The 266725-nt window shown below is 40.8% G+C and overlaps 2 protein-coding genes and 1 pseudogene across 4 annotated transcripts; 2 read left to right on the top strand and 1 right to left on the bottom strand.

Annotated features, from left to right (window-relative positions):
• Positions 1-12863: 12863 nt before the first annotated feature.
• On the top strand, positions 12864-89005 carry ASXL2 (ASXL transcriptional regulator 2). Of its 3 annotated transcripts, none has more exons than XM_016209149.2 (12): positions 12864-13184; positions 33374-33456; positions 48040-48148; positions 51840-51990; positions 60893-61008; positions 62681-62807; positions 63871-64014; positions 68669-68832; positions 71386-71482; positions 76557-76662; positions 78857-79568; positions 82536-89005. In XM_016209149.2, the coding sequence occupies exons 1-12, from the start codon at positions 12864-12866 to the stop codon at positions 84996-84998; spliced, it is 4593 nt and encodes a 1530-aa protein (XP_016064635.2). In that variant the 3' UTR covers positions 84999-89005. The 3 variants fall into 3 exon arrangements, with proteins under 3 accessions (XP_016064635.2, XP_087679535.1, XP_087679536.1); XM_087823409.1 differs by having other exon boundaries at positions 13052-13184; positions 63874-64014; XM_087823410.1 differs by lacking the exons at positions 12864-13184; positions 33374-33456; positions 48040-48148; positions 51840-51990 and adding an exon at positions 60040-60811.
• On the bottom strand, positions 73045-73670 carry LOC107534164 (histone H2A.Z pseudogene; annotated as a pseudogene).
• Positions 89006-117956: 28951 nt separating the features above from the next.
• DTNB (dystrobrevin beta) lies at positions 117957-254188 on the top strand. Its single transcript, XM_087823408.1, has 19 exons — positions 117957-118000; positions 135739-135806; positions 137338-137418; positions 141008-141221; positions 148465-148550; positions 158907-159061; positions 168803-168908; positions 169795-169961; positions 184362-184486; positions 209508-209585; positions 215425-215514; positions 218925-219012; positions 226881-226966; positions 227810-227923; positions 229772-229868; positions 235089-235109; positions 249981-250140; positions 250943-251032; positions 254103-254188. Exons 2-19 carry the CDS (start codon positions 135740-135742, stop codon positions 254186-254188), a joined length of 1911 nt encoding a protein of 636 aa, XP_087679534.1. The 5' UTR covers positions 117957-118000; position 135739.
• The last annotated feature ends 12537 nt before the right edge of the window (positions 254189-266725 follow it).

The raw sequence follows: 266725 nt of genomic DNA, 5'->3' as shown, positions 1-266725 counted from the left end.
TTCACAACGGGATGGAGGGAGGGGTCAGGGTGTTAACTTGTTCGGACTAGAAAACCAAAGTGATTATTTGTTCACATCCAAAGCTCCCATTTGCAATAAGGCAAAGAAGACCCAGAAAAGGAAAGTGACTTCCCAAAGTCACACAAATGGTTATCAGGCAAGATGGTCCTGGAAGGCATAAGGACTTATTAGACACACTGCTTATGTTTTTTGTTGTGTGTTTATTTTTGAAATAATTTAAAACTCACGGAGCAGTTGCAGTAATCACACTAAGAATTCCCATATGCCCAGAGATCCTGTTCTAGTTTTGCCAAGAATGACCTTTACAGCAAAAGGATCCAATCCAGGATCGTGTGTTGCACTTAACCGTCACGTCTCTTTAGTCTCCTATTTAGACGAATTCCTCAGCCCATTCTTGACCTTTGTGCCTTAACATTCATTAATATTACAGGCCAGTTAATTTGTGGACTGTCCCTCGATTCAGATTGTCTGATGTCTCCTCACGGTTAGATTCAGGTGATGCATAGAAGCGGCATGTGGTCTTCTCACTGTGTCCATCAGGTGGAACACGATGACATTGCTTTGTCCTATTACTGATCATATTAACTTTGATTATTTATTAAGGTGGTGTCTGCCAGGCTTCATTTGGTGAGGAGATACTGTGAAACTGTAAATATCCCACTCCTCTCAATTTCACCCATTAGTTCGAACGCTCATTGATGTTTCCTGCTTGAATTCATTATTGCTGTATGGTTGCTAAATGGTGGCTTTTAATTTTATTATTTCTTTCTACTTTTATTAGTTGACATTAACTTGTAAGAAACTGCTTTCTCTTCTTGTTTATATCAATGTGGACTCATGCATTCCTATTTTATTGAATGGGTTATAATTTATTATTATTATTATTACTATTATTAGTTTTGATGTTCAAATTATCCCAGATTTGGTTAGCAGCTCTGCCTTCAAGCTGGTTTCTGTGTCTTCTGAAATGTTCCCATTATTCTCTGAGCACTTCCTTACTTTATGGCACAAAAAGATGTTAGACTCATGCGAGCACTCCTGATTCCTTTTAGTGGTGAGTGGTGTGCTTATTGCTAATGGCTGACTCTACTCCCAGGCTCTCAGTGGGCAGAGGTTGGAATGAATATATTTAGTATACACACGCTTGCTTGCTCACTCACACACACTTACTATATTTACTTTACCTCTATCTACCCAACCATGAGTTCACACTGCTTCCTCCAGTTCCAACCCAGACTCCCAGGGTTTATTCCAGTGTTCCTGTTTTCATATTTACAACTCCTTTCTCTGACAGTTGAGAAACCTGGCTCCCATTAACTTCAATGTGTTTACTTGTTTGCCCAGTTCCCTAGTACGTGCTCGATTTCTTGACCCACACGGGGCTGCCACCCCGTTCAGTTGCCCGTCTCCCATGGGCATTGACCTCTGCAAGGCCCCTGCTCGCCATGCCTACTGGCTTTTGACTGAATTACTAAGGACGGGAGGGCAAAAGGGAGGAAAGGAGGGAGAGACACATTATATCAGAAGCAGGAACCCTCCCCTATTTCACATTCCTCTGTGTGTGCTGAAGCAAATTTAGAAAAGCACAAGAGGATGGAAAAAGAAAGGAAGTGAACTGCCTCTACTCTAGGGGCTTATAAATAAAATAGGGAGAAATTCTTTCTGAATACAAAAGATGAAAAACCCAACGTGCTCATCACCTACACGGCTCCCCGCATACATCTGGTTTTTTTTATATGTATGTTTTCATTGATTTCAGAAAGAGGAAGGGAGAAGGAGAGAGAGAAAGAAACATGGATGATGAGAGTCATTGATTGGCTGCCTCCTACATGCCCCCTCCTGGGGAGGAGCCCTCAACCTGAGCATGTGCCCTGACCGGGAATCGAACCGGTGACCTCTTGGTTCATGGGTTGACACTCAACCACTGAGCCACACTGGCCAGGCTCAAACAGCCATTTTTTAAAAATTATATCAAATGGTCATATTCTAGGTCCAATCTGTGACCTCCCCTTGCCCGAGCTAGTTTCAACCCTGGAATATAGCTCATAAAAGAACATCTTTATTTAAAAATAGGTATAAAGTCTGATGAAGCAATTAAGCTGCTCTCACAGGAGGAAATTCAAGTGCATGTTCCCTCCCTTCCTTCCTTCCTTCCTTCTTTGCTCCCCACCTCTGTCTCTCTTCTTCCAGGGGCCAGAGACCCACGGGGTGGGAAATCATGATTTAAAAAAACAACAGAATACTTTTATTTTTGAGTAATATAGTAATACATTTTACTTCTCTGCATTTTAAATGAAGACTGAAGAACATAAAATAATACTTAAACATATAAACAATGGACTTCAGTCCTGCAGTTGGGCTGGTTTTATATTTGGTTGGTTAAAATACACATTAGAGAGAGGAAATAGGTTTGCAGAGAAGAGATTAAGATGTGAGAGAGCTATCCACGGATGTCCTCTGGAAGACACAGTATGTATTCAGAAAGCACAATACGCGAACAGCAAGGAGTGCAGGAGCCTGGAAGGGGCTCAGCAGGAAGCGCTTTGTGCTCAGCTCTGCGCTTTGGCCCGCCTGGGTCCTGGGAGCTAAAGGAAGTTAAAGCTGACCTTCGGATCCTTTTGACTGGTGCAAGAATTTCAGTGTCACCTCTGCAAAGAAAAACAGGTTTTCTGCTTTTATGACTGTGTATTTAACTTTTGAAACTTAATGCTAAAGCAGGGGAGACCCGGGAATCCTAGAGGTCTGGCTAGCATTTGAGGAGTGACTTGTGCCTCAGACATTCTCGCCCATACCTAACCAGGCGGCAGCGGAGCTGTGTGGCAGCTCCCTTTGATCTGCAGAAGCAGCTTGGCTCATCTTTGTTCATCTTTTGTTCTTGCAGAGATTAGGGCTGTTGTATGTGACAGTCCTGACAATTTACAGTTTTTGTGGTCCTTTCCCCTTGTCAAATTAAATCCACATTTTGATTGCATTTTGTATTAGGAAGATGGGATGCAGTGGAAAGGATAATAAAACAGTTTGGTGAAAACAACTGAAAGGAATACATTGATTTTTGCCCTCAGTGCAGTAGGGAAAAGTCACTCATTACTTCCAGCCTCTCCCAGCAACAAGAGCCCCTGAAACCAGCCTACTCCATAGACCTCCCAGGGAAACTGCAGAGTTCCCAGTTCATCCCCCACTCAATTTGCTTTACAAACGGAAAATAATTCTATCTGAAAAAGGGGGGAGGGTAGCAATGAAATATTTAAAAGGAGAGCTAGAATTCAACTCACACACCTATACAAAATCCCTGCTACCCACTAAAAAATGAAATCCAGTTTCGGAATGATCATTTACAATTTACAGTATTCTTCATTTATTTAATGACTATTTGCTGAAGACCTACAAGGAGCAAGGCATTATGCTAAGTGTCACTCCCATCAACAAGTCCTCACCTCTGCATAGCTTACCATTAACACGATTTTCACTGCTACTTCCCCTCCCCTATTAAATCTGGCCCAGGATGCTGCAAGGGCCTCCTACCTGGTCTCTCAGCTTCTACCTTTTCTTTCACCTCCCCTCCTGCACCTCCTGGTACATACTCCACACAATAGCCAAAGAGATATTTTGTAGCAAAGAAATTATATTTAAAATGTATTAAAATAAGATTACATGAGTCCCCTGCTCAAAACCCTCCAATGGCTTTACATTGTACTTTAAAAAACTGGACCATTTTTTAAATGGTCTATAGGGTCCTACAAGATCTGATTCCTGTCTGTTTCTATGACAATCTTGTATCACTCTTTCCCCTTCAAAATACTCTTCAGCTAAACTGGCACTTTTAATGTCTATTTTGTTCCTTAATATGCTATGCTTGTTCCCTGCTCAGGGCCTTTGCACTTGATAAGAACTTTTGTTGGACTGCCCTTCCCCTAGACTTGTAGATGACAGTCTCCTTCTTATCTTTCAGGTCCCAAATCCAATGTCACCTTCTCAGATAGCCTTTCCTAGGTCACCGACTCTAAAGAGGCTGCTCATCCAGGTAATTTCTACTCCATTGCCCTTTTTTTTAAAAAAAATATATCTTTATTGATTTCAGAGAAAGGAAGGGAGAGGGAGAGAGAGAGAAACATCAATAAGAGAGTCATTGATCAGCTGCCCTCTGCATGTCTCCTGCCAGGGATCAAGCCCACAACTTGGGCATGTGCCCTGACCGGGAATTGAACCGCTATTGCCTGGATCATAGGTCGATGCTCAACCGCTGAGCCACGCCGGCCAGGCTGCCACATTCATTCTTTATTTTGTTTTGAGTATAAAAGTGAATCGAGACCCTTATTGTCTACCTATCTATCTTGTTCTTAGGAGCACCATGGTCTTTAGTCATTGCCCCTTGAATCTGGGATGATCTTGTGACTTGCTTTGACCACTAAAAATATCAAAAGTGATATGCCAGCTTCTGACACTAGGCTTTGAGGAGCCTTACAGCTTCTGCCTTTGGCCTCTTGACATGCTGATATGTACACTGGGCAAGGAAGCTGGTCTAGCCCAGTAAATGAAAGAAGGCCAAGGTGGAAGAATACCAAAGTGTCCCAAGCTAGCAGCCAAGGTCAGTTGCAAGAAATGTAAGTCATACCTGCTTGGACCTCTCAGTCCAGCTAACTCTGTAGTTGAATACAGCTATGTGAGTGAGCCCCGGCAAAACCAAAGAGGAACCACCCAGCCTCCCCACAGAATCATGAGCAATAACAAGTCATTGTGGTCTTAAGCCTCTGGTTTGGGGTAGTTTGTTACACAGCAATAAGTAACTGAAATATGTATTTCTACACAAACTCCAGCCAATCATTGTTTGATGGTTGCTCCTAGGGGCACGAAGCCCCTGCTTTTCTGGTCTGCCCTGCTCTGAGTCAAGCCTGCTCCCAGTGATCAGGGAAAACTCTCAGGCAGAGAGTCCCAGATGCTTGCAGGAAGGAGCTGTCAGCACACACAGGAACGCTGAGTGCTGAGCGGATGTGTCAGAAACCAGCCACATTTGCTACAACCTCAGAACCTCTTTTTGTCCAACTTGTAAACATATGTGGAATGGGGGTGGGAGGTGGGTCGGAGGTTTCTTTGAGGAAACATTGAAGTGGATGGTGCCTCTGGGAGACACCACCGCCTAAGGGAAAAATTTGCAGGACATAGAGATGGGGCTTTCAAAGACAGATCAGGGGCCTGCCTTGTAATTGTCAACTTCTCTGACCGTCTAAGAGCTGGCATTCTCGAGGTCTGGGGTCAGACTGCACGCAGAATCCCATACTTCGCCTGAGCTGATTCTTCGCCCTCGCTCTCTGCCTCCTAGGGGGCCAGCTCACTGGGCTTCTCGTGAGCCTCCTATCAAACCTGTTGTCCTTCTCACCCCTCAGCACCTACCTGTCTCAGCCACTTTCCCTGAAGTCCCTACCAACTCCAGATCCTGTCCTGTTCAAATTTAGTTCATTCAGCCTTTCTGCTATATCCCAAATCAGTTATCAGAGTTTTTTGCATATCAGGACTTCTAAACCTTAAGAAGTCTGAAAAAAGAGATTTGTGTAAAAAGATCTCATCAGGGTACCTCAGTTGGATAGAGCATCATCCCCATATGCCAAGGTTGCAGGTTCCATCTCTGGTCAGGGCACATACAAGAATCAACCAACGAATGCATCAATAAGTGGAACAACAAATGGATGTTTCTCTCTCTCTCCTCCTTCCTCTCCATCTCTAAAAATCAATAAATTTTTAAGAAAGTAAAATAAAAGTGATAAAACAATTTTAAAGAAAGATCTCATTGGTGAGATGAAATTACAGGAAATCTCAGGTGTGATTACCTCCACTTCAGGGTTGCAGGGAGATTATATTTAAAGTTGCAACAGATGTGATATCCTAGGCTGCAGAGTTGTTCCCAGGTACCAAATGTTGGAAATTAACATTTCAAAATAGGGAATGCTACCAGGAGAAATCTTTCTTTTGTCTGAACACTCAAAAAGATAAAGAGAAGCAAATTTTATGTATATACCAAAATGAGCTGTGTTCCTGTATTTAGAATATAAGGAAGTGGTTCTACCAGGGACCAACCAAAGAAACTTACTTCCAGTTTACTGAGGCCACAAGAGCCAAAATCACAGCATTTTGTATTAGGCATGCAAAGCACTCAGGTTTAAAATATCCAGATGCAAAAAAAAACAACAAAACTCAATTTAGAAGAAAACCTTAGTCTTAAACCAAAGATCAGAGCGCAGTGTATTATTTACTTCTGTGAATGGCAAACGGTGACAAAAATAAATGAGCTTTTTAGTTTCCCTACTCTTTTTTTCTTACCTTATGATAGCTATTTAACTTTTTTCATTATCTACCGTGTATCAAAAACTGCCCTTCATTTTATCTAATCCTCAGACCAACATCCACTATGCCAACTAGTTCTAGTTTAAATTCATGGCCACACATCCCAAAAGGAGTCTCTCAAGGCTGCCAAGCAACCTACTACACTTCCTCAGTATGTTCTCTCCCCATTTTCCAAAACAATTAATTCGCACATTCTCTGCTCTCCTCAAACCTCCCACTTCCTCCTTCACTCCTCAGCCCCGCCCAGCCCTCTCTAGATCCCTCCCCCCCCATCCTAGACCTCCTTTACATCCCGCTGACATCCCAAACCCCTTCCTGGGCCTTAGGGCTTCGGAATTCCCCCGCCGTCCGATTGGAATGCTCCACACCCTGGGCTTCCCGGTGCTAGTTCTTTCTTGTCTTTCTTGTCTTCTGTTTCAGCTCAAATGTCAAATCCTCAGAGAGCCTTTCCTTATAATCTAGAGGTGCTCCCACTCAGTCACTCTCTTGCACAACAACCTGCTCTATTGTCTTTCAAGCATCTATCAACATCTGACATTGTCTTGTCTATTTATTTCTCTCCTACCCCCACTCGAATAAAGCTCCATGACCGCAGGGCCTTACCTACTTTAGGATCTGGTTTACTTCTGTATTCTTGACACCCAAAGCTGAGCCTGTCACATAATAGGCTCAAAAATGAATTTTCATTGAGTCTATTTTCTCAATTTTTGGCAGATGAGGAACCTGAAGATTAGACAATCTAAATAAATTGCTTCAGTTCATCCAAGTAGTAAATAACAAAGCTGGGACTTGAACCTAAATCATTTTACTTCCAGGCTGTATCCCCTTCTAATGTAAAATATCTCTTGCAAGGATGAACATTTTACAGTGGATTTGGCTCCTGAGGAGTGCTGTGAATGTGGACAGCATTTAAGACAACTTCAGAATGAATAGTCAAATTCCTCAGGCAGAAAACCAAGGAGATGCTGAGGACATTTGGCTGGGCAAAGCCGGTGGTAACTAAGGAGCAGCCCAGCCTGGCGCTCCCCAGCTGCCCCCGGCTGGCCTCCAGCCCCTCCGCCGCCTTCCTGCTTCCCAGTCTGAGTCTCTGACCCTCTGTGGTCCCCCCAGTGTAGGTGGGCCCTGCTTTTCCCTTCATGGCCATGAACTCTGCTTAGTCCTTGCCTGTCAACAGCATCTAGATTCATGCTGTAGAGAACCTGGAATAGGGTATTTTCCAAGGGGGTCTATAAATTCTAAGTCTGGGTTTATACATCAGCCTTAACTCTCAGCAGGTTACCTTTTTAGTTCTCTGCAGAAAATGAGAACCTTGTGTCGACACTTCATTGATCCTCAAAAGGGAAAGGAGAGAAAATGGGGTCTCTTCTGCTGTTGCCTGAAATGGCATTTAGAAAAATCTTCACAAATAGGCAAGTCTCAAGGAATGCTGGATTTAAGAGATCATTTGTTGGATTTTCTGCAGAAACCAAGATCTAGTCAGTTTGGCTCAGTGGCTAGCGCGTCGGCCAGCAGACTGAAGGGTCCTGGGTTTAATTCCGTCCAAGGGCACTACCTCCTTTGCAGGCTTGATTCCCAGCCCCGGTCAGGGCATGTGCGGGAGGCAACCAATCTATGTGTCCCTCTCTCTCACATTGATGTTTCTCTCCCCCTTCCACTCTCTCTGAAAAGCAATGGAAAAAATATCCTCAGGTGAGGGTTAAAAACACAAACCAAAAAAACCAGAAACCAAGCTCTAGACAGGTGATAATCTTATCATTTATTGAATGTTTATTATATACCTAGCATTATTCTAATCTCTTTATGTGTATTTTATCTTTATAACAAACTTATGAAGTAGATACTGTCAATATCACACCCATTTTCCACGAGAAAACTGAGGCCAAGAAAGATGTATTTTTTGTCTGAAGTGACGTGTGCATGTGGTGAAGCAGGATTTCATCCTCTTGACTTGACTCTGGAGTCGGTTCTTAACCACCCGCCACCTGTTTTGCATTTGTTTATTTGTTTGCTTTTGCTATGAATGCCTTTGGCCGTTTATTGAAGCCTATGGACCCCTTCTCAGAATCTCTCTCAATGTGTAAACAAAATGCGTAAGATTACAAAGACATTTATATTGACAGACAGTGAGCAGCTTGTTAGAAAAACAAATCTGTGATATGACTGTATACGTGCTTCATATTTATGATGGTATATGTGCATCAAATAACAAGATCTAGTGGCAGGCCTAAAATACTGAAATTGTGAAGTTGAGATCAACTGTAATATAATACAAAAATATCTGTGATTTCTGTTAGTGACAAAGTCATAGGTGACAAATCAGTTGAAAGTTAGTGAAAATAAAAATGTAATTTTGTCTGAGCTAATGGGACCCTCCCCTGGACTCCAGGTTAGGAACCCTGATCTAGAACCTGACATAACACCCCCTGCAGTGCTGCAAAGCCTCCCTAACTGGTCTCCCTGCTTCTAATGTGATTTCTTCTCCCTGTCCCCACCACTCTTCACTGCCTGTCATTCTAAATCATAATCTAAAAGGCTCCTCCTTGGAGTCTTGCCAGACACCCTCCCCAGCCCTAATCCCCATAGGGTTTATCACCTTTCCTCTATGTCATTTTAGGATCTTGCATACATGTTTATGGTTGCATGGTATTTAATTGTTATAGGTCTTTCTTATTTTAATATGAGCTATTTGGGGCCCTGGTCGGGTAGCTCAGTTGGTTAGAGCATCGTCCCAATATGCCAAGGTTGTAGGTTCGATCCTCAGGGCACATACAAGAAGCAACCAGTGAATGCATAAATAAGTGGAACAACAAAATTGATGTATTTCTCTGTCTTTGTCTCTCTCTCTCTCCCTTCCTCCCCCCCCCAAAAAAAAATCAGTAAAGAGCTATTTGGGAGTAGGGACTATGTCTTGTTTATTTATTCATTTATCTATTTATTTATTCAATAAAACTGTATTGAGCACTTCCTCTTACAAGGTGCTATTCTGGGCACTGCAAATTTAATAATGAACATGATATACACAGCCCCTGTCCTCACTGCTTTGTAGTCTTGCATTCCTTTCTGGTCTTCAGTATATGTCTCATGACTGAAATATACTAAATTAATTAATTTAATTAGACTGGGGTATTGCCCTGGCCAGTGTGGCTCAGTTGGCTGAACACCGTCCCATGCATGGAGACATCACTGGTTCGATTCCCAGTCAGGGCACATGCCTAGGTTGTGGGCTAGATCCCCAGGAGGGGGCATGCGGGAGGCAGCTGATTGATGTTTCTCGCTCATTGATGTTATTCTCTCTCATTCTCTCTCTCTTAAAAAAAAAAAAAAAATCAATAAACTGGAGTGTTTAAGTTAATGGTAATGATGATAATGCATTTTGATTACCACACGCATTATTTACCTAATCTAGGCCTAAACTGAAACATAACACAGAAATATAAACAGTACTTGAGTATAAACATATGGACAGAAGTAACTTAAAATTTTTTTTTCCTTTTCCAATAAAAAGATAGAGAGTGGCTGAATAGATTGAAAAACATAAGCTGCCTACAAGAGACTCACTTCAGCTTTAAGGTCACACAGAGACTGAAAGTGAAGGGATGGAAAAAGATATTCCATGCAAATGGAAACCAAAAGAAAGCAGGTGTAGCTATACTTATATCACACAAAATAGACTTTAAGCCAAAGACTGTAATAAGAGACAAAGAAGGTCATTTTATAATGATAAAGGGTTCAATTCATCAAGAGAATTTAACATTTGTAAATATTTATGCACTCAACATAGGGGCACCTCAATATATGAAGCAAATATTAATAGACGTGAAGAGGGAAATAGACAGCAATACAATAATAATAGGGGACTTCAATATCCCACTTTCAACAATGGATAGATCACCCAGGCAGAAAATCAATAAAGAAACATTGGACTTAAATGACATATTTGGCCAGATGGACTTCACAGACATTTACAGAACATTTCATCCAACAGCATAAGAACACATGCTCTCAAGCTCACATGGAACATTCTCCAGGATAGATCATGTTAGGCCACAAAACAAGTCTTAATAAATTTAAGAATTTTGAAATCCTATCAAGCATCTTTTTTAGTCACAATGATATGAAAGTAGAAATTGATTATAAGAAGAAAACTGGACAAATCCCACATATGCAGAGATTAAACAACATGCTACTGAACAACCAATGGGTCAGAGAAATCAATGAGAAATCAAAATATATCTTGAGATAAATGAAAATGGAAATACAACATCTAAGACATGGGATACAACAAAGCAGTTTTAAGAGAAAATTTTATAGCAATAAACTACATTAAGAAAAAAGAAAGCTCTCAAATAGACAACGCAACTTTACACTTCAAGGAACTAGAAAAGGAAGAACAAACTGAGTTGACAGTAGAAGGAAGAAAAAGATCAGAGCAGGTGTTTTTTTTTTAAAGATTTTAAATTGATTTTTAGTAAGGGAAGAAAGGAGAGGGAGAGAAAGAGAGAAAGAAACTGATATTGAAACATATGTGGGAATCAAACTGGCAACTCTGGTGCACAGGACAATGCCCAACCAACTGAGCCACACTGGCCAGGGCAAGCAGATGCTATTTTTTTTAATTTTAGAGAGAGAGGAAAAGAGAGAGAGAGAGAGAGAAAATCCATCGATGCATTGATCCGTTGCCTCCCGTATTGGGGACTGAACTTGAAACCTGGGCATGTGTCCTGACCAGGAATCGAACCAGTGACCTTTTGGTGCACGGGACGGTGCTCAACCAACTGAGCCACACTAGCCGGGCTTAAGTAAATAGAGTACATTCTGAAATAATAAAAGTACAGTATAATAAAAATTAAAAACAAACCAAAAAAACAAAAAAAGTATAGTATAATAAATACATAAACCAATTAACAGTCGTTTCTTACCGTTATCAAGTATTATGTACTGTATATAATTGTAGGTGTTAGGCTTTTACAAGACTGGCAGTGCAGTAGGTTTGTTTACACCAGTATGACTGCAAACACTGAGTAATGTGTTGTGCTAGGACATTACAAAAACTACCATGTCACTAGGACATAAGAGCTTTTCAGCTCCACTGTAATCTATGGGCCCACCGTCATGCATGTGGTCGGGCAGTGGCTGAGGTATCATTGTATGGCGCATGGCTGTAAAGACAGTGGGCCTACTGGCCTAGCGGGTCTGAAAACAAGATGAGGGAGACTGTCCTGGGGACAGGGCTGTGCAGCAAGCCCCAGCCAACAGTTGGGGATGGACAGGCGTTTCTTGAAATGACTATAAACCTAGGCTTTAAAGAGAGATGGTACATACCTTAGTGCTATGGATAGCGCTGAGTTACCAAAGGAATTTGTGAAAATATATCCATATCCATGGTTGATCAATGTCTTAAAGAGAAATAGAAGTATCTAGACGGCCTCTCAAACTCCCTGTTAAGACTTTTCTTTAGTGTAAACAGATCCCTTTTGAAAATTTGAGGAAAATTATGTATCCTCGTCTCAAAAAAAAGTGAGCAGTGAACACACCCAAAATATTTGTCCTTAATTTTAGGGAGTCCACGAACTTCGGAAGCCCATCCGTGGACTCCAAGAATTGCTCTCACCTGTCTTTCCTAAGCAGCAGCCCAACTCTCAGGTCTATTTTAGGAAAAAGTTTAGTAGACTGGAAGCTTCTTCTTGAAACATATGGATTTGGGAGATCAGTAGGCATTATTACACATTCTTTTTACTTTGCAAGGAATAAAGACGCGGATAACGTGACCGAAGATGTCACATTCCTGATCTTTCAGGAGGCTGTTATGGACACTACAAATAATGGTTTCTGACCACAGACCCAGCTGAATCACTCCGCAAATATTTACGGGGCGCCTGATGCGCAGGAGCTGTGCAGGAGCAGAGCTCGCCAGGTCTGAGGCGGCCGGGGGGCTGGGAAGGGCTCTGGACTAGCGATCTCATTTTTGTTTTCTCAATATCCTAGACTTGTAAGCTTGGTAAATAACTCAGTTTCAAATTGCTTCATCCATTAAGTAGAGAATTGTTGCAAATCCTCAAAAAGATAACTTCTGTAAAGATAAACATGGACAAATGAAAAAACGCAAGTACGAGGTTTACTGAAGAGGATAGCTGGGAGGGTCGCCCGTCGAGGGAAGAGGCTGTCAACGCCAAGTCCGCACGCCAAGCCGGTGCCTCGCGCGCGGCCCCAGGCCTTTGAAAGGAGCCTTCCGCGATGGGTCAATTTCCGCTTCCGCAGGCAGATTTCGGCGCTGGCTTGAGAGCCCGACGCCCCACGCCGGGTAGCGTCGGACTGTCTTACGCGCATGCTCCGGAGGAAGGCGGAGAGCGGCGAGCGGGGGCGTGGGCAGGCGCCGGGACCGCCCGCTCGCTCGCTGGCTCGCTCGCTCTCCCTGCAGCCGCGCGAGGTGGGCGGGGACGCGCGCGCGCGCGCACGTTCGCGCTGCCGGCCGCGTACAGTAGTGACGGCCGCGCGGGAGCGGTCACATGACCTTAGCGGCTGCCTGTACAGTAAGGACCCAATATGGCAGCGGCGGTAGCAGTGGCAACGGCAGCGGGAGGACCGGCCGCCCCGTAGACCCCCCCCGCGCACCACCCTTGCCGCTTCCTCTGCTTGGGTGCTGCTCCGGCCTGACTTCCCCATTCTCCCACCTTTCCCGGCACCGCGGGAAAAACAGCGCAGGGCAGAGCAGGCAGGGAGGGCGGCCGGAGCCCGGACACGGGAGCCTCCCAGTCAGTTCAAGACCCGACATGAGGGAAAAGGGCCGTAGGAAGAAGGGCAGGACCTGGGCGGAGGCCGCCAAGACGGTAAGTGGGAGGGAACGAAGGGGAAGGCCGGGAGGATTTCGCTTCTCGCTGACCTCAGGTCGCAGGGGAAGGGAGGTCATTGGCCCAGCGACCCGGCTGAGGGGGCACAAAACCGCGCCGAGAGGTGGCGGTTAGTGTCGGGTGGTGATCTCTGGGAATGGAGGCGGCCGGCGGAAGAGGGTCGTCGCGGCGCTGTGGCTTCTCCCTGCGATTGCGACGAGCCCTCTACGTGTTTTGAAGCTGTCTCTCGGGGTCACGTCGCTCTCACCCCCATTCTGTGGTAGCCCCCGCCCCGGCATGGGGAAGTCTGTTGTGCTTGCACAGTAACCGGTTCTTCTCCCTTGTGCGGCTGAAGATCCCCCATTGGATGCAGATAGGAGGAGGCTTGTGCGTGCACCCAGCCCCGGAAAGAAGGGGAGCGCAGGAGCTTGGCAGAATTTGCCCGCTAGAGCAGACAAGCCGCCTGACCTCGGGCCCCCTGCTCCTCTGGGCTCCCAGATCCAGCGTGAGGTCACGAGGCTCTTGTTTTTGTTTGCTGTTGGAGCTGAAAGTGCAGGAGGTGTTTAGAAACCAAGTAACAGGTGGGACTTGTAGAATTTTTTTCTTCTGTTTCCGTAGAGACCTACTCTGAACAAGGCAGCAATGCATGGCGGGACGTGTAGTTTACCCGGTCTTTACTTTTCCGTAGTTAAAGTGATGATGGCCTCACGAAGTTGTTCTTAGTGGGTAAAACCATCTTTTTTTCTTTCTTTCTAATTTTGCTATAACGACATTTAGAGGTAGGTTTTAAAAATAGGGCTATTGAGCATTAGTGAGAACTTTGTTTTATGAAAAAACTTAAAAGTGTGTCTACAGGGTGTCCCAAAAATGTATACACACTTTAACAGCTGATAGCTCAATTTTGAAAGTGAAATGTATTTTAATAAACACTGCCTTTATAATTACTCAAAGTGTGTGTATAGATTTTTTGGGGACACACTATATTTGTAGAAATGAAGGTGCAGCAGAAAAGTAACAGGACTTAAAACAGCATTTTAGTGTTGGGGAATGAGAAGATTTGGAGGCATTATCTTTAATGGTGAATCATGTCAGTAATTCTTGTACAACATGGCGAGCTCTTCTAAATGAACCTTTATTATATGATATTTTATTTTATTTATTAAATATATCTTTATTGATTTCAGAGAGAGGAAGGGAGAGGGAGATAGAGATAGAAACATCAGTGATGAGAGAGTCATTGATCTGCTGCCTCCTGCACTCCCCCCGACTGAGGATCGAGGGGGATCCAGTCCTGGGCCCGGGCATGTACCCTGACCGGGAATGAACCTCGATCTCCTCCATTCTAGGTCCATGCTCAACCGCTGAGCCACGCCCGACGGGGCTGTTTGGTTTATTTTAAATGAGATGTTTCTGAATATAAAAGTAATAAATGTTCACTGGGAAAATTCAGAAGATTATAGAAACGTAGAAGAAAATAAAAATCATGTATTTCACCCCTCCGCTGTATCTTGTTAACATTTTGATATATTTTAGAGGGTTGATGAGTCTTAAACTTGTATTTCTGTTTTAGTTGGAAATGTGAAAAAGTTAGTAAATAAAAGCACATTTTATTTATTGAATGTTTTCACTTACAGTATGCCCGTGTAATTGTGACTGCTGGTAGTTTCCCTCTAAAATATTAAAAAAACCAAAACTATAGAAATAATTTTTTTGGTGGTTGGGAAATTGCCCCTTCACAGAAGACTGTTTTACCTTTTTCTACTTGATAAATACCTCAAGACCTCTTTTATTAAAAAGGATGGTAATTTTTAATTGTAAATTTTAATTATAGGTAAGCAGACCCCAAACCTAATTATGTTAATTAATTTTGTCTCTAGAATCTTAGTATTTTTTGAATTATGATTGCTGGATAAAATAGTCTAATCATGGGGAGATTGTGACAAATAGGAAAAATTTGTCTGCATCTGTTTATATTTTCCTATAATGAATTAGTATATTTCCATATCTATAATAAACATTTCATGCCCTAGGTAGCTTTGTGAAAAATAGTATTTTAAAGATGCAAAGAGTCTAATTAATCAAGTTCTAAGTTAGTTCCTGAAGGGATCAGTATATTAGTGGCTTGGTGTATTTTTTTGATTCTGGCAAATGTACATAAGGCCTCAATCTAACTAAAAATGAATTTTAAAAAGAGAATGGTGACACTAAGACTTTTTTCTTTTTTCTAGTAGCCAAAATCTGGAAAATACCATACCCTTTTTGGTTTGCTTTATCATCTATAAAGTAAGGAATTAGACTAAACCTCAGTGTTCAAAAGGTTTCTGCTTGTAGGTTTAGAAGTAAATGTAAGTGGAATAAACAAAAGTAAATCTTTAATATTTCAGACTGTAGAATGAAATCAGAGAATTGGTGATTTGACAAATGGAATTAACTTTGACCTGAATTAAGAAATGGTGTCCTGGCCGAGTGAGTAGCTCAGTTGGTTAGAACATCGTGATATGCCAAGGTTGTGGGTTCGACCCCTGGTTAGGGCACATACATGAAGCAATCAATGAATGCATAAATAAGTGGAACAACAAATTGATGTTTCTCTCCCTCCCTCCCTCTCTCTCTAAGCTCACAAAAAAAGAGAGAGAAAAAGGAAAGAAACGGTGCATATATTTAAAAGATCAAGAAGACTAGGAGAAGTTAGTTTTTTGTGTTTTTTTTTTAAATCTTCGCCGGAGACATGCTTAGAGAGAGAGAGAGAGAGATCTATGTGAGAGAAACACAGATCAGTTGCCTTCCCTACATGCCCCGACCGAGGATGAAACCCACAACCCAAGTATGTGCCCTGACTAGAAATTGAACCAGCAACCCTTCAGTGCATAGGGCAACACTCAACCAACTGAGCCAGCCCAGCCAGGCAGGAGAAATAAGTTTTAAACTTATTTCATAGCATTAAGGTCAGATGTTCTAGGAACAGCAAGAAAATAATTAAATTATTTATGAATACAGGCAATATCTGCTTCTTATTTTATTGTGTTCTTGGTACCTGCATTGTAGAGCTGTCCTGTTTTGGGGAGCACTATTAAAATGGGGCTGTATTCCTGACCAGTAATGGAGCAACAGATAAAATTATTCAATCAATTATATATGTCTATATACATAATAAGATATGAGGGATGGGTATATGAGAGCTACATGGATTGATGTAAGGTTGCTACGAACAATCCAAAAAAAAAATAATAAGATTCATAACTATTATATAATAGTAAAATTATGCCATTATGCCAAGAGCCTGATTAAATGTATAGACTGGTTCCAGTAACTAAGGACACCAGACAGGATTATGGTGTCTCCCTGCTGATCTTATTTATATTTGCCTTATACAAATACACTACTTATAAAATGCATTATTCAGGTATTTAGTTAACAGTCTCATGTTTTTAAATTTTAAGGCTGGTAGTAATGGTTGTGATAAAATGATTTGGATGAGGGATCTGTAGAATAGTGTTTGGTGAAATTTAAATAAAAAAATTTCTAGTAAGCCGGAGATATTGAGATCCATTATACTTGACTCTAATGTTCAAAGTTATGCTTATTTAAAAAAAAAAAGACATGTCATCTAAATATTTGACATCCCTGAGGAGTTTAGCTGTTTTACAAAGCAGAGCTTTCGAAATAGTATAATCTTGTTGATCGTGTTTCTTTTTTTTACTTTTCTCTTGTCACCAACCACAACTAGGAAAGCTTTAAAAGAGAAAAATAACCTAAGAGGACAGGTTTGTTGTGATTATAGGGGGAAGGGACAAAGACACAGGCCTTAGAGATTGTACACTAGAGGTATCTTTTGGGAGTAAAGTGGTAAAAGTACTAGAAGTGAAGTATGGGTGTTAGAGTTGAGGAGCACAGCAATCTGTAGAATAGATCTTTATTTTATTTATTTATTTTTTAAAATATATCTTTATTGATTTCAGAGAGAGGAAAGGAGAGGGAGAGAGAGATAGAAACATCAATGATGAGAGAGTCATTGATGGGCTGCCTCCTGCACGCCCTGACCTGGGATGGTAGTTTGCAACCTAGGCATGTGCCCTGACCGGGAATTGAACCCTGATCGCCTGGATCCTAAGTTGACGCTCGACCACTGAGCAACGCCCGGCTGGGCTGTAGAGTAGATCTTTAGCATGTGGTTTGTAGACTGAAGAAAAAGTCGGGTTTTTTTTTTTGGATGGTATTAATATAGACTTCATTTGCATGTTAATACTATTTGAATGTACTTAGATTTTTATTTTTTGTCATTTACCTAACACTTAACTTTGGGGAATAAGATGGAAGATAGAAAATTTCCATTGAAGAAGTAAGACTCAAAGGCTACTTTTATATAGGAAGTCTAGAAAATGGAAAATAGTTACTTAAAAGTATAGTAAAAATATATAATTAGAAAGATGTTTAGAAAAATGTCTTAAATACATGTTAAAAAATAGATGCATTAACTTAGAAATTTTCAGTACTCTTAATCTTTACCATGAGTAACTATTTTCCTTTCAAACTTTTTTTCAAAGTTCCAGTGGGGATGGAACTAGCAACCTGGGTATGTGCCCTGACCAGGAATCAAATCTGCCACTTTTCGGTGTAGGGGAGGATGCTTCAACCAACTGAGCCATACCAGCCAGGGCAAAAATAAGTTTTTTCTTAAAAAATAAGGCTAGGACTCCCTGGGTCAGTTGGTTGGAGCATTGTCCTGTTGCGCTAGGGTGGTGGTCAGGGCACATAAGGGGGTCAAGCAATGACTGCATGGAACAACATGCAGTGGAACAACAATCGATGTTTCTCACTCTAAAATACGCACGCACGCACGCACGCACGTACGTACGTACGCACGCGGCTAGGAGTATGGCCAGGCCTGGTTATGGCCCCTTGGATATATTTTGACCAGGCCAGAATCCTTTTAAGTCTGTATTTGTATTATATTTGTAGTTGTATTAGAATCTCCAGGAGAGAGTGGGCACCTTGAAAAAACATTAAACAAATCTCTCTTTGTAATAATAGGCTATAGAAAGTAAAACTGGACAAAGTCTTCGTTTGTGACGTACGTAAAAAATAGAGTGAGAAAGCTTTGTAAGAGGCATGGGTTAAAAATTGAAAAACTGCTCTGATGCATAATTTTTAAAATGATAACTGCATGTTTTATTTCAACTTTATTGAGGTATGATTGACATAAAATTGTAAGATAATTCATACATTTATGAAGTTGCTATCTGCAAGTCTATTTGTGCTAGGTGATTTGATGTAACACTTTCTTGAGTGATCTTACATCTTGCCATAATAATGAATGAAGTTTCCCTGTTTTGCTTCTTGAATTTTGTATTACTGTTTTCAGTTCACCATTCCTCCTGTCATGTTTTATGTTCCACAATGCTCCTAACTTGTTGAAGGGGAAAAAAATCAAAATCTTGTTTTGAACACAAGTTAAACCTTTCTGTAAAGGTACTGCTGCCACTGCATCTCCTAGAATTCTGACTGGAGCTGAGAAAATAAGGTCAGATTTGCAGAAGTCTTTGCTGTTTAATCATCCACAGAATCTATCCACCCTTAAAAGGCTGTGCAATTTTGCTGTCAGTGAAAGGGCATTATGTTTTCACTACAAAAACTGTCTGGAAAGAGGCCAGTATATGGAAGATATAATTGTAGGGAACTGACCAATAGGGTTTGCTAAAACCTGCTATTTTTGTCCTTTTTACAAAAAACCTCTGAATGCCCCTCTGGTTCTGAATTTTTGCTTTCCATATCTCATAGATTCCATCCTCATAGTTTATAGTATTGTGCAATTTAGTGTTTTTAGTACAGTTTGATTTATCATGGTTTTAGTGTGTGTTTTTAAATTCTCACCGAGGATTAAAATAGGATATATTTTATTGATTTGGAGTGTGTGGGGGGGGGCATCAATCTTTACCACAAGAAACCTTTTTATTTTTATTTTTTTAGACTTTGTTTTAAAATTGATTTTAGAGAGAGGAAGGGGAAGAGAGAGAAAGAAACATCAATGTGAGAGAGAAATATGGTTTGGCTGCCTCCTGTATGTGCCCTGACTGGGGATCGAACCTGCAACCCAGGCATGTGCTCTGATCAGGAATCACGCCTGCAACCTTTTGGTGTACAGGGTGGTGCTCCAACCAGCTGAGCCACACAGCCAGGGCTGTTTTTAGTGTTTTAAAAGGTAATTGAATGTACTGAGTTTTTCAACTCTTCTATTTTTGTAAAGGAAAAAAATCTTTATCTAGAAAGTTTAGAATTAAAAATACAAAGATGAACATAGGTGCAGTTTTTGAACTCTTAAATATAACTTAAATACAATAGTATTGCTTTATTTTTTTATTTTTTTAAATGTTTTTATTTATTTTAGAGGGAGAAAGGAAGAGAGAGGGAGAGAAATATTGATGAGAGAAGAGAACCATCTTGGCTGTCTCCTGCATGCCCCTTACTGGGGATCGAACCCACAACCCTGGCATGCGCCCTGACCAGGAATCAAACCAGCTACCTCTTGTACATGACAACGCTCAACCAACTGAGCCACACCAACCAGGGCAATATTACTTGCTTTAAACTTTAATTGAGCCCGGCCGGCGTGATTCAGTGGTTGAGTGTTGACTGATCTATGACTCTTGTCATTGATATTTCTATCTCTCCCTCTCCCTTCCTCTTTCTGAAATCAATAGAAACATATAAAAAAACAAAAAAACTTTGTTTCTATTAAAGTTATATACGTTCATTATTAAAAAAAAACAAGTAGAACAGAAGTATGTAAAGAGTTAATCTTGGATGCCTCACTGTAGTGAAAAAAAGATTAAGTGAAAGTCTGCATACTGAAACATTGAGAATATTTAGAGTTATACTGAAATTAGCTATAGTCAATTGTTTGAATAGAACTTTCTGGACTTTTAACTATATAGAAATATGCATAAACATGTATACATATATATATATTTTTAAACATTTTTCTTATTTTTTTTCTTTTTTAAAAATATATCTTTATTGATTTCAGAGAGAGGAAAGGAGAGGGAGAGAGAGAGATAGAAACATCAGTGATGAGAGAGTCATTGATCAAGCCCCACAACCAGGGCATGTGCCCTCACTAGGAATCGAACCCAGATCACCTGGATCCTAGGTCGACGCTCAACCGCTGGGCCACGCCCTCCCGGGCCATATATATTTTTATATACAGTTCTGCAACTTGCTTTCTTTATGAATATCATGGATGTCTTTTTAATGCCATTACCTATGTATCTGCCTCATTCTTTTAAATGGTTTCTTAATATTTCATTGTTTTTGGATGTGTCATATAAAAAATCAGTCCTTGATTATTTTACATTGTACCTTTTGTACCTTTTTGTACCTTTTGTACCATTGTACCTTTTTCCCCTTTTGTACCAAATACTTTAGTTAACGTACATCAGGGCATATATGTATGCATATACATTGTGTGTGTATATGTGCATCTGTGTGAATGGAATAGTTTGTGAATGGACTATTTGTATATTTTTCACTTGCCCATTCAGATTTTTGTTTGTTTGTTTGTTTCCTGGTCTTTTTTATACTCATTTCCTTTTTTTTAAGTTAAAAAAAAAAATTTTTTTTTTAATTTATTGATTTTAGAGAGGAAATGGAAGAGAGAAAGGGAGGGAGAAAGAGAAACTTTGATTTGTTGTTCCACTTATCTATGCATTCATTGGATTTATGCATTCCTTGGTTGACTCTTGAATGTGCCCTGACTGGAGATCAAACCCGCAACCTTGGCATATGAGGAGGACACTCTAATCATCTGAGCTACCCAGCCAGTGTTTATAGTAATTACTAAGAGTGCTTTGTAGATTAAGAAAACTGGCCTTTAGTCATATGTGTTATAGATCTGGTCCCATTTTTGTCTTTGATTTAATTTATACAGTTTTTTGCTTCCCAGACATTCTTAATATTAGTGTAAAAATTTTATCAATTTTTGCCTTTTGTGCTTTTTAGGTTTTGAATTCTCTTACGAAAAGCATTCCCCACTTAAAGATTATTAATTGAGTGCTTTGAAAAATGTTTAGCTCTGAAGGTATATCTTCCCTAAATAAAATACATATTTTATTGGGGACAGGTAAGAGGAAATTCAGATTATATATTAGTGAAATTATGCTCCTTAAAGGCAGAGAGTTTCCTTTTCAATGTTTCTACCTGCAGAGCTTAATTCATTTTCTTGCACATGACTGCTAAATCTTTTTTTAAATCATTTTTTAAATCGAAAAAAATATTTTTATTGATTTTTTTAGAGAGAGAAAGAGGAAGAGAAACATCAATGTGAGAGAGAAACATAGATCTTTTGCCTGCACAGGCACTCTGGCCGTGGATCGAACCCGCAACCTGGGCCTGTGCCCTGACTGGGAGTCCAACCAGTGGCCTTTCTTTCAGTGCCCAGAGCAACGCTCAATCAACTTAGCCACACTGGCTAGGGCTTAATCTTTTTTAATTGGAGGTAAAAGAAGACATTGTTCTCACTTGCAAGGGAATACAATTTGAATAAAGTTAGTCACCGATGTTAAGTGTTGTTTGCCAGGAAAACAGATTGAGTATCTGTCTTGTTTGTGAAAGAAAATTATTTCAAGACACACCTGGGTATTCCCTCCAAAGACTCTTTTGAGTTACATTTGGACATTGGGGAAATTTCTGTGATAATTCTTACTTTTGATCTTGGTTGACAAAACTAAAGTTGGTTAATGGTGAATACATATATGTACTTGGTCCTGGGCATCAGGGCACACTGTAAACCTTATTAATTATAGTGTCTTCTGAGTAATTTGATCCATCTTTTGGTAAAAATTGTGTTGTTAAAGACTCATTTGAAAATTCTTTGGTTTACTGACATTTTGCAGTTGATACTACATTTAGAATGGACTTTCATTGGAGTTCACAGCTTGGGATGACCTAAATCATCCTGAATCTTTAACCTACTGACATCTGAATTATTCAATAGCTGGTTTAACCATGTTCAGTTTCAAATAAAATGCTTAATGGTGTTAGTGACTTATTTCTAAATAGTAATGTAAAATTTTAAATATATTGCTAGTGATTAGTTTTCCATATGATTTGAGTGGTTCTGACAGATTCTGAAAGTTTAAACAGACGGTACCATTAAATATATTAATATGTTCGGAAAGGTTTTCTTTTTTTATTTTGTGGTGTGTGTGTGTAGTTGTAAAAAAGATGGATTACAAGAAAAAAATAACAGAAAAAAGTTTTATGTAAATTACCCAAGAAAGGCATAATGGGGAATAAAAATCTGTTTCTAATAGCAACTTGTGAATGACCTTAACAGTCTGGATTTTATCTTGGTTCTACCATTTATTATGTCAGCTTGGACAGGTTATTTAAACCAGTGTACAAACTTTAATGTGTATAAGAATCACCTGGAGAACTTGTTATAACGCAGATTTTTATTCAGTAGGTCTGCAGTGTAGCCAGAAATTCTGCATTTCTAACAAGTTCTTAGCTAATGTTGGTGCTTTGGTCTAAGGACCACTTTTCTAGTTGTAGGGATTTACACTAAGCTTTCTCAGTCTCCCCAACTTTAAAATAGATATAATAGTAGAACTTAACATTTGGGATGTTTGGTGATTAGGTGAGAATGTATACAAGTTCTTTATACAATGACTAGTATGTTGTGAACACTGTTAATATTATGAAAAATTAATAAATATAGATCATTTTGTGTTTCTGAATGGGAAAACTATATATTGTAAAGATATTACTTCTTAGTAAAGAATTATAGAGGTTTGACACAGTACTAATGAAAAGCCTTTTAACCTCAGGGATACCATTTGCCACTTGTTTCTAATGGTCATTGTGTAACCACACAGAGACATAAACTAGCTGTGAACAAGTTTGGGAACGCATCCATTTCCTGCTTTAGGAGATTCTGCACCAAATCCCACTCTCTTGACTTACACTTTGGGAACTGCCTCTGACAAGGCCATGTGGCAGGGAATGGCAGGCAGCCTCTTGGAGCTGAGTGACTTCTGGCCAAGAGCCAGCAAAACAGAAAAGGACGGAAACTTGCCAACAAGTAAGCTTGGAAAAGAACCCCAAACCTCAAATGATTTCACAGTCCCAGCTGACAGTTTGATTTCTGCCTAGCGAGACCCTAAGCAGAAGACCCAATTAACCCATGTCCAGAATCCTTACACACACAACCTGTGAGATACATTTGTGTTGTTTTCATAATAAAACATAATCACAAAGTAAATTTGTGTTGGGGCTGTATAATAGCAAACTAGTAGTTAGACTAAAATTTGTGGAGGTGGGACTGCGTCAGGATTGGTCTTGGAGGTGTGACATGGATAGTCACGGATGATGGATAAAGCATTTACAGGTGAGATGGGTAAGGGCATTCCAGGCAGAGGGAAGAGCTGGAAAGCGGGAAGACTGAAAAAGGCAGGCTACATTTGATGCATGGCTAATTTAGTTTTGAGTATTGTAGAGTGAAAAATAAGGCCCAAAAAGGTAGTTTGGGTCCAAAATTGGAGAGTTATAGAAGTCAGGCCGACAGGTATTTTTATTCGAGAGGCCATAGAGCATTTTTTGTGCAGGAGATAACATCTTTGTTTCTATCTGATGGGGCCCTTTGCGGTATTTATTGCAGAGGACTGGAGAAGTCTAGCTGTAGAGAGGTATAAGGGTTAGAGTAGGACTCTTTGAATTAAAAAGGTGGGCCCTGGCTGGTGTGGCTGAATTGGTTGGAGCATCATCCCATGCACTGAATGGCAGCAGGTTCGATTGATTGGCATTGGCCTGTGGCAGGTAGTTTACATGGGGTCTCATCGTCATGGCAGGGAATGGCCAAGGCTTCACCAAAAAATTTATAAATTCCTTTAAGGGCTTTGGGAAAATTATGACTTTTTTTTTAATCCTCACCCAAGGATATTTTTTCCATTGCCTTTCAGAGAGCGGAAGGAAGGGGAGGCGGCGGGCAGAGAAACATTGATGTGAGAGAGATACATCAATTGGTTGCCTCCTGCCCACTTCCCATATGGGGGGGAGATAGAGCCTGCAACCGAGGTATGTGCCCTCGGCCAGGATCGAACCTGGCACCCTCAGCCCTCGGGCAGCACTCTAACCACTGAGCCAAACAGGCTAGGGCTGAAAAGCTCTCTCTTAATTTCCAAAGTTTCAATACTAAATCTCTATTTTAAGAGACCAGAAGAAGTATGAAAAGAATGTAAGAACTAAATACAAGGTCAGTTTTCCTAAGTGGATTTTTTATATTTAATGATAAGCTGATGAGCTCTTGATTACTTACTTAGAAATCCTCAAAGAAGCAACTAAAACCTGTTGGAGATTTAAGAGTACAGAAAGGTGATGGTTAAAGTAAATATAAAAATGCCAATAGAGTTTCTATATCTTATAATTAACAGAAAATATAATGAAAAATATAAAATATCTAGGAATAAGTAGAGTAAGAAATGTGCAGGATCTAGGTGAAAAAAACTGAAGTCCCTGAAAAGGATGGGGGAAAAACTTGAACAATTGAAGAGAGCCAATTTGTACCAGATGTTAAGTAAATTTATAAATTTAAAGCAATTCAACTTTGGCAAAACAAAAGCTCATCTGGGTTAGACTAAAAATATATTTCAAAAAAGAAGTGTAACTTCTTTTAAAAAGGGACATAACATATTACTAGGTACTAAAATGTATTGCAAAGATCCAGTGATTAAAGCAACATGTCCCTGATTTGTGTGACTAGACAAGACTGAATAGTATAGATGTGAAAGTCCAGATAGTCAAGTATATTTAGGAATTCAGTATACAAGTAGTGGGTTTTTTTCTGAGCAGAGTCTGCATAGCTGTCATCAGATTCTTAAGGGGTCTACACCCATATAAAAAGTTAAGTATTGATATGGGTCTGGGGAGAAAAGGGCATTTGAACTGAGGATAGGTGCATTACCAAAGACATATGTGAGAATCATTTTTGAGAGACAGTGGAATTGAACTAGTAGAATTGACTCTCTGAAGATATGTTGAGCATAGTAGAGTATAAATTGGGATGTTTTATTATTTATTTTTTTATTTTTATTATTTTTTTAAAAATATGTTTTTATTGATTCCAGAGAGAGGGAGAGAGAGATAGAAACATCAATGATGAGCGATTTGTTCACCAGCTGCCTCCTGCACACCCCCGACTGGGGATGGAGCCCACAACCCGGGCATGTGCCCTGACCGGGAATCGAACCCTGATCTCCTGGATCCTAGGTCCATGCTCAACTGCTGAGCCACACCCGGCCGGGCTAAATTGGGATGTTTTAGATGACTTGTTTTGGAACTATAGAAGATGCTCAGATATTTGTTTATCACATATGGTAAAAAAAATCAAGTAGTTTTAAGAGAATAAGAGACACACATCTACAAATAATAAAATGTCTTTTTTCTATAATTATACCTTTGATTTACTTCCGTTGTCTCTGAATATTACAATTGTAATTCTTGGTCCAAGATCTTTTGGGTGTAGGGATTAAAAAACAATTGTAAGGACTTATCTTTTGTCATGTGTGCTTTTATTGCTTTACAATCAAAACATACATTTGAACCCTTTATGGGTTTTGTAATTATTGAGGTTTCCTAATAAACAGACAGTTTTCCTAACCATTCCATTAGTGTGATTAGGGAAAAAATAACTTTTTTGAAGAGTTTAAAGTTTGGTATATCTTGCCCGGATGGGCGTGGTTCAGCGGTTGAGCATTGACCTACGATCCAGGAGATCGAGGTTTGATTCCGGGTCAGGGCACATGGTCGGGCTGAGGGCTCGATTCCCCAGTCGGGAGTGTGTAGGAGGCAGCTGATTAATGATGACTCTCTCATCCTTGATGTTTCTACCTCTTCCTCTCCCTCTCCCTCTCCCTCTCCCTGAAATCAATAAAGATGTGTAAAAATAGTAAAAATTAAAAAAAAAAAGTTTGGTATATCTTTGAAATTAACCTTACTGATTTTATTACTTATACACTCTTATTTCTGTATTGTAATAATAAGAACTGTAGTAGAGGGAAGATTGGAATAAGAGATGCACCCTAACTTTAATTAGGATCTATGATTGCTGTCCCAACTCAGTTTTTTAGTATATGATTTAAACCAGTTCATTTAATTGGAAATTTTTATCAGGTATGGCCAAACAACCCTAGAATTTGGAATCTATATTTTTAGCTTAGACATATAATCCTTTTATTGAAATTCTTTTCTGATAGTAATATGTTATTTTTATGGGGTGCTACTACCAGCATAGGTGTCCTACTCCCGTCCTTCATTGGCTGGACCCAGAATGAAATCTTAATCCTCCATTGTGGACCAGAATTGGGCAAATTGGAAGTATTATTTAAAACAAATGAAAACTGTATGTTTTGAGTTGATAGGAATGTTTCAAGGAAATGTGTCAATAAGCAGGTCCTTTAACTATTTTTGTTAGGGAGTAATTTATTTTTGTGAACTGTGGACACTTTTACATAATTTACCCCCTTTCCCTTTCCTTGATTATCTGGCTAATAATGTGCATTGTGGAAAGTTTAAAAACAAAAGAAACAGAAAATTATCCTGATTTCGCCAGATTGAGTACTCTTAGTCATTTTAGGATTTTGGAAAAATTGGGTTTTGAGAACTTTTTTGTTGTTGCTTGAACTAGGGAGTGTACATAATATCTGGACTTATTGGATAATCAAGTAAAAACAATCTAAGCTAGAAATGAACTATATCAGAATAATTTGATAGAGCTCTTCAGAATTGAGGTAAAACTACTCCTGGGCTTATGAAGCCAGCCTGTATAATCTCTGGTTTCTCTAAGCTGCCTCGCTGTATAGATTTGTATTTAAATATTCTCAGCCACTTCTTATATTCAGGTTTCTGACCCTGAATCTGCAAACTTATTTGCAATATCACTCACCTTTCATCTTTCTTGTTTAAAAACAGAACGCGTGCACACACACACACACACACGGAGAGAGAGGCAGGCATTTTTACTATTGTCTAAAACCCATGTTCCTAATTCCGTCAGTCATCTATCACATGTTTTAGATCTCTAAAGGGATACTAGATGAACAAGACAGATGGTCCCAACCCTCCTGGAGCTTATGTACCAGTGGGCAGGACAGAGGACAGATGATTTAAAATGCAGCTATAATAAATACAGTGTGATAAGTACTGCGGGGGGGGGGGCGGGGTACAGAGTGCTGCTGCAGGAGCATAATTATTTTTGAAACCATGAGAGGATGAGATGCCCAAGGAGAGTAGAAATTGAGACAGAATCCTGAGGAAGATTAACGTTAAAAGACCAGAGAATGAAAAGTTGCTGGTGGAGAGGTAGAAGGGAAACTAGGAGAGTCTGGTGTCACAGAAGCGGAACAGAGAAGTGCATCTCAGGACAGAGGTAGTGATCAAGAGATACTGCTAAGCAGCCAGGTAAGGTCCTTCTTTACTTTTCAAATATTTGCCTCTGTAAGTTATTTCTTCTAAATTCCATGTATTCTTTGTTATCACCTGTTCAGCTCCTGAACTGACACAGCGAGCGTTTGTATAGTGAGTTTAGTAGGTGTGGGATACTGCATCCTCTGAATTAATTTTGTTTCTGAGTGTCAGATTAGCACCATTCCGGATAATAAGGGAATTGTCTCTCCTTTGTACCTGAATCTGTTTGCCTCTCATGTTGGGGGGGGGGGTGCTGGGGGAACTGGGGGAGCTGGGGATACTTCTCACTCCTTTTTCCTTGTCCAGTGAAACTCAAGTCCATTTAACACAGTTCCTCGAATTCCTGTTTCCTTCCCTTGTCCAGGAGTTGTTTTAACTCCCCTTTGCCACCTCTGGACTTCCCATTCAGCGCTAAACCCCTCAAGTTTGATTTCTTCCCTCCTGATTAAATGGAACCTGAACTTGTAAGCTAATCAAAGAGCCTGCTGCTGAACCCAGTGGGTCTTGAAGCTGTGCCCACTTCTCGGCGGTTTCGCCGCTGTCCACCGCTCCACCCCCCTCACAGGGCTGCTCTCTCATTTTGCTGGTCTTCCAGCTCGCTGGCCGCTCCTTAGTTGATTTGCTGGTTTTCCTTCTCTCACAGACGTTGGGACATTGGCTCTGTAGCATAGGCTCTAATCACTTCTCATTCTCCATATTTCCTGGGTGACCTCATTCATTACTATGGCATTCGTTAACCTCATTAAAGCTTTTGGACAACAAGCCATATAACACCGAAGTAAATCCATAAAGATTCCCGTGTTTTATATGTACATTTTAAATGTAAAATTAAATTATCTAGATTACACAAAATGCAGGTTCTACGTATCTGTGCATATTTGGAATGAACTCAAAAGTGCATCAATAATTGAAACACTGCTGTCATTTAGGCTAGAGTCAAACTCAAATTGTAGGGACTATCTAGATTATTGCTTACTTAGACTGTGTGTGTGTGTGTATAGTTTTTGTTAATCCTTACCCAAAGATATTTTCTCCCCATTGATTTTAGACAGTGAAAGGAGAGGAAGGGCGGGGGAGAAACATCGATGTGAGAGAGACACATCAATTGGTTGCCTCCCACACACGCTCTGACCAGGGCCAGGGTGCGGGGCTCTGACCTAGGTGCGGGGCCTTGACCGGGAATTGAACCCAGGACACTTTGGTGCACTGGCTCACCTCTAACCACTGAGCAACACTGGCCAGGGCTTACACTTTTTTTATTAGCTGGATGTGAGAATCTATAAGATCTATTAGCATGCTCTAAAAAACTATTTTATCATGCTTTACTTATACCTGGTGTTGATTTTAATTCTTCTGAGCAGTTATTCAGATTGTCATAAAGTAGTTTCTAAAAATTGTGTTACGTAGTTCCATAAACAGTTCCAATGAATGGCATTTTGTTTGATAAACACTGCCCTCCTGTGGTTAAATTAAGCTAAATGTTTTTTATAAAACCAGTGCTTCCACTTACATGAAACCTATGGTAAAAAAATGTAATAGTATTGCAGTACAGTGATAGTGTTGTAATGGAGTACTGTATTTTTGCTCAGAAATATATGTAGCCATTTTGTTTTTCTCTCCAATTTTTCCTCTTGGATTTCTCTAGTGTGTGTCTACATTTTTCTCCTTCTCTCTTTTTCTTTTTAAAAATGAGTGAATTAGCCCGGCCGGGCATGGCTCAGCGGTTAAGCGTCAACCTAGGATCCAGGCGATCAGGGTTCAATTCCCGGTCAGGGCACATGCCCGGGTTGCGGGCTGCAGCCGATCAATGACTCTCTCATCATTGATGTTTCTATCTCTCTCTCTCCCTCTCCTTTCCTCTCTCTGAAATCAATAAAGATATATTTAAAAAAAAAAAAGTGAAATGAAAATGAAAAGATGGAAAAATTATTAAGCTATTGAAGGAATGGAAGCTGTACTTAAATGTTGATCTGCTAAAAGAAAAAGAGCCCTGGCTGGTGTGGTTCAGTTGGTTGGGCTTCGTCTTGTGCACCAGGAGGTTGCCTGTTCAAAGGCATATGCCTGGGTTACCACTCAGTCCCTGGCAGGAGGCGTGCAGGAGGTGGCATCAATGTTGTGCTCTCACATCAGTGTTTCTCTCTCCTCCCCCCTTACTCTCTCAAAATCAATAGACTGGTGTGTGTTTTCTTTTTTTAAAAAATCATTTATAATACATGAAATTAATAAAAACCTCCATGGAAAAACAACAGAAATGAAAAGATGAAAAATAAACTGGAAAATTATTTGCTAAATGTGAAAATATAAGTTTTAATGTATTTAATATGAAAATAGAACTCATTGACAAAGGAGGCAAGAGCATACAATGGAGGAGAAACGGTCTCTTCAATAAATGGTGCTGGGAAAATTGGACAGGTATATGCCAAAATATGCAACTTGACCACCAACTTACACCATACACAAGAATAAACCCAAAATGGATAAAAAATTTAAATGTAAGTGGTGAAATCATAAAAATCCTAGAAGAAAACATAAGCAGTAAAATCTCACATCTCTCAGAGCAATATTTTTGCAGATATGTCTCCGAGGACAAGGGAAACAGGAAAAAATAAAGAAGTGGGACTATATCAAATTAAAGATTCTGCACAGCAAAAGAAACCATCGACAAAATGAAAAGGGAACCCACCATATGGGAGAATATATTTGTCAATGATTCATCTGATAAGGGGTTAATCTCCAAAATATATAAAGAACTTACACAACTCAACACCAGGAAGACAATCCAATTAACAAAGGACCTGAATAGACACTTCTCCAAAGAGGATATACAGAAGGCCAATAGGCATATGAAAAGGTGCTCAACGTCACTAATCATCAGAAAGATGCAAATTAAAACCACAATGAGGTATCATATCAGTTCTATACCTGGGTTGAGGGTTTGCTCCCTAGTCAGGGACCTTGTGGAAGGCAGCTGACGGATGTTTCTGTTACATCAAAGTTTCCCTCCCTCTCTTCCTCTAAATATGTCCTCGGGTGAGGATTAAAAAAACGCCCAAACTACACTGAGGTATCACCTAGCACCAGTCAGAATGGCTGCTGTCAATAAATCAGCAAACAAGTGCTGACAAGGATGTGGGAAAAAGGGAACCCTAGTGCTCTTGGTGGGAATGCAGACTGGTGCAGCCACTGTGGAAAACAGTATGGAGTTTCCTCAAAAACATTAAAAATGGAACTGCCTTTTGACCCAGTGATCCTACTTCTGAGAATATATTCTAAGAATCCCCAAACACCAATCAGAAAGAATACATGCACCCCTGTGTTCATAGCAGCGTTATTTACAATAGCCAAGATCTGGAAACAGCCCAAGTACCCATCAGTAGATGAGTGGTTAAAAAAATTGTGGTTCATTTACACAGTGGAGTACGATGTGGTATAAAAGGAGGGAACTCTTACCCTTTGTGACAGCATGGATGGACCTGGAGATTGTTAAGTGAAATAAGCCACTCAGAGAAAGAAGTATCATATGATCTCACTAATATGTGGAATTTAATGAACAGAATAAACAGAAACAAAACAGTACCAGAGGTATGGATGCATGAAATAGACTGACAAATGTTGGAGGGGTAGGGTGAGGTGGGGGGGGGACTAGATAAAGGAAGGTGAAGGGATTAGCTAAAGAACATGTGCATTGCCCATGGACACAGACAGTAGTGTGGTGAGGGCCAAGGGGGGGTGGAGCAGGGGCTGGGTTGAGGTGGGCAAAGGGGGGAGAAATGGGACATCTGCAATAGTGTCAACAATAAAAAATTTAAAGTAAAATGAAAAAAGGGCTCATACAAATGGTATATAAATTAGTGGACAATATCATGAAGAACCAGTTTACAAGTGAGGAAATACAGCAGTTAATGCACAAAATATATTAAAATTTATAATGGCATTCCATAAAATGATAGTCATAATATTCCTAATGCTACTTCAAATAAAACAAAAGCTGCAAATTGATGCTTGTAAAATATTTAACAGATGGCATAGGAAAAGACATCCACAAAAAAGATTAATAAGAAACATCTTATTTCTCTGCTGAAACTCTTACCTATTTTATTCCAAGAATATTCTTCCCAACTTCTTGAAGCATTATTATAAAAGCTGCTTTAAAATTTTATCTGATAATTCCAACATCTTTCTCGTCTTGAGTTTGTTTTGTGTAGGTTGTCTTTTCCCTTGTGAGATACTGAGATTTTCCTGGTTCTTCATATGTTAAGTGATTTTGTACATATATTAGATATTTTGATGTTATGATACTGTCTTGTTTAAATCCCATGGAGAATGTAAGGATGTTACTTTGTTTTGTTTTTGAGGGATGGGAGGATTTTTTAGGCAGACATTTGACCTCATTAGATTCAGGGCACAAGTTTCTACCTACCTTCTATACACTAAAATTCCAATGTCTAGTTTTTACAGTCTTTGTAGTGCTCTTCAGCTCTGTTTTGCATATATGCCTCCTAGTGGCTAATTTGAGAACCAGATAAGTGATATGTTGAGGGTCAGAGCCACATATGCTTAGCTCCAGGTGACCCCAGGAGTTTTTATAAACTTTATGGGATCTCTTTCTTTAGCTCCTTTCTTTTTGCAAGTTCCTTGACACTTTCTGGCTCCTAGAGACACCCTTCTCCCTTGTCCTGTCACTAGATAACCAGGGTTGTCATTTCTGTTTTGCTACACACTTCCACAACCACATCTGCCTTCTATGCCAAGGAGCAGGATAGTAGAGAAAGAGTATTAGCCATGAGGATTCCCTTCACACTTAAGGGTTCTGCTTTCTTGGAGTTTTACGTCCTTGTCTAGCTAGCCATTGCTGCTTTCATCACTGCCACAGCTGCTGCCTTCGGATTACCTGGGGACAGAGGCCAAGAGAAAGGGAAAACAAAAACAAAATCCGAGAGGATCCTCCTCTGCCTTTGCCGCTCTTCAGACCAAAAAAGAAAAGACTTCTCTTGGAGCCATTTCTGTTTGCACTTAGAGTGCACTTCTGAGTTTGGACTGCCATTGAGTCTAGGCTGAGTAGTCCCAGGGGAAACAAAACCAGGAAACTCACAGCTGGGTTAGTACTTACAGTTGTGGTTTCCCCCCTCAAGCCAACTGCTACCATTTTCAGAGTCCTAAGATAGCTGCTCCATGTATTCTGTTTAGGTTTTTAGTTGTATATATTCAGTGGGAGAGACAGGATAAACTGTGCTTACTCCGTTTTTTTTCAGAACCAGAACACAGATACCATTTTAATTTCTATAACTGTATTGTTAATTTGTTTTGGTTAAGAATTTTTGGACATCCGTGCTGTACTAGGCTTTGCTGGAAATGTGAAGATGGATAATCTTTAAGGTGCTTCTAGTAGTTCCACAGGTAGGCATGTGATGTAGGGGCGGAGGCAGAAAGTAAACATAATTTCATATTATGCATTAATAATAATTGAGTTATTAATCATATCTTTTTGATCTATTTCTGCTTCAGGTTTGACTTTGTGTCTAAAGGAGAGACGATCCTATTTATATTCCATTAATTTTCCACTTTTCTTTTCATCCCAAAATATAAGGGATGAAAAGTCTCTGGATATTTTTGTGCTGAATGAAATTAACAGTTTTAGTAAGAATAAGGAATATACTTAAATATATAATTATAATAAGGATAAGAACTTAAAATAAGAAGAAGTAATTTATTATTATATACTTGTTTCTCAGGTCTTAGAAAAATACCCAAACACACCCATGAGTCATAAAGAAATTCTTCAAGTTATCCAGAGAGAAGGACTAAAAGAAATCAGGTGAGTTATTTAAATATTATTAGTAATAATTATAATCCATGATTAGACTATTTTATAGTATATCGCAATGTACTTTAGTCCTGAAGATTGATTATATAGTGATAACTGCATTGTTAATTTCTGATTTATTCATTTGTCAGATCTTTGGCATTTTCAGTCATAACACAGTTATAAAACCAAAAGTAAGTTTAAAAAAAAAGTTTTAGATGGTAACTATCTCCACACCCATGCACTTTAATTCTTAGGAAGGCCTAGAGCCATCTTCAAGCCTTCATCTATCAATTCAGGCTTTTGATTTAATAAGCTCGGTCATTAGCAGATAAAAAGTACTCTAGTGCAAGGAGAGTGCTAGAGGTAGGCAGTCTAGGAAGAAATAGCCTTGGCCACAAAGAATACAATGGAAAAGATACATAAAGAGTATATATTTCAGATAATAGTCATATATATGTTCAAATAAAACAGCCTAGGGTAAAGTAATATAGGATGGAAGGTAAACATGCTTTAATTTCTAAGAGCCTTATTATATTAAAATAGCACATAATAGTCACTGTTCATAATCAAGACACTTTGTCATCAAGAAATGTTAAAATTGTGTTCAACATAATTTGTAGGTTAAGGCAGAAATCTGGGAGTCTACATTAGAGATATTTTCATCAAGATAGAAAAGATTGAGGTGCTTTAAAACTGCTACTAGTTGTTCTCAGCTGGGGATGGTGTTGTGTAACACCCTTAGGGAAAGTGTTCAGAATTTTGGGGAGCTATTTTTTGATTGTCACAGTAACTATGACATTTAATGGGCAGGTAACAGGGATGCTAAATGTATTCCATTGAAGAAGAATTCAGCTCAAATGCCAATAGTATTCCTATTGAGAAATAGTCAGTTATGCTGATATATTTGTCAATAAACAACAAAATATTTTTTGATAAATAGGTATTGCGTGTTCTAGATTTTAATTATCATTTTCTTTTCTTTAACAAGAAATTCAATTTGAAATTTTTTTATTGGCCTTTTTTTGCTAATGCAGTTAAAAAATTGTTTTGATTTGTGGCCAAATGTCAGTAGGCTGGGATAAATTAGGCTTGCTTTATTAATATAAAACAATGAAGTGTAAATTAGTATATCTCGCTTTATATAATGTATGTCCCTGAAAAATTATGTGAACATTTGTAAATTAAAACATTAAAATTCATTTGAAGAATTAGCTTTTAAACATATTTTTTGTAAATTATTTAAAAATTTATCAATGATATAATTCTAAGTTGTTATTTGAATTAGATTTATTAAGTTAAAATTAAAGCACAATACCCATTTATCACAGATCAATTCGTATAAGACTGTAGGAGAACAGGATAAGTGATTATTGTGACTGAGGAATGAATTCTGCTAAGGTATTCTAATATCCTTTTATAACAACTATTGGGTCTTATAGAATAGGAGTGAGCTAGAGATTTCATTTCTCTTCATAAAATTAGACTTGATACACACTGGAGAAATAGGTCAGGAAATCTGGTATAAAGAGATCAGACTTCACCAGTCATTTTAGTTCAAAATGCCAATTGCAGGGTCATCCAGCTCTAACATAGCAAGACTCTGTGACTTTAAACTTTTCATAATTTCTAGGAAGTAGGCAAGAACACTAAATAAGTAAAGAATAGTAAATTTTAAAAAAGAACAGAAGGGTGAACTTGTGGTGATGCAGTTATGTGACCACAACACAGTTCTTTCTAAGTCATCAGTGACCTGTATTTTGCCAACTCCATGGGACTTTTAGTTCTCACCTCTCTTCCCCTCTTCTCAGCATTATTTATCACAGCTGACTGCTAGCTCCTTCTTGAAACTGTTTTGTTACCTGAAGTGACTACAAACAAATATTTCTGCTTTCCTTCCTTCCTAAGTTTTTCTTCTCTCTCTTCCTTTTTTTTTTTTTTTTTTTGCCTATTACCTTCTCTCCAACTTAAGTGCATTTTTGTCCATTCTCATAGCTTTAAATATAATTTTTGGCTTGTCAATTCTCAAATACATAGGGAATTTGGTGCCCACCACAGCCTTTGTACATGCTGACTCCCCCTTAGCAAAGAATGTGCTTTCCCTTAACTCTTATTTATTTTTCAGGTGTCAGTTTGAATATGTCTCTCTCAGAAAACTTTGATTTCTGGTCTAGATCACTTTTTTTTTTTTTTTTTTTTAGTTTATTATAGTGTGCTGTGTTGTTTCTTCATAGCACTTAAGGTTTAAAATTACATATTTTTGTGATCTTAAAAACATCATGTAGCTTCTCTATAGCTTACATTAAGCTAGCTCCATTAAGGCAGTGACATTGCCTGCTCTTCTCCTCCCCCCATAGTGCTTGGCACGTAACAGGTATTGAAACCTACTTATTAATGAATATGTGAAATTTCATTTGGAAGATCACGTTCAAATGTAATTATAACTTATTCTTTTGCTGCTGTTTTAATGTCAAATAGTAGTCTTATAACCTTTAAAGAGCCCTAGCTGGTTTTGCTCAGTGGTTAGAGTGCCAGCCCAAGGACTGAAGGGTCTCAGGTTTGATTCCGGCCAGGGGCACGTACCTCAGTTGCAGGCTTCATCTCCAGCCTCGGTCAGGGTGTGTACGGGAGGCAACCAATGGATGATGTGTCTCTCTCACAGCAGTGTTTCTTCCCCCCCTTCCACTCCCTCTAAAAAGCAATGGAAAAATATCCTTGGGTGAGGATTAGAAAAAAAAAATCTTTAAACTTTTTAGACAGGTTACAGAATGAAGTAGATACTGTGGTTATTGAAGATGTGCTGTTTCTTACAGTTTTATTTTTATTTCTTAGTCCTCAATACATACATGGATTTCAATACTTTTCCCTTTGTGGTTTCTTTTTCTGCTCCCCCATTTTGAAGACTCTTGCTTAATTTTGATTATTCCATACTGTATTGTTTTATTTTAAAATGTATTAATGAGGAAGTAGCCCAAATGTTCATCAACAGATGAGTGGATAAATAAAATGTATATACATTCAATGGAATATTATTCAGCCTTTAAATGAATGAAATTCTGATAAATGCTACATGGATAAATCTTAAAAACATGCTTAGTGAAAAAAACCATGCTTAGTGAAATAAGCTAGGCACAAAAGGACAAATATTGTACAATTACACTTACATGAGATACCTAAAATAGGCAAGTTTATACAGACAGAACGTGTGATAGAGGTTGCCAGGGCTGAGAGCAGGGGAGAATAGGGAGTTACTGTTTAATTGGTACAGTTTTTTGGGGGATGATGAAAAAGTTCTAGAAATAGATAGTGGTAATTGTTGCACAACATTGTGGTTGTACTTAATACCACTGAATTGTACACTTAAAAATGTCTAGCCTGGCTGGGCGTGGCTCAGTGGTTGAGCATCGACCTAGGATCCAGGAGATTGAGGTTCAATTCCCAGTCAGGGCACATGCCCGAGTTCCAGGTTCAATCCCCAGCAGAGGGGGCACGCAGGGGGCAGCCGGTCATTGATGACACTCTCATCATTGATGTTTCTGTCTCTCTCTCCCCCTCCCCCTTCCTCTTTCTGACATCAATAAAGTTATATTTAAAAAAAAAAAGAAAAAGGCTAAAATGGTAACTTGTATGCTATGTATATTTTGCCACAAACAACTAAAAAAAAATGTATTAAAAATGAAATGATTGGTTCCTGGATGAGAAAAATTGAGGCTACTTGTTCCTTTAAGAAGTTAGGTGATAATATGGAAAATTATTTACCCAAAATATGTAATTATTAATTAATTAGAACATTTAAAAAGTATTATAACATTTAAGTTAAATTCTCTTTTATATCTGCATTTTTGACAACAGGGAGTACAAAAGGTCCTCAAATTTTCCCCCTCACAATAACCTGTGACTTTGTGTATTCCCTTATTATTATTTTTTATACCCAAGTGCACCCCTTTTAAAGATAGTTTAGGATTTCTCATAGAATCATAGGGAAGAAAGAAGATACAGATTGTGTTCTTGCAGGTGAAAAATGTTCAAGGCTGTTCTAAAAGTAGCTTAGTTCTGTTGAGAACAGATAAGATGTGAAAGGGCTTGGAGTAGCCCATAGGAAGAAGAAAGATAAAAAGATTTAAAAGATTGGGGGGAAAAGAGAAATTTGGGACTTGTAGGTTGTAACAGTTATCGGTAATGTAAGTAGATGCTCTAACTGTGCTATTTGGTGAAGAAAAAGAAGCCAATTTCTGTACTATTTGTCAGAAAATAATTATTTCAGAAAATTAGAAATGTTTTTAAAAATTTGCTGTGACATCTCACCTTCTTGTTCAATTTTCCATGGCTCTATAATTGTTTTTTCTCTTACATACCACAATAACTTGCTGATAGTTCTCTGGGGCTGAACTCTCCAAACAGAATTGCTTGTTCCAGGTTTGAAGTCCTGTTAGAACCTTTTAAAAAATTCTGTAAGCTTTTAATCATTTTTTAATCTAGACAGTTACCTTTTTTAAAAAGTCAGTATTATTAATGGAGTAGAGATTCTCTTTACTGGGTTTATTTTGTTACAAACCCTCCATTCTCATTATAATTGATGTGTTGATCCTGGATCATGTTACACATTTACGGGCTATTTTGAGCCAGAGCTCACCCATGTAGCTGGCTACTTTTCCATCACGACTGACCGGTCAGCAAGGTGTTACTTGAAGGAAGAGTTAGTTATTTTTGTTTCAAAACACTAGAAATGAGCCCTTACCAGGTGGCTGAATTGGTTGGAGCGTTGTCCAGTACACCAAAAGGTTGCACATTCGAATTCTAGTCAGGGCACATACCCAGGTTGCGGGTTCCATCTCTGGTCAGGGCACGTACAGGAGGCAACCAATTGATGTTTCTCTCTCTCTCCCTTTCTCTCCCCCTTCATCTTTTTCTTTTTTTAACTATATCTTTATTGATTTCAGAGAGAGGAGAGGGAGAGAGAGAGATAGAAACATCAATGATGAGAGAGCCATTGATCGAGCCCACAACCCGGGCATGTGCCCTGACTGGGAACCGAACCCTGATCGCCCAGATCCTAGTTTGACGCTCAACCGCTGAGCCACGTCCAGCCGGGCCCCCTTCCTCTTTTTCTAAAATCAATAAAAACATATCCTCGGTTGAGGATTAAAAAAACACAAAACACTAGAAATGAAATCAAGGATTCAAAGATACAGATGTGTCCTTTGCATTTTGGCTATATACTTCAGTTTCTAAGCGAAATTTTATTTTATGATGAATCAGTAACATTAATGACAAATGGCTGTTGGTAGCCATCAATATTTAAAATAGCCTTTGAGCCCAGTCAGCATGGTTCAGTGGTTGAGCACTGACCTATGAACCAGGAGGTCACGATTCAATTCCCAGTCAGGGCACATGCCTGGGTTTTGGCTTCCATCCCCAGTAGGGGGCGTGCAGGAGGTAGCCTATCTATGATTCTCATCATTGATGTTTCTATCTTGCTCTCCCTCTTCCTTCCTCTCTCTGAAATCAATAAAAGCATATTTTAAAAAAAGTTTAAATAGCCTTTGAAAAACTTAAGATATATCCTTTTTGTCTGAGGAGATAGATTTTACAGTTAGCAGGAAAACTAACTCTTCTTATTTTCTTCTGACTTGAGTCCATACTTCTTCCTGTGATTATAAACTGTGCCATTGGTCATGAAGTTTCAGAAGCAATTCAAACCCCAGTCTCTCAAATCCACCCACACAACTACTACCACACAGTTTCATGGAATTGTTTCTGGGCTTTGGGGGTAATTTTTCTTTAATTTTTAAAAAATTTTAGGTTGCTTAACCTTGTTAATCAGGAATTAACTATTAAAAGGTAAAGAGAACGCAAAAGAATACAGTAATAGCAGATACAGAGAGCAACCAGTACCTCTAGGGCTGAGGCAGTGTGCCCTAGGAAAGAATAACATTCAGGGAGGCCCCTCCATGTTCTTAGATGTCCATGGAGAAAGGTGGGCTCTGGTTCAGTGGATGACAAAGTTCACTGGTGCTGTAGTGTGGGGACACATGGGAAACAGCGTACTGGGGACTGGAAGAACTTGCTGGAAAGCCTCCTGCTGGACACCTGTCCAACTCACTGGCATGCCAGCAGTATTTTCTGGGAAGCCACTCACAGGCATTCTGCTGAATCTTGTTGAAGGGTGAGTGCTGTTGAGTGTCTCTCATGTTACTGGGTGCTGCATGCTACAGAGCAGACAGGCAAGAGCACACTAAAACCAGAAAAGAAAAGCACCTCTTCTTTCTGCAGTGTTCCTTCAGCACTCTGACAAAAGTTAACATTGAGCTGTTGGCAAAGGAGAAATGTTTATAGGGTCCAACTCTGCTGTCACAGAGAGGGACAAAAGAGGTTGGATTTAGAGCTAAAAGTCAATGAATTGATAACTGGCACAGAAGCCTTCAGTGATGAGAGAGAATTGATCGGCTGCCTCCTGCACACCCCCTGCTGGGGATTGAGCCCACAACCCGGGCATGTGCCTTGACCCGGAATCAAACCTTGATCTGAATCGTAGGTCGATGCTCAACCACTGAGCCATGCTGGCCAGACCTAACAGCTTTTAAATAGATCTTTGTTTTGTTGTCATACAGAGCTCAAAGTTGTTAACTTAGCAAGAAGTTTTTCTTACATGTTTCAGTCTTGTATTACAAGCAAGCTCCTTTAGGGTTGGAATTGTAAAGAACTCTGGGAACCATATAGCAAAGATCATGCTCAATAAACGTTTGTCAGATTGAAATTTACCTCTTTGGAGGAGTCCACATTGCAGCTGATTAGTATTAATACATTTACTTGTGAACAAAATAATCTCTCTTACATAGCATTTAAGTATGTGTTAACTCAACTCACACCAAAAGCAAATCCCATCACCTAATTGTTCCCACCTTTTCTTATGTAAAATTATACAGCAAGGGAAATAAAATCAACATTGTAAAGTAGTAACTTTACTGCAGAAGTTATTCCTGCAGAGTAGATCTTTTGACTATTTGCCAAGCTGAATTGCTTTGAGGTGATTTCATTAGAAAGAGCTCAGTTTAAGAATGAAGACCAATGTTAAATTGGTACTATATTTATCTAAGGTTGGCTGACACCTTTGAGTTTGGCCTGCATTTTCTTTATCTGTTAGTTGCAGTCTGCTTTCAAGCCCTCAAACCTGGTAAGGATGCCAAAAAAGACTAATAAACAGCAACAAAACCAAAATGCTTGGCTATTGGCAGAAAATATTCCTGTTCATTGTTAATGAGTTTCATTATGGATCAAAGGGAAGCTAATAAACCTTAGGTTCCATAGTTGATGGCTTTATGATGGCTCCTTGAAATTGAAATGCATGGGAAGAATATTAAAGAACAGGGAATATTCATTTTATCCACATTTAAGTGTAAACTAATGTAATAGTTTTATTCTGCCACATAAGTAGGGTACTGCAACTGTTATCTGAAATGGTGTAGTCTGTTGAGCTGAATTTAATTGTTAGGCTAACTTGTAAATTCTGAAGAAGAAATTAATGTTTTATATAGCAACGGGGGGGGTGCTAATTTGAAGTGTTTTAGACAATGCTGGGAGGGGAAGGGAGAGTTTATATTTTGGCTTTATTGTTGCTTTGTAAAGAGAAATTAAAAGCTCTTTTTTTCCCTCCTTTCATTTTCTTGGGGTGCATTCCAACTCCAGAAGGTAAGAAGTATTATTTTATTCTAAAGAATTATTATACAATTATAAAGCACTTTAGCAAGTTTAATTGACCTTACCTTTGGGTGCATGATTTTTACTTTTTGAAATGATATAATTAGCCTAGAAACTTAGAGTGATATTACTATGTAAATGTTTTATTATATGTACTTTTTTGTTCTTGCAGTTTGTAAGCATTATTTGGTCATAATTTAGAAACTCAATCTACATTTAATTTTATTAAACTCATCATTTGACTCACTAGCATTGGGATACCTAGTATTCTGCAGATTAATAATGAAAATACTTATGATACTGGGAATGTGAGAGGTAACATTTGCTTTTGTTCAGCATTTATAAAATATAATGCCACTTCTGGTCTCTGTGGTTTCAGATGAGAAATCTGCTGTCATTTGTGTTTCTCTATACGTAATGTGTTGTTTCTCTCTACTTTTGGGACTTAAAAAAATTTTTTTATTTAGCGTTTAGAAATTTAATTATGATGTGTCTTGGTATGTGGACTTCTTTGAGTTTATCCTATTTAGATTCCCTGAGTTTCTTGAATATGTAGGTTTATTTTTCCCTAAGTAAAAGAAGTTTTCAGCCTGGCCAGGCATGGCTCAGAGTTTGAGCAACAACCTAGGATCCAGGAGATCAAGGTTCGATTCCCGGTCAGGGCACATGCCCGGGTTGCAGGCTTGATCCCCAGTCAGGGGCATGCAGGAGGCAGTCAGTCAATGACTCTCATCATTGATGTTTCTCTCTCCTTCTCTCTCTCCTTCTCCCTCCCTCTCTCTGAAATTAATAAAGCTATATTAAAAAAAAATTTTTTTTTTAATTCTTAAAAAAAAAAAAAAGTTTTCAGCCATTAATTCTTTAAATACTTTTTCTCCTTTCCTTCTTGAACTCTGATGGTATAAACTTTGAAACTTTTGTTATTATCCCACAACTCCCTGAATTTCTGTTAAATTTTTTCAATGTTACTTTCTGTTGTTCACATCAGGTAAATTTTATTGATCTGTCCTCAAGGTCATTGATTCTATTTTGTTATCTTTATTCTACTATTGAGCCCATTTAGCAAGTTTGTGGTTTTTTTCAACTAGCAAGTTTTTACATTTCTAATTACACTTCTCAGTTCTATAATTTCTATTTGTTATAGCTTCTATTTCTTTGCTTATATTTGCTGTATTTTCATTTGTTTCAAGAGAATGAGTAAGTGCTTATTGAAACTTTTTTTTATTGAAACATTTTTATGACAGCTGTTTTAAAATTCTTGTCTTATAATTTCAATATCTGTCTCACTGTTGGCATCAGTTGATTGTCTTTTCACATGTAGATTGTGAGTTTTCCTGGTTCTTGGTCTGATGGGTGATTTTTCTATTGAACCTTGGATATTTTAGCTATTATGGTAGGAGATGTTGGGTCCTATTAAGTTTAAATCTTTTATTAATGGAGGAATTCACACTGCTCGGGTTTACCATGTGAGTCTTGGACACTTATGGTGAACTGTGGTCTTCTTGTTTTGCTTTGTGTTTTTTTTTTGTGATGCATTAATGATTTTATTTCTTTAAACCTCTCCTGAGGATATTTTCCCTCCCATTGTTTTTAAGAGAGAGTAGAAGGGGGAGAGAGAGACACATTAATGTGAGAGAGACACATCTATTGGTTGCCTCCCACGCACACCCCGACGGGGCCAGGGATTGAGCCTGCAACCGAGGTTCGTGCCCTTGACTAGAATCAAACTTGAGATCCTTCAGTCCGCAAGCCGACACTCTAACCACTGAGCCAGGCCTGCTAGGGCTGGTCTTCTTGTTTTATCTGGTGACACAGGGCTCCCAGTGATCTCTGCTGCTTCTTTCTGTGAGGGAGTGGGAGGAGTTGGCTTCTTTATGCCTCTAGATGGGGAGAAAAGGGAGTGTCCAGCCCATGGGAACATGGGCTTCCTGAGTCAAGTGCTTGTGACAGGATCCCTCCTTGTGCAGTGGGTTGCTCAGCATTTCTGGGGGATGGTAGTCTCAAGTTCAGAAGGACAAAAAGGCTTTCTGGGCTGGGCTCCTGCTTACCGTCTGATCTCACTTGCTGGTGCCACCTTCTTATTTTAGTCTTTATTTTTGCTGCTTGAGGTAAGATAACTTGCTCAGTCAAAGCCATTTAATTATAAAAGCTTTATTATAACTCTGTTATGTCTGTGAGCTGGAAAATGCTAGGAATTAATAAAATTAAGGGATCACATGACTCCTTAAGAACTCTGGGTCTTGACCTAAGTCGCTATGTCAATACTGACAGCTGTTGTTCAGAAGCAGAAAATAATTGGAGTAAACAGCTTTGCTGTTTAGATTTACAAACCATATTGCTAAATGAACAAGAAATACCAAATAGGACAAAGGTATAAAATCACAACAAATTCTTAATTTTTGATGTATTTAAATTTGTTAAATTTTATTCTCTCTCCAGCTCTTTGTTTCAGAACTGTGTCCCATAGCTTATATGAAAAATATTTTATTTTTAGTTTCTGTTTTCCACACTAATGCTTCTTTTACCCCAAACAGTATGTCTTCATATGCAACCGTTTACACCTCTTTAATTCAGACACACATGATTTTTAGGAACTTGGCCCAGCCAGTTAAGAAATATTAGCATCTTGATCAGCTGAAATAAAGGCAGTTGATACTTCTTTATATGCAATAGTTACAAGGTGACCTTTTAGGAGCATTATATTTCCCTTAAAGTCTATTTTTTCTTTTTGTGACTTATTCTTATAAGATTGAAATGCAAGATGCTCTTAGTCACCAATTGTGGAAATGGCCGTGGACTAAGATAGGATTCAGGTACTTTATGCATATAATCTATTCAATCTTTTTGTTTTTTTAAATACGTTTTTATTGAGTTCAGAGAGAGGAAGGGAGAGGGTGAGAGATAGAAACATCAATGATGAGAGAGTCATTGATCGGCTGCCTCCTGCACACCCACTGCTGGGGATCAAGCCCAAAACCTGGGCATGTGCCCTGACCAGGAATTGAACTGCTATCTCCTGGATCCTAGGTCAGTGCTCAACCGCTGAGCCATGCCTGGCCAGGCTGATCTATTTAATCTTATAGAAACCCTCTGAAGTCTTTATTTCATAGATAAAGATGTTGAAGCAGTGAGAAATAGCATAACTAGTTAGAGATAAAACTTGAACCCACATCTGTCTGACTCAAAAACCTAAGTGCTGCTTCTGTTGCCTCACTTTTGAGTAGGATCAGAACATTGGGTAAGGCTCTTGATGAAATGTTTAGTATTTCACTTCAGGTGAAAAGTTTGGTGTTCTCCAAGGTCCTTCTATACTAAGAGTTTGTGATTAATCTAAATAAAATGAAACCTTACTGTTACATATATTTACTTCAAAATAAAACATAGTAACTGGACTCTTTTTTCCCTTCCAAATAGGTTGCTCACCTCTTACTCGTAGTAGACAAACCATGCTTTTAAAAAAATAGTGGGGAAAAAAACAATAATGAGAAGATAAAGATTTACAGTGAAGTATTAAGAGGACAGAGAGAATATACAAACAGTTTTCCAAAGAATCTTTTTGTTTGTTTGTTTTTCTGACCTCGCTCTCCAGGCTCTTCCTAGATTGCTTCTTACTTGTTTTGTTTCACTGGTCTGTTAATACAGACTGTCATTTTGGAGTCCCACTGGGCTTCTCCAAAAATACCTGTTTAAAAATTTCCCTTCACACCCTTTTCTCTCTTTCCGGTTGTTTCACTCTCATATGTTTCATGGTATGTTTATGGATGAAATCTGAAGATGAGTCAGATGCTACTTTTTGAATTTAAAATCTACACTTACGTTATTTCTTTTTAAAAAGTAGATTAGTTGTTAACCCAAATATACTTTTTCTTAGAATTACAGGTAGTAAGATAAATGGAAAACAAGAAAAAGGTTTTAATGCAAGAGTTTATAATAATACAAAAATTTCCAGTGAATTTAAAACCTACCAAGTCTATTTATTAATTTAGTGATTCCTAAACTCACTATTTTCCAACATAAGGGTGCTGTTGAGTTCAGTTTTGTTCCGTGTGCTGTCAGGTAAGCATGCCATAAGAATCATTCTAGCTTTTAACCCTATTTGGTGTTGAATTTTTAGTTTGTATGTGGATACTGGTTGCAGAGGTAGGGGTGTGTGTGTGTGTTTGTAGATATATGTATATCAGTGTATCATGTGAGTGAAAGAGTTTTATAAGTTTATTATCTTTTTATATTTAAAGTTGACCTGAAAGAGGGCATTCAAACATCCGTAAGGTGAACTAGATGACTTTATTTTTCTTTTAACCTTGAAAGTCTGAGTCTTTCATTTAATCCAATTGAAATTCAAGGGATTGAGCTTTGAAGGATAAATATAGAATGTATAAGAGTTCAGTCAGAGATAGGGAAGCTGATTAAGGCCTAGTTTGGACAAGGCTATTCTGTTAGAGGGAGTACAGAAAATGAACAAGAGATTGGGATTACAGTAGGGATTAGGCAGGGTAATCTGTTTCAAGAGGGAATATCTCTAGGATTAAATAAATTAGACTAATGAAGTTCCTTAAAGCTCTTTATCAAAGGCTTGAAATGGAGGTAATAAATATTGGAGAATTGAGGATGGACTAAAAAGTTCAATATACTAAATTTCTTTTAATTGGTTACAGGAAGCGATGCCAATGAGGGGAGACCAAAAATTTGAAAAGTAGTAGACTTCAGGGTTTTACAAAGAGTCTTAAAGTGCTTGAAAGGCTGTCATTTCTTTTTTAATGTCCTATAGTTTCCTGAATACAGATCTTTTATCTCCTTGGTCAAGTTTATTCCTAAGTATCTTATTTTTTTTGTTTTTGCAATGGTAAACAGGATTTTTTTAAAGTTTCTCTTTCTGAGAGTTCATTATTAGTGTAGAAACATGCCATCAATTTCTGGATGTTAATTTTGCATCTTGCTACTTTGCTGAGTTCGTTTATTAAATCTAGTAGTTTTTTGGTGTAGTCTTTAGGGTTTTCTATGTACAATATCAGGCCATCTGCAAATAATGACAGTTTTACTTCCTCCTTTCCAATGTGGATGTTTTTATTTTTTCTTCTTACACTTCACAGAAGAATAACTCAAAATGGATTAAAGACTTAAATGTTAGGCTCGAAACCATAAAAATCCTAGAAGAAAACATAGGCAGTAAAATCTAGAACATTTCTTGTAGCAATATTTTTTCCGATATATCTCCTCTGGCAAGGGAAATCAGAAAAAACAAACCAATGGGACTACATTAAACTAAAGAGTTTTTGCACAGCAGAGGAAGCCATCAATAAAATGAAAAGACAAACCCACTGAATGGGAGAACATAGAACATATTTGCCAATAATACATCTGATAAAGGGTTAATATCCAAAATTTCTAAAGAACTTACAAAACTCAACACCAGAAAAACCCAAACAACCCAATTAAAAAATGGGCAAAAGACCTGAATAGACACTTTTCCAAAAAGGACATACAGATGGCCAGTAGACATGTGAAAGGATGTGCTATGTCACTCATCATCAGAAAGATGCAAATTAAAACCACAATGAAGTATCACCTCACACCTGTCAGAATGACTGTCACCAGTAAGTGCACAAAGGACAAGTATTGGAGAGGATGTGGAGGAAAGGGGACTCCTGTGCAATGCTGGTGGGAGTGCAGATTGGTGCAGCCTGTGGAAAGCAGGATGGAGTTTCCTCAAAAAATTAAAAATGGAACTGCCTCATGACCCAGGGATTCCACTTCTAGGAATTTATCCTAAGAAACCAAAACACTAATTTGAAAGAATATATGTAGCCCTATGTTCGTTGCAGTGTTATTTACAGTAGCCAAGATTTGGAAGCAGCGTAAGTGTCCATCAGTAGATGAGTGGATGAAAAAGCCATGGTCCATTTACACAGTGGAAGAAAATCATACCCTTTGGGACAGCATGGATGGACCTGGAGAACATTATGCTAAGTGAAATAAGCCAGGCAGAGAATACAAGTACGATATGGTTTCACTCATGTAGCATTTAATGAACAAACTGAACTACCAAGCAAAATAGAGACAGACTCATAGCCAGAGGGCAGGCACACAGCTCTGGTGGAGGGGGGTGAGTGGAGAGATCGAACAGAATAGGAAGAAAAAGAAAACTCACGGACATGGACAAAAGCGTGGTGATCCTGAGGGGTATGGGGGTTGGGTGGAGGTGAAAGAGGCAGAGAGGGAATAAACAGTGATGGAAAAAATAAAATAAAAATAAATTTAGGAAAAACTAAATAAAAATGTCTCAGACATACCTGGAAAAAAAAAAAAAAAAGGAAGAAGATAACTATTCCAAAACCTACTTTTAAGTGATCTCATAATAGGTCTAAATATAAGAGCACAGTATAATATTAACGTGTATGGAATTGTGGTGTACACCTGAAACTATATGTTGGTTATACTGCAAAAAAAAACCAAGAAATGTGTGTGTTCCACAGCTCAGTTTTAGTCGGGTGCGGTGGTAGGCAAGGAGATTAATATTTTTTATTTGAATCTTTGTGCGCTGTTTTCCCCTCTCTTTTACCTTTGGACATTTGAAGCTTGTGCTAAATAAAAGAGTCGTTTTGAAAGAATTCCGCTTTAGTTGAGGTATAACTGGCAGTTTTAGGTGGAATAGAATCTTTACGTGTTACATTTTCGATACTTGCGCGAGCTGACCTCCTCCAGCTCTGGTGTGAGGCGCTGGGTGAGGACGAGGGAAAGCAGGGACCGTCTTCGTTTAGATGATGGTGCGCTCTGTGCCCGTTTCCCCACGCCAGCCTCTGTGGGTTGGTAGGCTTTTTACAGTTTACAAATGTGCTTATGTCAAATGAATGTTGACCAGAGACAGAAGCTGACCGCTGTGCTGGCTTTGTTTTGCAGTGGGACCTCCCCTCTTGCGTGCCTGAACGCCATGCTGCACACAAACTCCCGAGGCGAAGAGGGCATCTTCTACAAGGTCCCGGGCAGAATGGGAGTGTATACTTTGAAGGTAAATGTTTTTCAAGTCATTTAAAAAGTAAATCGTGAAGTGACTACATATAAATAATATTTGTGTCATAGGGGACAGAATTGTGTTCTTGAAGAACTTATTTTCAGGAAGAGGTAATATTTTCAACTCTATATTAAAAATATTTTTTTTACTAATCTGTAACCATCTGTAGGTAAATCAGAGAAGAAAAGTCAGTTTATTGTTTATGATAATATTATCTTAAAAGGATGAAATGAAAATGTCTTCCAGAAACTTTTTCAAGAGCCTCACATTTGAATAATAATGAGTGTTGCCTCTCAAGGAGCTTACAGCCTTGATTCTTTATAGTACCATCTCATTTAATTCTTCATTGCAATGTAGAGTTATGGTTATTATGATTATGGAGAAAAGCCGAAGTTCAGAAGATTGGATTTTGTTGTTGGCCAAATAGTATCAGAATCAGAATCCACATCTGGCTGAATTCCCAAGCCCATGTTCTTTTTACCATAGCAGGCCTATTAGTAATATTTAATTCCTACACTGAGAAGGGTCCTTGACCTATCAGTATCCTTTCAGTTACAAATAGGAAAACCAACTCAAATGAGCTTGAGTAAAACAATTTATTAGATAACTGAAATTTCTAGGGAAACTCAGCCCTGATCCAGGAGCTCAAATGATGTTATTAGGATTGGTAACCATTGATAACAGGGTGTCTCCCTTTCTTTTGGCTTCATTCTCAGGCAGGCCCTCTGCTCATTGTATGTGATTTTGCCCCCATTCCCTACTCTGCCAGCTATAAGTCTGGAGAGGATGGAGTCTCAGGAACTAAAGCAGGAGCTTTCAGTTAGTTTTGATTTGGCTTAATTAGTTTGGTTTGGCTCATGTGTACACACCTGAATGATTGCTGTTGCCAGATGTATTGATCTTCTTTTTGGGCACTCTTAGGTTCATGATTATCTTTGATATGAGGGTAAAGTTAAGCCCACTCAAGCCAGATGAATTCAGAAGAGGGATTGTTTCCCAAAGGAAATTTATCAGCAGAAGAATCAGTGCTTAGCGTGTGATGACTGTGTCCATGTTTATGTGGGATTCTGTCCCCTTACCTTTTTAGCTTTGAGCTATAGTCATCACTATGCTCAGTGGTTGTATGTAGCCCACTAACATCAAAAAGATCTAATTTACCTATAATAGGTCCTTTTCATACACACTGTTGAACTTCCTGGGATTACAGGGCTGTAGTGCCACATGGAGTTTTCTGCGTTTCTTTTAGGCTTTAGCGTTCTAGATTTGTATTGTTAATGACATTTATTAAATGTGTACTCCATGCTGAACACCGTAGAGGCTATAAAGAAGGGTAAACTGTGATGTCTGAGCTCTTGAAGCTCACATGGTTATTGAAGTAATTGCACATTGACAAAATTTAACTGTGATAGAAAGTACTGTACTGTAAAGTACTCTGATGGTATAGAGAAAGATTAATAAAGGGATCTAGAAAGTTACTGTGTGTTTGGTTTTTTTGGTTTGTTTGTTTTAATTTTATTCTTGACAATACTACAGATTGTTTTGTTTTTTTAAACTTGTAAAACTTGAGTTGAACTTTGGCAGATAATAATGTGAAGAGGGCTTTCCAGGACAAGGGAATAGCTTAAGCAGAGGCACAGCTAGAAGGATTCCGAATGGATTTGAATGTAGAGTAAATTGGAGTGGTTCGACCACAATCTGTATGTGGGCTAGTGTGATAAGGAGTCGGGGGTGGGGGAAACGTTAATGATCAAACTTTGTAGGCTTTTGAAAACCTGACTGAGCAATTTTAGAGACAGAGAGAGAGAGAAAATAAAGGAGGAGGGTGTGAGCAAGAGAGAGCGAGCATGTGTGTGGAGGAGATGGCAGAGGTTTTTTAGGAGACGAGCATGATCAAATCCATATTTAGGAGATAAGTAGGATATGTTTAAGGGTAAAGCAGGAAAACTTGTCAAAAATATGGTTATGGTTGTTTGAAAGAGATAATGAGCCTGAAATACAAAAGTAGTAAAGGGATGAAGGCAAAGTACATTAGAGAAATAAAATATATACTATATGGAGTGAGTAAAAGAAGGAATTCTGGCTTTATCTTCTCCTAACTATGTAGTCTTCATCAAAATCCTAACCTCTCCTGCCTCAGTTTCCCTGTCTATAAGATAGGAATAAAAGTACCTACCTTAAAAGATTTGGGGCATGAGCAGTTGATCCTGGAGGGATCACAAGTTTAAGAACAGAAGTTAATTATATTTGTATTTAAAATACTTGTTGAACCTGCAGGTCAAGAGGGATGGCTGGCAACTAACTCTGTAAAAAGTTTTTGAAGGAAAGAATAGAGAAAGATGGGATATGTATTTTGATAAAGTGTGTAACACAAGAAATGGCACTAGGATATAAACAGAAGTGGAAAAAAACAGTTTCTTACTAGATCAGTTTACAAATGCTAGTTATAGGTAGCAGGGTCACATGTCAGAATTATTTTTATCTGATTAGAAAAATAAATTATGTGGGAAAATAAAAAATATATTGAGAGGGGAAAAACCATCTGTAATTTTATAACTTTTTATATGTGTATATTTCTTTATATATTTTTATACACTACATAAATTCAAAGTAGCTAATATTTATTGAGCTCTTATCATATGCCAGGCACTGTTTTTCATTTATTAACTCATTTAATTTCAGCATTACCTTTTAAGGTAGGTACTTTTATTCCTATCTTATAGACAGGGAAACTGAGGCAGGAGAGGTTAGGATTTTGATGAAGACTACATAGTTAGGAGAAGATAAAACCAGAATTCAAACCCAGAAAGTCTTAATTTCCTAGTTGTTGATCTTACAGCTGTCCTGTTAAATCTCTCACATACTATGCTGACACAGGTATCCTTTCTGACTAACATTCTCACAACCCAGTGCAGAAACCAAAGATGCATGTGATTTTAAAAAAAGACAGATTTCTTTTGTACTTGATTCTTCCTAATTATTAACGAATATTTAGGAACCGATTAGATTCAAATAATGGACTATCTTTTGCTACCCAGACTCTTGATTGAATTTGCAATACATAATGGTACTAATATACACACAAATATTTATCTATATATTATATATATTACATGGCTGGTGGATGTACATACACTTTACAAAATTTTTATTATATAGTGTGTTTTTTTTTTATCCTGAGCATATAATCATTTACCTGACTTATATATATCAAGTTCTTTTCTTTTTTTTTTAAAATATATTTTTTATTGATTTCACCGAGAGGAAAGGAGAGGGAGAGAGAGAGAGAGAAACATCAATGATGAGAGAGTCATTGATCGGCTGCAGCCCACAACTCGGGCATGTGCCCTGACTGGGAATCGAACCCTGATCACCTGGATCCTAGGTCGACGCTTAACCACTGAGCCACGCCCGGCCGGGCTCAAGTTCTTTTCTAACTTAAGTCTCTGTGTTGTGCCTGTATATGATTGTCATGTAAAATTTTTACCTTTGGATAGATTGAAACATTAGCTAATTTGACCCAAAGAAGAGAGATGACAGGAATTCAGAAAACATTGTTGGTTCTGCTGTTGAATCCTGTAATAATAAAAATTAATCAGCACAGTTAAGTTGCAACAATGCATATCAGAGACTTAATTACTGTTTGCTGAAATGGTAATGATTAATCCTAATTGGATGCCTACATTTTCAGAAAGATGTGCCGGATGGGGTGAAAGAGCTATCAGAAGGTTCAGAAGAAAGCAGTGATGGTCAGTCAGATTCCCAGAGTTCTGAGAACAGCAGCAGCAGCAGTGATGGTGGCAGCAACAAGGAGGGAAAAAAGAACAGGTGGAAAAGGAAAGGTAAATCCACCTGATCCCTCAATAAAGTACTGAACACTAGGACAGATCCCCTTGTTAGTAGGTCCTCTTTTTTCAGACCCCAGGTCAGTTAGTCTCCTTCCCTTACCCTTTAGATCAGTACTGTCCAATAGAATTCCCTGCTCTCATGGAAGGATTCTGTATCTCTGCCGACCACCCCAACAAAGTAGCCACTAGCCGCATGTGTCTATTGAGCACTTGAAATACAGCAAGTGTGACCAAGGAACTCAATTTAAAATTTTATTTTTACTAAAATTTCAGTAGCCTCTTCTGGCTAGTGGCTACCACATTGGACACCATGGCTCTTGGCCGTCTATAGCCTTTTTTAGGATGCTCTGATTTTACTTGCCCCTTTAATCCTCTCTTCTAAAATTTGAGCACTTATACTCTAACAGCTCTCTCCCTACTAGGAAAAGAATGCTTTTATTTCTATTAGCAAAGACTAAATTCAGTCTGCTGGTCTTTGCTCTCATCCTCTGCTTGGTGTCTGCTTCATAACGTACTCAAAAACTTTCTTTAAAGAATAATGTCTTTGTTGCTATAGCTTCCCTGGGATGGATTTTCCACTTAAGGATACATTTTATTACCTTTTTTTGCTAATTTACCTGTCAGAGCTTCTTGTCAGAGTCTTGAGGAGAGAAAGTTGTTTTTTTTTACCAAAATATTAATAAATTCAGCTATGCACGGCAAGGCAGATTTTAAGCCAATTTATGACTATTCCTTTATAAGGACTGATACAAGGATTTTTTACTCTGGACTGATTTTCCAGAGCAAAATAGACATCCAAGAGTTTCCCTAGCTTGGATATCTTATTAGGTTTGAGTTTTAGGTGAACTGTCTTTGTATCTAGAAACTAGAGTTATGTTTTTTAGACTGCTTGACTCATTAATTTTAAGTGCCTTTAGAAGTTTTGATGTTGAACTGTATTAGAAAAATAGTCTTATTTATTAATATCCCTGTGTTAATGTGTGTGCTACTTCAGGAGAGTTGAGATAATTGGTGGCATCATGTGGGTTCTCTGGTACAGCTACTACATGACCAATTTGGGAAAATTTTGTGATTGTGAGGTATTTAGCTGTAAGATCACAACCACTTGGAGAGCAACCCAGACCTCAAATGTTGGGAATGAATGGAATAAAGATGAGACAAAGCCAGGACCTGTGACCAATATTCTGATACATGTTTTTAAAGCAATCCCTGTCAATAGTGAAAGGAGGTGTAGTCCAGGCCTATGTTCCTTGTGCACTAAGGACCTTTTTAGGAAGGGTAGAGCTGAACGTATTAAAAGCTCTGTCTCTCCTCTGTGTTTCCCCAGTTTCAACTTTTCAAGTTTGGAAATTGCTGATCTAAGATTAGGAACCAAGCCCAGTCATCAGGCTAGAGACACAATGAGCAAGATTCATAATGTCTGGATGTGGCTGGAAACAGGGAAATCAGTGTTAAAGAAGGCCCAACTAATAAACTGGAAGCCAAATCATGGTCTTGGAGGTCTTGACTTTTCAGTAGCCACACATGCTGCAGTAGCTGTTTTGAGTAGTCACTGTACATGGTTGTTAAAGGCTGTGTCTAAGAATTTAAGGTAAATGTATTATGATACAGGAAGAACTAAGAAATAACAATAGAACCCATTGTCAGAAGCTTATGAGGTAGATTAAAATAGCATGACCTTGCCCAATATTCAGCATAGTAATAGAAGATACTAACAGCAAGGTAATGGCAAAACAAAAATTGCGGTTCAGATAAATTGTTTTGAACTGCCTTTGATTCATTCCTTTTCTAGAACTTGTCAAATATTGAATATTTATCCTTGATTTACATTACAATAAAATGTTCCAGCAAGATCTTTTCTGAGTGTGGGTAGTCTAAACTGAGAGTAGAATGGGCTGTATGTAGCGTTTGGAAGGTGGAGGTGGGAGGGGCACACGATGTCATATAGAACTCATGTTTACTCTAGCAGCTCCGATATTCTTAAGAAATGGATAAGTGCCGAGCTACCAATAATGAAGAATGATTTAGTCTTTCATTCATGTGTCATACATGTGGCGTAAATATGTACATTTTTAGGTACATATTATATATTTGTGAATGTCCAGTGCAAGTTAAAATGGAAAACTTGTAGTTACCAGTGATAGTAGCATGGAGCAAGTAGTTCTAAATCAATTGCAATAATTAATAAAGGTAAAGCAAACTAATTGTGCCTATTCTTTTTTCTTATTTAGGGCTTTTACTCTCAGTCTGACATCACTTTATTTCAAATGCATTGTAGGACAGGAAGAACATTGAGATAGTATCAAAACCCACTTCCTTTTATGTACAAAAATAAAGAGCTCTGACAGCAAAACTGATACTTCTAGTTGAAAATTGATAGAAACTCTCTTGATATAGTTGTACCTTTCAGCCAGATAGGAATAGAGAACAGAACTTTGAAATTCAGCCCAATATTAAAACTAGTTTATTGATTTCCGTGTAAAGTGGAAGAACTTAGAAGCTTGTAGTTTTGGTTTTTAATTTTCAGACAGGAAACAATGTTCAGAGAAGAGCTTTATGGAATTCCAAGCCAAGGTAAGGTGGAATGACTCCAGAAAAATAATTAAAATCAACTTTTTCTGTTGCTGTTTTGGTAGAATCAAAGCTAAGTAAGTCTCTGCCTTTTCCCAAAAATAAAATACAAATATTGCAGCATGAAGCAACTGCAGAAGTATTATTTTTATCTTCTAATAAAGAAAAGCTTGTTAGATTTTGGTCTGCTTTTAAAGTATCTTAAGAAAGAAATTATGTGAAATATACCTTTTCACCTATAAGGAATTACTAATTCTTTCCAGGAGCATGACCTAATGTTAATTTTACTGCTTGTTCAGAACTACTTTAAATCAGGAATTTGATATTATATATTGTGTTTTTAGTTAAAATACCATAGGCCTCCCTGTCTTCTAACATCATTTATATTTATGTTAAGATAGCTGAACGGGGATGATTATATATAGAAATACCTCCTTTAAAAAGTATACAGGGAAGAAGAACTCCTTTGGGCAAAGTTAACTTATGTAGGGAGAGAACTTTGGGAGAGATGTTCTCTTTCTCCTCATGGGTGGATGGATGGTGGCTGAGTTGGAGGTTTTAGCTCTGTCATGAATTAAAGATGGCTACACTGTTAGGACTTGGATAGTTAGGGTACCCAGAAGGAAAGGAAGGTGTTCAGGTGTGGCCTCTCTCTCTCTGATTACTGGACTGTTTGAATATCATCAGGAACCAGTCTGCTTAGTTTGGAGTAGACTACGCTTGCAATGGGAAGAAGGGGCTTAGAACTAAAACATTTGTTACTTCTGGAAATGCAGTTCCTCTATAAAGAAAGACTATCGTGGAAATAAGAACTCTTCCCTTCATAGAAGGATTACTGTTTTTGAAGATTAAAACAGTTTTGGTTGGGGAGGGGGAAGGGGTGGCTTGGAGCAGGTCATTGGGGAGAAAAAGGGACATCTGTGATATTTTAAACAAAAATAAAATTTTTAAAAAAGTGGCAACAACAAAAAAAATTAATTAAAAAAATAATAAAACAGTTTTGGAAGCTTCAGCTGTTATCATTGTTTCAACTGTTAATCCTTCAGCTATATAAAGCTACATTCTAATTTTTATATTACTGCATTATTTCTGATAATCTCTCTAACATTTCAGAGGGGCCCATTGAATATTTTCAGGAGAATATAAAGTATTGTCAGAGATTATTTACTAAAGCTTTAAATTCAGATGTATCTAATATTCTTTTGATGATGTTCAGTATAATAACTATCCATTGAAATGAGAAATTCTCAATGCTATGATATGTCTGAAAAGTAGTATCTCCTGAACATATACTCAGTGAGTGGTAATAAATATCCAACAACCTGAAACTACTTCAGTAAGTTATGCAAAACTGGCTTTAATGAGCACCAAGTTTTCAAACTTGTTTTGAATGTTTTCCTGAAAACACTTATTTAATTTTAAAGTTTTCTCCACTAGGTTGCTCTTTTTTTTTTTTTTTTTTTGAGTGACTTTTTTTGTTTTTTAAAATTAAATAAGTAACAACTGATCTTTTGACCAGAATTTGTTAATCTTGTGTCTGTATGTTTATGTAAAAGCAAGCATTTTGTTTCTAATCAGATTCTAAGTAAGTTTTTAAATGAGTGCTTTTAATCCATTTAGCAGTTCACGTTGGAGGACCAGTAGATCAGGATATAATCTTGAGAGGTATTGTTCAGGCCATTATTTATTGACAAAAACAAAGAAATATCTCTATTTAAACTACTTGCTACATTCAGTTTTTTCCCCTTATGTACAACTTGTCAGGTATTTGGGAGACCAGTTTGAATAAGGTGTGCGTTCCACCCATATCTAGAGGTATAGAAAAAGAAGCAGATAATTAGCAAATAACTTAATAAATGACATGTGTTTATGTTTATCATATTATGACAGAATTACAGAAGAAAGTAATTTTACCTGGGTTAGTAAATATTGTATGAGATATAGAAAAATTTAATACACTATCCTTCCCTTGAGAGTATAATTTCTAGTGAAGATAGGACATGATGGATAGAAAAAATATATAAAGGCAAAAGGTAGAAGTGTGTGCACAGTGTTTTCAGGAAACCATAGGAAGAAAAGTTTGGCTAGAAGGGGATTTGTGGGAAAAAAGAAAAGGAAAGAAGTTAGGATCAGACTGTTAATCTTACTGCTACTCTCCATTACTTATAGGTTGTAGGTGTACATAAAGTAATTTCTTAGGAAAACTAAGATATGTAGTATGGGTCAGAGAATGGCAACACTGCTGACTCACATTTTCATAGCCACACACCAAGAGGAACAAGATGTTTTATAGCCCTTTATCAGTTTTACCCTCTTGTCCATTTAGTGTCTGAGTTAATATGCTAGCTTCTTTGATTTGTTTTATATTAGTTCAGTTTATTTCTAATCATTGGTATATAGGTTGAAATAATTCATTTCCATTCTACTCTCAATTCTCTTACTTTACCTCATTTTATTGGGCTTCATTGTGCTTCACAGATACTGTGTTTTTTACAAATTGAACGTTTGTGACAACCCTGTGTCAAGCAAGCCCGTCAGCGCCATTTTCCCCACAGCATTTGCTTTCTGTGTCACATTTTGGTAATACTCACAATATTTCAGACTTTTTCGTTACTACTATATTTGTTATGGTAATCTGTGATGTTACTATTGTAACTGTTTTGGGGCACCATGAACTTTGTCCATGTAAGATGGTGAACTTAACCGATTCATGTTGTGTGTGTTCTGACTGCTCCACCAACTGGCCATCCCTCATTTCTCTTTCTCTTCTTGGGCTTCCCTATCCCCTAAGACACAATAATATTGAAATTAGGCCAATTAATAACCCTACAGTAGCCTTTAAGTGTTCAAGTGAAAAGTCTCATGTCTCTCACTTTAAATAAACAACTAGAAATACTAAGCTTAATGAGGAATGCATGCCCAAAGCTGAGATAAGTCAAAAGCTAGGTCTCTTGCACCAAAAACGTAGGCAGATTTGTGAATGCAAAGGAAAAGTTCCTGAAGGAAATTAAGAGTGCTACCCTAGTGAACACACAGATAAGAAAGTAGAACAGCCTTATTGCAGATACGGAGAAAGTTACAGTGACCTGGATGGAAGATCAAAACAGACACAACATTTTTATCAGCCAGAGCCCAATCCAGAGCAAGACCCCAACTCTCTTTAATTCTATGAAGTCTGAGAGAGGTGAGGAAGCTGCAGAAAAAAAGTTTGAAGGTAGCAGACTTTGGTTCATGATGTTTAAGAAAAGAAGCCGTTTTTGTAACATAAAAGTGCAAGGTGAAACAGCAAGTGCTCTTGAAGAAGCTATAGCAAGTTATCCAGAAGATCTAGGTTAAGGTAATTAATGTAGGTGGCTACACTAGACAAAAGATTTTCAGTGTTAACAAAACCCTTATATTGAAAGAAGATGCCATCTAGGACTTTCATAGCTAGAGAGGAGAAGTCAGTGCCTGTCTTCAAAGGACAAGCTGACTCTCTTGTTAGGGGCTAATGCAGCTGATGACTTTAAATGGAAGCCAGTGCTCATTTATCATTTCCAAAAATTCAGGGCCCTTAATAATTATGCTAAATCTGCTCTGCCTGTGCTCTATAAATGGAACAACAGAGCCTTATGACAGCACACCTGTTTACAACATAGTTTATTGAGAATTTTAAGCCCACTGTTGAGACCTACTGCTCAGTAAAAGATTCTTTCAAAATATGACTGCTCATTGACAATACACCTGGTCATCCAAGCACTCTGATGGAGATAGATGTACAAGGAGAATAATATTTTCATGCCTGCTAACACAACATTCTTTCTGCACTCCATGTATCAAGGAGTAATTTTGACTTTCAAGTCTTATTACTTAAGAAATACAATTTTCATAAGGTTATAGCTGACATAGTGATTCTCTGATGGATCTGGACGAAGTAAATGGAAAATCTAAAAAGGATTCACCATTCCTGATGCTATTAAGAACATTCGTGATATCTGGAAAGAGGTAAAATTATCAACATTTACAGGATTGTGGAAGAAGTTAATTCCAACCCTCATGTATAATTTTGAGGGGTTCAAGACCTCAGTGGAAGAAGTAATTGCAGATGTGGTGGAAATAGCAAGAGAACTAGTATTAGAAGTGAAGCCTGAAGATGTTATTGAACTGCTGTAATCTCTTGATAAAACTTTATTGGATGAGGATTCTTCCTGTGGATGATCAGAGAAAATAGTTTCTTGAGATGGAATCCACTCCTGATGGAAATGCTGTGAAGATTGTTGAAATGACCACAAAGGACTTAGCATGTTACATAAACTTAGTTGCTAAAGCAGAAACAGGGTTTGAGAGGATTGACTTCAATTTTGAAAGAAGTTCTGTGGGTAAAATGCTGTCAAATGATATTATATGCTACAGAGAAATCGTTCATGACAGGAAGAATCACTTGATACAGCAAACTTCACTGTTGTCTTATTTTAAGAAGTTACCACAGTCACGCCACCCTTCAGCAGCCACCATTCTGATCATTCAGCAGCCATCGAGACTGAAGCAAAACCCTCCGCCAGCAAAAAGATTACAACTTGCTGAAGACTCGGATGATTGTTAGCATTTTTAGCAATAAAGTATTATTAAATTAAGGCATATACACTTCTTTTAAAAAAAAGCTAATGTCAATAATAATCTTAAATATAAATGGATTAAACATTCCAAAGGACGTAAGGTATCCAAATGGATAAGAAAACAAGCCCCAAATATATGCTGTCTCCAAGAGACCCACCTCAGAACCAAAGGCACACAGGCCAAAGGGAAAAAACCCAACTTCTAGAGGACTTTAAAGGAGAGATTGACAGCAATACAGTCACGGTAGACTTTAACACCCCACTGATTTTACTGGATAGATCTTCCAGACAAAAAATCAATAAGGAAACAGTGATTCTAAATGACACACAGATCAGATGGATTTAATTGACATTTACAGAACATTTCACCCCAAAGCTGCAGAATAGGCATTCTCCTTAAATGCACATGGGACATTCTCAAAGACAGGCCACATGTTAGGACACAAAACAAGTCTCTACAAGTTCAAGAAGATTGAAATCATATCAGACATCTTCTCGGACATTTATACCATGGAATACTGTGCCGCTATAAAAACGAAGGATCCCTTACCCTTTGAAGACAGCATGGTGGGACCTGGAGAGTATTACGCTAAGTGAAATAAGCCAGTCAGAGAAAGACAAGTATCACATGGTCTTACTCATATGTGGAATCTAATGAACAAAATAAATCTGTAAACAAAATAGATCCAGAGACACAGAAGCATGGAACAGACTGAGGAATCTCAGAGGGAAGGCAGGGGTGGATGGGTAGGTGGGGAGAGATTAACCTAAGAACTTATATGCATATATACATAACCCATGGACACAGAGAATAGTGTGGTGAAGGCCTGCCTGGGAGGAGGAGTGCAGGGGGGAGGGGATCAATGGAGGGGAGAAGGGGAACATTTGTATTCCTTTCAACAATAAAGATAAATTTAAAATTAAAAAATAAATTTAAAAAATGCTAACGTGCACTTGATAGACCACAGTATAGTATAAACATACTCTTATATGCACTGGGAAACCAAAAAATTTGTGCAACTCACTTTAATGTGGTGGTCTGAAACTGAACCTGCAATATTCCCAAGATATGCCTGTATAGCATTATGTTAGAGGTGTTTATCTCAACACAAGTAAGCAAGAAAAAGCAGTTGGAAAGTAAGTAACAAGAGAAGGAAAAACTACCTCTGTGTGCAGATGATGTGATATCTGACAAACTCGAAAATTTTTATATCAGTGGAGATAAAAATTGGTAACAGAATTTAGTAAAATAGCTGGATATGATACCATTGTGATTAACTAGTTAATAATAGGAAAGTAGCAAAAGGAAGGCCAGACATTATAATCATGTTATTTGGAAGTTTCAACTTTGCTCTCCCCAGGGAACCACTGGTCTATTCCCTGAAAAATATGCTGTCCAACAGGCTCTAGAATCTTTCCTAATTTTATCTAATTTGGTGACTAATGGTTTATATTCTGCTTCCTGCTGCTTCAATCAGTTCTGTTGAAAAATTAAAGACCAAAGTGTAATGAATACTAACACCCATCCCTTCCCCATCCTGTCATCCTTCACTAGAGCTTTCTGAGGAAATAAACTGGAAAGGGAGGCTGTTTGCCGTAGCGCTCCAAAAAGAAGACCCTTCCCAAAAGTGTTTCAGATCTTAATACAGGTAGCAGAATGTGATTGGGGAAGGAATGGTGCGTGATAGCAACTCTGATAACAAATTTTTCATTGTCATTTCCACCCCTAGTATCATCTAGACTGTCACAGCCATCCTCTCCCCAGTCAGGCTGCCCATCACCCACCATTCCAGCAGGTAAAGTCATTTCTCCATCGCAGAAGCACAGCAAGAAGGCACTAAAGCAGGTAATCATGCTAGTCTCTGTTGTTTGTCAGAAGTATAATCTCCTACATTAAAAATACATGACTCTGGCAGGCAATGAAAGTTTCTTGAAAGGACATTATGTCCTTTTAAGGAGAAATTTCATGCTGTTTCCCAATTTGGATTTAATAATTTATGCATCTCTGTGTCATAGGTTTGTGGTAGATACTGTTTTTATCACACTTTATTTGTTCCTAATTTGCTAAGAGTTTTTGTGTGTGTGTGTGTATTCATTTTTTAAATTATGAATAGGTGTTAAATTTTTCAGGTTTGTTTTCTTCAGCATTTATTGAGATAATCAGGTAGTTTTTTTCCTTAAATTTAGTAACATACAGAATTGCACAACTAGATTTTTAAATGTTAATCTGTACTTAACTCTCTAAAATAAACTATATGTTTGTTATATATTTTTAAATATGTTGTGGAATTTTCTTTTTTAAGATTTTAGCTTGGATTTTGCTGAGGTTTTTTGTTTGTTTGTTTGTTTTTGGTACTATCCACGAACAGTTTTGGAACCAGGATTGTTCTAGCATCCTAAACTAAATTGTGTAGCTCTCTATACAGGGTGTCCCAAAAAGTTCCATTCCTGGTCAGGGCCCATGCCCAGGTTGCTGGCTTGATCCTAGGTAGGGAGAGTGCAGGAGGAAGTAATCAATGATGTTTCTCCCTTATCCATGTTTCTATCTCTCTTTCCCTCTCCCTTCTTCTCTAAAAATCAATAAAAACATATTTTAAAAAAGAAAATTCTGTAAATCTCATCTTTTAAAATTGTTTTCCTAGCATTTCAGTTTTATCTACTTTTACTGGTCTCTTGATTTTCTGCTGCTTTAGCTAAATTTGGAAATTTATTTTTCTTAGTGATCCGTTTCACTTGATTTTTTTCAAATATTGGTATAAAGTTGTATATAGTATTCTTCTATCTCTCTTTTTTGTTCTTTAGTGTTTTTCCTTTATAATGTATCTTCTTTTTCCCCAGTGCTAGTTGCCAATGATCTACCTATTTTATTGGACTTTTTAAAGAACTAACCTGATTTTTTGAAATGCAAATGATCAGTAAATATAAATTCACTAGTAGTTAAGGGAGCATTAAAATAGTCTACTACTTTTATCCTCAGATTGGTATAAATCTTAATTATCTTCATTGTCAAGTGTGTGGGAAAATGGCTATTGTGTTTTGTCAGTAGAATATAAATTATAGTTACTTAGGAGAGAGATTTTGTAGCATTATTAAAATTTTATTTTTTAAATACGTTTTTATTTAATTTAGAGAGAGAGAGGAAGGGAGAGGGATAGAGAGAGAAACATCGATGAGACAAAGAAACATCAATCGGCTGCCTCCTGCACAACCTGGGAATGTGCCCTTACCTGGTAATCGAACCTGCAATCTCTTGGTGCATAGGACAACGCTCAACCGAGCCACACTGGCCAGGGCCTATTTATTGAAATTTTAAATGCACACACACCATAACTAAGCAGTTGAACATTTTGGAACTTACGTTAGAAAAATATGTACGTATATAAACACAAAGAAAAATATTTCGTTAAAGTTTGTAATAGCAAAAACTTGCATGCTCTTTACCACTTAAGTTGTTTACTTTTTGTTATTACTAAAACACTGATTTGTTTTGTTTCTTATAGTCAGTTTTCTCTTTATAGGCTCTAAAACAGCAACAGCAGAAGAAACAACAGCAGCAATGTAGGCCAAGCATGTCCATCTCCTCCAATCAGCATCTCTCTCTGAAAACTGTCAAAGCAGCCAGTGACTCTGTAACTGCTAAATCTGGTAGGCGGGGGAGGGTGTCTATTCAATGGAAGTTTCTTTATTTTTATTTTTTTATTTTAATTAAATTTATTGGGGTGACATTGGTTAATAAAATTATATAGGTTTCAGGAGTACAATTCGATAATACATCATCTACGTATTGTATCATGTGTTCACCACCCCAAGTCAAGTCTCCTTCTGTCACCATTTATCTCCCCTTTACCTTCTCCTACCTTCCCCCATTCCCTTTCCCTCTGGTATCATCATACTGTTGTCTATGAGGGGCTTTTTGTTTGTTTTGTTTTTGTTGTTTTTGCTTCCTTCATCAATGGAAGTTTCTTTTTCTGGTAGTTTGTGTTGTTTTTCTAATTTGTATACTGCATTTATTTTAAATTATTGTATTTATTTACATAATCCTTGTATTGCCAAATCATTGATTTAAATGGTTCCAGGTTAAATGGGAAATTTATGCAAAATATTCATGCAGTTATTTAAAAATACATCAGTGGGATTTGTATGTTAGAATGAAATCTATAACCAACTTAACTTCCAAGATGTCTTAATAATATTTGGAACCCTCTAATCTGTAACCTTAGAAAACTGATGTTTTCAAAAGATACTCAAACTAAACTCTTCACAAATTATCTCTTTTAAAAATAAAAGATTTTACTAAGAATACATGCAACCTTTGAATTTCCATTGGACATATCTACAGGCCTTTAGATTTGTTGTTGCTTATTTTGTTTTTAATCTAAACTCATCTGGATATAGACTTTGTGTTTTATTACACAATTCGGTTTGATGCCAGCTGATTATATGTGCCTGCGAGATTTAAACTGTGTCTTGCAGAACTTTGCATTATGTTGGGGAGGAAATTTACCACCAGAAGCCAGTAATGTGCTGAGAAGAAGGAGGGATTTTACGTTCTTTTTGGGGCTTAATCCTCAGACTCAAAACACATTTGCAAGGTCACATTGCCTCATACATAACTACTTTTAGTTAGTGTTGAATGATTTAATTCTTTGATAACGGATTTCTATCTATAACCTTAATGTCACCAGTCTGTTATATATTTTTCCCCTAGCAGTATGGGAAGGAAAGCAATCTGATGGACAGTCAAGCAGCTCCCAGAACTCAAACTCTAGCTTTTCTTCTTCAGTTAAAGTGGAAAATCCTTTGCTAGGCTTGGGGAAGAAGTCATTCCAAAGGTCTGACAGACTTCACACAAGTAAGTTAATTTGCAAGGACTTCATTTCTTTGTAAATTATTTTTTTTGGCAACTTAATTTATCAGCCTAGTGTCTGAAATTCATTAGCTGTCTGGCGTAATTGTTACTTCCTCTTCACCTGCCCTTACCAAACTTTATTCAGCATAAGGTCTGTTATTAGGCCATTTTGTGGTTTATTTCTTTTTCTGATCATAGGTTGCTTTGGCATTATTTACATTTAATTTCTTCTTGTTTTTTCTGTCCTCACTTGAGGATAATTTTTCCATTGCTTTTCAGAGAGAGTGGAAGGGGGGGAGAGAAAGAGAGAGAGAGAGAGAGAGAGAGAAAGAGAAAGAGAAATATCGATGTGAGAGAGACACATCAATTGGCTGTCTCCAACTCACGTGCTCGCCGGGGCCGGGGATAAAGCCTGCAACTGAGGTACATGCCCTTGGCCAGAATCGAAACCTGGGACCCTTCAATCCTCAGGCCGACGCTCTAACTACTGAGACAAACTGGCTAGGGCTACATTTTATTTCTAACTATACAGAAAGGGCTTATAATTAAACATGACAAACTGAACATTTTTTTCCTGCTCCCTCTGAATCCCACAAAAATGAGAATATGGAAATAAAAAAGCTTAAATCCACAAGGGTGAAAGAAACAAGTAGCCAGCAGATGGGCAGGCAGTGGCAATACTTTTTTTTTTTTAACCCTCACCCAAAGATATTTTTTCCATTGCTTTTCAGAGAGAGTGGAAGGGGGAGAGAGAGGGGGAGAAGGGGAGAGAGGGAAAGAGAGAGAGAAAGAAACATTGATATGAGAGAGACACATTGATTGGTTGCCTCCCACATGCCCCTGACTGGGGTTGCCGATTGAGCCTGCAACTGAGGTACGTGCCCTTGACCGGAATCAAGCCTGGGACTCTTTAGTCCACAGGCCCACGCTTTAACCACTGAGTCAAACCGGCTAGGCCACATGCCAATGTTTAAAATAGTGCCTGGTGCTTAGAAGGCCCTATATTAAGTGTTTACTACTGCTGTTATTTATCATTGTTGTTGTTATTACTACTAATATTACTTTAAATTTACTGAGATATGCCCTTGCCAGTGTGGCTTGGTTGGAGTGTCAGCCCGTATACTGAAAGGTTGTGGGTTCAGTTCTGGGTCAGGGCACATACCTAGGTTTTGGGTTCAGTCACTGGTTGGGGCATGTATGGAAGGCAACCAATTGATGTTCTCTCTCACATCGATGTTTCTCTCTGCCCCCCGCCCCAGAATTCTGTGTTTATTGGAATAAGCATGTCAGTCTGAAAAATAGCTCAGCTTTTTTTCCTCGTCTTTTTAGGGGCTGCTTTTATTACACTTGATTTATTAATAATTGAGAGAGATGTGTTGAAATGTCCTATCTTAATGGTGGCTTTGTCCAGTTCTCCCTGTTGTTCTATCAGTTTTTATTTCACATACTTTGAAGCTGTCTTTTTTTAAAAAAAATATATGTCTTTATTGATTTCAGAGAGAGGAAGGGAGAGGGAGAGAGAGAGATAGAAACATCAATGATGAGAGAGTCATTGATCCCCGCACACCCCCGACTGGGGATCAAGCCCGCAACCCGGGCATGTGCCCTGATCAGGAATCGAACCCCGATCGCCTGGATCCTAGGTCGATGCTTAACCGCTGAGCCATGCCCAGCCGGGCATTAAAGCTGTCTTATATTAGATATCTTCATGTTTAAAATCCCCCTGGTGGATTGAACCCTTTATCGTTATCATTATTTATTTACCTGATCAATCATTGATTAGGTTTTTTACTTAAAGTGTCTTCTGTTTGATGTTAATGAAGGTACACAAGCTTTCCTATAGTTAGTTTTTCCCTGCTGTGTCTTTACTTTGTTCATTTCTGTGTTCTTGTGCTTTATGTATTATCCCTTTACAGAACATATAGCTAGCTGAATTTTTAAATTTTTATTTCAATATGACAATCTCATTTATTCAGTGAGTTTTATCCATTTACATTTATTGTAATTGCTAATCTATTTGGACTAGTTTCTACGTCTTATTTGTTGATTTTTGTCCTGCTTCTGTTTTTCTTGTTTTCTTTTTTTAATTAAAGGTTTTGGGGGGCTTTACTGAGCTTTTTGGTATGTTGTCTGTCTTAATTCCCTTATATTCCTCTTTCTCTCTTCTGAGTTTAGTATACATTCTATTCCTATTCTTTTAGTGGTGATTTTTTTTTTTTTTTTTAAATATATATTGATTTCAGAGAGAGAGGGAGGGAGGGGGAGAGAGAGAGAGAAACATCAATGGTGAGAGAATTGTCATTGGTTGGCTGCCTCCTGCACACCCCCTGCTGGGAATCAAGCCAGAAACCCGGGCATGTGCCCTGACTAGGAATTGAACCTCGATCTCCTGGATCCTAGGTCAATGCTCGACTGCTGAGCCACACCCTGCTGGGCTTTTAGTGGTGATTTAGATGGTACCATGTATGTTTAATTCTTTAAAATAACCATTCCTCTCCCCCTGTCTTATTGAGGTATAATTTACATGTAACATTATATTAGTTTTAGGTGTACATCATGACGATCTGATATATTTATGTATTGGGAAATGCTCAACACAATAAGTTTAGGTAACATCCATAACCTAACTCAGACAAATTTTTTTCCTTGTGATGTGAACTTTTAAGAACTTTTGCTACTCTGTTAGCAAAAAAGTAACCATCTAGGATCTTTAGGTTTGTAGTTTTCATCAGTTCAGATAAATGTATTACTGTCAATTCTTTAAATGTTGCCTTTTTCCCATTCTCTTCATTTTCTCCTTCTGGTATTCAATCAAGCTTTTATTAGACCTCATTCTATCAGTCATGTTTCTGCTAAAGCTCTCAAAATATTTAATCTTATCTGTCTGTCTTATATTCTGGGTAAATTGTTTGGCTATATATTTTAGGTTATAATCCCCCCCTTTAACAGTGTCTAAACTGCTCTTTAATCGAGTCATAGTATTTGATTTCAATAATATTTATTCTAATTTGTGGAAGTCTCGTTTATTTTTTAAATCTTTGTGCTTATTCCTAATTATCCTCATCTTTACAATTACATCTTTTAGTTTTTAAGTCATTTTATATATAGCTATTCTATATTCTATATATGTGACAGTTTCAGTGATAGCAGTAGTTTAGGTTGTAATCTTTCCTTTCTGGTTTTTGTTGACTCTGTCATAGTGGCATACCTTCTGGTGTGTCAAGGTAATCTTTGTGAGGTAGTGCTGGATTTTAATTTGTAAGAATCCTATGGGCCTAATTTAAGAGAAATCCTTTCCTTTTAAGAGAGATTACTTTTGCTTGTACTTAGTCCAGAAGCCAGAGGTTACCCACATCCAGGGTTGTGTAACTTTGTGCAGGTATTTCTAAATGTAGAATTTCTGTATCCTAGATTACTATGCATATTAAAATTTTGCTGTATATTGCTAAATTTTCTCCTAAGAAGATTCTTATTTTTTAAAATATATTTTTATTGATTTCAGAGAGAGGAAGGGAGAGAGAGAAACATCAATGATGAGAGTCATTGATCGGCTGCCTCCTGCACACCCCCTGCTGGGGATTGAGCCTGCAACCCCAGCATGTGCCCTGGCTGGGAATCGAACCTCAGTCCCCTGGAACATAGGTCGATGCTCAACTGCTGCGCCATGCCGGCCAGGCTAAGAAGATTATTTTAATTTTAGCACCACCAGCAGTATTTGAAAGTGGTTTTTGCTCACTATATTGCAATATTTTCCCTTTTTTTAAATTTCAATTTTGGTTTTACTTGAAGCATTATACAAATAACCAACAATAACTCTGTGAGAGGGAAAGACTGTGTGTGTGTGTATTTGCCATTTTAATAGACAAAAAATGTTCATTGGTTTAACTGGTATTTCTTTAAATATTGATACCTTAGCATCTGTTTATGGTTAGTCAACTGTGAATTGCCTATTAGTTACCCTTGCTCATTTTTCTCTTGGTGATATTTTTCTTTTTCATATTGATTTATAAATTCACTTTTAATATGAAGAATCTTTTGTCGTGGCTTGCAAATATATTTTTCAAGTTAGTCTTTTGTTTATGTATATACTTTTGTCATTTACATTTTAAACCGTGGTGTACCTAAAATCTGTCAGTCTTTTAAAGACTGTAGCCTTCTGATTGTGAACGGATTTCCTGAAACTGTTGAGCAAGTCAGTCATAATATTAGGTAGTGCAGACTCAGATTGTTGAAAAAATTCTCATGGGAAGAGAGCAAAGACCTTGTATAATTTATATGTAGATTGGAATTTTTCTTTTTTTTAAGTCAAACTTTGCGTGTTATTTATCATGAACTTCCTCAGTTCTATTTGGGAAATAATCAGTTCTCAAACATTCAATGCACTTTTAGTATGGCAAAAGATTCACTTTTATAGACCTTGCTCTATTTTTGCAGAGAAGATAATTTATATTTTTTTATCCTTTATGAATGAACAAAACTTGATTTGTTCGTCTTAGAATAAATGTCTAAGAGCCTTAAGTGTTACCTTCTTCATAGTGTGATATGTAAAGTACTTACAACTATGGACTTTTTTTTGCATTGCCGAGCAAAAACTGTAGTGTAGATAGAAACAGGAATTTGAAGGGGACCCAAGTGATTCTTTCTGACCCTTTTGTAGGGCAACTGAAAAGGACTAAATGTGCTGAAATTGATGTGGAGACACCAGACTCCATTCTGGTTAATACGAACCTTCGAGCACTGATCAACAAACACACTTTTTCAGCCCTTCCTGGGGATTGCCAACAACGACTGCTTTTACTACTTCCAGAGGTGGATCGACAGGTGCGTGATTTCAAGCATAAGCAGTTTTATAATCCATTTGAAGCCTCCTTCACTCATCTGTGGGGTACCCTTTTTTTAAATTGATATTTAAAGAGAGAGGAAGCGGGGGGGGGGAGAGAGAACTATTGATGTGAGAGCAAAACATTGATTGGCTCCCTCCAGCACATCCCCTACCAGGGATGGAGCCCGAAACCCAGGCATGTGCCCTGACTGGCGCACGGGAGGACTCCCAGCCAACTAAGCCCACGAGCCAGAGCTCTGTGGGGTATTCTTAATAGGAGGTCACTTGGCCTGTCTCTTTCAGTAATTATGGGGGGAGCACATAGCAACCTAAGAAATATTGTTCTTATGTATGCAGAATATGGAGTTCAAATTAAATGAAATACAACTTTACTATCAGAGGAAATTTGGATTATTTATAAAGAATTTTGGTTATTATTAGCATGAAACATTGAAAACTATATTTCAGTGTATGGAGTTCCCAGCAACAAACAGTAGAAAAATATTATTTAGACCAGAGAAAAGAATAAGGGAAGGAAGTGGATTAAAACACCTTTCTTCAAATATATTGAAGGCCTGTCATATGGAAGAGATGAACTTTTCTACAGTTGGCGTTGTTAAACTGTGGAATGGACTGACTTGTGATAGAGTAACTTGCTCATCACTGGAATTTAAGCAAAGGTTGGATGAACTGTTCTCATGGGAAAACGTGTTACCCCTCTATTAACTCTCTAGAATACAACAAACTATAGCCCTCAGGTCAGTTTCAGCCCACTGTTTGATTTTGTAGTTTTATTGGCCCACAACCACTCTCATTAGTTTATGTATTGTCTGTAGCTACTTTAATGCTACAAACACAAGTTAAGTGCTTGCAACACAGGCTATATGGCCTGCAAAGCTTAAAATACTTGCAGTCTATCTTTTAACAGAAAATGTTTTCCAATTTCTGTTCTAGAGCCAGGGTAAAGTAATGTTCACCCAGACAGATTTTGAAAATAAGTGGATTGAGAAGAGTTCCTCAGTCTCCAAGATGTCCAAGTAGTTACTTAAAATTTCTTCAAAAGGTTGTTTTTGACTTCAAATTAACATTTAGGTTTTTAATCCATCTAGAATTTTTTTTCGTATTGCCCTGAAATTGGGGTTCAACTTTATTTTCTACTGAACAGATAACCAGTTATTCCATTACTACATATTTATATAACCATCTTTTTCTTACAGTTTGAAATACCCTCTGTGTTATATGGTCTGTATATTTATATGTGGTACGTATTTTACAGGTGCAATTCAAAAGGAAATTTCCCTCTTTCAATTTTTTAATTATTTTTTCCATATGAACAGTAAGGTCATTTTAGTAATAAAAATCTGCATGGGGATTCTAACAGGAAACTAGATATTAACTTTGGGGAGAATGGCAGTTTCATTAAGTTTTTCCATCCAGGTTTTTTTGGATCTTGTGTTTTATGCCCTTAAATCAGATTTTGTGCTTTTAAACCAGAACAGGAAATCCAAAATCTGTAATAAAAGGCAAAAGAATCTTAAAACCTTTGGCAAGACATCATGACATCACAGATTAAGTCAATAGACAGATTGGGTGAAATATTTTTGATGTGTGACAGTTTTACTATGAATGATATGTAAGGGATTCTCATAAATTGATAATAAAAATAAGCAGCCTTATAGAAAAATGAGCAAATGATATAGGAATTGGCATATTGCAATACGGCAAATAAAAATATTCAATAAAAGTACAAAAAGATGCACAACACTCTAGTAGACAGGATAAAGGGAATTTTTACCATTTCAAACCCATTAGGTTGGCAAAAATTAAATAGCATGTTAACATATATTGTTCGCAGGTTAAAAGGTATATTCATATACTTCTAGTCGAAATGTGAATTGTTTTAGCCTTTTTAGAAAATAATATCTAGTTACACACAAATATTTCTTTGCTCTCAACCTATAGGGGGAAACAGTGTGTGTGTGTGTGTGTGTGTGTGTGTGTGTGTGTGTGTGTGTGTGTGTGTGTGTGTGTGTGTGTGTGCGCGCGCGTGTGTACATACACACACGTATGAATAGGAAATAGGTTAATGAATTGAGGCACATTATACATACAATGAAACAATATCCAGGCATTACAAAGGTGCTAAAACTATACCAGTTGACTTGCAGAGATTTTCACAATGTATTACATGAGCCAAGTAAGATTCAGAGCAATGTATGTAACTTCGTCACAGTTTTATAAAACAAATAATAAACCTCAGAAGAAAAACTTTTACATGTATTTATTTGTTTGCAAATGATTTTTTGGTATAATTATTCAATAGGGAATGGGATTAAAAGGAGAGGAAGACAGGAAAAGAGGTAGAAAGAAATTTTTTAGAAAAAAAGATTATAACAGAGAAGTGTCCATAGTAAGCAGCATAGTATGATATAGTCATGTTTCTGTAAAATGAATGTACATACATTCTTTTCTAAAAAGAAAAGGAAGTCAAATTCCACATGAGATGTTTGGCTATCCTTTGTAAGCTTTCCTTGGCTTATTCTTTGACCCAGGTTGGTCCAGATGGTCTGATGAAGCTAAATGGCTCAGCCCTTAACAATGAGTTCTTCACTTCAGCAGCCCAAGGCTGGAAGGAAAGACTCTCAGAAGGTGAGTGCTCTATCTTATGTCTCCTAGTATGTCTCTGCACTTGGAGCCACTATGAGGGCATATTGGCACCTCTGTGCCTTAACGGTACTTGAACAATTTTGGAAGGCAAAGGACAGGGTATTTTCATAAGGTAGAACTAGCTATCCTGTGTGAAATACATTCCTAGACTTTCATCTGGAGCCTGTGTAACCAGGTTTAGCTCCAGATGGAGTCCAACAATGTTTCTTTTAAGGCTTTAAAGTCACCTGGGATACTAAAGAGTACATATGTTTAGGCCCTTTTCCCAAAGATTCCGATTTAGTAATTCTAGGTTGATTTCTAGGAATTAAAATTTTAATAAGCTCCCTAAAAGTATAGAATTAGAGTTATTTTATAGTGCTATGAATTATGGTTTGGTAAGCAGTGACATAACCTCTTTATTACTGCTCAACCTCAATAAAACTAACAGTAAAAAGAATTACTAAGAACATTTTAAAAAACAGCCTTTTTGAAAAGTGTTTACATACTGTAAAACTTCCCCGTTGGAAGTGTACAGTTTAGTGGCAGTCAGAGTGTTTTAATTAATATAGGTTATGACTTAGAATTGCTGACTGTGGTCACTGGTTTGCCATGTATGCCTTGCTTCTCATTCTGATCTAACAAAGTTACTTAAATTAGAGTAACTGATTGCATTTGGACAGCACATAGTATCCTTAACCCTGACTGCTCATTATAATCACCTCTGGTGTTTCTCGAACTACTGACGGCTAGGACCCCCTCTCAGTTTGTTTTTATTGATCTAGGATGGTGCTTGAGCTTCAGTGTTTCTTTCTTTTAAATTTTTAAAAAAATTTTTATTTTTTATTATTATTTTTTAATTCTCTCCCAAGGATATGTTTTTTAAATTTTATTGATTTTTTTTGTTTCATTTTGTTAATCCTCACCCAAGTGTACTTTTCCATTGATTTTTAGAGAGAGTGGAAGGAGGGGAAGGGAGAGAGAGAGAGGGAGAGAGAAACATCGATGTGAGAGACCCAGAATCGAACCTACAACTTTTTGGTGAATGGGACAATGCTCTAACTAAGTCACTCAGCCAGGGCTTTTTAAAAACTTTAATTTATTGGGATATCTATTTGCTGTCTGTCCTTTTTGGAGAAGTGCCTTTTCTATTTTTTTACATTTTTGGGGGGAGGAATATGACCTTTATTGAGCTTATCTACCAGAGTGGAAATAATATCTGTACAAAACCAAGTGTTTGTTACTATAACTTCTGTATCACAATTAAAATCCAAACAGTGTTTGCCCTGCCTGGGTGGCTCAGCTGGTTGGAACATTTCCCATACACCAAAATGTTGTGGGTTTGATTCCTGGTCAGGGCACGTACCTAGGTTTGGGGTTCCATCGCTGGCCAGGGCAGGGCATCTACAGGAGGCAGCCAGTCAATATTTCTCTCTCACACCTATGTTTCTTTCTCTCTTCCCCTTTCTCACTCTCTAAAATCAGTAAAAACATATCCTTGGGTGAGGATCAAATAAAATAAAAAATGAAACCCAAACAGTTTTTAAAAGGTTAACTCAATCAAAACCCACTACTTCAGAATCAATAGCTTCTTTGAAGCCACAGTGACACTTAAATATGGTTAAAACTCAAATGCAGAAATTTGGTTGGTTGGAAAGCTAATTAAACTTCCAACTTGCTCAAATAGAATTACAAAAAGGCAAAATTGTGTTTTTCACAGAGATACAGTCCACTGGAATCACCAACACTGGACAGCTGTTAGAGTGTTTAGAGTCCTGAGATAATAAGAAATCCCGGCATCCTTTAGGACAGTCCTCTGTTGTCCTTTCTTCCCAGTCAGAGATTTGTGGATGTGTGGACTGACACCACCACCAGCAATTGTAGCCTTGATGAGAGAGTCCAATTCTTCATCTCCACGAATAGCAAGTTGCAAATGATGAGGGGTAATATGCTTTACTTTTAAGTGTTTTGATGCATTTCCTTCCAATTCAAGTACCTCTGCAGTGAGGTACTCCAGAATGGCTGTGCTGTACACAGCAGCAGTCTCACCCACCGGTCCGTGACTGGTCGTCCTAGATTTCAGGTGTCAATGTATACGGCTTCCCAGAAACTGCAAGCTGGCTGTCTGCAAGCTGGAAACTGCCTTTGTCTTGGCCTTTCTGGAGTCTTCCCCAGCCTTACCACGAGCCATTTCGAATTCTGCTGAAGCTCAAACAATCAAGGCACAGAAAGGACTAGTCAGACACCCAGCGAGATCCCACCGCCTACTCCATCGCACCTTGATTCAAACTCATTTGTCCATTTTTTAAATTGGATTGTTTGGGGGGTGGGGGTGGGGTTGAGTTGTATAAAGTTCTTCATAAATTTTGGATATTAACCCTTTATCAGATATATCATTGACAAATATGTTCTCCCATTCAGCGGGTTGTCTTTTTATTTTGTTGATGGTTTCCTTTGCTGTGCAAAAACTTTTTAGTATGATGTAGTCCTATTTGTTTATTTTTTCTTTTGTTTCCCCTACCTAGGGAGATAAATCAGAAAAAAATACTGCTACACGAAATGTCTGAAACTTTACTGCCTGTGTTTCTTTTCTAGAATTTTTATGATTTCAAGTCTTATATTTGAATTTAAGTCTTTAATCCATTTTGAGTTTATTCTTGTGTATGGTGTAAGAAGGTGGTATGGTTTCATTTTTTTGCACATCTGTCCAATTTTCCCCACACCATTTATTGAATGGACTATCTTTATATCTCAGCAGAGGTATCATGGTGGTTTTCCCTTCAGCTCTCTCCCAAGAGCCACAAACCCCAGTCTCCCCTCATGCAACTCTTGTCTGTTCCACCCTCCCTCCGCCAGAGCCTAGGGTGATGGCTGCAAATAAGATTGAGATTTAGTGCGTTGGCCCTTTAAGAGCATGCTTGTGTTTCTAGCAAACACCGTCTCTCCCTGGCAGACAGAATCCCCACTGATTTTCACAGCCAGATGTTATGTGGGCTCCTCTTTCTGCTCTGGTTCTCTGGACTGGGGAGCCTGGCTTGGGGTTGAGACCCTATACTTCTCAGGGGGAACCTTTGCAGCTGAGATGGCTCTCTGGAATCTCAGCTGCTGCCCATGGGAATGGGGCCAGTTTTATCAGCATGTCCACCTTTCCTACCAGTCTCGATGTGGCTGCTTCTGCAAATCCTTGATTATAATGAGACTTTGCTTTAGCTAGTCTTTAGTTGGTTATTCAGGTTGATCGGCTCTGTATTTTAGTTGTAATTCCAGTTTGGTGCTGGGAGGAGGTGAGTGTAGCTTCCACCTACTCTGCTGCTGTCTTGGAGCTCCTTTTTAAGTTACCCCAAGTGATTCTAATATGCAACCATTATTAAAACCACTGATTGTATTAAAACAAGTGTGAAAAGCTTTAAAATAAATACATTTATTCAGGAGAGCATTAAGAATGCTATTTATTGCATACTTTTTAAAAAATATATCTTTATTGACTTCAGAGAGAGGAAGGGAGAGGGGGGGGGAGAGAGAGAGAGAGAGAGAGAGAGAGAGAGAAAGAAAGAGAAACATCAATGATGAGAGAGTCATTGATGGGCTCCCTCCTGCACGCCCCCTGATTGGGGATTGTGCCCACAACCCTGGCATGTGCCCTGACCGGGAATCAAACCACGATCTGGATCCTAGGTTGATGCTCAGCCGCTGAGCCACACCTGGCCGGGCCATTGCTCACTGTTTGTCAGATTACCGACAATTAGAGTAATTGACCAGCTAATTAATATCTATATTGTTTACTGCAATTGTTGACTTTTCCTGTCCTGTTTTTCTTTTTAGAACAAATTCTGTGTAGGAGGGATCCCTTGATCATTACTCTGGTCCTTTCTCTTTCTTAAAGATTTCCATGAGCAGAGGAATTGAAATAACACAGGCACTTTAAAACATACCCATTACCAATGCTTTTCTTGAAGAATAATTTGGTGAAGGATCTATGACTTCCAATCCCCCCCCCTTTTAAGTAGGTATTATTAAAAATGATACCTTGGTTATTATTGTTACTTTTTTTCATATGAGCAGTCACTGCTGTACCTATAGTCATGCAATTATATTTTTTGAACAGCAGAAACTGAACATTATACATGTATGAACAGAGTTCAGTACATTCAGTACTTTTATTTTCTTTTTCTGTTAAGCACAGTAGACTCAACAAAAGAGCACAAGACCTGGGTTGGATTCTGACAGCCAAATTCTTCTTTTCCTACTCATATGCTCAGGACTGTGATTTTCAGTGTTCTCTAAAACTGTTTCTTTCCCTCTTCTTATGTCCAGGAGGGTTTAGATGTCATGTCTGCCATTTCCACCTCTTATTTCCTAATGTCCTGGGCATTAGAATACAAAAGGAAGCAGCCTTTCTGAGCCACAAGTTTGAAGATGGCCTACCAAGCACATTGACTGTTCTCTGCTGATGGAGTGGGAAGGACCAAGGTGGTTGGTAGTGTATGCAAATAAATGGCATATTCAGAGCAGCTGGTCTTTGGCATCTTGCTTGCCTTGTTGCTAGGGCAATAGACTGGTACAATTAGAAAACTGACAACTTCAAAGTAACTTCCTATCTTTTACTGGAATCTCAAGTACCTCTAATCAGGGCCACAGCTGTTCATTATGCAGTTAGAGATAAAAAGCGTAAAGCACACGTTGCCTGGGAGAAACAGAACTTTAAAATAATAAAATGCCCAGTGGCATTATTTACTGAAAGCTCATGAGTATTTTTCCAGTGGAAATCAATTACAAATTCAAGGTTAGTGATAAATCTGTAGGGAGTATGTTTGGAGCAGGAGGAAAGTGCTCTAAGGAGGGCCCAGAGAAGAGGCCCAGTTGACCCTCAGCTGCCTACGTGAAGTGGTGTGCAAATATTTTTATTTCACCTAATGATACCTAGGTACTCTTACAGTAAGGAATATGGGCAAATTTATGTTGCTTTCACAGGACAGGATTCTGACTCCTTCATGAGTCTTTCATGATTTACAAATAGTTAAAAGCAGCAAACAGCATATTTCTATTGAATATCTTTTTGTGTATGTGTGCATTATAGGTGAGTTTACACCTGAGATGCAAGTGAGAATTCGACAAGAGATTGAGAAGGAGAAAAAAGTAGAGCCATGGAAAGAACAATTCTTTGAAAGCTACTATGGTCAGAGGTAATGTCAAGATAGGTTCTGTTCATCTTGTTACCTTCCTAGAAAATGTAGTCCTCAATTTCCTTCTATTTTTTCACAATTCTTTACCAAGAAAACTTTTTCTCTTTACAATCTCAAGTGCACAGAGTTGGATTAGTCATAATCTTTAACTCTTAAAACATTACCATTGTGGGTAGGAAGGTTTCTTAAAAAAAAAAAGATTTTAATTATCTTGAATTAAAGTCTCTTTTCTTTAAATAGATTGGCTTTTCTTCCAGTATCTTTATAAAATATAAGAATACTGAAATTCTGTATATTTCTTGTAGTAATTAACTTTACTTTTTTTATTATTATTATTATTTTAAATATATCTTTATTGATTTCAGAGAGAGGAAAGGAGAGGGAGAGAGAGAGACAGAAACATCAATGATGAGAGAGTCATTGATTGAGCCCACAACCCCGGCATGTGCCCTGACCGGGAATCAAACCTGATCGCCTGGATCCCAGCTCAACGCTCAGCTGCTGAGCCACGCCCAGCCGTGCTGTAGTAATTAATTTTAATCCCACAATATAACTTATCCAGAATCACTAAACAATGCTAGGAATACTGTAATAAAGCCTGTTATATCCAATGTTTATTAAGCAGCCTCCCTCCTCTGTAGAAAGCACTCTGGGAGATGTGTATAGCTGAAACAAGATATAAATCCTGTTCTCAAGAGACTGTAGTCTAACTCAGTTTTTTTCTAACAAAAAATCCAAATTAAGTCTTAATGAGGAACATTGAAATAGGTGACAGTGGAGCTGTATTGTTTGAAATAGAATTGAACACCCCGAGTCTTACTTGTTAGTCTCCCTTCCTTCCTCTGCACACCTGACGGCAGCCCTTACAGAGACTCTGCAGGCACCGCTGGCGAGCGTTTGCTCTCTTCCTTATCTCCAGGCAGCGCTCATTGACCCCTTCGCGGTCACTTAGGAAATGATTCCTCTTGAGATTAAGAGTCTCATGTCCTGGTTTTTCTATATTCTTCATATGAACTTTGAGTTCTATAGAAATGATGGTGTGCTTACATTTAGACTATTATTGCAGGTATCAAGTATTCCATAAATACTGTTCATTCCCTCTTCATTGGGCAGAGAGAGCATTACAGCACTTTTTGGATTCTTCCGTTTTTAGCTCTTGCTTTTTGCCAGCTTTTATAGAGGACTGTTTTTGATTACTGTCCAGTTTTGTCCTTAGCCATTTCATTTCAGAGGCACAGTACTAATTATTTGAAGTCACCAAAGAGAGCTGCCTTGTTTTTGCCTGTTAAGCAATATTCTAGAATGCATAGGCCAGAAATCCAACCCATAAGCTGGGACTGGAACCCAGGTCTCACAAGTGGGAGGCAAGAATTCTACCACCGAACCATCATTGCATCCCATTAAACAATATTCTAAATCATTAGAAGAAGTTTCTAGTGACTCCTGCAGAGTGGCCTAGCTCTTAGCCAGGCCGCACTATGGAAGTCTCAATTGGCCTTCACTCCCAGAATAGCTCAGAGGCACTGGATCTCAGAATTATAGAGCTATACCAAGTGAAATTTAAATAGATTTTCTAAAAACTCAGAATTCTCGTCCTCTGGCGAACACTGACAGCCAACTCTCCTATTGTCTCCTCAGGGTCTCTCAGGTTTTTTTTGGCGAGTCTTTCCACAGGTACTGCAGAGCAGAACTGATCACAGTCTACAGTAAACCCACAATCTCAGGGTACATGGGTCTTAGCCTTTCACTTCCCTAGTGGGTAGTCTGTGATGCATGTCTCCAGACAGTGTGGCCCCTTTATAATATGAAATAATAATAACAGTTAACATTACTGAACTTTTATTATGGGCTAGGTACTATTCTAAGTACTTTAAATACATTAACTTAATAATTAGCAACACTATGAAATGATTAACCTCAGTGCACAGTTGAAGAAAGTGAGGTACAGAAGGCTAGTCACTTACTTAATATCACATGGATAGTCATAATCAGAGCCAGGATATGAATCCAGGCACTCTGACTCCAGAACCGTCACTAATAATAATAATAATAATAATAATAATAATAATAAAATACTATATGAAGAATAACTATTATGTGTCAGGTTCTTCTAGGCATTGCCATATACAATTATCTCATAATGCTTCAATAACGTGGCCCATTTCTCAACTAGAATATTTCTTTAACCTTTTAGTTCTGGCCTGAGCCTTGAGGATTCAAAGAAATTGACAGCTTCACCCAGCGATCCCAAAGTAAAGAAAACCCCAACTGAGCAACCAAAATCCATGTTTCCTTCAGAGGCCTCCCCTGTCAGTATAATCCCTGTAATTCCCAAGGTGGAATCTAAAGGAGAAGTCCATATGCCATCATCAGTCAGAAAAGAAGAACAGGAAACCCAAGATAAAGTGCAGCCAGACCCTAAATGCCCTGACCCCCTGCTTTGCTCCACCAGCGACACAAGTGAGCGTAGCCTTCTTCCCATCAAGTGCCCAGAGGGTGAGGATGTCTTGGGGCAGAAGCCACTTGCTTCTGCTGAACAGGAATCTGAGAAAGAGAATCATCTCACTGCACCTTCTGACTTTAACAAAAACGAAAGCCAAGAAGCTTTAGTTAAGTCTCTGAGCAAACCCAAGAGTCCTGGAGTGGAGAAACCAGTAATGAAGTCCATAGTAGAAACAGGTCCACAGGAGACCACTGTGAAAGAGCCTTCATCAGCTCTGGTTGATCATAGCTCAGAAAGCCTCAAGAGGAAATCTTCTCTCACCCAAGAAGAGGCCTCTACGAGCTGGGAGAAAAGGCCGCGTGTCACTGAGAATCGCCAGCACCAGCAGCCATTTCAAGTCTCTCCACAGCCCTTTCTCAATAGAGGGGACAGGATCCAAGTGCGAAAAGTACCACCTCTCAAGGTAAGAGAATGGGAAGAACTAAAAGAGAGAGATGGCCTGAACACAGTTTTTGGTGACACCTACCAAATTTCAAGTAATTTTATTCATATGAGACCACGTGTAACTCTGGTCTTTATATGAATAAAATTATTAATAAGCAGCTATTTAGAACTGCATTCCTACAGGTCTTTGTTGGTGTTTGATTAAGTAAGATACCTGGATATCTAATGTAAATTACCTCCACCCACCCCTCTGCTGGCTACTCTTGTATCTTAAGACAGGGAAATTATAGTGTCTTATGTGGCAAAATGAGAAGTATAATGATAAACATGAGGCCATTGGTGTTATCAAAAGATCATATATTTGTACCAAGAACCATAATATTTAAGTGTTCCTTGGCCTTTTTCTTACTGCTGTAACTGATTTGATATGGGTCTAGAGCTACCTTTAGTTCCATCCTGTCAAAGGAAGTGTGTGTGGCTACCATGAGTCACCACTGGTTACTTGAAGGATATTGGTAAGAAGGAATAGTCTTGCTAAGCTCTACTACATAGGATATGGCATTCATTTCCATTTTAATCATATATTACTATGTGTAAAATCTTTCAAATTCCTATAGCAGTGCCTCTCAGTATATAAAGACTACATCTAATTAGTAGTGTACCTTTGAAAACCCAACCTCATTTTTACTTTTGATCTAAAGGTTTATTAATACTTGGGCTTGTGCTTAATATCAGCTTGCAGTCCTTTCATTCATTTAATTAATAAATAGTACTTATTTATTAATATGTTTTTATTAATAGTATTTATTAATATTATTGTGTCTACTCTGAGCCCAGGCACTGGGTATTCATCCACGTTAGGATATAAGTAGGAAAATAAGCCATATAGAAATACCCCCCTCCTTTTTTTTATTTAGGTGAATCAAAGTTAGTTCTGTCAGGAAACACCCTTTGGAAACATTCACTTACTAGTACTTAACCCATTTCATGTACCATGTGACTCCTCTCATTTTGCTTCTTATTACTAATAGTATGACATTTCCTTAGTACTTTTTATTTTTAAGATTTATGCTTTCAGTACTTACTAATCTCTCCTTATTTTTTGATAATTTTCTACCATTAACACATTCTGTCATGGTTTGCCAGATATTTTTATTTATATGATAATTATTTTTACTATTCTTATACAAATATTAGAAACCTTTCTTTAATGAATGTCAGAACTAATCTTCAGACCTGAGAGCTGAGTTACAGTTTAGGTTTTACTTCATATAAATGACACTTGGTAAGATCCATCATTTCATTTCCTCATCTGTAAAGAGGCTAAACTACATCATAGTCTGCTAATCCCAAGAGGCTCAATGCTGAAAACTTAAATCCATTATGACCAAGTTAATACTGTTTAACTTTTTCCTTTTACTTTCTGCTCCTTCCTCATCGCCTCCAAGAAAGACTTTCTACCAGAACTTGCTTTATAACTCTAATTTTACCGTAGACTTGATCACAAATCCCGCTTTCTTAGACAAAGCTTAAATTAATGTATAACAAAACAATACCTTTTAAACAAAATTTAAGTACAAATTTGATTACAAATGTTATACATGTATGTATATATATATATACACATATATATATATAAATTGTGTATGTGCATGTGTCATATATGCATATCTATAACAGTGTTGTGTGTATACAGTGTATATTTCTTTTTATAAGACAACATTTATTTGGTAAATCACAGAGATAGAAAAAAGTAATTCCTAGAAGAAATGGGCTGAGGAAACAAGTTATAGAGTTAAGGAAGGGCCCTTGGAGCTTGAGAGTGAGAAAGCTGATGGTAAAGTGCCTCGGGGAAGGGAGAGAGGGAAAGGGAAAGGCACGGGCCTGCTCCCAGGAAGGAGAGTGCCTAAAAAATTTTTTCAGTTACAGTTTACATTCACTATTATTTTGTATTAGTTCCAGGTATACAGCATAATGGTTAGACAGTCACATACTTCACAAAGTGTTCTTCCTGATATTTCCAGTACCCACCTGGCACCATACATAGTTATTATATTATTATTGACTATATTCCCTATGCTGTGCTTTACATCCCCATGACCATTTTATAACTAATCTGTGCTAGTCAATCCCTTCACCTTTTCACCCAGTCTTCCCATCCCCCTCCCAAGTAAGATATCTTACATGAAAATCAGTGGTTTCAAACCTGATAATGCATCAGAATCTCACTCAAGAAGCTTTTTTAAAAAGCATTTTCCCCCCTAGGGGTTCTAATTTGTGAATTTTGGGATAGGACTCAGCATATGTAGTTTTCAAAAGCTCCACTGGTTAAGTATAATACCAGGCAGGGACGAGAATGACTGGTAAACATTGTATACATTACATACATATTCTCTCATGTGGATGGGCAGAGTGGGGTGCACCTGTGGATCACACATACATACTCTCTTCCTTCCAGTGCAATCTACTAACCACTGTAATTTGAGGTAACTCAGCCTGTACTCTTAACTGTTGTATGCTTGCATATGCACGTGCACATGTGGAGCAGAAGCAGCAAGTTTTCTCCCGGACCTCAGTAGGAATGCTGAGAAGCACAAGGCAGTTGTGTTACGCTGCTTTTTTCTTTCTGTTTCTCTCTTCTCTCACATACACATTTGAAAATGCAGATACCATAGAAAGGTTTATATCTTAAATGATAAGCAGTTTTGAGTAGTTGTGACATTAGGAGAGAGAGGTATGGGAATATGAGGTGGGAGTGAATGTTGAGGGAGGAGAGGCTTTGGCACCAGAAGGGGAGGTTGAAGGACCCTAGAAACAAAATTGTGTTGCTGTCTGCATGATTTGGTCTTTCATCAGAGACCTCCCATCTTTGTCACAGGTGTTGTAGTGCTCATCCTACTCTAAGAATGTAAGTGTTAATGAAGTTTTGTTATTCTTGTAAATGAAAACTAACATCTGTTGGTTTTCTTCCCCCTACTTCTTTCAGATCCCGGTCTCCAGAATCTCCCCCATGCTGTTTCCTACATCGCAGGTCTCTCCCGGGGCTCGTTTTCCAATCTCCATCACTAGTCCTAACAGAACAGGAGCCAGAACTCTTGCAGACATCAAAGCAAAAGCCCAGCTGGTCAAAGCACAGAGGGCAGCAGCTGCCGCTGCAGCTGCAGCTGCTGCAGCCGCCGCAGTTGGAGGGACCATTCCAGGACCTGGCCCAGGGGGTGGACAAGGTCCAGGAGAGGGTGGCGAAAGGAAGACTGCTAGAGGAGGGAGTCCAGACTCAGGTAGAGTCAGAGAAACTGGAAAGGGCCCCACACTGGAACTGGCAGGAACTGGAAGCAGGGGAGGTACGAGAGAGCTTTTACCCTGTGGTTCAGAGACTCAGCCCCAACCTGAGACCAAGACCTCAGGCCAGGCACAGCCTCATAGTGTCTCTGGAGCACAACTACAGCAAATCCCCTCAGTGCCTCCAACATCTGCCATCAGTGGAGCATGCACAAGTGTCCCATCACCAGCTCACACTAGCGCACCCCCACCAGCTTTAGGGAAATTGAATATTGAGAAACTGAATGCTGCCAGGGCAGCAGCCACGGTGGCCTCTCTTAACCACCCACAAGGGCCCAGTCCTTGCAGGCAGGAGAAAGTACCTTCTGCTCCAACAGTTCCTGCTCTAATCTCAGGTGCCTCACCTGTTCATTTTGCAGCTGATGGCACAGTTGAGCCCAAAACAGGCCCTAGTAAGAATACACCAAACCCTTCAGCCTCAGCAGAGACAACTGCGAGGGCTTCAGTGGATATGACTTCCTCCCCTTTAACATCTTTATTAATAGCAGCCACTTTAGAAAAGCTTTCTATACCCCAGGTCAGTGTAACTGTAGCACCTACCGCATCAGCTCCATCCTCAAGCACTTTGCCAGCAGCTTCTAGCCTTAAAACTCCAGGAACTTCTTCAAATATGAATGGACCCATTTCACGGCCAAGCTCAAGTATCCCTGCTAATAATCCTTTGGTCACTCAGCTGCTCCAGGGCAAAGATGTTCCCATGGAGCAAATTCTGCCTAAACCACTCACCAAAGTTGAAATGAAAACTGTTCCACTGACTGCAAAAGAGGAAATAGGGATAGGAGCACCCACAGGCACCAACATAACAGAAAACAGCACCAGAGAGGAAGTTCATGAGAGGCCTTCTCACCCAGCAATACAGCAACTGGGTAAAACCTTGCAAAGTAAGCATCTCCCCCCAGTTCCCAGACCCCTTCAGCTCTTTTCAGGTAAGGATCTGAGGGACTCTACCATTGACACACACCAAGAAGGACTCAGTAAAGCAACCCAAGATCAGATCCTTCAGACTCTCATCCAAAGGGTTCATATTCAGAGGCATAATGTTCTCTCATTTGTGCAGCCCCCGCAGTTCAACTTCACTCACTCAGGTTTCCAGTTAGAAGACATCTCCACAAGCCAGCGGTTCATGCTGGGGTTTGCTGGCAGAAGGACTTCGAAGCCTGCAATGGCAGGTCACTACTTACTTAACATTTCCACCTATGGCCGGGGTTCAGAGAGCTTTAGGAGGACCCATTCTGTAAACCCTGAGGACCGTTTTTGTCTAAGTAGCCCCACTGAGGCCTTGAAAATGGGATATACAGATTGTAAAAATGAAATGGGAGATAATAGCAGCGGCAAAGAAGATACTGATGAGGAAAGTACTGGTGATGAGCGAGAGTCCGTCATGGTGAAGGAGGAGCCCCAGGGCTCTGGCAAGTGTGAAGCAGGTTCAGGACCCCACAGTAGAGAAACCCTAGCCACTGATTGTTTAGCTAACAAGAATATGAAGGCAGAGACACCAGTGCCTGAGCAAACCACTTTAAGCAAGGAGAACTGTCTGTTCACTAGAGGCCAGACATTTGATGAAAAGACCCTAGCCAGAGATCTGATTCAGGCAGCACAGAAGCAGATGGCTCACGTGGCAAGAGGTAAGGCGATGCACAGCAGCCCTGAGATGTTCAGTTCCACTGCTCTTCCTCCACCTACAGGCAGTCCTACCCATCAGCCTCTCCTCCTCCCACCACTGCAAACCCCAAAGCTGTATGGGAGCCCCACACAGATTGGGCCAAGCTACAGAGGCATGATCAATGTCTCTACTTCATCGGACATGGACCATAACTCTGCTGTACCCGGAATGCCTGACTGTGGCCAGGTATCTAGCAATGTAGGCGACGTCATGTCTTTTTCAGTGACTGTCACTACCATCCCTGCTAGCCAAACTATGAATCCCAGCAGCCATAGCCAGACCATTCCTGTCCAGGCATTTCCTGAAGAGAACAGCATAGAGGACACGCCTTCGAAATGTTACTGCCGATTGAAAGCCATGATCATGTGCAAGGGGTGTGGAGCTTTCTGCCATGATGACTGCATTGGCCCCTCTAAACTGTGTGTCTCCTGCCTTGTTGTGCGGTAACGAGACTAGAAAGAGAACACACTGTACAGGAGGCAGGAAGGGATGACAGGATGTGTTTTTTGCGTCCTTTTGGAATCACAGAAATAAGTAGATCTCAGTTGTCGAGATAAATGTTGCTTAATCAGGTATACAGAGTACAGATCTTACATTTTAGAGGAAGAGCACCTTGTATAGTAAGTCTAAGTCAAGCAAGACTTTGTGAATTTGTGACAAGTTTGCACTTACAAAATCATGTAAATATGTCACATTTTGTTTTTAACATTATTTTTCCAAGTGTTTAGGTAATAATGTATTACTTTTAATTCAAATTTATGTTCTACTTCATGTGACTCTGAGAAAAATTCAGTGCCGTGCATGGTGAAAGGAAGCTTGTCTCCCTTCTGTCCTTTCCTAAGAGGCTAGGAAGAGGAAGGAGTGAATGAATGGCCTGGAGAAGTGACTGTTCATGCTGATTATGTCTTGACCACCTGCCTGTAGGTTTTATGTGGATTTTTCAGCCTTTCCAGAATATGGATTCAGGTTTACTCAGCCCCTTCAGCCCCTTTACCTTAGATGGAACCTTCTGAATTCAAATTTTGATAAGGTATTAATTTCACATCTAGTACTTCAGACTCTGAAAGCTCTGACTTGGTTCTTGGCTTCCCTAAACCAGTACTATTGACAAGCACAATGCATGCAATTTGTGGGTCCCTGCTGCTCCCTAATCCTACTCCCCTGCTCTGAGATTGTGAATGTGGTCCGTGTACTTAGTCATGGGAGCTTACAAACAGGTTTAAAATACTAGCATAAAATTAACAGGGAAGTATTGGTGACGGGGTGATTTGAACTGTGTATTTTGTTGGGCAAGGGGAATAAAGGTGCAGAAACTTAACTCTGGGAAAGAATCTTAACATTAAAAACCAAACAGCCTCTTCTCCCAATCCATTACCCAGGGTTCAGTAGTCAGTTGTTGCTTCAGGTAGAAAAGCTCATGAATGCCGCCTTTGCCCATTCTGTTAAGCCTGTTTTGACCTCCCAGGCATCTGAGGAGTATAGAGTAATCTTACTATGTTACTTTGAAGACATCTGCACACACACAATAAAAGTCAGACACTTCCTGTTTTAGAAAATATGTCCCCTGTTTTGGGTTACTGCTGTCTATGCACTAGAAATTTCTAATGTAAAGGGGCTTCAGTGAATGGCTAAGGGAACATGTAGAAAGGAGAGAAATTACCTCCAAAGCTTTGTTGTTTTTGTTTATTTTTTGTGTCCTTGTTGTGTTTTTAAGCCTGTATCTAGCAACTAAAGAATTTTCGAGTATATATATTTAGGTCATGGTTAAAGAACATTAAAATAAGCCTACAGTTTACCAGAATTTGAATTTTAAAATTGAGTATTGTCAATGTGCATCATTTGCATATTGATTTCAAGTTTTCTAATTTCAAGTAGGTAAAGTAAAAATACTGCTGTAACCTAGTACAGTTGTAGTTGTACTTATTATTCAGGATGTGATACTTACAACATGCAGAACAGTGTAAACTGGTTAAGTCACATTCCAGGTTAGGAGAAAGCAGTAGTAACCTTTGCCCCCGTTCTGCTACCCTTTCCTGTCCTCCTTCCATGTTATACACTCTTGGTATTTTCAAACTCTATAAGAAACTCATTACTTTACTATTTTCATTTGTTGTTTCTGTTTTTTTGTGTGGGCCAAGGCAATTAGAGGACTAATATCTGTGTTCTTGTTTCTGCCTAGACAATGTCCTTCTGACTCCCCTTTTTCTTCCAGCCACACACAGCTGCAAGGATCCCAGGGGTAAGGTTTAAGTTCTCCAGCCACGAACCAGTAAGAAAGTCTGTTCTCAGACTTTCGGTGTCCTGGGTAATTCAGGGGGAGCTTAAAAAGACCTGTTGCTGGTTCAGATTTCCCATGCTCAGCTCTGCACTCCGCACTTCAGTGGCAGGCTGCAGATTGGTCTGAGTGCTGGAAGTTGTTGAGAGTTTTAGAACTGACCACATTCTAAACAATTACCAATTTGGGTTGATTAAAGAGGTTTTTCTTCTTTGCACCTTTCCTGAAATAGAAAGTTTCTCCTCCCTGGTTCCCTTAATGTGAGGATGGATCAACTAATCAGGAAAGGAGGAAAGGCATCAGGGATTTTCAAGTTCATTTAGAGAGCAAACCATATCGTGCCTCTTCATCTTGACCTAGGCTCTTGCAGATGGTCCTTAGATTTACTGTTCACCAAAATTTCTTAATACCCAGCTAATAAAACACCTGCATTTATTAATGCCCCTAAAACAGAAATTGAAATCGACTAGATACACTGCCCCAATATTGGCCAAATAAGAGAATAGTTAGGCTCTCTTAGGTTGGTAGTAAATTGAATACAGTCCGTTTATCAGTTTGTTTCAAAACTGGTTTCAAGTTGAAAGTCATGCGCTGAACAGGAAGAAAAAATTACTATTTGGCTCTTGAAAATAAGGCAGACTGGACAAAAAAATCGTTAAATTATTAAAGTATGGTATTCCAGTACCTTTAAAGCAATTTTTATTTTAGGTTTTCAGAATTTACCACTCAATTCAGTCTAGTACGAGCTAAGCTTATTTTTCTGGTATTAAGTTGCACTGTTTCGAGTGAGTAGGCAGGTTTATGTCTGATGCTTATACCTCTGGAGTGTGCTGCAGATGCCTCCCACTGCAGGTCACCTTGGGGAGGGCGCATTACAGTGTATCATCTCAGTCTCTCTTATAAATGTTGTGAGTCATCTCGGAAAGAAGGCTCCTTGAATCTAAAAGAATTTTGACTAAAATTCTCTATCCTGTTAAATAGAAAATAAAGCCAAATAACCTGGAGTTGTTTGCTCGGCTTTATCCCTAACTCCTGTACTCAAGATACTGAAGCTGTCTGTGGTACCCCATGTAACATTTTAAAGATCTGACAGAGGTGCAGTTTTTCTTGGGGTAGGGAAGCATTCTTGCATGGGCTAGGAAGGCACACAGATGTGGTTGTTTTAGGAAATTATCTCAGATTTAAATAAATAGCCAAAGGAAGACCTCATTGCTTTCCAGGTAAATGTGTAAATTCATACATATTAATAACCTGACAGTCATCATCCTAATTGTTTACTGCCATCTCTGCCTTAGAGTCCCTAAAAACTCTTGGGTGAAATGATTTGTTGTAATGAAAGGGTCTTCTCTGGTCATTACACTGCTATTTATTTCTAGAACTCACTGTCAGTGACCAGTGCCAGGGTTTTTCTCTGTAGCCTAGAGGTTTGACTTCACGACAAGGAGGGAAAAGTCTCCCCATTGCATTACAACAATGTGCTAAGTAAAAACTTGGCCAAGGGTAGTTTTCAGCTCAATTTATAGAATAGTCCAAAGAGACTGAGAAACATGATGATAGGCAGGGATCTTTCCTACCATGTTTCAATACCTACATACCTATTGAAAGAAAATAGGTAAAACATTTCCTAAAGTTGAAGTAAGAGCTTCATAGATTATTGGTTACTTTATTTTTATTAATGCTTTACATTTGATACAACTATTAAAGATCAATTTTAAAAATAGCTTTCCAGTAATATATTTTAAGTAATATATATTTTAATATCTATGTAAAAAGTGACAGTGGAAGACTGAATTTCTCATATATGGTATGTTTAATGTAGGACCTCACTGTTAAGGCTCAAATGATTTCAAAGGAGGTTACTCTAAAGACACTCAGATTATTTCCAAAAAATGCAATAAGGGTGATAGTCTTGGAGTTTATTTTTTATTTTAAAGGAAAATTGACTTATTTACCACAAGCTATTTTTTTTCTTTCCGGCTATAAGGTTTGTACAGACTGGTTTGGTAAATGTAAACTTTTGTGTCTTTTTGCCTTTTTTAAAGGAATTGTTAACATTGGAATTGAGGGTATGTACAGAGAAGTTGGTGTCAGCACCATTTAAAAGTCATATTTTTTCACAAATATAGAAAAATCATTTTACATAAGAACTTTAAGTATTTGCAATAAATATATGTATATAGATTGTGTGTATTCATATATTCTTATTTTTCATTTTATTAAGTAAAAGATAATTAAAGTGAAAAAAACTGTGGAGTTTTTGGTGAATCTTGAGATCTGATATATCTGAGAGTGGTGTGGGTAAGGGCCCTCAGTTGTTGCCTTATTTACTATTGGAAGATTTCCACAGATTGTATAGAAGGGAGTAAAGTGAGTAACTTGGTGATAAATCAGGGTAACATTTATTCCAGAACTATATTAAAAATATTAAATTCTCATAATCTGTCTGTCTATTTTCACCCTTAAACTGTTCTGTCTCCTAACCACTTAATGTCATTGGGAAAGTAAAACAAAAAAATAAAACCCCAGGTGCATTTTTTAAAAAATATGTCCATTGTTTGCTTCTAGAACAAAGAATGGTAAGAAAATACCTCAGGGAAAAATAGGTTTTCCTTTCTCCACACTGGTTAATAATTCATTAACAAACATTCACTGCCAACACCTTCCAGGGCGAGGAGAGTGTGAAGAAATAATCTCATGAAGATAATCGAACACTTTTTCTGTTGCCCAGTTTTTCTCTGATAAGCAAGTTTCATAGCCAGTCTTACGTCCCTGTGGATCTGGAGAGGTAGAGGAGCTCGGTGGACCTGGATTTCATCTCCTTAGTGTCAGGAAGGGGGTTTATGAAAACAAGGACTGAGCCAGATGTTAGAGGACATCGTCCATAGTCCTATACTTAGAGGTAATCTGCAATCCTGATGTCCAAGAGGTAATTTTGTGGTCGTAAATACTTAGTTTTAGAATATGCTTGAGGAAGCAAAGTGATACCCAGGTAGTCTTTGGAAATAAAGGTATGTAGCCCATTCTTTTAAAATGGATAATATATAGATTTATTTGATGATCTGAAAGGAAATAAGGTCAGAATTTGAAGAATGTATCTTAGTGACCCATGAAACTGACTAGTTTAGTTCATCCCAAAATTGCTCAGCTGTGGTTTTCACTGATGAAAATAGTGTACTTTGGAAATTAAGGATACATAGAATGCTTTTTAGAAGACAGCCTTACTGTTTTTCAAAAATTGAAATTTTAAACATTGGGGTTGCCCAAAGACATTGAGGTTAGTTTAGCTGTACAAAAGAACAGATCTTACTGAAAATACACTATTTCTAAAGAAAACTTCTTAAGTCTTAGGGAGCATCTGCATCCCCATAATTCCCATATGTAATAGGTAGGAAAGAAGATGAAGTATTTAAATGTGTGTGAACCCATCCATGATGGCCATTTACAATGATACCCCCCACACCCGATTTCTAGCGCGTATTTATCATTGTTTAAACAGGCCTCCTACCTCACTGGAAATAAAACTTTTGTTCAGGTAATGACGTAGGAGCCTAACGGTAGAGCTGGTCTGCGGCTGAGTGAGGAAGCAGTGTCCCAGGATGCAGCTTCAACTTGAATCCCCAGCTTCCCACCACAGTCTTAGAAACCTGTGTTCATTTCTTTTGACACTACTTGACCATAAGTGGTCTTCAGAAATCAGATTTTGCATAATGTTTCCAGCTGTTTTTGTGTACAAATCATGTTATTTACTAATTCAAATATTTATTGAACACCTGCTTGTGCTGAGCACTGCTGAAGTCCTGGTTATGCGCGGGTAAACAAAAGCAGCCTTGCAGATTGTGAAAGGTCTTGCTAGCGTAACCATACAACATGTATGTACTTCCCAAGGCTTAGGCATGTTGGAAGTTTAATTGTAAATGAATTACGAAATAGAAGTGTTTAACACACTGGGCAAAACTGGCAAACCATGAAGAAGAAGGCATTGCCCCTAGAGAAGAGCAATGTGGAAGTCAGGAGCCACATTAATAAATTTACCTTTTTTAAGAACTTTCATTAGGAGATTTAGAGTTCTTGATAGAAATTTCAAGAAATCTCTCAGTGATACCTAAATTGATGAGAGAATCAGGCCGAAAGCAATCCCTTTCAATTACTTCCTGTCAGTAAAGATGCTTTATCTTGCGTTCAGTGAACCCTTTGGAATAACAAGTGGGTACATAACCCAGAAGAAGCTAAAGGGAATGAAGTCACAGCTTGATTGTCACCTGGTAGTCTGGCGAGAAGGAAGTGTGTCCCTAACGTGTTGCACCCCTGTTTTTCTTCCATGGATATAATTAGTGTTTTATTCTAATATTGTGGAATTGGCTTTTTTTTTTTCTAAGTTACAAAACTTGGAAAGAGGCTCAGCAGAATCCTAACCTTTTTTAGTGGCCTAAATCCTAATTCTTTAAGACTTTCTGGTAGAAGGTTTTAAAAGAATAAATTTTACCAGTGCTTATTCTTGAATTTCCCTTACCCATTTATCTTTAAGCTGGGTTATTGGGTTTGCAACGTGAATTTTTATGCCCAAAACATCCATAGTTACCTTTTGGTCAAAGAGGTATTAGGTGTATTCCACTGTGCAATGTAGTGTCATTTCTGTCCAGGAAGTAGGAGGACAGATGTCCTGTATTCTCCTAGTACTAGGTGACCTTAAACAGAAGGTTGGGTTTCTTTCGTAGAGACTATAAACGAGGGCCTCTCTATACCTCCATGTGGCTTTCAGTCTCAACCTAAAAAGGGAATCTCCTAGAAAATGTCCCTTTAACAGGAAGGACAGACTGAGCCTGGGAGAGAGCCAGAGATGGTCAGCTGTGGAGACGGGCTGTGAGTAGTAGGTAGTGGATTCTCCTGAAGAGTAACTTTAAACTCAGCTTTTTTGGTTCTTCAAACTCAAAAGAAGTTATAGGGTATTTAAAAACATCTGATTTTCATCTTCACTGCGAACCTTGAGAATGCCTAGGGAAGAAGAAAGGTAAACCCGAGATTGGATTTAAGCTAGATTTACGTAAACTGAATTCTTGTTTTTAAAGTTTTGGGTTCCATTAAGATAATTGCCCTGAGTGGAACACGGAGTTTGGAGGCATTTGTGGGCTCAGTAGTGGCTAAGTATTGAATTGTAGTGGCAGCTTTAGCCACTGATCACGATTTAGGGTTGTGCACCTGTGTCTGTTAAGTAACGCAGACGTTGGCTCATAAATACTATTAAACCAACCTCTGTCACCACTTCATTTTATTAACTTTAATCATGGGTCCTCTTTTTAAATATTCAAAATTCAGATTAGCCCAATAAGAAAACCATGCATTAAATTTTATCAAAATATCTGAAGATACTTTAGAACTATTATTTTACACCCAGCCTATGTTCTTCCTATGGAACGTGTGGTACATGAAATTGTATGTTTCTTGGGTCAGTTTTTTTCAAAAACCAGTGTCTATAATGTTTTCAGATACCTGGAGCTTGGGAATGATGGAGTTGGACTTGGACCCTGAGTCAGCAATTCTTTTCATTTTAGGTTTTCAGGCAGTGGTAATTTGAAGACTTTAGTAGTGAGCTCAGCTGAACCTTTATGTAATCACTGCATAAGTTTGAAATTAATGGAACTCTTCCTGAGTCTCAAATTCGGTTCCCCTTTTGTTGCATAAGGATATAGATTCTGGGCTGGGAAGATGGTTTGATTTCTGATAATAAACTACTGACTGAAGGGCAACTTTGTTCTTAGAGATTTCACAAAATAGTCCATGAAAGATCTAGAGCACATGACAAATGAAACTCTAGGACTTAAAACTTTTTTTCTTAGCCATAAGTGCTATGATCTATTTTTTAAAAACCCATCTTAATTCTGTAACTCACATCTGAAGACTTTCACCAGCACCAAGAGAAATCAGAATGGAACAAATGACCTTATGTTGGTCTTGTTCACTTTAAAATCTTTGTGCACATAGGCCTTAGTACTTTGACAGATAAAACTCTGCCTTTTAGCTTCTCACTGTCTTTATTCCCCTCATTTTTAGACTGTCCCTTTCATTGGTTGTATAAAACTACCTTCAGAATTGAATGTATAATAATGTTTCTGCACATGGACAAACTGTATTTTATCTTAATGACTCCTTTTATGTTGAATAAAGGCATACGGTTTTACTCTAGAGGTTGTGCCTTTTCTTTTCCAAAGAAACCAGACATTACATTAAATGATGTACCTGCTTGTTGTACCTTCCCCTGTGCCTGATGGCGCCAAGTGTCCCTGGGTTCTGGCTAAATTTGGATGACACAGAGTGCTGGTCTCTTCAGGCAACATTCAAGGATTAAAAGAAGTCAACGTGAGCCAGAAAGAGAGTGTGTGTATTTCAAAAACGTATGTACTGCAAAGCTACAGAAATCAAAACAGTGTGGTAATGGCATAAACACAAATATCCAGACCAATGGAGTAGAATAGAGAGCACAGAAATAAAGCCTCACATATGTGGTCAAAAGATTTTTGACAAGGGTGCCACGACTAGTCAACGAGGAAAGGACAGCCTTTTCAATAAACGTTAATGGGAAAACTTGATATTCACATGCAAGAGAATGAAATTGGACCCTCGCCCTACACCATATACAAAAACATTAAGACTAAAAACAAAAACTCGGATGAAAATGGGGAGAGCTTCATAATTCAATCTGACAATGAGTTCTTGGATATGATGCCAAAAGCATAGGCAACAGAAGAAAAAATAAATTAAAAATTTGTGCATCAAAGGACATTATCAACAGTGAAAGGCAATCTGTACTTACAAAATGAGATAAAGTGTTTGCAAATCGTACATCTAATAAACATTTAGAATGTATAAGGAATTCCTATAATTCCACAACAAAAAAACCAATTAAAAGTGATTAAAGAACTTGAATAGACATTCCTTACAAGAAGATATACAGATGGCAATAAGTGCACGAAGAGATGCTCTATGTCCCTAATCACCAGGGAAATGCAAATCAAAACCGCAGTGAGAGAGAACTCCACACCCATCAGGGTAGATGTTATCAAAAAACCAAGAAAATAGTGTTGGCAAAGATGTAGAGAAATTGGAACTCTTGTGCATTGCGGATGGAAATGTACATATTTGTATATCTTTGCACCAACACCACATTATCTTAATTACTGTGGCTTTATGAATGTTTTAAAACAAGGCAGTGTTAGTCTCCAATTTTGTTCTTTATTTTCAAAGTTAGGCTATTTTAGGTCCTTTGATTTCCATATGAGCTTTAGAATCAATGGTCAGTCTATAAAAACAGGACTTTGATTTGGATTATTTAAGGTATATATCAATTTGGAGAGACTTGAGATCTTGGTATTTGCCATTGACCCATCTTTCTATTTATTTACATATTCTTTCATTTCTCTCAACATTGTCTTGTAGGTTTCAATGAATAGATCTTTCACATCTTTTGTCAGATTTAACCTACATTTAACTTTTAAAAAAATGGTAATGTGACAATTTAAAAAAATGTTTAAAATTCACTTAACTTTTGAGTGTTAATTGATGGATATAAACATTCATAAAATTTATTTTTAAATTTTTAAGATTTTGTATTGGTTTTTGGAGAGAAACATCGATTTGTTTTTTCATTGGTTGATTCTTGAATGTTCCCTGACCAGGGATCAAACCTGCAACCTTGGCATACTGGGATGTCTCTCTAACCAACTGAACTACCTGGCCAGGGCTCAATTTGTATTTTTATACTGATTTTGCTAAACTCACTTATTAGTTTTAGTGGCTTCTTTGTATAATTCTGTTGGATTTTCTATATGGACGACAATGTTATTTCTAAAGACAGAAAGATTTATTCTGATTAACTTTGCTTTTTCTCACCTGCACTGGCTAGAACTAGTGCAATGTGGAATAGAAGTGGTAAGAGTGGACTCTTTGTTCTTGACCTTGAAGAGAAAGCATCTAGTATTTTATATTAATAGGATGCTAGCTAAAGGTTTTTCCTAGATGTCCTTCATCGGGCTAAGTTCCCTACTGTTGCCCACTGAGAGCTGTTACTTTGTGTGTGTTTTAATCAGGAGTAGGTGTTGGATTTTGTCAAATGCCTTTTCTGCATCTATTGATTTCATAGTTTTTCTGTTTGTTAATATGATGAATTACATTGATCAACTTCAGAATATTAAACCAGCTTTGGATTCATTGCTTTTCTCTGTTTTCTATTTCACCGTTTTCCACTCTGATACTATGTTTCACTTCTTTTAATTTGTTCTTTATCTAATGTCTTACTATGGAGGCTGATGTCATTAATTTGATAACTTTATTCTTTTCTAATAAAAGTGTTTAGTACTATAAATTTCCCCCTAAGTACTGCTTTAGTAGCATTCCAACAATTCTGACATTCATTTCTCTTCAGTTCAAAATACTTTCTAATTTCAATTTTGATTTCTTCTTTGACTCATGTAATTTAGAGGTGTGATACCTAGTTTCCAAATGTTCAAAGACGTTTTAGATACCTTTCTCTTATAGATTTTATTTAAATTCCATTGTAGTCAAAGAACATACTTTTTGTGACTTGAATCCTTCTAAAGGTATTAAGACGTGTTTAATGGGCCTGGCCAGGTGTGGCTTAGCGGTTGAGCGTCAACCTAGGATGCAGATCACAGTCTGATTCCCGGTCAGGGCACATGCCCGGGTTGCGGGCTCGATCCCTGGCAGGGGGCATGCAGGAGGCAGCCCATCAATGACTCTCTCATCATTGATGTTTCTCTCTCTCTCCCCCCCTCCCTTCCTCTCTCTGAAATCAATAAAGATATATTTAAAAGAGAGAGAGACTTGTTTAATGGCCCTTACATAATCTGTGTGCTTTTGAAAAGAAAATCGTCTATTCTGCAGCTGTTGGAGTAGTGTACCATAAATGTCAATTAGGTCAGCTTGCTTGATAAAGTTGTTTGTGACTTCCATATTTTTACTGATTTTTTTTGGTCTACTTGCTCTACTAATTATTGAGAGAGGAATATTGAAACCTTCAACTGCAATGGTAGATTTTCTTTCCTTGCAATTCCTTGTTTTTGATTTGTATATTTTTTAATAAACTTTCTGGAGCAGTTTTAGGTTGCAGCAAACTGAAGGGACAGTACAGAGAATTAACATATACCCCCTGCCCCCCATATTCACAACCTCCCCCCCTATCAACACCCCATACCAGAGCAGTATGTTTGTTAAAACCAATGAATCTACACTGACACATTATCACCCAAAGTTCATACTTTACGTTGGTGATGCACCTTCCCTGAGTTTTGATCAACGTATGATGACAGGTGTTCACCATCACCGTGTCCTACAGGCGGCTTCACTGCCCTACAGCCCTCTCTCCTCACCCTAGCCCCTGGCAAACGCCGAGGTTTTCACTGGCTCCACAGTCCGGCCTTCTCCAGAATGCCTGCTAGTTGGAATCATGCAGTACGCAGCCTTTTCAGACTGGCTGCTTTCAGTAATATGCACGTCAGTGGCTGTTCAAGGCTTGGTGGCCCATTTCTTTTAACGCTGAGTAATAGCCCACTTTCTGGATGTACCACAGTTTATTTTATCCATCCACATATCAAAGGACATCTTGGTTGCTTGCAAGTGTTGGAAATGATGAATAAAGCTGCTATGACCATCAGGGTGCTGGTTCTCATGTGGACATGAGTTTTCAACTCATTTGGGTAAACAACAAGGAGTGTGATTGCTGGACTGTATGGTAAGTGTATGTCTAGTTTTGTAGAAACTGTAGAACTGAGAAGGGAAAGTACATAATTATCCAATAACTGTGGATTGCAGGTGTTAAACAGGTTGAAGAAGTTCAAAACATGGAGACCCAGGGTACTGAATGGCAAGTCCTTGTGTATATTGTACCTGGACTTTCACAACGGGTGAGTTGGAGAAGAAAGCCCCATAGATTTCAATCTTCTTCTGCGTAGTAGGTGTTTAGTAAATAATGTTGAATTAAATAGAATCCTTCATTTGCATTTTAACATTTGATGTATGTGAGGTGGGGAAATAGGACAGAAAAGACAAGAAGGGTAAGGAAGTTTTTAAAAAAGTCGCATCTGAGCCCGGACGGGCGTGGCTCAGCGGTTGAGCGTCGACCTAGGATCCAGGCGATCGGGGTTCGATTCCTGGTCAGGGCACATGCTGGGGTTGCGGTCTCGATCAATGACTCTCTCATCATTGATGTTTCTCTCTCTCTCCCTCTCCTTTCCTCCCTCTGAAATCAATAAAGATATAGTTTAAAAAAAATAAAAATAAAAAGTATCTGAAAGAAAGAGTTCATTGAACACTCTAATTTCAAATTATATTAAAATTATTAAATTCAAAAATATATAGCTGAAGGAATAGGCAAAGGCATATCAATATTATGTTGTCTTTTAGGAGTACTTGGCAATGAAAAAGTACTCTTCTAAGCTTCCCCTCTCAATTTACTTGCAAATATATATATTTAGACAATTAAATACATAGAGCATCTCTTCTGTTTGCTGAATCAATACTTCTCTATTTTAGTATCTTTTTTTAAAATTTAAATGTTTTTATTGATTTCAGAGAGAGGAAGGGAGAGGGAGAGAGAGACAGAAACATCAGTGATGAGAGAGAGCCATCTATCGGCTGCCCCCTGCATGCCCCTTACAAGGGCTTGAGCCCGCACCCTGGGCATGTGCCCTGACCCGGAATTGAACCAAGATCTCCTAGATCCTAGGTCGATGCTCAACCGCTGAGCCACTCCAGCCGGGATCCATTTTTGTATTTTAATTGCAATAGTAATATTAGCAATCAAGTATTTATTGAGCATTAACCATGAGCTTAAAGATTGGGAAACAGTGGTCCCAGACGGAGGAAAGGAGAGATGATAAGAAACTTACTTCATAAGTAAGACGAAGCCTTACATGTCAAGGTCAAATGGGCACTGGCCCTTTGTAAAGGGGGAAATCTGGGCACTTCTATTATTTTTAAAAAATATGTTTTTATTGATTTTAGAGAGAAACATCAATGAGAGAGAAACATCAACATCGATCAGCTGCCTCCTTCACGCCCCCTGCCAGGGATCGAACCCACAACTCGTGTGTGCATGTGCCCTGACGGAACTGAACCAGTGACCTCCTGGTGCATGGGTTGATGCTCAACCACTGAGCCACACCAGCCTGGCAGGGAACTTCTATTATTTGTAGCAACACACCTCCATTTTTATCATACATCTACAGCTCATAAAGTGCTTTACACAAGTTATCACGTTTTATCATCACTCTTCTGTGAGCTAGAGATTATCATGCTTATTTAACATATAATCTGAGGCCCAGAGGGAATCAAGGGTCCTCAGTCACACAGCTAGTTAGTGAGTTGGGGGCACCCATTTCCTGACTCCTGGACCCAAGCGGCACCACTGCCTCCCTTCTGAGAAGGGGAGAGCGTGCTCTGGCGTGGCTGTGGCTGGCCTGCTTGGCTCTGATCCCCTTCTGGCACTTACCATCTACCAGGGAGGAATCCCAGCCTCCTTCAGGGGAAAGAAAGCTCTGCAATTAGACTAAATATAGTCTGGGAGAGGCTGCATCTCATTTGGACTAATTATCCTGTCACCCATCAGAAGAACAAAGAGTGAAGAATTTTCAGGCCCCATCATTTCCATTCCTCTCACTGGCTTGGGCTTCCATGTGATCGGCCTGACCCGCGGGCCTGGAGACAAGCGCTGAGAGCGCAGACGTGCTGGCTGACCGAGGGCCGTCGGGCTGCCCAGGAGGCCCCTGCCCATGAGGAGCCTGCTTCCGTCTCCAGCACAATGGCCCTATTTAGAGCTGGAGGGAGGCTGGCGGGTGAGAGACCCCTCAGTCCTGGAAATGCCCAGATGAGAGCTGAGAACAAGGAAGGGTCCTCAGCGGATGCTGCAGCCCTACAGTCTCGTAATGTATTGATGAGCCATTTTTGCAAAGCCCCCCCCCCCCATTCTCTATCTGACACACTTACTGATCACTTGCCATGTGCACGGCGTGTGGGGAGTTTGTTAGATATCACGCTATAAAGAAACCAGCAGAAACTCACTGAATTTCTTTTTTTCTTTTTTTTAAATATATCTTTATTGATTTCAGAGAGAGGAAAGGAGAGGGAGAGAGAGAGCTAGAAACATCAATGATGAGAGAGTCATTGATCGGCTGCAGCCCACAACCCAGGCATGTGCCCTGACCGGGAATCAAACCCTGATCGTCTGGATCCTAGGTTGATGCTTAACCACTGAGCCACGCCCAGCCGGGCCTCACTGAATTTCTAAAGAGTTCAAAGTTAGAGGGGGGCCAGGGGCAGGGCGGAGGGAGGCAAAGTCAGGGAAGTTGGGGGACACCTGTAATAGTGTCAACAATAAAAAACACACACACCAGAATTAGAGAAATTGAAGAGAAAGAAAGGTACTTTGGGGGTAAAGAAGAGTTTCCTTATTGAAGGCTACTATGTCGGGGGCAAGTTTAAGCAATGAAATACCATCTCCGGAAGCTTTTATGAATTCTTGTTTATATTAGGAAAGGGCTGTAGAACACTCGGCATCAGCCAGTAACACATTTTTAAGAGCGTGAAGAATGATGCTTAAGAAAACACAAAATTCTGTTAACCGCAAGTATCACAAGCGATTCTGATGAATTTGTTGCTTTCTGTTGAGGAGGACTTCACGAGGCGGGACGTCTGCAGGCGGGCTCGGGAAATCGTTATGTCAGAGGATCTGTGGCAGCACATTAACACCTGCCGTGAATCCCAAGGAAAGAGCTGCGCTGGGGAAAGGGGGTTTGCACATTTCAGATCAGATGTTTGCACATTTTAAAACGAAATCTCATTTCTAAGAAAAGGGATGTAGCTTGGTCAGCAAATGGGATGAGACATACAGAGTTCGAAGGACTCACATCACAGCTTGAATCTTCGCGCCTCTCTGCCGGTACTGACTGCTGGATATTCAGGCTTCACCAACAACGGGACATACTTGCTGATAATCCACTCTGACGAGGCAAATGGGGATGGAAAAATAATCTTGAGTTTTGTGCACACTCACGTCCTGGCTCCCCTTCAGAGAGGCGTGCTGTTTCCACGGGGGATTCTGCTTCGGGGCCCAGCTACGGGACAGTAGCTGCCAGAAGCCGGAGGAGAGAGAAGTGGGCTCCCAGTGCAGGGCTTTGGAAAGTGCTGCAGAAGTCGAAGAGGTGAGCTGAAGCTGGGACCCAGGGCTCCTGAAGCCGAGAGCGTTAAACTGGCCATTTCTGCTCTTCCTGTGCTTATTAGCCCCCCCCCACCCCATTGGTTCTCACTCTCTTTCCCTCCCTCCCTCTTTCCTCCTTCCCTTCCTCCCTCCCTGTCCTTCTGGCTTCATTTTATTTGGCCTCCCTCTCCCCCATCCTCTGGTGTCTCCAACATGCTACTGCTTTGCTGCACGTGTGTGAGAAAACCATCAGATCAAAGCCAGGCGCTGCGGGAGCCGGGGCGCCCCAAAGACAAACTCAATTCATGATTCCCAGGCAACTTAAAACACTCAAACAGCAAGAAACAACACCAAGTGAACTGAAATCGTGGGTGCGGCGGCCTTGACATATCTTGGTAAGGTTTTCAGAAGGTAGAAAAGACAAGGCATTTTCCAGGAGCTTTTGTTTGAAAATCTAGTTCCATAAAAGGTTCGGTCAGATATAACACGGCAAATGCGGTTGTGGTGCCGAGTACTCTGAACGCACACCCAGGCCAGCTCTCTGCCCAAGAGCCCCCTCAGCTCCCCCTCTGCAGTCACAGGTGAGTGCCACAGAGCACAGCACAGAGGGCCAGCTTTCCTAAGGGTGACCTGTGTTTGTCTCTCCTTGCTGCCAAAAATAACTGATTGTGGATCAGCAGGTGCCCTTCAGACCATGGTTTCTGGCCTTGGCATACTGAAGTGTTGGGCCAGGTGAGTCTTTGTCGTGGGGCTGTCCTGTGCATTGTAGGATGTTTAGCAGCATCCCTGGGCTCCACCCACTCGATCCCAGTAGCATCCTCCCCAGCCTCCAGGTTATGAAAACAAAAGAATGTCTTCAGACATTGCCAAATACCCCTGGGCAGCAAAACTGATCCCTTTTGAGAACCATTTGTTTAAAGAAGTGGAGAAAATATTCTGTCCCAAAATATGCATATAAGTTCTTAAGTGTGTTGAAGTGTTTAGGGGAAGATGGTATTTTAGAAAAAAATATGATAGTTTAACCTTCATAGCTTCCAAGGCACTGCTCCAAGCTGTTAGTTCTGCTAAACCTCAAGTTTCATAAGGGCAGAAACAACATGTATCTTATTTACTGTCATGGTCCTAGACCCAGTATAGTGACCGGCACATAGTAGATGCTTAATAAACATTTGCACCACGAATACCGCATTAAATGAGCAAATACTACACGACACTATAACATATGCATATATTAACCCTAATCCTCACAACAACACTAATAGGATAGGTTTTAAAGTAAAACTCTACAATAAAGCAAATTCAGATATCCCTTCATTGCTGTTTGCCTCCCAGTTCCTGTCCTTCCCCCAGCTACTCCTCTCAATGAGATGAGCTGAAGATCTTACCGAGCAGAATGGGGAGGGCTGCAGCTCCCCTGGGAAAGTGGGGAGGCAGAGTGAGTCCTTGTGTCCTCAGAATTCTTCCAGCCCAATTTCCCTGGATCCAAAAGACACAGCAGGTGTCAGGTAACTGGAGATTCCCGGAATTATCGCTGCTGGCCTGGGAACCTTAGCCAGCCACACAGCCAGGACCCATACCTGTTCCCGTCAATATTTAAACCAGGGTAAACAACACCCAGGTGGCAACAAACCACAGCTGAGACTGGAAAGGATTTGGCTCCCATAGTGAGAATCCTGGAGATCCAAGTCATTTCATTAACTTCTCAAACGTGCTCCCTAGCATTTCACAAGACTGACCTCTTTTTGCCCCACCCATCACCTTCTGTTGGGGGTTTTACTGTATCATCTTTATGGTACAAATGAGGAACCTGAGGCCCTGAGAGGTTGCATGACTTGTTCAAGTCACAGAGCTGCTTTGTGGTAATTTGAGATTTGAACCGTGGGAGGTCGGCCAGTCTCCATGCTCTGCCCCACAGTGCAGGCCATGCACAGCTACCTGCCCCTCCAGAGGGCGCTGGTGATCGCCGTTCCTGAGTCCCACGCGGCGCAGCTCCCCGGATGGCTCGGGGTCGGGGTATATTCTCAATTGTGTAGGCTTGGGAGAGGCAAGTGAGCAGGATCTGGTTTGGAGCCAACAGCCTCTAAGCTGTGCCAAGCTGGAGTGCAGCAGGCATGCCAGGGTGACGAGCAGGCAGGACTGGGCCGGCCTGGGGAGAACAGGCAGAGGCAGAAACGCAGCCTCTCTTACGGCCTGAGCAAGGTGAGGCGGGGCCCGCATCAGAAACCTGCCATCACTCCTGTGGGGACCAGACCATGAGCGGTGCCTGCCTCCTGGAGAGGCCTGAGCAGGAGGCCTGGTGTCAGATAAGCCAGGAGGCTGGGCAGCCTGCCTGCGGGGGAGCATGCATGTCAAATTACACACATGTACAAATGTTTGGGGGAAGAAAGCTAGCTGGGCACAGGGGTAAGCCAGTGTTCCTTATACATGTCCTTGAAAAAATGGTGCGCTTTGGGCTGTTGTGCGGTCACCAGTCCGGTAGTTGATGTGCGTCAGCGAGTGGCGCCAGGCACATGACCATTTCTAGCAGACACGGTCAAAGCCCAGACACTTAAATTCAGGGAGGAGCCAGGGGCACAGTGACCCATCTTCCTTACCCCGGATCCCGCGGCAGGGGGGAAGCCAGGTCTGCCCTGGGAGATGGCAACGGAGCCAGGGGGTGTAGAAGAGAAAGGGTCCGAACGAGCAGGCGACGCCAGCCCTCCCCGCCCCTCCCCAGACATGACTGGGGCTGGTTCTTCCTGGACGGGGAGCAGGCCTAGGTGACGTGATGGGAGGAGGCCAGGGTGGCAGACGGGGCAATGGCATGGGACAGAGTTTACCTCCCCCCACATAGGTGGAGCTGCTGTTTACCACCGAGGAGACACACCGGCCTGGCAGGACATCGCTGTTTCTACTCATTAACCTTCACCCCAAGCTGCTCGCTTCATTCTGCAGGGATATGACAATATGAACACTTGTACCTGCTACACCCCTTCCCTTTATAATGTGAGCTCATGCCATATATCACATATTAAAATTATTTATTTCATTAATCAAATTCTGTCGATACAGAGGAACTCAAATGCTAGGTCCCTCATTCTCGTTTATTTATTTCTATTTTAAAATTTATTTTAAAATTTTAAATTATAGTTTTTCATTTATTTTTTAAATACGATTTTATTGATTTTACAGAGAGAGGAAGGGAGAGGGAGAGGACTTCAACATATCTTTTTGGGGGACACAATTTAACCCGTAACAACCCATATTAATTTTTCTTCATACTTTCCAATCTGGGTGCCCTTTCTTTCATTTTCTTGTCTAATTTTCTAGCTGGACCCTCCAGGCATTTATAGCTATAAGTTGCCCTCTATGCACTGCACTAGATGCAGCCCATAAGTTTTGGTATATTGTGCTACATTTTCTTCAGAAACTATTGTATGTTAAGGCTTGACTTGAGTTTATTATGTGGGTATTAGAACTGAAATTTTGAAGATAAACGTGTACAAAATAGGTTCTTCACCTTTAAGTGAGTAAGGGTCATTTACTGAATAATAAACCAGTAGCCATGGGTTAAGAATTACAGTGTTTATAGAGAGAGCGTAGAGACATTCCTCTCTTTTCTGCTCATGCCTAGGTTATGTCTTACCATGGTGCTAACAGGGCCAAAGCTTGGTCCCATTGCACACCTCCTGTCAGCTACTCAAATCACAGATGCTGTGCGTAGGAGGAAGAAGCCTCAACAGACCTTATAATCTTGAGATTACATGTGATGTTTGCATTTTTTATTTCAGCGCATCACTGTTTCAAGTGTTCTCTGTGAGCCAGCAACTTTCTGTTTAGTTAATTGCCTCCATTTTACAGAACCGTTCTTAAGACTCATGGCTGGAATTAACTCAATGATGGAGTACTTATAGTCTTAGGATTCCTGGGGATCGGAAGAGCTAAAAGCTGAGAGGGAATCATCACAATGAGACTGTACCTCCTATTGTTTCTCTGACAAAGATGCTTTTCTTCACCTTCTCCCAACTCTCTTCCCCAGGGCACCCCACAGCACTGTGGGACTAGGGCTCTTCCAGGTCACAACATTCATGCCCACGGCATAATCTATGTTGGCTCGCTCTTTCCAACAAAGTTCTCCAAATCTCTCCTGAACGCCCCAGGAGCTGGCATTCCCTCCCATTGCCTTCTCTCCCTCAAGGAAAGATGATGTAATCACCCAGTTGGCTGTACGAAAACTTGACATTCAGAAGAATATTTCTCTGTTTCCTTGCGTATAACCCCACCACTTGTCTATGCAGTTCCACCCCGGCGTGGCCAGCCTCCGGCATTGCAACCCTGGGGTATTTATAGGCCCCTGTCACCGCCCCCCTCACCTCACAGGCTGTGAAAGGAGGCCGCCCTTCGAAGCTTCTCCCCCACCCATGTGCGGGCAGAGGCTGGAGCAGAGCATGGGACGAGGCGTGAACTGACGCACAGTGTAGCTCAGCTGGAAATGGTCCAAACGAAAAGCCAGATTCCGAGCGCTTCACACCACCTGGCCCGGAGTGGCTCCTGCCTGCTGGCGGGAGAGCGCCGCCCGGCCTGCTGCTTAAGCAGCTGCTCAGGGGCCGCTCGTCTCCACGGGCCGCCTCCCGGGGCCATTAACAAGCTGTTTGGACGCCGGCTGCTGACAACAGGCTGCGCTCAGCCCAGGCATCTACTGGGGGCTTCACTGGGAGGCTTTTGACCTTTCAAGGTTAGTGACTACTCGGTCGTTAGTGAAGGCCTCAGTCCTGACTGTGGCTTACTGTCCTGTAATTCAGACAGGAAAAGGGCCAGTAGAAAGGTGGCTTTTAATAACTGTAACGCTGCAACACATTCTAAAAAGTCTTAGGGAAACAAAGATGGTCACCCCTCTCGAAAGTTTCACTTTTTTGCATACTGTTTTGTTTTTCGTGTTTGTACAGCTCTAATGACGTCGATATTTTCTATACTTAATAATACATGTTATTTAATGTTTTTAATAAGGATTTCCTAAGTTCCTACACAATCTTTATGCTAATTTTATCGACTGCCTAATGCCTTGCTTGTTGTGTGCTTAGGTTTCTGCAGGAGCCACATAGCTGAAGGAGGTGCCAGAGGACGCAGTGCTTCCTAGGGCGGTGGTGAGGGGGCCACAGAGAGGGGCTCGGGTGTCCACTGCCACCCGGTACCCTGGGGATGGGGTTGTAATAGGAAGCCAAAAACAAACCACTCTCCTGTTTGATTTGACACTAACCCTGGTTCTATGTACAACTCATGCTTTACCTTTAAAAAAAGACAAAAAACTTATGTCCAGAAAAAAATGTGGAGGCCAGTGTGATTCTTTTTACTACATGAATCAAATGGTGGCCTATCAGGGTCCCAAAGCCAGAGCCCATGTGTCAGCTCAGGGTAAAATTTCTGTTGGTGCCAGGACAGCAAGGCTGCCGCTGGCGTTTCTGCTTGAGGTTGTGGAGTGGGTGACATATGGACTTCCTGCGCCCCCAGCCCTTATCTCAGCGACAGCCACTGGGCCCTGCCCAAGCACCTGGGATCATCCTGCTGCTGGTCAAGCAGAGGTCATTAGCCCTAGGAATAGGAATCACCTTGGGGGGCGTACCCAAAGTATAGATTCTTAGTCCCTACCCCAGAATGGTAGGTCTAGGGTGGGACCTAAGAATTACAGGATATATTTAATGATGCCTTGTAATTATCCTGCTAGATAGTATTTAATCATATATAAGAGTACGCAGTAAACTCCAGTTATAGTGATGACTCAGGTACGTATTTGTAAATTAGAGCTGACCTCTGATTCATCAACCAATAAAAAGTATGAACCTGTGATTTATTGTATGTACCTGCAATGGGCTTCTTTCAACACTAGGAGGCAAGGATGCGGTGTTTCTGCCTTTTTCTTTTTCTGGTAACTTCAAACTACCTGGGGAGGTGCCAGACAGCACAGGGGTCCTAGGCACCTGAAGTTCAAAAGAGGGTGAGGGGTGGCAGTGAAGGAGGCCACTGAGATGGGAAAAGAAGGAAACCGATATTCACTGATAGTCTGTCCTGTGCTAGATTCTGTGTTAAGCACTTACACATACAGATCTCATCTAATCCCTTTAGCTACCCATTTTACAGATGAGGAAACTGAGAATCAGGGAGATAGAATAGCCTGCCCAAGATAACAGAGTTAAGACTAGTGGAGCATAGAGGCTATCTTGACTCCAAAGCCTGAGCTTTGAGCCCAAATAATACCAGAAAGGGAAGGCTAGGGTTCCTCACTGAAACTTGGCTTTATTTTTCCCAATGACCAGCTCGGTTTTTATCATCTGTGCCCAAACCACAGCTGTTTGCGTACCTCATGCTTCACACAGCCACATGTGTGCTTTTGCCGGCTGAATGGGCTTTGGGAGCCTGGCGTGGCTCCTTTCTTTCCCGAAATCGAAATAGCCAGTGTTTAGGGTCAGGCCTTGAATCCTAAAAGACTAACCAGACATCCCAGTCTAGGGCTCTGGAAATGAGTATGGGCGATGCAGTGCCATCAGCCCTGCCCGGGCAGGGGCGCTGGTACCCAGATCTCCTTGTACCCAGCTTTCAAATGTCCAGCACCACCCATTTTGGTCAAAGTTGCATTGATCTATTTTTATTCAGTTATACACATTGTTTTTTAAAAAAATTTCATGGACAATTCCACTTCTGGGTAAATGCACAAAAGAATCGAAAATGGGGATTGCATAGGTATTTGTACACCCATGTTCATAGCAGCACTATTCACAGTAGCCAAAAGGCAGAAGCAACCCAAGTGTCCATTCCCTGATGAGTGGATAAACAACATGCGTACACATGCAATGGAATATTACGCAGCCCTAAAAAGGAAAGAGATCCTGACTCAGGCAACAATATGGATGAACTTTGAAAACATCGTGCTAAGTGAAATAAACCAGTCAGAAAAAGACAAGTATTGTACGGTTTCACTTATATGAAATACTTGGAATAAGAAAATTCAGAGATAGAAAGTACAACAGTGGTTACCAAGGGTAGGGCTGGGGGGAGAGAGAAATGGAGAATTCATGTTTCACGGGGACCGAGTTTCCATGGAGGAGATGGAAGAGTCCTGGGATGGACAGTGGCGATGGTTGCCCAGCAATGTGAATGTACTTAATGCCGCAGAACAGTACACTTAAAAACAGTTAAAATGGCAGATTTTATGTTATGTACCATTTATCATAACTTAAAAAACAAATTCCACGGAAAATAGTCCAAAGCTGTTAGTGTCCTGCCCTTTAAAGCTGCTTTGTCTCCCCCCGAGAGCAGCCAAGGAGCGCATGCCTGCGCACAGAAAGCCCCGCTGTCTGGCTTGGCAAACAGGGAACCCAGCAAGGGCTGGCTCTCTCCAGCATGTCCTTGAAAGCTCCTGAAATCCCCTCACGTCCCAGCCTTCCGCTGGGCTTGTGTCAGCCCCACCTGGATGATCACCGTCCCACGCTGCTGCTGCTGGGGGCTGCCAGCCTCCCGCGCCGGCCGTGCCAGCTGGCTGCGCTCCTCGCGCGCTCTCAGCTCAACAGGCACCTCTGTGTTGCTTGGAAATCCCAGGTTTTCCAGCTCTGGTTGAAGCAGTCGCTCATTTTTCACTGCGACTCTTCCAAATCCTTTTTGCTGTCTTTAAGCTTTTGGTTTTTCAACATTGCCATCAAGCCCACAGCAAAAAAATCTCCCTTTCAACTTCATTACATTCTTACCCATCTTGTCTTCACCCACCCTTTTTTAAAAATTGATTTGAGAGAGAGAGAAAAGGAGGGGGGCGGGGAGAGAAACGATTTGTTCTTCCACTTATTTATGCATCATTGGTTGATTCTTGCATGTGCCCTGACCGGGGATCAAACCTGCAACCTTGGTGTGTCAGGGACAACATCCTAACCAACTGAGCTACCTGGCCAGGGGCCACTCTTTTTGTTTTGCTTGGAGCTGATGCCCCGGGGTTACAAGGGTTTTCAGGGACCCTGTCTGTTCCTTATTTCAGCTCAGCATCAATGATTTTACAGGTCTTCTGTCAGAACCATCTTGGGCAAAAGGCAGGGCACTGCAGGGTCTTCCTGAGTAGCCCTCTTTGATGGGGTTATAGCCTAAATGATCCTTTCCTAGCATAGGGACCCCTGGTCAGCCCCTCTGGGTCCCTGGTGGGCTTGCTGGACGCTACCAGAAGGTGCTCATGCCTGTGTCGGGCTGCTGCAGCTGGAAGGGCTCCAGGCCACCCCCAGACCATGAGCAGCGGGCTCCCCTGTTCTGCTGCTACAGGAACGTCTCATTAGTCATGAGCATGAAGAGCAGAGAGAGACAGCAGGGTTGAAACAATAACTTTATTATAAGGGCAACCTATGAGAAGTAAGAAAACCTTCTCTGTAATCTCAGCTCTTTTTTACAACTGTTTCCATATTTACATGTTTCATTTTAGCCTTTGGCCATACGCATAGTTTATTTTAAATAGTAATAGCAATATTATATATATTGCCCTTTTCACTAATTATGAAATCATAAACACTTTCCTATGGTTCCCTTTTCATAGTAATCCTTGTAATGTCTCTATAATATTGCCCAGGCAATAGTTTATTTGCCCCTTTTATGAGATATTTAGATTGTTTCTGATTTTTTTTTTTTTACATTAGTGGTGATGCACTATAGCTTTTATCTTATATTTAATTATTCCCATGGGATAAATTCCCATGAATGGAATTACAAGTCAAGGGACGAACATTTTTATGACTCCTGATTCTTGTTCCCATATTGCTTTCCAAAAGGGTTGCACCGAGAGAATAGTATTTCAGTGCTACCATAGTCCATTTTACTGCTATGCCTTCTCAGCTTCAATACGTGTTTGACTGCTTATGTGGGAGGCACTTTTATATTTATTCATGCATTCAAATCTCTTCCTAGAACCTTAGACTTTAGAGTTGGAGGACATCTGCTCACTTTGTAAATAAAGACATGAGACCCTGAGAAATTATGTACAGTGTTCATGCTGTAAGTTTGAAAACAATGGCACATATATAGTAAACCTGAATCTCTGGACCTCGAGGCCTCTGTACTTTCTGCCATGCCCAGCTGGTGCAGTTTGGGTGTTTGCTTCTTTCCTGTTAAGGCACAACTGAGAAATGACACTGCACGTTTGTGCTCTGGCCACCACCATCCTGTGAGTCTCTTCCACAGTATATTTGGGCAGTGGAGCTGGGAAAGCTCTGGACCTTTAAGCCCCCATGGCTAAGCCAACACCTCTGTTGAATAATGAAAGACTTACCGGCGCTGCTTTCTAAAAGGGGCTCCTGTCCTCCTTGGAGTAGTTCCTGCGGACTGTGGCATGTGAAGTGGCCTGTGAAGCCCAGTCTCCTCCCCCAGGCCTTTGCTTATACTCCTACTTCTCTTGCAATGCCAGGAGTACCCGCTCCCCGGCTCTCCAAGTACTCACCCTGTCTGATCTTCAAGTACTAACTCCTCCATAAAGGCTTTTTCCATCTTCCTGTGTAGCATTTATCTACTGCTGCCTTATAAACCCATCCTGAAAATTTTCACTTAGACTGATAATGATCTGTAGTTTCCCACGGTAGATTCTGTGGGCTGGCTGAGCGGCTTCTCTTGCTGGTTTGGCCTGAAAACATCCATTCAGTATATGGTATGCGGGGCTGGTATGTTGGAGAGCTGGGGGGCAATGACCTAAGATTTTATTTTATTTTTAAATATATCTTTATTGATTTCAGAGAGAGGAAGGGAAAGGGAGAGAGATAGAAACATCAATGATGAGAAAGTCGTCATTGATTGGCTGCCTCCTGCACGCCCCCTGCTGGGGATCGAGCCCGCAACCCCGGCATGTGCCCTGACCAGGAATCGAACTGCCATCTCCTGGATCCTAGGGCGATGCTCAACCGCTGAGCCACGCCCGGCCTAGTGACCTAAGATTCTTAGAAGCTCCTTTTCTTGACTGAGAGGATCTACTGGGCAGCGCCTTAAATCTTTCTGCAGTCTTAACAAAGAGTCACAGCCGTGAACTTAATTTGACCTTTACCCTGAAGCCCAGTCTTGCTTTGAGACCCTTTTGTGAGTCAGAGAGACTGGGAATGTGAAACATTTTATTTAGGAGCCCAGCACATCTCCCACCTTCCATGTCCTTCTAAATTCTGCTTGTACACTGAACGGCTCCTCCTGCCCCTACCTTATGGTTAAAACTGCGAAGAGAGACAATTGGCACCTTTACCATTCTGCCTGGAAATTTCCCAAGCCAGATTCACAAGTTTATAGATGTGTTTTCTGCCTTCTGAGTTACTGCAGGTGACAGTGTGGCAGTACTACTTTCGCTACTGTAATCACATCACTACTGCAAGACACAGGCAGGCGGCTGTCCTTCCAGCAGCATCTCCCTCTAAAACCTCCAGGCTGCGCTCGGTCTCTGTGCCACCCTCCAGCCTCCACCGGCCACACAAGCCAAAGCCAACACTTCGTGTTTTTGTTACGGTATTACCCCCTTCCAGGCACCACTTTCTGTACACTATTGTTGCGTAACAGATCACCCCCAAATTTTGAGTCTTAAAATATTATTATTTGTCTCATTCTGCAGGTCAGCGGGGAGGCTCCTCTGCTGGTGACACCAGGGGCCACTCAGGGCTGCACTTAAACTCTAAGTTCAACGTGACTGAATGTCCAAGCTGGCCTCACTCGCTGCCTGGCAGGAGGTGCTGACCCACAGCTAGGGCGCCTCCTCTCCCTCCACACGCCTCTCAGTCTCCCTCAGGCTAGACTGGCATCCTTACCTGCGGTCACAAGGCACATGGTGGAGGTAGGACACTAAAAAAGTTGGGGAGATAAATCAGTGAGGCGGTAGAGATGCGTTTAAAAACCACAGCAAATCAAATCAGACGGTGTCCACTGCGTCATCTGGGTCCCCGAGATGGCCTCTGTGGATGAAGTTAGCCCCTGGAGAGTTCTCACCTCACAGTGAGGTGGTTTTGCTCTGGGAGCAATTGAAGGGTCCGGTTGCACGTATAAGGGAGAAAGAAAGGAGCTGGGATGGCTGCCCCAAGGGGGAGCCCAGAGCTGTGCGTGGCTGCTGGGAAGTTGCCCGCAGGGCGCGTGGGGCTTGGGTTTCCCCGTGGTCCACGTGTTTGCGAGAGCTGGGGTGGCCCTTCCGTTCCAGCTGGGTGACTTGCTCCTTCTTGCAGTTTGGGCTCTTTGCTCCTACTTCTTTGCCAGAGATGGAAGCATCTCAATGTGAGGAAAAGGAGGGACTTTTCTAGGCACACAGTGGTTCTAAGCGATACTGGAACCGCCTTTGACAGGACACGAGGCCCCTGATGGGCCCAGAGGAGACTCCTCATAGCCCTGAAAGAATCACCATAGGGAACAAGAGAAGGGAGCTGAGCTCGGAACTGCTGAGCCCACGAAATCAGTGTGCTGAGACTCGCAGCAGAAGGGGCTGACCCCAAGACACGGAAACCATCAAGTGTTGAGAAACCCAAAATGATGGAACAGCTCAGCATTAGTGACAAGAAAGCACTTTCCTGTTCCCACACACTGCTGGCCACACGCATTCTTCTCTCCAGTTCTAGAGAGGAGCCCTGACGTGAGCCCAAAAGAGGAAGGGGAATGCATAGCTCTCTCCTTTCCTTCCTCACAGGGTAACAGGGACCGGAGAGACTTTTACTTCATGTCCAAGTCTGTCTGGTAACATTCTGGAATATAATAATAACATTCTAAGTGCCCCGCCTCCCAAAACAAAACAAAACAAAACAAAACACAAAAAAACCACCCCTGCAGGAGCAGCCTGGACAGCATTTGAGCACATGTGGGCACTAGTGAGCTGGCAGGACTGTTTTCTTTCTTCCATCCTGGCTGGTTTGCTCATGCCCTTTGCACTCTCCCTACAACCAGAGCTCTCCGAATAATTAACTTTAACAAATGGAGGCGCTCCGTGGTTCTCCACTTTGGCCACATATTGTATCACTTGGGGGCACTTTAAAAAATTTCCGTTCATCTCAGCTGGGTCCTAGAGGTAGCTAATTTTTCAGTGCAGGATGACTGAGAACAGTTGGAATTGCTAACGTTGAGCCAGTTTAATCAACAGAGAATGTGTTGATCTTTTGAGGTATGTGAAAGGACCACGTAAATGATCTGCCTTCCGTAAACTAGCATCGCCTAGGAGATACCCTTCCTGGGATACTGCACCTCTGGGCTGCCTATTGGGGCAATTCTGGAGGATCTTTTGGGGTGCCATATAGCTCTGGCCTCCTGAGCTTCCCACAGTATGGAAATATGGCAGCCATTCCTGTGACCACACAGAAATTACCGCAGTGGGTCAGTATTGCTACCGATGCAGTTTAGTGAAATCTCCAGCATGGCACTCAAGGACAGTTTTGTTGAAGGACACGACTGCCACCCATGATGTACATCTTAGAGTTTCATTCATAAAGGTTTTCCATGCAATCTGTCGCAGACTCTCTGAACCCACAAGCTATTACAGAGAATAAGAATAGCCCTGTCCTAGCACCGCCTCTCTCTGGCCATCCATCCCCACGCAGAGCCTCCCTGTTTGTCTTCTGTGCCATCTTCCTTCCATGTTCGGCAGAGACAGAACCAATGAGTCAGCCTCTGGGGGGAAGGATTTCCACATTGCAACCCACTGTGCAGAATAGCAGTTCCTACTTATTTCTTCCAAATCTGACTCTTTTGGCCACCAACAGCTACCCCTTACTGCTGGTATTACAAGATCTGGTGACTGTATCTGGGTTCTGACTATGCACACCTTTGGAACATCACGGCTAAGCTCTCATCTTTCTCTGAAGGCCAGAGTTTGTTTTTTGCTTGTCGGAGTGTAAAGAACACTCTTTCTGCTTGTCATTTTAATTACTCTCTATTGGACCCTTGCCAGTGCTATCATGTCATCTGTAAGTGCCAGAGAACAGAATGACACACATGATGGTGTAAATTTACCATAATCTGATACAAGGATGGAATTGTGGTATTTAGTTTCCAGTATTCTTACTCGCATGTCATTAGGGTTTTTTGGTGAGGGATGGGGGCAGCGCAGTGACTTCAAGGAATGGGTTTGCAGCTTCTTTAAATTATTTTCCTCGAGCTGTTATTAACTTGCTGCTTCCCACACTGACTCTCGGCTGGCAGGCGTCGGCCCTCCTACGCAGCCCTGTACAACCTCTCCAGCTTTGTTCCCAACACTGTCAGCTCACTACCTGGCCAAACTTGGTGTCACAACCAACCTTGGAAACTCACTGTGTTGCTCTTCCCCAGCATTTACCTTTCATTTCTAACCATGGAAATTAAGACTTGGATGTTCAGACTGCAGAGTGAAAAATGGGACAGGTTCCAGTATAGATCTTTTAAAAATATTTTTTCTGTTTTAAAAAAAGTGCATGTTCATTTAAGACATTTTGAAAATAGAAACAAATACAAAGAAAATTAACATCACTCAATCCTATGCTGCACTTTACACCCCCATGACTATTTTGTAATTACCAATCTGCACTTCTCAATCCATAAAGATAATCTTTACTCCTTTTTATTGCTTCCTAGTAGTCGATTATTTGTGAGGACCATAGTTTATTCAACCAGTCTCCCATGTTTGGGTATTTAGGTAGTTTCCAATACTCTGCAAATACAAATAATGATACAGTGCAGAAGCTTACATATGTAAGAGTCCATATTATTTTTGAAGGTATCTTTTGGGTAAATTCCTTGAAGTTGGAGTGGTAGGTTGAGAGGTACACGTACAAATTGTTTCATTAGATATTGCCAAATGCTTCTCCATAGGGGTTGTACTATTTTCATTACCTTTAGTAATATTTGTCTCCCCATAGCCTCACCAACACAATGGGCTGCCTGTGGCTGTCCAGTTTGCCCCAACACCATTTACGTAAAAGTCCTTCTTTGCCTCAGCCATTTGACTGCTCATCAGGTAGTGGATTTACCTATGTAGTTGGACTGATATCTGTACCTTCTATTTGGTTCCATTGGTCCACCTATCCTGTGCCAGAACAACCGCGTTTTCATTCAAGATGGCCTGTAGTGTGTTTTAATATACTGCAGAGCTAATCACTTCTCATGCCTCTTCCTTTTCAGTGTTTTACATTATTCTTGAGTGTTTCTTTTCCATATGAACCTTGGTATCAATTTATCTAGCTACAGAATAAAACCTTGTTTATATATTTTTTGGGAATCATATTTATAAATTAATATAAGGAGAACTGTCATGTTAACAATGTTGAGATGTTTTAACCAAAACCGAGGACTGTTTTGTTCCAGGATACTTTTGTGTCTTTCAGGATTGTTTCATAATTTCCCTTTTTCAAAGAGCCATATTGTCTGAGACACAACTCACATGCCTTTTAATTCATCTATTTAAAGTGTACGATTCAGTGGTTTTTTAGTACATTCACAGAGTTGTGTAAACATCACTACAATCAATTTTAGAACAATTTCATCAAATCAAAAAGTAACCACATACCTATCAGCAGTCCTTTCTCAATCCCTCTAACCCCTTCCCCGCCAATCACAAATCTACTTTCTGTCCCTATAGATATTTGCCTATTCTGGACATTTCATGCACTATACAGAATCATATAACGTGTGGTTTTCTGTGACTGGCTTTTTTCACTTGGCATAATGTTTTCAAGTTTCCATCCATGGTATAGTATGTGCTCCATTCTTTTTTATTACTGAATAATATTCCATTGCATGAATGGATTTACCACATCTTGTTAATCCATTCATCAGTTGATAGAGTTCTGGGTCGTTTTCATCTTTTGGTTATTATGAATAAGACTCTATAAACATTTGCGCATAGGTTTGTTTTTTTGCCAGCATATATTTGCAAGTCTCTTGGGTATATACCTCGAAGTAGAATTGCTGGGTCATACGATAACTTCATGTTTAAACTTTTGAGGAACTGCCAAGCTGTTTTCTGGAGCAGCTGCACCATTTTACATTTCTACCAGCAATGCATCAATGTTCTAATTTCTCTGCAGTCTCACCAACACATTGTCTGATTTTCATTATAGTCATCCTAGTGGGGGTGAAGTGGTATCTCATTGTGTTTTTGATTTACATTCTACTAATAGCTAATCATGTTGAGCACCTTTACATGTGCTTATTGGTCATCTTTGTATCTTCTTTGAAGAAGTGTCTGCTCAAATCATTTCCCCATTTTTAATTGGGTTGTTTTATAATTGTAGTGTTGTTTATATATTCTTGATGTAAGTTTCTTATCACATATATTATTTGAAAATATTTTACTCCCATTCTATAGGCTGTTTGGCCCAGTTGGTTAGAGGGTTGTCCTGTGCACCGAAGGGTCATCAGTTCGATTATCCGTCAGGGCATATACCCAGGTTGCCAGCTGATCCCCAGTTGGGGCACGTGCAGGAGGCAGCCAATCGATGCTTCTCTCTCACACTGGTGTTTGTCTCTCTCTCTCCCTCTCCCTTTCTCTCTCTGTAAAAATCAATGGAAACATAACCTCAGGTGAGGATTTAAAAAAAGATAAAAAGCTATTGCATAGTCTAGGTGAGAGGGAGGGACAGATTCTAGAGTTTTCTATGGGGAGAATCAACAGGCTTGTTGAGTGTGGTGGGGAGAGGGAGAAATGAATCACAGATGACTCCCAGGTTTCTGAAGTGGACAGTAATGCTAAACAGTTTTAGACATGTCGAGCCTGAAGTGTCTCTAGGACATTCAGGTGGATAAGTCTGGTTTTGTGTATATAGAACTCTGATGAGTGGCCGGAGCTAGGTAATGGCTTTGGGAGTTGCTGATATACATGGCAGATGAGGACAGGGAGTGAACAAAACGTCTTAGGGAGAATGCGTGGGGCTTGATGAAAGCTGAGGACAGAATCCTGGAGACAGGAGCGGTCAGAGGGGTTAGCAGATGAGTCGTGTTGTGAAGGCAAAGGGTGTTTCAAACAAAGTGGAGTGTTCTGTGTGGTCAAACACCACGGAGAGCTCTACTGGCATTTAGGATTAAGCAACCATTAATGACTGAGAAGTGCAGTGACATGGTGGGGACAAAAGCTAGAGCCAAGAGGTGAGGACTGAGAAGCGGCTGAGCTGGCAGAGATAAACTACTTTCAAGGTGTTTGTGTAAGAATTTACAGAGAGGGAGTGGTAACTGCAGCACAACCTGGAGTGACGGGGGGCGGGGGGGGGGTCTTCCTTTTTCTTTAGGACAGGAAATCTCGACCATGAATAGACCCTGAGGGAACAGGGCAAGGAGGTAAGAGGAGCTGGTGACTTTGGGAATGAGAGGGGGGAGAATGACTGAAATGTTAGGAAGAAATTTTCTGAGGACCTGGGAGGTGATGAAATGCAGAACTGAGATGGAGAACTGCTATGGAAGTGTACTTAAAGCAGTCAATTCCAAGAACGGTTCAATGCAGTTCCGTCCACATATTGAAATTACCTTGGTTTCAATCAACAGGGCAAATATTTACATACTTAAAGCAATATTTACATATTTAGTTTACATCATTTACACATCTTTTCTCCAAAGCACAGGATCAGTGTTTTACCCTTTCAATGCCTCCTCCACCTGGTGCCCGGGGAGCAGTAAATGAACACACAAGGTGCCTCGTACCTGCATTTTGAGTATCTTAGCATATTCAGAACACAGTCAAGGCCCCGCATACAAGTGGAAAAGTCTCCTAAGCGTGCAGAATGGTCGTGACATTCCTGTGTGAAAGGTGAGGCCTTTCTCCAGGACTCTGTTTACTCTCACTTCACAAAGCTGGTTACCAGCATTTCCTTCACCACAGCAGTTAACGTCGGAAGACAGGAGGAGGAAGGTGATGTCCTAGAGGCGGGCGGCACGATCTCCCCAAAGCAGGGACACGCCGCACCCAAGCTTAGGGACTTCACGCGCGTCACTCTCCCGCAACAGTCCTCGAAGGACGCTGCTGTTCTCTGCCTTAAATAACGCTGAGAAAAACGATTCTTTGGGTCATGAAAGCAGCTTAGCCGTTCCTAATTTGGAATCATCTCCTATGTTTCCCATGGTCTGGAAAGGATTCTATCAGAAACGAATAATATTAAAAGAAAAAAGCTGATGCTGAGACGGGAACGCTCTTCCTGGCCTCCGATGCCCTCCCCGTCTCCTAAGCCTCTTTCTTCCTTCAGGGCTGAACACAAACGCCACCTCCCCCGGGAACCTGTCCCCAAGGTCCAAGCGGAAGGAATCCCTCCCTCCGGCGGCCTCCGCAGCATCTCGCCGCGACCGGCCGCGCTCGGGTCACCGGACGGGGCTGTTTACGCGGCGGCTGCCCCGAGTTACGCGCTCGTCCAGGCCGGGGCCGTGACCCGGACGGGCCCCCGCGCAGCGCCTGGCCCGGCGCCCGGCACCGAGTCGGCGCTGAGGAAACGCTGGCCGGGTTGAATTAATTTCGCAAAATCACTCAGGGGAGGATCTCGTGCTCGAGGCGCGAGGAATGATTCACGGGGTGGTGCTCTGCATTCTTCACCTCGCAGTCACGTCGGGCGGGGCGCCCAGCTGGCCTGGCGAAATACCTGCGGAGTGGAAACGCCGCTCGGCGGCGCGCGGGGAGCGCGCGGGAGGCGCCCCCAGGGGGCACGTTTCCCTGCGCTCCCGGAGCCGGCGACGAGTGGGGGGCGGGCCCGCCGGGCTGAGGGGGCGGGGCCCGGCCGGGCGCCCGCCCCCGCCCCGGCGCAGCGGAAGCCCCGCCCCAGCCGCGCGCGCCCGAGGCGCATGCCCGCCTGCAGCCCCGAGCCGTCGCGCCCTCGCGCCCTCGCGCCCTCGCTCTGGGGGCGGGCTCGCCGCGCGTGCCGGGCCGGGAAGCGGCGCGAGCCGGGCGCTGAGAACGTTCGTCGCGGGGGCGGCTCCAGGGCCTGAGCGGGCGCCGCTGCCGCTTCAGCCGCGGACGCCGGGCCGGAGGTGGCGGGGGAGGCTGCGGCCGCGGGAGACCTCGACGCCCCCTGGGCCGCCCGGGAAGTGAGTAAGGCGGGGGTTCGCGGCGGCGGCGGCCGCCGGCTGCGGCAGGAACGCGCGGTGCTGGAGCCTCGCGCCCGCGAGGAACGGGAGGAGCCCACGCAGCGCCCGGACCTCGGGAGCCTGCGTGGGTGCAGGGCCGGGAGCCGCGGAGACGGCGCGCGGGGAGCCGCGGCCGCTGCACCGCGCGCGCTGCGAGGGGAGACGGCGCCGCGCTCCGGTCCCTGGAGGGGCGAGCGGAGGGGATGGAGCGCAGTCCCGGGCCGGCGCCGCCGGGCTCTGCACCCCGGGCCGGGGAGGGGCGTCTCCGGGGTCCCGAGCGCGCTGTGGCCGTCGGGTGAGGAGCCGGGGTTCGGGCGCTGGGCTGATGCTGCTGGAGCCCGGCTCGCTGGAAGCAGGCTCCGCGTTCGGTGCTGAAGGGGGCAAAGGAGGCAGGTCCTGGCAGAGGGCAGGTGAGGCAGGCAGGCCCTGGCAGAGGGAAGGGAATTTATTTCAGATCACCCCAAAATTGTTTCCTGAGGCGCCTAACTGTGAACCTGCGCACCGCGTCACCCTTGGGAGGCAAGTGTGGCGGGAGGAGAGAGGACCAGCTGCGAGTGCTTGCTGCTCAGTCCCTGTGCCGGGCCTTGGGATTAGGACGTGCCAGCATTCTTAGCAAACGGTTATTGATTCGCTGGCTCCCGTGGGTAGAGAACCATGGTCAGCACTGGGGCCACGAAATAGTGTCCAGCACAACCCTAATTTGCTGCTTAGGAGCTAACAGTTTGTGAAGGTACGCGTATGAAGTACGAAGCAGCATTGAATTTCGTCTCACACCTTACTCACTTTAGGTGCCTCTCAGTTCCCCACCCCCACCCCCAGTATTGGGAAATTGGGGCCATAAATTGCTTGGTTTGGGAATAAAGCAGGAGGGTCAAGGAAGCTTGTGGGAGAAACATAAGAGTCTTGAAGGCTCTTCCACGTAACATTTAAAAGGAGAGAAAAAGAAGAAAATTTGAAAAGAGAAAAGAAGTTCCCTTCCTTCCTATTATTAAGCTCCATGACTATTCACTGCTAAATCCTCAGTGACAAGAGCAGTGCTTGGCCAAACAGCAGTCATGCAAGAAATGTTTATTGCCTGAATGAATGAACCAGGCAGGGTTTTGCTGTATATTATACAGAGCAGTATTGAATCACTCTGGTGTTAGGGATGGCTGATGGACTTCCCCTGGTCCTAAAGTTCCTTTTTTTTTTTTTTTGCCATGTAAGGTAACCCGGGTTCATAGGTTTGGGCATTGAAAACAATGGCTCAGGTGATGGAGTTGCGGTTTCTTGTGGCCTTGCTGCCAACTTCCACATCTTTATTGCAGGTTGGCTGTCAGAACTCACTCCTTGGGCCATTGCTTCAGATCATTCCTTTCTGGCTCCTCTCTTTTCTGTCACTTGAAGAATACTTTTTTCTAGAGAACACCTTTAAAATTTTTTAAATTTTACTTTTGTCCTGGTTCTTGGATTGTAGGTCTCTACTGAGAACAAATGTATCTCTGCTCCTCTGTATGGGCTGGAATTCTGCCTGTTCTCTGCCTTGGTTGGATTTCTAGACTCTCCAGCTCCAGTCTGCTGTTTCAGTTCTCTGGGTTGCAGTGCCTGTTAGGTTACTTTGTCTGCCAAATTAAAACTTGACCTTTTATGAGTTCTTTGAGGATTTTTATCATACATAAGTGGAGTTACCTTTGAAGGGGGTTATGTAGTTAAAGCAGCACTCACAGGGTTTTTGAGTGTCCACTGTGCGTGAGAGACAAAATTTCTACTTAGAAAATTAGGCTGAGAACCAGTAGAATGCCAAGTTACCCTTTACTTTAGAAATTTCTCAGGACCTATATATCCTCATAATAAAAAATAAGGGTCATATTAATCCAAATTTGGCCTTATGTGGTCAGCCTTGAAGAACGAAGTCAATTTCTCTTTAGTTTTATTACTTTGTACTTTAGAGTGCATCCAGTAGGCATCTCTTGTACTTGTTTTGGGTCCTGTAATATTGGGTGCCTTGTTCTGTGTTTTCCCAAGGATATTTAATTTATATTTATTTAAAAATATATACATTTTAATTGATTTTTAGAGAGAGGAAGGAGGGGGAGAGAAACATTGGCTGCCTTCTACCAGGGATTGAGCCTGCAACCTGGGCATGTGCCCTGACCGGAAATCGAACTGGCAACCTTCAGTGCCCAGGATGATGCCCAACCATCTGAGCTACACCGGCCAGGGCTAATACATATTTATTTTAAAATCAACTTTATTGACATATAGTTTACATATAATAAAATGCATAGATATCCACGTACAGTGGATGAGTTTTGAAAATGTGTGTATTTTGTAACCACTGTCCCAATCAGGATATAGAGAATTATATCACCCCAGAAAGTTCCCTCAGGCTGGTTTGCAGACCCCCATTATTTATTTATTTTATTTTATTTTATTTTATTATTTTATTTTATTATTTTATTTTATTTTTTAATCCTCACCCAAGGACTTTAGAGAGAGGGGGAGGGAGAGAGAAACATTGATGTGAGAGAGAACCTTCGATCGGCCGCCTCCCATACATGCCCGGACTGGGGATTGAACCCACAATCTTTTGGTGTACGAGACAACACTCCAACTGAGCCACCCGGCTGGGGCTGACCCCCCTTATTTGATTTATTTCTAATTACACAAGCATCAGGGCTGTGGTGTCTAGTTGTGCAGAATGTATACTGCCTTGTGTAGGAGATGCCATTTATAGCAGAGTCCCTGTGAATGGCAGCTCCTGGGGTTGTGTGGTGCACAGTCAGTGTGGCTGGGTACTGCAGCTCTGCAAATGGCTCATGAGTGCTCACTCTCATAAAATACTCAGACAGCACAGACAGAATAAAAGCCTCCTTGGCCTGCTCCCTTCTCCACCAAAACTGTAATCAGTTTGTTGTTATCCTTCCTGACCTTTCTCTATGCATTTTCATCTATATATAGTAATGCAGAAAAAAGCAGGCTTTCCCCATACTCCCCACATTCATGACATGATACGGTACACATTGTTCTGCAGCTTGTTTTCTAACAGGATATCGGAGATCTTTCCCTGTTGAAACAGGGATCTACCCGATCCTTCTTGACGACTACACACTCTTATGAAGTGTGTGTGTTGTACTGTAGTTTCAGAAATTGCTTCAGTGAATGAAAAGTAGACTTGCTGGGTCAAGGGGCTCATATTTAAATTTTTAATTGATGAAGATTTAACTGTGGTGCCCAGCTGGGCGTGGCTCAGCGGTTGAACATCGACCTAGGATCCAGGCGATCAGGGTTCGATTCCCGGTCAGGGCACATGCCCGGGTTGCGGGCTTGATCAATGACTCTCTCATCATTGATGTTTCTATATCTCTCTCTCCCTCGCTTTTCCTCTCTCTGAAATCAATAAAGATATATTTAAAAAAAAAAAAGATTTAACTATGTTGCTACTTGTGGATCTGCTTCATTTATTTTAAACTGCTGAGTGGTGTTCAGTTGTACACTGAAAGAACCATTTATATATCCTTCACCCACTGAGGGATAGTTAGGTTCCTTTGATACTAATTTTTTTGATGGATATATGTGTTGTGAATGCATACCGCCAGTCTGAGGCTTGCCTTTTCCCTTTATTCACAGTGTCTTTAGTTGTGTACAAGTTTTAAATTTTCGTGTTATATTTATGAAAAAAATTCCCTTAAATTAAAATGTGTGTGTGTCTGGTTAAGTAACTTTTTTCTATCCCAGGGTATGAATTACATATTTCTGTTCTTCTATCACATTGGTGTTTCTCTCTCTCTCTCATCCTTCCTCTCTTCCTCTCTCTCTAAAATCAATTTAAAAAACCATATCCTCAGGTGAGGATTAAAAAAAAAGTTTTACTTTTAGTGTGAAATTTCTATATGGTGTAATGAAGAGATATAATTTGTTTTTCAATTGGGATAACCAGTTTTTCTATAATTTTTTTATTGTGGCAAAATATACATAACAAAATTTACCATTATACCCACTTAAAAAAAAATCTTTATTGATTTCAGAGAGAGGAAGGGAGAAGGGGAGAGAGAGAGAGAGAAACATCAGTGATAAGAGATCAGCTTCCTCCTGCACCCCTCCCTATTGGGGATTGAGCTCGAAACCTAAGCATATGCCCTGACCGGGAATTGAACCGCAACCTCCTTGATCTTAGGTGGATGCTCAACCGCTGAGCCACGCTGGCTGGGTTATACCCATTTTTAAGTGTACAGTTCTGTGGCATTAAATACATTCACAATGTTGTGTACCGCACCACTGTCCATCTCCAGAACTTTTTTATATTTTCCAATGTGAAACACTGTACCCATTAAACATCAACTCCCAGTTCTCTCCTTCCTTCAGCCCAGCAACCACCGTTCTACTTTTTGTCTCTATGAATTTGATGACTCTGATACCTCATATAAGTGGAATCATATAATATATATCCTTCTGTGTTTGTCTTACTTAGCATAGTGTCTTCAATTTATATTGTTGCATGTGTCAGGGTTTTTCTTTTTTAAGGCTGAATACTATTTCATTGTATGGATATATCACATTTGTTTATGAATTCACCCATCAGTGGACACTTTAGTTGTTTCCAGCTTTTGGCTACTGTGAATAATGCCGTTGTGAACATGGGTGTGCAAATACCTGTTCAAGTCCCTTCAGTTATTTTGTGTATATATCCAGAAGTGGAACTGCCCATGATAATTTAAAAAAATATATTTTTATTGATTTCAGAGGGAGGAAGGGAGAGGGCGAGAGAGATAGAAACATCAATGATGAGGGAGAGTCATTGATCGGCTGCCTCCTGCATGCCCCCTACTGGGGATCCAGCCTGTAACCTGGACACTGCCCTGACGGGGAACCAAACCAACGACCTATTGGTGCATGGGACGACACCGGCCAGGGCTTAGCTTTTTTGAGTCAATACCTAGGAGCATGATTGCTGAGTCGTATGGTTAGAGTATGTTTAGCTTTGTAAGAAACTGCCTGTCTTCCAAAGTGACTGTACAATTTTGCTTCCAATAATTAAAAAAAATTTATTTTCTAGCACTCTAAATGTACTTAAAAAATAAGTCTTTGTAAAACTGTTCTGTAAAATTAAACTTCGTCTGGAATGAATTCATATTCCAGTTGTTGCTTTTGTTGGTTGTCTCTCTTAGCATTATATTTCTTTGTGTGTTTTGAAGTGTTGATTTACAACCTCACTTGAGTGTTAGTGCTTTTAATTTTGTGTTTCTCATTTCTGTGCTCAAGGGTCTCTGTGTGGTGATATCTTACATGCTTTCATTGACTACTGGAACCTAATAAAAAATTGGATACGATAATGATGGGTCAGGGGTCCTGTTCTTTGAGGTAATTGGGGCCCTTTTAGAACCACTCACAGAGTATGTGAATGTCTTGGTTCAGTTCCTGGTCACGAGTCTGTGTTTTTATCTTCTCATATTTTTAAGCCCAGAGCGTTGCATAAACTGTAGTTCTAGGCAGAGACTGGCAGCAGTATTTTTTAGTTTCCTTTCAGCTCCAGCGTCATCCTTGGCTATGAATCTGGCTCAGATAGCTCCTGTTTCTCCAGGTCCTTTGCTTTGTGTTTCACTATTGCCCTGAAGGAAATATACATCTGCTTCTGGACTCAGTGTCCAGCAAGCTTGTAGCTTCCACCCTGCTCACAATTTTGTGTGTCTGTTCTGTTTCTGATCCAAATGAAGGTTTTTCTTGCTGAACCTTCCTAAGTCACTTAAAAATATTTAAAATATATTTTATCTATTACTGTGTATTTGAAGCAGAAGGGATACATCCAAGGGTCTACTTACTGAATTGCTTTCACTAGAAGACTTAACTGCCAGGCTTCTTTCTAAACTTTATACTATTTTGTTTTGTTTTGTTTTGTTTTCTGTGTTATTGCAACACCTACACCCTTCAGTTCAAAAGTTGAAGACCAGTGATGATAATGGGTACTTTTATCTTTTTCCTTAATGGAAATGCTTCCAGAATTTCACTGTTAGATATCATACTTACTGAAGGTTTCTGGTAGATGTCTTTGTCAACTTAAGGAAGTTTTCTTCTGTTCTTGGTTTGTATTTTTATTGGGCATTGAATTTTATCAAGGCTTTGGGGAGGGCCTTTGTTGAAATTATCATTTTCTCTTTAATATGTTAAGAATAAGAGAGACTTTTCTGAGTTACTGATAACCAAGAGAAACATACATTGTATGTGATTTACTTGTCAATGCATTTTTAACAAAAAATGAACCTTTAAAGAAAACACTTTTTTTTTTTTTTAATCCTCACCTGAGGATGTTTTTTCCATTGCTCTTCAGAGAGAGTGGAAGGGAGAGAGAGACACACACACACCAATGTGAGAGAGAGACATCGATTGGTTGCCTCCTGAATGCACACATCCTGACTGGCGCCGGGGATTGAGCCTGCAACGAGCACGTGCCTCTGGCTGGAGTTGAACCTGGGACCCTTTAGTCTGCAGGACGACACTCTAACCACTGAACCAAACTGGCTGGGGCCACACTTTTATTTTGAATTTTGCATATTGACAACATTATATGTAAGCTAAAACAGAACTGAAATGCAGTAGTAATCAGGTTTGGACTAAATATTCTTTTTTAAAAAAAGTATTTATTTAAGAAAGAGAGGGGAAGGAGGGGAGAGAGAAACATCAATGTGAGAGAGTCACATCTATTGGTTGCTTCTCCCATGTCCCCCGAATGGGGCCAGGGATTGAACCTGCAATGTGCCCTTGACCAGGAATTGAACCCTTAATCCTTCAGAGTGAGGGCTGATGCTCTAACCACTGAGACACACTGGCCAGGGTGTGTGCTAAAAGCTTGACATAATTTATTTAATCATTACCACAGCCCTGTGAGGTTGGTTTTGCTATTTAAGAGCTCTGTGTACTAGTGTAGTGCAGTATTTAAATGTTTTTTACTGGAACCTAGAAAAGTTCTTCAGATTTGTAAAATGGAAAATCTCTAGGGTTTTACAAACATTTACTTTCCCTGGCATTTTTTTTTTTAATCTGAAAGAAGAGAAAAGAAGTAGTATTAGAGGAAGGACAGTGGAGAATTTTCCTGAAATAAGCTAGGAAGTTAGCTCCCTTTCAGGGAAGTTTGACAAGTTATAGCTATGTACTTAATAATGACAATCTCAGTCTTCTCTGTTTCTTAATTACATGGGCATCCAGAGAAAATTGACAGGAGTTTAGACAGTGAACTTGCACAAGAAGTTTTGATACCTGGATGCTTTGAAGTAACAAAGCTGGAAGGGTTAATACATTAATAAAAGGGCTCAAGGGAAGTGAAGGATATTTAACACTTAGGTGCAGTACAGAGACATTCTGGAAACCTTTCTAGAGCCTGCTCTCTTTCCTTTCATTTTTACTCACATTTTGCCTGCAGACTTAGTCTAACTCTGGAACACAGTGCTCCCTAGATAGGACTAACAGGGGTTTTGTTGCTCTAGCCTCCAGACCCTGTTTATGAATTAAGTTCTGATCCAGGTGAGCAAATTCCTGGAATCCTGGTGTTTGTCCTGAAGGGGGCAGTGTGGCACAGCGTAAAGAGAGTGGACTTTGGAGCCAAATTGGGTGCCTAAATCCACAAATTACTAGCTTTGTAACCTTAGGCCAATTTAACTAACCACGTAAGCTCTAAATTTCCTCTTCTAATTCTGCCATCCATAGTCTTCCTTTGCTCCTCAAACCAGGCACAGTCTTCTCATTCTTGTTCGTTTTGTTTTGTTTTGTTTTGTTTTAACATCAGAGGTTTCCAAAGTGGGAGGCATGCAGAAGTGATCCTCTAGGTAGGGTTTAACAAGGAAATAGGAGTAGTTAACTTTCACTAATATTTAATCCATAGGTTGACACTTGACTCCCCTCTGTGTGTGTGACGATACACATCAGGTCTGGTACTCAAGGTAAGCTGAGAGGAAGGGAGTGGGGACACCTCAACCTGGAGGGGGTGATACGTGAGCCTCCATATTTATTTGCTTACCTTCTGTTCAGACATATTGCAGTTCACCTCTGCTTGGTTTAGTGGTCTTTTAGATTCTATTATCTGATGGGAATGAAATGAGCCTTGCTCAATAGACAAAGGGCTTAAAAAGATTCCTACAAAGAAACTGCAGGTTGAAGTTTCAGATTCAACTGAAGATTGAAGTAATAATGCCGGGACACATGAACTGCAAGCTAAAGCAGAGCTGACACTTCTGTTTACGTTATGGGCTTGTGGTCAGTTAATTGCAAGTACAAAGACAATAATCTAAGCAGACTAAAAGGGAATCAGTAAAAAAGCAACAACTTACAGTTGTTAAAAATGCTATTTGATATGTGGATTTACTTATATATATCACGAATATATTGTGCCTAAGATATTTACTAATGATAATATAAGGCTCGTGTTATCAGTTGAGATATTTTAAAACTAAGCATTCAGAATATGAAGGCAAAGTTATTGAGCTTTTTCAGTGCTAACATGGATCTAGTACCTTACATTTTTAACTTAATTACACATTTTTAAAGGTTTCATGGAGATTTCTTACTTCAGGAGTAAAAAACAAAAAGCTACAAACCTTTGTTCTTCCTGGTTTGGTAGTAATGGCTGAAATAATATATAGACAAATTAATAATTTTAGTTTGATGAATTGCATCCCTTGTTAGCAAATATTGTTGGGATACTCCTAGAAAACATTGCTGAAGATTTGAAGTAATAAATATTATACCAAATTATGGGGTTTGTGAGAGTTTTTGTTCATTTGGGTAAAAATACAGAGCTTACAGTATTTAGTATACTCCATTTTATTAATAAAATATGTGAAGACCTGCCCCCCCAAAACCACTAAAGAAAAGGCTTATCAGAGAATGCATTCAAAGTAAAGGACTTACAATTTTATTATGAAATAGGACATGTAATAGCATAAAGAATAATACAGTGTACCCAGAACCCAGCCTCATAAAACATTGCTGATAGAGTAGGGTCCTCTGCAATCACTTAATCCTGCTTCCATCTCCAGAGCTATCACTTTTCTGAATTGGGTGAGACATCTTTCATGTGCACTTGAAAAGAATTTCTATTTTGTCATTATTGGGTGACATAATATCAATTAGATCTAGTTGGCTGAGGGTGTTCAGTCCTTCCACGTCCTTCTTGACTGTCTAGTGTTGATCGTGGAGGAGTGTTGAAGTCTCCAAGTGTAAGTGTGGATTTGTCTAGTTCTTTCAGTTCTGTCCATTTTTCTCAGTGTAGTTTGAGGCACCATGGTTAGGTATGTAGACATTTAGGATTGTTATGTCGTAGGGAAATCTGTATGTTACAGGCCCAACAATACAATTTTATAGGTATAATTTTATGTAGTTGCTTTTTATTTTTTTAATCTTTACTTTTTAAAATTCTCACCCAAATATATGTTCTTATTGATTTTTAGAGAGAAAGGAAGGAAGAGAGAGAGAAACATCGATTGGCTGCCTCTCACATGCACCCTGTAGGGATTGAGCCCTTAACTTAGGTACATGCCCTGACCGTGAATTGAACCCACAACCTTTTGGTGAGTGTGATGATGCTCCAACCGGCTCAGTCACCTGGCCAGGGCTGCATTTGTTTTTTAAATCAGTTAAGAGAATGAGGAGAAATGAGTATGTGTTTATATTGTCTTTTTTAAAAAAATTAAACTTTATTATTTAGGACAGTTTTAGATTTATAAAAAAATGGAAATAGCATCTCATGCCCTATTCTGTTATTAACCTCCTACATTAGCATGTTTGTTACAGTTAATGAACCAATGATGATACATTATTACTAACTAAAATCCACACTTTATTCAGATTTCCTTAGTGTTTACCTAGTAGCCTTTTTTTGTTCCACAATCCTACCCAGAATACTACGTCACATGTAGTTGTCAAGTCTTCTTAGATGTCTCTTGGTTTTGTCAGTTTCTCAGACTTTTTGGTCAAGTTTTTGATGAATTTGAGGAGCACTGATAAGGTATTTGTAGGTTATCCCTCAGCTGGGATTTGTCTGATGTTTTTTTCTCATGATTAAACTGGTTTCGTGGGTTTGGGGGAGGAAGACCACAGAGGTAAAATGCCGTTTTCATCACATGTCAAGGACATACAATGTCAACATGACTTACTGCCGCTGATGTTGAACTGGCCCTGGCTGAGGTCGTGCTTATCAGGGTCCTCCACTGTTGAGGTACTTCCCGCTCCCCCTCTTCCACGCTGTGTCTTTGTAAGGAAGTCACTGTGTACAGCCCACACTTCAGGAGTGGGAGTTAGGCTTCATTTTCTTCTGGGCTGAGTATCAACATAAATTATTTGGACTTCACAGGGTAGTTGTCTCTCCTTCATTTATGAATTTATTCACTCATTTATATCAGTATTGACATGAATATGCAGTACTATTTTATTTATTTTGCTGCTGAAATTATTCCAACTTTGGCCATTGGGAGCATTCAGTTGGCGTCCCTTTGATACACTCCTAGCGTGTGGTGGTTTTTCCTCCCAGAACTTCTTTACTTTCTACACTACAAGGTGCATCAGGCTTGTCTTGTGTATTTCCTGCCTCAGTCATTTCTCCTGGTTCCTTTTATTGGAGAATGGTATTATAAACCAAAATTTGGGCACTAGGTGTGCTCATTGCTATTGGGATGTTGTTCTGTGCCCTCTCAGTTCACAGAGCAGGGAGGTATGTGTGCGTGCTAACTCATGCATGTACACACATCTATAATTACTTCTCTACCTCTGCATCTGTATTGAGTGAAACATGATCTTATGCGGATGCCTGCAGTTGTAATCCATTACCACATGGATCATTCTGGTTTCTCACCTTGCTTATCTGTAACCTCACACACCACCAAATGCCATCTTTACCTAATCGTTCAATTCCAGTATACATGATAGCAGTATTAGAATTGGTACTTTACATAACCGGTGGGAAACTAGAGTACAGTTCTTAGGAATATTTTGTTTTGCTTTTAGTCTCACAGACACCATTCGTTTCCAGAGTTACTTAGGTCACTTCCTGTTGCCTCACTGTCTCTGGTGAGGTTGTGTCAGACATTTGTAATGCAGTTAGATTGCTTTGTCACATACTGCATTTTACTCTTTAGGGTCCTCTGATGTCCTGAGGGATTTAATAAAAATTTACAAGCATTAAGGTTCACTCTGTGTTGTAAATTTCTGTCTGTTTGGACAAATGCATAGCATCATGTATCCACCCTTGCAGTATCATTTGAAGTTTTACCACCCCAAAAGTCTGCGCTCCACCTAGTCACCCGCTTCCCCTTCCCCCTAAATCTCTGTCAACCACTGATCATTTTACCATTTCTGTAGTTTTGTTTTTTCACACATCCATCATCTTGATAGTTAACCTTTTTTTTTTTTTTTGACTGTGTGGTAATGAGGTTTAAGATCTACTGTCTCAGCAAATGTCAGGTATACAATATGATATTATCAACTGAAGTCACCATGCTGTACATTCAGTTCCCATCTTATAACTAAAAGTTTGTATCCTTTGACCAACATCTGTTTCCCCCACCCTTAGCCCTTGGCAGCCACCATTCTACTCTGCTTCTAGAATGAGTTTTTTGTTGTTGGTATTATTAGATTCCACATATGAGTGGGATCATATAATATTTGTCTTTCTGTCTGGAGTATTTCACTTTGTGCTCTAATTTTTTTTTTTTAATTGGGTGGAATGAAGCTCCTGAGTAGGGTGGTTAGGATCCACTGAAGAGCGAACATGTTTGAATAAATACACTTAGTGGATCTCTCTCCGTGTGTCCACAGGATGAACGACAGGAAGAAGGGGGCACAGAGTCCTGAGATCACGGCGTCATAGAATATTATTTGTGCATTCACGTGGACAAAGATTTTGGCAGTTGAAATGGGAAAAAAAGGGTGGATATGAGAGTGATTATGAGGAAGGAAATGGCAGGGTTTGAAATCAGAATTAGTATGTGAAAAGGAATGATAGGAGGTTTGGTTATTTCTAGATTATGAGGCCAAGAAAAGGCAAAGTGCCAGGAGTTCAAGTGGAAGGAAGTAGAGAGAGTACTTACATTCATGTTAGTGTTGCTCTTCAAGGTTATATCAGGAAGACAAGGTCATATAATCAGCCGTGGCAGTAGGATTAGGTCTTTGTTGAGTAGAACTGTTAAAATCATAATTACAAAGATGCAGGTCTTAGTACCCACAGAGCAGTGGGAGGGAGTCAGCTCTCACTGAGGCCTAAGGAAATCATTTATAGCCAGTTTATGTGTACCCCATACATTTTATGTCATCTGAAGTATAAGCTTGGTTGAAATGAAAAGACTTATTGTTTTAGTTTGAGTTCCCCTAGGAGCTGACTCTTGGACAAGGATTTGAGTGCAAGTATTTTGTTTTGGAGGTTATCCCAGGAAATGACCGAGAAGTGAGATAGGGAAGGGAAGTTAGCAAATAAAGGGTTTGTTATCAAGCAAGTTGCCGTTGCGGATACCTGGAACTTATTCCCACTGGGGAGCTCTAGAAGCCAGTGTAAAACTTTTTATACCCCTTGAGGGGGTGAGTAGGTGGAGTGTTTGTATACCAACTCCGTCAATCACTGGTTAAGACTATTGCAGGGAGTGGTATTGTATAATATTTTAGTATTTCAGTCCTGCTCTGAAGGAAACAAAATGGACTTCAGGGATCAGGTTAAAAAAAAGCAGATGCTGTCAGTCCAAAATAGACAGAATTGGTAAAGGCCAGGAGATACTGACTCTTTCCTTAATACCCTGCCATACGGTTCCAGCGTCTCTAATTTGTTGATAATAGGCCATCAATCCCCTCCCACCCCTACCCCCATCCCTTGCCTCCAGCCCAGGCTTAAATGAACTAGTCCAGCAGCACATTAGGACTGGCTCTAGATGTTTTTTTTGAATGTTAAATCCTGGGTCATGGGAGAATGCCCCCATATCGACCAGCTTTTCCTTACTAACTTTATTCTTGGCCCCCAGGTTCAGCACTTTCAAGATCCGTTCCCAGGTATGCTCTCCCAGTTCCTGCCAGTGCATATCATCAGTTCCAGCAGCTGTTTTGGTGAATCACCCCTTTCCATCCAAAGCAGGGACAGTACCTCCTTGTTCCAGTGATGCCAAGACTTGACCTTATTTATTAGCCTGGATGCAGCGAGGGAGGTAGGGGCAGTCCTGATGAGGGTGAGCATCTTTCGAGGCATGCACCTGAGATGAGGCCTTTGCTTAGTCTTTAGTTAGGCACAGGAGACTGCCCTCTTGTATCAAGAGCAAGAGAGCCACTTCTGATGGCTCAGAGGTTCCAGGAGAATCCTGGCTGGACCGTGAATTCAATCTCCTCTGTAATTTGCCTACTTTCATAATCAGAATTTGGGCCTGATTCTTAGCATCTCTGTTGTAGGTCCTACAAACCTCAAATGCCTACTGTTTGGTCCTTTAAAAAAGTTTGTTGATTCCTGCTCAGTGGGTAATGTGCCCTTTTATTCTGGCTTGTTTTAATAGTTTTTCTTTGTCTTTACTTTGCAGCTATTTGATTATGATGTGTCCATTAAGATGGCTTTTTTTTTTTTTTTTTTTTAGCTTTTACTTGTTTGGGGTTTGCTCACTTTTTTGAACTTCTAGGTATATGTCTTTCATCAGACTTGTTAAGCTTTCAACCATTATGTCTTCATGCATTGTTTTGGGACCCCATCACTACATTCTTTCTTTTTTTCTTCTGGGATTCTGATAGCACAATGAATATTAGACCTTCTGTTTTTGCCTGCCAAGCCTCAGCCTTTACTCCTTGCTCTTTTAAAAAAATTTTTTCTGTTGTTCAGATTGGGTAATTTCTGTCTGATCTTTTTAAAAGTATATTGACTCTTTCCCCTTTTACCTTCATTCTGCTGCTGTGGCCCTCCAGTGATTTTCCTCCCTCAGTTACTGTGTATTTCAATTCTAACGTTTTTATTTGGTGATTCTTTATATCTTTTCTCTGCTGACACAGTATTTTAACTTTTGTTTCAAGAGTGTTTGTGATGCCCAGCTGGTATGGCTCAGTAATTGAGCATCTTTCGGTGAGCCTGGAGGTCACGGTTTGATTCTCAGTCAGGGCACATGCCAGGGTTGCAGGCTCAGTCCCCAGTAGTGGGCGTGCAGTAGGCAGCTGATTGATGTTTCTCTCTCATTGATGTTTCTGTCTCTCTCCCTCTCTCTTCCTCTCTCTGAAATCAATAAATATGTTTTTTAAAAAAGACTGTTTGGGATTGCTCATTCGAGCATTTTTATGATCGCTGCTTTAATGTCTGTCAGATTACTCCATCTGTGTCCTCTTGTTATTGCATTTGCTGATTGTTTTTTCCCTTGTGAGTTAAGATTTTCATGGTTTTTTGTTTGCCAAATAACTATATTTTTTTGAATGTTGTAAGACTTGGGGGTCTTTAAATTTTATGGAAAATGTTGATATTTTTGTTTTAGTGAGCACTTGCCCTGGTTAGTTTTAGTCCATAAGTTTCTATGCACCTTCTATTAGCTGTGGTTCTAATGTGAGTTCAGTTTTCAGTTTTTTTCAGTGCTGTCCAGATCTGTGCCACTATGGGGGCCACTTTTGCTGCTACTGCCCCCGCCTCCACTACAGGATTGCCGGCTGGCTGGGGTGGGAGAAAATGAAGGAAAAGGAAAGAGAAAAAGATCGGTCTCTGCGAGCTTTAATTCTTCTCTTTGAGCTGGAACTAGAGGGTTCTGAAGATTTCTCTGTGTATATAACACAGTGCTAGGTTTGGGGGTTCACACTGGGTTGAGGTTAAGCCAGGTGATACAAGAGGGAAAAAATGGTAAAGTCACCATGTGTCCCGTGGTACTTTGAATTCTGTGTTCTTCCCTGATCCACTTGCTGATATTTACTTTACACGGAGCTCAGGTCACTGCAGCATGCATTCTGTGCAGGTTTATAGTCACATTCAGTACGAGAGTAAGGCTGGTGTGTGCTCACTCTGTTTTACCTGGGTCCAGTACTTACAGGCCTGGGCTTCATACCTCGTGTGTCAGTCACCAGCTGCCTCCGCATGGGGGTGGATTGCTTCCCAGGCATTGCTTAAGGAGTGTTCAGCCAACTGCAGGTTGTCCTCCAGAGAGGGGTGCAGCTGTGGGAAGTTGGCATCCAGGTAAGGGTATCTGGCCAGGTCCCGAACAGCATCTGCTACATTATCATACTGTTTCCTTCCTTCCTTTTTGACTTACATGTCTTGAGCATCTTTTCATAAATTGCATACACCTGCCTTGTTCTTTTTATTTTCTTATTTTTTATTAATATATCTTTATTGATTTCAGAGAGAGGAAAGGAGAGAGAGAGAGAGAGAGAAACATCAATGATGAGAGAGTCATCGATCAGCTGCCTCCTGCGCGCCCCCGACTGGGGATCGAGCCCACAACCCGGGCATGTGCCCTGACCAGGAATCGAACCTCCATCGCCTGGATCCTAGGTCGATGCTCAACTGCTGAGCCACGCCCAGCCAGGCCATATTTAGACATTTTAAAACTCATTTAAGTACAAACATCAAACATATTCAATTTTCTAAAAACTGCCAGGCAACACAGTGGCAAAATAACCTTATGAATGTATTTTTATTTTAAAATTTATTTCTAATCTTTATTCATATACATATATGGTTAAATAATCGTTACTGCAATATGAATACAGTATTTTAATTTAGTCGACATCATATGCAGGCTCGCATGTTGCATATATTTCATATTTATTTTTAAAAGAGCCAATTATGGTTAACTTCATGCTACAGCTCTGAATTTTGAGGATTTTTTTATAGTATGAACAATTTTCCAAACTTAATGGTTACATGAATATGATTTCCTAAAGCAATTGAAACATTAGAAACATTGTTTCTGAAAGATTAGTATCAAATCCTTGTAGTTGGGCAGATCTTGGTTATCTTTCATATACCTGAGTCAAATCTTACTTGGAGTTCATTTCTGAAATCAGTGAGTACCTGGGAAATCTAATATAGATAAAAATTCCTTTTGAAATTTCCTCAGGAACAATACCATGGTGGAGATCAATGTATATAAGTAGTTTGAAGTCTAGCACAGCTAGTTTTTTCTTCATGTTGGTACTGATTACTTTTTCTTTAGTTGAATTATATTTTTGGAAAAAAGGAAGAACAGGCAGAAAGAGGCCCTGGCCTGGTAGTTCAGTTGGTTAGAATGCTGTTCCAATATGCCAAGGTTTCAGGTTCGATCCCCGGTCAAGGGCACATAATAAACAAACAAATAAATAAAAACTGTTCAAACACTTCACTAAACTTAAAAAGAAGAAAGAAAGAGAAGACACAAAGAAAAGGGGAGTGCTTACTCTGTCAGAGGCCAGAGGGAACCGAGACCAGGAACCTGGAGATTCACTTTCTTTCTCACACTCTCTTGGGCTGGGTGATCCTGGTGTGGAGCTGCCCATCATTTAAATAATTCTCTTTCTCTCTCATGTATTTGAATTTGTGTTAGTTAAATGTAAATATATTACAACTCTGGTAAGTTTTAAAAAACAGGTAGTTTAAGTAACAATAACAAAATTAAGACTCAATTTTAAAAACAGGTTTCTTATTGGCTCGTTAGTGTGATGACCTTTGCATTTGTTATCTCAGATTGTTCTGATGCATGTTTTCAGGTATGGTTTGATTCAGGGTCGTAACAACTGTGTGACATGAAGATAACATTTTGTCAGTGTAGATAATTAAATTTCTAAAATGTTTACTTTGTGTGTTAGGAATTTCAAAAGCTCAAGGACTTCGTTAAAAGAAAACATATTAAATTACATAACATCTTCATGGTATCATTAATTACAAATGAGAGTCTCTCCACTAGATTTGTAATCTGCCTGTGTCATCATTGTCGTAATAATTGAAATCATAAGAATAGCAGCTACCATTTGTCCTGTGCTTACCTGACTTAGGCCAGGCACTGTCTAAACGAATTACTGCATTGATCCTATCGCAAGAAGCTACAAAAAGGTGGGGGGACTATTATTCACTGCAGATTTTCCAGTATATCTAGATGTGTCTGCCTTATAAGAGCTGCTTGATAAATACTTGTCAAATGACCAGTTAGTGAAGTATATGTAATTTTTATGCCATTTCAGCAATGAGGATTAAGCCTTAGAGTGATTAAAGCAGCTGCTCAAGAATAGACTTCCGGTAATGGAACTGGAAGTCAAGCCCATGTGGGATGATCATTGTCATTTTGACAGTGGGGACATGCTAATCTAATTGCAGCCAGACATGTGTAGTAACACAATATTAATTACTATTGCTTTAGGTTGGGTTGGCAGACTTTTTCTTAAAGAATCTGATAGTAACTATTTTAGACTTTGCAGCCCAGGTGGGGATGAATACCTTTTTTTGTTCAATAGAAAAATAGATCTTATTTATATATTTTATATATAAACTTACTATATTTTCTAAATTATATTTAGTATCATGTTTATCTATGTAAAACAGTAGGGATATGGGAAACTGTATCTCCACTAGTCTAGGACCCTGCATAGAAAATAATCCAAGTTAGAAATATGACATAGCCCGTATTTTCAGCACAGGAGGCATATGTGAGCTCATTTAAGTATTGACTTTTAATATTTTAGAAGTTATCAAATAAAGGAACAAAGTTTACCTTTTTTGGCATCAGGCTTCCACTTTATTTTTACTGATTTATTATATCTTTCTTTGTCTCTAGGATGATTGAGGAGAGTGGGAATAAGCGGAAGACTATGGCAGAGAAGAGGCAGCTGTTCGTAGAAATGCGTGAGTTCTGAGTGCTTCTGGAGTCCTAGTTTGTGTGTGTGGGAATGCTTTTTTTTCTGATCAAGTCACAACTTTAATCAGAAGCTTTAAGTTACAAGCTTAAAAAGGGAAGAATGAGTGTTAAAGAATCGTGTAGTTGGAGGATCCCAAGCCAGAGCATATTATTTTAATTGAACTGACTTGAATTGTTTTCTTAAGCAAGGTCATAAATAATAAGGCAGAAATGTTACCTAGATTATCTTTAAGATCAAGGCATGCCTGTCAACTTAGACCTCTTGCTGTAATTCCTTTGTTACCATGAGCTTGCAGGTGGTGATAAATGATTAATACATCATATAAATTACCTTATAATAGATACAAATTCTGAGGTAGAGAAGACCAAGTGTCAGAACAATACTTAGAGCAAGAGGGAAAATTAATAGCACAAATATGTACTTTGGTATGTTACTTTATATTTTAAGCCTTTTGTTAAAAATTACATTATTACGTAAGACTGAACAAAGAAAAAAGATGGCTGAGGAGTGGGGTGGTCCTCAGTATTTGAAGGATTGTTTTGTTTTGTGACCACTTGTCTAGGTGACCTTGACTATGTGACCTTGACTAATGCACTCATACTTGCTGGACCTCAAATTCCTCTGCCTGAAATAGGGTTACTGGTCTGGACCAGTGATTGTGAAACCTTTTAAAGGTATTTGACTATTATAAAATTGGTACTGCTCAGCTGTGGCTGGAGAGAGGAGGCAGGAGCTCCGCCTGGGATGGCCCCTGAGGTCCTTTCACAGAGTGAGAGCCAACTTAGGTTCCAAGGGTGAGCATCCCAAGAGAGTGAGAGCAGGGGCAAGCTGACCACCTTTTATCACCTGTCTTCAGAAGTGGTGCAGTTTCACATCTGCCACATTGTATGTATTAAGATAGTCACAGAAACCTGTTCAAATGCAAGTAGAGAGAAATGATCTTTGGTTCTTGATAGGGAGGGACAGTGTACTGGAAACATATAAAATACTGGTCTGGAAATTCCGTTATGGCTTTTTTTGGAAAAATACAGGCTGCCACAGGCCTGGAAGAGGACCTTAGAGATCAGCTGGTCCAATACCCTCATTTTACAGAGAAGGACACTGAGGTTGAGAAGAGGTGTGTTACATGGCCACTGTCGTGTTCTGTGGTTGGTGGTCAGGCTGGGGCTGGGATTTACGTCTCTGACTCTAGGCTAGGGTCTTTCCTGCTATACCACTTCATCCCCCCTTCCTAATATATATAGTTAATTCATGCAAATTATGGGTGTTCCTTCCCTCAGAGCTTTCTTAGTCTAGCAGACAGGATAATGTAGGCAAAACTGGCATAGTGCCTGGCATGGAGTTGGCACGCAGAAAGTGTACCCTAACCCTTCCTCCTGCCTTTGTGTTTTATCAGAAGAAGGCCTAGTGGACAAGTTATATGCAGACTGTGCCAACACAATAGAATAGTCTCTTCCCAGCATTTAGAAATTAAACAGTAAATCCACTTGAGCATGTCTTATTTGCCCTTTTTTTAGGTGCTCAGAATTTTGATGTCATACGACTATCAACTTACAGAACAGCTTGCAAATTACGATTTGTACAAAAACGATGCAACCGTAAGTGATCTCTGTGGTAGCTGTATAGAGCTCTCAATACAGTAATATAAAAGAAAATGTTTTAATATATTTTAGTCATCTTGTAATTTTAATGGAATTATTTTGTCTTAAGTATTTATCAGAATATAAGCTTTGTAGTGGAAAGAACCTGGCACTTTACTGTGTTCCTCAAAATATTTAATAAACTCAATATGTAACTAGTTCTTTGGTGTGTTTTTTTGGTTAATCCTCATCTGAGGATATTTTTTTCCATTGACTTTGTAGAGAGAGTGGAAGGGAAAGAGAGAGAAAAAAACATTGATGTGAGAGAGACACACTGATTGGTTGCCTTCCACATGCTCCCCCGGACCAAGGGCCGACATGAGCCAAATCGGCCAGGGCAGTATGTAACTAGTTTTGAGGCTGGCATATTACATGTTCTTTAAACAGAATGGATTTCTCATTGTCACTTTTTAATGAAAAACTGTATGCATAATATAATTTATCAGCTTCTGGAGAAAAAGAAAAACAATATTTTTATAAAGGTGTAATAAGAATTAGCTTTCTTTATTAAACTTAATATAACATTAATCATCCCTGTTTATAAGCAGTTGCTACCACAATTGCTACTTTTAAAATAAGTAAGTAGCCCGGCTGGGCATGGTTCAGTGGTTGAGCATCAACCTAGGATCCAGGCGATCTGGGTTCGATTCCCAGTCAGGGCACATGCCCTGGTTGCGAGTTTGATCCCTAGTCAGGGGCATGCAGGAGGCAGCCGATCAATGACTCTCATCATTGATGTTTCTATCTCTCTCTCCCTCTCCCTTCCTCTCTCTGAAATCAATAAAGATATATTTAAAAATAAAATAAGTAAGTAAAATGTATACATATACACATAACATGCATAAAAATCTTCTCTAATTTCCACGAAGATGTTAAAGTTAACTTATGACAGAATTGTTCTTTTCTCATATATGTGTGTATTAATGAAAAACTTTTATATAATAGAAAGATCATAAGCCTTAGAATGGGGAAAAAACCTCAGTTTAGTCTTGGTTTTGCCATTTATTATAAACATGTCCCTCGGGCATGTCACTTTTACAGCTAAATACTTCTACCCTACTTTAAGTCTTACTTAAAAATCCTAGTTTAATTCTCTCTGAAGAGTTTACTGTTCCATCCTAGACTGAAGTCATGTTTATTTTCTGGTGTCCCAAAGCATTGTTTTTCAAATTATGGGTTGTGACCCATTAATGGTTTATGAAATCATTTTGGTGGCCCTAGACAGAATTTAAAGCATGTAATAGAGAAAAAAAGAAAAAAAATCAGAACTCAGCTTATGTGGTGTATTTAAAAAGTTTTTGTGAAACTTTTGTTTGTTATATATTTATATATCTAGGGGTGTCTTGCGTATGTGTTTGTGTGTGTGATGATTTAAATATAATTTTGTGGTTTGTGGTCAAAAACTTTGAAAACCACTGTTGTAAAGAACCTACCATTTTTATAATTCTTCCTGTAATTACCCTTGGGAAATGGTAGTCTATATGTCTCCGGAGTGTTGAGAGTCTGAACCAGGCTAGTGGCATTAGTACTGTAAAGATGCATTGTTCTAGAAGTTTTATTTTGCCACATATGATTCTTTAATCCACACGAAAAAAGCTTTTATGGGTATATAGTATAAGTAGGAGTCAGATTTCAATTTTTTCCACATGAGTATTCTGTTGCTTCTACACTGTTTATTGAAAAGATCGTCCTTTTTCTTCACTGCTAAACAACCTTTTCCTCATACTCTTTGGAGAAATGTACAAGAATGTTTATAGCAGTGTCTGTGTATGAGATCTGCTTTTGCGCTCTCGTGTTCCGTTGGTCTGTCTATCCTTGTACCAATAATCACTATTATAACTTTATAGTAAGTCTTGATATCAGGTGGAGCAGGTTTTTCTACTTTGTTCTGTTTTTCTTTTTATGATTGGGGCATCCTTGGCCTCTTTACATTTATTTTCATATATAGTGTAGACTCTGCTTGCCAGTTTCTACTAAGAACAAGCAAAATAAAAGTAAGAACTGTGCTGGAATGTTTTTCATTTATATTTTTAAGTATAATTAACATACAGTAAAATTCATCCTTCTAGTGTACAGCCCTGTGGGATTTTGTTGGGATTGCATTGAGCCTATAGATCAAGTTGGGAGAATTGACATATTTCCCATATTTCCAACATTGAGATTCCCTCTTGTGAACATAGTATATTCGAGTCTTTATTTATGCTAATTATATTTATAGATTTTTTTTTTTGTAGAGATGTTGTACATTCTTCATTGGATTTATTTCTAAGTCTTTGATGATTTGAGAGAGGAAGAGAGAGAGAGAAAGAGAGAAACTTCGTTCGATGTGAGAGAAAAACATTGGTTGGTTGCTAACCTGGGATTGAACCTGCCATTTTCTCATGTATGGGACAATGCTCCAACCAACTGAGCTACACCAACCAGGGTGATAGTGGGCATTTCTTATTTCATTCCCAATATTAGAGGAAGGGCTTTCAGCATTTTTTACTATTAAGTAATATGTTTGATACAGTTTTTGTATATACCCTTAATCAAATTAAGGAGATTCCCTTGTGTGTTTCTTCATTTCTAAAAGTAAGGTTCATTTAAAAAGTTGTCTTTTTGATAATGATTTCTAAGTTAATTTTACTTTGGTCAGAGAGCATGGTTTATATGATTTTAGTCCTTTGAAATTTGTTGAAATTAGCTTTATGACTCGGGATAGTGTCTACTTCTGTACATGTTCTTTGTGTTCTTGAAAATAAAGCATATTTTCTAATCATTGGGAGCAGTACTAAATGCAGTGTTCATTATGCCTACTTTGTTAGTTGGAAAGCTTAATTTTCTATCTGTACTTAATTTTTGTATGTTTGCTCTCTCATTTACTAAGAGAGGTATGTTATTATCTCCCCCAAAGCTTGTGAATTTATCTCTTTGATGTTTAGTTAAATTTTGCATTATATATTTTTGATGCTATTGTAGGGGAGGAAATACTTTACCTGTACTCTCTTAGGGTCTCTGGTTGGGCCTGAGAATTAAATTAACATAAGACAGATTAGCAGGAGAGAAGCATACAGATTTTTATAGGTACTTGGGAGCCCCCATAGGAAAATGAAGACCCTAAGAAATGACTAGGTCTAAGTGCTTATATACTAGGCTGAACAAAGAGTAGCAATTGTAGAAAAGAAGCTAAACATATATATGGGGAGACTAAAGGAAGGTAAGAGTTATTTTAACAAGTCTGTACAGATTAATCTTGGCCTCAGTCCACTGTCTCTGGTGATTAGAATGTTTCTTTCCCCCTGGAATAGGAAAGGCATCTTTCACATGGGAGTTTTATTTCCTGCTGTCAGGAAGAAAAAGTGGGGGTCAGAGTGCTCTTTTTGGTACCTGCTGTTTTTCAAGTGTCTTTAGCTCAAAAGAATCCTTATGCTTAAGTGGTATGTTGGGGTGTCATATTCTGCCACCCTTCACTGATCTATTAAATGTAAATAAATGTAAGGTTTGTATGTCTTTCTGATTAATTAAAACTTTAAATTGTCAACAGTTTATTTTCTTTGTGTTTTAGTCCATCTTGTTGATATATGGAACATGATTGAAGCCTTCCGAGACAACGGCCTTAATACACTGGACCATAGCACTGAGATCAGCGTGTCCCGCCTCGAAACTGTCATCTCATCCATTTACTACCAGCTGAACAAGCGCCTTCCTTCTACTCACCAAATCAGTGTGGAACAGTCCATCAGCCTCCTCCTTAACTTTATGATTGCTGCATATGACAGGCTAGTACCTTATGTGCTTACTTAATTTTAAGAATGTTTGTCCCTTAATCATTCTTCTTCCATACTTTCTTGCTAAGGGTTGTCCACTTAGAATCACAGAAGGGAAATTATTCAGTGTAAGTCCCATCTAAAGACGGGGCGAATGCCAGACTGATGTACTGTCCTGGGGCATGTCACATATTAAGCTCTGTAATGTTATGGAGAATCGGACACACTTGAGACATAGTGTTTGGTCAAAGTATAGTTGCCTTAATATAGATGTTCTCTATCCAGTGAAACAGCCAAGTTGTGAATTTGATTATAAGGGTTTCTAGTTGACTTTTAACGCTAACTTTATTATGTAACAGAAAATGCCCCTGAACTATAGTATCTTGTTTTCTCTTTATTTATGTTCAGGGTCTTATTTTAATTTTTTTTCAATGATAAACATTGTCTTAGATTCTTACAACAATAGAAGAGAACTATTTAAATATACTCTGAATTAAAACAGAAATGAGTTGCCCTATTTGTATTTATGGAGTATTAAGTTGGTATTATAAAAAACAAAAAAGAAGTCATAAATGATGGAAACACAGAGGTTAGTGGTTGTATTCCAGGAACCAAGAGTTCAGATTTCTGATCTCTGCTATTTTATCAGCCACATGATTTGAAAGTTAATTCTCTTTGTTTCATTTTTTTCTCTCTGTAGACCTACTTTTTTGTTTATACATTTGTAGAATGCTGTTAGTTAAACTTTATAATATTGAGGAGGATTCTGTGAGTTAATGGTAAAACCATAAAGTGTCAAACCAAGTTACAACATGTGCACTCACTAAAGTCACAGCATTTTTATAAGATGTTATCAAGTTAGATATTCTATTTATTTAAGATAAAATTATTTTTTAAAAATTTAATTTTTAAAACAAGAGTGACCTGAATAAGTCCCCAAATTCTGATGCCATTTTTTAGCAGTTTAAATTATTGAATCTATAATTGTTATACTGTACAAGGAATGACTCTTTTGATCCAGAAACCTTAGCAAAAACTGTTATTCTGCGATGAGTATGCAGCATCTTATCGTGACACTGACTCACTGAGTAAATCAATTCAGGATCGCACAACACAAATTAATTCAAGAAACAGTATTTTTAAAGTCAGAAATAAAAGTCATCTTACTGAAATGATAAAGCAGAGGTTATAAACTCTAAATCCATATTATATCAGCAAGTTAAACACTATGGCTGTAGAAGGGAGGAAGAATGAGGAGAGCAGAAGGGGAAGGGGAAAACAAAACTGAGGAGCTAAGCCTAGTGGTATCCCGGACATTCTCAGAGAGCTAAAGATTCCTTTAAGGGAGAGACTTTTATACATCTAATTTATGATGGATTTACATGAAAAAATTCCTGTGTAGTTTGGAAAAATGACTATAAACTATTTCTAAATCGTGTTTTAGCAATTTAATTTGGATGTATTTAAAAATCTCCATTGTTCCCTTTTCATGCTGAATCCTAAAAACAAGCAATATAAAAAAAAGCAGAAACAAACCAGTTCATTTTGAATCTGAATATGCCCAGTGAGCATGTTAATAGAAAGGATATGGCTGAAAAAAGATACTATTAGGTTACTGTCTTCTTCATTAGTGATTTTTAAAAAAATCCTCCCCTGAGGATATGTCTTTATTGGTTTTAGAGAGAGAGGGAGGGGGAGAGAGAGAGAAAAACATCAGTGTGGAGACATCGATTGGTTGCCTCCCATACACATCTTGACCAGGGATTGAACCCGCAACCTAGGAATGTGCCCTGACTGGAAAGTGAACCCGCAACCTTCTGGTCTATGGGACCAGAAATGAGCGACCGTGAAGTTCACCTATTATTCTTCCCATGACTTACCCTTTATTTTGTAGTTTTTCTTTTCTCCCAAGAGATTCATGCGTTTGTGCGAATTTTCAAAGAGGAATCTTCTTGATGTCAGGATTTAAAGACCTTCAAAGGGTTTGTTAGACTGTTAGCTAATAATTATTGTTTTGGCCTTATTGTTTCCCTTTTGTGAGATTTAAAAAAAAAGAAAGGGCAAGGGGAGCCCTGGCCTGTTTGGCTTAGTGTTTAGAGCATCAGCCTGTGGACCGAAGGGTCTCAGGTTCAGTTCCTGGTCGAGGCATGTACCTTGGTTGCAGGCTGGATTCCCCTGCCCCGATCGGGGTATGTGTGGAAGGCATCCGATTGATGTGTCTCTCTTACATCGTCGTTTCTGTAGTTCCCCCTCCTCTCTCTCTCCCCCCATTTCCCTCTCTCTCACTCTCTCTAAAAAGATCAATGGAAAAAAATACCCTCTGGTGGAGATTTAAAATAAATAAATAAATAAATAAATAAATAAATAAATAAATAAATAAATAAATAGGTGAGGGGAATACTTTTTCTAAATGTGCTGCTTTTTCCTTGCCTTTGTTTTTTTCTGAGAGCAAGGAGACAGGTAGTAACAGATGTCTTCAGTCCATTCAGTATTCACCTCCATATTAATCTGATTAAAACACTATTTTCATCATGTAACTTTCCACCACTGAAACCTGAGTCCATGTGGTTTTTGAATGAAATTCATACTCCTCGTTTAGATCTGGTGGTATCAATTCATAATTCTGTGCTTACACCAAGCGCCAGTTAAGCTAGGTTAGGTGCTTTTTGGTTTTCCCAGTGTGACGTGTTCATTTTTCCCTCGTGTGTTCTGGTTGGTCTCCTCTCTGCCCTCCCCACTGCTCCACCCCTGCACTCAAGTTCTTACCTCGTCTGCTGCCTTCCTTCTTATTTTCAACCCCATTTTTCATCCCTTTGATGACCTGTAGTACTTGTCTGTATCATTAATTTGATTTTCAGTTATATAATGGTCTGAACTGCTTCATAAGTGTACAAATAAGGTTGAAAATCCTTGAGAGCAGAGATTCTACTTTGTTTTTCTTTGATTTCTTAAATGCAGCACTAGATTCTTAATAAATATTTGTAAAGTTGAAATGAAAATTAGCAGGGGGAAAAAAAGAAAATTATCAGGCATTTTGATTATGATAAAATTGAGTAAGATTTTGCGTTGATTTTTCTTGATTAAGCTATGATATTTGCCAAATGGATTCTTGATTTGTCGTTGATTATTGTATAATCCATTCACTGTGAAGATTTGTAAATTAAGATTAATTGGAAAAATATGAGTTTTTGAAAATCAAAGAGAAATGCTCTTATTACTTTTGGCTACATACGATAATTGGACGGGTAATAGTGTTTCTAAAGTGGAAATCTGTTTTCATGAGAGGAGTACTAATTTACAGTTGGCAGCATCCAGAGTTGTTTGCTAAAGATGTAGAAACAGCTTGTTTTCTTACGTAAAAAAATGCTCCCCTTCATCTTGTTTTCAGAAGTATTAATTTGAATAGCAAGCTCTTATTAGATAGTGGAAAGCTATGAATATCACCCAGATTAGGTGAGTTTCAATATCAAAAATATAGGCAGAATTTGAGACTTGACTTAACAGAAATGAACAGTTCCCATCCAGAGGGCACAGGTGAGGACTGCAGAGTCTTCAGAAGGCCCCTACCTGCATGTTCAAACATAAGTGTTTATTCAGGGTGACTCACTGTCTGCTTAGCTTGGCCCAGAGGTAATCATCGTGTTTTCTCAGTTTGGGATAATAAGAACTCTTTTTAGAAGTCATGTGCATGGTTTATTGTCAGACTGTAAAATGATAGGTCTGTGGAAATGAATCATGCGGAGATGTCTGAGAGAGAAAATCATTCTCTTGATTGAAGGAGAGAGCTCCTCCAAGCGATTCTATGTGGGTGGGGTTAAAATAACAAGTTTCCTCTCCTCTCGTCCTCAATAAATATTACCTGTTTATTCTTTCATGTCAGTGTCTTTATGTGGGGGTTAATCTTCACTGTTTACTGTGTTACATCTTAATATTGACCTAATCAACCCTGAGCTATCACAGGCCAGATATTGAGTCATGTTTTTGTGATGAAACCAGATTTTTCCCAAATCTTGTTTTAAGAGAATCGATTCTGGTATGACCTGGGCTTTACCTTGGAATTACTGAAAACATGGACTTGGGTGAGGTTATATATGCCATGGCCGGGGGCAGCTAACTCTTCAGGTTTTGTTTGTTTGTCTAAATTTTTTTTTATTGATTTCAGAGAGAGGAAGGGAGAGAGAGTGAAAGAGAGATAGAAACATCAATGATGAGAGAGAGTCATTGATCGGCTGCCCCCTGTCTGCCCCCCACCGGGGATCAAGCCCGAAACCCGGGCACGTGTCCTGACCGGGAATGGAACCTTGATCTCCTGGATCCTTGGTCGATGTTCAACCGCTGAGCCATGCCAGCCAGGCTAACTCTTCAGTTTTAAATGAAACGTGACCAGTGCATGTGTATCAAATTCAGATATCTGGTGGGAAGGGTCAAGAATGAGTTTTTATCAAGAAAAAAGAATCAGATAAAGGGCATAATCATAGGGTATTGTGCTGCTAAATGAGCAACATCCATTCTATAATACGCTAGCTGGGCATATTTAGATTTTAAAATGAACTTTATTTTTTAAAATATTGTTTTGTTTTTAGCAGTCAGCATGAAGAGGTGGAGAGAAAGAGAGTGGGGAAGAGAGAAACATCGATTTGTTGTTCCACTTATTCATTCATTCATTGGTTGATTTTTGTATGTTCCCTGACCCAGGATGGAACCTGTAACCTTGGTGTATTGAAATGATGCTCTAACCAACTGAGCCACCCGGCCAGGGCCTCTTGAGTGTCTTTTAACCTATAGGGTTCCCCTTTATTACTTTTCCCTTAAACCATTAGCTTTGTCCAGTAATGGTAACCTTCATTTTCCCAGGATTCATTTTTTAAAACAATTGTTACTGAGATATAGAAAACAACTAAAGAAAAGTACAGTATAGTTTAAAATGAATTGTTATAAAGCAAATATTAGTACTATAGAAGCCAAGAAATAGAGTACTGTTGGCACCCCAGGGGCTCCTTTTTTGTTACAGCCCTCTCTCTTCTCCCAGATGTAATCAGTATCCTGATTTTTATGGAAATCTCTTTTAAGATTAATTTTTACTTTCCCCTGTGGAATTTCCTGGATATTCTTGCATCATGAAATCTGTGTCTGTGAAAAATGTTTTGAGCATGTTTACCTTAAAAAATTGTATTAGCTGTGTAGCAAGGCTTGACTCCTGTTTGTGAGCACTTCATTCTTGCTCTGCTGACTGTCAGGCACGTTTCAGCTCACTCTGGACTTCAGGAATGTTTTCTTTTGTTGCTCATCTTTCTGGACCACTCTTCTTCAGGATAGAAGCTGCATCCCTCCGAGTTCCTAGTCATAAACAGTAGAAACCGTCTATGGCTAATTTATTAAAAGGATGTGGGTCTTATTAAAGACTCTCTGAGAGTGTTGGGAAAATATAGGCTTGGAGACCACACTGCCAAGAACAATGCTCAGTCACACAAAATGGTCTCACAAAGCTCTTGTGCCACCAACCTGGGAGCAGATATTGTTGCTTGTGCTCCAAATACCACAGACGCTGGGCTTGGTACTGCCTCAAGAACCTCTGTCTCTGCTGCCTCAGGATATTGGACGTAATTGCTCTGGCAGCTGCCATTCTCTCCAGGTGGACTCTGGAGTTTCAATAGTTTCAATAGTTTCCTATTTGAAGTCCAGAGTGGTGCATTTTATTGGTGGAGCTTGTGTCATGTGCCCATGCCTGAGTTTTGAAGAAAGATGGAAAAGTAGATATCTGAGTCTTTTTACTGTTTCAATATTTTGTTAGTGGGAAGAGCGTTTATCACATAAGGTGGGTCTACTTAAATGTACACTCAATAATTGGAGGGTTGGTGACCAAAAGGAAATGTGCCCTATAAAAGTTCTCTATCAGTTTTAGAAATCCATTCATTTTGACACAATTGATCCTCTTTATAGCCACTGCCATTGCTCATATAATGAATGCAGTAGCTATTTGACATAGGAATATTCCTTATCATGTCCAGGTGCCATATTGGCAGGTACTAAGATAGGAGGACAGTATCTGTATTTCTAAAGAACTGTGTATTTAAAACACCCCATCGTAATTTTAACTAATTGTAGAGATTTCTACTGTGTGGTATGAATAAACTTAATGAGATGTAATAGTTTAAAAATCAGACTAACATTGGTATTTCATAGTGATATTTTCACTGAGAACCTTCTGGTTTATAGATAATTTGCCTTTTTTTCAAGTATGGTCTTACTGTATAAAAAGAAGGTTTGGAAAATGAGAGACACTTAGTGAATATGAATAGGATAATATAAATATGGTAAATATAAATAGTAACTATAATAGGCCATTAGTAAATATAAATGGGATGACACTTGCTTTATAAAACTAAGATAATACAGTTCTCATTATTGCAAATGTACTTTACTAAGTTGCTATGAAACTTTGTGAATACAGGCAATGTAAAATTAGCACAAAAGCCCCCTGTTAACTTACATATGATGGCTTTGAAAACCAGCTGGTGGAGTTTTCATCTGTAAAGCCAGGGCATAGTTGATTGGACGGAGCAGGGTACTTGCTGCGCCAGGGGCCTTGATGATATTGCCTTGTCTGTGCAGCATTACTTTGGGTCATTCATTTATGTTCTTCTACATTTTATCTTCTCAATTCTTAAAAAAGAATTATTACTGATCCCTCCCCTTCACTTTTCTCACAGTTGTATTATGGGAAGATCTGAGACAGGTAGATTGAGCTTCTTAGAATAAACACATGGAAACATAAAGATTGTCACAGTAAAAAAGATGACTGTACTATAAAATCTTTATAGCAGTGTGCACCCTGTTGGTTTACTACATAACAATAAACGGTGGTTATAATATCCTGATGGACAGACACATTTCTGAATTACTATTGCCTTAGTTTTGAATACTTAAAAATACTGCTTTAATGGGCTAAATTGATAAAACATTTACTTCTGCTGCATCCAGCTGGACTCTGCCTACACAGCCAGTAGAAATTGCTTTACAGAATGTTCATAAAACTCATTTCCAAGTAATTTGAGTTAGTTTTTAGCACTAGTCACCCAGCATAGATAAAGCCTTAAGTTTACAAAGGAAAAAAAATCCAAGGTTTCTAAAAATCCAAGGTAATGTGGCAGAAAAGGGTAAGGATCAGTTTACTGGTTGCTCGGTGGTTAGCGATACAGTTGATTGCTTTTGTGGTTCCAGAGAGTAATTATTTCTACTATAATTTCTTTTGCAGTGAGGGGCGAGGCAAGATGACGGTATTTTCAGTTAAAGCTATGTTAGCAACCATGTGTGGTGGGAAAATGCTGGACAAGTTGAGATGTAAGTATTTTCATATTATTTGCAAGATTTTATTTTCAAACTAGGACTTTTAAGCAGTACAAAGTAAATGTTCTCAGAATTTTAGATAGATGATGCTATATTGAACTTTTTTGTTTCTTTCACTACCACATCACTCACCTACTGGTTCAGATGGAAAAGTTGGTTAAATTAATTTGTTTATTGTTATTTTTGGTTTGTTTTTAGTTTAAAGCAGGAGAATTGAGGAGATTCAGAACAGTAATGTTGACATTTTAAAAAGTCTTTTAGAAATGTTTTCGATATTATTGAAAATTGTGTTTGAAGATGATGAGATTGATTGCTTTTAGTTAGAAAATACATTTCATTACTTTTACCAGGTTTGGTCAAGGTTAGCCCTTTTCTTAGTTCACTTCATTCTTCATCGGGTGTTATTTCCTGTGATTAAACTGTTCCTTAGCACCTTGGAGTCAAGCTCAGTTATTTAAAAATTGATAGAATGTTTTTTCAGTTATCTTTCTTAATTTCTTTTTTACTATTGCCATTTTGGCCTTTTACTGCTCACTAGATACTATAAAAAGGTGGTTAGATGCAATCAGAGGAGATGAAATTCACAATTTAATTTTTCTGCTTATAGTTTTCATTTATTCAGTGTTTAAGATAGTTACTAACTGCCTAAGTTACACCAAGCATTGTGCTAGGGGCTTTACATACATTTTGTCACTGAATCCTTAAAATTTCTTAGAGCAGCAGGTGATATTTTTTCCATTTTATAGAAAAGTTAACTGAGGGGCGAAGCTGGGATTTCAACTCAGGCTGTCTAGCTTCAAAGCCCTGCTCTAAGCTACTTTGTTATACTCCACTATGCTGGTCCAGTACTGTGACCAAAGTGCCATAAAACAAGTACCCATAGAGTAAGAAACTGGCAGATTTCAGGGAGGTAAGATAGAAGCTGTGGGTTTTAATGAAGTGTTGAGATACCCTGAATTGACTTGTTCAAGAAACTGGGTCATCTGTCCTGTAGCACTTCTCATAGACTGGATTTTGATGATTGGGTCCCCATGATGTTCCTCTGTGCCCTACATTTTTTATTTTAATTAAAAGATACAAGGCTTGATCAGATTCAAGTACAAGATTTGGGCAAGATTACTTCATAGATGCATTAGAACTCAGTGCTTAGGTTATCTTTCACAAAGCGAAATCCATCCTTCTTGGCAAGGGGTAATCTTTTATTTTATTTTTTACATCACCATTTATCCCCACTATGCCCTCTTCCACCTCCTCTCCCCCCAGCCACAATCACCACAGTGTTGTCCACGTCCATGAGCTCTCGCTCTCTCTTTTTCTTTTTTGCTTAATTTCTCCACCACCCCCAACACGTGCTTTTTATCACGTTACCATGACATTGAAAGTTGGAAAACTAGATGGCTCACTAGATACAGATTTCAGTATTCTAAAGAAAGCTAATAGATAATAGGTGTGGCCAGACCGTTATCCAGTTTGTCTCCATTTCAAAATCAGTTGCAATGTAAAACAAATTTTTGGTAGTGAAAAGCATAGTTGTATTTAAATGCTCTTCTGAGTTTTTTTTTCACGTGGTAATATTACTCTTTTAGACTGAAATGTCTTAATATTTTCTTAATTCTAGCATGGTGTTTTTGTGAGGAAGATAATATAATATGGATGAGATTATATTTCATTCAAACAAAAAGAAAAAGAGTTGAGATTTTGTTTTTTAATGATGATGATACAAGATAAAGAATATACATCAACATGGGGTTGGGGTCTGGGTGAAAAAGGTGGAGGGAGTAAGAAGTGCAATTGGTGGTTACAAACTAGTCACAGAGATGTAAAGTTCGGCATAGGGGAGATTATTGTCGTCAATAATATTGCAATACCTATGTATGGTGCCAGGTGGGTACTAGACTTATTGGGGGGGGGTCACTTTGTAAATTATATAAATATCTAATCACTATGCTATACACCTGAAGCTAATGTAAAATAATATTGAATGTCAACTGTAATTGAAAATAAAAATTACAAAAGTGGTTAAAAAGTGAATATACATTGCCATCTTAATTAGTACAAAGTAAACTGGTTGAAAATAGAAAATCGATGATATAAATGCACATTTTAGATGGCTCTGGAGTTATTAAGTTTGTATGATTAAATCTGCTACATCTACATAGAACCAATACCTGGCACATAGTAAGTGCTAAGATTTTGCCAAATATAAATTGTTGATTATTGAAATTCTCTGTTGTAATTGTTAGTGAAAAGGTGCAAATTTTAGTACTATGTGAAATATGGAAGGGATCCAAGTGATAGCAATTTTTTTTTGTTTGTTTTTTTAATGTGGCTTTTGAACTTCTTGGAGGCACACAGTGACCGGTATTCAAGTGGTATGAAAGTGCACTCACCCAGGCAAACGTGACATGTCATGTGTGCTCAGAATACCAGGCCGTTGCACACCATATATGGATCAATGAGTTACAAGCCACGCTAAGTCACTCATGACCAAGTTTATATTATTCATATAGATTTAAAATAGGCTTTATCTTCTTCATGTTCAAAATTATAATTGTTTTACCATCTGTCACTGTTTCATTATTTTTATTGTACCATAAATACCTTAGCTAGAGAATGAGATGTTTAGCATAAACAAAATACTCAGGTATTGAAGCTTGTCTCCACTTTTAAGTTTTAATCTTCCAGGCTCAGAAATCACTTTAAATGTGGTCTGTCCCTCTCATATTAAACAGAGTCCACTGATCATAATTTAAGCATTTTTTCATCTCTTAGGGATATTGTTCTCTGATTTAGCGGTAATTGTGAGGCTCTGGGTTGTTTGTCCATCTCATGTTTTCAAACTTGTATTTTTTCATTTCTTGAGTGTTTGTTGTTGTGGTTGTTGGTGGTGATGGTGTGCATGCATGTCCTTTATCGCTGATAGGTGGATGGTATTATCAGTATACCAGTCTCTACAAATCTCTCTTTGCTTCTGATTTACTTTTGATATACTACTGACAGAGGAAATGTAACCAAACTTCTTAGCATTCTATTTAAAGTGAGGACATCACTGATTACTCATATATCACAAGAGAAGCACTTGAGCTTTTGTAGTACAATTGGCAGTTTGGGCTGTTGGGAGAATCTTTTCCCCGCTGGCTTTCTAGTTCTCAGCATGTCCTACTTAGTTGAAGTGGCTGAATAACAATGTAGACAAACATGAGATACAACACTGCATGGTACAGCAAGTAGATTTGATTGTTTACCCACTTTCTTCTACCTGCTTACTGGGTAACATTGTCTCTGCTGTTCTGTTTCTCCATCTTCCTGTCACTGACAAGTACTCTCTGCTGTTACCTCTGTTAACGTTCTTATTGAATTAGGCTTTCTAATTTATGGAATAGGCCTTAGTGTTTCTACTTTTTTTCCTTTTATTTTGATCTTTCTGCTTTTTACCATTTCTTTTATATTTTTTCCTATAATTTTGTCCCCTCCCCCCTTTTCTTTGATATGTTTTTTGTTTGTTTTCTTGTTTTTGTGTCAAGATAGCCTTTGAAATTATTTAACCAATATTTATGCCTTTAATTTGAAACATTTCTTCTTTTTTTTAATAGACTAAAATTTCTCTATAATTTAATGTTTTGAAACATTTCTTAATTAAATTTTTCAAATCTCTCTTGAGAGAGTTTCTGTATCAGGTATCATTTATTTACAGAAATGTCTCACTATTGCGGCCATAAAGGACTATATCCTAGGTTCAAAAATAACTTATGTTAGGATTCTAATTACAGTACCAAAGGTTTATAATCAGAATATAGACTTTAATTATAAGCATTATGAAAACTCAGTATGTTAGAAACCCAAAAAGTAACTCAGAGAACAACAAAATTTACAGACTGTAAAGCCCATTATTTATTTCATTGTACTTAATTGTCAATTTAAGTATGTGGTTTGTTTACTTTGTCTAATTCTGGTGTTTGTTTCTAAGAAACTTAATCTACTCTTATTCAAGCCCCATCTGCCTTACACTAAAAGATAGGAGCAGATGAGTTATGCAATTTATTTTTAAATTCTTTAAGAAACTGGCACTACCATTTTGAAGGGCCAGTCTTACAGTATGTATCAAGAAGGTTGTAAGAATATTTATATCCATTGACTCAGTGTACTTCTTGAATTATCCCAAGGAATTAATCCATTTTACCCTAAGTTTTATGTATATTTGATGCAACACTTTTTATAATATATGAACACTTGAAATAGCTTTAATGTCCAAAAATGAGAGCTCAGTTAAGTTTTGGGATACCCATGTGATTGAATGCAGTGCATTTAAAAATATCTTTCAGGTCAAAATGCATAAATGTAATAAAGTTTCGAACAAAAATTTATTATGCACATAGAAAAAGAATGAAATATAAAGCAATGATAGCAGGTATTTTCTCTGGGCTGTGGCATAAACATGGTTTTATAATAATAATAGTTTATATTGTTTTCACATATTTTTGATGGATGGCACTTTGAATGGCCAAGAAAAGATGACTTGAGGCTCTTTCTGTTTTTACCCAGAACCAGCAGCTCTGACATTTCAATTGTTTGATTTCTGTTGTTTCATTAAACAGACTATGCGGGGGGCGGGGGGGGGCAACCTTTGAAGCTATAAACAAACAGTTTTACCTGTTCAATATTTAGTCCCCTCTGCTCTGGTCTTTTCACCACCTGTCCCTGCGTACTCATCCTGGCTGCTTTCTGTTAACCATTTCTTTTCTTGAGTAGACAGAAGTGACTTTAATTTGAGTGATGCCCACATTTACATTTTTCATATAACAAAAATGTTTTAGAACTGGAAGCAAATAAGAGAGAAGTCCTGAATGTGCATTTTATGAATAAGAAAAAGAAAAACAAACAGATTCCAAGGGAGGCCTGGAGACTTGTCTAAGGTAGTTGTGGCTGAGTCAGCACTGGAAGCCCAAGGCGTGCTGACTCCCATCCTCCAGCCTCACTCTGGCTGGGTGAATGATGTCAGGATACTCATGGGCTTGGGAACAAAGTATGCATTGGATTTAGTTACACATGGGTACTTACAAACATGCAAATGTGTATACATGTTTTTGTGGATTAGGTTACTTATTTGGTAGAAAGATGACAGGAGATGAGAGTCATTTGCTGAGGAAAACTACCATATAAAAGAAAGTGACTTTCCATTTATAGACTTGAGTCTTTTGTGTTGTTAATCCTCACGGAAGAATATTTTTTCCGTTGATTTTTTAGAGCAAGTGGAAGTGAGGGAGGAGTGGGGGGGAGGGGAAGAGAGAGAGAGAGAAAGAGAGAGAGAGAGAGAGAAAGAGAGAAAGAAAGAGAGAAAGAAAGAGAGAAAGAAAGAGAGAAAGAAAGAGAGAAAGAAAGAAAGAAAGAAAGAAAGAAAGAAAGAAAGAAAGAAAGAAAGAAAGAAAGAAAGAAAGAAAGAAAGAAAAAGAAAAGAAAGAAAGAAAGAAAGAAGAAAGAAGAAAGAAACATTGATGTGAGAGAGACACATCAAACCCGCAACCTTTCGTTGAGCGGGCCGACTCTAACCACGGAGCCACGCCAGCCAGGGCCTAGACCTGAGTCTTTATTGTAAACAGCCCTGTCATCTTGCAAAAGTGTATGTATGGTTGGTTGCATGGGGACGACAGGGGAGTGTACGGATAGGTAGATGCAATGAGTAAAACCAGAGTCTTTATCCCTAGGGGAGAAAAAAAAAAGAAACGTGATAATGGTAGAATAGTAGCATTATTTTGCAATTACACAGAGGACAGATGTGTTTTAATGTGTGTACACATGTGCATTTAAGGACTTGATTGTGGGTTTTTCATAAGGGAGAAAGCCTGTATATGTATATTTTGTCTTTATTGTTGAAAGTATTACAGATGCCCCCCCCCTCCCCTTGATCCCTACCACCCTGCATCCACTCCTCCCCTAGGCCTTCTGCTTAGAAAGCCTATATTTTTATCTGGAAACAACTAATGGGAAATTACCATACCTTTTTTAAAAATTTAAAAATTTTTAAATTAATTTTTTATTTTTGTTCAAAATATTACAGATGTCCCTTTTTCTCCCCAATGACCCATTCCACCCCATCCCACCCCCCTCCCCAGTCCTTCTCCCCACCATTGTCTGTGTCCTTGGCTTGTGCATATATAAGTATAAGTTCTTTGGTTAATCTCTCCCCCTCCACCCATCCGCCCTCCTCTATCCCTCTGACATTCGTCAGTCTGATCCATGCTTCCATGTCATTGAATCATTTCTGTTCATCAGTTTATTAAGTTCTTTAGATTCCACATATAAGTGAGATCATGTGATGTTTATCTTTCTCTGCCTGGCTTATTTCACTTAGCATAATACTCTCCAGGTCCTTCTGTACTGCCCCAAAGGGTACGAGATCCTTCTTTTTTACAGCTGCATAGTATTCCATGGTGTAAATGTCCCACAGCTTTTTTATCCATTCATCTACTGATGGGCACTTGGGCTGTTTCCAGATCTTAACTATTATAAATTGCGCTATGAACATAGGGGTTGCATATATTCTTTCTGATTAATGTTTCAGGATTCTTAGGATATATCCCTAGAAGTGGGATCACTGGGTCAAAAGGCAGCTCCATTTTTAATTTTTTGAGGAACCTCCATACAGTTTTCCATAGTGGCTACACCAGTCTGCATTCCCATCAGCGTATCAAACCTTTTTTCAGAGGTATATAAATGGAAAGAGAATTACTGGGGAAATTAACCAGTGTACTTGAAAGTAATTTAGTTCCTAATGCTAGAAGGGTTTAGGGATTTAATTAGAGGACAAGTTTAATTTTTTGGAAATTTTTATTAAATTTTTTCTCCTCTGTGTATAGTAAATCACACTAACTTAGAGTCACTGTTATACATCATTTAACACCTTAAACAGTGAATCTAAGTGTTTTTCTTATAGATAAAACTAACCTAAAAAAATACTTTTTTAGTTTAGTAACTCAAGAAGTAACGACTCTAAGTAATCACTTAACTATACCTTCAATTTTGGGGTCTAACAGTATTTCTCTTATTAAAACAAACCAACTAACAAACATGTTTCTGATTGTTCTCTTACTATTGTAACATGGGCCTATTGAGTTACAGTTTTTTTCTTGAATTAAAAACGTATTTTTTACTACTTTGAATCTACCTGGCATGTGTAACTGAAAATAATACTTTATTGAGGGGAGTAGTTGGTCATTTCACTATCCAATCACTCCCTTTTATTTCTCTAAGTTAGGTTCCCATTTATTGGTATGATGTATTATACACAGATATTCTTGTGATTGTGAAGTTATACATATTTCTCTTTATAGAATTGGCAGCCAGAGGATCTGGTTTTAGATATTTCTGCCATTAGTGGCTACAAGTTAATAACTGATAGTTTATCAGTTAGGAGGGCATTGACTGGTAATAGAAAATTTGACTAGCAGTGGCTTAAAACCATTGGGATATATTTTTCTTATGTAAAATAAAGTACTACAGGCTGGTAAGTTCAGTGTCAGTACCATGACTTAGGGATGTCACCAGAGACTTCGGTTCCTCCAGTCTTCCTGCTCTGCCATGTGTCTTTCCTCCTTAGGATCGTAAGTGACTGCTCTATGTCAGTCTTCGTTACTCATTCCAAGTAGAACGAGAAACAGAGGCCTTTATCAGGAAACCTGGGCAAGTGCCCTGTACCAGGAACCGAACCAGCGGCCTCTTGGTGCACGGGATGACACTCAATCCACTGAGCCACATGGGCCAGGCCCTACTTAAGAGTTTGTAGACTAAATCCTAATTGCTGTCCTCTTTCAAAGTTTTCATTCATAACATACTTTTCTTATTTAATTTGTTTCAGAATGTAAATAGTCTGTCATAGTCGGAATGCTCTCTGTTCAGTGCACTGTTTCCAGCTTATCATCACTAATAGATACACTCTGTAAACTCCTGTTATGGAGACTTTTATTCTTCTCCTCTCTAGTTGTGTTCCCAAACCCTCACGCCCAGTCTGCTTTAATCTTTTCAATCCAAATCCTATCTTTCAAGGCCTAGCTTCTAAATTCTTTTCTTGACAATTCCCGCCTATGTGCTTTTGTGTCTATTCTAAACTATAGTTTGAAGAAGTGTGGTGCAATGGAATTTCTTTGGAGTCAGATGAGTGTGGGTTTAAATCTTGATTTAGTCCACTTACTAACTTTTTGACCTTTAAGCAAATTAATCTTTCTAAACTAGTTCCCTCATCTATAAATTTTAAATAATTATGTGCACACATATGTGCACACATATACATATGCACCTCTTTGAGAAAGTAAAATGAGATAATGTTTAGGATTAGGGTTTGTTGCATGAAACAATAACTTAGGATAATAGTGTCTTAAGTAAAGTTGAAGTTTATTTTTCTCTTATGTAAAAGAAGTCCAGGAGTAGGTAGTCCAGGGCTGGTATGGTAGCTTCATGTTCACTTGGGACCAGGCTTTCTCTGTCTTTTCTGCCATTTTGGTGCATGTTTACATCAACATTGTGATTACCACATATTCCAAGGTGGCTGCTGTAGCTCCAGCCATCATCACTGCATTCCAGATAGCAAAAGGAGGAAAGAAAAAAGGGCCTACTTCCTAGCTCAGTCACCTTTATTAATCAGCCTGCCTGGAGGTGTCTCACAGCCTTTCTGTTTATAGTCTCATTAGCCAGCACTTAGTCACATGACTACAACTTACTGAAAGGAGGTTGTGAAGTTTAATGTCTTAGTTGGGTACATTGCTACACAAAAATAAAAGTGTTGTATTGCCAAAGAAGAAGGAGATAAAAATATTGGGTGGCGGTAGGCAGACTCAGCCAGTGTTACCTACTGTGGTGCCTGGCAAATGGTGAGGTTTAACAAACATCTTTTTGCCTCTCTCCTTTCTGTTCTATTGAGAGTCAGCTTAGCACTTAATTCTTCTTTGCTTCATATGTATCTTATTTTTTCAGCAACATTGAAAGTTTCTTGGGAGATAAGGACCACCTGTCACATTTGTTTGTTGTACCATGTCTGATATTTGTTTGTTGTGTTTTGAAATACGTAGCAGAGTGCTTGGCACTTGGACCATATAGTAAGAATTTGGGATGTACAATATTTGTTAATTAATTGGTTTTATTTTCCAATAGGACTGTGCTTCTGTTAGCCTTTTGTTATGTAGTTCCCACCTGTATGGGTATTTAATAATTTAACTACAAACTAGCAGCTGGCATGAGAGGATATACCAAAGATGTTCATCTTTTGATAATTTCCTGTTTTCTAATGCCTTAAAAGTTACCCTGTGCAGTCGATAGTCTAACATTTTTATTTCTTTGATAATGTATTTTGGATTTTTTTCCCTACACCTAGTGCTTTGGGATAAATTCCTCAAGTTGAACCTTAATAGTAATGTGTGTATGTACATAAATCTACTACATATACCTGTTCATTATAAATATATAGAATGTGACTTTTCAAAATACTGTGTTTTGAAAGGCCTCAGGAAATGATTTTTTTTGGTGTATATTTAATTTACCAATTTGTTTGTAAGGAATCTCAATAGTTAAAAAAAAAAAAACATAGGTCACATTTCTTTGTCAAGTAATTTTCAAGCTCCTTGTTCTCTCTCTTCTCCCCGACTGTGGATGAGAAGAGAGGGACAGGAGCTGCAGGCAGGAGACCTGCTCCACGAAGGGAAAGACCTCTTTCCCACCCGCTTGGGTCTAAGTTTATGTAAAAATAGGATCGTATAGTATCAAAGTACCTTGTGATAGAGGAGTTTGTATGAGATGAACTCTTTTTATTCTACTTCGGAACTCACTAGATGGGATAGTTTTAGCATGCTGCATGCTTCCTTCTAGTTTATTTCGTCATGGAAATACATTGCCTCATTAGTACATGAATATACAAATATAACACAGTTTCCTTCATACCCCATCACCAATATGCTAATATATTCATATCCTCAAGCATGCATATGCCTTACATAAGTATATATATCAATGTTAAGAGATAAAGATATGCTGCTACAAATTCTTCTTGGAACAAACTGTGGTATAAATAAATAAATAAATAAATATCCTCTAGTTCTGTACATTCAAAAAGAGTCGGTAGGTAGACATGCCTGAGTGGTTATTGGATTTGATGTTTAGGACGAATATTAAGTGGGTATGGAGAGGGGCCTCATCAAGAAAGTAGCCACGCAGTGTTAAAATGAGAGTCCATGTTGACTAAAAACCATACTAACTTTATGACGCTTTTTAATGATACTTTTTCACTGGTATACAAATGACATAGAGCCATTTATAAAAGGTTGATATTTCTTTGTAGTTTGACTTTATTTGGTTTTGTTCTCATAGATGTTTTCTCCCAGATGTCAGATTCCAATGGCTTAATGATATTTAGCAAGTTTGACCAGTTTCTGAAGGAAGTTCTCAAGCTGCCAACAGCTGTCTTTGAAGGGCCATCTTTTGGTTACACAGAGCACTCAGTCCGCACCTGTTTTCCCCAGCAGGTAAGGACAGCGTTATAGAACCTAGGAACTGAAGAGCGCTCGTCCACCCGCCTCTTTTTGTCAGATTTCACCAGGTTGCTTCAGTCTAGGGATCTAGGTCCTGAGTAGGGGAGGAAACAGCTTTAAGTCAGGGGTGGCGAGTTTGGGGGTGAAAAATGCGGGGAGAAAAATTCACCCCAGGACTCTCTTATTGAGGGAGGAGGAGGAGAGTCTTTTCTGAAGAAATAGCATTTGAAATATTTTAAATTACTAAAACTTTAAAGAAAAATATTCATGATGGAGTATTTATATTATTGCTGCTGGACATATATTACTCTCTCTAATGAGTTCTTTAAACCATGAAATACAGAAATTTTGTTATAAAACTCAATGCAGTACTGGATCATTGTCTCCTGAGTACTGAAGACAAGCAGAGCTGAACAGTTCTCAGCTGCCAGCTCAAGGTCCCTCGAGGGCACACTGCCATTTTCATATGAAAGAAAGATTTGGTTTCCTCTTTATTTGTGAGGATCCTTTTGTGGTCCTTCCCTAGAGGTTGATATGACTATATTCCTAAGATATTAACTGTGCCCCAAAGGATCTGAGCAGAGTGGACACTGGCTGTAGCATCCGTTTTTTTCAGGTAGAGATGAAATAAAAGGAAATTTATGCTATACTTGGAAAGTTCTGGAAGGCAGGAAATTAACAAGAAAATCTGTGTTAAAACTTATGGGTGAAAGATTAATGGAAAAAGGCTATTGTCATAGTCTGAACACAGCCCCTGAGCCAGAATTTTGTTACAAAGGACATTAGTGAGACATTTGGAAAAATCTAAAAAAAGCTTGTGGTATTCTGTCAATGAATGTTAATTTTCTGATTTTGATACTTGTATTAAGAGAATACTCTGGTTTTTAAGAAATATAATATGAGGTATTTAAGGGTAAAGGGGCACCTGTGTGCACTGCAGTGTTAACATTTGAGGAATCTGGGTTGATGGTAAGTGGAATTTTTAAAATCTTTTATAACCTTTCTGTAAGTCTGAGATTATTTAAACATAAAACGTTAAAATATAAAAGGAACAAACCCTTCTGACCTGTGATACTTTGATTCACAAAAGAACCAAAAACAAACACATACATACATACCCCTTTTTACATTTAAAGTTCAAAATTCATATTTATCTGAATTCAGACTTTTTTTTTTTTTTTTAATATATCTTTATTGATTTCAGAGAGAGGAAAGGAGAGGGGGAGAGAGAGATAGAAACATCAATGATGAGAGAGCCATTGATGGAGCCCACAACCCGGGCATGTGCCCTGACCGGGAATCGAACCCTGATCACCTGGATCCTAGGTCGACGCTCAACCGCTGAGCCACTCCCGGTCGGGCTGAATTCAGACTTTCAAACAATATTTTATAATTTGTTTAGAGACTCAGCTTTAGCACTGAAGGTGCACCCATAATAATGGAGAGTTATTTTCAGTAATGTCTGAGGAGGTGTTCTTCCCAAATTTGTACACCGGTTGGCTGATTGTTTTTGTGAAAATTTGCCTGTATACATTATTTATTGTCAGCATAAATAGCAATATCAGCTTTTAGTGTGTTAAAAATATCTCTGTGCTTCAGTTTATTCTAATAAAGCACAATTTGCATTTTATCCCCTGAATATGCATTTTCAGATGACAGGAGGCTGTCCAAACATATCCTGGTATTGAGTGTCCTGCAGGTATTGAGCCGCCCCAAGAGCTGTAACTGAGGGTGAGGGTGATGAAGCACCACGCCGATACTGGGGGGAGGGGTAATCTTGTATCTCATGCGCATGTAGCTCAATTTACACACATGTTTCCTAGAGGTCAGGCTGAAAACTGATCAAGTTCTGGAATGTTCCTAGTAAGTAAAGTAGTGTCAGGACAGGGCAGATAATTTATACAAAGTATCGTTGAAGAACAACATTGACCAGTGGGTGACAGTTATGTGGGCTACTATCTAAAGTAGTCTTTGATTTACTTATGATGTGAGTACTATAATGAGAATCTAATATTGGAATAACAGTTTTAAATGTTAGGGAATATTAAAAAAATTCTACTTGTTAATGTTAAGAATGCTATCGAGGATTCTACAGATTACTTTATGCTGTGACGTCAGGCCTCTGAACTCAGCCTGCTTGCTGCTTCCGCTTGCTTCAGAGTCCATCGTGCTGCTGCTCTTACTAGTATTGCTGTTGTTTTGTTAGCTTTCTGTTTACAAGGTTGTCTAGGTTTTTAGGTTTGTTTCATGCCTGTTTTTCTCATATACCTTCTTATTTTTAAATCCACAAGTTTTGCATATATGCAATTTTCCAGTAATGTATATGTTGCATTACAGGAGAAATACTTTTATTTTTCTAATAGTGTGAAGAGAATTACATATTTGTTTATTTTAGTAGAGCTTTAATTCTTTTTAAAAAACAATTTTGCCTGCTTTTCACCAACTAACCCAAAATAAGGGATGTATATTTATGTAGTTTAGTGGTTTTAAAAAAACAACAAAAATAAAAAGCATTTATGAGTTGATTCAACAAAACATTTCTACTAGAATAGCTAAAATTCAATGATTGACACCAAATGCTGGCGAAGATTTGGAGCAACCAGAGCTGTCATACAAGCCCCTTTGGAAGAAGCCTTGGTGGTTTGTTTTAAACCTAAACAGACACCTACCCTTGACCTAGCAATTCTACTCTTAAGTTTCTTCCCACGTGAAATAAAAACTTATGTCCACAAAAAGACTGTTACAAGAATGCTCTTAGCCTCAGAAGCATCAGAGGTGGCCATAATAATAAAACATTGGAATAAAGTTAATTCAGGAGATAATTTGTCTGGAATTTGCTTCAAAGTAATCCAGGTTGAAGGGAGAATGAAGGCATAAATGAAACAAATTAGTTCTATGTTGAGAATTGTTTCAGCTGGCTGATGGGCATATTATGCTATTCTCTCTACTTTGGTATAGTTAAAAAAAAAAAGTTAATAGTAATTTCTAGTTGTAAATTTCTGGTTATGATTATTGCCTGAATAAAACATAGTGTAGCACCTCAAGCCTAATACAGGGTGGGGCGAAAGTGGTTTACAGTTGTTTGTATGAAAAATAACACAATACTAAATAATGCAAGAATAAACTGGCCGGGTAGCTCAGTTGGTTGGATCATCACCCCAATGCGCTAAGGTTGCAGGTTCAGTCCCCTGTCAGGGCACATGCAAGAGGGAACCAGTGATGCGTAAGTAAGTGGAACAACAAATCATTGTTTCTCTCCCCCTTCCTCTCTCTCTCAAATCAACAAAGAATTATTTTAAAAAAAAGAATAGACTTTCACATACTTAAAACTATACACCTACTTTTGCCCCACCCTGTATTTTGGTGGGTAGGCCAGATATATTAAGAGTCTTCAGTGTTTATAAACTAACAAACCGACTTTAGAGACTTAAAAGTTATTAAAAGAAAGCAGCGAATAATTTTACGCTTCTTCCCAGTTTTCCCAAACTTCAGAGTTTTGGGATGTGTTTTACATCTCCTTAGAAAGGTGGTTGCGATTTGTTTTATTGTTTTCTAGATTCAAGTTGACTTTAGTTTGAAGAGTTTGGTCCACCCTGCAGAGGATTTTAAGTTTGACCCCATCTTTATGGAAGGGAACCTGGCTCAGTAGAGTGGCGAGTGGGGGAGGAGATAGCGAGAGAGGAAAGGCGATGCAGTCTTTCCCTTTCCGTCACTGCTGCAGGAGATGCTGTTGCTAGCACTGCCCTGGACACTGCGCCACACTCCCCTGTTCACGGGGGAGGTGAGACTGGTAGAGGTAGGATCACGTTGCTGCTGGTGGATTTTCAGAACAGCAAGAGTATTTCGTGTCTGGAGATGTCCTGTGATTATACTCTGACCATCGTATCCTCTTTTGATCCGTGCCAAAGTGACTTTACAAGTGAGACATTCTCTGGATGTCCTGACCTTGTTTCCTGGACATTGAAAACAGTTTGACCAGAACTGCCTGGCACGTGAATATGTGTATAAGTGTATTTCATAGGTATTCTAATTCAGCAGATTGTACAGTCTCTGTTAGCAACTCCTCATTACCATTCTAATCTAATGTGTGTTATTAGCATGTTTCATTGGTTTGAAAAGACTTTTCATACCTTAACATCCCTGATATCAAGATACCTCATAGCCAGTGGCATCTTACAATTGCAGTTGGCCAGGCAGTGGTTGTGCTGGACTATTGTTTCCCGCGCATGTTGTGAACTTGGTCAGACCTACTTTTGGTACTGCACGTACCAAATTTTGCTTTAAAAAGCATTACTAACTCCTGTTTCCTACTAGATGAGGTTTTTTCATAGCACCACGGTACTTATCACTGTAACCCCAGCCTAGCTTTCACCTTCACTCCACACTGCTCCTCAGACCCCCTCCATCAGCAAGCCCTGGGTTCTTTTTTTTTAAAATATATTTTTTTATTGATTTCAGAGAGAGGAAAGAAGAGGGAGAGAGAGAGAGATAGAAACATCAATGATGAGAGAGTCATTGATCGGCTGCAGCCCACATCCCGGGCATGTGTCCTGACCGGGAATTGAACCCTGATCGCCTGGATCCTAGGTCGATACTCAGCCACTGAGCCACGCCCGGCTGGGCAGCCCTGGGTTCTTTTAGATATTGCCAAGGTGCCGCAGGAGCTGCACCACTTGACATTCCCACCAGCAGTGTACAAGGGCATCTGTTTTCCCACAGCCTTGCCAGCAGCATATGTTCTTACATTTATGAATGTTTGCCTATCTGATAGATGAGAAATATTATCGCCGTTTAGTTTTGATTTGCATTTCTCTTGTGTCGAGTAACGTGCATTTTGAGTGAGCAAAAGTAACACAGTTCTTGTCTTTGTTTTTGCTATTAGCTGTCACTGAAATCAATAACCCCTGACCCCTCTCCTCCAACAAAGGCCTCATATTTCAGATCCCAGCTAAAATATCCCCTCTTCTTTGATGCTCCGAATCTTTCAGTGAGGATTAACTGTTCTGCAGCTCCATGGCATGTTACATCCAGCTCACTCATGCCCTGAGGGATGCACCTTGGTTTCCTTCAGCTTTATATCCCCGTGACAACAGTGACTGGAAAATGATCGATGCTTACTTGGTATTTGTTGGATTCACTCAGTAATGATTTTAAATCAAATAGGCATGAGAAAGGATCTTTGGCTTGAACTCTAATCGAAAGCTTAAAGCTCCTGGATGTACTTACAACCTTATTGTTTTCCTTGATATTATTCCATGATTTTCTCAAGTGAAACAATCTTTGCAGTGAGGAAAATGAAGGTTTTCCATTTTTTCTTTTGGCTATGATAAATAAAAATACTTCTGATAAAAAGTGCAGCAACATTACATTGTTGTGTCATTACAAAGTACTCTAATTTTCAGAGTCGAAAAGAAATCTATAATATGCACAAACTCAGTGTCTAGTAATAATCGAAAGGCTCACCCAAAGCACTGTCCTATAAACCAGTGTTTTTATAACCAGTATGTTTGCCCTTATCAGGTAAAATATTTCTATAACTCTACACAAAAGTTTGTATAGAAACATTTTAATCTAAATGTTGTTTTCAAGTTTGTTAACTAAATGTCATACTTTGTTTAACTGATTACCAAGTAAGTGGTAGAGCAGTGGATAAGAAATATTTATCTGTTGCCCATAAGAAAATAAGAGTTTTTAATGGAAGTGATGAGACTGGAAATTGCAGCTATAATGATCCAACGCTAAATTATTTTACTTGTGTCCTCATGTAATACTGGATTTCTCATTTTTAAGAGATGGTTCCACTTCCATTTTAAAACAGGAAAGGTGTAGTGAAGGGTGTAGGGAGGGAAGTGAGAATGGCATTTAGGGTAAGAAATTGTTAATATTGAAGATTGGAATGACAGAGGACGGGGAGGTGGGTGACAAACAGAAACACTCCTTTCTCAGAAAAAATATGAGAGTGCATACAAAGATAGTAAGAGCCTCAGTGTTTTGAGGAAGGTATAAACAAATTGTGGTGTTTTTGCTCAGTGACTTGGGCAGCTGTTAGAATGATTAGAAATAAAGACCTTGTAGCAAAGTAATAAAACATTTAATAAAATGTTAAGTATAAAAACAGATTATATATTTTTACTACATTATACACATAATAACACAGAAACATTTGGAGGGAAATACAGAAAAATGAGAATTGTGGGAGAGAATTTGCATAATTTGCAATTTTATTATAGTTTTTTTAATAAATGTTATTATGCTATAAAAAATAAGGAGAAATGCAAAGAATGTGTTCAACTCAAGAGAAAAATAAAATAAAACAAAAATGGAGAAAAAAGAGCCAGCCCAGCTTTCACACAGTTCTTTAGTAAGTCACAGAATTGTTGAGCTGGAATTCTATCCCCAAAATTCTCAAACTTTTTGCTCTCAGGACCTCATTACAATAAAAAATATTGAGGACCCCAAAGGGCTTTTATTTCTGTGGGTTATATCTACCAATATTTTCATATTATAAATTAAAATTGATAAATTGAAAAGTATTTTTAAGTCATTGAAAATAACAATGATAAGCCTACTAATAAGTAACATATTTTAATGAAAAATTGCTATACATTCTAAAACCAAAAAATTTAACGAGAATGTCATTGTTTTATGTTTTTGCAGATCTCAGATTTGCTCAGTTGAAGACAACTGGTATCTCATATCTGCTTATCCATTCAGTCTGTTGTGATATGATGTTTTGGTTCAAATATAGAAAGAAAATCTGGCCTCACACAGATATGTAGTTGGAAAAGGGAGAAGTACTTTAATAGCTTTTTCAGATATTTGTGGATATGCCACATTGCCTCTGGAACACCCCACTGTACAATCATGAGAGAACGAGATTGAAAAAGTCAATAATGTGTTAGTATTATTATGAAAAAAGTTCTGGCTTCACAGACTTCCTAAAAATGTTTTTGGTACCTCCCAGGAGAGCCTCTGATGGTACTTCAAGAACCACTGCCCTTGAGAGATGAGAAAACTGAAACCAGAACGTTAAGTGATTTTCCCCAAAATCACATGGTTGATGGAAGACAGAGCACCGGGACACAGTTCTGGTTTCATTGCTCACGCTCTCAGAGGACTTCAAGTTACTCTCAGTATGACCTTAGGACAACTTTGGGAAACTGATCCTGAGCGTATTTATGAGGGTCTTCTGAGAGAGCAAATCTGATTGTTCCTTTTCATCTTGAAGATTAAAAGGAAATTAAACTCCATGATAGACAAACCAAGACTTTTTTAGAGAAAGTAGCATTAGGATTATAAGTGGATTTGTAAAAATGTAATTTTTAACAAATATAAGAAGATCCAGAAATACTAATTTAAACATTACATTTATAATAAATGATATGATACATTTAATTTGTTTACCACCTCTTACTAGGTAAAAAACTTCCTAGCATCTTTTTTGTCAGTAATTTGAAGTAGACACTTTTAATTTCATTTTGGCTTGTAGCAGTTACTTACATATCTATAATAAGAGGCATGTTCCACGTCTGGGCTTCCATTCAGAAGTTAGCGACTTGCTGGTTTTGTTCTTAACTTGTTCACTCGTTCCTCCCCGACCTCACTGAGGTCTCAGAAACGTTGGTGACTTGGGTGCCTGAGATGAAAAACACTGGAAATCTTTAGCTTACTTGAGTAGCTGTTTCTCAAACCTCACCATCAGTGCAGAGCTGTACAGAGAGGGCCTTCGGATGGTACCTTCATACTGTGTTCACCCTCCGGCTGTGTTTCAGACCTTCCCCGCCCCCAGTCAGTGGCCTTCAGTATCTGTCCTGACCCTGAGACTTTTCTTCATATTTCATCTTTTTCAGGTTTTTATTGCAAAAGCCTCTTTCGTGCTCTGCCATCTATTTTATCTTTCCCCCCCCCCGCTTCCCTACTTACCAGTTTTTTCTTTTAAATATTATTTTCAATAAGAATGACTTCCAGTTTATATAGAGTGAAATCACGATTCTCATGGCTGCCAAAAAGATACCCAGACTTAAGTGTGTGTGGTCACAAGTGTTTGCATGATGGGACCATTGTTGGAAGGACCGTGGTGGATCAGGTGAAAATCCTGGAGGTCCCTGACCTCCTGATGAAACACCACACTGCCTGCTTGCCTTGTTTCCCAGTTGTGTCGAATATATTAATGGTAAAAGTCATAGTTATTTGACTTATTTTGCCAGTAATAAACTGGCAAAGTATTTGTCAGCTCTAACCAATTTTATCTTTTCTAGCTTTTTTTCTGAAATAAAGTATTTTAAAGTTTAATGGGGACGCACCACATTTTTTATACTGTTTTCACTTTAAGTGGTGGGACTGAGAACGCAGTTACTTGGGGGAGAGAGATGAAATTTGGGTGTCTTTTGGCTTTACCCTACCTACCCCTAGTACTCAGTGTCTCCTCACTCCTCAGCCTTTGAATGGTGGGGCCAGGGCTTGGAAAAGACCTGCTTACTGGACTATGCATCTCATGGTCCTGTGTTTGCCCTTTCACTTTGCTCATCTTTTGGAATAAAGTTTTTTGTGTGTGTTTTTTTTAAACATATCTTTATTGATTCCAGAGAGAGGAAGAGAGAGGGAGAGAGAGATAGAAACATCAATGATGAGAAAGTCATTGATCAGTTGCCTCCTGCACGCCCCCTACTGGGGATCGAGCCCGCAGCCCGGGCATGCCTTGACCGGGAATCGAACCCTGATCGCCTGGATCCTAGGTCAACGCTCAACTGCTGAGCCACACCCGGCCGGGCCCTCCTTCTTGGAACTGGAAAGGTGTTTTGTGTGTTAGAGAAAATAAAAAGAAAATTCATTAACTTGAAATACTGTCGAGCATTTGTTCTGTCTACATCAATCTGACTATGTTTTTCTAGATTGTTTTCTAACTTTCTGTGTCTGCATGGGACGTAATTTTAGCAGTGTTTCCCATATAGTGGAAGCTTACAAGGTGTTTGTTTAAGAGACAGATATAAAGATAGGACAGAAAAATGCAGTCCAGCTAGGGAGATGGTATAATGGAGGGAGTACTGTGACGGGCATTTGGGTAGTTAGGTTCTAATGTCATCCTTCTTATAACTCTCTCTGTGACCTGATCAAATCACCTCACTATTTGGAGCTTCAGTTTTCCCTTATGTCGATGAGAAGGTTATTACATGATGTTTAAGAGTGTTTGCCCCTCTTGTTGGTATATATGCGACAATTACTTATTAAATGCCTGTTGTGTGCCCGGCACTGTTATGAATGCTGGAAATGTGGTAGACACCCTGACAGCCTTAGCTCCTGTTCTCATCGATGTTTCATAGTCAGGTGAGGGATGGCTGCTCCCCACTGCGTAGCGGGAATAGCAATTGGAAGGATATCTGGGTTCTAGTCCCACTCTGTGTCTGATTTGGGCAGGACCTTTACAAGCTATTTAAATGCTATGTTCTTTTATTTTCTCATCCGTAATATGAAGAGAGTAATACCTAACGCATTTACCGTATACAGTTGTTTTAAGACCCAGATAAAATAACGCATGTGGAAGTGCACTTGAATATAGGAGTAGTGTGTAGTTATAGTGTGTAGCAGTGTCTGTGGTAATTAAAATAATTTATTTTTCAGTAAAATTCCACATGTAATTCATTATAACGTGGCTGGGAGAGTCCTAAGTTAACTTAATCTTGGAGTTCAGAGGTATTTGAAAAATATAAAGTATATTTGTTTTTCTTCTCTTCACAGAAAAAGATAATGTTAAATATGTTTTTAGACACCCTGATGGCCGATCCGCCTCCGCAGTGCCTTGTCTGGCTGCCTCTCATGCACAGGCTTGCCCATGTTGAGAACGGTAAGCAGAACTTGTCCCGTTCGTTCCTTGTGCTGTAGGAAGTGTGTGAACTGAGAGTATTTGTAATGTCCTTAGCTATTATGATTGACATTATAATTGATATTTGCTGGCACTCTTATCATTTGAACTTGTGATTTTAGCTTTCAAAAGAAGAATATTTATTTTTCAGAAAAAGAAGTGGTGGGGGTCTTATTACTTAGATAGGATATCAAGAGGTTGCAGTGTCATAAAACTTTGTGGTTCAAACTCTAGGCTTTTCCCCTGAGATTCCAGGTGGTGGTTTTTGGCTTGAACCCGCCTGATTTAGTCATGGCTACTTTTTTCCTTTAATTTATAAAAATCATAGGTCTAAAAAATTGGACATATTCAATATCAACCACTAAAACTTATAATTGTTTTTGAATCATTTGAAGGAAAGTAGCTAAGGTAGAACTTAGTACTGGGTTTCACACATCTTCAGTTTTTCCTTTACTATTTTACCTTGAATTACTCTCAGTGTCCTTCTCAGTAATTTGGCGTAAACCTTTGTTTCACTTGGAATTGAAATGGCACTTATCTCTTAGTAACTTCTTAATTTTTTTCTGCTATTGCTCTCAGTTTATCTCCTTGTTTAGGGTCTTAGTTTGTTAAAGGGAAGGCTATTTTCTAAGGTGGTTCAAAGAATTTTTCCTTAATTTATTGTCTTTCTCTTTAATTCTAATAAATGGCTGGTTAACTTACTAGGAGAAATCTTGGAGTCTTCAGTTCTAATTTTGTTTTCACTTTTTTTTTTTAATCTTAGTTTTTCTACTGTATTGACTTTATTCCCCAAATGAGAATGATTTTTTTCTCTCTCTTATCCCATTCCTTCTCCACTGCCCTTCTCTCTCCCGTTTCCTTCTGCAAGTCTTCCATCCCGTCGAGTGCTCCTATTGCCGGTGTGAGAGTATGATGGGTTTCCGGTACCGATGCCAGCAATGCCACAACTACCAGCTCTGCCAAAATTGCTTTTGGCGTGGCCATGCCAGTGGTCCTCACAGCAACCAACACCAGATGAAGGAGCATTCTTCTTGGGTAATTGCTTTGTGTTTCAGTCTTTGTCTCCAACTATTGATCTATTTCACCAGAAACAGCACTTGGGCCTATTTCCGGCTAGATGCCTACAAATGAGGATGTGGTGTAATAAGATCTTAATGCTGACATTTAGGACTGGTGTTGCAAATACGTTGTGCTTCATCACTTGATTTTAAAAGCAGAATTTTTGAAGTTCCAGGATGGAGATACTATTACACCTGAAATGGCCCTCTTTTATTCAGTAAAATGGAATGTTACAGTGCTCCCTCTCCAAAGTAAAAAGCGAGTTTCTTCTTATTTTAAAATCATACAACTCTATGAGCTTTAAGTAAAGATTTAAAGTTCTTTTTTTTCAAGCAAATTTTCTTAATGTTTATAGTGTTGCAAAGAAAGCTGTATGAAATAAAGGAGTTAGATTTTTGCCTCTCTAAGATTGGGAAAATACTGTATTTTACAGTTGCTACATTGGTGTCCTTAGTTTCAAAAGTAGTCTTTTAAATAACACTGTTTAGGTGGAGGTTGATGTCTGATTTTTATGTTGTGTTTATAAATCATGTAACAAACTTAGTATTGATAATTTTTTTCCCCTTTCCTCCAATTTATTTTCAGAGTTTTTACCATTTTCTATAGTTTTTATTTGTTAGTGGGTTTGCTAAAGGGTAGAAAAAACATATAGGGTTATTAGTATAATTCAGGATCAAAGTTGTTAAGCATGGTCATTCTACTGGACTTTAAGTATTAAGTAACAAAAAAAGTTTTTTGTTCTTTTTTCTAGTTAGCTTTCTTAAAACTCAACCAATAAAAAAAGCAAGTAAATTTATATCAGGGGTTAGTTGTGTTTTTTTTTAAAAAAAGAGCAAACTTCAACTCAGGTATATACACTTTATTTCCTACATCCCTGAGAATGTGTTAGAGATAATTTCTTTTTTTATTAGATAGATTTTCAGTTACAGTTAACCATAAAATTTTATTTAAATGAACATCCTATTCTGGGTCTTGTTATGCTGTAAATTCCAGTATTTTTTTGTTTGAGGAGTTATTTTAAATGTTTTAACTTGATTGTGAGAAAACAATTGGACTTGCTAGTAGCCCCTGAATTGAACATATGTACTCCCACCCAGTGTGGGCCTTTCCAGCAGGGACTAGAGCCTCGACGTTTGTGGCTCTGGGAGCTGGGGGAATGTGTGCTCTGTGGCCTTTGCAGATCCCAGGAAACAAGGGAGGGGAAGAGGCTGAGCCAGGCATGTTCGTTACTTCTCTAAAACCAACCAGTCTGATTGGGAGAGGAGTGAGTAAGGGCAGAGAGTGTCCTGGTGGAGTCCCACAGAGGTGACCCAATTAAGCTCACTTCCTTTCCTTTCTTCCTATTAATTATGGTAAAATATGCATAACTCTTAACCCTTTCTTGATATGCACAGAGGCTAGAAATAAACCTATCTCCATTCTCTGCACCCACCCTCCGTGCCTTGCATTCAAATCTCTGCTTACCCTCGTCTTCACTTTACCAAGAGGACTTTGACTGATTCTCCCTTGGTTACTCTATGGCAGCAAGAGAGAGATTATACAACGTATACAGACACAGTTTGTTAGTAGATTGCCTCAGGAGAGGCAGTTACATAACTCAGTGGATGCTGTGAAAATTTCACCTTTCTTCCCAGTAGATGGCAGACTTCACCTCTGAACAGTTACTTATTCTTTTCTTTAAAATCTATAAATGAGGAAGTATTTGGATTTATTTAACAATCTCTGTTAATATTATTACTTTAAAAAAATAAATGTCTTCTGTAGCTGTTTGGGCAGTAGTGATATTAAACCATTTTCTTTAAGAAGTCAGAACAAATTGTGTTGTTGTAGACCTGGAACAATTAAGATTGTTGGCTTCCCTTTTTGCCAGAAAACTCTAAAAACAAAACATCTTTGTGACCCTGGAGTGTATAGCATCTTCCTAGACGTGATACTAAAAGCATGAGCAGCCTTGCCGGCATGGCTCAGTGGTTGGGCAACGACCTATATATGATCCAGGAGATCACAGTTCAGTTACTGGTCAGGGCACATGCCTGGGTTGCAGGCTTGATCCCCAGGAGGGGCATGCAGGAGGCAGCTGATCAGTGACTCTCTCATCATTGATGTTTCTCTCTCTCCACCTCTCCTTTCCTCTCTCTGAAATCAATAAAGATATATTTTTAAAAAATAAAAAATAAAAATAAATAAAAGCACAAGCAACAGAAGAAAAACAGATAAATTGAACTTTGTTAAAATTAGAAACTTTGCTGCTTCAAAAGATACCGTTAAGAAAGTAAAAAGACAACCCACTGAAAAGGAGAAGCTATTTGCAAATCATATCTCTGATACGGGACTTGTATCCAGAATTATAAGGAACTCTTACAACTCAACAATAGCAAAAACACCAGGTAACCCAATTTAAACATGGGCAGAGGCAAAGTAGAATGATGGTTACCAGGAGCTGGGGTGAGGGGGAAAAAAAGGGGAATTGTTGTTTAGTCAGTATAGCGTTTCAGATTTACAAGATGAAAAAGTTCAGGAAATCTGTTTCATAATAGTGTGAATAAACTTAACACAATTAAACTGTACATCTAAAGAACTTAATAAACCAATGGACAGAAATGATTCAATGACATGGAAGCATGGATCAGACTGACGAATCTCAGAGGGATGGAAGTGGGGCGGAGGGGGAGAGAGTAACCAAAGAACTTATATGTGTATATGCACAAGCCAAGAACACAGTGGTGTGAGGGACTGGGGAGGGCGGTGGGGCAGGGAGGAATGGCTCAATGGGGAGAAGAAGGGACTGTAATATTTTGAACAAAAATTTTAAAAAATAATAATAAAATTAAATTTTAAAAAATGATTAAGATAGGTTTGATCCCTCATTGGTGCATGTACAGGCGGCAGCCGATAAGTTTCACATTGATGTCTCTCCTCTCTCTCAAATAAAATTTTTAAAGAACATATCCTCAGTTGAGAATTAAAATAGTTAAGATGGTAAATTTTATGTCATGTATTTTTTACCACAATAAAAAAATAAGGTAAGTTAATTGGGGGGGAAATGAGCAAAGAATCTGAATAGACATTTTCCAAACAAGATTTACAAGTGGCTAATAAGCACGTGAAAAGATCTTAACATAATTAGTCACTAGGGAAATGCCTAATCAAAACCACAATGAGATAGCACTTCACACCCACAAGGATGACTAAAATAAAAAGACTTGACAGTGCCATGGCTGATGTGGCGCAGTTGGTAGGAGTGTCGTCCCGTGCACTGAAAGGTTGCAGATTTGATTTCCAGTCAGGACACATACTTTTAGGTTGTGGGTTTAATCCCCAGCCCCCAGCGGGGAGGCAACTGATCAATGTTTCTCTCTCACATCCTTCTCTCTCTCTCAAAATCAATGAAAATGTCCTCTGTGAGGATTTTAAAAAAAAAGGGACTAACAGTGATAAGTGCTGATGAGAATGTGAGGAAACAGGAACCCTGATACACTGCTGAGAAATGAATGTAATAGTGGACCATGGAATGTAGGTTGTTTAAAGAGAGAAATGAGGCCGTGAGGGAGATACGGGACTTATTGAAGATAGCAGGCTCAGTGGAGTATAGGTCCCTCTGAGGTTGAAGCACTGTTGAAGGTAAGATACTAGGAGGCGGCTAGAAAGATAGTTGGTATGAGAGTGGGGTGCTCAAAATTATGATTTTTACATGATGTCGACTGATTGGCAATAAAATGTACTGTGATGTGACTGTGAAACTGGTGGCCAGTGTAGAGTAGGGGAAAGCTTGCTGAAGGAGAGGGGCTCAGTGAAGTCCAGTGTGTAAGTTTCCTAGGGCTGCCATAAGAAATTACCACCTATTTGGTGGCTTAAAACAAACTTATTCTCTCACAGTTCTGGATACCAAAAGTTTGAAATCAAGATGTTTAGTGTAGCTTACATCTGTTTGTAGTAGTGCGTGTTCTCCAGAGAAATGGGACCAAGAGGAGATACATAAATATAAAGAGATTTATTATAAGAAATCAGCTCACGTGATTCTGGAGGCTGACAAGTCTTAAGATCTGCAGGTTGAGTTGGCAAGCTGGAGACCAAGGAGAGCTGAGGGTGTAGTTCCAGTCTGAGTCTGAAGGCCTTTGACCAGAAAAACTGATCGTGTAGTTTTGGTCCCAAGACCAGCAGGCTTGAGACCCAGGAAGAGACTGTATCCAAGTCTGAAGGCAGGAGAAAGGACAATGTCCCGGTTCAAACGTAGGCAGGGGGAATTCTGTCTTACTCAGGAGAGGTTCAGCCTTTTTGTTCCATTTAGGCTTTCTACTGATTGGGCAAGGCCCACCTGTATTAGGGAGGGAAATCTGCTTTATTCATTCTACTGATAATCTCATCCAAAAACACCCTCATAGGAACACTCAAAATAATGTTTGACCAAATATCTGGGTAACCCATAGCCCAGGCAAGCTGACAAATTAGCTGTCACATCATCTTGGCCTTTTCCAGCTCCTGGTGGCTGTTGGCATTCCTTGACTTGTGGCTACTGCGCTGCCTCGTTGGTGATATTGCCTCTTCCTCTTCTCTCTGTTCTCTGTGTGTCTGTCTTACAAGGATACATGATTGTGTTTGGGGCCCACGAAGATAATCCAGGAAAAATTTTTGCTCTCAAGATTCTTAATCACATATTTAACCATTAAAGATAATATTCACTTATTTTCCACATATGATAATATTATCAGGTTCCAGAGATTAGGATGTGGACATATGTTTTTTGGGACCACCATTCAACCCACTACAGCTCATGTGTTGGAAAGGTCTACTTTGTGGATGTGGGAGTCAGCAAGAGTTATGACAGTAGTAATGTTGGACTCCACTGTGGAGGGATATTTAGGGTTTGAGTCTGATGACATTCAAAACTAGTTTTAAAGAAAAGGGGAAAGGATCTGAGAATGGCAGTGAGGTTTTAAGAGGACATCTCCTTCACCTGGAGATGGAGATGTTTGAGAGGTGTGAGAGAGAAAGCAGCTGCCGCTTGAATGGCTTCAGGGGAAACACTTAAGATATTCTCAGCTGAAGAAGGGGTTGTGCTGATGGGAGACCATGAAGACAAGTAGAAGGGATTTGGGAGTTAAGGATTAGTGGGCGATGGGGTCATGTCACGGGATGTGCAGAGCCTTATGGGAATGAGAATCCAGCAGGAATCCTGGATTTCTTATGAAACAAGCATAACCTCCGATAAAAGTTGTGCTGGAATTGGCTCCAGATAGTCTCCAAGGCAGATCACAGTGCTGCCGCTGTGAGAGTTGATTTGAAGGGGGCTTTGCCAGGAGCTTGCAGAACTCTGGCTTCCTCTCTTTACTCCTGTCGGGGTGGTATGAAGGTCTGGGGAGAAGTGCCCTGAAGTTCTTCCGACCCACAGCTACGCTGACTGCTTCACTGGCGAAGGCCCTCCCTCTGAAATGATGGACTTCCCAGGGTCATCCGAGAGAGAGAAGGAACAGGCTAGAGGCGTCCTGACGGCATTTATCAGCGTTGTCAATAGGCTGATTGGTATGTTTTAAATATTGCTCTTTTTAGCATCTGAACATTGTCCCCATTCGACTGTGGTATTTGGATGTACTATTGATTCTTAAACCCATTTACAGCTGCAAAAGTGCTGAGTTAGAAGGCAGACCATTTGAAATGGACCCAGCTGTTTAAAAAGATGGATGCTTACTGAAGACAGTAGTGGTGTGTAGCCTATGAAACAATAAGGCATCTTTTTCAGCAGTAGCCTCATTATTCTTAGAGCAAAGAGATGACAGGAAGGTTTTCCATTGCGGAGAAATATATGACTTCACCCAGACCAAGCATTTCTTCAAATGAGCAATTTCCTCTAGCATTTGTCACTTAGCCACAGCCCTTTCTCCAGCTTTAGATCTTTTTTGATTCTTACAGGTGGCCAGCAGAGCTGAACTGGAGAATGTGCACCCACTTCCATGTGTGGGAGGACTAGGGGTCTCTGTGACCCAGCACTGTGAACTGCTTGTCTGTTTCTACATGAACTCAAATTTATCTGTGATGGTTACCTGCTTATCTAGTACTTTGTGAGATCTATAGATTCTGGTTTAGGGTAGAACTGTTTCTCTAAATAAATTTAATATATGTGTATTGCATGCTCATTACATCTTATCTTCATTGAGTGACTACGAAATGTCCAACTGTGGAACATTCCTGCGTTGTTTATTAATTGAACCTTTTGATTACCTGCGATAAAGCAGATGTTATGTTCCCTGGCATTCTCTCCTGGGCTCTTGTCTTGTCTTGTAGTGCCCTCTCTCTGAATGTTTTGACGCAGTTCCAGGTTTTAGATGACCCCCTGGACACTGATAAATTTCTGCAATTTCTACTTCCAGCCCATGCTTTTTGTCTAAGTTAAGGCTCCCGTATTCAGTGGTCTTGTGGACATTTCCATCTGGAAATCTCACTGGCTTTCCTGCAATACATGGTTCTAATAATTTTTCAGTCAGTTTCTTGGACTTCTAGGTAGGTAACTGTATCATCTATAGGAAACAACTTAGTCATTTTCCAGTCATTACACCTTTTTTTTTTTTTAACCTCTTTGTATTGGCAAGAGCTTCTAGAGAAGTGCTTCCAAAAATTGCCTGAAAAGAATCATCTGGGCTGCTTCTTAAATATATAAAGTACCAGGCCTCTTTTCCTGGGAATTATAGCTTAGTAGGTCTGGATTGAGGCAAAGGAATCTGCTTTGCTTTTTGTTTTTTAAACAAGTACCGCATGAGTTTTTTATCTTCAGACAAGTTTGGGAAACACTTTCAGAACAGCGCTAGATGATCATGGTGGTTGTCTTTGGTTGCTGGCTGGTGTATCTGTATAGTGTATGCTTTTGCTGGCTCTGTTGCTGCCTTGATGTATAGCAGTGTTTGTAACGCGCTGGAGTTGTTGCGTGCCCAGGGGTAGCCACACGGGTCAGTCTAACCAGGCAAAGGGTTTTCTGCCCTGGTATTCCTTCAGTAAACATGTCTAGTGCCTGTTATGTTCCAGGCCCCGCAGAGTGCTGCTGTACCAAGAGCACACGGCAGGTCTTGATTTTCCAGCCCTCGCGCTCCCTAACCTCTAGCCTTTCCTGGGACTCTGGCTGCCTGTGAACATACTTCCACGGTGCTCGTGGGCTCTGCCCCTTGTAGTTGATTAGACCCTTTGCCCAAACCTAACGTATTGGTCACACTTCTCCCTCATTCTATCCTGTTGTGCAGTCTGTTACTTCACTTGAGCCAGAGACCTCTGCTCAGTGCATGCTCGAAGCAGCTTCTAAACCAGAGATGATTTATAACACACTGAAGTTCACTCTGGTGGAGTAGTGTTCTGAAAGCGCTTACAGTTATGCCTTTGATCTGGGACTTTCATTTGTGTCTTTCACTCAGGCAGCACTGTAACAGTATTGGACTATCTGCAGTTGCTTTTTCCACCCTATTTTCTTACTTTCATGCCTTTGAATCTGTTATTCTAGCTTCCTTCACCTCCTCCCCTCCCCATCCTCCCAGCTTTCCCCCGCCCACCTCTTTGTAGCCTCTGGGATTCATATATTGCCTCCAGGCTTTCAGTAAAGCTTCATAGCTTTTCACTAGAAAGGTCTTATATTGCTTAGATTAATTCTTGTAAACTTTACATTTGTTGCTGCTGTTGCAAATGGTGCCTTTTCTCCTACAGTTCCTTTGAGATATAACTTACATGCAATAAAATGCACCTACTTTAAGTATATAATTTGATGAGTTTTGGCAAATGTATATAGTCATGAAAATGGTATCTTTCTGGAATTATGTACCTGAACAGTTTGTTGCTGGTGTACAGAAATGCAAGTTACTTTTGCATTTTAATCCACTATATAGTCATCTTCCTTAACTTGCTCCTAAATTCTGATAATTTATACTCAGATTCTTTTGGATTTTCTATAATAATTCTATCACCTGCAAATAGTGATCGTTTTCTTTGTTTCCTCCCTCTCCCACTCCTTATACTTTCAAACATTAATCATACTTTTTTCCCCCTTTTGGTCTTATTAATGCTGGCTAGAACCTCTAGTGCAATATTGAATAGAAGTAAGTTTAGAGGAGTGACATTTAAAAAAAGGAACAAGGTAATATGAAGAAAGGACCAAATTGAACTTCTAGAAATAAAAATATTAAGGTTAAGCTCAATTGAGGGGTTAAATAGCAAATTAGAGACAGCTACACTAAAAATTAGGGAATGGAAAATAGATCTCAAGAAATTAACTAGGATGGAGAATGTTGAACACAGATATAGGGAAATGAAAAATGTGAAAGGTGATTAAAGGATTGGAAGAATAAAATGAGAATATCAACCGAGAATTCTGTACCTACCTCATCTGCTCAAGAGCAAAGAAGAAATAAAGATACAGTTTCAGCAAAGGCTTAATGGGTTTGCCACCAATAGACCGTTGCTGAAGGACCTAATAAAGGATATACTTTGGGGAAAAACATTAATTGAAGCAGTAAGGAAGAAATGGGATACAAGAAGAAATGGTACACAGTGGAATTGGTAAATGTGAATAAATTTAAGTGTCTTGTATAGAATAATAATACCTAATTTTGGTGGGCTTAAAATAAGCTGCAGCTGAAATACTGATGAGCTATGACATGAACGTAGTTGAGGCATGGTTAGAGTTACTGGATTTTAAGTTAGGGCGAGAGTACAGCTGCTAAGATTGTGGTCAGTGTTCATGTTCAGACAGCTAGAGGGGGTTCCTGACTCACCTGAGGGTTTAATAGGCTTATGTTTCAGCTCAGATCCCCTCAAATGGTGGCTTGATGCTCAGGATGATATAATCAGAGTAATTTGAAGTGAACATGACAGGAATGGCCTTCAAGGCACCAACCCTGAGCTTTTCCCATTAGACTGTTGTGCTCCCAAGTGTCAGGGCCTATCAGCATGTACCCTGAGCTGAAGACTGTGCTTTGCAAGGAATTAGCTCCCAGCTGATTGAAAATATAGTCATCCGCGCTCAAAAGAACTTTTTCCCCCGAATGTCTTAATGCCCGGTCCACGGGAATGTGAGGAAAACAAGTTTCAACCCTGGCGCAGGACACAGTGCAGTGGTTACAGCGTAAGCCATCTCCCGCCCTCTACCTTGGAGTCTGCCCCTCAGTTGGAAACTCTGTGTCCCCACTCCCACCTCAGTTGCGATTCCCCTTTATGACCCTCATTGTGGTACTTGGTGACCCTAGTCTATTTCTGACTCCTTGCAAGAATGTCTCACCATCCAGGCTGTCTCTCCCAATCCCTGTATGTTCTTTCTCTGAGTAATTTTACCTGTTGAGAGGCTGTGTTGTACCATGAAAAAATGATGATGGGCCTATTTATGTAAGCTTTAGTTTTCACACCTATAAAATTGAGACCATTAACATCTAATTCATAAGAATACTGGAGGATTAAATGAGCCCAGGTATGTGTACAAAGCAGCGATCAGGTGCCTGACACTAATTTCTTAATAAACGTTACTGCCATTTCAGGGGGTAAAAGTGAAACCACTGGAAGATTCTACTTGAAGACTATAGTTGCCAAAAAAGGAAATTAAAATGATAAAAATAAAACAAAACCTAAAATGTAGATAAGAAAGGATAAAAGTAACAGGAAAAAATTAAAATAATGATATAAGCTATAAGAATAAATAAAATATATTAATAGTAAATTAAAATAACTAAGAGATGCATATATATATATATTTTTTTAATATATCTTTATTCAGAGAGAGGAAAGGAGAGGGAGGAGAGAGAGAAACATCAGTGATGAGAGTCATTGATCGGCTGCTCCTGCACGCCCCCCAATTGGGGATCAAGCCCACAGCGCATGTGCCCTGACCGGGAATTGAACCCCGATCACCTGGATTCTAGGTTGATGCTCAACCACTGAGCCACGCCTGGCCGGGTGAGATGCATATATTCTTTATGGACAAGAATTTATAACTTTACTGAAAGACATTAAAGAAGGCTTAAATGTATGAGGAAATAAATACATTCATAAAGATGTCATTTCTTTCAAAAACTACCTATCAATTTGATCAGTTCCCATCAAAATCCCAGTAGGGTTTTTTGTGGGAAGTGACAAGCTGATTTTAAATCTTAGTGGAATTATAAGGGTCAGGAACAATAAAGACACTCCTAGAGAGAATACGTTTGGGGCTCTGATACTACCTGAAAAGAGACTAGGAAGCGACAGCAACTATGTCATGCGACGCTGGCACAGGGATAGAGAGTAGTAGGACATTATGGGCCGTTTATTAAAAGATCCTGAGGCAGTTGATTTTCTGTATGGAATAAAATTGGATTCTTTCCTCATGCCTTCCAAAGAAGGCAGTTCTAAGTAGATTGAGAATAAAACTTCAGAAGACAATATGGAACGCTCTCTTTCTGACCTCAGAGAGGGAAATATTTCTTAAGATACAGAAAACAAAATATAAAGGAAAAGATTACTAACCTGGGACTAATGTTATATCTAAAGATGACTTCGTAAAGAACAGGGAGACGGAAAAACAGGCCTTAGAGTAGTTGTTTGCAAGTCATAACTTTCGTAGGATTAACATTCAGAAGTTATAAAGAACTCTTAGAGGTCACTAAGAGAAAGGCAGCCCACTATGCCAAAGACAGGAACAGGAATTTCACAGACGAGACACAAATGGCCTATAAACACAGGAAAAGATGCTCAGTCTTTTTAGTAACCAGGGAATTAGAAATTAAAACCACATACGACTTGATTTATCACCCACCAGACTGGCAAACGTTAAAATGTCTGTCAATAACAAGGCTCGGCGAGAATGTGGAAAGTCAGGAAGTCTCACGGCCGAGGAGAGTGGAAGTTAGTGCAGCCACTTTGTGAAAACAAGTTGGTGGTGCCTAGTAATTGAATGTGCCCAACTCATGACCCAGTGATTCCTCTCTTAAGAAATTCTTACATATGGCCCCCAGGAGTCACGGACAAGAAAGTCTATAGCAGCAATATGAACGAGGGAAAAATGGAAACAACCCAGTGTTCGTCAGCAGTGGAATGAATGTATAAATTATATGATTAAGTAATGAAGTACAATCAAACTGAAAAATGAATGAATTACACTTACATACGTTAGTATGGATGAATTGTAACATAATTCTGAGTGAAAGAAGGAAGTTGCAGGGAAAAAAAAGTAAGTATAGGTTTTAAACATGTATTAAATGAATCGTGTTATTTATATACAGTTGCTAATGTAATAAAATGAAGGAAATGGTTAATACAAAACCCAGGACACTGGTTACCAGGAGGATCTGGCATGGTGGGAGTGGGCCGTATTAGGAAGGGCCCACGGCGAGGCTTCAGACTCACTATAATGTTCTGTTTCTCAGGAATAATAGTAGGTAGATGGATACATGTTTTATAGTGGTTAAACTGTACCTGTATGTTTTATACACAGTGATATATCTTTTAATTGTAAAAATATATAGTTTAAAATTTTAAAGATGGTTGGAAATGTTTTGAAATTGGGTGAAGTAGATTGAGGGTATTGAAAATGCACAAAAATTGAAAATCAGCACCTAAAAGTGTTTGGAGGAGATTTAATTTTCTAGGTTAAGGCCTCTCCATATAGCAGTTTTAGAGTTTGAGTGAGGGGGAGGTACAGAGACCTAAAGGAGCTTTCTGGCACAGTAGCATAAATGCAGTGTGGGAGCCACCAGTCCCTAGGCCTGATTGCTTTTCTTCCTGCTCACTCCCTTTGCTGCCATAATATTTAGTGACTGACTGCTAAGTCTGGGCGTTGTCCTAGGGGCCAGGCAGCCAGAAGAGGTAATGCCCCAGTCTTGGCGCCCACAGCAGTTTTTGAAGCTTGCTTACAGCCTTGTTACTGTTAGCCTCCTAAACTGACTCCACAGTGAAATTCGATTCAGGTCTGTATCATAATTCAGTCTTCGAGATCTTTTTAAGGAAATCACTTATTTACATATTTAGACAACCTAATTGAATGTGCATCTTTGAATTTTTCAGGGTAATACCCTTTTTTGATTTGGTGCTAGCCCATAGTTAATATTCTAATTCCTGTATATATTTATTTCTTACTTTTTTCCTTACCTACATATCAAGCCTCTTTTGATGTACTCTAATTATTTAGAATTGACTTTCCTGTATTGATTTTACCTTTCTATCTATATTTTTGAGGCTTGAAATTGGATCTAATCTTAAACCTTGACTTCAAGTAGAATTTTCAAAAGCACAACAGGCATACTGCTGGAGAGTATTAGGTGGGGCAAAGGGAAACATTTTTTATTTTAACAGTCATGTAGTTATTTTAATGTTTATTGTAAATTATATGTATGGAACCTGTGATTTCAGGCCGTTATTACTCAGGATGCAGCTAGGAGTCTATGTGATAATCCATCTCGCATAGACTGCATGAATTAATGGCCCAGGTGGTTCCCAGATAGAGCAAAAAGTCATGAAATTAACACATGGATTACAGATGTTGTGTTTAGTTGTAAAGGCAAATTTAGATACTCTCTGTCCTCTGATTGTCTCCTTGTATCATAACTCTCAAAAACTAAGACATATGTGGTTTGGTCAGGTAAAAAGCAATCTAGAAAATTCATCTAGGCAAATAATTTGTTCAAATAACATATTCTGTTGTAGGACAGGTTCTGGAAATACACAAATGAATAAAATGTAGATCCTACCCCTCAAGAGCACCAGTCTAACAGAGATAGGCTCTGTAAATTAAAAATGCAATATAACATGGGGAGTGCACCAGTGGGAAGCCTTACATGGTAAATGGGTAGCTTGGAAGGGTGGGTGCTGACATGTGGAGCAGTGAGGAAGAGAGGCCTGCAAGCAGTCTTGAGAGCTGAGCAGAAAGTTTCCAGAGAAGCAGACCAGGGAAGGCAGACCTCAGAACGACAAGTGCCAAGATGCAGAGCGCTGGGAGACCCGGTGTGGCATTCACCTGAGCAGCTTGTCACTTACGCTAGTGCGAAGGGAAGGGTGAGAGAGGCGGGAGCCAGGTGTGAAAGCCATGGATAAGATGGCGTTGACTTAGATCGAATTCTGCAGATTATTGCCAGCCTCTGGAAGATTTAAGCAGAAGACTGATGTCTGGGGGGCAGTGTAGACTATGGATTAGAGGAGGAAAAATCAGTCACAGTCAGTCACTGGGCAAAGGGACAGTAGACGGCTGTTGGGGGGGGGAGGGTTCAGAATTTCGGCTTTGTTTAGCTCCATATGATTTTCAGGAAATTAGATTACATTTAGACTTTTCCCAGAATTTAATGGATTGAAGGGGATAGTGGTAGGTGATTTGGATCCAATATATGAAGTATCTGAAGAAATTGGTATTATTCTATCGTTATTTTAAACAAGGTATTAACTAACTTTGCCTATATAGCCTTGAAGACAAACAGATTTTTGCTTATTTTGTGTTAAAATACACGCAAACACAATATAAAAATTCAGTGGAGACACGGTATTGATGAGGTACACAGCTGGAAGCAAGTTCCGTTTTCCAGTTAAGGAGGCACATGTGGTAACACACTGCAGACGCAGTAAAATGAAGTGTTTAAACCTTGCAGTTACTATCCTGCGAAGAAAATCTCAGACAACACTGTTATTCAAAGGGAATGGGTGGACAATAAAGTCAGCATCCTGTAAAGAGCCTGCTTTAAATCATGAATGTTCTACTTAATTGTGGCATATTGTTTACCTTGGTGTATATTTACTATTAAATCTTAGACTTGATAATCTTTGTATGGCATATATTATTCTACCTTCCAGAGAAATGTATTAGTGTGCCAACTCAGTTTTTACCTCAGCATATCGTGAGTTAGTCACGAGTCAGATGCAGGCTGCTTGTGTGTGTGTGTGCTTCCTTGTATCTGTGCACATAGCCAGACCCTTAACACCAGATTTTATGCCTCACATTTCTGGGGGGAATATTCTCCAAATAGGCACATTTTGGCATGTGGCTTAGCTAATATGCTAACATTCAAAAGCCATCAGCTCTCAACATTTTAGCCCAACAAAAATTTCTGACTCCAATTAGGGAATTAACTATTACATCTTATCGAAATGTGATCCAGAAGTATCAAAAGAGAATCTATGCAAAGTGTACATAGAGGTGTTCAAAAGGAAAGTTAACAGTCACTTGGTAGTGTGTGTGTAGAGATGAGAAAGGAAGCACAGAAATGAATGACCACAGATGACCTTGGAGCAACTGTAGGTTCCTTTCTGCAGAACCCATTAATGTTGATTATAATGAAACTTGGTTGGTATTTGAAAAGCTTTTTTCTATAGCTCTTGTCACCATTTCTTTTGAAATTCTTTTTCATGCTTTTGAAGATTTAATTCCTTATTTCCTTATTTTCTACTTTGACACAGAAATCCCCTGCAAAGAAGCTGAGCCATGCAATTAGTAAATCTTTGGGATGTGTACCCACCAGAGAACCCCCGCATCCTGTTTTTCCTGAGCAACCAGAGAAACCACTTGACCTTGCAAATATAGTGTAAGTATATACCTGGGTATGGATGTGGATTAGACTGAACTGGAGACCTTGATAAATTCTTTTGGATCAAAACTAAGTATCACCTAATATGAACATTTAACCTCTGGTTTTGGGGACCATAGACTTCAAGCTTTCATCTCTTTAAATCACCATAAATGTCTACATGGAAACCTAGCTCCTGAGCCCTGAAGGTGCAGTAACACATCGCAGTCTCCAAAAGAAACATGAATGCATTAAGAGTAACTATTGTGCTAGGTTTAGCAGGGTTGCCTTCTGTTGTTGGGGTGCTCTTCCCTTACGTCAGTGGTTGAGATCATTTCTTCTCTACAGCAGTAATGCCCATAGATTTTAAAACTTAGTTTAGACAACATGGAAATGAAAATCAACCTTATTTACTCTTTCCCATATTGAGAGAAAATTAGGAAACATAAGGCTATATTTTATAAACAAAACTAATGTTTTATATATTTTTTTAATTGAATATTCATGCTAGAAAGCTAAAGGGACCAAAAATGTTAGAGAACTAGAGCGAGAGGAAAAGTAAGGAGGAGGAAAACGAGGGAAGATTCAGCCTCTATTCTGATCTCTTCACTGCGTTAAACGGTGGTGGTGTTTACGCGGCTGGATAAAGTTGGCAGGTTTCTTGATGATTAGTCTTTAGCAGGTGTTAGAAGTTTTTCTCTTGGAGTACACATTCGTTGTCTTTTACCTGCCTGGTGGTAGAATAATACAAACGTCGTTTAAAAATTCAGTGCTGTAGAAGAGCTGAAAGTGAAACACAGCACATCCTCCCACACTTTTTACTGTGTTTTGTTTGGCTTTTAGATCTCCTAGTGGCTACATCCAGATCTCAAAATAATACATTCAGAGCACCATTTCTTTTTTTCTTCTTTTTTTGCCAGCTGATTGCTTTATTGTTTTCAACAATATCTTGGGGCATAACTTGCTCCACACACTGTCTCAATCAAATTCAGCATCCTTTGGAAGTATAGTTCTTGAGGTCAGTGCTTGAGATTTGTTCTGGTCCTTGGAGGGCTTCTCCAAGCTGCCTCCTACCCTGGGTTCTTACTGTGAAACTAGCTAGCCTGCAGTTTAACCTAGAAATTCACTGATTTTACCAATTTCCTTCCAATTGACTTTCACTACAACCTCCACTATTTTCAAGAATGCTCTAGGCTTGAATTTTTCCACACTCTGTTGCAGATAAAGCCAGTTCCTTAGGGAAGAGATTCAGAGCTCTCTGTTTTAAAGCACGTCCCTCCCCCTGGGGAAAATTTCTGAGCCATGGCTTTGGAACTGTGGGTGGAAACAATGGTGGACTTGTTCCTGAATGGCACCCGCACTTTAGGAGTAGAGCACCATTTCTTGACTTACTAGTTTTGGACATTATTGAATCCCTTCTGTGGTATAAGAAACCAACATTCTTTATAACTGTATACATCAACCCACCCCAGTTTTTCATAATTATATCACCATTTTTAAGTTGGTCAGCTTTGTTATTTTAAATAATATTCTTAAACTTCCATTTCTTGTAACTTCTTTTGACTTTTATGTAAAATGAGAAAATAAGTACTTTGTCTCTTTCCCCTTTTGCCTCCTAACTTCCGTCGTCTGTGCCTTTACTTTTATATTGTCAAAATGATGATATTTCTGTTCTCTTCTATGTAAGTCTTCTGAGATTTAGTAAGGATTAAATCTAAAAGTTGAAAACCAAATAACAGCCTTCACAGTTAATGCCGTGTATTACGAAGTCAAACAGTGTGCTGCGATACTCTGTTCTTTTGTGTGGTTCCAGTTTCATGACCCTGTGCACTTGTTCCTCAGAGTTCAGTGGGAACTTCTCTCTCACACAACACTGATTGCTGAGAAGCATGCCTGCTGACTTTATAATTGCACTGACTTTCTGACTGCTGTTTTTTCTTCAGTTTCCCATTGCTTTCTTCTTGCTGGGGAAAAAAATGCTTTTTTCCCGGAACCTGCTGTGTTCCACTGGGAATTTCACCTTTTGCTTGTAATCCATTTTGGGGGTTAAATTTGTTAAGTTTCTCCCCTTTTGGTTAGTGTTTTTTATGTTGCACTTTTAAAATTTTTTTAGAAAAGTCCTTGTCTGTCCCAACATTGTAGTGGTTTTCTTTTTTTTTTTTTTTTATATATCTTTATTGATTTCAGAGAGAGGAAAAAAGGGGGGAAAGAGAGAGAAACATCAATGATGAGAGTCATTGATCGGCTGCCTAGCCCGCAACCCGGGATGTGCCCTGACCAGGAATCGAACCCCGATCTCCTGGATCCTAGGTCGATGTTCAACCGCTGAGCCACGCCCGGCCAGGCTGTAGTGGTTTTCTCTTTTTTCCTTTTTAAGTTTTGAGAATGTCCTTATCTCATATATCTTTAATTCATCTGAAGTAGATTTTTGTTTATAGTGTGATATAGAATAAGTAATTCTCTTTTCTCTCTTTCTTTGCTTTTGCGTAATAACTTGTCTCAGAGCCATTTATTGGATAATCCATCATTCCCCTACAATGCCACTACTGTCATAAATGGTTTCAAATACACATGGTCTGGTGTCTGGGCTCTTTCTTCTGTTCCTTTGGTTAAATTGTTTATCCCTAAGCAATATCACACTATCTTAATTACTATAAGGGATTAAGTAATCTTTTTTTTTAGGAGTATCTTGTCTGCTCTTTGCTCTTTTTTTTAAAAATATATTTTTATTGATTTCAGAGAGAGGAAGGGAGAGAGAAAGGGAGTGGCAGAGGGAAAGGGAGATAGAAACATCAATGATGAGAGAGAGTCATTGATCAGCTGCCTCCTGCACTCCCCCTGCTGCATGTGCCCTGACTGGGAATTGAACCTCGATCTCCTAGATCCTAGGTCGATGCTCAACCGAAGCGCTGAGCCACGCCAACTGGGCTCTTCGCTCTTTTATATAAAGTTTAGAATCAGCTTGTTGAGTTTCTAATAAAATTATGTTGGATTTTGATCAGTTGTTCATTGAATCGGAAGATCAAATTGGGGAAATTGACATCTTTACAATATTAAATCTTTCATTCCATGAATGTGTATGTCTTTTAATTTATTTAAATATCCTTTTATGCCTTTCAGTAAAGCTTTATAAGTTTCCCCATAAAAGTCTTATGTATGTTAGATTGGTTTTTGTGTACTGTTGTTGCTGTTGCAAACGGTACCTTTTTTCCTACAATTTTTTAAAGATATAATGTACATGCAATAAAATACACCCACTTAAAGTATATAATTCGCTGAGTTTTGGCAAATGTATATAATTGTGCAAATGGTTATCTTATTTGAAATTACGTGCCTTAACCGTTGGTTGCTGGTGTATGAAAATGCAAATTGGTTTCGTATTTTAATCCACTATGTAGTCATCTTGCTTAACTTGCTCATTAATTCTAGTAATTTATACTCAGATCCTTTTGGCTTTTCTCTAAATAATTATATCACCTGCAAGGAGTGACAGCTTTGTTTTCTCTCTCCCACTCCTTGTATTTTTAAGCATTAATCATACTTTTTTTTCTTTTGGTCTTAATAATTCTGGCTAGAACCTCCAGTGCAATATTGAATAGAAGTGGTTTAATAGGCATTCTTGTGTTGTTACTAATCCCAAAGAGAATGCTTTCAGCATTCATTTTGCTTGTTGTTTGATGTAGTCTTTGTATAAACTGTTTCTCAGGTAAAAGAGGTTTCCTGTTATTACTAGTTTGCTAAGACTGCTTTATTTCATGCGTGTATGTCAAATTTTATTAAAGAACTTTTCTGCATTAGTTGGGATGATCATATGATTTTCTTTATTCTATTAATGTAGTGAATTACATTTTTAAACAGCCCTGGAATAAATGTAAATTAACTCTCCTTTTAATACACTGCTGGATTTCATTTGCCAATATTTTGTTTAGCTTTCTGCTATGTTTGAGTTAAATTGTTGTGTAACTTCCCTTTTTGTTGTTGTTGTTTGTTTCTTTAGGACAAAGTTTGCCTACTTTGCTTTCTTCAAAAAGTTGAGGAGCATGCTCTCTTTTTATATTTTTTAGAAGAGCTTGTTTAAGATTGGAATTATTTGTCCCCTTAGCCTTCTTTGTGAAAAGATTTTTAATGGCTAATTCCAATTGTTAAAAGTGATTATAAGACTATTTTTATTTTTTATTTCTTTTTGAGTCACTTTGAAACATTTATATTTGTAGGAATTTGTCAGTTTCTTCTAAATTTTCAAAATTATTGGCACAAAGTTTATAATATTTTATCTACAGTATGTGTGCTAATGTCCCTTTCTCATTTCTACTTTCATGTATTTATGGTTTCTTTCTTTTATTCTTTGAAAAATCTTGCCACAGTTTTGTCAAATCTATAGGACTTTCAGAGGACCAACTTTTGGTTTTGATGATTCTCTTATTGTATTCATTATATTTTAAATTTCATTTACTTTCACCTTTATCTTTATTATTTCTTTTGTTATAGTTTCTTTTGCTACTCTTTTTCTAACTTCTTTCGAGACATGGTAGCTTACTCATTTCAGGTTTTTCCCCCTACTATAAGCATTTAGGCTATTTTTTTCTCTAAGCACTACCTGAGTGGTGTCACAAAGTTTATGTAATTTTTTTGTTTAGTCCTAAATATTTTCTAAGTTCTGTTATGATTTCTTCTTTGAGAAGAATACTTTTTTTTTTTTAAAGTGCTTTTATTGACTTCAGAGAGAGGAAGGGAGAGGGAGAGAGACAGAGAGAAACATCAATGATGAGAGAGTCATTGATTGGCTGCCTCCTGCATGCCCCCTGCTGGGGATCGAGCCCGAAACCCGGGCCTGTGCCCTGACCAGGAATCAAACCCCGATCTCCTGGATCCTAGGTGGATGCTCAACCGCTGAGCCACGCCCGGCCAGGCAAGAAGAATACTTTCTTAATTTCCAAACATATGGGGGTTTTCTAGTTCCCTTTTTGTTACTAATTTTTAGTTTAATTTTATTTTGGTCTGTATTTTTCAGTTCTTTCAAATTTGTTGTTACTAATTATCTAACATATAATCTAGTTTTTATCATGTTCCAAGTAAATTTGAAAGTAGCATTTATCCTATGCTTGTTGGGTGTAGAATTTGTAGTAAATGACTGATTGTATGTCCATGAAGTTTAGTTTGTTAATCATGTTGCTCAAATCTTCTATAGCCTTCCAAATGATACATTTCACTAGGAAATTAAAAATTTATTTTTATGTAGGGACTCTTTATTCTTGACCATTCTATTTCAAGTCTATTTTCTCTGCTAATAATGTCTTTTAATATCTTTTGCTAGGTATGTGCCAGATATAACTTTCCCATCCTTTTACTTAAACTTTTCTGTGTCTTTGGGTTTTCAGTATGTTTCTTATAAATTGTAAGCTGGAATGTTTTTTCTTTAAAAAAAGTTTTATTTCTCAATTACAGTTTACATTCAGTATTGTTATTGGAATAAATAACCTTTTGTCAAACAGGCTGCAAAATTTATCTGAATTTATCACTGTCTCTAAACTTTATTTTTCTTACATTTTTAGTTTAAAGATCAGATTTGTTAAGTTTTTTTTTCATGGTTTGTGGCTTCCCTTTCGTATTTAAATAATGTTCTCACCTCAAGGTAGTAATAGTGCCTCTGTCTATAAAATACTTACCACTTATGGATTTTTTCTTTTTTTGTTGTTAGATATGAGATAGGATTTGAGTTTATTTTTCAACAGGGACAGCCATCTGTCCAACTCCATTCTTTCCCTGATGATTTTCCTGCAGTTTGGACTTTGCCATCCTTTTAGCAGTTGATACTCACTTTGAAGCTCTGAGAAATCATGTAAATCACATATTTGTCCCCTATATGTAATTTTCTAACAAGTTGTCTTTACCTTATGGTTTTTCTTTATCTCTTTTGTTAGTCTTCACCCAAGGATTTTTTTCCATTGCTTTTTTAGAGAGAGTGGAAGGACGGGAGGGAGGGAGGAAGTGAGAGAAAGAGAAACCTCGACCTGAGACAGACACATGGACGGGTTGCCTCCCACGACAGCCCCGACGGGGGAGGGGGGAGCGAACCCTCAGCCCAGGTACATGCCCTTAACCCGCGACCCTTTGGTGCGCAGGCTGACGTGCTAACCACTGAGCAACAGCGGCCAGGGCTGGTCTTTCTTGACCTTATTGGCAGTTTAAGAAAGGCTTTTGTGAAGACTAACACGGTGAAGCTTAAAAGATGAGTAGGGCAGTGGGAGGCGCATTCCCAGCAGAGGGGGAGCTAGGACCCAGGGCAGCAGGAAGGCTGCAGAGGTAGCAAAGGCCCCGAGCTTTTGGGCATTAACCCACACTGAAGGGTTTTAGATAGGAGGTGGACATGTTGAGTTTTGCATTTAAGAAAAATTATTGTTTTTTTCATTGCCCAGGCGAGAGATGGTGGTGGTTTGAACTACGATGGTGGTAATGGAGATGGAGAGAAGGTTGTAAGATTAAAAAATCATAGGTCTTTACCATTATTGCATTCCCAGAAATACAATAAAACCTAAATGGAAATTTGACATAGGAATTGAAACTCAGAGGTAAAGTATATTGTTTTGTTAATTGCTTACAATTCCTTTTTCACATAGAGATTTATTCAGAGCCTCAAGAATTTGATAAGAGCCCTTGATATTTACGGAGCACCCATAGTGTTCCCAGCCCTTTGCTCACCTGTTCTTAACCTTCACAGCAACCTTTGCAGTATAAATGTCATTAACAGATCAGGAAATGGCACTGATGAGATGGAATGACTTTCCCAAGCACACAGCTACAGTATAATGAAGTTAGGACAGAGTCTAGGCCTCCTAACCCATGCTCAGCCTTCCTCCTATTGTACCTCAACTTCCTAACATGCTGACTCAGGAAAAATTGTTATTATAGAAACATACAGGAATGGAACCATTGTTTGCACCCGTGGTTAGTTTTAGAATCAAGAGAGAATATTGAATGACTGTAATTTGGATGGTTGAAAAATAGAAGGGAAGCAGTGTGAAATGATAGGAGCAAAAACTAGATTAAAAATCCAGCCCGGCCGGGCGCGGCTCAGCGGTTGAGCATCAACCTAGGATCCAGGCGATCGGGGTTCGATTCCCAGTCAGGGCACATGCCCGGGTTGCGGGCTCAATCAATGACTCTCTCATCATTGATGTTTCTCTCTCTCTCCCTCTCCCTTCCTCTCTCTGAAATCAATAAAGATATATTTTTTTAAAAATCCAGAGATCTAAAAAAAATCAGACATCAGTTTGCTTTTCTGTGAAACAGGTGATAATAAAACTTATCTTAATTATCTCAGGATATTGTTAAGAATAATGTATCTGAAAGTGTTTTAAATGGTTAGGATGCCATAAATACTGTATTCTAAACTTTTAAAGTCTTTTCCTCAGAATAAAGTAAATCATATCACAAAAATGTCAACTCCACAAAGTCTGGGACTCTGCCTGGTTCATGGTAGGCACTTAAAGTACATTGAATGAATGAATGACACTAACCGTGATTTATATAGTCATATAGCCCGCCCATGAAGAAATCATCACATGCCTTTCTCTGACTAGATTATTTTACTTACTATAATACCCACCACCCTTTATGTTTCTTCAGAGAATACTACTGGTCACATACCTACAGTACCTAAAGCCTCCACTAGATGTCAGGCATATTTCCTTGGTTGGTTCATTGCGTTATTTCCATGGTGAGTTGAGAAAATTAAGTACACAAGGTTTGTCAAATAAATCTTAATCAAAACCAATTCACCTATCATCAACTAGCAACACTCTAGCAGCTTTTCCTACTTCTGAGTCTCTGAAAGAAATTAGTTGTTTCTTTTGGTCAAAACGTTTTTATAACACTTCCAGCTCTTGATGTCTCTGATGGACTCTTTGCTAGCCTAATTTCAAGCAATTGGCTGTTGCTTAGGATCTAATTATCTAACCACATAGTTCTTATACCTAATTTATTTTATTAGTGGTTAATCACCAGTACATTTCGTTTTTTATTGAATTTATTGCGGTGACATTGGTTAATAAAATTATATGGGTTTCAGGTGTACAGTTCTACAGTACACCATCTGTATATTGTATTGTGTGTTTACCACCCCAAGTCAAGTCTCCTTCCATCACCGTTTGTCCCCCACTTACCCTCTTCTACAGCCCCGCAAACCCCCTTTCCTCTGGCAGTCACCACACTGTTGTCTGTCCTTGAGTTTTCTTTCTTTGCTCTTCTTACTCAGCCCCAACTCCCTCCCCACTGACAGCTGTCAGTCTGTTCTCTGAATCCACAAGTTTGTCTCCACTTTGTTAGTTTATTTTGTTCCTGAGATTCCACGTATAGAAGTGAAATCATATGGTACTTGTCTTCCTCTGACTGGCTCATTTCACTTAGCATAATACCCTCCAGGCCCATCCAGGCTGTCACAAATGGTATGATTTCCTTTTTTACAGCTGAGTAGTAGTCCATTGTGTAACTGTACCACAGCTTTTTTAGCCACTCAATCTACTGACAGGCATTTGGGCTGCTTCCAAATCTTGGCTATTAGAAATAATACTACAGTGAACACAGGGGTACATAGGTTCTTTTGAATTAGTGTTTTGGGTTTCTTTGGATGTATTCCCAGAAGTGGAGTTGCTGGGTCATAAGGCTGTTCCATTTTTAATTTTTTGAGGAAACTCCATACTGCTTTCCACAGTGACTGCACCAGTCTGCATTCCCACCAACAGTGCACAAGGGTTCCCTTTTCTCCACATCCTCGACAACACTTGTTTGTTGATTTATTGATGACAGCCATTCTGACAGGTATGAAGTGTTATCTCATTGGTTTTCTTTTTAATTGACTTGAGAAATGAAAGGAGGGAAGGAGGGAGAGAAAAAGAGAGAGAGAGAGAATCAACTGGCTGCCCCCTAAAGCGTCCCATCTGGGATCAGACTCACAACCCAGGCATGTGCCCTAACTGAAAATCGAACCCGGGACCTTACGGTGCATGGTGCATGGGAGGACAGTGCAACCAACTGAGCCACACCACCAGGGCTCTCGTGATTTTAATTTGCACTTCACTGATGATTAGTGACATTGAGCATCCTTTCATATGTTATACGTCATGTGATTGGTTATGATACAGTAAGGAGAAACAGTATTATTTAATACAACAAAACTCAAGGTTTAATCCTAGGAGAGTAATTGTTTGCAAGTGGCTGTGACTTTGGTCTGCTTTACCCCCCCGCCCCCTTGGGATTTTTCTCTCTTTGTTTACCACTTCTACCATAAAGCACTCTGCTTTTAAACTCCAAATCTAGCATGGCCCAAGCACCATCCCTTGGTTTTCTTTTCTTTTTTTATTGTGGTAAAATACACATAACATAAAATTTATCATCATCTTAACCATTTTCAGGTATACAGCTTGGTAGTGTTAAGTATATTTACATTGTTGTAAACCTCCAGAGCTTTCTCAGCTTGCAAGTCTGGAATAACATATTCATTAAACATCAACTCCCCCTTTACCACAAGCCCCTGGTAACTACCATTCCACTGTCTGTTTTTCTGAATTTGACTACTTTAGGTACCTCATATAAGTGGAATCATATGTATATCTATCTATCTTGTGTGTGTGTGTGTGTGACTGTCTATTTCACAGAGCAGAATGTCCTCAAGGTTCATCCACGTTGTGATATGTGTCTGGATTTACTTCCTTTTTAAGGCTGAGAAATGCTCCACTGTATGTATACACCACATTTTGTTTGTCCATCACTGTCAGTGGACCTTTGGGTCACTTTCACCTTTTGGCTGCTCTGAATAATACTGCTCTCTGGGAGACCCTACATTTTTGTTTTATTTTTATTTTATAGGAGTCAGCCTGAGGGTGTGATGCAGTATCTCATTGTGATTTTAGATTTGTCTTTTTTTTAAACAGTTTTCTTGAGGTATAATTTACATATCATAAGATTCACTCACTGTGACAGTTAAATAACTTTTAGTAAATTTACATTTACAAAAGTTTTGCAACCATAACCGCCATTTAGGTTAGAACATTAGCATCATTCAAAGAAGTTCCCTCTTATCTATTTGTAGTCAGTTCCAGCTCCCCACCTGTAGCCTTAGGGCAGCCAGCTATACTCCCTGTTCTATAGTTTTGCCCTTCCTAGAAATTTCATATAAACAGAATAATATAATATGTAGTCTTATTTCTGGATCTTTCGTTTAGCATAATATTTTAGGCTTATCCGTGTCGTAGCAAGTATCAATAGTTCATTCCTTTTCAATACTGAAAATACCCCATTGTATGAGTAGACCATATTTTATTTATCTTCTCACTGGTTGACGGACATTTCACTGGTTGATGGACATTTGGCTCATTTTCAGTTTTTTACTATTATGAGAAACACTTCTGTGAACATTTGTGTCTTTGTGTGGACATATGTTTTTATTTCTTTTTGGTGTATACCTAGGAGTAGAATTGCTGGGTCATACAGGGTAAGCGTATGTTTAAATTTTTATGAAATTGCCAAACTGTCTTTGAAAGTGGTTAGACCATATTACATTCCCACCAGCAGTACACGAGAGTTCCAGTTCCTTCACTTCTCACTAGCACTTGGTATATTGTTGTTATTTTTCATTATAGCCATCCTAGTCAGTGAGTACTGATATCTTATTGTGGTTTTTGTTGTTATTTTTTAAAAATATATCTTTATTGATTCAGAGAGATGAAGGGAGAGGGAGAGACAGAGATAGAAACATCAATGATGAGAGAGTCATTGATTAGCTGCCTCCTGCACACCCCCGAAGGGGGATCGAACCCGCAACCCAGGCATGTGCCCTGACCGGGAATCGAACCCCAATCTCCTGGATCCGAGGTCGATGCTCAACAGCTGAGCCACACCAGCCGGGCTATGGTTTTAATTTGCATTTCTCCAGTGACTAATGATGTTTAGCACCTTTTTGTGCACTTGTAAGCCATTTATGTATCTTCTTTGGTATAATTATCTATTTAGATCTTTTGCTTATTTAGAAAATTCTTAAGTAACATTTTTATTTTACAGTAGTTTTATTAGGTTTACAGAAATGTTGTAGATAGGACAGAGAGTTTCCATATACTCTCTACTGTTTCCCTTGTTAACATTTTACAAAGGAACCTATATTGATATTATAATGAGCTGAACTCCATACTTTATTGGGATTTTGTTTTTAGTATTATCCTAAGTGAAATAAGTCAGATGGAGAAAGACCAAGATGGTATGATTTTATTTATATGTACAATCTTACAAAACCCCACACAAATGAACAAACAAAACAAAAGCAAACGGATAGATACAGAAAACAGATTGGTCGCTGCCAGAGTGGAAAGGGGTTGGGAGGTGGGTGAAATGGGTTGAGGGGTCAGTTGTATGGCAAAGGATGGAAACTAGACTTTTGGTGATGAGCACTTTGTGGTGTATACAAATGTTGAATTATAATGTACACCTGAAACTTACATAATGTTATATACCAGTTTTACCTCAATTATTTAAAAAAAAACCGAGGGGTGGGAGAATTGAGGGTTGGAAGTCATGACCCTCCAGTTCATTATGATTACTAAAAATTTATATTTGAGAAGTAATTATTCTTGATTTTGGAGAAATCTGCCTTTTTTAAAAAAGCATTATTTCTTCCCTAGTCAAACCTTGGATATAATATAACTTCATGTAGACATTGAGCCTCAGAATTATATTCATTGAGTGGAATTTCTTAATAGGATGTGTATCCTGTGATCTAATTGCAATTTAGAATAATCTAAATATTTCTTAGTACCTTTACGGGTTTGTATATTGCCCACCTGCAATAATCACCTACTAAATTTGTCCTTTCATTCTTCTTAAGCCTCAAATCTGTCTACATATTTCTACCAAATTAATCTTCTTGAATCACTGCCTTTGTCACATTACTTCCCTATTTAAAAATCTACACAACTTCACTGCCTATAGAATTAAGGAGGCACACCTCTTGCTGGAATTCAAGGCCTGTGTATTCGGGACCCACCTTACTTTTTGAATCTTATCTTCTGCTAAATTTATGTAGTACAAAGCCTCTGTTCTGGAGAGACCTGCCTCATTTCTCACCTTTAAAACTTTATATACCTTCCTGGCCCTCTGAGCTAGCTCCCGATGTCCTAGTCCAACTATCCCCTTTCCTGAATGCCGTTTTTGCCTCTTTCAGACTCTCCATGGTTTGTATATCTATAAGTAAAGCTTAAATTCTGCTCTGTCCATAAAACCTTTGAAACTTAGAAGCAGTTAACTCATTTGGATCTCTTCTTTTCTTCCCTCAATCCCTTTAGCTCTTGTTGGTTTATCAATCATTTGGGCTGTCTTCTTCTTTAAGGACTTCTTGAATACACATTGGACCTGGACATCTTGAAGATGTCCTTTGCAACATCAGCTTCTTAAGGTCTGGGACTGTATATTTCTAGTGCTTGGCATATTCTAGGTGTTTGTGGGACTAACCTCTACTTACTGGTGCTTCCAGAGCATGGAGCACAGTCATAAATTCTAGTTGAATTACATTAAATTTGGCGATTTTCTTTTTTTTTTTTTTTAAATATATATCTTTATTGATTTCAGAGAGAGGATAGGAGAGGGAGAGAGAGAGAGATAGAAACATCAATGATGAGAGTCATTGATTGGCCGCCTCCTGCACACCCCCGACCGGGGATCAAGCCCGAAGCCTGGGCATGTGCTCCAACCGGGAATCGAACTCCAATCGCCTGGATCATAGGTCGATGCTCAACCGCTGAGCCATACCCGACTGGGCTGGCGATTTTCTTGTAGTCCCTCTTTTCAAGGTCACATTATAGGGCCTTGCTTGTTATTTGATATGACTTTGCTGATCCTACTAAAGCTTTGGAAGGTGATCAAAGAGGTTACTCACATTGTAAAAACTGTATCTTTCTAATGAGCTCTTGGGGCAGGATTCTTATTTTACTACTGAAAGTAATCCTAGACCTCAAGATAAGGTCAAAATAAGGCATCCTCTCCTTTGACAGAGTGACCTTTCTCTTTTGTCTCACTTATTTTTTCCCTCTTGGGTAATGTTAATGGGACCATCTTAGGGATAAAACTTAATACTTTGCCGTCAAGTGTGAATGGAAAGCACTAGTCTGCTTGACTGTATTCAGTAATCTTCCTTCCTAGTTTTTCACATTTTTAGCAGAATTCTTTTTGGAATTTAAATGACTTCTTTATTCTCTTTAGTTATTTCTTCCAAGTTGTCACCAACTCATGTCTAATTTAGTATAAGTCCAGCTGTTACCCTTCACTCATTTCCAGTGTCCAGTTTATCACAAGAAAAACATTCTTAAGAGCTTCTCCATAGAGTTTCTTGAGTTGAATATTTAATGTCTTCATTTTGAGAAATTGATTAAACTGCCATTTCTTTTTTCTTTTTTTTTTTTTTTTAAAATATAACTTTATTGATTTCAGAGAGAGGAAAGGAGAGGGAGAGAGAGATAGAAACATCAATGATGAGAGAGTCATTGATCGAGCCCACAACCCAGGCATGTGCCCTCACTGGGAATCGAACCCCGATCTCCTGGATCCTACGTCGACGCTCAACCGCTGAGCCATGCCCGGCCGGGCCCATTTATTTTCTTAGGCTTAAGGAGAGTTCCCCTTTTTGTTTTGATTCTAGCTATGCATGCATCAATTTACTTTTATATCTTTAAATCATTTTTCTTTGGTACAGGAGGGTGAGCTCTTAGCATGTGCTCAGCCTGCAGCCTTCAACCAGAAGTTCCCCAACTACTTCTTCAGGTGATTTAGAATTCACTGTCAGCTCCGTCTCCGAAGGTCTCTGCGTGGCCTTTTTAGCAGAGACTTTGATACACATTCAGTGAAATGGTGTGTGCTTCTTTATCCCCTTGACAAACTCCCTAATGTGGTAGGGCATTTAAAATCACCTTTAGATTCTTTCAGCCCAGAAATGAAATACCAAGACTGATTTCACAGGCTTAGTTGGCCTGATGCGTTTGGTACCTGTGAGAAGTACTGCTGCTTTCATGTGTTCAGGTATATTCCTGAGAATATTATTCAGCCATCATTACCCCTTCCACTCCCAAGAATTTTGGCCATCCCAGATGGCCTGTTAGCTATCCTTTTGAATTCCTTGTTAGGCCATCTTTTCCACTTAAAATTCAGTTCAGGTGAGCCCTTTACCAGTTTGCACTTTTAAGTAGATTGGAATGGGAAATAAAATCATCAAATTTCATTATTGAATCCATAACTGCTGAGCACCACTGTGTGCCAGTTATATAGATACACAGTGTGGACACGATGGTGGAGTAAACACTATGGGCTCTGCTGTCCTGAGCTTACAGCCTCTTGAGTGAGACCAGTTAAAAAGCGAACACTAGCCCTCGCTCGTTTAGCTCAGTGGTTGGAGGGCCAGCCTGCAGACTGAAGGGTCTTGGGTTCTGTTCCAGTCAAGTCCAGGGCCTTGGTTGCAGACTTCATCCCTGCCCTGGGCGGGGTCCATGCAGGAGGTAACCAGTTGATGTGTCTCTCACATGGATGTTTCTCTCTCTCTCTCCCCTCCTTCCATTCTGAAAAGCTATGGAAAAAATATCCTCAGGCGAGGATTAAAAAAGTAAACACTAATGATACGTAGTTGCAAATTGTGGAAGGACCATGAAAGAAAAGAATGAGGTATGATGAGTGAGTGTAGCAGAGCCTTCTAACTTAACTTTTGTAGTAAAGAAAGGTGTTTTCAGACTTTTTAAAGCAGCAGTGGAGCATTTTGCTTTATGGAGTCGTGTGTGCAGTAGAAGTGGAGCTGCTCTCATTGAAATGAGGCCGGGGCCTGATTTGCTTGCTCTGGTCTGTGGTTACTGAAGCAATTCGTGGAATCCTTTGATGCCCAGGGAACAACATGTGAAAACCACTGTTCTAGAACCAGCCCCCTTCATTTCACGGGTCAGTTTAGCTGAGGCACAAAGGGCTTCATTGTCCAGGTCACGTAATCTGCCTAGTACCAGAATTGGAACAGGAACCCAGTTCTCCCAAACCTGGTGCTGTTTGCTCTCCGCTGCCTCTTCTTCCCCTTTGGTGTGTTTTTATTATAAAAACGAGGTATTTTAATCTCAACTATTCTGTAGGGTTTTTTCCCCTGTGAAATTGCCCTTCACATTCTGTGCTCTACTCTCTCTTCAATATCCTTAGTTTGTAGCCTTGAAAGATATTATCTCACCGCTATTTTGTTTTTACTATATTTCTGATATGTCATATAAATCAACTATTTCATTTTCTGCCAAGCATTCTAACACCTGCATCTATTTTATTCTCTAGGTTTTTTTTTTATCGATGTCAACTTGTTTATATTAACTATTTAGCTGTCTGACTGGGTTGGATTGTCTTTTTCGCCTCTCATTTATCTAAGCAAATGTTAGAATTCTTTTGCAGACCCTTGGGTTGTTAGTCTAGGTTTCATTTTTACTTCCCCTATTTTTAGTGTAAATATTTAGATACCTTTTGCCATTTTTGTTTTGTTTTGCGTGACTGTGGCAGAAAAGTCCAGGGCCTGTGTTTGAACCGAGTAGCATATTTGCCCAGAGCACTTAGAAAGTGTAAGGAATTAGTGAAAATTAAGACAGACTGGGAAACTGAGGCTGTAGTGTGTAGGCAGTGGCCATAGAGAAGGAGATGTTAGTCCTAATTTGGGAGACTAGTAGAGAATTGATGGTTTGGTGCTGAATGTGACATGAGAGCCATGCTTAGGAAAGTAATTTTAGCCATGAGAAATCAGACCAGTAACAATCAAAAGGTTCTCTGAACACTGGTGGACTAATAGAAAACTGTTACAGTATTTGTTACACTAGCTGGAGATGGGCTGAAATGTGTTGATGGTGGTGAGGATGGATACCAGGAGCAGAGAGATTTAAGAGCTGTTGAGCAGGTGAAATAGATAAGAGGCCACAGGACGACTCCCAGTGTCAGGGACGTTCATTGTCATCCTGTGGATGCCCTGCTAGAGGTGTCCCTGAAATCCCATTCAGCGGCTCACACTGTATAGCTGTCTGTTTCAGCTGCCCTCTGATGAGCTGCCTTTTTGAATTAAGGAGCTCTTTGCACCAAAGGGGTAGGCACACACCACTGTCCTATTTTTTTCCCCCACTCTACTTGCATTTCCATTAACTCCTCTTCAACAACAACAACAGAAAAGCAAGCCTTACTAGCTCTCCCTACCTCCCGAGGTCGCTCCCTGCCTAGATTGCTGGGCAGGCACAGTTGCAGGGTGCTTTCTTACCAAGCCGTTGGCAATTAGGAGAGGCCCTGGGAGAGGAGGTGGAGGGATGCTCCTTAAAGTCCCCACCAGAATGGAATTGCTCTCTGGGTTAATTGGGCCACTGGCTTCTATTGCAAGAGGGTTTTTCATGTTTACGCTTCTAAGGAGTGGTACCTGCTCTGTGTGCTGCATCTGCCTCCCTGTCGTTGGCTGCATCCGACCTCTTGATGGACTGGCTGACCGAGTGCAGACGTATGCTTGCCTTCTAATGAATTGTTCCCTTGTACCTGCTCTATCCCCAAATGCTCTGTAGGATAAACTACTTTGTAGAGAAGATTCTTCATCATGTGATTGTTCTGTTTCCTTAGAGACAATAGCAGTGCAATGCATTAGATGCCAGATCCATAGAGAAAGAAGAAGCACTTGCTACAGTACGTAAAGGTTTGGTAGCTTTTCTTGCCTCTATGCTTTTGCTGCTTGAGCTGCTGGGCTAATGATGATTGTGTTTATTTTTGGCAGGATGCTCAAGCCTCTGGAATTTCTTGGGCAATTATTATAAAAAGGGGAAGTACATTGTATCTTTTTCTGTATGGCTAATGGTGAAACCATGAGAGTCGGCTAGTTTTCTATAATAATGTATTTGTTTCCATTTTTTAAAAAACAAATTTCAGTACTGACCATATAAACAGGTTAGGGAATGACGTTGCATCGTACATTTCATGGGCCTCTCTGTGAGCAATACCTTGTTGAAGTATTTAAGTTGTCGTCTTTTCTCATCTTTCTAGAAATGCAGGAGTCAGTGTCAATATAAACATTGACAACCTCCTCTCGTGAGTTTAACAAACAAGGAGGGATTATTCATCGTGGAAAGGTTTTTAAAATAAAATAGGGCATTTCTGTTGATTTTTGTTATCTGTTTTGTAAGGCCCTTTGCCTGTTTTTCCAATACAATAGTATTAAACTGAGTGATGCTACTAAATAATTTGCACGTGATGGTCTCGTTTTACAGTTCCGCCCTTTTTCAGAGCTATAGCGAGATACAGTTCCTCTGAGTGTCTCTAGATGCTGTTTCATGGTGAAACTTCAGTATAAGAATGTGATTGTGGTAAACCTTTCCTTCCTGAGAAATATTTCATTATAAGTCTTATACCACAAATGGCTCTGTTTGTGAGCAATAGAAATTGAGGCATGTCTGTCTGTCTGTCAATAGGTTTTTTTACGTTGAGTTAGTTGTCACATGTTCAGATTAGCAGTTTTTGGAAATTTTAAATCTTTTCTGTTGGTTAATTAATTGTAAATGGCCAATAAAGTAAAATGTCCTTCCTTGGAAGTCAAAAGAAACCTCATTGTCAATATGTGATGTATTTTTACTACATTTGCAGTACCATTTGGTTATTTTTCTCACATTACGGCTTTCCAGAAGGCAGTTTTGTTTGCTTGTTTGTTTAACTTTCTTGCTTTAGCCAATAACCATGAATCGAATGGAGTAACAGGAGATGGTTGGTCTGAGACCCAGAAATAAAAAGCAAAACATCACACTTCCCAAGGAGGGTAAAAATGATCCACAGTTGTCGTAACTGTTGTCATGGGGCAGGGGGCCTTTTGAGAGACTAATAGAATTACAGAGATTATAGGGAACTTAGAATCAGCTCTCCTGGATATTTCACCAGAGCTACAGTGTGTTATTACTATAGATTAGTCTAAATCCCATGTATCCTCATCATAGTGGAGTAATTAGATGAGTTGGCTTTCTTACAAGATCATGTAGTGTTTCAGTGTGGGGATCTGTGAATAGGTTTATAGGCTACTAAATTTTGGACGCTAGTGACTAAGAAGAGAAACAGTGACGAAGAGAGAAACTCCTTCGTGCTAAAGCAGTGCTCATCCGGGCGGTCACCCCAGCAGAGATCCAAAAGTGCCTGGATCCTGGACACTGCTTTGCAGCCTTTCTCCTGGGAACAGTACCCTCTTCTTTGGAGACTTGGCCCTCCCTCAGCCCTGACCATGTTTTTCTAAGAGGATTGCCAGTCAAAGTAGTGGGCCCTCTGTCTACCAGAGTAGGCAGATGACTCAAGGCAAGTCATCTTGAGTGTTTTCTGGGAACTTCAGATTGGAATGAGGAAGAGGTTTTTTCCTCCAGTGGTGAAGCTACAGTATGTTAGGCAGAAGCTGTTTCTTGTTAAACGTATAAAGCTGTGAGATCTGTATAGACTCTGACCCAAAATGAGATCTCAGCAAAAGTAACAGCCAATGTCCTACTGATCCCAGGGTCCAGGAAGCCCTTATGCTCCCTCATCCTTCATAAAGCTTAGTTGTGAATTTAATTATGAGGCTGAGTAAATTCCTCTTTTTTCCCCCCTAAACGACTTCAAGTTAGACTTGAAGGTTCTAAAGTGGACAGTGTTTCTCAGACTTGAGAATTTATTCTTCTCTGAGAACTCTAATCTGAAAAATTAATTTGGATAATACAGAGATGCCTGGGTTAGGATGGTGAGTGTGGATTTGATCTATTAAGTAGCTCTAGAACCAGATAAAAATGGACTGGTTCTGCCACTTACTGGCTTTGTGACCTTGAGCATGTTACTTGTCCTCTTTGACCTTTATGTCTTTATTTGTGAAATAGGAATGCCATCATGGGTAATAGCAGGAATTTAGATAGTGTATCTGAGGACCTAGCTCAATGCTAATGCAGTGCTCATACTCAACAGATGTTACTGTATTACCTGTTTCCTCCCAACTGTGTTCTAAAAGTAAAGAGATATGGCCCTGGCCAGTTTGGTTCAGTGGTTAAAGTGTCGGACAGAGTGTTTGGACCTTGGACTGAAGGGTCCCGGGTTTGATTGTGGCCAAGGGCATGTACCTTGGTTCCAGGCTTGATCGCCAGCCCTGGTGCAGGAGCCAACCAATTGATGTATCTCTCTCACATCGATGTTTCTCTCTCTCTCTCTTCCACTCTCTCTGAAAAGCAAAGGGAAAAATATCCTCAGGTGAGGACAATAAATAAATAAATAAATGTAAAGATATATGTATAAAATATACATCAAATCTTGTACATACAGACCTTAGAGGTATTGCAGGTTCGGTTCCAGACCACCGCAATAAAGCAAGTATCACAATGAAGCGAGTGTAATCTTTTTGCTGGTGGAGGGCCTTCAGTTTATAAAAAATGCAACATTTGTGCAGTGCAATAAAGCAAAGCACAATGGAACAAGGTATGCCTGTAACTGTTAGCTTCATAGGGCTTTTTCATATTCTTTTGTGTTACTGGTCTTTGGTTCATTATTTGAAGTAATTAAGTTGTAGCCTTTGTTATAAATGATTTTATACATTTTCAGTTGTAAATGATAATTGTTAAATCAGATTTGACCTAAAAACTGTAATATGTTAAGCCACAGCTTGAATGCCTATTGTGGAGATGCGTGATAATTCTGAGGACTAATTGGATTATAAACTTCCTGCGGGCAGGGATGGTCTTCAACTCGGTTTTGTTTTTTGTTTTTCCCAAAGCCCCTAGCAGTGCGAGGCATGAATAAGCCATGGATATTCGTTTGTGTACTGATCAGGCCATTGTTTATCTAAATGGAGTTTGTAGTAATCAGAAGGGCTTTATGAAGATACTTGAAATTTCAGGAGCCATTTCTCTGATAAGACAGGCAGGAAAGAGTGTAACTTTGGCAAATTTAAGCAGGACAGTCCAGGATAGGTATCCGTTGATTTGAAAGCAGGGGCTTAGAAGAAACAAAAGAACAACTTGTTTGAAAGATGCAGAAGGCCTCAGTAGTTTGATAGATAAAAGAATGAAGTTGTCTACAGTGTGGGTTTTGAATTTGTCTTAATAAAGTATGGTGAAATCTGCTACAAAACCTTAAAGATGAGAGAAGTATGGTCAAAGCAAGTAGGGAAGGTAATTTGAGAAGCAACACCGGTATCTAGGGTTGAAGGCAAACTAGTTGGCTGCAAAAATTTTACCAACTGATTAAATGTATTTAACTAAAATGGTTAAGTACCTCATATGTAAAGCATTGTTGTGGGAAATACAAAAAAATGAATAAAGTAAATGAAAGCATAGGGCATAATAAAACCTTTGTCCCTTTCATACTAACGGTAATAAACAGACCAAAACATCTGGTGAAGAGTCCCCACGTGCGTGATTGGCAGGTAGTTGTCCTGGTAAAAGAGAATTGCGGACCCGGAATCTTAACCTCTACAAAGGGTTCTGGGAAGAAGAGCAAGGTAATGTGCACACACTGAAAAGTGTAGGGTAGGGTACGTGTCCGCCCGTCCGGAGGGCTTTCTGCAGAAGAGGCCTAAGGGCTTCTGAAAAGGGACAGTCCCCAGGTGCTGGGATCCCACCCGGCCTCTCAGCCCTCAAGGTTGGCCTCGTTTGTGTTCCCCTTCACTCACAGTTTTAGGTAGAACTTCTGCTGAAACAACAGCATTATACTCTCCTGTTCTGGGTTAACCACAGAGTTCTTCTATTCAGAAAGTGTTTACCCCTGGATCTAAGTCAACTTAGAAAGCCGGCGCAAGGAATTACACTCGAGGTTGGTCCTGGGCCCAGGGTCAAACTTTTTTTTTTTTTAAATTAACATTCCGGCTGATAAAATAGATAATTTGCTCATTAAAATTATGCATTTTGTTAGGCTGATATGAGGAATCCAAAAGATCTTTGAAATCAAGATTAGATTTTAAAGTCATTCTAATCAATTAGGGAGATGTATTTGAAGGAAACAATTTATTCTAGGTTACCCAGTTTTCTTTGGGGCAGCCTGAAGGTGCTTAGGAATGGGAGTTCTGCGAGCAAAAGGTTTGAGTTCAGATAGTCCTTTATAATATAGCTCTCATGGTGTCATAGGGGAAAGACTAAATTAGGCAAAATCTATAGTCTGGGGCTATTACTGTCTTTCCTTCCTAGAAACAACTTTACAAGAACTATGATCTAACATCATACTATTGGTATTAATTTGCAGACTAAACAATCTTAAGCAAGTTTTCCTAAAAGTGCAACAGTCAAAGGTAGTTAGGACACTGCACCATAGTGACCAAGAACACAGACTCAGGACCCATTCAGCCAGGTTCAGATCCTACTTCAGCCACGATTTGGTTGTGACCTCAGATATATTACTTCTCTCATGCCTTAGTGTCTCCACCTGTAAAATAAAGACAATAATAGTATCCACCTTACTGGTGGTTGTGAAGTTTAAGTGAGTGAATCCATGGGAAATGTTCTCTCTGAGTCTGGCACATGTTTAGCGCTCAGTAAGTATTGTTGCTGTTACTAGAGACACTCTCCACTCTTGATTCCGTTACTAAGTCACAGATGAAAACTTACTACAGCTGCAAATACTGCAAATGTACCTACCAAATATAACAACTAATAATGTCATTATTCCACTCTCAGAGAGTAGTCTCACCAAAGCTAAATATAACAGGAAGATCACTTCTTACACATTCCACACTTCATGGTGCTGACTCACAATCAACAAATATTTCCTGAAAGCCTGTTCCATATGCAGGTGCTCGAAATACAATGATAAAAAAAATCGCACAGATTTCCTAGTCTAGTAATGGAATGGAGATAATGCAGACTGATTTAAAATGTTTTATTTTTTATTTTGAGAGAGAGAGAGAGAGGAAAACATTAATTTTTAAAGAGATAGTGGTCTGTAATTTTAACAAATTTCTTTGCTTTATTTTTACAATTAAAATACTTTTATGTTTTTTTTTGTATTTCTTTGTTTTAAATGTGCATTTTCACTTAGCTCATTTATCTCATTGGAATTTTAATAAATTTTTAATGAAATTGTGTGAAGACTATTCTCACTTTTTCATATTTGTTGAAATAGTTCCCCAAATTTGTATTTTTCCCCCATTCTGATTTTTTAATACTTCAAGTTAATTGACCTTTTTCTTCCTAATTTTCCTGTTGCTTTTGAGCGTAGAACATCCTTTCTATCCGTGGACCCATATCTTTTGGTCCTGATTTATATAATTTAGCATGTACACTAGTGCTTTAACACCTGGAAATATACTTTTCTTTATGGGGTGAGTTGACTCTCCTCTACTGAGACCTTCACCGAAGGAAGATACAGAACATATGGTGACAGGTTCAAGTTTTTCAGTCGGTTTTGAATGTTAAAGAAGATCAACAAGACTGATCTGATCAGTGGTGTCAGTTCTGCTGCTTTGTAAGTTTGTCTTCACACCTGGAAGCGTTGTTTTCAGCTCAGTCTTACGGGAACTGCAAAGACTTTCTTAAGCAGAAGTCATTTTTGGTGTGTTAATCCCCTAAGATGACATCTAAGCGGTTGGCTTTCACAGTGAATTGTGGGCCTACTGGCAGATATTACAGTAAAGGTCCTCTTTATGTTTTCACATGCCTCTTTCATCTTGGACTGTAAACACATACCCATTTCCTTATCAAAATATGCTAGAAGTTCAGAAGGGGTGTGACGTTTGGGGCAGTTAAAGATTAGTTTACAGCTTATATCACTGTATGGTTTTGAATATTAGAAAAGAGACTTTGATATGTGCGCTAAAACATAATAATTGGACATGATATTTGCCAAGAGGTAAAGATGATTATTAAAGATTTTTGTGACATCAGATAAAAAAATACTGCAAGTCATGAAATTTTATCACATGGATCCATGTATAAGGAATTAAATTTTTTATTCTATTGTCATTTTTTCTTCTGAGAATGTCAGAAAGGACATTGAATACAGTATCTTCAATACTGATACATAGTAACTGCATTAGTTTTGAAAGCAACATGAGTATGTCCTTATTTTGGAAGTGGGTTGCTGGTAATAATATATCAGAGAGACAAAGTCCATTCTCTTTCCAGGACCAGAATGCCTCTGGTGCCCTCAAGTATGAAAAGCTATGATGCTGGATTTGTTTCTTTCATAGGAATTGTCTCCTTGTTCCATTTGGATGATTGACTTAAAAGAACCAGTGACAAAAATGTAAATTTAGGACTAAAATTAACCCAATCTCTGTGTTCACTTCCATTAATCAACCTAAAACAATTAATTGATTATAACTCAGCAAAGCCAGTCGTATTAATAGGCTTGAAAGTTTAGGGGGCAAAATTGGATATCTGCGTGGAAGACAGGCAGTAAGATAAGTAGTGTGGATTTGACGTCTAGCCTACAGAGCGCGCTCTAATCCTGCACTTCTGACTGATGGGCCTGCGTACAAAGGGAGGAGCATGGAACAGTAAGCGCCGTGCTAGGGCTTAAAAATCAAGGGACCTAAATCTGTTCCCTGCAAATTACTTTCTATCTTTGATAGTTTTCATTAAGTGGGAGATTATTAAAAAGATTTCCCTACCCAGAAATGAAATTGTTGTTTTCTAAAAAAGTAAGTGGGTAGATGGATAGACAGATGGGGAGATACGTGGATTGATCCATCAATTCCTCTTTAGCTTTCCTCTAGGTTCGTTGGCTCTACTTGAAAAATTTCCCCGGAACCTTTATTAGAAAGTACTGTGAAATCCGTAAAATAGGAAGGGTTCTGGTCCCTTAATGTTTATCAAGACTTGCTAAGTATAACCTCTACGCAGACATTTTGCATAGTTAACTTAGCTCTTAAAGACAGGAGACACCAAAACACCTAACTGTGAGGAAAGGATTCTTCTGCTTTACTTTTCTGATTTTGATGGACGAATTTCTCTGAGAGGAACTTCTTTCCGTTTGAGACAGGAAGTAAGTGATTGCCCAGGAGGAATGTTTAGCAATAGTCACATGGCTCCAAATGCAGGACAAAGCCTGTGTAGCTGCACCCAGTGGGGAGGGAGAAGAGTGGGAGAGGGGCTGAAAGGCCAAATCATAGATTCCTTTTTGGTAAGTTTGGACTCATTCATTCATTCAGGACACAAGAGGAAGAAATAAAACTTGAGTCCTGAAAACCAGCAGCTAAAGACAAGTTATCAAAAATACTTACCTTCACATTTAAATTGGGATTAGGTTAGAAAAGAAAGCATTCCGCCCGGCCAGGCATGGCTCGGTTGTTCAGCATCGACCTCTCAACCAGAAGGTCATGGTTTGATTCCAGGTCAGGGCACATGCCAGGTTGCGGGCTTGATGCCCAGTAGGGGGCATGTAAGAGGCAGCCGATCAGTGACTCTCATCGTTGATGTTTATAGCTCTCTCTCCCTCTTCCTTCCTCTCTCTGAAATCAGTAAAAACATAAAGAAAAAAAAAAAACCCAAAACGAGAAAGCATTCTAACTAGAGTATAGGTATAAAATGTGGTTCATTATTAAGGTCAATAATAGAATTTAGTATGTAACAGTTTAATTGTTTTGGTAAAAAGTATGCAAGCTAAACCTGAGGGAAGGCAGCAAGCTCTAACAAGTCTCGAAAAGCATCACGTTGCTGTCGTGACCTTTGTATTGTAACAAACGCTAAACACCTAGTAATCTCATAAACACCTAAAATGCAGAGAAATTAACAAAGTGGCAGAACTCAGATTCTCACGTACTAAAACTACAGAACAAAAGGCAGCCGAGTTGCATCCCTGCAGCAGCGTGCATGAGATTCATTGCTCCTGGTACGTCGCAGCTCTGTGGTCTTCTGGCTTCGCTGGGAGAGCCTTCGTGTTGAATTTACTTTAGGCTGGAAGCATCGATTGATTTCTGCCCCCACTCCCGTGGGTTCCACTGTGCTTATCAGGAGTGATCGTTGGTCCTTTCGTCCTATCATCCTTTCACTTTTCCCCCTGGTCACGTTGGTAATTATTAATATAATGTAAATGTCTTTTCTTTCAGTCCTCCTCGCCCTCTGACTAACATGAACGACACCATGGTTAGCCACGTGTCCTCCGGAGTGCCCACTCCCACCAAGAGGTATGTGTCGCAGCTGGCGCCTCAGTCGCCACTCAGATTTGGGGACAGGCCCCTGGCCTGGGAGGCAGAGCGTTCCACAGGGCAGAAGGGACTGGCTTTCTTTCTCTTCCTTTGACTGTCTTTAAATATTATTTTCTACTTTTACTTATTTATTTTCCTACTAACTCATAAATATAGCACTGAAGGAGTCTGTTTTGAGTGGTGCCTTGAGGTGGAAACTGCATTTGTGACAAGCAGCGAACACAGTGTCAAAACAGATAGGCATGTTTGGGATCCTTTTTTTTTTTTTACATTAAACAACATTTTGATAATCATGAATTTCAACACTTTCACATTTGAGTTCTCTGCGTGTCAGAGATGGATTCTGTGTCCTGATTAGACTGTGTAAATGAAATTAATTCCTTATACTCTCCGAAATCATCCTGTTTATGATTCACAAACATTTAAGTTGAAAAGCGCGAATCCTTCTCTTAGTTGAACAAGCAGTTTCCTTTAGGGTCCGTCAAGGAACTAGAACTGTGTGTCTCCTTTCTCCTCTTAATTTAATTTACTTTTCTCCAAAATTCTCTTAGGCAGAACTTAAAAGAACTATATAAAATGGCTTGCTTTCTATTTGATTTAAGCTGTTCCATGATCAGAGCAATGCAGAAACTCCCTCAGGCGCACAACCATTAAAGAATTCTTTCTAACAGTCATCACTCAAAAAGCAAAAAGAAAAAACAACAAAGGCATTCCAACCCACTCCCCAGGTCCTTTCCAAAAAAAAACCACTTTGTACCAAATGTACCGATTGCTTTGGAGTAATTCAGCTATAGAAATTTCATCTGGTTAATAATACTTAGACTTAATTTATAATATACAGCAGGTCCTCCAATAGCACCATTTGGTTCAATGTCATTTCATTATGACATGGATGAAATGCTGTAGAAACTTGTCTTGTTTACATCACTTAGCCTATGGTAAAACTGGTTTCATTATGCATCATTTTGCAACAGTTCCAAGAACCTACCCATAACGTTAAGTGAGGACTTACTGTATAATACTTAAGATCAACTATGTTTATTCCCATCAGCTAAAATCCTAGAGCAGTGTTTCCCAAACTTAACTGATGTGAAGAATCACCTGGGTCACTTATTAAAAATACAACTATCTGGGACCACAGCAGATCCAGTGGATCCTGAGATCCTGAGAAGCTACACGTTTAACAAGTATTCCAGGTGATTCTTATTATCAGGCGAGTTTGGAAAATAGCTTTAGGAAGAAGCTAAGTAGGAAACCATAGGAGTACCCAGAAATAGGGGATTTAGGGGTTTACTAAATCAGAGTGACCAGAATACAGTGTTGTTTTCGTGGAGACTCAAGACCATGGCCAGGTAAGAGTCCTTGCCCACAGTCTTGCTGAAATACTGCCAAGCCACTTCTGCTGGGCAGAGTTGAGTGGTACAGTGTACTAGAGCATAGACTTTTTTTTTTTTTAATGTACTCAGGATATTTATTTTTTTCTCTTTTTAAATTGAATTTATTGGGGTGACATTGGTTAATAAAACCATACAGGTTCACATGCACAAATCTATAACACATCATCTGAATACTGCATTTCCTTCCTGTGAAGTAAGGAAAACAGTTTGGTTGAAAAGCACAGTATGAGGGTTTCAGCATGGTCATGAGACAGCTAGCTGGTATGACTTCATGAGAATCTCTCCAAGGCAACACAGGAATTATTTTTTTTTCTCCCATCATTTTTTGAAAGACAAAAAATCAGAATCATTGAAAATTAACATGTAATCTTATGGAACTGCAGAGTCCTCAGTGCTGGCAGATATCCAAAGTCCATCTGATAGCCTGGGCAGACCTCTAATTTTTAACTGCTCCTGGGTTGAGATTAAATTCCATTTCCATTCAAGCATTTAAGGTAAACCCTTCAGCAATTCTAACTCAGGTTAGTACAAACAAAAGCGTACATATTCATGTATATTTTATATATATAGTAAATATATATTTTTTAATATTTTATCAAAAAAGGAAAGAGTTTGCCCAGCCATTGTTGCTCAGTGGTTGAGTGTTGACTCATGCACCACGAGGTCACCAGTTCAATTCCCGGTCAGGGCACATGAGGAGGCAGCCAATTGATGTTTCTTTCTCATCGATGTTTCTGTCTCTCCCTCTCCTTTTCCCTCTCTCTAAAAAGATCAATGAAAACATTAAAAAAAAAAATTTTAATTCAAAAAGTAAATCTGGAAAACAGGTACAACTTTGAATGTGAGTAGTACACATAACAGCCCAAACAAGATTGTCAGAAAAATACATGGACACTTAGGTTCCTTATCTACTCTAGGCTGCTATGATAATGCTCTTCCTTTTGGTTTAGATCCCTAATTATTTGGCAAACAATGGCAGTTCTGAGTAGCAGTCTTCATAAAAAGCTAAAGTGGAGTTTAATGAACTCTTGCTTCTATAGTACATGTCCCCATTTTTGCTCTGCCATTCCCTGGTCAGATTTTCACTTCCTGTTACTCTGCTGAGACCATTCTATCCAGAAGACCAGGGACCTCCTCAGTGCTGATCCAGGGGTGCATTCTCAGGACTTACCTTGCTTGATCTATCAGTGGCCTTTGACATTAGATGATCCCTCTTCTACTTGAAACACTTTCTGCACCTGCCTGTAGGTATTGTGCTCCTCTGGTTTTCCTCTTACCCCTTCGCAGCCTCCTTTGCTTGTTTTCCCATGCCTCTCAACTCTTTAAGTGTTAGTATACCAGAGGGACCAGACTGCCTCTCTCATTTATCTGTACTCACTCACTGTAGGTAATCCCACCTAGGCTCCTGGCTTTTAATACTATCTACATACTGGTGACTTCCAAACTTATTTTTCTGACCCAGACCTTTCCCCTGAGCTCTAATCTCAGACCCTCCTCCTAATCAGTGTTTTCACTTGAATATTTAATACATACCTCACAATTAGCACGTTCCAACCTGAGTTCTGTATCTCTCGCCACCAAACCTCCTCTCCCACGTCTTCCCCATCTCAGTTACTGGCAGTTAGTTCTCCTGGTTGCTCAGTCAGAGTCTTAGATTCTTCTCCCATCTAAACTGTCAGATTATTAGATCAGCTTTATCCAAAACACTGTAGCCCGGCTGGGCGTGGCTCAGCGGTTAAGTGTCGACCTAGGATCCAGGCGATCAGGGTTCGATTCCCGGTCAGGGCACATGCCCAGGTTGTGGGCTACAGCCGATCAATGACTCTCTCATCATGGATGTTTCTATCTCTCTCTCTCTCCCTCTCCTTTCCTCTCTCTGAAATCAATAAAGATATTAAAAAAAAAACAACAAAAAAAACCAAAAACAACAACAACAAATCACTGTAAAAATATGTCCAAGATCTTGCTATTACTTACCACTTCTGCTGCTGCTGCTATCTTCCTAGCCTCTTTATCTCTCATCAGGAGTGCTGCAGTAGCTTTCTAATGAGCTGCCTCTTCCCTGGCTCTCTGGCACTTTGTCTCCCATAGAGCAGATGACCCTATTACTGTACGAGCTGTGTCATACCTCACTTCTGCTCAAAGTCCTCCAGTAACATTTCATGTTAGAGTAAAAGCTAAAGCCCTTATGATGGCCTACAAGGTTATCTAGCCCTGCTTCTCAGTCTGTCTGCCATAAGTAGTTTTGTTTTAATTTCTAGTTTGAAGTGGACCAATATTTTACAAAAGTATGAGTAGAAATGAGTTACTACAAAGAGAACTTCCACTCTGGTCATGGTGAAGTAACTGGCATTAGATTAGCTCTTCCACTATTAACTACTAGGAAACCGGTCTGAGTGTAACAACTCTTTTCAGAAAGTAGACAGTGGACTGGGCAGGGCTGCTCTTAGGGACGAGAAGCCATCGTGGAGTCACTGCGATCGTCCAGGCTTCCTGCCGAGCGGTGTTCGCCCAGCTCCACACAGGACACAGCCAAAGCAAGGCTGTCTTGCTGAGAATACGGGCAGAGGTTGGGGTTTGGGAGGCTGGAGTTCATGGAGCAGATTAGCAGTGAGGAGAGGGTGTGCAGAAAAAGAGCGCTGTAAACCTGCATAGAGGACCCTTGAGTCTTTGGCTGAAAACTAAGACATATTTGCATAGAGTGAGATTTCACTAGACCAGCAAAGAACAGCTATCTGGGAAAGAGCAGCCCCTGGGGAATTTGAAAGTGGAAGAGCTACCTGAGTTGTTTGAGTTTCAACCAGCCAGAGTAGAGAGACATGATTGAATGCTTGGGGCATTCAGTAAAGATCCCAGAAAGTCCATGCCTTAGGATCAGGGCAAAAATCTCCCTAGATAAAGGTTACTCTGGATCTGCACTGATGAAGCTGAAATCCAGGCCTCAGAAGGATCCAGCTGTCCACAAGTAAATTGACTGACTACCAGAGTCTTTGAAGGAAGCCATCAAAATCCAGACATTCAACAATATAATATTCACCATTTCCATCATCCAGAAAAAAATTAGATTATATAGAAAGAAGCAGGAAAGTATGGCCTGTAATCAGGAGAACATTAATCAATATAAAAAGAGCCGGAGCCCTGGCTGGCATGGCTCAGTTGGTTGAGTGTCATCCCATGTACCAAAAGTTTGATGGTTTGATTCCCGGTCAGGGTACATGCATGGGCTACACGCAGTCCCTGGTTGGGGTGCGTATGGGAGGCAACTGATCCATGTTTCTCTCTCACATGGCTGTTTCTCTGTTTCCCTTCCTCCCTCTCTAAAATCAATAAAAATATATATATATTTAAAAGCCAGAAATAACAACAGAAATGATGAAATTAGCAAATATGGACCTTACAACAGCCATGATAAGTTCCAAAAAAATACAGGAAATCATGAACATAAAGAAGAGAAAAATGGAAAAAATAAAAAAGAACCAAGTATAGATGTAATTGGAACTTTATGCTTTAAAATATTTAAATTAAAAAACAACTTCTAGAGTTGAAAGTGATAATACTTTCTATGAAAAATTCGTTGGATGGATTTAACAGACTAGAATGCAGAATAAAAGTCCACTGAACTTAAAGACAAACTATCCAAGCCAAGCCAGGAGTGGCTCAGCAGTTGAGCATCGACCTAGGTAGGATCCAGGAGATCACCGTTCATTTCCCAGTCAGGGCACATGCCTGGGGCTTAGTCCCCAGTTAGGGGCGTGCCCAGGCAGCCGATCGATGAATCTCTCATCATTGATGTTTCTCTCTCTCCCCCTCTCTCCTCCTCTCTCTGAAATCAATAGAGATATATTTAAAAAAAAAAAGGCAAACTATCCAAAATGAAGCACAGAGAAGAAAAAAAGTTGAAAAATGAACAGAATGTCAGTAACTTACAGAACAATGTCAAGCTAACAGTGGGGAGAGACAAATTATTTAAATAATTTTTTTTTTTTTCAAATTTTCAAATACGTTTTTACAAATATGATGAAAATTTTAAACCCCATGTCCAAGAAGCTTAACAAACTATAAGCAGAGTAAACAGAGAAAACCATACCAATGCATGTCACAATCAAGTTGCTAAAAACCAGTGATAAAGAGGAAATATTAAAAGCAGCTAAAGAAAAAAGGGGAACAAAGATTAGATTTTTCAGTGACTTCTCATTAAAAACAGTGCTGTCTCCTGAGGGACTACTTTTGTTCAAAGGATATGTGAGATATATTCCCTACGGTCTAACACCATATTTCATTATGTATTGTGATTTTTAAAAATATTTTTCTTATTACGATTTATTTTTCTACGTTTCTTTGAAATTCGCCCATTTTAATTCGTGCTCATTTCTCGCTCTGTGTTTGTGTCATGCTTGCTGTCTTTGCTCCGTTGTTCCTAGGTTACTGTATAGCCAGGATATACCCAGTCACTTGGCCGATGAGCATGCGCTGATAGCCTCCTATGTGGCCCGTCTTCAGCACTGTACACGGTCAGTGGTAGGGCAGCCGCAGCAGGCGGGCACCCAGGGGCTGAGCAGAGGGAGGGAGAGCTGTGTCACCTACCTGGGGTTGTCAGCCGGAAAGAGCTCTGCATGTGACGTTTTTCTTGAGAAGCTACCAGCTATGTTTGGCAGAGTTTAGGTAATTTCCAAAGCATTCTCTTTTAAAGGAGAAGGAGCCTTGCTAAGCCCAGGCACTTTACCTAAACATATAGTCAGAAATTCTCCTTGAAAGTGGAGCTCACTTCCTTCAGGTTATACTTAACTATCGTATAAACCACAGAGAGATGCGCGGTCCCAGAGATGTACATTCACGGAGGGCTCCTGCTCAGTCTTGCCTAAATAATGAAACCTTTCTGTTGATATTCAAAGCTGAGGGTTGATCAACTCACAGATATCTCATTTTGTCCAATATTTGATACCATCACCCTGTTACATCTTTACATGTTACATCTCCATCTCTTCTCCCAAATCTGTCATTGTTGATTATTTAAACAGTGGTTTTCAGTAGTGGTATTAGATCATTGTCACCTAAGGGACTTTTTCCAAATGATATACATCTTTTTATATTATAATAATTATATTTGTAACAGTAGCCCTGCATACCCCTTTCCCTGAAAACTACTGTGGTAGTGACTCATTGTTAATATGGGGATGTGACTGATCCCTCAGTGGGTTAGGATAGAAGAATGTCTGATAACCACTACCTATATCAGAGTTCACCCTTTATAAGAATTAATGCCAAACAAAGTGCTACTACATTCAGGCAGACCCAAAGCCACCTGCCCACTCCATGCCCACACCCATCACACTCTGCAAAGAGAATGCAGGTAAAGTTTAAATCCCTAAATTCATTCCACTCTACATGGCAGCAAAGAAGAGTCTCTGTGCCAGACAACTTGAAATTCTTATTTTTAGAGAAAATAAAACCCATAATTTATAAATTAAACACATAAGAGAGGCTGGCGCCTTAAATTTTGATCTTAGTTTTGCCCATAGCATGTCATGGTTCCTTGGGAAGGTCATTCTTATTCCCCATGATAACAGAAAAATAATAATCAATGAGAAAATACATATATTTAAAAAGGACTCTTATTAATAGTCTACTTTATACCATTTCCCATAGTCTTCCCAGTATGACTAAATAGCATTGATATTTTTAGGCATTTACCTATCCCTAAAGCCTTAAAGAGATGGTCGGATTCTCCTCCTTCCCAGGTGTGTTTGGCAGGCTCATCCTATGGGAGAGAAGGAAGGGCCTGATATTTGTGCATTGTGTCACAAAGAGTGTCTTCTCATCCAACAGATAATTTCTGTGCACTCTATCCCAGCCCCTTGGTCTGTAGGAAAAGAGTCATCTCACCCCTAACAGAACAGCTCACTTAAAATCAGGGTAATTGTCCAGGGGATTATAAGTTTTCATAGTGAAAGTAGCAACAGAATGTTGGACAGCGACTGCTACCTGATGTTTCAGCCCAAGAAGATTTATGGTAGGTTTAGCCAAGGTCCTCAAGTTTTTGGCTTAGGGATAAGACTCCCTGCTCAAGAATTGGTGTCCGGGAACCCTGGGAGAACATGAAGATTAGGTGAGTACTGCATCTCTTCTTGCTTTATAGTCTGAGGAACTGAGTTTCATACTTCCTTGAAAAAAATAAGAAATTTGCTGGCTAATTCTGAAAATGAAAGTCAGCTCAAGCAGAACAGGGAACTTTTCTCACTTTCCTCATAATTTTCATTGACCTTAAAGCTTCTCCTCAACATAAAGTTCTAGTTTCTAGCTAGAAAGCATAGCCAATGAAAGCAACTGTGTTGTCTGCACTTGGGTGTACAGGATTGACAGACAGGATTAACCTTCCCTGGGAGATGGAATGTGACGGAGAAGGGGCTTTTTTGCACAGAGAAACCCATTGTGTCCCTTGCCAGAAAACAAAGGTCAACCATTTTAAGTCTCACTTCTTAGGCTGCCAGTCCCTCCACAATATTATCTGCCGTATTGTTAAATGTTCATTTTTTGTTGTTATTTATTTAAAAGATAAACATAGTTCTCTTTTTTCAGACAAACATCTTTAAGGTACAAATATATTTCAGCCCTGACCTTGGAGCCTTGGCTGTAAGGTATTTAAGTTAGCTGATGGTAGCATGTTCTTATTATAAGATCATCTTTTGAGAGGATGATTATACATGCTAGAGGCTGACATTTGCACACCTAAAATTATAAAGTGTTCAGAAGTGTCACAAGGAGAAAACTTTAAAGCTCATTAAAAAAAATTATCCTAGAGGAAAGAATAAACTTAAAGAATTAGTCACAGAGATAGGAATATAGAAGGGTGAAAAATCTAGGAGAAATACAGTTGATTGTGTACATGAAAAGGCCAGGTGGATCTCTGTTAAATTTAACTTCACCCTTCCCGGGTTCCCTTCAGTAATTATAACAAGATTTGATGAGTACCGAACTCATACCTTTAATTTTTTCGTATAACTTGTCATATTGCTAAATTCCTATCAAGGGTTTTTAGAACTCCAAGGGCCAAAGTAAAAGCAAGTCACAACAGCCATCCCTGGTCAGTCATCATTATCTCTGTTATCTTAAAGCTTCTGCCAAACCTCAAGAGAATTATATAGCCGCAGTCCCTATTAATCTAGGAGTGCCCTGACATGAACAAAGGACAGTTGATGTAAGTTGCTAAGTTTATGGAGTCAGTTATTTCACCTACAGTTCACTGCCTGGCATAGAGCTGGCCTGCTACTCAAGAACCCTTTTTTCATCCAGGTGCGGCATTACCTGATACCCACCTAGGTGGGTCTTTAAATTTTTAGAGTGCTGGAACTCCTGTTAAAGAGTAATGGACTAAATTATTTCACTCTAAGATGGGGCTATATTTGTGGAAGAAGCATGGTAAAAGAAGAGAAAGAGGCATTGAAAGGAAATGTTTGATACCATGCCATCTTCTCCAACTTGACCATATACTGGGCCTGTCCAAGCCTGGATTCCTCAGCCAGTATTAATTGTACTTTTCCTCAGCCCTCTTTTTCATGATGCTTGGTCTTTTTGAATTCAAGACCTGCGTCTAAAAGTCATGAGTTTTTAAAAACATTTGATTAGAAATCTCTCTCTCAGACTTTGTGAATGCCCTGTCTTTTCTCAGTCCTTGCATTAAAAAAAGAAATGCCCTTCTGATGGTGTAAGAGCATTGGGATGTGCTGTTGAAAAGAAATGACACACGTGGCCTCATTTCTGTAAATCCCCTGTGAGTCAGAGGACCATTGGTATCTGTGATCCAGCCCTCTAGCCCTTTCGTTACCATTCTTTTTACAAGCTTTTCTCCCATGTGTCTTTCTAAAAGAGAAGCAAGAGTGGGGGTGTTTAATAGACACGTGTTGCATTTGTGTCCCCTCGGCAGCGTCCTGGACAGCCCGAGCCGGCTGGATGAGGAACACCGGCTTATCGCTCGCTATGCTGCCCGGCTGGCCGCGGAGGCGGGAAACATGGTGAGTGAGTAGAGGATTCCAGCAGGGTAGCAAACGTTCGCGTTACTTTGACGTACAAGTGGTGGGGGAGCAATAAACATGAAACTCAGGAGAACAGGTACCCCAGGGACAGAGGGAGAGCGCGGGGTTAGAGAAGGGATTACAGCGGCCTTTAATTTTATAGATAATATTCTCTTTCTTTAAAAATGAATCAAGAACAGAAAATCAAAGAGTGAATTTGATTCTTTAGAAAGATTAATAAACTAATACATCTCTAGAAATCCTGATCAAGAAAAAAAGAAAGAAAGCACAAATTACCGATACCACACATGAAAAAGAGACATTATTGCTGCATGTCCTGCGGCCGTTGTAAGGATGGTGAGGGGATAGTGTGAGCAGCTTTTTCCAATGAATTTGACAATCTAGATGAAGCGGACAAATTCCTCGAAAGACAAATGAACAAAACCGACATGAAAATAAATAGGAAACCTAGATAGTTCTAAACCTGGTAAAGAAGTTGTATTGGTAATTAACTTCTCATGAGGAAAAGGTCAGGCGCAGGGGGCTTCCCTGTTCAATGTTACCACACCCTTAAAGAGGAAATTGCAGCGCCCTCACAGAAACTCCAACAGAAAACAGAGGAAGAAGGAACACTTCCCGGACATCGCATTAGGCCCAGTCAGCTGAGACCAAAATCAAACAAGGCAGTTACGAGAAAAGAAAATTGATGGCCAAATTCCCTTATGAACATGGATGAAAAAAATCCTTAACAAAATATTACCAAGTTGAATCCAGCAGTATGCAAACAGGATAATACTCCATAATCAAGTGAGATTTATTTTAGGAATGCAAACTTACTCAATGCACAAAAATAAGCCAGTGTAATTCCCCATATTAGCAGTTTAAAGAAGAAAATTATAAGGTCATTTCAATAGATGCAGAAAAAGCATGTGACAGAATATAATACCCACTCATGATAAAACTTCTCGATATACTAGGAGCAGAAGAAACTTTCTGAGCCTGGTAACACCTACAGAAAACACACAGCTAATACTACATTTAGAGGTTAAATTTTGAAATATGTTTCCTACCTAATATTCAGAACAAGACAAAGATGCCCCCTTTCACCACCCCTATTCAAAATTGCACCGGAGGCCCCAGCCAGTGAAACATCACAAGAAGAAAAGGGCAGAAACGTCGGAAAGGAGGAAGTAAAACTTATTATTTGCGGTTGACATGATTGTGTATAGAAAGTTCTAAGGAATCTACAGAAGCTACTAGAATAGATTCATGACTTTATAGCAGTATTTCAAGATACAGCATCAATATAAAAAATTGATTATTTCCGTCTATCTGCAGTGAACAATTAGATGATTAAATTAAGAAAAAATACGATTTACTATAACATTAAAAAACATCGAATACAAGCAGAGAGTGGGATGAAAGGAGGAACAATCTGAAGCCAAAACACCAGACTGTGTAAGCATTGACTAGATAAAGAAAATGTAATGTGTGCCCATTGAGTGTTTCAACATATGTAAAGGCCTGAGGTTGGAGGCTTTATAGACAACAATACTGAGTGAAGTCAGGTTGGACAGGCAGGCCAGATCTCTCAGGACCAAATTCTACACACAGCGTGTTAATTACAGAAATGCTTACCAATTGATATTTACTTTTCCAAAGGAAGGTAGATTTATAAAAGCTGCCACTGGAGAGTCCTGCTTTGTTTCTCCTCTCAAAAACATAATTTATTCCTTCAGGTTTGTTTAGAATTCAAAATCTTTTCTTTGAAAATCTGATATTAGGTCACGCTTCAGTCTCTTAGCAGTATAACTCTAAAGGTTAGTGAAATAGAACAGAATAGAGGGAAAAACCATCTAGGAGAAAGCAAAATTTTGTTTCATTAGTTAAACCTCACACATACCTTCAGTCGGTAACAATTGTTCAAATTAATTTGGCAATTAAAATTTGTAAGTAAAATCAATTAAATTTGTTGAGATGGACAGCATTGTGGTTGAATTTTAAAATTAAGTATGCTTAATGCCATTATATAGTCTTGTTGACTTGACACAGTACTTTTATTTTTTTTAAATGCTGTAAGTTAAAGCCCCAAAGCCATTTGACCCTGAAAAGGAGATTGCAGTTCTCCTTCACCGCAAACAAGATAAGTCTGTTTACACCTGATAATTTCTGATACCAATTCTCTTATTCGTGTGAAAATGATAATTGTTAGAATGGGCTTGAGACTAAATACTGATATGGTCCCTTTCATCTCCAGTTTATTTTCCAAAGTGTAGTTGTCTTATAAATATTGGACCTCTCAGGAAGGACTCTTCTCGACTAGACTTCTGTTAAACAGAGGACTTCTAATCCGCTAATCTTTCACTGATACAAGTGCTTTGCATGAAGTGGGTGTAGTGCTCAGAAGAATTTTATAGCCTGCCAGATAGGCTTTGTATTGATTTTTCCCCCCCAAAAAAACCTTCTTCCACAAAGAAAGACCATTACATCATTTTAGCAGTTTACATTGCACCCTATAGGGTGCTTCAGTGGCAGAGCCCTCATGTCTCCCCAGGTGGCACATATAACCCCTGACACCTCTTCAGGCTCACCCTTGAATAAAGAAATTCTCAGTTGCTCAGATGACCCAGGAGAACCAAGTTGTTTTTCAGAGGTGCCTAAATTCCGTAAAAACAAAACAAAATTAAACTAAACTAAACTACAGTGTGTGGTAGATCATAATAGTAACAACAGAGTCTTAAAGTTTTATCACAAACATCACCAGCATAAGATATAATCAGATGTTTTGGGTTTACTTTTAAAGTCTTTTTTCTTTATGAAAAAATTAAAAGCTCATAATGGAAAACTTGGAAGATGGTAAAAGGAAAGGGAAACTACCGTATTTTCATCCCACCTAACCTGTACACATTTTTGAGAAGCTTTTTTTCAGGTAGCCCAGTTTTAGCCACCACAGCCTCATTGTGTGTCATCGTGTACCATTCCAGAAATCTCCTATGGCTCCTTAGAATTAAAGATCAACAGTATCCATGTGGTGTTTTGCACACATTTAATGGCTCAAAATTCCCCATAAAATAGTAATTGTCAAACCTGGCTACATATATAACTGTGTGAAGCATTTAAAAAATATAGAGATCCTTGGCTTTGGATCCTTGGCTTTGGATCACAGACCTACCGAATCAGAATCTCTGAGTTTTTTGGATCTATTGATTTTTATGTAAAAAAGAAAAGGTAAAATTTCAGTCTTCTTATTTACAGCTAACTTTGGAACCACTACCCTAAAAAACATTACTGGGTTTTTGAGAGATGAGAGAGAGGTCAGTACTCCACAGCCCTCCAGTTAGTCTAATGGGGTTGGGATGATGGAGGACTTGCCGTGGGATACACAGGAAGTCTGGTTGATACCAGGAACATCTCTCTGGAACTCATCGTCGCCAGTCTATTTCTAGGAGCTGCAGAAATGCATTCTACCAGGTTGCAGTTTGCTGACTGTCGGCTTTCCTTGGTTGTATAACATTTGCCCAGTTTTACTCAGAGGGGTCTCGTTTCTTATCCTGTACTTTTCAGGTGTGTCTCCATCTCATTAAAGACGATGGAGCTCTGTGAGATTACTAAACCCAAGAGAATGCTAATGTGACAGAGGAAGTGATCCTCTTCACATGTCTTTTTGTAAATATTCCCACTTTACAGACATGAAAATAAAGGTAGAATAAAACAAAATAACGAGATTTACATGGCCAGCAGAGAGCAAAACCTAGGATTCCCAGCTAGTCCATCTACTTGCATTCTTACCCCAGTAAATTCTCCACTTGGTAGCCAAGTGCTCTTTGTAATAAACGTTTAGTATAGAACAGTTTTAGGTTCACAGAAAAATTGTGAAGCTAGTACAGGGAATTTTCATATAACCCATACGCAGTTTCCCTTATTATTAACATCTTACATTAGTATGGAATGTTTGTTGCAATTATTGAGCCAATATTGATACATTATTATTGACTAAAGTCCATACTTTAGATTCTGTTAGTTTTTTACCTAATGCCCTTTTTCTGTTCCAGGATCTCATCCAGGACACCACATTGTATTTAGTTGTCATGTCTCCTTAGGTTCCTCTTGGCTGTGACAGTTTCTCTGACTTTCTTTGTTTTTTGATGACCTTGACAGTTTTGAGGAGTACTAGTCAGGTGTTGTAGAGCGTCCCTAACTTGGGATTAGTCTGATGTTTTTCTCATGATTAGACCGGGTCTGTGAGTTTTGAGGACGAGGTAGGTGCCGTTTTTCTAACATCATATCAAGTGTACATAGTACCAACATCATTTATCCCTGTGGATGTTGACCTTGATGACCTGGCTGAGGAAGTGTTTGTCAGGTTTCTCCAACATGAAGTTACTCTTTTCCTCCCTTTCCACTTGTCCTCTTCGGAGGGAAGTCACTGTGGACGGGCCCCACAGGAATGGGGGTTGGGCTCCACTTCCTTGAGGGCAGAGGATGTTCATGCGCTATTTGGAATCCATATATTTCCCGCCTCAGAATCCCCTTGTGGCTCCACACCACATTCAGAACGAAACGGAAGCTCCTCTCCACGCCCTGTGCGACCTGGACCCTGGCTTCCCCTCCTAGCTCGGTACCTGCCGCGCTCACCATAGCCCCCCCCCATCAGTACTGACCCAGGAACAAGCAGGAGCAGCCGCAGGCCCTTTGCCTCTGCCCTCCCCTGCCCAGCGCGCGCTTCCCTCCGACTCCCCTGTTCCCTTCCTCACTTCACTGAGTCCCTGGGAGCCGTTTCACAAGCACCGCATCTAAAGAGCCTCTCCGCTCCCTCTGTTGCATTACCCTATGCCTCATCGAATTTATCACAACTCATCCTGTGTATTTGGTTTATCTTTCTCTCCCGGTGTAGCTTAAGCTACTTGCATCCCTAGTTTCTAGAACAGTATCTAGCACATAATAAGCGCTCGGGAAATATTTGTTGAAACGAAGAATGAAGTATTCCATTTTTGAAGGAAATCATCTTTAGGTCTCTTTTTCCCAAGTAGTCTGTGTCTTTATGACCTAGTAATTCCCTTTCTGTTTTTTTCTCTTCAGTGTACTGGAGGCGTTTTAGGAAAAAGGATACCTGGCTCTTTTTTTAAAAAGTGCTCCAGGGTGTTTAAGATAGTAAATAAATAAAACCCTAAGTTTCTCTGTTATTTAATGTGCACTTGACTGTGTTTAAAATGTGACCAGTGAAATAAGCCCTCAGGGGACACTTGCCACCGGGCTCTCCCTGTGCAGTAGCCCCAGGGGGGACAGGATTTGAACACCCCCCACCCCCGCCCCTGTCTTTGTATTCAAGCTATGTGGCTACTTGGCGCCAAAGATTCCTGCCCCTTAGGAGTGGCTGCTGCTGCTAACTCTTGATCGCGGTATTGACCTCCTCCGTGAAATACGCCTTCGCAGTGCAGTCAGACACTCAGAACGGAAAAGATCCTTTAGAAATTCCCAGTGAAATACTGTGGGGTCTTTGTTTGTTTTTCTGTCATTGTGAAGCAAATTCCTTTCCTCATCCATAATTTTCCCTGGCTGCACTCTAAGAAGGAGCCATTAGTTTTAACCCCAGTTTCAGGAATTGTAAATCTGTTCTTCGTAGCAGGCTCAGTCTCAGGTGAGCCATTTTTCCGAGGGTCAGCTCAGGCTCTCACAAGATTCTTCATGAAATACAGAAAGTCTGCTGAGTTGGCTGCTGCTTCACTCTTCTGGAGGAAGAAAAATCACCTTGTTTTTCTTTAAGAAAGAAAATATTTGGTAATTTGGTGAAAAGCCTCCCACCCAGGTTTGCTATGCTGCTTTGCCCCTGTTTATTTAGGAAGTGCCACATGAAAAGAATTACTTATTGTACTCATTGTATCTTCAAACATTAGATAGGAAACAAAGTTTCTGCTTCATCGTAGGTCATGTTTTGGGCAGAACTAAGAATGTGCAGAGTAAAGCGTAGCCATGGTGCCTTCATTGAGAGCTTTCGTTCTGGTTAGTTGGTAAAGGGGAAGCATCGCCTGTTCACCCATTTTCCTAGTTTGTGTTGATTGGCTTTTATATTCTTAATGGGGTAACAAGAGTTAGAAACATCAGTGGACTTGCAAATCAAAACCACAACGATTTCTCCAAGGATAATATATAAGTGGCCAATAAGCACATGAATGTATGCTCTACATAGCCATTAGGAAGATGTAAATTGAACCCACAGTGAGATAGCACTTCACACCCACTAGGGTGACTGTGATCAGAAGGAAGGACAATAACAAGTGTCCACAAGGATGTGGGAAAAGGGAATCCTTATGTGTTGATAGTGGGAATGTAAAGTAGTGCAGCCACTTAGGAAACTAATTGGGCAGTTCCTCAAATGGCAGTTACCTTTCCGTATGACCCAGCAATTCTACTCCTAGATAAACACCCAAGAGAAATGAAAATACATCTCTACACAAAAACCTGTCCACAAATGTTCATAGCAGCATTATTCAGAATAGCAGAAAAATGGGAACAACCCATCAGCTGTGGAATAGACAAAATGCGGTGTATCCTTTTAGTGGAATATTACCGTAAAAAGGTTGAAATACTGATACATGCTACAGCATGGATGGACTTTGGAAACATTTTGCTAAGTGAAAGAAGCCAGACATAAAAGATCACATACCGTATAATTCCATTTGTATGAAATATTCAGAATAGGCAAGTCCATAGGGGCAGGAACTAGATTAGTAGTTGTCTGGGTGGGGTAGGAGACCATGGGGAGTGACTGCTAATGCGTATGGGGTTTCTTTTTTGGGGTGATGAAAATATTCTGGAATTAGATAGTGGTGAGGGTTTCACAACCTCATAAATATATTTGAAACCACTGAATTGTATACTTTCAAAGTATGCAATTCAGTGAGTTTTATGGCATGTAAACTGTATCTCAGTTTTTTAAAACCCAGTTAGACATTTCACACCCACTAGGATGATTAAAACCAAAAAGAGAATGGCAGGTGTTAGCAGGATGTGGGGAATCAAGCCCTGATTCGTCGTCGGTGGGATTGTAAAATGGCATAGCCTCTTGGGAAAGCACTTGACAGTTCTTCCAAATGGTAAATACAGCATTACCGCATAAACTCAGGAATTCCACTTCTGGGTGCTAACCCAGGAAAAATGAAAACATACGTGAACACATAGCAACTCTAACAGCCCAAAGCTGAATCAATAGAATACTACTCGGCAATAAAGAGGGAACTGCTGATTCATGGAGCAACGTGGATGGACCTCAGTAACATCATGCTAAGTGGAAGCTAGAAACCAACAATTACATGTTATGTGACTCCATCTATATGAAGTTTCTAGAAAAGGCAGAGCTGGACAGCAGACCAGTGATTGCCTGCAGTTGGGATGGGAGTGATTAACAAGTTCATACCACAAACTGGCATGAGGGAACTTTTTTATGGTGATGGAAAATGTCCTAAAACTGGATTCTGGTGATTGGTTCCACAACTGTTTAAATTTGCTAAGACTCATTGAATTGTATACTTAAAATAGGTGGGTTCTATGGTAGGTATTTTTTAACTCAAAAATCTGTTTTTACAAAGTCAGTGGTTACCTAGCCAGAGTGGCTCAGTGGTTGAGCATCGCCTATGATCTAGGAGATCGTGGTTCTATTCCCAGTCAGAGCACATGCCTGGGTTGCGGGCTTGGTCCCCATCAGGAGGCAGCCGATCAGTGACTCTCACTGATGTTTCTATCTCTCTCTCTCCCTCTCCCTCTCTCTTCCTTTCTCTGAAATCAATAAAAATATATTTTTAAAAAATCAGTCTATATAGGACTCTGGATATTTGAATCAGAAAACAAACCTTTCTTTCCCTTCACTTTAGATCCGGCCCCCCACTGACTTGAGCTTCAACTTTGATGCCAACAAACAACAAAGACAGCTTATTGCAGAGCTAGAAAACAAAAACAGGTAAGAATGCCGGGGCTGAGCCAGTTGCTGAAGTCCACGTTCGACATGTGAGGGTCTGATTCTCACTTTCCTTGCACACTAGATGGCTTTGAGCACAAAGGAAGATCCCACCCACCCCAGTGAATATAGGCCAGCCCAAGTCCAGGAAATTCCCTGGACACTAAATTGTAAATCTGCATGATATTCCTCGTGCTAGTCCAAAACCTGCTCATGTGCTCTCAGGTAGATTCTTTTCCCAGTGCCTTCTCCTACCCGCAGGTGTGTTCTTCTCCTGATTCTTTCTCCACTCTACTCCTGGGAGCCTTTTGCTTTATCTGGTCATCTTCTCTTGGCTCATTAGGCTGCATGTGACTGGTCTCTTACTAAAAAAGCCATTTAAAGGCTTGGAGACCAGACAATACACCATTATGCACTGGAAAGTAGGAACCAGCCCCAGGAAACTGGACGCAGTGTAACAAGCATAGGTAGAGGCAGCTGTCCAGCGCGCAAGGGTTGGGAAGGGGGGCGGCGGTTAGCACAGGACCTGCCTTAGGAGGTTGCAGGGTGTCCTCCTGTCCTTTCCCCAGGGAGGCGCAGAGTATTCTGGCTGTCATTTTCCTTCTGTGGCGATTTTTTTCAAGTTCTTGAGAAGAGTATTTTGATGGCTTTTTCTGCCACAAGGATTGTTTCATTGAATAAGTGTGAAGTGCCACAGTATTAGGAAGGTATCCATTTCACATCTTGGTCGCGTGGAAGCAATCAGAGTAAGACGGTAGAGGCCGCACTACTGGAGTGAAACTTCTAACAGGAAGAGAGAGTCATGAGGCCCTGTGTGGCCATCCCCCCTTCTTGCATCCTCTCTAGAGAGATCCTGCAGGAGATTCAGCGTCTCCGTCTGGAGCATGAGCAGGCCTCCCAACCCACCCCTGAGAAGGCCCAGCAGAACCCCACGTTGCTGGCAGAGCTGCGGCTGCTGAGGTAAGTGGGGATGCGGCGTCGAGTTATAATCTGCTATGGTAAGAGTTTATATCTCAGGAAACCGAATTAGTGGGACAGAATCCACTTACCAGGATAACTGGTCGTGTGAGACCGAACACTGAAGCGTTCCACTCGTTCTGTGACTGCTTCAGATGCTTGGGTTCCTTTATCAGACACTCTGAGAGCTTCACCTACAGAACTAGGTGAGCACCAGTCTCCAGTTACGTGACAGGCAGAACAGTGTTCATACTTGTGCGATTGCTTCAGGAAGACCACGGTGCTGCACTCAGTCTTCCTCTCTCGCTAATTAGTCTGACTTTAGAGACTCTTGGCAGAAGCAGTGCTCTCCCTGACCTCTGGATCTGTTCTGGCACTTTATAGTCAGAGAGTCATAAATTGATGGGATCTGTTTAGGGAAAAGTGAACTGGAGATCCAGACATGGGAGGGAATAGGAGGTGAGGTGCTAAAGACAGGGCTATAGGTGGGTCTGGAGTTGTGCTCTCCAATAGAAATACAGTGTGTCACATGTAATTAAAACTTTTTTAACAGCCACGGTGAAAAACTAAAAGATATGTGTCAATAATTTTAGTACTATCTTTTGCTTGACCTGGTATATCCAAAGTACTATCATTTCCACATTTAATCAACATTAAGAAATTACTAATGAAACCTCATTTTACTTTCTTTTGACCACACTAAATTTTTGAATCCAATGTGTATATTACACTTTCGTGCATCTCAGTTCAGACTCGCCACATTTCCAGTGCTGGGTAGGCCCACGTGGCTCCTGGCTACCACATTGGACAGCAGGGGTCTAGATTGTGCCAGGTGGGAGTTGATGATGCTAGAGATTCCGTTGAGGTTATCACATAGGGTGATGACACGAACACAGCTTCCCTTCAAGCAGCGTTTCAAACTTCAAAACACACTTTCTTATTCCTCAAAATACTGATACAATTTATTATTGGCCCCATTTTACAGAATAGAAAATTGAGGCTCAGAAAATTGACTTGTCCAAGGCTGCATATTTTTAGTAAATGATGGACTGCAGGTCTTGCACTGTTGTTGTTGTTTTTTCACCACAATAGATGAAGTCAGGATTCATCAAGCTAAGAGACCATTGTGTGCGTGAGGTAAAGAACACTTGGAGAAAGTGAGAGAAGTGAGAATGCAAAGATAGATACATAAATTTCCAGGAAAGAATTGTCTGAGGTAGGTGACTTAATCAAATACAGGATAGCAAAGAGGACCGAGTTTTTCAGCCTTAATGACTGGAAGATAAAGTGGCAGAGACAGGGAAGCTGGGAAAGAGAACCAATGGAGAAGAAAAGTCTTAAGTTTGATTTTGGACATACTCAGCTAGAACTGACATGAAGTCTGTCCTCAGGGAACAGAGAACTCTCTTTGACACACAGTCATCCTGAGTCTGTCACACTTCTGGAACCTGGTGTCTGGGGTGGGAAGCACTGACTGCTGAAAGCTGTTTTCCCTGGGCAGTTTTCATACATTTTCTCCACTATTAATTTAAATTTGGACTGGTTCTGTGCATTTTTCTCAATGAGGTATGTGACTTCCTAACAAAGAATTTTTTCAATCACTTCAGTAGTAATATACTTTTTCTCTATTTGGCCATGCGTACTTTCCAGAGCATTTTTACCTGCTATCTCACAATAGTAAAGTGGGCAAAATAGATACATAGAACTTCTTACACATAAGGTATCAGGTTACATGACTTGCTCAGCATCTCATACGCTGCTAAGTAGCAGAATCAGGCCAAAACTGATATTCCCTGGCCTTAGACCCTTTATCTTCAGTTTCACTTACGATGGGCTTTTCCTCTTGGACAGACAAAGGAAAGACGAACTGGAGCAGAGGATGTCGGCACTGCAGGAGAGCAGGCGGGAGCTGATGGTTCAGCTGGAGGGGCTCATGAAGCTACTGAAGGTAAGAGCTGGTGGCCTGCTCTCAGGTCTCCTCCCGCTGTCAGCTGCCTGGTCCACTTCCACAGGCAGTGCTGCTCAGCCTCCCCTGTGGTGTCGGAGCAGGGGGAGGTAAAAGGCTTATTTATTGCTCTCTAGACCCAGTCTTCAGGTAAACCTCCATATCGGCAGTCTAATTCAGTATAACAGGCATCGAAATTAGTGTAAAGCCTCATTATAAAAGAAAAATTAGTAACTGGAACCACAGTAATGTCCTGAAATAGTTGCTTTTGTGAATGTTTAGAAATAGCATATTAGCTATGTAAAATGAATATTTCCCAACTGTTTAGTTTCTTTTTAAGACAAATATTTAAATATTCCACCTACAAATATTAAGTATCCTTTTTAGTAACTATTACAGAAGCACACCAATCTTATCAAATCAACTCTAATCAATAACTTTACCTTATTCGGAGTGATAACTTAATGTGTTTGTTCTAGGTATGGTAGATTGGGGCCTGAATAAATCAAGTAATTCAGGTATAACTGTCTATTTTTGTTGAAAATATATTACAACCCCTACACCCCAGAGCAGAGAAAGGCACGCTAGACATTTAAATGTCCTCACCTGGACAGTTTTATTGGCACTGAGCTGAACTATTTGCCCAGCTGTGCAGCAGCAGTGCCAGAGCACATTGGTTCATGCTGTGAATTCCTAAGGGCTATGCTCTGAAACGACCGTATTTTGTGATGGACAAAGTTAGCAGCCAGAGTGGAAAAAGCAAAACGTGGAGTGACTCCAAAGCAGGCTGAGGGGGGCAGATTTAATCCTATGATAAAGGAGAGTCTCTGAAGGTTTTGCAAAAGTAGTTAGGAAATTATGCAGAACTGGTAAGAAAGGGGAGAAACTAAAGGGCAATAGGGAGACTAATGAGATCATCCAGGCCCGAAGTGACGAGGGTCTGGGCCAGGGTGTAGCTCAGGAAGATAACAACATGGAAAATGCCAGTTCTTCAATTCCAAACCAGTCCCTTAAAGATGAAGCCAGTAGTGTTAGCAACTTGGGTGAATGTGTTTTAAACTGACTTTTGACTTGCTCAAGACACTCACTTCTAGTCTTGAGTTCAGTTTGCTTCTAGCTTTGATCCTGGATGTTGGGATTGTTTGGGCTCGGACATGTTTCTACATTAACCCTGTGAACAAGGATTTCTCCTGAGAAGTAGATGATGTCTAAATGGGTCTTGTTTAAAGAAATCCTTATGCATAAAACCTGGGCCAGATCCCAATAGTTGTCAAGTATCTGGCTAAGCAACCCATCAGCCCCTGAAGACAGCAGAGCTGCCCTTAAGACTCATGTGGCCTGTGGAACACCTGCAGCCTCGTGGGGTTTTGGAAGCCCCACCATGGTGAGTTTAGTCCACCTGGAGGTCAGGAGATAACGGGATCCACCCACTCCTTCCCTGTGTCAAACCTCCTTTTCAGAAAGATGTTCTCAGACATTACCCGGACACAGATGGGAAGGTACCCCAGGCTGATTTTTGTAAAAGGTGAAAGGTTTCTGCACGCTAAAGGGAAGTCAGAGTGAATTTCCTCTAAGTACCACTGCACGCTTTCCCGTCAGCTGGTTCCCTCGGTGTTCCTTAGAGTTCCCGGCACAGAGCCCCACGTGCATTACTGTGACTATAGTTCAGCTCTGACGCTCGTATTCCTGGGCAAAGCAGAATGTGCTGATGCCTGAACCCATAATCCTTGAGTTTCCTTAGATTTCTAGCTGTTGTCTTACAGTTACAATTTCATTAAAATAAGCAGGACCCTGCTGCCCCATTTTGTAGGATCCCCACCAGGTTCTTAAACACCTTATGGTTTACCCACTAGGCCAGCTGTGGCCGTTCAGACGGGGAGGGAGAATGTACAGACCCGCCGGGAAGGTTGTCTTCTTAGCCCCTGACTAGGATTCACAGCTGAAATCTCACTCCTCTAGTCCAACTTCCTAAAAGGATTACAGTCTTAATTTGTGCTCTGTATATACACTCCCAAAGAGGCATATGTAGGGATCACTGACTTCTATTAAAATTCCAGAGGTGTTTTCCTACTATTTAAAAATGTGTATTCACCACTGCGTAATAAGAGCACCCTTTACAATTCTAATTTTAATTTCAAAGGACTGTCCTTTCATTGATGTTCAGTCTGCTAGCATTTAATTCTCTCATAAAACAGCTGTAAGCGGTTAGTCAAATGGACAATCAAGCCACATGGTCTGGGATACTCATAAATTAAAATACACCACATGACAAGTTCCCATTTCACACGGAGTTCTTTCATTTCCCTCCTTTAGTGAAATATTAAGTACTTTGTCTATTTATCTGAAAAATGATCATTTAGAGAAGCATACGTATGAAGCGTCACCATTGGTTATGAATTCATTTAACAAATATCTTAAATCCTTTTTTTGGAACAAGGATGGGGAAAAATCAATCATACATTTATTTAATAAAAAGTATTGAATTCATGTTTAGCTGTTGTCTTACAGTTACATGTTTAGGTGTTTGGCATATAGTGGTAAGACTCAGTTCCTGTCACCAGGGAGTATCAGGGACCTTCTTACTGTTTTGGGTTCTTTTTAAATGACATAATGTAGACGGACACTCAGGTACCCATGCTCTGAATGTGTCTTTTCCTTACATTTCCCCATCATTAATGAGCATATGGATAACCTCTGCCTCAAACTACTTCTTTAATCTAGAAATGGTCATGTGTTGGTTTTTCAGTTTCTGTATCATGTTCCCAATACTTTGCTACCTCACTTTCCATTTTTCCATTATTGCTTTTGAAACATATTTACCAGATGAATTCTGCAGTTTTCAATTTGCAAAGGATGTTTTGGATATAAAGTTTTCTATAGATGACTACAGTGGCTATTGCATTATTCCGGCCACCTAGCCAGGCACTCTCCCTGGGAAGAGTCTCACGTGTTTTAAGTGACATAGCAGTTTTGCACTTTATAATTAAGGTATTATTACCCCCTTTAAATCAAGTTGGCTTCTGTGCCTTGTCATCAGTCAGTGTTTACTGACCCCAGCTGACCAATTGATAACAAAAATGTTCTGAGACCGTGCATCTTGCCTGTTTTCTGTGTTGACAGAGCCTTCAAGGCTTTATCTGAATGACTTCTGTGAGTTTAAATCATATAACACTGTCATAAGTAACACTCTGCCAAAGTCCACCCTCTCCCACCCCCAATGCTCATGGGAGGCCTCTGAGCCCTGCAGATGTCACCCTGTCCCCCCCTCATCCTAACCTGACACATGAGTCCAGTGCAGATTTTAATGATTTCATGTCTTTGGACAAACTATACACAATAATCACCAAATGTGCAAACATGAAGCATTGCTTTTTGAAACTTCCCTGTTCTGTTGAACCAAAGCAGTGTTTTCTCCAATCCCAAACCTGGAGAAAACAGCAAGAATAGGGAGGTGCCTTAGGAACAGTTCTACTAAGAAATTACATCATGGTCTTTTGAGCTCAGATGCAATTTCAGCCTCTCAGGATCGCCCCATCCCTCCCCCACCATCTCAATTTCCATTTCAACACAGTGCCAGCAAAAAAGCCCACATTTTAAAATTGTTTCTTAAGTCTCCTAGGGCTGTTTGCCTTACCTAGTGAAGAGAAGAACAGTGTTCTGCCCCACAGGGAAGCCTAGCTAGGAAGGGAGATGGCTTCCCAACTGCAAAACTCTAACCCCTTCTAACTAGAGCCATGAATGTCAGATGCAACAGCTTAAAGACCCCAGCTTCTCAGGCTGATGCAGCTCATGCTCGGCGCCCACTCTGCCTGGGCTCCTGTGAGTTTAGGTTTGGCCAGGCATCTTGCAGCTGGCTTTGATTATAAGGACATCTTCCTGGGCTGAGTTGGAAATTTTTTGGTGCCCATTTAATTTCTAGCCCATGCTTCTCCCTTGCAGGAATAAAATTATTTCCTCCAAATTTTCACTTACTCTCTCCCTTTTCTAATTCCTTGGCTTTACTGAAATCGTTTTTGCCATTGCACCCAGATCTGCACACCAAGAAGCCCTCATCCTTTCCAAAGACTTCCTCCACACATGTTCAGTAAATACTGCCTGGCTGGATGGGTGCAGTTTAAATGGAGCCATTGCAATGGTTTGTAGATGTGCATACTTGGGCCAAAGAGCAGGGGCTCCCTGACCACAGTTACCCACAATGAGGCATAGAAGGGAAGCAGAGACGCCCGTTAAAAGGCAGAGTGGCTGAGGAACAGTGGACTGAGGAGAGAGAAACTTGGAAGTGTTTATCTCTTCTTCACTGTGCTGCTCTCTACGGCGCCTGGGGGTGAATTCTGATAGCTGGTAGTTAGCAAGCGCCTGCTCTGCGCAGCATCACTGTGAGGCTCTAAAAGAGAGGCCATCTCGTGTTTCCAGAGCTTTATGCATAAGAAGTACTAAATGAACCTGTATTGAATTAATGAAAAAGTAAGGTCTCTCAGGGCCCTGAAGCAGTTTCCAGTGTACTGCAGAATGGGGGTGCATGTGCATCTTTGAAAAAACCACAGCAGCCCAAAAGCAAGGGGAGGGGACTGCATCGGAGATGAATCTGTGGGCATGTGAATTGCTAGTTGAGCAAGTTCTTAGAGCAGTGGTTCTCACACTAGCATCATTGGAATTGGCTGAAAGGTTCATTAAATGCATTGTCATGCCCCACCCAAGAGTTTTGACCCAGTTTGTCTGTGGTAGGGTCCAAAATCTGCATCTCTGACAGGTTTTCAGATACTGCTGCTGCTGCTAGTGGTCTATATTCTACACTTTGAGAACCACTCCCTGGATAAATATGCCTAAACACCTGTGAATATTGCAAATGGTGACAGATAATTGGGCTTTTGAGTCATGGTTGAGTTGCTTCTTTTGGTTTACCCTATATAGTTATATGTTGGGCTAGTCAGACTCTCTAAGCCTTTTGATGCATAAAATGAGGAAGTTAGACTAGATGGTTTCTAAGGTTCTTTCTTTACAACTCTAGAAGTTAGCATTTAATGAATTGGACAGGGCAGAGGCCAGCCATGTGCTCTGTCCAGCTGGTGATGCTCTCTGGTGGTCCGGGATTTGGTCTCTGAACCCATGGGCCTGGCCTGATTTGCCTTGTTCTGTCATTTCTTCCAGATGTTTGTGGTGATGGGCATTAATCTCTCTCCTTTTTCCCTCTGCCTTTTTTTGTTTTGTTTTCATCACCTCTAGGAGGAAGAGCAAAAGCAGGCAGTAAGTGCACATCAGAATCCTGCATCTGGTCCTTGTTCCCTTTGCATGTTCTTGTTTCCTCATTTAACTGGTGCATTCTTGCTCCTCCCCTCCCCACACAAGGTCATCTGCAGAGCTGGTTATGTGTAAGGCCCCGGCAGTTCTCCCCGTGGTGGTGTAAAATGGCCTGAAGGTCCCATCATGTTTTCCTAGTTGAGCATGTTCTTATTTGAAACCAGAGCTTGCGGAATTGTTTTTCAGAGTACACATCTGTGTGTGTGTTTGAATATGCATGATTATCCAGGCTACAGTTGCCTTTTCCTGCTCTTGCTTTCTCTGCTGCTTCCTGTCTAGAGTGACCTTAATTGCTTGAAACAACTCTTAGAGTGGTGGGGGTGACCTTGGGTCTAAATACTGTGTCCGGAATGATTGTGCATGGAAATGAGTAGTCCTTGTGGTAACTTCAGATGTCCTTTAGTCTTGAACAGGCTTCTGGGTGCTGCAGCTCCAGTTGCCTCTTAACAAAGTTACCAATGAAAACTAAGTGACTGATGATGCTGTAAATGATTTCCTGCTCAGAGCCTACTACTCCAGAGGGAGCTCTGGTTTCCCCGAGCTGCGTGGCTGTTGCATGGGGTTTAGGGAAGGTTTATGTCTGTTTTTATTTATCCTGATAGCCACTAACCCACAGAAGAAAATCAATTGAGGGCCTATCCGCAATAGTAACACCATATGTTTATATAACATAGTGAGGTTTTCAAAGCACATATCTTTTACATAAGCTAAAGCTGATTTGTAATTTACCTCAGGGCTTTCTTTTTTTAAAGAGAGAAATATTAAATGTTTAATTTAAAATTTTTAATTATTTCTTTTAAACAAATTTATCCATGTATTAGGTTAAGAATGGGAATATAAAACATTATGTTTATTATTTCCAGTTAAAAGAGCAGTGGACTCATAGACTAAAGAGGAGAGGAAAGGAAGGAAGAGATAAGAAAGGAATGATGGAGACACAGACTGTCAGAGGACAGGAAGAGAGAGTGTGGTATTAAGTGAGGCACACAACCCAGAAGTCTCAGTGGCTTTAATGTAAAGTTTGTTTTTCACTCACACATAGTTTATTGCTGATCTATGCCACTTCCATATAGATAGATAAATTGACATGGGCAGAGCAGAAGACCAGGATGCAAAGTCAAGCACAGCAATTTAATGCGTCTACCCAGAAGTGACACGATCATTTCCACTCCATTTCATTGCCTCGAGCAAGTCACATGACCACCCTTCACCTCCGTTTGGCTTAGCAGAAGCAGAGAAGCAGATGCTGGTAATGCGTAGGTGCACACTTAGGAGGATCTGTCCTTCCTGCTCCCTTCACGCCTTCCCGGACAGTCATCCCCTTGCTATTGACTGTACCCTTCCTGCTGATACGAGGCATCACCCCATTGTAGTTGCTGACCACCAGTGTTCCTCTCCTTCTCTTTACCCCTCTACATGTCAAAGATACACTTTACAGTTAAAACCACTTGCTGGGAATGTTCCAGCAATCCACCCAGACTAGCATCTCCTGAATCCTTTCTAAATGTGCCAGTTCAGAGTGAAGCATGTACTTGGCAGCACCGTACACCTTCCTGAGGGGGCAGGCATTGTATTTATTTTAATGGCAGCAGTAGAACCTCCAATAGACACTTCATTTTTTAAAAATTTTATGGATTACCATGTAATCCAAGAACCAGAAATTGCCAGTGCTGGTGTATTATTTCTCAGGTCAATTTAAAGCTGACCTTGGCAGACAAGGGATTAAATAACATGTTCGTTTCAGTGACCTTTGATTCTGTGTAAGATCATCGTCCCCTTGAAGTTGGCAAAATGAGAAGCTAGACCCAGACCGCTGTGTACGTCTTGGGAGTTCTCCATGGCCAAGTCCTAAGTCCTCTGAAATCTTCTGGGCTCTCCCCCCCGCCCCCCATACTCCGAAACAGAAGCCTGCATCTACAAAAGGATTGCCGTTTATTTATTGACTCAGCTATGTCTTACTACCCATGTTTAAGGCAGTGAGCTTGACCCTTTGGAGAATAAAAAGAGAAATCCTACGCAAATCCCACCCTCAAATAGGATAAAAGTTATTTCATGGTTGGCATGATGCCCTGAATACAGAAACACAAGCCAGGTCAGTGATATCCTGAGCCTTAGGCACCACTGCTGCCCTCCTCAGTTTGCAAACTCCACGGAGTCTTTCAGTGAACAAGGATCAGTGTGCTGTGGTTTGTGGCTGTGGCGCAGCCTCCAGCCTGGGCCCTAGCCCTAGTCCATGTGCATAGATTCTGCTGGTCCGACTGCACACAGATGGCCTCGTGCAAGTTCACAGTGTGCTCACTCTCGATGCCTGCTCTCACTAGAGGCACCTGGCAACTCGTCAGTTTTTTGTTTTTGTTTTTGTTTTCTCTTTCCCCACAAGAGGAAATGCCATTCAGTATTAAAAATAGGTATTTGTGTTACACTCCCCTAAAATCATTGAACACCTGTGAGGAGTTTACAGTCTGAGGACATAGGGGGAAATAGCTTTGGGTCTTTGCAGCACCCCCAATACTTTTTAGCACTCTAATCAATGACAAGCTGAGAAATTTGCCTACCTGCTGTTTTATTTCCCTCCTGTACTGTATTTCTGTCTCTTCCTCTCCTGACAAGAATGCACACAACGTATAAAAACAATCTGTCAGGGTGTCCAGGAAAAGTCTACACTCCAGGCCGGAGAGATTTGCCTTCTACTGAAGGTATATTGAATTCCTAGGACCACAGTTATCTTTCCCCATAATGCTGCAGTCTGAATCTCAGCAGAGCATCAGCAGAAAAGAATGAGTGAAAGTGACTTCCCGGTTTTGAGCCTGAGAACCTGGAAAAAGAATGAGTACCACTGACTGAAAAGGTGAAAATGGGGAGGTGATCCGGGTTAGGAAGGGGATTTTGATCTGAGTTTGAACCTACTGAATTACAAAGAACAGGCAGGCAGTCAGGCTTCTTGTCAGCTCTACTAGATACTTGGGGATATACAACTGGAATTTCAGTGGGAAAACAGGGCTAGCATGATCGATTTGGAAGTCTTCAACCTAAAGTTAGGGTTGAAATCATAAACATGACCCTCATGGAAAACCCATAGTAGACAAAAAGAAAGAGTAGTGGGTAGGAGGGTAGGATTGGGGGTTCTTCTAAAACAGCTCAGTAAGTTTCAAGAAGGGGAAAGTTAATAAGACAATAGGCAAGGAAGTCCTTGGATTTGATGAGGAGGAGCTGTCGGCAACCTTGGAAAGGAAATTTTTAGTAGAGTAGCAGTGTCTACAGCTCTGAAAAATGGGCTTTGTCTTGTCCATCTGCTTTGCCCCCACCCCCCTGGATAAACTCACCTCAGGGAAGAAAGGAGTTCAATCTTCAGTCTGCCTGTTAGATTCTCTGACTCATGGAACCCTGTTGACAAAACTTCAATTATTTTCTGTCTGAACATGTACATAACCCTTACAGACTTCAGTTTCCTCATCTGTATACTTCCAGCATCACAATTCTTTCATCCTTTTGTCACTGATACCAATTGGTACATTGGAGAAAAACCATACATCAAAAAGGGTATACAGAAATTCACCTGGGTTCATGTGCCTGGTGAGTCCTTTTGTAACTTTGAAACCCTCTGGTCCTCACTTCATTGTCTGCACTTCTAGTAACCATCTCCTTCCTCAGGGTTTATTCGTGCCAATCATCTACCTCCCACTTTTCCAGGCAAACAAATGCATCCTATGAAAAGGGCGTCAGCTGCTTCTGTGGATCCCACTCATGTGGCTTATCTCTGGGATTCTTGGCCATGCCTTCCACAGCAGGACAGGAATTTCTGGTGCTGTCTTTCTGAAAGACCTCACCCTACCATCCTCTCTCAGCATGGGATTGGACCTGGGACCCTTCACTTTGAGAGTGTCTATAGGCATTTCTTCAAATCCTGGTGCTCTACCAGTGTCTAGGGTTTTATAGCTGACTTCAGGCTGGTTCTCTTTTAAAATATATCTTTATTGATTTCAGAGAGAGGAAGGGAGAGGGAGAGAGAGAGTTGAAACATCAATGATGAGAGAGTCGTCATTGATCGGCTGCCTCCTCCCCTCCCCCCACTGGGGATCAAGCCAGCAACCCCGGGCATGTGCCCTGACCAGGAATTGAATCACCATCTCCTGGATCCTAGGCCGATGCTCAACCGCTGAGCCACGCCCAGCCGGGCTCAGGCTGGTTCTGATTCCATATTGACAACAAGGCTAAGGTAGGGAGCTTCCTGGCCTGCAGTCCTTAACTGAAGTGAACATCTGCTTAGTTTTAGCTGAAAGAAGCATGTTATAAAGGGTACGATAGACTCTTACACTCATCTCCATTTGCTGCTAATCATAATTTGGCAATAGAATTACTCTCATTTGGAGCTGTAGTGTAGATGTCCCAATGCTTAAAAAAGAAAGAAATTGAGAGGGAGGGAGGGGGCATGTTTTCTAAAATTAGAGGCAATGCAGAGAGACAGTTTACTGAAGCTAAAGTGGTACCTTTAATAAGAATCCATACCGACTCACCACTGCTCTACAAAGCTGGCTAACCATAAATCCCTCAGTGCTTTTATTGTTATGTATTCTTATTAACTTCAAATTTTATAACATTCACTATTTATACATTGCTTTCACATTTCAAATTTCAGCTCCTACATTTAACCAGCTCAGACCTCAGGAAACCAAGAGAGAATCTAGGAGACTCTCAGGCCTGTAGCTGCCCTCCAGGACATCTCCCAAATGTGCAGAAGATATTAAGCTACTGGTGGCCCACCCTTCCTTCCACAGCTCACCACCTTGGAAAAGTAGTCCTGGACAAGCCACCCTCTGTAGGACCTCATGACTCTTGAGTCATCCTCAGGCAGGTTTCTTATCCCCAGCACTATGGGCATATGGAGCCAGATAACTTTATAGGGGGAAGGAGGCTGTTCTATACATCATGGGATATTTAGAAGCATCCTTGACCTCTACCTCCTAAATTCTAGTGCTAGCTGCTCCCACCCCCAGGCCCCTAGCAGGTAAAATTACCACCAATTGAGAAGCACTGTCCTGAGCCCAGAGAACCTTTCTCTGTGACACCACTCTGAGCCCCACACGTTCTCAGAATCCCTTATTCTGAGGTTTAAGGATGGGATGGATGACAAAAGATTTCCAGTCACCTCCCCCACACATCATCCCTCTGTCCATGTCTCCTGCTGTGTTAATGTCATTGCCAGCCCTACATGCTTGTGCTCTTCCAGTCTCTGCTCTTCCTACGCAGTTGTCAAGTCCAGTCAGTGTTTTCTCCGGATGCTTGCTTATATGTCTCTCCTTTCAGTTCCGATCACCATTCTTCATTCCAGCCTCCATCACCTGTCACCTGGTCTGTGGGAAAAGCCTCCTAATAAGTGTCTTTGTCTCCTGTCTCTTGCCTTCCAGTCCCTCCTTCACATGCCCCAGATTCCTAATGACAGAGCACACCGACCACATCATTCCCTCCTGGGAAACCTTCACCAGCTCCCACTGCTACTGCCTAGAGCAGGGTCAGCAAGCTTCTGCTTAAAGGGTTAGATAGTAAATATTTTAGGCTTTGTAAGCCAAACCAAAGATATTATGTAAGTACTTATATAACCATTTAAAATAAAACCATTTCAAAGTATAAAGCTAGCCTGGCCAGTGTGGCTCAGTTCATGTGGCTCCCATGCACCAGGAGGTTGCTGGTTCAGTTCCAGGTCAGGGCACATGCCTGGGTTACAGGCTCCATCCCCAGTAGGGGGCATGCAGGAGACATGTTTCTCTCTCATCAATGTTTCTCTCTCTCCTCTCCCTTTCTCTCTCTGAAATCAATAAAAACATATATTTTTTTTAAATAACCTTCTTTAAAAAAAAAAAAAGTAAAGCCATCTTTCTCATGTACTACCTGCAGAAGAAGCAGATAGTGAGCTGGATTTGGCCATGGGCTATAGTTTGCCTGTTCTGTGGCCCAGTAAATAAACTTGATGACCATTTATTTATGTCTCTGTATGACTATGGCCTACACTTCTCTTTCCCACCACATAGCTTTTGTGCTCCCCACACCACTCCTCCTGCCCCATGCACAGCCTCCTCTCCCAGCCCTGGTACCTTTGTTCATGCACTTTCCTCACCTGGATCGCCCTTCCCCAGCCTTTTCTGCCCATTGAAATTATACCCCTCAAGATACTCTCAGATGCCTCCTCTCTATGAAACCTTACCCTACTCCAGGAGGTCAGAGTTAAAGCCTCTGGTGTCTGCTGCTCTTCCTTTGTACCTCCAGGTAGGTGTGGGTTTCACCCTCCTTTGTATGCTAGTTGCATACATGCCCAACTGCCTCTGGAACCGGGATCTGTGAGCAGAGACATTGACCCTTCGGAGCCCTGGCACCTTGCAAAGTAGAATAACAGCAGGTAGTCCTCTATTAGGCTGGTGTGCGAAGCATCGTATGTTCATCCTCACCAACCTGGAAAGAGATGACTATCTCCCTTTTACATATGAAGAAGCTGAGGTACCAGAGAGGTTAAGTAAGTTGCCCAGGATCACACAGCTAGTAAGTGGCGGAGCTGGAATCCAGTCAGATCAACAAACTGCAGAGTCTGGACTCTACCATGATTTAAGTAGGGACTCGGCAAAGAGTGGTGATGTTGAAAAAGGGTGCCACACCACACCATCCAGGTTTGGCCTACCCACAAATAGCTGTTAAGTTTATCTCATTGAATTTTCAAGTATCACTGATAGGTTCTAGCTGCCTGTCTGAGCATCGACTTAGCTGTCTGAACAAGGACCATGCTTTCCTGGGAGCCCATTTTCTTCTTGTTTCTAATACGCAATCAGGATGTCTGGTATTTGTTTTGTAGGGGTTTTTCCTGTAATGAGGTTCCTGATCATTTTGCTGAGAACTGGCTTTGAAATCCTGCAGTGAGAACTAATGGCTCACTATTTTCCAATAGAGCTGGACAAACAGGAGAAACAAACAGAAAGAGGGTAATTCTAGTCTTGGAATTTATGAGCTTCCCTATCTGAAAGTTTAAATTTCAACTTCCCTTTGATCTTTGGGTTTATGGTGAGTTTTAATAGGTTGTTCTCTGTCTCAGAAACTTAATATGCTTTCCTCCACCATTAAAAAAGATAACCAGACGTCTTGCCCCCACCCCTTTAAGCCTCAGGGTAGGCTTTGTCTTATACATAATTTAGTTTGACTTGAATAGGGACCGAATCATGAAGACTGCGAAGCATACCTTCCCACCCATTGCCAACACTGTGATCACAAAACTTCCAGCAGCCCCACTCTGGCTACTTCCTGTCCACAGCCGCTTTCCCCGCAAGCCGCCGCAGAGAGTGACAGGTCATGTGCTAGCGCTGAGTTTCCTGAGGCGGTATGGGAACAGACAGGTGTCAGCCCTCTGCGGAAGGACCTCATGGCAGACTTTTTGGTGGCCCTAACTTTCCAACAAACACGGTAGATAAATGTGCATTAACGGCGACAAGAGAAGAGACATCATAGGACCCTCCACCCCTCGTCTCTGGTGTTTAGAGCCAGGCTTTTCTTTAAACACTGTACTGCTCTCAGGCGTGCAGGTGGACACTGTGCTAAGACAGGAAGGTCTGCAGGCATGGCCTTTGCCTGTTTTAACTCACGCCAGAGGGAAGCGTGGCCTGCTCCTTTGCTCATGGCCATTGGCCGTCTCCTGCACCCTCTCCACCCGCTCGCTCCCATCCCTGGCGCTGACTCCCCGCCATCCCAGCTTGTCGTGTCAGGCAGTTATTGTCATGTCTCGCAGCAGGGCAGCCAGTGCAGCATCAGCTCAGCCTCTCTCTCCTTGTACTTCCATGTTTGATGCGACAGCTGCGTTTTCCTAGCACAGCCAACCAGCACCAGCTCAAATGTTATGTGCCAGCTCAAATAGTATTTAGGTGTGATTTTTCTTTTACCTTTTCTTGAAGAAAAAAAATGTAACAAAGTCCATTCCTTATAATCCCACTTCTCATACCTTCATGGTTGCCTCGCCTGATTTTCAAACTTATAGCTCCTTTCTCCCAAGGTTGTTTTTGGGTTTTTTGTTTTTCTGAGAAGGCCTAAGAGGCCAGTTTGTTTAATTTAAATACACTGCGGCAAAATGAAGGTAATTGTCCACATAGGCCATCTGCTACCTGACAGGTACCCATGAGTCAGAGAGAGAGAAATGGAGACTAAAATGTCTCCTTCCGTTACTGTGATAACCGCTTAGCTGCAAGTTTAGTTGGGGTGTTTGTGGAGGGGGAGTGTGCAGCTCCACAGAGGGCGTTAACTCAAAGTCAGGCTTTGCACAAGCCTCTCTGAGCTTGATTACCTGACTGTAATGAGCACCAAAGAGATTTAAAAAAATTCATACCTGTTCCATGAGGGAAAAGAAGGGAAGGCACCAGTATTTACGGACCCCCTACTGTGTGTCAGGCACCGTGCTGGGGATAACCTAAACATGGCCCAGACAGTATGTGTCATTTTCCTGCTAAGACAGCGCCTTTCTCCCTGCGGCCAGCTCTCTCTGCCACAGGGTGTGTGTGAGTCCCTGTCTCTGCTTAGATGCCAGCTGTGGGAAAGAATCAGTGTCCTCAGGTCACCTTCTCTGGCATTCTCTGTACCTGTCTGGCTCCAATATTAGATTTGTGTTCTAGACGAGACCAAGTCATAATTTCTCACTCTTACTGGAAATTGACTATACTGTCTGAATTGTTGGAAATTGACTTTTCTGTGGAAACTCAGGATGAGCTTCAGCAGTGAGACGTCTTGACTGATCTGTGTTCCTTCCGGCTCAGAAACATTGTACTGTGATCCCAATATGCCTGTTTTCTCCCCACAGTTGGAGGCGATTAGAAGAGCCAGGTACCAGTCCTGGCCTTTCTATTTATTTATGTGTGACCTTATGACCTCTGTAGGCCTCAGTCTCCTCAAATATAAAAATGAATGTTAGGCTAAACCAGAGGCTATTTTCCTGGGGTCATGAACCCTCTGAAATTATAAGCATAATTTCTGAGCTATTTTCTTGGAATGTGATACGTAGCTTTTTCAGGTTCTCAAAATGTTTGCTAATTTAGAGGAGGTGAAGAGCCAGCAGACTAGAGAGCTTCTCAGATTATAACATGTCTCTAGCTCTGTATTTTCAGCAGAATTATTTCCAGCTACAAGGGACCTCTGTTCAGAGAACCTGAGTCACAGGGCATTCATTGTGTGTAGTTATTGGTTAGACCTGGGTGGGCCTGTGCTGTGTTCAGGCTTTTGTTACAGGTTGTATTCAGTAAGATTCCGCTGTCCTTGCATCAGGAAACCTTAACATACCCAGTAGCATGCTGCAAAGCTTCCCTGCTTCCCAGGCTAACTGCCCCTCTCCTGGCAGCCGAAACCCAGGGCACACGATGGTTTTACACCCTCATTGTCGTCCCCAGAGCCGCCCAACTGGTTCCTCTACCTTTACGACTTCTGTGTGATTCTCAGGTTCCCCATAATCTCAGGGTCGCAACTGTGATGCTCCCCCAGCCTCCTCCTGTGCCCCTTAGTCTAGATTGGTTTGCATCGAATGCAGTGCTTGGCAGTCCCCGTGGGGAGGGCCTGCCTGCCTCTCTGAATGGGACGCCCACCTGTGCCTTGGAGACGAGGTGCAGTTGCACAGCACAGTGCTCCAGCCTGATTTGTACTTTATTCCTCTGGCCCAGACCTACCAAGAGGGCAAAGAAGGAGCAAACCTAACCCGGTTCACAGGTGGGTATCAGCCTGCAGAGAGCCGCTCTGCCCTCAGGCACCGTCTGGAACTGCATGAGCTCCATACACTCCAGGAGGGAGGGATGTGGCTTAGAGGTTGCGGCCTGCTCGCTGGGAGGACCCTAGTTCCTCCTCCATGTGGCAGCCGCTCCGTGCCCCTCCTCACAGGCTTCCTTTGCCTGAGGCCTGGTGGGCGTCATCTCTGGTGTTGACTCCACTCATGAGGAAGGTAAGTTAATACAGAAAATGCCATTATGTGACCCTGAGTCGGCTACTGGGAGCCCTCAGAGGAAGATCCGTCACCGGCAGTGTAGTTACGACTGAAGCAAAGCCGTGATTACTTGGCATTTCTGGGATGAGGTAACTTGGCGAAAGTCATAGAATCATAGACGTTTATATCTGAAAGATACTTCAGAGACCATCTCATTGATGCCTCTCAGTTTATAAATGGGAAGACTGAGCCCCGTAAAAATGTCAACGCATGTGCTGCAGTCGAGAAAAAGCCGTGCCCCTCCCACTGAGTCACACTGCTTCCTAAATGCTCTCCCCGGGGCGGAGAGAGCTGGAGTGCCGGCTCAGAGCCTGCAGCTTTCCCTCTTCTGAGTCATTCATTGAAGTTGCAACAGAAACTTGCCTGCAAGTCCTGTAACTGTTGACAAAGTAAAAAGGTTGAGACTTTCAATGTCAGGACAAACCGAGGTACTCAGGGACTTAGTCACAAGCTCAAGTCAGAAAAGTTTTTCTTGATTATATATCCTTGCCTCCCTTTTCATCCATGGTCCTCTTTCCTGGGGTCTTTGGCCTCTCATGAGAGCCTCTGGGTCTGATTTCTTATGCCCCAAAATTCTCCCTTCAGCTCTCTCTCAATCAGAAGTCCTTCTGATGGGACTGAGGTAATACTGCATAAAGAAAAAGATCAGCTGTAGCGTGTGAGTTACCTATTGCTGTATAACAACGTACTCCAGAACCTAGTGGTTTAGAGCAAATATTTATTAACTCAGACCTTCTGTGAGCCAGGAATCCAGGTGCTCTTTAGCCAGGTCCTCACAACTGAGGGGCAGGATCTCTCACAGGACTATCATCGTCTCCAGGCTCAACAGCTTGCATGGTTGTTGGCAGGATTCCTCATGAATTGTTGGACTGAGGGCCTCTGTTCAATGTGGCTGATGGCTAGAGGCCACCCTCAGTTCCTTGCCACATGGGCCTTTCCACAGGGCAGCTCTTGAGATGGCAGCTGACTGCCTCAGAGTGAGAGCCCCGGAGAGTGTGGGGGTGGGCAGAGCAGATGCACAGTCTTTTATAGCCGAATCTTGGACTGACACCCCATTCTCCCAGTCCTTCAGAAGCAGCCGCTCTGCCCAGCCCACATTCAAGGGGAGGGGATTGCACAGAGAGACTGCGGGTCACGGGAGGCCATCTCCGAGGTCTCACCACAGTTAGTTCTCGAGTTAAAGTATTTCATCTGCAGCTCTATCAGTGACATAGAGTTGGTACTCCCTAGAGGTTACTGCCTGCTCTGCCTCTGCAGGCAGCGTGCCTGGCCCACGTCTTATTGAGGGAGATTGATCGAGGGCTCGCCACAAGCTGAATGCTGGGCTGGCCTTCTGGGACGACAGGTAACTGCCATTCAGTGAAGGGAGTTTGAGTTTCACAGGCCACATATTCAGAACCTCCCCCACCATTTTTTTTTCCTTAACTGAGCTTGATTTCCCTCCTGAGTGCTCATTGTCCTCGCTGTACACTTGGTCTTACCATTTCCAAGCAAACTGAAGCAGTCACTTTAGAGAATCTTATCCCCTCCCTTCACCCAAGATTGGTGCTACACCTCAGGGACTTGTGCTGGTTGCTGTTCTATCCATGGCAGAGTGTCCACAGCTCCAGCTTGATCTGTGCTGAGGCCACATGTCCTTTGCTTATGGGCAGGCCTGATTCTCCCGGGCAGTGTTCCCTGCTCCGTGGCTGAGGCATCTGAATTCGTAGGCTCCCCCAGCACCCCAGGTCCTCACATGATCTCATTGAGGTTCTAACTCTGTAATTGAGAGACAACTTTAGGCTGTTTGTCTCACAGTATCAGCCTATGGGAAAACCATCAGCTACTGGGGTGCATGGGGTCCTTCCTTGAGGCTGCCCAAGCAACCCTGGCAACGACCTTTATTCTGGTCCTTTCAACCCTCGGAGGCCCAGGACAGCCCTGGCTGTGCCAGTGTCTACTTCTGTGATCTCCTGCATCCCAAACTGTGCTGGCTCACAGGACCGTCCTGCAGAGCCAGGCCTCTGCATTGGGCTTGCTTGGCTTTTCTGCAGATTCACCCCCCTCTCTCCCAGCTTCCTTATCTAACTTGGGTTGGGGCTGAAACCGCTAGATCTTGCTGTTCATAAGCACTTTCCAAAGTAGAATGAATTTTATGCTTTATTATTTTACCTCTTTCCCATAAAAATGGCCAAAAAACAGGGGGTAATGGTAATTGTAGGGTAAAAGGTAGAGGTGGTTCCCCAAAATACAATAATTAAAATGTGATAGTGTTATATGGCCAAAACAGGATTCCTAAGGTGTTTATGAACTAGTTGGGAAGAAAATATGTATACCCTGAAAAAGTAAATAACGAATGTTTTATTATAACCACTGATAAAAAATAGAAGAGAATATTTCACAAGATAGAACATGTTTAACTGCCATTGGAAAATTATAAAAGTTAAGCAGTAGTAAAAATAGCAAAAAGAGATTTTGTAGTCTTCCATTATATTTGGAGAAGCCACATTTTGTTAATCCAGTTACCAGTCAGTGGACTTTTGGTTTATTTCCACTTTCGACCTATTAAAGTGTTGCTAATGAACATTTGTGTACGAGTTTTGGGTGACATATGTTTTCATTTCTCTTGGGTATATACTCAGGAGTGAAATTGCCGGGACATATGGTAAGTTTATGTTTAACATTTTAAGAAACTGCCAAGACTGTTTTCCAAAGTGGTGGTACCATTTAACAGTCCCGTCAGCAACGTGCAAAGGCTCCAGTTTTCCCACATCCGTTAGTCTTTTTGATTGTAGCTCTTTCAGTGGATAAGGGCGTCTCCCTGTGATTTCAGTTTTCATTTCCCTAATAACTACTCACACTGAGTATTTTCCAAGTGGATTATTGGCCCATTTGTGCGTCGTCTTTGGCAAAAGGGCTGTTTGGGTCTTTGTTTTGTAGTTGGGTTGTCGTCTTATTGAGGTGTAAGAGTTCTTTATATGTTCTGGACACATATATATGTTTTTTAGTTTATATTCTTTATTTTAGCTTTATGTAATATAATTGACATAAAATTATAAGATACTTAAAATATACATTGTGGTGACTTGATATACGTGATGAAAGGATTCCCCCATCTAGTTAATTAACAAATCCATCACCTCACATATGTATCTTTGTGTATGTGTAAGAACATGTACATTCTACTCACTTAGCAAATCTCAATTGTACAAATACAATGTTATCAACTGTAGTCTCCGTGTTATACGTTAGATCCTCAGACCTTCCTTATCTCATAGCTGGAAGGTGGTACCCTTTTACCAACCTCTCCCTATTTCCCCATCCTACAGCCCTGGCAGCCATGTTTCTCTTCTGTTTTTATGAGTTTTACATATTTTAGATATCACAGGTAAGTGATATCATGCAAAATTTAAAAGCATGAGCTGTCATATAGTCTTCATAGTTACATATGAGCACATAGGTAAAAAGTCTCACACCAAAATCTTTGATAATGGTTGCCTTGGAAGGGATAAGATGAGGGGACTGGGACTGGTGAGAACTGATGATGAAAGGGGTCTTCAGATTTATCTGCAGTATTTTTAAGCTGAAATAAATTTGATACAGTATTAACAATTATTAATTTGAATAGTATATTGTGTTACACATTTTAGCTTCCTCTATTTTTTAAATTTCTCTAAATACACATGCACATACACACAGAGATGGAAGTGGAAAAGCTGGAGAACAGACTGTTCTGTTGAGTCCAGCACCCACACTGGCTGCAGCAGTGAGGTGAGGCTTCGTGCACACAACCCGTCAGCCTGTTCGGGCAGATTCTGTTTGTGGAGGGTTCAGGGAGTTTCAAGGTAGATCCCCAAAAGATAATTATCTTCATTTGAACTCATTTGCACTTTGGCTTATATTTTCTCAGCTTTGCATCCACCAAAAAACCCCAATCTGTCTGCCACACTCAGTTTCCCTAGCTCTGAAGAGCATTCGGAGCCCAAATCTCAGTGAGCTCCCTTTAACTAGAGTCTTTAAATCGTATGCCATTGTTCCAAGCATTCTCCAGAACTACACCAGAGCCTTCACAGGGAAAGTTCAGTTTCCACTAAATATGTCCGTTTTCACCTAGTCCCTGCACAATGGCCACAAAAGACCTCAAGGTGTGTGTTTGGCATGTGCAGTGTCACAGGCCAGGTGACCCTGCTCCTGGGAAGCAGCCTGCTGCTGAGCTCCTGACATGCAAGCTCAGGCATGGGTTGCTTGAGGTCCAGGAGCTGCAGGGGTGCAAAGTCTGCCTCATTGTGTCATTGCCCTCGGAGTGGAAGGGTTATTCCAGCATCTCCGACAGACAGCTTTGTAGCCCGACACAAAGCTCTTACTTTCACCTTGTTTTTCTTCTGTAAAATGGATACAAAAATATATGCCCTTTCTGCTCAAAAGGTGTTGTAAGGACCAAATGAGGTAATGTCCACAAACGTGTCTACAAACAAAAATAAAAGATGTTCATGTATTATTTGGCCCCAACCCCTCTCAGACCCTCGACCCAGCTGGTCTGCTCAGCCTGCCCACCTGAGAGGCCTGCCTGCCCCTCTGTGCTGGCCTCTGCTCTCCCTCCCACTTTTCCTCCATTCTTCCAGTGTTCTCCCTCCCCTCCTTTTGTTTCTCCCCCTCTCCCTTTTTCCCTTTTCTTCCTCCCTCCAGTCCTGGAGGCAGCCTGACTCCTTCCTTTCAAATGTTACTTGCACTGCATTGCACATGGAACTGAAGCCCTGTTAGCTGGCTCAGGTTGACTAAGGAAAGGGCTTCTCCCTTCTTCAGAGAGGTAAGACACCTGAGATAACATTGCATCTCTCTGATTCTCCCAGGCTCAGGCAGCAGGATCGCCACATACATCCCCCACTCACGGAGGCAACCGCCCAATGCCCATGCCCGTCCGCTCAACATCCGCTGGCTCCACGCCCACCCACTGTCCGCAGGACCCGCTGAGCGGAGTCGGGGGAGACATGCAGGAGGCCTTCGCACAAGGTCAGTTTCGGGAGCGGAGTATAACAGAGCTGAGGGGTTTGGAAACATAGATTCTAACTGAGATTTTCCCAGTTTCATTTCTTCTGTGCGCTTAGGTTTAAATGATCAGATTTTTACATACAGTGTAAATCAATTGCTGGCCCCTTCTCATTAAGTCAGCTGGTCTCCAACAGGAGGTCAGCAGCCTTTGTATGTATGCAAAGAGCACACCTCTAGGTCTCTGTTCTTTTTTGAGGGTTGTGAGAAGTCCTTATCTTCTGGGTTTTGCTTCCTCCAGAGGAACTGGATGGAATAATTCCCAGTCATGTGCTTGCCCTGGAAAGGTCTTAGAGCAAGCAAGAGAAGGAAGAGTGGAACTCTAAGTAGGACCTTGCTGAAGGCACGGTGTCACAGTCGTCTGAGGAGCTGGCGGCCAGCACGTTACATAGTTGGGGGAAGATGAGGCTGCTGAGTCTTGGGGTAGAGACAGAGAACAGGGAGGTGCTGGTATTGGAGAGAGGAGCCCAGGACTAAGGAGTGCCTTGGAGCAGTGTTCGTTCTGGAACTCACCTCTTGACTATAGCTAAGAAATGTGGAGTTGACAGGGTCTTGCTTTTCAGGTAGAGTGGGAGAGGGAGGAGAACAGTGGACTTGGGTACCTCGTGTTGCTGATGTGCCTGGGAGCCAGTGGAGCTGCCGTGGCCCATGTCCCTTTAGGTATTCTGCACTGTGTCCAAGGGCCTGGCTGACTGAGTCATTGGCTCTGCTCTCTCTTATCCACACCCACCCACATGGCATCGCCATCTGCTCTGACTCTCCTCAGGTACGAGGAGAAACCTCCGCAATGACCTGCTGGTGGCTGCTGACTCCATCACCAACACCATGTCATCCCTGGTGAAGGAGCTCCACTCAGGTGACGCCCAGAGCTCCCACCCGGCCTTACACCGCCCCTTCTGCATGCTCTCCTTACTTCCTCACCACCTGGTAAAACATCATCACAGAGCAGAGACCACCTCATTTCACCACTCAACCCTTTTGCCTTCTAGGAACACCCTGATGTCTTCACCCAGTCTCTCTCCCACCTGTGATCACATAGAGATAATTATACATTGAGGTTTCTCTTAAGAGTACACTTTGTGGAGCAAACACAGTTCAGAATTCAAATAAATTTAGATCCCTAAGTATAGTGAGGCTCCTTTCCCACTGCATGTCTTCCATCTATGCTCCGTCCACAGCTGCTCTCTCCTAGGCCCTGACCCACCATCTCATCTGCAGCTTTCCTGGATGACTGGCACTGAACCAGCCACAAATGTTTCTGGACTCTCTCCCAGCTGCCTTTCTGCTCCCTCCTCTTTGATTTGGTTGTGAAACCGTATTGTCTCCTTTTGTTCCTGACTAGGCTCTGATTTCACTTAAAGTTCGTGACCTGAGCCTACTGCTTCCTCCTCTTCTCGTGTTCAGTCTCATCTATGCCTTCTCTCTAAGTGTTTCTGTCACTTGGCTATTGCATTGATTTTTCCAGAGACCCTTTCCTCTTAGCATTTCTCCCCTTACATAAAACTCTGGAAAGAAAGAAAAAAATAGAAGGCCATTCCCATATCCTCATATCTTTAAGAATCCTATGACTCCATCAGTTCTATAGCTGCCAGATATTTGCCAATTTTTTTACAGTGGTCAGATTCCCATGCTATGTACTAAACAAACGATACGTTACTCATGCAGATATTTCTTTTGCTCTAATGTAATGCTTTTAAATGCCTTGAAGTAGCTTAGGTTATTAATTAAAAATATAAAGCAGTTTTTCTGTGGACTATTCAAACATATAGACTCATTCAGACATATACATTGAAACCATCAGTCCATGCTCTTAAGGACGGCCAGCCCTGTAGTTCTGCAGACTGTAGGACAGAGCACACACCTTTAGTGTTGTCATGGGACCAGGTCAGGGTCCAGCCCATGGCTTCACTCCCAAACCTGCTGATTTTTTTCAGAAGAGAATAAATGTGTCGCCGGGTTGGTTTTTCCAGTGCAGTTACAATGAGATGCCAGTTCTCTTGTGTAGGGAGTGTTATGGTGACACTGTCCCTATTCTTATACTATTTCTCAGTCCCTATCAAAGCACTGCCCTCTCCACACACACAAACAGAAGAGGCGACTGCCTTTGAGATGACTTCATAAGTGATTAGAAAGTGCCTTCCCTATTATAGCTCCCCATGGATTTCAGAAATCCCGCTTTTAAAGGGAATTTCTTAAGGGATTCCAGGCCATGGAAATTAAGCACTCATGCCTGTTGTCCACTTACTTGGGGTTTATGCAGAATAAGTGGCTCATGGGCTCATCACACGAGGATGAGAGGTAACTGGACATCATTAAACACAAAGCATGTGCAGACCAAAGAGCTTCACAAAAGCTAGACGTTTAGAAGGATGCTTGGCAATCTCTCCCAGTAGGAAAGAGTGGTGTTAACAGTGTTATTTGAAAGGTACCTTAGAGATCATGTTGCCCAGTCACCTTACTTTAGAAATGCAGTGAGTAGTTATTAGAAAAGTATTTGCAGAAAAGTTATGCAGCTTGAATGGGCAAAGCTGGTCCTAGAGCTCAAGTCTTAAGAACTTTAGGTCAGTGCTCTTACCACTGCCCTCGTCCCCACACAGGACACAGTGTCAAATCTGCAGTCCACGAGGGCCCCTCCACTGAATCTCTGCTCTCGCAAACACTGAAGTCCATAAGTAGATGCGGACCAAGTCCAGTGTGGCACAGTGTCTGCATAAAATGCAGAAATAAACCTTTATGCATGCGAGGCTTCCAGTGTCTCGGTGAATGGAAGGGTCGTACCCAACACCAGCCTTTTTCACTGTCACTGTGGAGGCTTCTGTTGGGAAGAGATTAGATATTCACATTATCTTTACATATATCCTGTGAAGTGTGGATGTACTAGTTATATCCCTAGCTTGCCCACCTCATCTTTTTTGAGATATTTTCACAAATAATGGAGTCTTAGAGCTGGACAGGATCTCCGGAGTCATTTACTCCAGCTTGCCTCCCGATATAAAAGTTCTCCGTTTGACTGTTTCCAGGGGGCTCATTCATGACTGGCCCTCGTCATTGGGAAGTTCTTCCTTTTCAGGGAGCCAAAATCTCCCTTTCTGTAACCAGTTTATCCTAAATCTACCCAAAGTCGGCTCAGTTCCTCCTGTTTCTGTTGCCTTTCAAGTGCCCAGCGGCAGATAACAGGGCTCCTCTGACGCCTCATCCCTCTTTAGACGTTTGTGGTTCCCTCAGCTGTTCCGAACGTGGCGTGGTTTTCACTTTACCCTCCTGCTCGTCCACACTGGGATGTGGCCGAGTGAGTCAAGGGCCCAGTTCAAAGTGAGTTCCCAGGGCCAAGCGTGCTTGTCCATGCCGCAGGGGTGGGGGGCTCTCCAGGCAGAGCACAGTGAACTGTGACCTCCTGAGCGGCCCCTGCAAAAGCAACCTTAGATGGCTTTTTTTCCCCTCGCACATTACACTGTTCAGTCACTTTAAGACTGTAGTCAGCTAAAACCTCTAGTTTTTTTGTTCGTTTGTTTTCACGGGAGCCAGTGTTAAACTAGGTATTCCCCACCCCGCGCTTTTATGGTTGCTTTCTTTAACCCGAATGCAAGCTATTAGATGTATCCCTAGTAGATGTCATCACCTCAGGGAAAGCAGGCATAGGGAAGAGGCAGCCGCATCCCCCTCGGTCACCAGGGAGGCCAGCAGCAGTGTAGCGACATCAGGCTGCTCTGCCTGCTTCCGTGGACTCGGGACTCTGAGGAGGTCCTATGGGGCAGTGCAGGGCCTGGGCCACAGGGCGCGGACCAGGCGAGGCAGCACCCTCGGAGGCTGCGGCCATGAGCTGTGAGCTCGGTCTCATCCCAGGCCCCCTGAGTGACTCCCTTCACCCCCTTCTGTGCTTGTCCTGTGCTCAAGGGTCACGGGCGTCCTCGGACTTGTTTTCACAGCAGAGGAAGGTGCAGAGGAAGAAGAGCAGAAGATGCAGGATGGGAAAGACAGAGGTAAAGGCAGCTCAGCAGGGCCCCTCGTGTGAATGGGAGCCAGAGCCCTGCAGCCCCTGACGAACTCGCCCTCCCTCTTGTTCGCGCTTTCCTTCCTGCTGCCGCCTGGCCCCAGAGCTTTCGGCCCCACAGCTCCTTCCCCCTGCTTTCCCAACCGACCCTCACGGTTTCCCTCGAGGCGCTAGTGTCAGTGGGTCAGCAAGGCCTCCTGAATTCTGATACAGTGGTAGGTGGTTGGAAATCAGGAAATAGATAGTGAAACAAAACATGACCCCTCACCTCCAGGAGTTTATCATACAGTTAGGAAAGCAAGATGCAGCATAAACAGGGCAAAATGAAGCGGCAGGAAAAGTTAATCGTCAGACTTTGAGTGTATGGTTATAAATACAGGGACGGGTTTTGAAAAGGAAGAGGCGATTGTGGGCAGAATGGCCGAATGGTTCTGTGGCTTCACAGAAGAGCGAAAAGCAGTGAAGAGAGGCATCAGCAGAGGTCAGCAGAGGTGTACCTCGGAGACCCTGTGGGATCTGCTCCAGGCAGCACAGTAAAGCAAGTATCACAATAAAGCCGGTCCTCATCGTTTTGCTTGTGGAGGGTCTTGCCTTCAATTTGTAAAAAGCACAACACCTGTGAAGCACCAGAAAGGGAAGCGCAGTAAGATGCGGTGCGCCTGTAATACCTTCCTGGTCTTGACTGTATATAAAACTGTGCTACATAATTGCCACGTATAATCTCATTTAACCCTTAACCACCCTGTGAGATATATAATAACATTCCCATCTTACCCATGAGGAAGTAGGCTCAGAGAGATTTAGATTACATAGTTATTCAATGGCGATACTGGGTTTGAACTGGGTCTTTCTGACTCCTAACTTTAAGCTCTTAATCTTCGTGCTTTTGTTACACTGAACAGACAACAAAATTCCCTTTGGACATTTGAGAGTTAGCTGTTATTTCTGTTACATATCAATATGTCTGTTGCTGCGTCCTTCCAAAACGTAAGCTCCACAAGGCAGAGATCTTGTCTGTTTTGTGCATGTTGTATCCCCAGTGCCTAGAACAGTGCCTGGCATGTAGCAGGATGTCAATAAATGAACAAACCTAAGGAAATACACAGGGTGATGTGCTAGAGAGCACTTTGTCGGAGAGGAGCAGCGTGCCGTCCTGTGGTGGCGAAGGCATGCAAGGCCCCTGTTGGCGGCTCTGCGCCAAACACACCCCTCCTGTTTGATTCCTCAGCCCCGTGAGGGAAGGATTCTAGACAAGACTCGGAGCAGTTAAAGAACTTGCACAGGTAGAACGTGGCAGAGCCTGGACTCAACCGAGGCTTCTCTGCCTCCAACAGCCATGCTTTAGTCCGAGCAGATGCGTAGACTAAGCGAAGTGAAGAAAGGGAGGGTAGAAGGAGGTCGGTCCAGGCCAGGAAGCTGTGATGGGGGGAAACCTGGTGGGTTGGGGTCCGCAGTGTTGTTTGCCCACAGAGACTAGTGTGAATAAGAGAGGGAGGGCTTTGGGGTGTATCAGCAAGGACACAGAAACTGCCAAGGAAGAAACAGGGTGGAGGAAAACATCCTTCAGGTGCTGAAATTGTCTAGTGAGCCAGAACAAGGCCGGGGAGAAGGTGGACACGAGCTAGGATGGATGGCATGTTTGGTGTGGGTGTCAAAGGTCAGAAGTACAGAGTGGTGGTGTTTGAAACATCTGGAAGTGCTACAGAGAAATGTAGGGAAGACTGACTTCCCTGTGCCCAGAGGAGACTAGGAAGAAGGCAGGAGGGCTGTAGTACAGGAGGTGAAAAGCAGATACAAGGAGATAAATTTACACTTATGTAAACACATGCTCCAAACACAAGCATGCATGCATGCACACAGTCCAGCCAGATCCTGGCATTCGTGTGGAATGTTCTTGGCTGAAGACATAACAGCTGCTGCTTTGGCCTCTCCTCCCATATACCCTCCCTTCCCCAATAGCCTTTCCCATGGCCTCCCCTCGGCCTCCCTTTGCTCCCCCGAAGCACAGAGGACTCTGCCCTGACCGCTGTGCCTTGCCCTGGCCATGGGCTTCAGCCTTCAGTCCTGGTCCAAGTCTGGATGTAGGCTTTGTCTCATATGGCCTGGGCGTGGTTTCCCTTGCCTGGTGTCTCCTGGTCTTGGGGGCCTTTGTCTTTACACCTGTGTTGCCCTATCACAGCTCTTCTTTCTGTTCCTCTTTTTTTTTCTTTTTTTTTTAAATATATCTTTATTGATTTCAAAGAGAGGAAGGGAGAGGGAGAGAGAGAGAAACATCAATGATGAGAGAGTCATTGATCAGCTGCCTCCTGCACACCCCCGACTGGGGATCAAGCCCACAACTCGGGCATGTGCCCTGACCGGGAATCGAACTTTGATCTCCTGGATCCTAGGTCAGTGCTCAACCGCTGAGCCACGCCCGGCTGGGCCTTTCTCTTCCTCTTGCTCTTAGTATCTCCTGTCTCTTTCAGTGCATATACCATAGTTTATATCTATGTGAAATCTTTTTGTGGAAACGCCTAAAATTCTATTTCTGTGGCTTTTAGGTGTCATCCCCGAGGGGAAGAGTGTTAGGAGTTGGGGTGAAAGATGGTTAGAGTTTAAAAAAAATGTTTGACTTTTAACATTGTAAAGGTCCTAGGATATGTCCCTGTAGCTACAATGTAGCTGTTACGTGGGTGTAGTTCTGTAACCAAGTGTTTTTATGGCCAGACCTTGGGATTCTCTGGCATGACCTGGGCGTGAGTTTTTAATACAGGCTGACATTGAAGTCGCAACTGTTACCTGGGCAGCAGAGAGCAGTCACCATCAGCCACAGAGAGATTTGCTCCTTTGGGGTTGAGATCGTGCTGACATAATATGAACACAACTTGGTCAGCACCCTGCCAGGCAAACATAGTCTGCTCAGTGCAAGAACCTTGAGAGCCAAGTGGACACTTCTGAAGAATTCATGACTGAGCTGGCTTCCCTGCCCTGCCTTTATCCCTCTGCATCCTGGGGAATGCTTCTGCTCTATTGGGGTACCCTTCCTACTTTGCATCCCCTCCCCCCTCCCCATGAGTGGTGAGTACTTTTAACCAAGACTAGGGGCAGAACTTCCCCCATGTCACTTCCACCCTAAATTTGCCTCGGCTACTCCAGAGCCTCGCTTGGTGCTCCTGTGTCCCCTCTCCCAGCACCTGCCGTCCCTGGTGTTGAGAGCTGTAAGTCCAGTTTGCACACTTAGAGAACACTGGAGTGTCTGCTAGACCAGCGGCAGTGGCCCTCTGTGGGAGCAGGCAGGCGTTTGAGGGTCCAGGCAGAGTTCTTATTCCAGGCTGAGTGAGGGTGTGACTCGGCATATTCCCGCACAGATACGCCTGCGGGAGGGAAATGCTGCCTTTGTAAAGTGTAATTCACTTTCGCCGTGCTCGCTCTCAGGGCCAGATGGGCCGTGCCCCCCGGTGTAACTGCTCCCTAGATTTAAGGTGGCTTCCTTTCCAGTTTAGCATTAGTATGCCCTCCTCCAGAGAGGCGCTGGTCTCCGTGGCTGTTTTATGGCCGGTGTGGTTGCTGGTTGTAGGTAGCATGGTGTTCCTCTGTCTTCATACCTGGTCGGGAAAGTCGGCCTACAAGGAACAGGGGGAGAGGCGAGTCCAGAGGCCCACAGGTGTGGGGGTCAGGGAGGCCCCCAGGAGAAGATCCAGGGGGTGAGAAGACCCTGGTTTGTGACCTCGGTGTGTTGTTTGTGTCCATGCTGCACAGGTTAGCTGAGGAGCCGGGACAGAGAGGAAGTGTGGTGAGTATGGAGTGTGCTCTACTCTCCCCATAGCCCCTTTCCCTCCATAGCTATGGTCTAGGGTCTACCGTCTATGGTCTGCCTTTCTCTCCTCCCTCTCTTCAACCACACCTCCCAAGCCAGACCCATCCTAACGGGTGGAGACTCAGGTTAGGGTTTTCTTTAAAGAGCCCAACAGCACCTGTTCCCTTTGCCAGGCCCCACCAGCCTACCCATTTGGCCCGGGTCCCGGGCCCTGACCCCTCATGTGCTGCTCCTGGGTCTAAGCTTAGGCAGGGCTTGGTGTCACCTGTGTCATGGTGCAATTGGCTGAACAGGCTGTGTCCTCAGAGGTCTGCTGGGAGCCGCCGGCATCCTGGGGCTGCCTCTGCCTCCTTGCTCCTGCTTTCCTATGGCCACTGTCATTTTTCCCTGGGTACCCAAACTTGAGCCCGTGTGCCCCTGAGATTTCGTCACCCACAGCTGTAGCCTGCGGCAGTTCCTCGCCACAGACACCTGTTTCCATTGTGCAGGATCACACTGACTCCATAGCCTATCTGCCATTTCCCGGAGCGCCTGGCCAGGCTGCACCTTCTCACTTCCTTAAAAAAATGAAAGTACAGATTTCCCCTGAGGCAAATGCCCATGCCTTTGGGAATTAGTCTTTCACATTTTTCCATCTTAGGACCTTAATTCTTACCTAGTTCCAGTTACAAGATTGCCACTTCTGGCCACGCTTGCTAGGAGGACAGGGCAGAAATAATTGGACAACCAGTCTGTTCCAGAGAAGAGTCCTTTCAAAGATAGATGCCTTTTGTGCAGCCAGAAGAGTTCTCTTTGTTTTTCAATCTTTCCTTCCCTCCCCTCCCCTCCTTCTTGTGTTTTAAAGTTAGGCCATCTTGCTTAGCTACAGATCTTTCAGGCAGAAAAGCCAGGACTGCAGCCCCATGATTCAGAAAAGGAACTTTCCCAGACGCTTCCAAGTAGTTTCATCCTGGAGCAGCCCCCAGGCCTTTCCTGACTCCCCCTCCCTATCTGCACCAGGCCCTTCAGGGTATCTGTCCCACTCGCACCTGCTGTCTGTGAGCCTGCACTGACTCAGGGACCCTGCAGGCTACGGATGGGCAGTGCCCAAGCTACAGAAATTCTCTTGCTGCCCTGGAAGTCACAGAGCCTCGGGGTTTGGGCAGGCTTTCACCTAAACTCACTGCACACTAAGGCCAGGCCCTTCCCAACAGCAGCCTGAGGCTGCCCCAGCTAGTGAGGGATTCAGGAGCTGACTTGCCCTTGGGGAGCCTGCCAGAGCCCCTCTCCCTGGAGCACTGGAGCTGGGAGACAGGTGGGTCAGAGCCATCTGGCTCACCTCTGTTCATGCAGATGAGGAAACTTAAGGCCCACAACCCTGGAACTTGGTGCCAGAAGTAGACGGCACTGGGTCTTCTGCTCTTAGCGCTGCTCTCTGACCCTGTCAAAAGTTAGGAGAAACCCACCAATGGTAGAGAGTCAGGTGAAAAGCATAAAAATTCAGGTGGCTCCATTTCAGGGAGCCTTAAGGTCTGCTGTCTTCAGTGATGCGAAGGCTTTCTTCCCAGCTCAGTGTTTACAGGCATGTCTCTGGCCTCCCTGCCCTCCTCCCAGTCACAGTTCTTTCCAAGAGACCACCACATTCCAAACCTTGCACTGCGAGCCCAGTTTTTCTTCTCTGGAAACATTTCCCGACCCAGTGACCTAAGCAAGGACTCCAAAGATTGTAGATGCCCCCAGAAAAGGGGTGTGAGTTTTGTCAGCCCTTTGCATCCCTCTGGGGTGAAAGGAAACGCCCCCGCAGCCCATCTCTACACACAGTCTCAACCCCAGCAGATGTTAGCAGTGTTTGCTCTGAGGTTCTCAGCAGAGCCCGGGAGTAACTGCATCTGTCCTGCACAGGCACAGGGACGTGGAACGAGCTGACATCGACCTGAGGATGGCGGGGCCCTCCCCCGGAGACGCATTCCTGTCCCTCTTCCCACTGCACACCTGGATCAGGCTCACAGGCTGCGAGATGTCACCACGCGCCAGGGAGAGGAGCACCCAGAGCCAGTGGGAAGTGGGAGGGACCACTTGGTGCCCTGCTGGCAGGCAGCCCCCTCGCACAGCCCTGCATGAACTGGTATCTTCACCACCCCTCAGGCAGGGTCTCATCTCTGCCCAGGAATCTGTTGTGAGGTTGAAAAGAGAAAAGAAACAGCCCAAGTCACCTGTGTGTGTGACCTGATGGTTCTTGCTGGTGTCTTGCCAGCATGTGGGGTGCTCCCAAGGTGGGGGCACAGGTTTCCTCCCTGCCTTTGACCTTTAAAAACAAATAGGGTTTCTTCCCTCTGTCATGTAAAGAGCTTCAGGCCTTGCTCAGTTCTACAGACATTCACGCCCTGGCCGCAGTGCTAAAAATAGTCTTCCTTTCCCTCTCGCTGGTTAGGCTTCCGCTGCCTCTGCAGCCTGGGCGGGAAGGGGGAGCCGAGCGCTTCGCTGCAGCCCTGTGGGTTCCTCCTCCAGCCGTGTGAGGGTTCTGCGCAGCACAGCAGCAGGGAGCTCTGACCCGCGGCCGCCAGGGGGAGCCCCGCCTGGGTGCTGTGCTCGCGCAGGCGGTGCCCAGGCCAGGCTCCTGTGCTCGCGCAGGCGGTGCCCAGGCCAGGGCTCCGCTCTACACCATCTTCAGTCCCAAGTCCCGGGGCTTTGCATTTATTTCTTTTTCCTCCCTGGGCTCCAGGATGTTATTTTTAGTAGAAGAACTTCTATAAATATTTATAAAGGGCAGCGACTGGAATGAAGTGAGAGGCCCCACAGCTGGTTCTCTCATCCCCCCAACACATGCCTCTGCAGACCCCTGCCCACTGCCTGAGGAGGTCTGAAGAGCCAGTGGGCTCAGCCCAGCCATACAGGGAGAGTCACGTGGAAACTCCCAAGGGAGCAGCCAGGGTAAGACAGGGACGAGATTAAGGCCCCCCCGCCCCCCCCCCCCCCCCCGCTCTGCTCCCCTGATTGCTCTCATTCCTGAAGGAGGCGGGCTTGTGTGGGGAAGTGAGGCCCAGCTCCTCCGTGTCATAAGTACTAGGATGAGGGGCAGGTGCAACGAAGGCGGCTCCAGCTAGATGACAGCAAGAAGGGAGGTGGGAGCCAGGAGCTGGCTTCCCCTCGGGTGTAAAGTCTCTCCCCTTCCAAGCCTCAAGAGGAGTCCCCACGCCTGGTGGAGGGTTTGCCCCCCCAACAGCTCTCGCGTGCTGCCTGTGTTCACACCGTCACCAGCAGTGAGCTGAGGCCCTGGGGATTCAGCGGGGGGCTCTGGTAGAAGAAAGACATCAGTGAAAATGGGCTCCCACACTTTCAGAAAGTGGGATCCGGGCTTGCGTGGAGGGCCAGGAGGGACAAGGGTAAGTGTAACCTATGGAAAGTTCTGGGGGGCAGTGCCAAACAATGGCGAGGTTGGGTATGGGGGGGCTGCGACACGATCTCGGAGATGACACTGTTGGGTAACTGTGCTTCCCCCACAGCCCTGACTTCTCACCCTGAGGACAGGGCAGAATCCCACCTCCCCGCTCCTGACATGAGCAAGTGCCGCAGCCAGGTGCTCAGACCAGCTGAGGTGCACGTGGCCTCCTGGGCCCCATGTGCGCCACTCTGCACCTGGAGCTTCCCCAACTCAGTGAGGCTGATCACCTCTCAGCAGGCCTGTCCCACTGTCTGCTCGCCTTTGTGAAGGAGAGGTCAGGACTCCCAGCCTCCCACTGTTTACAAGCACCTGCAGGAAAAGCGGGATTGGAGAGAGCCACGGGGATGGACCCAGATGCCGCATGACAGTGCATGGGGTGTTCCATTCTTCTATAAATTCCTGTTGACAGTTTATTTCTTTGAGAGCTAGAATAGCCACCATTATCTAAGGCCCCCGCAGAGCTTCCTAACTTCTTGTCATCCGTTTTATATCAGAAGCTTAAAGCTGGGTCCCTTTCCTCACCCCTGACTGCAAACACAAGTGGCCATCCTATAGTGGGCACTTCCTTCCTAATTCTGTCCTTGAGGAACCTAATTTAACCTAGGGAGGTGATCTTTTGAGATAACTGGCATATGCTGTCGACATCATGGGCCCCTTAGGGTTGGTTGGTGCTGGTTTGTAGCTGTGAAGACCCCTCGAGAGATCCCAACGCACCCTCGGCCTGGAGGGAGTCAATGCCCCGCCAAGCTCAGGTCCATAAATCCCAGCCATGCTGAGGTTCCATTTATTTTCACAGCCTTGTCTGCAGTGTGCTTCATCCACTGGCAGGCTCCCCCTCTTCTGCATTGCTTCCGCCCTGCTCCTGTAGCCCGTGACAGCTTCAAAAAGGTACAGTTGCTATGGCAATGCCTAGAGCCATCTGAATTCCTGCTGCACCTTCTGGAAGAAATGGCCTTGCACATCTTGCCTTCCCTGGCCTCTCCTCAGCCAGGGTCCGATGGCTGGAAGTGTGGGATGTGCGTAGCCCGTCTTCCCTGGGAATATATGCTCTATAGGTGTGAGCCACATGCACCTGGACAGGTTCTTCATGTGTGAATCAGAAAACTAAGTGAGGCTTCCTACCTGGGGCTCTTAGGTAACATGCAACACCAGCAGTTCTCAAACTTAGAAGCCCCCCGAGGCTTGTTACTACCTGGATAGCTGGGTCCCACCCCAAGAGTTTCTCACTCAGTAGCTCTTGGGTGGAGCCGAAAATTTTGCATTTCTGACAAGCTCCTGAGTGGTGGTGCTGCTGTGGGGCCCAAGTCCACCTGTGAGGACCACAGTACCATTTATGAGGAGGAGAAGCACATCCACATCAGTGCAAGAATCCCCTGCCAGCCGGGTGGGGAGAGTCGGCTGTCTATCCTAGAGGAAGGGAACGGGGTAGGGACTCTGCAAGCATACTTCTTGCCAGGGCTCCTGGGGAACAGGTGCTGGGACTAGTGATCCTACACTGTTTCTTTTTGGTCCCCAACAATCAATAAAGACATTCCCGCCTGGCCGGGCATGGCTCAGTGGCTGAGCATTGACCTAGGATCCAGGCGATCAGGGTTCGATTCCCAGTCAGGGCACATGCCCGGGTTGCGGGCTTGATCAATGACTCTCTCATCATTGATGTTTCTATCTCTCTCCCCCTCTCCTTTCCTCTCTCTGAAATCAATAAAGACATATATATATTTTTTTATTTTTAAAAAAATTAAGACATTCCCCTAGATGTGAAGGAGGGGGCAGCCACCCAAGCAAGGCCTTGAACTTACAGAATAACCTCATGGATGCCTTGTGGCTGAGGGATATAATGTCTTAGTTGTCCAAGAGGTCAGCAGCCTGCCTGGCTCAGGAGGGAAGAGTGAAGGAGGGGGTCACAGGCCCCCGGCCCCCACAGTTGGAGCTTTTACACCAAGAAGTTTCCCCAGAATGCAAAGATCATATTCCACACTAAACAGTATTCAGGCCCCAGCTGGACTACTTACCCTTAGCCCACCTAAAGCTGCAACTCCCGTGGGTATTATCCTCCTAAGAGGAAAAGATTGCTAGAGGGCCTAAGGTAGGTGAGGCAGGCCTACCTTGCTATGGGTAGCAGGTGCCAGGGATTCAGATGTCTTCTCTGCACTTCACTCTGACCAGAAAGCCAGGTCTCTAGGTGGCAGGCTTGGGTCTCTTGCACAGGGTTGTCTGCAAACAGGTGGAACATGCCACCTCCCTTCTGCCTCCTACCCCAAAAGGGGACAGCTGGGGGTAGTATTGTGGCATAAAAGAAGTGGGCATCAAATTGGTTTACCAGTTCCAGAAAGCAGTATCAGTTTCCCAGTTCTGTGAAGATTGGGGGTGGGGGGGTGAGTCATTTTGAAGATGTAGAATCTGTGGGGGAGACCAGAAGGCAAACTGGGACTTGCTGGGGAGAGGAGAGTCCTTTGAAGAGGCAGACACATCAGTGGATCCGAGCGCTACCAAGAGGTAGAGATTAAGAAGGGACAAGGAGCCTAGGGTGGGCTCATTCATTCCAGAAGGCATTTGATGAATGCTGACTATGGGCTGGGCCCCAGGCCCCCTCTCGGGGTCTTCCGACTTAACTGAATGGGGGGCCTTAGGGGTTAAGGTTGAAGCCGGGTCTTTGTCACAACCAGGGAGTGAACAGTGGGCTTGGAGTATCGCCTTGTCCTCTGAAGCCCAAATGACGGGACAGTGGGTGCCAACTGAGGCCACTTCAGGGAGGAAGGGAAATAAATGGTCACTGCTCCATGAGTTCTAGTCACTTAGAAGTGTTGGTCTTGGGGCCAGTGAATGGGAGAAGAGACTGGGAAGTGTCCCCATGAGTTGAAGGGTCATCACTAATATAGAGAAACATTAGAGCCCCTGGGGCCCAGGCACATTACCTAATAAGGAGTTAATTATAATTCATAACCAATTATAGCTTGAATCTCCTTTAGCCTCAGCAAGAGTCCTCAGTCAAGGAAGAGAAAAACCTGTTAGCATGTCAGCCCTCAGCCGTTTGCCACATCTCCAGTCAGTTCAGAGGCTGCGACCTGTGGGAGGGTGGGAGGGCAGACTCCTCCACCCGATAGTGTTGGTGGGCACAGTGCGTCCTCAGCACATGCATGTGCACGCACGCTAGTGGGACCTCCTGGCTTGCGAAGTTTAGGGCACAGGTGCTAGGGCTTCCCCTGAGGAGCGCAAAGCCTTAGATTCGGCACCTGACTCTTGGGGCTTTGCACTCAGGTCCCAGTTCATGGGTCATGCCAGCTCCACCATGGCCTGGTCCCAAGACATTTGTTCCTTAGTCTCAGCCTCCCTATCAGAGGTAGCATCCTTGTGCACCAGGCATCCGTCCCCAAACAAAATCCAGTCTGGGTCCTGGGTCTACAGCCTCTAGAAGCCCTCCCCACCCACACCGCCTCAAAATCCCAGGCCAGGTAGTCTGGCATTTTGCACCCTCAGAAAGCAGGCCCTATGGTGGCTCCTCCACAAGGCCAAGTAGGCACTGGGTCTTTTGTTCATCAGCTCACAAATAGCCTGAGGAATTGTGCCTGGGTGATGACCTTTTTAAATATATATATATATATATATATATATATATATATATATATACACACACACACACACATATATATATAAAATTGATTTCAGGAAGAGGAAGGGGGAGAGAAATATCAACGATGAGAGAAGCATTGATCAGCTGCCTCCTGCAAGTCCCCTGCTGGGGATCAAGCCCAAAACCCGGACATGTGCCCTGACCAGGAATCAAACCGCCACCTCCTAGATCCTAGGTCAATGCTCAACCACTGAGCCACGCCAGCTGGGCTGGGTGGTGACCTCTGAGGTGTTGCCTCTTTGGGGCTCCCCTGATGGGGTGGGTATTTTGGAAGGTCTATGCCTCTAGGGCTGCCGAGGAGGAAGCCATGCAGAGAGGAAGGAGAGAGCGGGGAGGCGGGGTGCAGGGGAGCAGCTCTGGGACTGTAGGAGCCAGCAGGTGCTGGCTGTGAGGGAGGCAGCCCGAGGCTCGCTCCTCTGGATCAGCCCCTCGCGAGGGGAGTGCGGCTGGACAGCAGGTGAATGTGGGGAAGGCGGCCTCCTGGCTTGAAGCCTCTGCTGGTCCCCCTCTTCCCTCGGCTGCTGTGGGTGTTTATCCTACTTTCCTCGTTTCCTAGGCAACCGTCCCCGGTTCACCCTTTGCTACCCAACCTACCCTGGGAGCCCACTCAGAGGAGGGAGCAAAGGACCGAAGGATTCAGAGCAGTAGGGGGCAGGAGGGCAGGTGGGCTGAAGGGTGGAGGAGCGGAGCGCAGAAGAGCAAGGCGGATGGGAGGAGCCACAGCGAGGCTGAGGAGGGGTGTGTGACACTGGGATCCAGTAGATGGACTGCGGGTGGACACGGGTAAGGCCAGGAAGGCTGGATCGGAGGCAGGGTCGGGTGGATTCTCCTCAGTCCTCGGCTTAGGGTATCTTATTCCTGTGTCCTGTGTGGCCACAACTCACAAGCCCGAGATTTTACCCTAATTACATCCCCACTGGCTTTCCACCTCTAGCTAGGCTGCGGATCGAGCTACACAACCTTCGGCTGGAATCCCTAACCCCTGGCCCCTCCTCCAGGCACAGGCCTTGGTCCCAGAAGGCAGAGACCTTATCTCCCCAGCCCCTGCCTCCCCTCCACAGCCTACTCTGACCCCAGCCTGGTTTCTAGAGCTCAGCTACAGCCTCAGAGGAGGTTGATGGAATTCCCCCTGGGGTTGTCTGGTTCAAGGAGTCACTTATCTTCTTGCCTTCAGCCATCACTGGAGAGGGAAATTAGATGGGGTCATTGGAAGGCCTCTGGAGCCAAACTTTGCAAACTGGGGTTTAAAGCCAGGGTGGAGCTGGGAGAGGCCCTTGTTTAACGTTTCTGTTTGCCGAGGCCCCTACCCTCCCGACCCGCCCACAGCCCACCTCACCCTATTCCTAGCTGGGCTTTTCCTGCTCCCATTTTGGGCCTTTTCCCCCCTGCACATTCTTTCAAGGGAGAGGGCTCCCCGGACAAGGTCACTCTCTAGCTGTATTGTACACACAGAACCTCAAAAAGGCCTTTCAACTTGGCACACCTAGGCACACCCAAGACAGGAACTCCCTTCCAGCAGGGCGGTGGAGGAGCTCAGAAGTCACAGTCACCCCGCAGAGCACTGTGCAGGCTCCGCAGAAAGGTACAGAGGAAGAAAAGACAAGCCAGCCAACAGAGCTGCTTGCGACATCTAGGAGGGAGTAAATGAAGACCCCAGAACAAAAAACAGCAAGATGATTACACACATAACTAGCTGTTCTGTAAGAT

This window comes from Miniopterus natalensis, chromosome 13 (genome assembly GCF_054644295.1).
Source record: "Miniopterus natalensis isolate mMinNat1 chromosome 13, mMinNat1.hap1, whole genome shotgun sequence".
Lineage (NCBI taxonomy): Eukaryota > Metazoa > Chordata > Mammalia > Chiroptera > Miniopteridae > Miniopterus > Miniopterus natalensis.
Note: the sequence above shows the minus strand (reverse complement) of the source record. Positions and strands in the feature narration are given on the sequence as shown.

Excerpts from the sequence above, each read along its gene's own strand:
- ASXL2 (XM_016209149.2), top strand. The coding sequence starts at position 12,864 with ATGACCTTAGCGGCTGCCTGTACAGTAAGGACCCAATATGGCAGCGGC. Across the intron at positions 13,185-33,373 it reads GGGCGGAGGCCGCCAAGACG|GTCTTAGAAAAATACCCAAA; the intron begins GTAAGTGGGAGG and ends CTTGTTTCTCAG. Across the intron at positions 64,015-68,668 it reads GTCTGACAGACTTCACACAA|GGCAACTGAAAAGGACTAAA; the intron begins GTAAGTTAATTT and ends ACCCTTTTGTAG.
- DTNB (XM_087823408.1), top strand. The coding sequence starts at position 135,740 with ATGATTGAGGAGAGTGGGAATAAGCGGAAGACTATGGCAGAGAAGAGG. Across the intron at positions 229,869-235,088 it reads GGCTCATGAAGCTACTGAAG|GAGGAAGAGCAAAAGCAGGC; the intron begins GTAAGAGCTGGT and ends CATCACCTCTAG. Across the intron at positions 251,033-254,102 it reads GGTGAAGGAGCTCCACTCAG|CAGAGGAAGGTGCAGAGGAA; the intron begins GTGACGCCCAGA and ends TTGTTTTCACAG.